General features: G+C 44.2%; 2 protein-coding genes across 3 annotated transcripts; both read right to left on the bottom strand.

Moving 5' to 3' along the window:
* Positions 1 to 43,850: 43,850 nt before the first annotated feature.
* Positions 43,851 to 96,251, bottom strand: SLC19A2 (solute carrier family 19 member 2). 2 transcript variants are annotated; one of them, XM_069761678.1, is made up of 6 exons: positions 95,959 to 96,251; positions 91,549 to 92,139; positions 67,839 to 68,070; positions 67,480 to 67,672; positions 66,487 to 66,628; positions 43,851 to 45,754 (listed from the first exon to the last, which is right to left on the bottom strand). In XM_069761678.1, exons 1-6 carry the CDS (start codon positions 96,130 to 96,132, stop codon positions 45,632 to 45,634), a joined length of 1,455 nt encoding a protein of 484 aa, XP_069617779.1. In that variant the 5' UTR covers positions 96,133 to 96,251; the 3' UTR covers positions 43,851 to 45,631. The 2 variants fall into 2 exon arrangements, with proteins under 2 accessions (XP_069617779.1, XP_069617780.1); XM_069761679.1 differs by lacking the exon at positions 66,487 to 66,628 and having other exon boundaries at positions 45,592 to 45,754; positions 95,959 to 96,231.
* A 43,035-nt stretch (positions 96,252 to 139,286) lies between these two features.
* Positions 139,287 to 268,212, bottom strand: F5 (coagulation factor V). Its single transcript, XM_069761677.1, has 26 exons — positions 267,887 to 268,212; positions 258,571 to 258,653; positions 248,209 to 248,331; positions 239,005 to 239,217; positions 236,709 to 236,867; positions 231,280 to 231,501; positions 228,958 to 229,123; positions 219,444 to 219,582; positions 218,361 to 218,457; positions 218,072 to 218,283; positions 207,914 to 208,058; positions 196,794 to 197,003; positions 180,938 to 182,072; positions 177,998 to 178,759; positions 177,351 to 177,525; positions 176,965 to 177,201; positions 165,120 to 165,339; positions 164,675 to 164,854; positions 162,633 to 162,749; positions 156,221 to 156,292; positions 155,207 to 155,301; positions 150,558 to 150,713; positions 147,909 to 148,053; positions 147,571 to 147,722; positions 146,225 to 146,407; positions 139,287 to 139,777 (listed from the first exon to the last, which is right to left on the bottom strand). The coding sequence occupies exons 1-26, from the start codon at positions 268,027 to 268,029 to the stop codon at positions 139,634 to 139,636; spliced, it is 5,685 nt and encodes a 1,894-aa protein (XP_069617778.1). The 5' UTR covers positions 268,030 to 268,212; the 3' UTR covers positions 139,287 to 139,633.
* Positions 268,213 to 288,358: the final 20,146 nt, after the last annotated feature.

Raw genomic sequence — 288,358 nt, 5'->3', positions numbered from 1 at the left:
CAGAGATATGTCACATAAAATACTTAATAAGTAAAATTTCCCACATGCCTACTTTACATCAGCACAATTTTGGAACCAAAAATTTTTTTTGTTAGGGAGTTATAAGGGTTAAAAGTTGACCAGCAATTTCTCATTTTTACAACACCATTTTTTTTAGGGACCACATCTCATTTGAAGTCATTTTGAGGGGTCTATATGATAGAAAATACCCAAGTGTGACACCATTCTAAAAACTGCACCCCTCAAGGTGGTCAAAACCACATTCAAGAAGTTTATTAACCCTTCAGGTGTTTCACAGGAATTTTTGGAATGTTTAAATAAAAATGAACATTTAACTTTTTTTTCACAAAAAATTTACTTCAGCTCCAATTTGTTTTATTTTACCAAGGGTAACAGGAGAAAATGGACCCCAAACTTTGTTGTACAATTTGTCCTGAGTACGCCGATACCTGACATGTGGCGGTAAACCACTGTTTGGGCACATGACAGAGCTCGGAAACGAAGGAGAGCCATTTGACTTTTCAATGCAAAATTGACTGGAATTGAGATGGGACGCCATGCTGCGTTTGGAGAGCCACTGATGTGCCTAAACATTGAAACCCCCCACAAGTGACACCATTTTGGAAAGTAGACCCCCTAAGGAACTTATCTAGATGTGTGGTGAGCACTTTGACCTACCCAGGGCTTCACAGAAGTTTATAATGCAGAGCCGTAAAAATAAAACAAAAATTTTTTCCCACAAAAATTATTTTTTAGCCCCCAGTTTTGTATTTTCCCAAAAGTTGTTGTTCAATTTGTCCTGAGTGCACTGATACCCCATATGTGGGGGGGGAACCACCGTTTGGGCACATGGGAGGGATCGGAAGGGAAGGAGCGCCATTTGGAATGCAGACTTAGATGGAATGGTCTGCAGGCGTCACATTGCGTTTGCAGAGCCCCTAATGTACCTAAACAGTAGAAACCCCCCACAAGTGACACCATTTTGGAAAGTAGACCCCCTAAGGAACTTATCTAGATATGATGTGAGAGCTTTGAACCCCCCAAGTGTTTCACTACAGTTTATAACACAGAGCCGCGCAAATAAAGAATATTTTTTTCCACAAAAATTATTTTTTAGCCCCCAGTTTTGTATTTTTCCAAGGGTAATAGGAGAAATTGAACCCCAAATATTGTTGTCCAATTTGTCCTGAGTACGCTGATACCCGATATGTGGGGGGGAACCACCGTTTGAGTGCATGGCAGAGCTCGGAAGGGAAGGAGCATCATTTGGAATGCAGACTTAGATGGATTGGTCTGCAGGCGTCACATTGCGTTTGCAGAGCACCATATGTACCTAAACAGTAGAAACCCCCCACAAGTGACCCCATATTGGAAACTAGACCCCCCAAGGAACTTATCTAGATGTGTTGTGAGAACTTTGAACGCCCAAGTGTTTCACTACAGTTTATATCGCAGAGCTGTGAAAATAAAAAATCCTTTTTTTTTCCCACAAAAATTATTTTTTAGCCCCCAGTTTTGTATTTTCCCAAGGGTAACAGGAGAAATTGGACCCCGAAAGTTGTTGTCCAATTTGTCCTGAGTACGCTGATACCCCATATGTTGGGGTAAACCCCTGTTTGGGCACACGGGAGAGCTCGGAAGGGAAGGAGCACTGTTTTACTTTTTCAACGCAGAATTGGCTGGAATTGAGATCGGACGCCATGTTGCGTTTGGAGAGCCCCTGATGTGCCTAAACAGTGGAAACCCCCCAATTATAACTGAAACCCTAATCCAAACACACCCTTAACCCTAATCCCAACGGTAACCCTAACCACACCTCTAACCCAGACACACCCCTAACCCTAATCCCAACCCTATTCCCAACCGTAAATGTAATCCAAACCCTAACCCTAACTTTAGCCCCAACCCTAACTGTAGCCTTAACCCTAGCCCCAACCGTAGCCCTAACCCTAACTCTAGCCCCAACCCTAACCCTAACCCTAGCCCTAACCCTAGCCTTAACCCTAATGGGAGAATGGAAATAAATACATTTTTTACATTTTTTAATTTTTCCCTAACTAAGGGGGTGATGAAGGGGGGTTTGATTTACTTTTATAGCGTGTTTTTTAGCGGATTTTTATGATTGGCAGCCGTCACACACACTAAAAGACGCTTTTTATTGCAAAAAATATTTTTTGCGTTACTACATTTTGAGAGCTATAATTTTTCCATATTTTGGTCCACAGAGTCATGTGAGGTCTTGTTTTTTGCGGGACGAGTTGGTAACATTTTCGGGCACGTGACATTTTTTGATCGCTTTTTATTCCGATTTTTGTGAGGCAGAATGACCAAAAACCAGCTATTCATGAATTTCTTTTGGGGGAGGCGTTTATACCGTTCCGCGTTTGGTAAAATGGATAAAGCAGTTTTATTCTTCGGGTCAGTATGATTACAGCGATTCCTCATTTATATTTTTTTTATGTTTTGGCGCTTTTATACGATAAAAACTATTTTATAGAAAAAAATAGAATTATTCTTACCGTTAATTCGGTTTCTAGGAGCCTTCCACGACAGCCACCAGGAGGTTGTCTCCATTCCCTAATGGGGGACAGGAAGCACAAGAGGTTAAAAACCCCTCCCACCTCACATTAACCAGTGACTTACAACTGAACCCATAGCACCGGTTACCTTTAGGTTCTCAGAAAAAATATCCAAGAACATCGGGAGGGAATTAATGCTGTCGCGGAAGGCTCCTAGAAACCGAATTAACGGTAAGAATAATTCTATTTTCTCTAGTAGCCTGCCACGACAGCCACCAGGAGGAATGCCAACCAATTCTGTATTTAGGGAGGGACCACAGCTTGAAGAACCTTTCGGCCAAAAGCAAGATCCCGATTGGACCAGAAGTCCAATCTATAATGCTTAGTAAATGTGTGTAGAGAAGACCATGTTGCTGCCCTGCAAATCTGCTCTGTTGAAGCGCCAGCCCTTTCAGCCCAAGAGACGGAAGTAGATCTGGTGGAATGAGCTTTTAGGCCCGCAGGAATAGCAATATTCTGAGTTAGGTATGCTTCAGAAATGGCCTTTTTTATCCAGTTGGCAATGGTACTCTTCGCTACCTTTTTGCCTTTGTTTCTGCTAGAAAGATGAACGAAGAGATTCTTGTCAATTCTAAACGATTTAGTATGTTCTAAGTAGTATAACACTATACGTCGTACGTCCAAAGTATGAAATCTGTGTTCTTCCGGATTTGAAGGATTGTGACAAAACGATGGGAGGACTATATCCTGTGATCGATGAAATTCTGACACTACCTTCGGTAGGAAACAAGGATCTGGACGGAAAACGATGGAGTCATCCCTTATGGTAAGATAAGGCTCTCTCACTGAAAGGGCTTGTATTTCCCCCACTCGTCTTGCAGTAGAAATTGCAACCAAGAAGGCCGTCTTGCAGGACAGAAGTTGCGAGGAACAAGATGATAATGGCTCAAATGGAGGAGCCGTAAGACCCTTTAGAACTATGTTTAAGTCCCATGATGGCACGAAAATTTGTTTTCTTGGGCAGTGTCTTGATGTTGCGACCATAAACCTCTTTATCCAACGATGACCTGCAAGGTCTTGATCGAAGACGGAGCTCAAGGCTGACACTTGAACCTTCAAGGTACTTGGCTTCAGCCCCAACTCTAATCCTTTTTGTAAAAAATCTAATATTTGTGAAATATTAGGATGAAAAGGGTCAGGTTTATGAGGATGACACCACGAGGAGAATCTATTCCAGATTTTGCCATATATGGCATTGGTAATAGGTTTTCTAGATTTCTGTAGAGTAGAGATTACTGACTCTGAAAGGCCCCTAGCTCTTAGTACCTGGGCTTCAATAGCCAGGCTGCCAGTTTGAACTTTTGTGGCTCCGGATGATAAAAGGGGCCCTGGCAGAGAAAATCTTCTGATGCTTGAAGAAAGACTGGACCGTCCACCTTCAGTTCTTCGATGAGGTGGTACCAGCTCCTCTTCGGCCATGCTGGAGCTACTAAGATAGTCTGGACCTGATCGTCCCGGATCTTCCGGAGGGTCTTCGCAAGTAACGGTATTGGAGGGAACCCGTATGCTAGATGGAACCTCCAAGTATGAGCGAAGGCATCTACTCCCTGAGACCTGTCCTTGGGGTTTAGGGAGAAGTAGTTCTCGACCTGTGCATTCTGGCTGGATGCTAGAAGGTCTATATCGGTAAGACCCCACCTGTCTGTCAACATTCTGAAAACGTCCGCCTTCAGGCTCCACTCTCCTGGATGCAAGTCGTGACGACTTAGGCGATCTGCATGAATGTTCACTGACCCCCTGAGGTGTATCGCTGAAAGTGAGAGGAGATGTTTCTCTGCCCAGCAAAATATTCTGTTTGATATTGCTCTTAAATGGTTGAACTTCGGACTTCCCTGGTGTTTTATATGTGCAACAGTCGTCATATTGTCCGAGTAAATTCTGACATGTTGACCTATAATGAGACTGCTGGCTGCCAGAAGGGCCCTCTCCACTGCCAACAATTCTCTGGAGTTGGAGGAACTGGAGCTTTCTCTCTGATTCCAGTGACCCTGGAATGGGATTTGCGAGACCACTGCTCCCCAACCTTTTTGACTGGCGTCTGTTGTCACCGTAATCAGCGGATCTTGCACCCAGTCTACTCCTTTCAGCAGGTTTGATTGGATCGCCCACCGGGTTAACGAGGCTTTTACCTTCCCTGGAGTGTAAACTCTTCTGTTTAGGGAATTTGGATTCCCATTCCAGTTCCCTAAGATGTGTGCCTGCAGAACTCTGGAGTGGCTCTGAGCCCACTGGACTGATTGTATACAGGCCGTCATCGACCCCAGAAGAGACATCGCAGCCCGTAAGGTCGGAGAACGTTGTTTTCTGAAGTGTGAGACCTTGGAAATTAGATTTATCCGATGTTCCTCTGGTAGGAAGGATTTTTGACCTTCTGAATCCAAGAGGACTCCGAGGAATTTCCTCACCTTTGATGGTGATAGCTGAGACTTTTTTAGATTTGGAATCCAACCCAAAAACTGTAAGATGTTCAGAGTTTTGGAAATTCTCTGATTGAGAACTTCGGCGGAAGGACCAATTATTAACAGGTCGTCCAAGTACGGGACTATAGCGATGTCTTGGCTCCTGATATGGGCTACTGCTTCCAGCATGACTCTGGAAAACACCCTTGGGGCTGAGGAGATCCCGAAGGGGAGAACATTGTATTGGAAATCTAAGATTTTTTGGTTGAATTGTACCGCAAATCTCAGGTATTTCCTGTGGCGAGGATGTATTGGAATATGGAAATAGGCATCCTTGAGGTCTATTGTTGCCATATATGAATGAGGAGCTATTAGAGGGATGGCTGTTTTTACTGACTCCATCTTGAACTTGCGGTAGGTTATGTATTTGTTGAGAGCTTTCAGATTTATTATAATCCGAGATTGCCCAGAAGGCTTTTTTATCATGAAGATACGGGAATAGTGTCCTTCCCCCAGCTCGTTCACCGGGACCATGGAAATAGCTCTTGAGTCTAGCAAGTCCTGTATTCCGGCCATCATCACCTTTTGAGTCTCCCGAGATGACAGGGAGGTGACTCTTAAGATCCTGGGAGGAGGCGCATCGAACTCTATCAGCAGACCCTGTTGGATAACACTCACCACCCAGGGGCTGTTGGAGATATTCTGCCAACTGTGAACGAAGTTCGTAAGCCTCCCCCCCACCGGATCGGAGTCATTGCTTTTCTTGTGTTTGTTGGGGAATAAGGATGTTTTTAGGCTTCCCCTTAGCATAACTCCACCTCCCTGTTTTTCCTTTCCCTCTACCCTGGGAGGGCTGGGGCTGGGAGGGTCGAAAAAAACGCTTCCTGGGAGGCCTCTGTTCAGGAAGGGCTTTCTTTCTGTCTGTGGCTTTCTCTAAGATATCATCTAAGGAGGGCCCAAACACGTAGTCACCCTTAAAGGGAATAGAACATAGTTTTATTTTTGACGTAACGTCTCCGCTCCACATTTTTAACCAGAGAGCTCTTCTGGCTGAATTTGTCTGGACCAAGGATCTGGCGGCCACCCGGATAGATTCCAGTGAGGCATCTGCAAGGAAACCTGTTGCTCTGTGCAAGATAGGCAAGGAGTCCAGTACCTCCTCTCTTGGGGTACCCTGAGAGATGTGGCTTTCTAACTCTTCTATCCAACGGAAGAGAGAGCGGGCCACGCAGGTGGATGCTATATTGAATCTGAGGGCCGAGGTAGACGTTTCCCAGGACTTTTTGAGAAGGCTCTCAATCTTCCTATCCAAGGGGTCTTTTAATTGGGAAGAATCCTCGAACGGTAGAGCCGTCTTTTTAGCCACTCTAGCCACTTGGACATCAATTTTTGGGATGTTCCACTTTATTGAGTCCTCATCAAGAGGAAACCGATGCTTAAAATCTGGAGGCATTGTTAGCCGTTTCTCGGGCAATTCCCATTCATTATTAATCATATCTATTATGCTTTTATGGACGGGGAACCCGGGTTGTTTTTCAGTATGTACACCGAACAGTTCGTCTTGTATAGACTGAGGAACTGATTCCTCTTTTAGCCCCATGGTGTTCCTCACTGCAGATACCAATTCCTCAATATATTCAGAGGAAAAAAGGTATTTCCTAATTTCCGCAGATTTATGGGGTAACGCATCTTCCCATTTGACAGAGGAAGACGTATAAGACCCCTCAGACTCTGACTCAGAGTACTCCTGGATTTTTCTCTTTTTGGGGAGTGATGGACCAGGCGAGGATGGTGGTGGCGGTGGAGGTGGGGCGAGTGTGGCCAAAGAGGTTTGAACCTCCTGCCTAACCAAGGAGCGAATTTCATCAATCAATGAAGGGTGTTCCGCTCTGACGATTTTATCCGTACAAGGTTGGCACAACTTTTTCTCCCAATCTGGTGCCATTTTCGCATTACAGGTAGCACATTTGCGTTTGGTAATGTTTTTAGGGCCAGGCTTGACTCCCTGCAATGAGAGAGGAAGCCGTGTAAGAAAAGGTATATTAAAATGTACCTTTAAATGGGGCCCCCTCTGCCGTACTTACTAGGGCTTGAGGAGCGCTGGGCTCTGCAGCTGCAGGGCAAGACGCATCCATGCTTACAGCAGCTTACCTGAGACGTCTTCGCAGGTTATATAGAAAATAAGCCTGCACCAGCGCGTGGCAATTAGCCGCCCCTCCCCCTCCGCAGTCCCAGGCAGGCGTGCGAGGATGCAGTGTGCCTCGCACGCCGTTCGGTAATCCATTGCTCTGGACTTGTGTCGCTCCTGTACAGGAGCGCCGACCCGGAAGTGGAGCACCACCTGACTTCCGGGTCGTCGAACAGCGTGTGCTGGAGGGGGAGACGCCGGAGAGCTCAGGAAGGCCTCCGGTGGGCACACCGACCAGCTTTGTCCCCGCAAGAGGACGCAGGAGGACCGGGAACGCGGTCCCAGAATCCGGAGGAGACGGGAGGCACAGCACAGGAGGAAGCCGCGGGGGGCCCAACCATAAGTGCCCGGCAAGAAAGTAAATTCAGGTACACTGCTAGAGCCGCCGCAGCAGCGCACCAGGAACCTCTCCATGCCCCATGGGGGACAGGAAAGACACTGGTTAATGGGAGGTGGGAGGGGTTTTTAACCTCTTGTGCTTCCTGTCCCCCATTAGGGAATGGAGACAACCTTCTGGTGGCTGTCGTGGAAGGCTACTAGAGAAATAATTATTTTTGCATCGCTTTATTCTGAGGACTATAACTTTTTTATTTTTTTGCTGATGATGCTGTATGGCGGCTCGTTTTTTTGCGGGACAGTATGACGCTTTCAGCGGTACCATGGTTATTTATATCTGTCTTTTTGATCGCGCATTATTCCACTTTTTGTTCGGTAGTATGATAATAAAACGTTGTTTTTTGCCTCGTTTTTTTTTTTTTCTTACGGTGTTTACTGAAGGGGTTAACTAGTGATATAGTTTTATAGGTGGGGTCGTTACGGACGCGGCGATACTAAATATGTGTACTTTTATTGTTTTTTTTTTATTTAGATAAAGAAATGAATTTATGGGAATAATATTTTTTTTTTAAATTATTTAGGATTTTTTTTCTTCTTTTTTTACACGTGTGGAAATTTTTATTTTTATTTTTTTACTTTGTCCCGGGGGGGAAATCACAGATCGGTGATCTGACAGTGTTCACAGCACTCTGTCAGATCACCGATCTGACTTGCAGCACTGCAGGCTTCACAGTGCCTGCTCTGAGCAGGCCCTGTGAAGCCACTTCCCTCCCTGCAGGACCCGGATGCCGCGGCCATCTTGGATCTGGGCCTGGAGCAGGGAGGGAGGTGAGCAGACCCTCGCAGCAACGCGATCACATCGCGTTGCTGCAGGGGTCTCAGGGAAGCCCGCAGGGAGCCCCCTCCCTGCGGGGTGCTTCCCTGTACCGCCGCCACACCGCGATCATGTTTGATCGCGGTGTGCCGGGGGTTAATGTGCCGGGGGCGGTCCGAGACCGCTCCTGGCACATAGTGCCGGATGTCAGCTGCGATAGGCAGCTGACACCCGGCCGCGATCGGCCGCGCTCCCCCCGTGAGCGCGGCCGATCGTGCTGGACGTACTATTCCGTCCTTGGAAAGTAGGGCCCACCCCACATGGACGGAATAGTACGTCCATTGGCAGAAAGGGGTTAAAGACTTCCATTTAATGTGGAATACTGGAGGAGAGAAAAAAGAGCAAATAGGGTCTTATCCGGTGGAGATAGTAAGGTATGCAATCGGATTGCACTCACCTGAGTTATCTTTACTTTAGACCAGTGTTCCACAACTCCACCAACAGGTCATGTTTTCAGTATTTCCTTAGAATTGCCCAGGTGATAATTGCATCATTTGCACAGGCATTAATTCCATCACCTATGCAATATTAAAGACATCCTGGAAACATGACCTGTTGGGGGCTCTTGAAGTCCGGAGTTGGGGAACACTGCTTTAGAGTATGGAAAGTCATCAGAGTTGACAGCTGCTGCAGATCCACTGGTCAAGGAACTGATGACCAAAGAACATAGTATCAAACTGGAGAAATTCGTGGACATCAGCTGCACTGCTGTGCAAATCACAATCCACATGGTTGTAGGAAAGAATTGATGGTTTATTCACTCAACGTGTTTCAAAGTCATTATGACTTCTTCAGGAGTTGTATAGGTACACAATATCACTAACAGTTTAAATGGATACAGCATTCAAAAACTGGTGCAAACAGATCACATGTCAAACTGTGTCAAAGTTCAAAAAGCCAGCTTATGGTACAGCACATGACAGTTACAGCTTAGAGGAAAAAGATTTGATTTAAAATAAAAACAATGTTATCTACTATATAATTGTCTAAGGGTCACTTCCTTCTTTCTGTCTGTCCTTCTGTCTGTCACGGATATTCATTGGTCGCGGCCTCTGTCTGTCATGGAATCCAAGTCACTGATTGGTCTCGCCAGCTGCCTGTCATGGCTGCCGTGACCAATCAGCGACAGCCACAGTCCGATTAGTCCCTCCCCTGCAGTCAGCGCCCGCTCCATACTCCCCGCAGTCACCGCTCACACAGGGTTAATGCCAGCGGTAACGGACCGCGTTATGCCACGGGTAACTCACTCCGTTACTGCCGCTATTAACCCTGTGTGACCAAGTTTTTACTATTAATGCTGCCTATGCGCGAGAAGGACCTGCCATGACATCACGGTCATGTGACCGAACTACAAGGGGCCCTCGGAAGATGAGTATATGTTTATTTTTTAACCTGTGACATACGTGGCTGGCCAATATACTGCGTGGCTGGGCAATATACTACGTGGCTCTGTACTGTATACTATGTCGCTGTGCAATATACTACGTGGCTCTGTGCTGTATACTACGTCGCTGTGCAATATACTACGTGGCTCTGTGCTGTATACTACGTCACTGGGCAATATACTACGTCACTGGGCAATATACTACGTGACTGGGCAATATACTACGTCACTGGGCAATATACTACGTCGCTGGGCAATATACTACGTCACTGGGCAATATACTACGTGACTGGGCAATATTCTACGTCACTGGGCAATATACTACGTCACTGGGCAATATACTACGTCACTGGGCAATATACTACGTGACTGGGCAATATTCTACGTCACTGGGCAATATACTACGTCACTGGGCAATATACTACGTGACTGGGCAATATTCTACGTCACTGGGCAATATACTACGTCACTGGGCAATATACTATGTGACTGGGCAATATACTACGTGGCTGGGCAATATACTACATGACTGGGCAATATTCTACGTCACTGGGCAATATACTACGTCACTGGGCAATATACTACGTGACATGGCAATATACTACGTGGCTGGGCAATATACTACGTGACTGGGCAATATACTACGTGGCTGTGCAATATACTACGTGGGCTGTGCAATATGCTACGTGGCGGGCAATATACTACGTGACTGGGCAATATACTACGTGGCTGGGCAATATACTATGTGGACATGCATTTTCTAGAATACCCGATGCGTTAGAATCGGGCCACCATCTATTTTTATTATAATCATGTACTCTTATTGATAGGTGCATAAAAACAGAAGAAGCCAAAAATAATGAAGAAAAGGACCAACAAATGGGAACAAACTAAAATAGGGAGAAAAGAAAAACTCACAGACGCACTTAACGTATGAGCCAAAGTTCCAGATGAAAAGGACTGGTCCAGAGAGAAATGTGAAGATAAAAGGTGTATAGAAGGTTGAGAATACCATCCTATAAAAATATATATTATTTTATTTGTTTATTAAAAAATAGAAGTCTAAAAAATACCATAACTATATCAATAAACTTATTTTGATGAACTGTATTTATTTTACGTGTGATTATTTCATAAAATTATATAAATTATATTTTATGAAATAAGCACACGTAAAATAAATAAATATATGGCATTAATGTTTCATTGATACACGATGCACATTTTTTGTTTAAGATAATGTTGTAATTTAATTATTTATGATGCAATTGTTCAGATTAATTTGTAACACTTACACTAATTTATTACTTTTTAACCTTAACTTCTCCTAAAGTTGGTTAAGAAATGCATGAAAGAGAGAATATAACTTTTTTTCTGTGAGTATGTATCAATTAGTGATGATGAACGAACGTATTCGCCACTACTCGGTACTCGCACGAGTATCACTATGCTCGGTGTACTCGGCGAGCACAGAGCATTTCCGGGATTATTCAGCGGGAGCTCGGGTCTCCTCCTTTTAATTTTTGGCGCTTCTTAGAGTGCTAATCAATATGCAGGAAATTGTCTGCCATGCACTGTAATACCGCAGCCATCTTTGTTGTGGTATTACAGTGATTGGCTGGCCGCACAGCGTCATCAGGTCTATAAGAGACCTGGCGCCGCCCTGCTCGCCGCATTCTGCTCCGGACTCAGCTAGTGTAGGGAGAGTTGCTGCTGAGATAGGGTCAGATTCATTCTTTTATTAGTTAGTGTTGGTCTACTAGTGTTCAGTCCACAAATCTTGATAAACCAACAATCCTTTTTAGGTCTAATTCGGGGGTACATAGATTGCAGCGCTAGGTAAGCAGGGGAGTCTATGTGTATATATCCACATCAGCGCAAGACAAAAGGCTCCATTACTGTCTGCTGCTGCATATTTTATATATACGTAGCTGCAGGCAGGTGTGGATTAAGGGTAGCCAGGGCCCCGGGCTGTTCAGACACTGTGGGCCCCCCGGTCATGTGATGGGGTCATGTGACGGGGTCATGTGACGGGGTCATCATATACCTGAACCAGATTATTCCAGAAAAATAGTTGCTGTGTGAAGCTATAACCTGTCAAACATCCATTGATCTAGTCAATTTACCCTTCAGTTCAGTATATAGTATACAGTGTATAGTGTCAGTGTATAGATAACACTGACTCACCAGTGACGTCTCTAGGTGAAATCCTTCATCTTTCATCCAGCACAGACCGCCATCACTTCATTCAGCCAGGACTCGTCTCTGCAGGAAATAACACAGTTATCTCGAGCTCCGCTTGCAGAACACATTACTTAATTTTTCCCAACTTCTACATTACACCACATGAAGAAAAAGAGGCAACATAGTGTCACTCTACACAGTAACAGGACCGCCCCCCATTTAAAACAGTGTCCTCAAAAAATAAAATAAATACATCACTGCAGTAATATCCCTTAATTAGCCCCTATGGTAATAATAATATCCCCCATCCTGGCCCTGTGTATCTCATTCCTGGCTCCAGCCATATGTTCTCCCATCCTGCCCTCATGAGTATCCATCCTGCCCCATATGATCTCCCCATCCTGCCCCATCTGTCTCCATCATATCCATCCTGCCCCATGATCCTGCACGATCTGTCTCCAATCCTACCCCATGTCTTTCATTCTGCCCCGTGTATCCAATCATGCCCTGTATCTACATTCTGCCCAAGTCTCCAGCATCTCTGCCCCCAGTGTCCAGCATCTCCGCCCCCAGTGTCCAGCATCTCCGCCCCCAGTGTCCAGCATCTCCGCCCCCAGTATCCAGCATCTCTGCCCCCAGTGTCCAGCATCTCTGCCCCAATGTGTCCAGCATCCTGCCCCCAGTGTGTCCAGCATATTGCCCCCAGTGTGTCCAGCATATTGCCCCAGTGTGTCCAGCATATTGTCTGAGTATCTCCAGCATATTGCCCCAGTGTGTCCAGCAATCTGCCCCAGTGTCTCCAGCATATTGCACCTAGTTTGTCCAGCATTCTGCCCCAGTGTGTTCAGCATTCTGCCCCAGTGGCCAGCATATTGCCCCCAGTGTCTCCAGCATCCTGCCCCCAGTGTGTCCAGCATTCTGCCCCAGTGTCTCCAGCATCCTGCCCCCAGTGTCTCCAGCATATTGCCCCCAGTGTGTCCAGCATATTGCCCTCAGTGTCTCCAGCATTCTGCCCCAGTGTCTCCAGCATATTGCCCCCCAGTGTCTCCAGCATCTTGCCCCGTGTGTCCAGCATATTGCTCCCAGTGTCTCCAGCATTCTGCCCCAGTGTGTCCAGCATCCTGCCCCCAGTGTGTCCAGCATATTGCCTCCAGTGTGTCCAGCATCCTGCCCCCAGTGTGTCCAGCAATGTGCCCCAGTGTGTCCAGCATACTGCCCCCAGTGTGTCCAGCATTTTGCCCCAGTGTGTCCAGCATCCTGTCCCCAGTGTCTCCAGCATATTGCCCCCAGTGTCTCCAGCATATTGCCCCTAGTGTGTCCAGCATCCTGCCCCCAGTGTCTCCAGCATCCTGCCCCCAGTGTCTCCAGCATCCTGCCCCCAGTGTCTCCAGCATCCTGCCCCCAGTGTCTCCAGCATTCTGCCCCAGTGTGTCCAGCATCCTGCCCCCAGTGTCTCCAGCATATTGCCCCAGTGTGTCCAGCATCCTGCCCCAGTGTGTCCCGCATTCTGCCCCAGTATGTCCAGCATCCTGCCCCCAGTCTCCAGCATATTGCCCCCAGTTTGTCCAGCAATCTGCCCCCGTGTGTCCAGTATCCTGCCCCCCGTGTCTCGAGCCCCGGGATCGCAGCTCTAAAAAAAAAAATGAACAAAAAAAAAAAAAACTTACTTACCTAGCCACGTTCTTGCGGCGGCTGGCGGGCGAAGCTTCCTCCCTCCACTCAGGTGAAGCGCGCACTCGCCGGCGGCTGACAATGACGTAATGCCCTGATGGCGGCCGAGGTCAATCTGAGCGGTAGCCCAGGGCCCCCCACACCACTGGGCCCTGGGCTACCGCCCAGATTGACCTCAATATAATCCGCCACTGGCTGCAGGTATCCATGGCTAGGATTTTTTTCTTTGCACCTTATACCTGCTAATTTTATCACAAAGCAATCCATAGCCCCTTTTTTTCTACATTTATTTGCTTGGTCACACTGCAGACTACAGCCAGATCATTTCAATACAAGAGCGTAAAAATCTAACAATTTAAATTTTGAGTGCGCAGAAAATTCTGGCCATTTTTTTGATACTATAGTATTTTTTGGAGTGTCTTACAACCTTTTTGGACACCATTTTGCTGACCAAAAAATCTGTAGCTGGCCCAAAAATATTTAGCTACAGTTTTTATATTTATCACTGTGACTTGTATGCCACACGCATCGCATATCATTGCGCAAAATATTTTACAATTTTAGTACTCCAATTTTTTTTAGTGTCATAGCCTACTTATTGACACAATTTTGGTGGGCCAAAAAAAAATCAAGGCCACATTTTGATCAGTCTGTTATCTCTGTCCGACGCCTGGTCTATCTGTGGTCTCCAAATTCTTGCTTTTCAGGCATACATTCCTTTTTTTTGTCTGTCTGCTACCCTTGTTCTATACAGTATTTGTGGTTTAATTTTTTTTTTTAAAATACAGGCCACATATTGAAACAGTCTGTTATCTCCGTCAGACGCCTGGTCTATCTGTGTTGTCCATATCCTTGCTTTTCAGGCAAACATTGCAGTTTTTTTGTCTGCTACCCTTGGTCTATACAGTATTTTTTGGTTAATTTTTTTTTTTTTAAATACAGGCCAAATATTGAAGTCTGTTATCTCAGTCAGATGCCTGGTCTATCTTTGGTCTCCAAATCCTTGTTTTTCAGGTATACAATCCACTTTTTGGTCTGCTACCCTTGGTCTTTACAATATTTTGTGGTTATATTTAAAAAAAAATACAGGCCACATAGTGAAACAGTCTGTTATCTCAGACGCCTGGTCTATCTGGGGTGTCCAAATCCTTGCTTTTCAGGCATACATTGCAGGCTTTTGTCTGCTACCCTTGGCCTATACAATATTTTGTGGTTAAAAAAAATGTAAAAAAAATCCAGGTCACATATTGAAACAGTCTGTTATCTCAGTCAGATGTCTGGTCTATCTGTGGTGTCCAAATCCTTAGGCTACGTGCACACATTCCATTTTTTTTCACGTTTTTTAACAATAAAAATCCGATAAAACCACGAAAAAAACGCATCCATTAAGCATCCTATTAACCCCTTTCTGACATTAGACGTACTATCCCGTCGAGGTGGGGTGGGCCCCTATGATCACCGACGGGATAGTACGTCATACGCGATCGGCCGCGCTCACGGGGGAAGCGCGGCCGATCGTGGCCGGGTGTCAGCTGCCTATCGCAGCTGACATCCGGTACTATGTGCCAGGAGCAGTCACGGACCGCTCCCGGCACATTAACCCCCAGCAAACCGCGATCAAACATGATCGCGGTGTGCTGGCGGTACAGGGAAGCATCGCGCAGGGAGGGGGCTCCCTGCGGGCTTCCCTGAGCCCCCCGCAGCAGGCCCGGATCCAAGATGGCCGTGGCATCCGGGTCCTGCAGGGAGGGAGGTGGCTTCAAAGAGCCTGCTCAGAGCAGGCACTGTGAAGCCTGCAGTGCTCTGAGACAGATCGGTGATCTGACAGAGTGCTGTGCAAACTAGTAAAAGTAAAAAAACAAATTTCTAAATAATGAAAAAAAAAAAAATATTATTCCCATAAATACATTTCTTTATCTAAATAAAAAAAAACAACAAAAAAAAAACAATGAAAGTACACATATTTAGTATCGCCGCGTCTGTAACGGCCCGACCTATAAAACTGGCCCACTAGTTAACCCCTTCAGTAAACACCGTAAGAAAAAAAAACGAGGCAAAAAACAACGCTTTATTATCATACCGCCGAACAAAAAGTGGAATAACACGCGATCAAAAAGACAGATATAAATAACCATGGTACTGCTGAAAACGTCATCTTGTTCCGCAAAAAACGAGCTGCCATACAGCATCATCAGCAAAAAAATAAAAAAGTTATAGTCCTGAGAATAAAGCGATGCAAAAATAATTATTTTTTCTATAAAAGTTTTTATCGTATAAAAGCGCCAAAACATAAAAAAATGATATAAATGAGGTGTTGCTGTAATCGTACTGACCCGAAGAATAAAACTGCTTTATCAATTTTACCAAACGCAGAACGGTATAAACGCCTCCCCCAAAAGAAATTTATGAATAGCTGGTTTTTGGTCATTCTGCCTCACAAAAATCGGAATAAAAAGCGATCAAAAATGTCACGTGCCCGAAAATGTTACCAATAAAAACGTCTACTCGTCCCGCAAAAAACAAGACCTCACATGACTCTGTGGACCAAAATATGGAAAAATTATAGCTCTCAAAATGTGGTAACGCAAAAAATATTTTTTGCAATAAAAAGCGTCTTTCAGTGTGTGACTGCTACCAATCATAAAAATCCACTAAAAAACGCTATAAATAGTAAATCAAACCCCCCTTCATCACCCCCTTAGTTAGGGAAAAATTAAAAAAATGTATTTATTTCCATTTTCCCATTAGGGCTAGGGTTAGGGCTAGGGTTAGGGCTAGGGTTAGGGCTAGGGTTGGGGCTAGGGTTAAGGCTACAGTTAGGGTTGGGGCTAAAGTTAGGGTTAGGGTTGGGGCTAAAGTTACGGTTAGGGTTTGGATTACATTTACAGTTGGGAATAGGGTTGGGATTAGGGTTAGGGGTGTGTCAGGGTTAGAGGTGTGGTTAGGGTTACTGTTGGGATTAGGGTTAGGGGTGTGTTTGGATTAGGGTTTCAGTTATAATTGGGGGGTTTCCACTGTTTAGGCACATCAGGGGCTCTCCAAACGCGACATGGCGTCCGATCTCAATTCCAGCCAATTCTGCGTTGAAAAAGTAAAACAGTGCTCCTTCCCTTCCGAGCTCTCCCGTGTGCCCAAACAGGGGTTTACCCCAACATATGGGGTATCAGCGTACTCAGGACAAATAGGACAACAACTTTTGGGGTCCAATTTCTCCTGTTACCCTTGGGAAGATACAAAACTGGGGGCTAAAAACTAATTTTTGTGGGAAAAAAAAGATTTTTTATTTTCACGGCTCTGCGTTATAAACTGTAGTGAAACACTTGGGGGTTCAAAGTTCTCACAACACATCTAGATAAGTTCCTTGGATGGTCTAGTTTCCAAAATGGTGTCACTTGTGGGGGGTTTCTACTGTTTAGGTACATTAGGGGCTCTGCAAACGCAATGTGACACCTGCAGACCATTCCATCTAAGGGTATGTGTCCACGTTCAGGATTGCATCAGGATTTGGTCAGGATTTTTCATCAGTATTTGTAAGCCAAAACCAGGAGTGGAACAATTAGCGGAAAAGTATAATAGAAACATATGCACAACTTCTGTATTTATCATCCACTCCTGGTTTTGGCTTACAAAAACTGATGGAAAATCCTGACCAAATCCTGATGCAATCCTGAACGTGGACACATACCCTAAGTCTGCATTCCAAATGGAGCTCCTTCCCTTCCGAGCCCTCCCATGCGCCCAAACAGTGGTTCCCCCCACATATGGTGTATCATCGCACTCAGGACAAATTGGACACCAAATTTTGGGGTCCAATTTCTCATGTTACCCTCGGGAAAATACAAAACTGGGGGCTAAAAATTATTTTTGTGGGAAAAAATTTTTGTTTTATTTTTACGGCTCTCCATTATAAACTTCTGTGAAGCCCTTGGTGGGTCAAAGCGCTCACCACACATCTAGATAAGTTCCTTAGGGGGTCTAGTTTCCAAAATGGTGTCACTTGTGGGGGGTTTCTACTGTTTAGGTACATTAGGGGCTCTGCAAACGCAATGTGACACCTGCAGACCATTCCATCTAAGTCTGCATTCCAAATGGCGCTCCTTCCCTTCCGAGCCCTCCCATGCGCCCAAACAGTGGTTCCCCCCACATATGGTGTATCATCGCACTCAGGACAAATTGGACAACAGATTTTTGGGTCCAATTTCTCCTGTTACCCTCGGGAAAATACAAAACTGGGGGCGAAAAATAATTTTTGTGAAAAAATATGATTTTTTATTTTTACGGTTCTGCATTATAAACTTCTGTGAAGTACTTGGTGGGTCAAAGTGCTCACCACACCTCTAGATAAGTTCCGTAGGGCGTCTACTTTCCAAAATGGTGTCACTTGGGGGGGTTTCAATGTTTAGGCACATCATGGGCTCTCCAAATGCAACATGGTGTCCCATCTCGATTCCAGTCAATTTTGCATTGAAAAGTCAAATGGCGCTCCTTCGCTTCCGAGCTCTGTCATGCGCCCAAACAGTGGTTTACCCCCACATATGGGGTATCGGTGTACTCAGGACAAATTGTAAAACAACTTTTGGGGTCCATTTTCTCCTGTTACCCTTGGTAAAATAAAACAAATTGGAGCCATTTGCTTTCATCTCTATGCACTTTATTGCTGATGACACCGATGCGCCTTCCTGGGACACCATAGTGACAGGATTTACATTAAAAAGATTGCCCTAAAGATTGAACCTAATGAAACTTATAATAAAAAATGACGAAATTAAGCTGAAGGAAGTTCAAGAAAATGTGGAGAAGATAAAAAATACCCTAGAAGAATATAAATCACTACCACAGTATGAGTCATCCTTGGACAGAGTGAGAAGCAATGTCTGCACATTGGAAGATAATATAATGAACCGTAAAAGACGAAAATTTGAGAGAGATCTCAACGATTACTCCACAGACAGTGTATACGACTGGAGCAAGTGGGAAAGGAATTATAAATCTCCTAAATCCATCTTAAAAATAGCCATGCTCGTTACAAATCTACTACCAGACCTCAGGTGAATTTTTCGTCTACAGAACTTGATTCATCTGATACAAATGCTAGCACCTCGGATACATCTATACCAAATTACACACTGGAAAATAGAAGAAAAATTGGAAAGACGTCAAAAAACATAAGAGACGAGCTGGGAGAAAAAACAATAAATCCACCGGGAGTAATGACTCACAACAAAAAGAAACACAAACAATAAAAAAAAGCAATGTGGTTAATTTATCTTCTCAAACTTTGACACAGGATCAACTAGACGTATTGGCCTTGGGACTTAATTTTGTGCCAGATGCTGATTTTAATTTGTTTATGACCATTCTGGATATCAACAAATTTGTGAGAAATCTGACTTAAAAAAAAACATTTTTTTTCAGACGAAACAATAACTACTAATCAAGATCATGATATGGAAATAAATGAATTTGAAAATTTACCTTTCAAAGAACAGGTCACGTTGAACTGTTTAATGAAACTATCCAAAGAAAATCAAGCGGAAACAACGGAAGGGTCCATAAATATATCAAAAAATTTTAAGACCAAAAACCCATACTTCTACCCCATACAGACTAGAGTGGAGTGTATGGATAAATTCCAAGAACTTGTTGAGAAGGACCTAAAGGACTTGGAATATAGTCTGAATAATAAAAAAATGCGAAAAAATCTATCACATCGGCATTGGAAAGCACTCAATGAATTAAAATCTTTAAAGAACATTATTATTAAGAGAAGTGATAAGGGTGGACTAATAGTCATTTTAAATTAAAGTGATTACAAGGACAAAATGCATGAACTTCTGATAGTGCTACCTATGAGAAATTGAAAAAGAATCCAACTAAAGAATATAATGAGAAAATTATGAATTTGATTGAAGAGGGTGCATTTATAGCAGCCATTAATAAAAAACAAGCTGAGTATTTATATGTAGAAGCCCCAAAAATGCACATTATGTACAGTCTCCCTAAGGTGCATAAAAGCACAGGCTTACCAGCCATGCGACCGATAGTATCAGGCATAGGCTGTATGTCAGAACACCTATGTGAATGGGTAGACTCGTTATTACAACCCATGGTAAGAAAAATGCCAGGATATATTAAATATGCAAATTGCCTCTTCTGAGAAAAAGAGGACTTAAACTCTATAGCGCCACCTATTGGAAGTAGCGATCCTACAAGTCACAATCAACTCTTTAACGAGTCGTGCAATATGACTTAGGATAAAAGCCAAATCAGTATCTCAATACGCAGACACGGTGTTTCGGGCTGTTGGCCCTCGTCAGTGTGAAGCCTCCAGAGAGAGACTCCAGAGAGATTTTAAGATTATTCAAAAATCGGAAATGGGAAGAAAACCATACTTGGCTAAGTTGTGACGTAGTCTTATTATACACAAGCATACCCCATGATATAGCCATGATAGCGCTAGATTTCCATTTAAAAGACTATGGTCAATATTCTCAAGATCTAATAGATTTTTATTAAAAGTAACATTCTTACTAATGAAACACAATATCTTCTCATTTGATGGTGAAGTGTATGCTCAGAAGTCCGGAGTCCCAATGGGGGCGAAGTACTCGCCGTCTCTAGCTAATTTGACAATGGCATATTGGGAACAAGAATTTATTTATTCTGTTGAGAATCCATATGTTGACCACATCTCCTGGTATGGCTGATACATAGATGATACCCTCATTATTTGGGGGGGGGGGGGGGGTGATGTGTCTGCCATACCGTGATTTGTGGAATACATTAATTCCAATAAATTTGGTATAAAATTTACATATGTTCAGGACCAAAAATCTATCTCTTTCCTAGACCTAGAATTGAGTGGTACTGCTGGTGAAGAAATTACTAGTCGAACTCATATAAAACCAATTAGTGGCAACACAATTTTACACGCTGACAGTAGTCACCCAGCCCACACTATAAAAGCCATAACAGTAGGGGAGTTCACTAGGTTGAAACGTAATTGTAGCAAAGAAGAGGACAAATTGAAAGAATTCCATGAATTGAAAAATAAATTTAAAGCTAGGAATTATCCGAATTGGACAGTAAATAGGGCTATGAATATAGTGGGGAAAAAAACAAAGAGAGGACTTATTAGTCCCTATGAAAACTAGCACTTGCGTAAATAATAAAAATAAAAACAAAAAATATGCAAATAATTTACATTTATGTTTACAATTTTCCCCTCAATTTAATTTGATTAAAAAAATCATTAATAAAAGATTACCCATTTTTTATGAAGATGATACATTGTTACACTTGCTACACGATGGAATAAATGTAGTTGCAAGGAGGGCTCAAAAGATTGGTGACATAATTGCCCCGAATTCACTTCAGCCCAAAACTGGATCTAAGTCTAATACCTGGTTAGATTGTAAAGGATTTTATAGATGCGGTACCGCAGCGTGCAGTACATGTGCCCATGCGCAGCTGGGGAGTAAATTTTGGAACTCTGATAAAACTAAGAGTTATAATACAAATAGCTTTATCAATTGTCATACAAAAAATGTAGTTTACAAAATAGACCGTACTGTGTGTCAAATATCTTATGTGGGCTGCACATCGCGTAAACTGAAAACACGCATAATGGAGCACCTTAGAGATGTCAATATGTGCAATACTATTAATAGAAATGTATCAATGGCTGCAAGACATTTCTGTACGATACATAATGGGGACATTTCATCTTTTAAAGTGCATGGCATTGAAAAAATCTACCTGCCTAATCGAGGAGGAGATATTAAGAGACGCCTATTCACAAGAGAGGTGTTTTGGATTTATAATTTAAACATTCGCTTTCCTAAAGGCTTAAACAAACGAAACGAAATATTGTATCATTATTGCTAATTGTTTAGTGTTATCTTTTTAATTTGTATGTTAAATGTATATATGCTTGCAGGACCTTCCATATGAAATCATGTGATGGTAAGAGGGCGGATCTTTCATTATATATGTAGCTCTCATTTGTATTGTGGCACAGGCATGAGTAAGACCGATTCAGGTCGAAACGCGTTGCCATAACTATCACAAACACCTGTCTGGTCCACCGACTGTAAGGATTGTGTTTTAACCATTTTGGATCAATAAAGACTTCATTCTTTTATTGGAGCTGGAGTATCTATCTTCTATTGGATTTGCTGCTGCTGGACGTCCAGGTCAGGACGAACTCCCGTGCTCTGTACCTGCAGGTCTGGTTGGTGAGCTGGCTATGGCTTTGTAAGCCGCTTTTTATTTATGTGCTTAATAAGATTGCCCACCTGCTTTCCTTTTCTGCCATTTGTATACACACTTCTGGAAACCAAGTAACCCCATGAATAAGACCCTGGTGGATCGAAACGTTGGGTTTGGTCTAATCTGAATTTATTGTGCTTCTGTCTACTTCATGGCAACTCTTTTTGTAATAAACTTGTTGAACACTTTTTTCATCATATCGAGTCTGAGTGTGCGGTAATTTTTTGGTCCCCTGACGGATAGGACAAACCCGTATGACTGGTGGCCTGAGACTTTTTATAGGGACCCTAGAGACGCCCCGGCCCCCACAAGTTGCCACCGTGCCTCCTGGGTATATGGTCGGGCAGCCAACGTGGAATCAACTGTCCTGCCAGTCTCTGAAGTAAAGCATAGAGATCCTTACTCCCTCGGTGTTCTGGCTACTGGTTACTGCGCTTCAGAAGGAGGCAGCCTGCTTCTAGCTGGTCTCCCCCTGATGTTCCTCTCCTTTTGCTATGACTTCTTTTCTCACTCACTGCAACATAATTCCTTTCAATGGCTCTTTCTTTGGATGCTGTTGCACGTGGGGCAGGCGCAGCTCCGCGAACCCTCGTTCTCCCACAGACCTCCGTCTGCTCTCCTCTCCTCGTTCTGACTAACTTTCTTTCCCGACTACCAGTTTTACCTAATTGTGAGGAGTGCCCTAATAGATAGAAGCATGGCTCCCCCTGGCGGCCTGGAGTGTGAATTGTGTTTTGTGGTTGTGATACCTGGACAGATCTCCTTCATTGCCTTCAGACGTAACATCACTCCCCCTGGTGGAAGAACAACATTACTGCAACGACCAGGACTCTGGGGCGCTGTATAGGCATTACAAGTCAAGGAGACCCGCTCCTTTAAATTTTACAAATTGTGTTTGATAGCACTTCTTGATCCTGTGATAAGGATCGTTATGTTATACTAGATGTTGGCCCGATTCTAACGCATCGGGTATTCTAGAATATGCATGTCCCCGTAGTATATGGACAATGATGATTCCAGAATTCGTGGCAGACTGTGCCTGTCGCTGATTGGTCGAGGCAACCTTTATGACATCATCGTCGCCATGGCAACCATTATGACATCTACGTCAATACTGTGCCCGTCGCTGATTGGTCGAGGCGAATTCGCGGCAGACTGTGCCCGTCGCTGATTGGTCGAGGCAACCTTTATGACATCATCGTCGCCATGCTGTGCCCGTTGCTGATTGGTCGAGGCCTGGCGGCCTCGACCAATCAGAGACGCGGGATTTCCAGGACAGACAGACAGAAAAACCCTTAGACAATTATATATATAGATTAGTATGACGTAGTGTGGCCCATTCCCGTTTGTGGTTTAGGGTCGGGGTTAGTATGATTACCAGTGCGTTTTACCTGCGGATTTTGCAAAAATGGTGTGGAAAAATCTGCACACGAATCCGCAACATGTGCACATAGCCTTACTGGTGGGCCCTTGGCATCACAGCTTGTCACATGTAAATAGAACAGTATCTAAATAGGGTTAATTTTGAAAAAAACTCCTCAACAACATATATTGAAATAGTAGAAATGCATCAAGCTCCAGATGTCTTACTAAGCGATGTATAAATGAACTTTTAAAAAATGATGCAAAACTTTCAATACATCTTGTCCTCAAAAAGGTTGTGAAAATTACTGTGTTGCAGCTGAACATTACAAAACAAAAGCATTCTGCAAATAGGAGCTTAGTTGCACCTCCCATGTTGGCTTGGTTCCAACCATCTGTATCATAACTTCTCCATTTCAGGTCATGTTGGTTAAACACAAGTTACAAATTTTACAAAAAACGGTTGATAAAAGAGTGATGGGAGCAATGTAAGGAAGTAAATTATTGTGTCAATTCACTGCAAATGTACAAAAATAAGAACTAAGTGTTCTCCACAAGGAAAAATGTTAATGTTCACGCGTTACGTTTTTGGTGCGTTTCTCCTGGCTAAACCTGCTCTCTTGGCAGTAAAGAAGCTGCTTACAAAAAGCAGGTTTAGGGCTCATTCCCACTGGCGACGAAATCAGACGAATGTACTTGATACTTGACTATTGCACTTAAACACATGGGCTAATGACCGGATCATGCAGCTTCGTATGAAAATCCCTATTTATTATAATTGCCAGACCTGAAATAACAATCACTTTTCACCTATTGTGTTCCCCCATTTCCTTGTTGATTGTAAGCTTGCGAGCAGGGACCTCACTCCTAATGTCACTGTTTAAATGGTCTTAACTCGTACCGAATTTATTGTTTGTACATGTCCCCGCTTAATTGTAAAGTGCTGCGGAATATGTTGGCGCTATATAAATAAAAAAAATATTATTCTTAATTATTAATGTAATAAGGTTTAAAATCAGATTGCATTCTGACCAATGCTATTCTATCATTGTGTTTTTCTGCGATTTTTCTTCCAGCTTGGATCAGATCATGATTGCACTAGAAAAAGTTGCAGCATGCTGCGATTTTAATTGGAAATCGGATCGCATTCACCAATAGAAATCAATGGGTGTGAAAAAAAAAAATCACACCCATTGACCCTGCAAGTGCTGTCTGATTTTTACGCACTGATGTCCTTTGAAACCCTGGCAATTCATCTGCTGCATACAGTAAAATCACGGACATCTACAGTTGTGCTCAAAAGTTTACATACTCCAGCAGAATTTTTGCTTTCTTAGCCTTTTTTTCAGAGAATATGAATGAGAACACTAAAACGTTTTGTCCATTCATGGTTAGTAGTTGGGTGAAGCCATTTATTGTCAAACTACTGTTTTCTTTTTTTAAACCATAATGACAACCCAAAACATCCAAATGACACTGATCTAAAGTTCACATACCATCATGATAGTGGCCTTATAACATGCACAGAATTTAACACAAATGGGTTTGACTGGTTACTAAATGTAACATTCTCACCTGTGACCTGTTTGCTTGTAATCAGTGTGTGTGCATAAAAGCTGAGTGAGTTTCTGGGATCCAGACAGACTCTTGCATCTTTCATCCAGCCCCTGACATTTCTGGATTGTGAGTCATGGGGAAAGCAAAAGAATTGTCAGTGGCTGCAAGATTGGACACGTGCAGAAAGTCACGCACCAGCTGCAGAGGACCTCACATCCCGCAGATAGCAGCCAGCCAGGGACCACACATGCGGATGGTCATGCAGCGGAGCAATGACTCTACAACACATGTACGGCTACGCAGTAGAGCAGGGAACTGAGTAGCATCCATACAGGTAACAGACAACAGTATCCCAACTGGTTAGGGGGAAAGGAGAGAAGGGTAAAAGCACAGACATGCAGAGTAACGCTGGGGAAACAAGGCACAAGCACACCGGCGTTACACTCTGGCCTTAGCTGCATTTTTGCTGTGTTTTATGTTCTCTTGTGCATGTTAATAAAGTTGCCCCCCAAAAAAATCATTACGCAAATTCATTAGGTTTTTGCACCAAAACCTATTACCTGCCTTTTTGCACTTACTCATTGCTTTCTATGAGTGAAAACATGTTGAAAAGATGTTGAAAGAAGTGATATGCTGCAGTTTGGAAAAACGCAGCAGCGTTCCTTATCAGTCAGAAAAAAAAAATCAATGTGTGCATGAGATTTCTGAAATCAGCTTTTGCTGGTACTGTAAAACGCAGCTTTTATTTTCAATTAAAAAAAAAGCTGCAAAAACGCATCGGATATCAACAATGGGACATGTGCACAATACCTGTGTCCAGGAAGGTGTCAGATGTGACATCACCTGCCCCACTTACCTAGCAATGCAGAAGTGAACAGAGCATGACTAACCTTTGAAGATCAGAAAATAACGACATGAGGGAGAATATGGTCATGTCAGAGAAACACGGGTGCGAGACATATCAGTTAGGGAAGGGTTACACGCTCTTTGCACGTTTCCAGACTCCCTCACCTAACAGCCTCCTAGAACTTTCCAAAAGGTTTCTTGAGTATGATGCTCGGACCATCCACCATTTAGGTAGGGCTTTTCTGTTCAATTACACGAGCATAAATGGGACTTGGCCATGTGTAAAAATCATCTCTCAGAACAATGTGTGGAAGAGTTGAAAATTATCCACTAATTTTATCTAGGACGGAATTTTCTGGAAAGCTTGCAAGCAGATAGTAAAACTACACCTTGATTGTAGATCTGATCTACAACTGTATAGCGTGAGTTCAAGCAGGGGTGAAGATATGTAGATATAATGTATCCTATATAGAGTACAGTGACATGTAAATATTTTCTGTGAGAAGATAAGAAATGCAAACATTGGAGTTCAAGAACACGGCAGTCATTTCTGACTTCACCCTGATAGTTGGTTTGTACTTCACTACTAGTAGTTTACCAGTAATGTTGTCTGACTTTTAAATTCTGGCATAAAAGCATTGAAAAGTTGAAAAATTTAGGCGCAACTCAAAGTTGTGCCCAATTTTTTCTACTTTTGGTGTTCTACGCCAGTTTCTCACAGCTCCAAAAAATATATTTTGCTTGGGTATGACGGCACATGACAACGATCACTTGTCAAACTACTGATGAGCAGCAGTGTTCGCTATGCCACGAGCCTTACAGTAAGATTTGTGGTGACTCGCCCAAAGCTGCATGCCGCTCGTCCAACGTCCCTGATATGAACGCTAAGGTATCCTTGCACAATACCAGGCTTGGCCGGAGAAAAGTCAGTTTCCCCAAACATCAAACGGGAAAATCTAACCATCTCTTCATGAATCAGGAGCATCTGTCTTCGGTACATCTTTGCATCCAGAGATTGGGTGGCCAACACTGGTCTTGACGTATCATGCTTTAATTTATCATCTTTATTGTGGAGATATTAGCTTCTAAAGTTTGTTATAATTTATGATAAAGTATGTCTGTTGTTTGTTTAGCTACATCAACACATTTTCTTTTGGTTTTACATTCAAGTGGACAGTTTATGTGTTATCGATATTGTATGTTTTTTCCCATCTTGTTATAAAACATGAAGAAGTTACCGTATTTTTCAGATTATAAGACACACTGTTTCCCCAAAATTTTTTGGGGAAAATGGGGTGCATCTTATAATGATATACCTTACTGGCCACAGGCTGGAAAGAGGGGGTGTTAGGATATGCGGTGCGCCGCTGTTTGGTCCTGCGGATGTTAGGTGCTGCCGGTGTTCGGTGCTGCGGGAGCTCTGCTGACATCTTGTGAAAGCCCAGAGCTCGCACAGTCACATGGTTTCCTATGTGGGGGACAGGACTCCGGGAAAATGGCTACCGGCTAGGCAGAGGTGTATCTAGGTTTTCTGGCACCCGGGGCAAGAATTCAGTTTGGCGCCCCTTCCCCCCCAGGAAATATGCGATTTGCACACTTAGTCACGTACCGACGAGCTCCTCTCCCTAATGCTCTCAATGTTCAGTGAAAAACTGAGAGAAGCGGGAAGAGAAGCTCGTTCTCACAGGACCATAAGTCTGAAAGTCACATATGAGTGAAGTGTCCATGTGACGACTACTGGAACCTGCAGAGCTGAATCCTGACATCGCAGCTTCTGAATTCTCACACCGCATGCACTGCACTTTTAGGATTCTCCCTTGCCGGTGGACAGTCATGTCAGCACAAGTATGTGATTTGTATACTTCTGGTCACATTCCAACAAGACGTTGCCGACCTCACTCAATTAAATTTCATTGAGTGAGGCCACACGTCAAAGTCAGCACGTGACCACATGTAAATTGCCAGCACGAGAGAATCCTGACACCGTGCAGTGAGCACTGTGAGAATTCAGAAGTATGCAGTCACAAAGAATGACTGCAGACTCATTACAAACCTGGACAACCCATATATTGATCCTAACATAAATAAAAACATGAGAATTAGTATCACAAATAACATTTACATCCAGGTACCTTATAGATGATGTCATCTCTGGAGTCGTTCTCCTTCTTTACTTCATCTTGTCCAAACCCCATGATGTCCCTCTTATAGTACATGCTCTTTACCCTGACCTCTCCTTTCCATACTGGCCCCCTCTTCACACTGTGTCCCCCCTATAGGGCTCAGTATTTATACTGTACTCTCTCATCACAGTCCCCCTCCTTGGTATACTGTCCCCTCCTGGCTGTGCCCTTACACTGTCCCCCCATGCTACGCCCCCACTACTCAGTTTCTATTCCCTGCCCACTCACTTCCCCCCGATTCAGTCTCCTCACACTATTCCCCTCCCTACTCATACTGTCTCCTCACATCCCCCTGTTCACCATACTGTCTCCTCATATATTTACCCCCACTTTCTATAATACCTGCTCACCTGACTCTCCATACTGTATCTGCACACATCCCATCACCTCACTCCCCGTACTCTGTCCACATACATTTTTCACATCGCTATGCATGTGTCCGCATACATTCCCCTTCGCTCCCCATACTGTCTGCACCCATCCCCCATACTGTTTCCTCATATTTGCCCTCCATTCCCCAGTACTGTCCTCGTACATACCCATTCCCCTGTACTGTTTTCTCATACATGCCCATCATTCCTCTGCACTCTTTCCTCATACATGCCCCCATTCCCCTGTACCGTTTCCTGTTACATGGCCCCATTCCTCCATACTGTTTCCTCATACATACCCACATTCCCCCGTACTGTTTCCTCATACAAGCCCCCCATCTCCCCCTTTGCTCTTCATTTTGTGTCCTCAAATCTGCCCATTAAATATCCAATCCCCACTACAAATCTCCCCCCACACATTAAACACCCCCATCCCCACTCAAATTCTCGCCCCACACACATTGAACCTTCCACCCCCCCCCGCACTTAATCTTCGGTGTCTTCAGCTACTCTGGAGCACTTACCTCCCATCTGCGTCTGCAGCACGGGCGAGTGACGTCGGCAGCTTGATCACATGATCTGATCACGCTGCTGGCATCGCTCTGACCCAGCAGTCAGTTTGAATTGTACTCGCATCTGCCCTGTCCGGGGAGCGGCAGAATGCAGCTTCTGGGGGGAGACACTGCGGACCACCGTATTAGGCAGCCCGACTGTGCCCGGGGTACATTCCCCGGTTGCCTCCCCTAAATACACCTCTGTGGCCGGGGGGCGGCACATGTATAGATGGAGATCTCGGCACCAAGATCAGATGAGAGGCAATTGAGGCCTGCAGGTCTTGGATGTTGTTGCGAGGTCTTTTGTGATCTCTTGGATGAGTTGTCACTACGCCCTTGGAGTAATTTTGGTCGGCCGGCAACTCTTGGGAAGGTTCACCACTGTTCCATGTTTTCACCATTTGTGAATAATCGCTCACTGTGGTTCACTGGAGTCCCAAAGCTTGAGAAATGGTTTTATAACTTTTACCAGACATACATTTCAATTACTTTGTTTCTCGTTTGTTCCAGAATTTCTTTGGATTGCAGTGATTTGTTTATTATCCTTTTCGATTGACCAACAGCACTGTAGATGTTCAGTAATTAACCCCTTAACCCCCACAGCTTTTTTCGGTTTTGCGGTTTCATTTTTTTGCTCCCCTTCTTCTAAGAGCCATAACTTTTTTTTTACTTTCTGTCAATATGGCCAAGTGAGGGCTTGTTTTTTTTGCGGGATGAGTTGTGCGTTTGAACGACACCATTGGTTTACCACATCATGTACTGCAAAACGGGGAAAAAAAATCCAAGCGTGGTGAAATTGCAAAAAAGTGTACTTGTTTTTTTTTCTAGGTTCATTAAATGCTAAAACTGACCTGCCATTATGATTCTCCAGGTCATTATGAGTTCATAGACACCAAACAGGTCTAGGTTCTTTTTTATCTAAGTGGTGAAATTTTTTTTCAAAACTTTGTTTAAAAAAAAGAATTGCGCCATTTTCCGATACCTGTAGCATCTCCATTTTTTGTGATCTCGGGTTGGGTGAGGGCTTATTTTTTGCGGGCCAAGTCGACGTTTTTAATGATACTATTTTGGTGCAGATACAATCTTTTGATCGCCTGCTATTGCATTTTAATGCAATTGTTGTGGTGACTAAAATAACATAATTCTTTCATTGTGACTTTTTTTTCTCGCTATGCTGTTTAGCGATCAGGTTAATTATTTTCTTTTATTGATTGGGTGATTTTGAATGCGGCGATACCAAACATATGTATGTTTGATGTTATTTTTATTGTTTTATTTTGAATGGGACGAAAGGGGGGTGATTTGAACTTATATATTTTTTTATTTTAATATTTTTAAAAACATTTTTCTTTTTGGCATGCTTCAATAGTCTAGGAGACTAGAAGCTGCCACAACCCAATCGGCTCTACTACATAGAGGCAATGTTCAGATATAGCCTCTATATAGCAGAATTGCTCACTTGAATGACCACTGGGTGGTCACAACAAGCCGGCACTGACAACCTCAGGTTGTCATGCCAACACACCTGTGACACTTGATCACTGGGGTCACTGGTGTGCGGATTTCTGACATGATTGCCGAAAGCGCAATTTAAATGCCGCTGTCAGAGTTTGACAGCGGAATTTAACTGGTTAATAGCCGTGGGTGGATCGTCATAGTTTGTAAGCTTGCGAGCAGGGCCCTCACTAATGTCTATTGTCTGTACAAATTCCCTCTATAATGTAAAGCGATGCGGAATATGTTGGCCCTATGTAAATAAAATTATTATTATTACATTAGATTAATCTTTAGGCAATGTGCATTTTCTGAGATGATTTTCATTATCTGTTTATGTTCATCTTTATAGGCTGAAGAAAAATCCCAAAGTGGAGAATTGGCCTTTTTTAAAGCTTTGGCCCAAAATGTCCTGTTTATACTAGAGGGTCGGGCCACTCAGTGGAACACCTGGTAAGGATCCGTCTTCTTCTATCATGTGATAGCAGTTTTATTCCGCTCTCCTCCGTGTGATATTCCCTATTACCCCCGCAGTACAATGATATATGTGTATGGAAGATATTTTATTCCCTATAATAGTGTCAGTGGAGGGGTCCGGCTTGTATCACGTCCTCTACATCTGCTGCCGTGTCAGCGGTGACATAACATAGAAGGGAGAAGTTCCTGCATCTGCAGCTCTTATTTTCCTGCAGTTTCTATGCATAAATGTCTTTCTCATTCTTTTTAGACATTGATCAGGTCACATGGAGAAAGCCGTGTGTGAGCGACTTCTACACCAGTCAGACTGATCAGCACTGGATCTTTTGGGTGAGCTTTATTTTGGCATCATGCACTTTTTCCAGGGTTTCTTTTCTTCCTTCTTTCTTTCAATGGTCTATTCATTGAGAGATTATTGTATAACAAGCATATTCTGAGAAGGTAACTGTAACATTAGGCATAAGTTCAAATATTATATCCGGTATAATGAACAGCTAGTATCTGGCCATCAGAAACTTACAGTAACACAGAGGAATTACAGAAACTTCCAGTTTTGATGAAAAACTAAGTGAACTTCAGAGGAGACAGAGAGCACAGAACAGTTGAGGAGGATAGGAGTGGGAGGGGAAAAAGTACAGGAAAGGAAGGAATAAGAGGTGGGAGGGGGGCTTAGAAGCACCTTGGGATGAATAATTAATTATGGTGTAGCTATAGAGTAAAAGGTAGATTGTCCATGTTATCTACTGGTGTAGGTCCATTGTGTTTTATCAAGACCAAACTTGGCACAGCCATCTACCAGGAAATTTTAGAGCACTTCATGATTCCCTCTGCCAACAAGCATTATGGAGATAGAAATGTAATTCTCCAGCAGGACTTGGCACCTGTCCACACTGCCAAAAGTACCAATACCTGGTTTAAAAACTTGTCTGACCTTAACCCCGTAGAGAATCTATGGGGTATTGTGAAGCGGAAGATGAGACACCAGACCCAACAATGCAGATAAGCTGAAGGCTGCTATCAAAGCAACCTGGGCTTCCATAACACCTCAGCAGTGCCACAGAGTGATCGCCTCCCTGTTATGCCACATGGATGTAGTAACTGATGCAAGAGGAGCTCTGACCAAGTATTGAGTGTATTTACTGAACATACATTTCCGTAGGCCAACATTTTGGATGTTTAAATCATTTTTTCAAGCTAGTGTTATAAAGTATTCTAATTTACTGAGAATGACTTTTGGGTTTTCATTGGCTGTAAGCCATAATCATCAACATTAACAGAAATAAACACTTGAAATAGATCACTCTGTTTGTAATGACTAATATACGAGTTTCACTTTTTGCATTGAAGAACTGAAATTAACTTTTTAATGAGATTCTAATTTTGTGAGATGCACCTGCATTGCGATCGTTTGGCTGTGTACTTGTACTTGATTTTATGCACGTTTGCACTGGGAGTGAATGAAACACCCAAACTCAGTAAATAGGAAGGGTGTCCAGATATTTAAGGCTATATAATGTATAAAACAGTACATGAACAGATCAATGAAAGCGCAATCTATACTTTCATAGACCAGCAATTAAGGAGCAAATTTTGGGCAAATATTACAAAGCTACAGGATTTCTAGTTGTTTGCCCAAACTGGAAAGCTTAGAATCGCCTTGAATGGGTTGTCCAGGAGTATAATATGGATCCAGTAGAAAAAAAAAAACTCCTTGGAATAGGTCATCAATATCAGATTGGTTGTGGGGGTTTGACACCCGGCGTCCCTACCAAACAACTGTTTTTATGGAAAAATACCATAAAGGATTTTTCATAAACACATTCCTTAAGATATGTGCAAACGACGTCTTGTTAAAAGTAAATTCCACTTGGAATCTGACTGAAAAAGCATTGCAAAAAATGAAAATAGCAATATAAAAATAACATTTTGTGCACATTCAGTCCTTTGTGACTTCTCTTATCTGCTTCAAAGTTTGGAAAGTGTGATGAGGTTAAAAGAAGTTGAATGTCTATTCGTTGGCGTCTCTGTTTGGAAAATGCTGTTTATAGCTGGAAGAGTAGAGAAAAGACGCCGGAGACTTAGCCACTGTCTAAAGCTATGTGCACACGTTGCGGATTAGGCTTAGGAATTTCTGGTGCGGATTCTGCCTCTCCTGGCAGAAAACGCACCTGCAGATTTGTCACGTTTTTTGTGCGGTTCCGCAGCGTTTTTTGTGTTTTGCTGCGGTTTTCTTGTAGATTTGCTGCGTTTTTACCCCTGCGGTTTTCTATAATGGAATGGGTACAAAAACGCTGCAGATTCGCAAAAAAGAAGTGACATGCTACTTCTTTTAAACCGCAGCGTTTCTGCAGTTGATTTTCCGCAAAGTGTGCACAGCATTTATTTTCTCATTGATTTACATTGCACTGTAAATCAATTGCGGATCTGCAGCGTTTCTGCACCTCAAAAAACGCTGCGGATCCGCAGAGAATCCGGAACGTGTGCACATACCCTCAAGCTTCTATCACACAATCATGTACATGTATTCAAATACAAATGGCATCCACATCCATTACATTACTGACCCATTCATAGATGTGAGTTTAGTCCAGAAATCAGACAACCCAGACATAGCTTTTCTTTTATTCTGACGATAATAGGGCTTTAGGGCTCTTTTGCAGGTGCATGAGGCCTAATTATTTACCGTACATTGTTATACTTACCATCATTCCAGGGGTAAAACTGTTTCACGTATGGAAAAAATAAAAAAATTACAAAGCTTCTCCAACGCATTGCAATGTTAGCATCTGTGTGCTGTCTATGCTTATCTGTTCACAGACCTGAATGGTTGATTTTGATGTGACTTGGATCAAAATTAAGATTTCTGTGATTTTTTGTTTTGCAGACAGACGATCCTCAAAACAAACAAAAAAACAAACGTGAATAGCGCCACATAATATAATGAGTACACATTATATCAGTAAAAATCAGATATAAAAAGTACGTAAAAAATGGACGTCTGAATGAGGCCAAAATAATGCACACGCAGCCCTTTTACCATAAAAAACATAAATCAGATGCTATATGTATGTAGCAGTCATGGGTCTCATTTAATTCCAAGTAGCAGTTCAGTGAAAAAAAAATTAATTTATTTTATTTGATTGTAAATCTCTAACAAATAAATATGATAAAAAACAATGCTGTATATACAATTACACAATTTATAAAAGTATTCAATAAAATAAATACAAATAGGAACATTTCTACATGGCAAACAAAGGTTTTGATTGGATGACATTGTAGACAAGCTTAGATTTGTCATGAGTGCCACACTTGTAGAGCAGTCTATGGCTAGGCAATTGTTGATTGCTGCATCCCGTACAGACTCATTCAGCCAGAGAGTGGGTTATTGAGTTTTTTGGAAGACACTAGTGCAAAGATCGGTGACCAGAAAATTGTCCACATGGAAAATTGCCAATTGCAGCATCACAAAGTTTCAGATCCATGATACTTGAGGTGCAAGGTGAAGAATGCCCACAGAAAATTGCCCACAGCTGAATTATAGATTAAATGTTCTGTAGGACAGGGGGATAGTATATGCATGTATACATGAGATGCTCTGCAGGGCAGAAGAATAATATATAATTATAGGTGAGATGCTCTGCAGGGCAGAAGAATATAGAATTATAGGTGAGGATGCTCTGCAGGACAGAGAATAGCAAAGATATAGGTTAAATGCTCTGCAGGACATGGGGATATTATGCAGGTATACATGAGATGCACTGCAGGGCAGAATAATATAGAATTATAGGTGAGAAGCTCTGCAGGACAGAATAGCAAAGATCTATAGGTTAAATGCTCTGCAGGACAGGAGGATAGTATACGTGAGATGCTCTGCAGAACAGAGACTAGTATAGAATTATAGGTGAGATGCTCTGCAGGGCAGAAGAATATAGAATTATAGGTGAGGATGCTCTGCAGGACAGAGAATAGCAAAGATATAGGTTAAATGCTCTGCAGGACATGGGGATATTATGCAGGTATACATGAGATGCACTGCAGGGCAGAATAATATAGAATTATAGGCGAGAAGCTCTGCAGGACAGAATAGCAAAGATCTATAGGTTAAATGCTCTGCAGGACAGGAGGATAGTATACGTGAGATGCTCTGCAGAACAGAGACTAGTACAGAATTATAGGTGAGATGTTCTGCAGCACAGAAGAATGTCAGTGAAAATTGCCCACATAAAAAACTACCGACAAGTTTAAGAACAGTTTATTAAGGAGTTCTTATAACAATAACTTAAGTTTATTAAACAATCATTGCAAATAATTAGCTGCCGGGTGATTGTCCTTGACTTCCATGGGCACCATTGAAATACAATACAGCACAACATAGGCAGCAAAGAAAATGTAGAATGGATTTCAACAAAGGTCTCTGGGCCCAGTTTACTTCTCCAGGTTCTATTCACTCATCCCTAGTCCCAGAGTACGGATTCTGTTCTTAGGAGGCGTCATTCCACTGTGCTAATAATAATTCCACTCTCATTGTGGTGTGTCTGGGCCAAGACCCTTATTCCACTCTCAGTGTGGTGAGTCTGGGCCTAGAGACCCTTATTCCACTCTCAGTGTGGTGTGTCTGGGCCTAGAGACCCTTATTCCACTCTCAGTGTGGTGGGTCTGGGCCTAGAGACCCTTATTCCACTCTCATTGTGGTGTTTCTGGGTCTAGAGACCCTTATTCCACTCTCATTGTGGTGTTTCTGGGTCTAGAGACCCTTATTCCACTCTCATTGTGGTGTGTCTGGGCCGAGACCCTTATTCCACTCTCAGTGTGGTGGGTCTGGGTCTAGAGACCCTTATTCCACTCTCATTGTGGTGTTTCTGGGTCTAGAGACCCTTATTCCACTCTCATTGTGGTGTTTCTGGGTCTAGAGACCCTTATTCCACTCTCATTGTGGTGTGTCTGGGCCGAGACCCTTATTCCACTCTCAGTGTGGTGGGTCTGGGCCTAGAGACCCTTATTCCACTCTCATTGTGGTGTTTCTGGGTCTAGAGACCCTTATTCCACTCTCATTGTGGTGTTTCTGGGTCTAGAGACCCTTATTCCACTCTCATTGTGGTGTGTCTGGGCCGAGACCCTTATTCCACTCTCAGTGTGGTGGGTCTGGGTCTAGAGACCCTTATTCCACTCTCATTGTGGTGTGTCTGGGCAGAGACCCTTATTCCACTCTCAGTGTGGTGGGTCTGGGCCTAGAGACCCTTATTCCACTCTCATTGTGGTGTTTCTGGGTCTAGAAACCCTTATTCCACTCTCATTGTGGTGTTTCTGGGTCTAGAGACCCTTATTCCACTCTCATTGTGGTGTGTCTGGGCCGAGACCCTTATTCCACTCTCAGTGTGGTGGGTCTGGGCCTAGAGACCCTTATTCCACTCTCATTGTGGTGTTTCTGGGTCTAGAGACCCTTATTCCACTCTCATTGTGGTGTTTCTGGGTCTAGAGACCCTTATTCCACTCTCATTGTGGTGTGTCTGGGCCGAGACCCTTATTCCACTCTCAGTGTGGTGGGTCTGGGTCTAGAGACCCTTATTCCACTCTCATTGTGGTGTGTCTGGGCAGAGACCCTTATTCCACTCTCAGTGTGGTGGGTCTGGGCCTAGAGACCCTTATTCCACTCTCATTGTGGTGTTTCTGGGTCTAGAAACCCTTATTCCACTCTCATTGTGGTGTTTCTGGGTCTAGAGACCCTTATTACACTCTCATTGTGGTGTGTCTGGGCCGAGACCCTTATTCCACTCTCAGTGTGGTGGGTCTGGGCCTAGAGCCCCTTATTCCACTCTCATTGTGGTGTTTCTGGGTCTAGAGACCCTTATTCCACTCTCATTGTGGTGTGTCTGGGCTGAGACCCTTATTCCACTCTCATTGTGGTGTTTCTGGGTCTAGAGACCCTTATTCCACTCTCATTGTGGTGTGTGTGGGCCTAGAGACCCTTATTCCACTCTCATTGTGGTGTGTCTGGGCCTAGAGACCCTTATTCAAATCCACTCTGCATTTCCTTCCATCCTATGCCTGCCTGCACCTGCAGTATATGTGTATGATACATAACTAGGTAGGGTCTGTTCTCTCTTACTCTTGGTAGCCATAAGTGGACAGGGAAGGAAGTGTAGGCCCCAGATTCACTGCCACTGAAGTGAATGGGAGAGCGGAGGTGCTATGGCACTACCGCTCCTCTGACAGATTCTCACCTTTCTGCGGTGCCTTCTGGGCTTCCAGGACCATCTAAGCCAGCAGCACCCTGCTTTTGGCGAGCACCCACTGAGATGATAATGTATTAGATGTGACCTGCAGTCCCATGTAACTCCACAGATAATACAGTGATTCTTTTGTGAGCACTGATAGCAGTGATGGCTCATCTGGATCACACTGCTGCTGGTTCTGCATGTGCTGCTGTTTTGGGATGATGAGAGGAGTAAGGCAGAATCAGTGAGAGATGAGAGCAGACTAGATCCATCTATTGCTGATAATGACAGACTGCTACAAACCACAGATCTTCAGCATGTTTGCAGTTTTGCACTAGGTCAGCTGTAAATTACAAGTTGATCACATATCATGTGAAATCCTCACCTTTCACCTCAAATATCATAGATCTGAAACTTTATGATGCTGCAATTGGCAAATTTTCCATGTAGGCAATTTTCCGTGTGGGCAATTTTCCTGTGGGCAATTTTCAGGGAACCCAAAGACCTGGTGTAGTAAGTCTCACTTTTTACCAGGGAGTGTTTATGTATGAAGCTCATCTTTTCAGGAGGCAGAAAGTTTACTTGTTGACAAGATATATACCGATAGGTTGCATGGGGTAACGTCCAACTCAATAAAATACCTAAAAACATAACTAGGGATATCTGACTATGGGTGAATTGGAGCGCCAGATGAGTCAGCTACACAGCAAAGATTCCATCCAACCGGTGGAGAACAAAAGTGGGCTAAAATGATATGCACCTTCAAACTCAATCTTATGATAGTTAGCCAGACCGATTTCAATCTGCAAATATATTTCATGCGGTGGCTGGTTTACATTTTGTGCTGTCATTTTTCCAGCCCATCTTCCAAGAGCCATATTTTAAGTTTAACCACCATGGTTTTTTACAGCATCATTGTGCAGAAAATAGTAACTTGATTGCCCAGGTCTGTATAAGCAAGGTGACAACACATTTATATAGTGGCTTGCAGAAGTATTCAACCCCCATTAGCTATTTACCAATTTTGTTACATTAAAACCTGTGTTTAAATATTTTTCTAATCCGATTTGTGTGTGATGCATCAGCACAAAATAGTCTAAGTTGGTAAAGCGAAAAAAAGTATAGGCATAAATTAAAAATTTATGGGATCAAATAACTAAAAACTGACATGCGCATATGTATTCACCCCTTTTTGCTATAAAGCCCCTAAAACTTTCTGGTACAAGCAATTACCTTCATAAATCACATGCGTAGTGAAAGGAGGTTCATCTGTATGCAATCTAAGTGTCACATGGTCTGTCAGTATATATACACCATTTCTGAAAAGCCACAGAGGCTGCAACACCATTAAGAAAAAGGCAACACTAACCAAACGACACCATGAAGACCGAGGAGATCTCAAAACAAGCCAGGGACAGTTTTTGGGAAGTACAAGTCAGGGTTGGGTTCTAAAAAAAAAAATATCCCAATCTCTGATGATTCCCCAAAGCACCAAATTCATTATTATCAAATGGAAAGAGCATGGTGCCACAACAAATCTGCCAAGAGAGGACCGCCTACCAAAACTCTAAGCCGGGGCGAAGGCATTAATCATAGAGACAGCACAAAGACCAAAAGGTAACCATGAATGATCTGCAGAGTTCCCAAGCAAGAGACTGCAGTATCTGTCCATACGACCACAATAAGCCGTACACTCCATAGAGGTGGTCGGAAAAAAAAGCCTTTACTTAAATGAGCCTTACAATTTTTGTGTTTTAAGTTTGCCAAAAGCCATGTTGGAGATTCCCCAAATGTAAAAAAATTTGGACCACACCAAGCTAAACGCTATGTCTGGTGCCAAACCAACACAACTCATCACCCCACGAACACCATCCCCACAGTGATACATGGTGACGGCAGGCAGCATCATGCTGTGGGGATGTTTTTCAGCAGCGGGGACAGGTAAAATGGTCCGAATCGAGGGGAAGACGGGTGGTGCGAAATGTAGAGACATTCTTAACCAAAACCGGTTTCAGTCTGTTAGTAATTTGAGACTTGGATAGAGGTTCACCTTCCAACAAGACAATGACCCCAAGCATACTTCTAAAGCAACACTGGTTGAGTGTTTGAAGGTGAAATGTCTAAATGTTTTGGAGTCAAAGCCCAGATATTAATCTAATTGAGAATCTGTGGTCAGATTTGAAGATAGATGGTTTCCTCTGGTGAACAGCAAACTTGAAGGAGCTGGAGCAATTTTTTTGTCTTGAGGAATGCGCAAAAATCCCACTGGAAAGATGTGGAAGCTCATACTTATTTAAAGCAGCTTACAGGTGTAATTACCGCAAAAGGAGGCACTACAAAAGTACTGACTTTAGGGAATGAACAGTCATGCACACTTATGATTGAATTATTTTGTCCCATTTGTTGTTTGCTCTACAATATAAAGAAAACCAAATGTTCACAGTTGTAGGCATGTCCTTTACATGAATTGATGCAAATACTCAAAAAAAACCAGTTAAAATCTAGGTTGCAAAACATGATAAATGACAAGAGAGTGAATAATTTTGCAAGTCACTGTAGATCTCTATACACACACACATATATACACACACACACACACACAGCTCAAAAAAATAAAGGGAACACTAATGTCCCACATCCTAGGTATCACTAAATGAATAAAGATTTGCAACTGGAATATTTTATTACATAGTAATGTGTTGAGAACAATAAAACCTAAAAATGAGCAGCGGAAATCACAACTAATAGCCCACGGAGGTCTGGAGTTGGAATGATGCTCAAAATCAAAGTGGAAATAAAGTTACAGGCTGACCCAACTTTAGTGGAAATGCCTCAAGACAAGGCAATGATGCTCAGTAGCGTGTGTAAGCTCCACGTGCATGTATGACCTCTATATGACACCTGGGCATACTCCTGCTGAGACGGCGGATGGTCTCCTGAGGGATCTCCTCCCAGACCTGGACTAAAGCATCCGCCAACTCATGGAAAGTCAGTGGTGCAACGTGACGTTGGTGGATGGTACGAGACAGGATGTCCCAGATATATTCAATCAGATTCAGGTCTGGGGAACGGGCGGGCCAGTCCATAGCTTCAATACCTTCATTTTGCAGGGACTGCTGCCACACTCCAGCCACATGAGGTCTGGCATTGTCCTGCATTAGGCTACTTTCACACTAGCGTCGGTACGGGGCCGTCGCCATGCGTCGCCCGACGCAAACAAAAATTAACAATGGGGGCAGCGGATGCAGTTTTACAACGCATCCGCTGCCCCATTGTAAGGTCCACGGAGGAGGGGGCAGAGTTCCGGCCGCACATGTGCGGTCGGAAATGGCAGACACGACGCACAAAAAAAAGTTACATGCAACTTTTTTTGTGCCGGTGGTCCGCCAGAACACGACGCATCCGTCGCACGACTGATGCGACGTGTGGCCAATACGTCGCAATGCATCGGATAATGGAAAAAAAAAAAAGCATCCTGCGGGCAACTTTGTAGGATGTGTTTTTTCTCCAAAACGACGCATTGCGACGTACGTCACACAACGCAAGTGTGAAAGTAGCCTTAGAAGGAACACAAGGCCAACCACACCAGCATATGGTCTCACAAGGGGTCTGAGGATCTCATCTTGGTACCTAATGGCAGTCAGGCTACCTCTGGCAAGCACATGGAGGGCTGTGCGGCCCTCCAAAGAAATGCCACCCCACACCATTACTGACCCACTGCCAAACCGGTCATGCTGAAAGATGTTTCAGGCAGCAGATCGCTCTCCGCGGCGTCTCCAGACTCTGTCACGTCTGTCATATGTGCTCAGTGTGAACCTGCTATGGGAGGTGGAGCCGCATATTCATGACTAATCGGCAGCCCCACGTGACCGCTCATACAGTAGAAGGTGCGGCCAGGACAGGAAGCAGCACCAGCCAGCGAGGGAGCCGGGTGAGTATTTTAAGAACAGCGGGCGGGCGCACAGGGGGTGGGGACATGGATATTTATTTTTAACACGAGAAACAAAAAAAAAAAAAAAAGGAATATTCATATCTTCTCTACAGCAAACGCTGCTGCAGGGAAGATATGAATGGGGCTCCAGCACCAGTGGGAGGGGAGGGGGGGGGGGGACAGCGCTTACTGTAGCGCTGTTTCCTGCACGGCACACGGACTGCACACGGACAACGTCCGTGTGCGGTACGTGTTTTACACGGACCCATTGACTTTAATGGGTCCGTGTAATCCGTGCGCTCCCACGAACACTGACATGTCTCCGTGTTTGGCACACGGAGACATGGTCCGCAAAAAAATCAATGACATCTGCACAGATGCATTGATTTCAATGTGTCTACGTGTGTCAGTGGCCCTGGTACGTGAGGAAATTGTCACCTCACGTACTGGAGCCACTGATATGTGAAACCGGACTTATTGAGTGTCTTGATAATTGCCAATAATTTGTCAAACCGTGTTGCTTCCTAAGTCCACAGTTTGATTTACCTTAGAATTATATTCTGTTGTTTAAGTGATCCCTTTATTTTTTTGAATATAAATAAAATAAAAAAAATACCTTAACCCCTTACCGGCATCGGACGTACTATACCGTCCGATGCCGGCTCCCCTGCTTTGATGCAGGGCTCCGCGGTGAGCCCGCATCAAAGCCGGGACATGTCAGCTGTTTTGAACAGTTGACATGTGCCCGTAATAGGCGCGGGCAGAATCGCGATCTGCCCGCACCTATTAACTAGTTAAATGCCGCTGTCAAACGCAGACAGCGGCATTTAACTACCGCTTCCGGCCGGGCGGCCGGAAATGACGTCATCGCCGACCCCCGTCAAATGATCGGGGGTCGGCGATGCTTGTGAATGGTAACCATAGAGGTCCTTGAGACCTCTATGGTTACTGATTGCCCGTCGCTGTGAGCGCCACCCTGTGGTCGGCGCTCACAGCACACGTGCAATTCTGCTACATAGCAGCGATCAGCAGATCGCTGCTATGTAGCAGAGCCGATCGTGCTATGCTTGCTTCTAGCCTCTCATGGAGGCTATTGAAGCATGGCAAAAGTTTAAAAAAAAGTTTAAAAAAAATGTGAAAAAAATAAACATAAAAGTTTAAATCACCCCCCTTTCGCCCCAATCAAAATAAATCAATAAAAAAAATATCAAATCTACGCATATTTGGTGTCGCCGCGCTCAGAATCGCCCGATCTATCAATTAAAAAAATGTATTAACCTGATCGCTAAACAGCGTAGCGGGAAAAAAATTCGAAACGCCAGAATTACGTTTTTTTGGTCGCCGCGACATTGCATTAAAATGCAATAACGGGCGATCAAAAGAACGTATCTGCACCGAAATGCTATCATTAAAAACGTCATCTCGGCACGCAAAAAATAAGCCCTCAACCGACCCCAGATGATGAAAAATGGAGACGCTACGAGTATCGGAAAATGGCGCAACTTTTTTTTTTTTTTTTTTTTTTAGCAAAGTTTGGAATTTTTTTTCACCACTTAGATAAAAAATAACCTAGTCATGTTTGGTGTCTATGAACTCGTAATGACCTGGAGAATCATAATGGCAGGTCATTTTTAGCATTTAGTGAACCTAGCAAAAAAGCCAAACAAAAAACCAATGTGGGATTGCACTTTTTTTGCAATTTCACCGCACTTGGAATTTTTTTCCCGTTTTCTAGTACACGACATGCTAAAACCAATGATGTCGTTCAAAAGTACAACTCGTCCCGCAAAAAATAAGCCCTCACATGGCCAAATTGACGGAAAAATAAAAAACGTTATGGCTCTGGGAAGGAGGGGAGCGAAAAACGAACACGGAAAAACGAAAAATCCCCTGGTCATGAAGGGGTTAAAGTGCACGCATCCCCAGCCAGCAATCTCAGAAGGCTCCTTGCAATAGTAGCAAAAAAAAAAGTGGGAAACAGCACAGCAGACTTCAAGGAAAAAAAAAAAGTGATGTTTATTGCCCAAATGGCGTGGAGACGTTTCGGATACAATCCTTTCTCAAGCTTAAGAAAGGAATGTATCCGAAACGTCGCCACGCCATTTGGACAATAAACATCACTTTTTTTTTTTCTGGAAGTCTGCTGTGCTGTTTCCCCCTTTTGTATAACAGAGAGAGAATTGGAACTTTATACATAGAATTTTGAAATTGGTTTCCGTTGCCATTTTTTAAAGACTTTTTAAGCCACATACCCTGTTTTTTGTGTCTAACTGTAGATTTTAATTTGATAATTTTTGGGTACATATGACTGATTTTACGTTTTTTGGGGAGGAGTGAAGGTGATTTGAGAAAAAAAAAAATTTTTAGACCATTTTTTTCTTACAGTAAATGCTATAAAATCAGTCAAATAACCTTAAAGGCCTACAAGACGAATGCTTTAACAAGAAAACATGTGTGTCTTGAAGTCTGGAGGCACCTTCCTGTGACTGAGAAGAACGCTGACACTACGTCCTTCCCGATCACAGAGACAGCTGCGGTCTCCTCTTGTCTGACATTTATCGGTACACAATAGGAAAGGAAGCTACCGGGACCTGAATGGAGAATGCACGAGATGAGCAGTTGGAGGACTTTCCACCCGATTAACTCAAGTACCTCTCCGGTCAGCTTATTTTGCGTGTTGGAAGCAGGGGCCGGATGTATAGCTTATGGCATCCTGTCTAGCTTACATACCTCCCCCTCACAAAATCTAACGTAAGAGGTAGAGATGGTCATATTTGGCCATTTACAGTATTAGTGCAAGGAAGTGTTGGGACAAGCACCAGCTGCTTTTACATGGGGTTTACACCTGACAGAGCATATAAACATCATAACACCCCTTTAAGGCAATGTGAAAAGTCAGCAATATAATACTTCATTGATGAACAATGTCATATGCAATCAAGTATAAAAAAAAAATATATACTAGGAATATAAAGTCTATCTATAAAAAAGGAACCATTTATTGGTAATCAGTCTGGCCCCAAAATTATTAGCCATTGAGTAAATCTACCTAAATGAGCAAAATCGGTGACTTCATATGTCTCAGCCAACCCCAAAAGATAAAGACCCAACTCCACCCAATAGTGTCAGACCTATAGTGCGCTTTGAGATAAGGTCACCCTTACAGTAGCGTCCTAGTATGCAGGAATGAGATGCACTCGCACCTGGTAAACTAAGAGCAGTCATGAAATACACACATGGTCAAAATTGTTGGCACCCCTCGTTTAATAACAGAAAAACCCACAATGGTCACATAAATTACTTGAATCTGAAAAAAGTAATAATAAATACAAGATCTATGAAAATCAACAAATGAAAGTCAGACATTGCTTTTCAACCATGCTTCCACAGAATTACCGAATTAAACAAAACTCATGAAATAGGCCTGGACAAATGATGGTACCCCTTAAAATAATGTAACAAAAGGAACATGTTAAATCAAGGCGTGTCCACTAGTGGGCCCGTATATAGTGCTACAGATACTCACTGTGCTGTTTGGTGACATGGTGTGTATCACACTCAACATGGACCAGAGGAAGCGAAGGAAAGAGTTGTCTCAGGAGATTAGAAAGAAAACTATAGACAAACATAATAAGAGGTACAAGTAATAAGACCATCTCCAGGCAGCTTGATGTTCCTGTGACTACAGTTGCACATATTATTCAGAAATTTAAGATCCATGGGACTGTAGCCAACCTCCCCGGATGTGGCCCATGAGGAAAATTGATGACAAATCAAAGAGACAGATAATACGAATGGTAACAAAAGAGTTCAGAAACACTTCTAAACAGATTAAAGGTGAACTTCAAGCTCAAGGAACATCAGTGTCAGATCGCACCATCCGTCCTTGTATGAGCCAAAGTGGACTTCATTGGAGACGACCAAGGAGGACACCATTGTTGAAAAAAAAAAATAAATCAATCAATCATACAAAAGCCAGACTGGAATTTGCCATACTACATGAGAGAAGTGTCCTGCCCAGTGTCAGAAAGCTAGGTCTCAGTCGTAGGTCATGGGTCTTGCAACAGGATAACGACCCAAAACACCAGCTAAAGACACCCAAGAATGACTAGGAGGAAAACATAGGACTATTTGGTAGTGGCCTTCTGTGAGACCTGACCTAAATCCTAATGAGCATCTTTGGGAAGAGCTGAAACATGCCGTCTGGAAAAGGCTACCTTCAAACACGAGACAACTGGAGCAGTTTGCTCTTGAGGAGTGGGCCAAAATACCTGTTGAGAGGTACAGAAGTCTCATTGACAGTTACAGGAATTATTTGATTGCAGTGATTGCCTCAAAAGGTTGTGCAACAAAATATTAAGTTAAGGGTACCATCATTTCTGTCCAGACCAATTTCATGAGTTTTATTTTTTTAAATTCTGTGGAAGCATGGTTGAACAGCAATGTCTGACTTTCATTTGTTGATTTTCATAGATTTTTTATTTATTACTTTTTTCAGATTCAAGTTATTTCTGTGACCATTGTGGGTTTTTCTGTAATTAAACGAGGGGTAGCAAAAATTGACCAAGTGTGTATAACCTATACTGTCATGTATTTTCAGACATGAACGTGTCCAACCATTTACATTACAGTTCATAAATACATAAGGGCACGTATTCGCATAAGGCGCTGTATACCACGGACAGAGCTGGTTTTCCCCAGCAATATACTGTACTTCATGGTCAGCCAAATAGAGGTGCTTAGATGCATCTTTCAGGTCCCTGAAGAATCCAGTGTATCCTGCTTTGGTTGTCGACAGTTTTTCACAATGTGGTAGATAGCGCTCACAAAGAATATTATTGCAATGATTGCAAAATACCCAGCGTAAATTTTAAACTGTAAAAAAAAAAAGAAAAGAAGGATATTACTTGTTAAATTGCCTTTTTCTTAGCTTTAATGTGAAAGCAATGCTACCTATAACAGCAGTCTGGCTGTGTAGTGTGGATGTGATCCAGACTGCTGTTATATGGGTCGACCCAGACTACACAGCCAGACTGCTTTTAACCCCTTTAAGACAAAACCTGTTATCACCTTCCTGACCAGGACACTTCTGATCAGCATCACTTTATAAGGTAATAACTCTGGAACGCTTCAACGAATCCCAGTGATTCTGAGATTATACTTTATGAGAACGTTAAAATTTCTTCGATATGACTTGCGTTTATTTGCGAAAAAAAAAAACAATTTTTGAAAATTTCCACCAGAATCATGTACCACAAAATAAACAACATTTCCCACATGTCTACTTTACATCAGCACAATGTTTGAAACATTTTTTTTGTTAGGAAGCTATAAGGGTTAAAAATTGACCAGAAATTTCTCATTTTTACGACAAAATTTGAAAAAACATTTTTAGGGACCACCTCACAGTTGAAGCGACTGAGGGGCCTATGACAAAATACCCAAAAATGACACCATTCGAAAAACTGCACCCCTCAAGGTACTCAAAACCACATTCAAGAGGTTTATTAACCCTTCGGGTGCTTCACAGTAATTTTTGGAATGTGGAAGGAAAAAAATAAACATTTACTTTTTTTTCACAAAAATTTTCCTTTAGACCTATTTTTTTACTTTTGCAAGGGCAACAGGAGAAAATGGACCATACATTTTGTTGCCCAATTCTCCTGAGTACGCCGATATTCATATGTGGGGGAAATGTACTGTTTGGGTGCACGGCAGGGCTTGGAAAGAGCGCCATTTGACTTTTTTAACGCAAAATTTGATGAAATAATTAGCAGACGCCATGTTGTGTTTGAAGAGCCCCTAATGTGCCTAAACAGTGGAAACCCTCCACAAATGACACTATTTTGGAAACTAGACCTTATTCAGATATGTACTGAGCACCTTGAACCACAGGTGCTTCACAGAAATTTATAACATTAAGCCGTGAAAATAAAAAAATATCACATTTTTCCTACAAAAATATAATATAATATAATATAATATAATATAATATAATATATATATATATATATATATATATATATATATATATATATATATATATATATATATATATATATTTTTTTTTTTTGCTACAAATTTTGTATGTTCACAAGGGCAAAAGGAGAAAATGAACCCCAAAAGTTTGTTGTGCAATTTCCCCTGAGTTCACCAATACCCCATATGTGGTCGAAAACTACTTTTGAGGCACCGTGCAAAGCTCAGAAAGGAAGTAGCGCCATATTACAGTGCAGATTTTGCTGCACTTGTTTGAGGGTGCCATGTTACATTGACAGTGCCCCTGAGGTCCCCGATTTTACCAATTAAACCTCAATTCATCTAGGGGTGAAGTGATTATATTGACACCACAGGTGTGTCACAAACTTTTATACCATTGGGAAGTGAAGAAAAAATAATTTACATTTTTACCACCAAGATTGTGTGTTAGCCCCAAGTTTGACATTTTCACACTGAGAAACGGGTAAAAAGGACATCAGAATTTCTGTCTCAATTTCTGCTGAACGTAAAAAAAAATAATTGTTTTGTCATTTCTTGTCCAACCTCTTACATACTCCATTGAAGAATAATGCTTACACACACAGATAGATATATCTATAGATATATCCATCGATAATGGATATATCTATAGATCGATAAATACCAAGCCTGATGTTTAGTAATTTAATAAAATGGTGCATAAAGAGTTAAATAAAGACAAAATCTGCGTTAGGCCGGGGACACACGAGTCTCTCGCATCTATACCCGGCACTGCCACCGGTATTTTATTATAGCCCTGTGCTCTCTATCGCAGGACAGAAGAAGCCCTCACTGCTCCTCTGTACTCCAGGCAGGCACATCCTCTGCTTCTCACATGCTGCCCTGTGTGCTTCTCCTGCTGTGTCTCCACCTCCCCCTCACACACAGTCCCTGTGATCTCTGGTAAGCTGCACTCACAGCCTGCAGAGAGGGAGGGGACACCTGGAGAGAGAGAGCAGGGCAGCTGACAGGACAGGGATTAAGGTGGGGGAAGGGGGATGGCAAGAATATTATTCACAAAAAATGCTGCTGAGTCCACTGTGTTCTGCTCCTCTGTAAACAAGTTGTGCCTCTGATGCAGTAACTGCTGGTGATAGCAGGTCACAGGGCAGTCACACACAAAATGGTGCTGCCCTGTGATGCTGCTCTTCATTCTGCCCCAGGGATATTAGACCACCCAAAAGGGGAGGGAAATGGTGATGTCAGCAGTTACTGCCCCAATTTTCCAGCAAAGAGTAAAGCTTCTAAATCTTACTATAGCTGCTTGAGGTCTAAAACGGAAAATGCTCCCCCTAGTGGTAAATATGTATATTTGTAGAAAAATCTATAATATTTTTCATATAGAAATGTTTGCAAACAGTGCAAACATTGCATTAATACATTTTTTTTTTACTATTTTAAGCTTAATTTCACAAAAAAACAAAATACAAGAAAACTGGTGGCACCTTCCCTTTAATACCCATAGATCTTCCCAGACTATGAATATAAGCCCACAGTTGTATATTTAGCCTTTACTGGCAATTAAAATAGAGGGAACCCCCCTCCCCCAAAAAAAGAAAAATCCCCAAGGGTGGTTTGCACGTTAATGACCGGGCCAATTTTTACAATTCTGACCACTGTCCCTTTATGAGGTTATAACTCTGGAACGCTTCAATAGATCCTGATGATTCTGACATTGTTTTCTCGTGACATATTGTACTTCATGATAGTGGTAAAATTTCTTCGATAAGACTTGCGTTGATTTGTGAAAAAAACGGAAATTTGGCGAAAATTTTGCAAGTTTCCACCTTTGAATTTTTATGCCCTTAAATCACACAAAATACTTAATACGTAACATTTCCCACATGTCTACTTTACATCAGCACAATTTTGGAGCTACATTTTTTTTTGTTATGGAGTTATAAGGGTTAAAAGTTGACCAGCAATTTCTCATTTTTACAACACCATTTTTTTTTTTTTTTTCAGGGACTACATCACATTTGAAGTAACTTTGAGGGGTCTATATGATAGAAAACACACAAGTGTGAAACCATTCTAAAATTGCACCCCTCAAAACCACATTCAAGAAGTTTATTAACCCTTCAGGTGTTTCACAGGAATTTTTGGAATGTTTAACAAAAAATGAACATTAACTTTTTTTCACAAAAAATTTACTTCAGCTCCAATTTGTTTTATTTTACCAAGGGTAACAGGACAAATTGTACAACAACTTTTGGTGTCCTATTTCTCCCGAGTACGCCGATACCCCATATGTTGGGCACATGACAGAGCTCGGAACGGAAAGAGCAGTTTGGCTTTTCAATGCAAAATTGACAGGAATTGAGATGGGATGCCATGTCGCGTTTTGAGAGCCACTGATGTGCCTAAACATTGAAACCCCACACAAGTGACACCATTTTGGAAAGAAGACCCCCTAAGGAACTTATCTAGATGTGTGGTGAGAACTTTGAACCCCCAAGTGTTTCACTACAGTTGATAAACGCAGAGCCGTGAAAATAAAATAAAAAAACATTTCCCACAAAAATTATTTTTTAGCCCCCAGTTTTGTATTTTGCCAGGGGTAACAGGAGAAATTGGACCCCAAAAGTTGTCCAATTTGTCCTGAGTGCGATGATACACCATATGTGGGGGGAACCACCGTTGGGGCGCATGGCAGAGCTCGGAAGGAGCGCCGTTTGGAATGCAGACTTAGATGGAATGGTCTACAAGCGTCACGTTGCATTTGCAGAGCCCCTGATGTAACTAAACAGTAGAAACCCCCCACAAGTGACCCCATATTGGAAACTAGACCCCCCAAGGAACTTATCTAGATGTGTTGTGAGAACTTTGAGCCCCCAAGTGTTTCACTACAATTTAGAACGCAGAGCCGTGAAAATAAAAAAATCCTTTTTTTCCCACAAAATATGATTTTAGCCCCAAATTTTTTATATTCCCAAGGGTAACAAGAGAAATTGGACCCCAAAAGTTGTCCAATTTGTCCCGAGTACGCCGATACACCATATGTTGGGGTAAACCCCTGTTTGGGCACACGGGAGAGCTCGGAAGGGAAGGAGCAATGTTTTACTTTTTCAACGGAGAATTGTCTGGAATTGAGATCGGACGCCATGTCGCATTTGGAGAGCCCTTATGTGCCTAAACAGTGGAAACTCCTCAATTCTAACTCCAACTTTAACACACCCCTAACCCCAACCCTAACCACACCCCTAACCCTAATCCCAACCATAACCCTAACACACCCCCTAACCCTAATCCCAACCGTAAATGTAATCCAAACCCTAAGGCCGGAGTCACACAGCGTAGGGAAATACGGTCCGTATTTTACATGCGTAATACGCAGAAATTATCCCAAAACAGTGATCCGTATGTCATCCGTAGGCAGGGTGTGGCAGCGTATTTTGCGCATGTCATCCTCCGTATGTAATCCGTATGGCATCCGTACAGCGAGATTTTCTCACCGGCTTAACGCATCAGGTATTCTAGAATATGTATGTATATAGCAGCCATATAGTATATAACAGGCGAAGTAGTATATAGGAGTACTACGTGTGTTGTATATACCATGTGGCTGCTATATACATACATATTCTAGAATACCTGATGCGATAATATAGGCCACGAAGTAAATAATACAGCCCACGTAGTATATAACAGCCCACACAGTATATAGCAGCCACGCAGTATATAACAGCCCACGTAGTATGTAACACTGGCCACGTAATATATAGCACAGTCCACATAGTATCTAACAGTGGCCACGTAGTATATAGCAGGCAGTATAGAACACAGCCACGTAGTATATAACACTGGCCAGGTAGTATATAGCAGCCACGCGGTATCTAACAGCCCACGTAGTATTTAGCAGTATGGGTATTATATCCCTGTTAAAAAAAAAAAATAATTAAAATAAAAAATAGTTATATACTCACCCACCGGGATCCAGCGAACCTCTGGCGATGCGCGCGTGGCTGCCGCCATCTTTCATTCCCAGGATGCATTGCGAAATTACCCAGATCACTTCGCGGTTTCGCGAGACCGCTAAGTCTTCTGGGTAATTTCGCAATGCATCTCTGGGAACAAAAGCTGGCAGCAGGCGCGAGCGCATCGTCGGACTACGGAAGGTGAGAATAGCAGGTTTTTTTTTTTATTATTATTATTTTTAACATTAGATCTTTTTACTATTGATGCAGCATCAATAGTAAAAACTTGGTCACACAGGGTTAATAGCGGCAGTAACGGAGTGAGTTACCCGCAGCATAACACGGTCCGTTACCGCTGGCATTAACCCTGTGTGAGCGATGACTGGAGGGGAGTATGGAGCAGGCGCCGGGCAATGACTGCAGGGGAGTAGAGAGGGACTAATCGGACTGTGGCCGTCGCTGATTGGTCGCAGCAGCCATGACAGGCAGCTGGCGAGACCAATCAGCGACTTGGATTTCCATCACAGACAGAGGCCGCAACCAATGAATATCCGCGACAGACAGAAGGACAGACTGAAGTGACCCTTAGACCATGGGTGTCAAACTGCATTCCTCGAGGGCCGCAAACCAAGCGTGTTTAAGATTTCCTTAGCTTTGCACAAGGTGCTGCAATCATTATGTGTGTAGGTGATTACATTATCACCTGTGCAGTACAAGGAAATCCTGAAAACATGACCCGTTTGCAGCCCTCGAGGAATGCAGTTTGACACCCCTGCTTAGACAAATAGTGGGAGTGGGAAGAGAGAGGCTAAGTGCCAGAATAGGCGCATCTTACAGATCTGCCCCCAGCCACCCCAGAAAAGGCACATGTTTTTAGCTAGGGGGGGGCCAATAACCATGGACCCTCTCCAGGCTATTAATATCTGCCCTCAGTCACTGGCTTTCCCACTCTGGCGGAGAAAATTACGCGGGACCCCACACCAATTTTTTCCGTGATTTAACCCTTTATTTGAACAGCTCCCACATTTTGCACACACACTTGGAACATTATTAGTGAGGAATATGTACAAAAATAAGGGATATGAAACGGTTTACTGTATGTACACCATGTGTCATCCTGTCGGGTTTGAGAAGGAGATAGCAAAAGCCAGCAATTGAATTACCGGCTTTTAAGCTATCTATGTATGTGTGTATATATATATATATATATATATATATATATATGGGTGTGTGTTGGTGTGTGTTGGTGTGTGTTGGTGTGTGTTGGTGTGTGTTGGTGTGTGTTGGTGTGTGTTGGTGTGTGTTGGTGTGCGTGTGCGTTGGTGTGCGTGTATATATATATATATATATATGTGTGTGTGTATATATGTGTGTGTATATCTGTCTCTGTATATATATGTGTGTGTGTGTGTGTGTGTGTGTGTGTGTGTGTGTGTGTGTGTGTGTGTGTGTGTGTGTGTGTGTGTGTGTATGTATATATATATATATATATATATATATATATATACACACACACATATACATATATATATATACATATACATATATACATATATCTGTGTTATATATATATACACATAACCCTAACTGTAGCCCCAAACCCAACTTTAGCCCCAACCCTAACGGGAAAATGTAAATTCATTCTTTAAAATTTTATTATTTTTCCCTAACTAAGGCGGTGATAATGGGGGATTTGTTTTACCATTTATAGCGTGTTTTTTTTATGATTGGCAGCCGTCACACACTAAAAGACGCTTTTTATTGCATAAAATAGTTTTTGCGTCTCCACATGTTGAGAGCTATAATTTTTCCATATTTTGGCCCACAGAGTCATGTGAGGTCTTTTTTGCGGTACCATGGTTATTTTTATCTGTCTTTTTGATCGTGTGTTATTCCACTTTTTGTTCGGCGGTATGATAAAGCGTTTTTTGCCCCTTTTTTACGGTGTTCGCTGAAGAGGTTAACTAGTGGGACAGTTATAGGTCGGGTCGTAACGGACACAGCGATACTAAATATGTGTACTTTTATTTTTGTTTTGTGACTTAGATATAGAAATGGATTTCTTGGCGAAAGAGAGACAGAGAAAGATATAGATAGAGATATACATACATAGATAGAGATATACATACATAGATAGAGATATACATACATAGATAGAGATATACATACATAGATAGAGATATACATACATAGATAGAGATATACGGCAAACGGTGAGCGGCAAAAGAACGGCTTTTTTCCAGCAGAGCCGCGGAGTAAGACAAGGCTGCAGCCTAAGCCCAACGCTCTTCAACATCTACATCAACGAGCTGGCTACCGCCCTGGAATCCTCCTCAGCACCAGGTCTCACCCTCCACGACGCCCAGGTGAAATTCCTGCTGTATGCAGATGACCTGCTGCTGCTGTCACCAACCGAGAAAGGCCTCCAGGACAACCTGAAAATCCTAGAGAAATTCAGCTCCACCTGGGCCCTACCGGTCAACCTAAAGAAAACCAACACCATGGTGTTCCAGAGGAGAAAGAGAAGATCAGACCAACACCCATCATTTATCCTCAACAACTGCGACCTCACAGGAACGGACAAATATACCTACCTGGGCCTAGAGATTCACCGGTCAGGGAACTTCAAACAAGCCATAGAGACCCTGAAAGACAAGGCCTGCAAAACCTTCTATGCCATCCGAAGGACACTCTACCATCTGAAGCCACCAGTGAGGGTCTGGCTAAAAATCTTCGACTCCATCATCGCCCCAATCCTCCTGTATGGCAGCGAAGTCTGGGGTCCTCACACCTACCCAGACTGGTCAAAGTGGGACTCCAGTCCAACAGAAATATTCCACCTGGAATTCTGCAAGCACCTTCTCCAGGTCCATCGGAGCACCTCCAACAGTGCTTGTCGGGCCGAGCTGGGCAGATTCCCTCTACACCTAACAGTTCTAAAGAGGGCGCTGTCATTCCGGGCTCACCTGCATAGGAGCAATCCAAGCTCCCACCACCATAAAGCCCTGATACATGAAGGTGAAACAGAAAAACCAGAACCCCCAGAACAGCCCAGCCAAACCCAACCGGAGCAGAACACCAATCACAACAACCTGACAAAAGCCGGAATTAGGAAGATGGCAGATGAAGGCCCGGAGAGGTATGTCAGTGACTGGAAGAATGATATCATCAGCTCACAGAAACTGACCATGTACCGGAGCCTACAGAGAGACTACAGACTGGCCCCATATCTGGAGAAACTCCCGGACCCCAGAGACCGCCAGATCCTGAGCCGATATAGACTCAGTGCCCACAGTCTGGCCATCGAATGTGGCCGACACAGGCAGAGCTACAAGCCCAGGGAGGAAAGACTGTGCCAACACTGTGATCAGGAGGCCATAGAGGACGAAACCCACTTCCTGCTACACTGCTCCAAATACTCAGCAGTGAGGGACACTCACTTCAGGAGACTCTCACATCTCTTCCCAGACTTCATCACCATGAAGGAGGAAGAGAAAACCTATATCTTGCTGGGAGAAGAAGAGAGAGCGGTGGAGATAGCAGCGCGGTATGTGAGCGAATGTCATAGACTACGAGAAAGAGAACTATGATGCCATGGACTATAGCCCCCAACCTGGACCTGCCCCATCCACCTCCCCTATGCCATGGACTATAGCCCCCACCCTGGATCTGCCCCATCCATCTCCCCTATGCCATGGACTATAGCCCCCACCCTGGATCTGCCCCATCCACCTCCCCCCACAGCTCCTACCCAACATCCCCTCAGTCCCTATCCCTATTGCCTCTATACACTTGCTTTGGCAAAACTGATGTGTATTTGGTCCTGCCAATAAAGCTTCTTTGAATCTTGAATCGATACATAGATAGAGAGATACATAAATAGAGAGATACATAGATAGAGATATATATATTAGAGAGATATAGAGATAGAGATAGAGATATAGAGATAGAGATATAGAGATAGAGATAGAGAGATAGAGATAGAGATATAGAGATAGAGATATAGAGATAGAGATATAGAGATAGAGATATAGAGATAGAGATATAGAGATAGAGATATAGAGATAGAGATATAGAGATAGAGATATAGAGATAGAGATATAGAGATAGAGATATAGAGATAGAGATATAGAGATAGAGATATAGAGATAGAGATATAGAGATAGAGATATAGAGATAGAGATATAGAGATAGAGATATAGAGATAGAGATATAGAGATAGAGATATAGAGATAGAGATATAGAGATAGAGATATAGAGATATAGAGATATAGAGATATAGAGATAGAGAGATATAGAGATATAGAGATAGAGATATAGAGATAGAGATATAGAGATAGAGATATAGAGATATAGAGATATAGAGATATAGAGATAGAGAGATATAGAGATATAGAGATATAGAGATAGAGATATAGAGATAGAGATATAGAGATAGAGATATAGAGATATAGAGATATAGAGATAGAGATAGAGATATAGAGATATAGAGATAGAGATATAGAGATAGAGATATAGAGATAGAGATATAGAGATAGAGATATAGAGATAGAGATATAGAGATAGAGATATAGAGATAGAGATATAGAGATAGAGATATAGAGATAGAGATATAGAGATAGAGATATAGAGATAGAGATATAGAGATAGAGATATAGAGATAGAGATATAGAGATAGAGATATAGAGATAGAGATATAGAGATAGAGATATAGAGATAGAGATATATAGATAGAGATATATAGATAGAGATATATAGATAGAGATATATAGATAGAGATATATAGATAGAGATATATAGATAGAGATATATAGATATATCTCTATCTATATATCTCTATCTATATATCTCTATCTATATATCTCTATCTATATATCTCTATCTATATATCTCTCTATCTATATCTCTCTATCTATATCTCTATCTCTATATCTCTATCTCTATATCTCTATCTCTATATCTCTATCTCTATATCTCTATCTATCTCTCTCTAATATATATATCTCTATCTCTCTCTCTAATATATATATATCTCTCTCTCATATATATATATATATATATATATATATATATATATATATATATATATATATATATATATATATATATATATATATATATTAGAGAGAGAGATATATATATTAGAGAGAGATAGAGAGATATATATCTATATATATATATCTATATATATCTATATCTATATAGTGGGACATCACTATGTAGTGTGTCAGATCGCTGCAAAGCACTGTGTCAGATCAGCGGTCTGACAGGCAGTGCAGGATGTTCTCTGGCGCCTGCTCTTAGCAGGTGCTCACATGCCACCTCCCTGCAGGACCCAAGAGGAGCCCCGCAGCCATTTTGGATCCGGGGCCTGCAGGGAGGAGATGCTCAGAACAACGCGATCACATCACATTGTTCCGAGGGTCTCAGGGAAGCACGAAGGGAGCCCCTTCCCTGCGCGATGCTTCCCAATGCCGCTGGAACTCTACGATCAGGTTTAATTGCAGTGTTCCAGGGGTTAATGTGCTGGGCGCGGTCAGTCATCACTCCTGGCACATAGTGCCGGATGTCAGCTGTAATAATCAACTGACACCCGGCGGGAGTGCGGCCAATCGCCTATGACGTACTATCCCGTCCCTGGGAATTAAGTCCCAGGTCACCTCGACGGGATAGTTCGTGATATGGGATTAGGGGGTTAACCCCTTAACCCCCAGAGCTTTTTTTTTCCGGTTTTTGCATTTAAGTTTTTCGCTTCCCTCCTTCCCAGAGCCATAACTTTTTTTTATTTTTCCATCAATATGGCCATGTGAGGGCTTATTTTTTTGCGGAACGAGTTGTACTTTTGAACAACACCATTGGTTTTAGCACGTTGTGTACTAGAAAACGTGATAAAAATTTGAAGTGCGTTGAAATTGCAAAAAGTGCAATCCCACACTTGTTCTTTGTTTGGCATTTTTCCTAGGTTCACTAAATGCTAAAACTGACCTGCCATTATGATTCTGCAGGTCATTACGAGTCCATAGATAAAAAAAAATAACCTAGACATGTTTGGTGTCTAAGTGGTGAAAAAATTTTTTTAAACTTGCTTAAAAAAATAAAGCGCAATTTTCCATTACCCGTAGTGTCTCCATTTTTCGAGACCTGGGATTGCGTGAGGTATTTTTTGCGTGCCGAGCTGACGTTTTTAATGATACTATTTTGGTGCAGATACGCTCTTTTGATCGCATGTTATTGCATTTTAATGCAATGTCGCGGCTACCAAAAAAAAAACAACTTAATTCTGGCGTTCTTGCACCGCTGTTTAGCAATCAGGTTAATCCTTTTTTTTTTTTTTATTGATCAGAGTGGACGATTCTGACCATGGCGATACCAAATATGTGTAGGTTTGATTTTTTTTTTTTTTTGTTTGATTTTTTTTAATGGTGCGAAGGGGGGGGGGGGGGGGTGATTTAAACTTATATTTGTTTTTATTTTTTATCATCATCAAAGCGGGGGTTCTGCCATCGGACGTACTATTCCATCTGATGGCAGAAAGGGGTTAATAGCCAGAAAAGGCTATGGAGACAGCTGTGGGCTGATATTAATAGCCTAGAAAGGGGCCATGGATATTGCACCTCCCTGGCTACAAACACCAGGTCTCAGTTGCCCGAGAAATGGCGCATCTCTAAGATGCGCCAGTTCTGGCACTTGGCCTCTCTTCCCAATGACCTGTAGCGGTGGCATATGGGGTAATAGTTGAGAGGGTTGATGTCACCTTTGTATTGTAAGGTGACATCAAGTCCGCTTAGTAATGGAGAGGCGTCAATAAGATACCTATCCATTACTAATCCTATAGTTGGTAAAGGATTAAAGAAACACAGCCAGAATAAAGTATTTTAATGAAATAAAACACTGCACAGTTTTCCCTCTTTATTATGCACGGGAGATAGTCGTTGGACTCTCGTTATTAAATGGATTACGTTGGAACAGGGAGTATACTGTTGGTTTATTTTATTTACTTTTTTTTTTTTTACACTTGAACACAGTATCCAGATGATGGGATTACTACTGTCGCATCATCGGCTAGCTGTCCCTGTAGCAGACATAGCCGGATGGGACTAATAGTCCCATCGGACAATGCCTGCCTACATACAGACCAGCACGCGCACACATCCCCCCCCCCCACAAACACAGACACACCTTCTCCGCTCAGAGTCTTCACCCACACACTCTTCCTCCTCTCGACCTGCAGTGGTTCTACTCCGCAGCAAAACTGCAGATCTTTTTAAACCTACGGTTTTGCTTGACTCACTGGTAGTCAATGGGTGCAGAAACGCTGCAGATCCGCAAAAAGAATTGACATTCTGCAGAAAATAAAACGCTGCAAATCCGCGCGTATTTTTCCGCAGCATGTGAACACCAATTCTCAATTTCCCATTGACTAACAAAATTCTTCCACTCAATCCACAAAAAAAGTAAATCCCCACTCAGGTCTGTCATCTGTTAACAGAAATATAGGGGCCTTCACGTTACTGGTAGCACAAAGGGCTCTGGAAAAGCAAAAGGGCTCCTCACCCGCCAAAAGAAATTCAGCAAATTCTCCGCTCCCAAATCCAAATGCCCCCTCCATTCTGAACCCCAGTGTGCCTAAAGCACATTTAGCCCCCACATGTTAGGCATTTCTGTTGTGATCAGAGCCCTCCTAATTTACAGGTGCGTGTCTCCGGAAGCATGAGCTAGGCATAATGTACTGGTGACTGCAACGTACTGGTCACTACAACGTACTGATCACTACAACAGCAGTTTGTAATTTTCACTCCGCAACAGCCACTGCTGCCTGTTTCTGGAAAACACCCATGGAGTCAAAATCATCACTACATCTGTAGATAAATTCCAAAGGGGTTATAATTTCCAAAATGGGGTCACTTGAGGGGGATTCTGCTTTTCGAGCACTTAGGGGCTCCTAATATGGAATCAACAAACTAGTTAAGGAAAATCTGCGCTTCAGGAGACAAACAGCGCTCTGTCCCTCCAGAGGTACTCCGTATGTCAAAGTAGTACAGTACAGCCACATATGGGGCATTTATACATTCAGCAGAAATTGTGGGACAAATTCTGGTGACATTTTTACCCATTTCCCAGTGCGAAAATGTTAAACTTGCGGCTAACATAATCTTGGTGGTAAAAATGTAAATTATTTTTTCTTCACTTCCCAATGATACATTATTATTTATTTATATAGCACCATTAATAATAATAATAATAATAATAATAATAATCTTTATTTTTTATATAGCGCTAACATATATTTTATATAGCGCTAACATATATTTTATATTGCGCTTTACAGTTTTGCACACATTATCATCACTGTCCCCAATGGGGCTCTCAATCTAAATTCCCTATCAGTATGTCTTTGCAAACACGGAGAGAACATACAAACTCTTTGCAGATGTTGTCTTGGGTGGGATTAGAACCCAGGACCCCAGCGCTGCAAGGCTGCAGTGCTAACCACTACACCACCGTGCTGCCCCCATTGCTTCCATGGTGCTGTACATGAGAAGGGGTTACATACAAGTTACAGATATCACTTACAATAAATAAACTAACAATGACAAACTAATACAGAGGGGCGAGGATCCTGCCCTTGCGGGCTTATATTCTACAGGACGGTGGGGAAGGAGACAGGTTGGAGGTTTGCAGCAGCTCCGGTGTTGGTGAGGTGGTAGCTCCGGTAGTGATGAGGAGGCAGCGGGGTCAGTGCAGGCTGTAAGCTTTCCTGAAGAGGTGGGTTTTCAGGTTCCGTCTGAATGATCCAAATGTGGTTGATAGTAGGATGTGTTGGGGCAAAGAATTCCAGAGGATGGGGGATATTCGGGAGAAGTCTTGGAGGCGATTAGGTGAGGAGCGAATAAGTGTAGAGGAGAGAAAGAGGTCTTGGGAAGCCCAGAGATTACGTGAGGGAAGATATCAGGAGATTAGTTCAGAGACGTATGGAGGAGACAGGTTATAGATGGCCTTGTAGGCCAGTATTAATAATTTGAACTGGATACGCTGAGGGAATGGGAGCCAGTGAAGAGATTTGCAGAGGGGCGAAGTGGAGGAGTAGCGAGGAGAGAGATTAATTAGTCAGACAGCACAGTTAAAGGGAACCTGTCACCCCCAAAATCGAAGGTGAGCTAAGTCCACCAGCATTCAGGGGCTTATCTACAGCATTCTGGAATGCTTATACTCACCCAGGGGCGTGCCCCTGCGCACTGCAGTACTTTGCTCTGCCCTCAACAGGGCAGACAAAGTACGCCTGCACCGGAGCCGCAGAGTGAATACAAGAAGAGGATGTCATCCTAAGAAGATGGGAGGCCCTGGATCGGACCGTGACGCCCATCGTACCGGGACCGCCCCTTGGTGAGTATAATCTAACCTCTTTTTCTCATCTTTCAGGATACATTGGGGGCTTATCTACAGCATTACAGAATGCTGTAGATAAGCCCTGATGCTGGTGGGCTTAGCTCACCTTCGATTTTGGGGGTGACAGGTTCCCTTTAAGGATGGACTGAAGAGGTGCAAGGGTGTTAGCAGGGAGACCACAAAAAAGGATGTTGCAGTAGTCGAGGCTGGAGATGAAGAGGGCATGCACAAGCATTTTAGCAAACTGAGGGTTGAGGAAAGGACGGATTCTGGAGATATTTTTGAGCTGGAGGCGACAGGAGGTGGAAAGAGCTTGGATGTGCAGTTTGAAGGACAGGGCAGAGTCTAGGGTTACTCCGAGGCAGCGGACTTCCGGTATGGGGGAAAGCATGATGTCTTTAATTGTGATAGATGGGTCAGGTAAGGAAGATCTATGATCTAGAGCAGGGGTCCCCAACTCCAGTCCTCAAGGCCCACCAACATGTCATGTTTTCAGGATTTCCTTAGTCTTGCCCAGGTAATAATTGCATCACCTGTGCAATGCAAAGGAAATCCTGAAAACATGACCTGTTGGTGGGCCTTGAGGACTGGAGTTGGGGACCCCTGGGCTAGAGGAAAGATGATGAGTTCAGATTTGTCCACATTTAGTTTGAGGAAGCGAGAGGAGAAGGAGGATATGGCTGATACACACTCCGGGATTCTGGACAGCAGAGAGGTGACGTCTGGGCCAGAGAGGTAGATCCGAGTGTCATCAGCATAAAGGTGGCACTGGAATCCATGGGACTTTATGAGTTGTCCCAGGCCAAGTGTATAGATTGAGAAGAGTAAGAGTCCTAGAACAGAGCCTTGGGGGACTCCAACAGAGAGGGTGGGATGAGGAGGTAGTGAGGGAGTGGGAGACGCTGATTGTGCAGTTGGAAAGGTATGAGGAGATCCAGGATAGGGCAAGGTCTTTGATGCCAAAGGAGGAGAGGATCTGTAGTAGGAGGCAGTGGTCAAGTGTGTTGAAAGCAGAGGACAGGTCTAGGAGGAGGAGTATAGAGTATTGTCCGTTAGCTTTGGCTGTAAGTAGGTCGTTCGTAATTTTGGTCAGGGCTGTCTCAGTTGAGTGATGGGGGCGGAAACCAGATTGTAGGTCAAAGAGCAAGTTAGGTGGAGAGGTGGGAGGAAAGTTCAGTGTGGACATGCTGCTCTAGGAGTTTAGAAGCGAATGGGAGCAGCGATATTGGGAAATAGCTGGTCATAGCAGTTGGATCGAGGGCTGGCTTTTTAAGGATAGGCGTGATCGTGTCATGTTTGAAAGCAGAAGGGAAGGTACCAAAAGTTAGTGATAAGTTGAAGAGGTGGGTTAGGGATGGGATAAGAGTGGTGGTGAGGTTGGGGAGGAGGTGGGATAGGGTCGAGTGTACAGGTGGTGAGGTGCGATTAGATGAATTAATTGAAAGGTTTAATTGGTAAAATGAGGTCACTTATGGAGAGGGGGGTTCTGCTTTTATGGCACCTCAGGGGCACTGTCAATGTAACATGGCACCCTCAAACAAGTGTAGCAAAATCTGCACTGTAATATGAAGCTACTTCCCTTCTGAGCTATGCACGGTGCCTCAAAAGTAGTTTTCGACCACATAAGGTATTGGTGAACTCAATTGCACAAAAAACTGGGGTCCATTTTCTCCTTTTGACCTTGTGAAAATACTAAACTTGTAGCTAAGAAAGATTTTTGTGGGAAATTTTTTTTTTTTTTTTTTTTTAAATTTTCACGGCTTAACTTTATAAACTTCTGTGAAGCACCTGTGGTTCAAGGTGCTCAGTACACATCTAGATAAGGTCCCAAAGGGGTCTAGTTTCCAAAATGGTGTCAATTGTGGGCAGTTTCCACTGTTTAGGCACATCAGGGGCTCTTCAAACGCGACATGTGGTCCGCTAATTATTCCATTAAATTTTACATTCAAAAAGTCAAATGGCGCTCTTTCCAAGCCCTGCCGTGCGCCCAAACAGTAGATTCCCCCATATATGGGGTATCGGTGTACTCAGGAGAAATGGCACAACAAAATGTATGGTCCATTTTCTCCTGTTACCCTTGTGAAAGTGAAAAAAAAAACAGGTCTAAAGGAAAATTTGTGTGAAATATAAGAATTTTATTTACCGTATATACTCGAGTATAAGCTGAGATTTTCAGCCCAAATTTTTGGGCTGAAAGTACCCCTCTGGGCTTATACTCTAGTCACGGTCTGTGGCAAGGTCGGCGGGTGAGGGGGAGAGAACGATTGTCGCATACTCACCTAGTCCCGACGCTCCCCCTGCCTGTCACACTGTCTTCGGGTGCCGCAGCTCTTCCCCTGTACAGCGGTCACGTGGGACCGCTCATTAAACTTCTGAATATGGACTCCATTCCCATAGGGGTGGAGCCGCATATTCAGTCCTCTAATGAGCGGTGCCAGTGACCGCTGACAGGAAGAGCTGCGGCACCCGAAGACAGTAACAGGCAGGGGGAGTGTCAGGAGCGCCGGGACTAGGTGAGTATTTTATATTCACCTGTCCATGTTCCACCCGCCGGGCGCCGCTCCGTCTTCACGTCTTCTTGCAGTGACTGTTCAGGTCAGAGGGCGCGATGACGTTCTAGTGTGCGCGGCGCCCTCTGCCTGAACAGTCAGTGCGGAGAGACGCCGAGACAGGACGCTGAGGAGCTGCAAGCAAGAGGCGAGTATGTGTTTTATTTTTTTTTATTGCAGCAGCAGCGTTATATATGGCACAGATTTATGTGGAGCATCTATGGGGCCATAATGAACGGTGCAGAGCATTCTATATGGCAGCTTTATGTGGAGCATCTATGGGGCAATAATGAACGGTGCAGAGCATATATGGCACCGCTTTATAAGGAGCATCTATGGGGCCATAATAAACGGTGCAGAGCATTGTATATGGGGCATCTATGGGGCCAGAATGAACGGTGCAGAGCTTTCTATATAGCACAGCTTTATATGGAGCATCTATGGGGCCATAATGAACGGTGCAGAGCATTATCTATGGGGCACAGCTTTATATGGAGCATCTATGGGGCCATAATGAACAGTGCAGAGCATTCTATATGGCACAGCTATATATGGATCATCTATGGGGCAATAATCAATGGTATGGAGCATTATATATGGCACAGCTTTATATGGAACATCCTTTGGGGCAATAATTAACGGTATGGAGCATCTATTTTTATTTTTGAAATTCACCTGTAGCTGCTGCATTTTCCACCCTAGGCTTATACTCGAGTCAATAAGTTTTCCCAGTTTTTTGTGGCAAAATTAGGGTGGTCGGCTTATACTCGGGTCGGCTTATACTCGAGTATATACGGTATATAGCGCCAACATATTCCGCAGCGCTTTACAAATTATAGAGGGGACTTGTACGGACAATAGACATTACAGCATAACAAATCACAGTTCAAAATAGATACCAAGAGGAGTGAGGGCCCTGCTCGCAAGCTTACAAACTATGAGGAAAAGGGGAGACACGAGATGTGGATGGTAACAATAGCTTTAGTTAGTCGGACCAGCCATAGTGTAAGGCTCAGGTGTTCATGTAAAGCTGCATGAACCAGTTAACTGCCTAAGTATGTAGCAGTATAGACACAGAGGGCTATTAACTGCATAAAGTGTATGAGAACATGATGCGAGGAAGCCAATTATGTTTTTTTTTGTTTGTTTTTTTTTTTTAATGGGCCACACAGGGATAGTTAGGTTAATGCGTTGAGGCGGTAGGCCAATCTGAACAAATGAATTTTTAGGGCACGCTTAAAACTGTGGGGATTGGGGATTAAATCGTATTAACCTAGGTAGTGCATTCCAAAGAATCGGCGCAGAACGTTTAAAGTCTTGGAGATGGGACTGGGAGGTTCTGATTATTGAGGATGCTAACCTGAAGTCATTAGCGGAGCGGAGGGCACGGGTAGGGTGGTAGACTGAGACCAGAGAGGAGATGTAGGGTGGTGCTGAACCAAGGAGTGTTTTGTGGATGAGGGTAGTAGTTTTGTACTGGATTCTGGAGTGGATGGGTAACCAGTGTAATGACTGGCACAAGGTAGAGGCATCGGTGTAACGGTTGGTGAGGAATATGATCCTGGCTGCAGCATTCAGCACAGATTGGAGCAGGGAGAGTTTGGTAAGAGGGAGGCCGATTAGTAGAGAGTTACAATAGTCCAGACGAGAATGAATAAGTGAAACAGTAAGAGTTTTTGCAGAGTCCAAAGTAAGAAAAGGGCAAATTCTAGAAATGTTTTTGAGATGCAGATAAGAAGAGCGAGCCAGTGATCGGATGTGGGGGGTGAATGAAAGCTCGGAACCAAGTATGACCCAAAGGCAGCGGGCATGTTGCTTTGGAGTAATGGTGGAACCACACACAGATGGCAATGTCAGGCAAAGGTAGGTTAATAGAGGGAGAAAACACGAGGAGCTCAGTTTTTGACAGGTTCGGTTTCAGATAGAGGGAGGACATGATGTTAGAGACAGCAGTAAGACAATCACTGGTGTTTACTAAAAAGGTTGGCGTGATAACAGGAGAAGAAGTGTATAATTGGGTGTCGTCAGCATAGAGATGGTACTGGAAACCAAATCTACTGATTGTTTGTCCAATAGGGGCAGTATACAACGAGAAGAGAAGGGGGCCTAGGACTGATCCTTGAGGAACCCCAACAGTAAGGGGAAGGTGAGAGAAGGAGGAACCAGCAAAAGATACAGTGAAGGAGCGGTCAGAGAGATAGGAGGAGAACCAGGAGAGAACGGTGTCCACATGTGAAAGAAAAGTAAATGTTTATTTTTTCCTTCCACATTCCAAAAATTCCTTTGAAGCACCTGAAGGGTGATTTTGAGTACCTTGAGGGGTGCAGTTTTTCGAATGTTGTCATTTGAGTATTTTGTCATATCTTGCATCACTTTATTCTGAGCGCTATAATTTATTTTGCTTCTGCTGATGGAGCTATATGTCGGCTTGTTTTTTGCGGGACAAGATGCCATTTTCAGCGGTACCATTTTTATTTATACCTGTCTTTTTGCTCTCGTTTTATTGCACTTTTTGTTCGATATGATAAAGCATTGTTTTGCCTTGTTTTTTTTATTTTGTTTACGGAGTTAGCTGAAGGGGTTAACTAGTGGGACAGTTTTTTACGGATACGGCGATACCAAATGTGTAGTTTTATGGTTTTGTTTTTTTTTTATTTACATAAATGTATTTATTGGTAACTGCTCAGGTTTTCCAGATCACGCTCGGGTGACCTCCGAGTATTTGTAACTGCTCAGAGATTTAGTTTTCATGGCGGCAGCTGAATGATTTACAGCTACTACCCAGCCTGAGTACATGTGGGGGTTGCCTGGTTGCTAGGGAATCCTCACATGTAATCAAGCTGGCTAATAGCTGTAAACCATTCAGCAGCCAGAATGAAAACTTAATCTCCGAGCAGTCAAATACTCGGAGGTCACACGTGCGTGCTCGGGAAAACCCGAGCAACGAGTACACTCGCTCATCTCTAGTAAAAAAAATGTTCTCTTTACTTGGGGATTTAAAAAAAAAAAAAAAAAAAATGTTGTTGTTCTGATGGTCTTCATGGAGACCCCCGGCACCAAGATGTCTGCGGGGTCCTGCAGGGAGGTGGCTTGTGAGTGCCTGAGAGCAGGCTCCGGCATGCCTCCTTCCCTACCTGTCAGATCCTGATCTGACACTCTGCTGTTCAAAGAGTTCAAACAAGCCACCTACCTGCAGGACCCTGCGGCCATCTTGATGCCGGGGGTCTCCATGGAGACCATCAGAACAACGAGATTGCATCGTTCTGAGCGAAGAGTGCAGGGAGAACCTCCCTGCGCGATGCTTCTCTATGCCGCTGTCACTACTGACAGTGGCATCAGAGGGGTTAAATGCTAGCACCAATCGTGGGCATTGCTGCAGGGTGTCAGCTGTCACATACAGCTGACACCTGCATGCGATGGCCGTGGCGCCGTACTAGTACTGCTCTGGGCACAAATTCACCACCCGCAGAGCAGTACTAGTACGGCACATGTCACGAAGGGGCTAACAGGGATCGAGCCAGACTACACAGCCAGACTGCTGTTATAGGGGAAGTCTAGACTACAGACTAGACAGCAAACTCCCAGTACAAGTTTGTTAGTTTTTATCCCCATTGCACTAGTAATCTGGTTAAGAAAGTCCTAGATTATAGAGAAAGCTCATGTGCAGTCAGTGTCTAACAATTCAGATTCTGAAGAGAAACTTCGCTTGCATTATAACAGAGAAACGAGGACCAACCTGTGTAAATAGATCTAGGCCGAGTCCGCTGGAATCCACAACTATCACAGTCATCACAGTTTGTAATACTAAAGCGGTAAAAGTGTTAACTCCAAAAACAAGGGCATAGCACTCCATGCTTAGATTAGCAGCAATCTGAAATCTTCAGAAAGACATAAGGTTAGTCTTTACAGTAAGGTCATAGATAGGATTGTGAAGAGAACAAGGAGAAGGATTTGATCATTTCTAAAGGGACCTATTCACATTAGACAACGTGCGGCTGTAAACCAACGGTCGTTTAACAGCAGTGTACTCACACAGACCACACTTCAGTGCACTGTGCGATCAGGGTCCTCATTGTTAAGGGAGCATAGACTCATTGTTCTCGGCAGCATAGGTTCGGCTTACAACAGAGCAACGTGCTGCCGAGAATGATGACCTTTTGTGCAACACAATGATTTCACCAGATGAACAGATGTTTTGCTCGTTTGTCAGGTGATCGTCAACCTGTGTACACGGCAAGATTATCACGAGTGAGCGCTACTAGGAACGCTATTCATGATAATCTTTTATGATAAATAGATCTTAAACTAAAGCTGGCCAATCATATGATGGCAGACAGTGAGCAATTACTGTAGTGTGCTGCAACAGACAGGATTGATCCCATCAAGATAATCCTGTACCAAAAGGTTTTGTTTGGAAAGGTTTTCTCTGGTGCATCAGGTTATTCAATCTCTTTTTGGCGCCAAAACACTGTTCCTATGCAAATTAGCAGCGCTTCAGGGTCTGAAAAGGTCATATTGTTCAGGACCCTACAAGTCTATATATAAGGGCTGAATTTATTAATGATCCCAAGGCTCGATCTCCTAGACAGAGCGACCCCACAAGTGTAAGGACCCTGCCAGACACCACCCTGGACCTCTGTTCCCTGCCATCCAATAAGTAGGATATAAGAGAAAACTTGTCAGATGACAGATCTGTATAGACTAGGATGTCAGAGAAGGGATCACTTACGTTGCGATTGTGATGAGGATCATATAAATACTTCTGAAGAGGACATACATGGCGTAGCAAACCCAGATGTTTCTGATGATGTCCATGATATATACAATAACCGCAATAATCATAGCAAAGACAGCCAGCAGCAGCTCGCCCCAAGTGGACCATGAAATTTTAATATAGCCAACAATGAAGACGGCAACCGCACCTATAAAATACAGATTAAGAAAAAGGATTTGATTGCCAATGAAGAAAACCAAGTCCTGTAGATACAATAGACACATTGCTGAGTCACCACAACGCAGCTCCTTCCACTTTTCCTCTGTAAATATGTGCAGTCATGAACTCAAAGTGGTTGACCTTAAATCAATTACCTAGGAGTGTGGACACTGCTTCAACGCTGCCATTGTAAATCTCTGAATGGGAAGATGGAGCGACCATTTCCCATAATCCCTGAGAATAATTCACCACTTGGAAGTACCCACAAGTAGACAAAGCCCACCACACCGACCAGCAGAGGAGGGTCCGGGACGAGTAGCAGAGTAAGAAGTCATTCCACAATGTTCTGAGTACGGTCTGTAAAGTAACGCTCTTCTTCTCGGTGAACTATGAAATGAGAACAATGTCAGAAATCAGGAAGAGACACAAACAAGGCGACGCATGCACTGACGCTCGCTCGGCTGTAACTGCTGAAAAAGTTAATAAACACATGCAGCTGCATATCCATTCATTCCCTGTCTGGATGTGATGGCGGCTCACCAGAGGGTAGGATACCACGGATGTGGATAGAGGTGTGAGTCCAATCTATCAGCTATAGAGTGCATCCTGAGAATATGCCGTCACTGTCTGGAGAGTGTTGGTGGAGAATACCTCTTTAAGGAGCTCATGTTAGTAAGAGAATTGAATAAAAGTGTAATTGTAAAATTTAAATATTGAAGACCGTGCATAGTGTTGCTGATGAGTGGGGGTCCAAGTCCTGGGACCCCCAGCAAAGGGTCAAAACACGCATGAGCTGTGTGAATAGAGCTATGTACGAGTTCAATAGCAAGTCTATGGGTTCACGCACAGCTCAGAGAGTGAATGTACGGACCCATAAACTTACTATTCAGCCCGTACACCGCTGTGTGCGCAGCTCATGCAGGAGCTATGTACTTCAGAGTTGTGTTTTGACAGATCGATGGGGTCCTAAGACCTGGACCCCTTCCAAGCTGCAACACTAGTCCGCACCTACAATAAAAAAAAAACACACACACACCTTTTTAGAAAAAGTCACCGTTATACTTAAAGATGGAAAAGAACCTTGGAGCTAAAAGTCATATCCAATGACTTGTCATCAACAGGATGTATTGAAGTAATGATACTAGATTTAGGGTTTGCAGATATAAGGTCAAGGATATCTTCACTTTTGCAAAATGTAATTATCTCTTTCTTTATAATAGCAAAAATTGGTTTGAAAAAGTGTTTATGTTCTACCGTGTGAAGCACTGTTTCCATGGTTACAGACTACAAACAAAACCTGTATGTAGTCAGGACCTGCAGTTATGCACGACATCATTTACCTACTTGTCATGCCACCTTTCCTCTTTCAGTGCTTCACGGTGGGGCCAATCATTTCTACAACCCCCAAAAATTATGGAATCACCGGCCTTGGAGGATGTTCATTCAGTTGTTTTTAATTTTGTGGGGAAAAAAAAAAAGCAGATCACAGACATGGCACAAAACTAAAGTAACTTCAAATAGCAACTTTCTGGCTTTAAAGGGAAGGTGCCACCAGTTTTCTTGTAGTTTGTTTTTTTGTGAAATTAAGCTTAAAATTGTAAATAAAATGTATTAATGCAATATTTGCACTGTTTGCAAACATTTCTATATGAAAAATATTATACATTTTCTTCCAAATATATATATTTACCAGTAGGGGGAGCATTTTCCATTTTAGACCTCAAGCAGTAATCGTAAAACTTACCAGCTTTACCGTAGCAAAATTGGGGCAGTAACTGCGGACATCACCATTTCCCTCCTCTTTTTGGTGGTCTAGTATCCCTGGGCCAGAATAAAGAGTAGCATCACAGGGCAGCGCCATTTTGTGTGTGACTGCCCTGTAACCTACTATCACCAGCAGTTACTGCATCAGAGGCACAGCTTGTTTACAGAGGAGCAGAAGATGGTGGACTCAGCAGCATGGTGGACTGCAGGAAGAGTGAAGACATGCGTGGTGTGTGTGTGTATGGAGCAGCATTATCTGAGCAGAGCTGTCTGTGACTCAGTAAGATAAGGAGATCCAGGTCTGCAGTGAATAGCCAGGCATTGTGGAGGGAGGGGAGAGATACATTGGTATGGCTGAGAGAGACTGATGGGAGAGAGGAAGAGACATGTAGTATGATGAGTGAGACATATGGAGCATGATGGGGAGATACACATGGAATAGCAGGGAAGAGACACTTGGATTATTTTGATGCGTTTCCGCAGCGTTTTTGGATGCGCGGAATTGCATCAAATCCGCAGTGTAGTGCACAACCAATGTTAGTCAATGGGAAATTGAGAATTGTTGTGCACATGCTGTGGAAAAATACATGCGCATTTTCAGGGTTTTATTTTCCACAGCATGTCAATTCTTTTTGCGGATCTGCAGCGTTTCTGCACCCATTGACTACCATGGAGTCAGGCAAATCCACAGCAAAACTGCAGGTTTAAAAATCTGTGGTTTTGCTGCGGAGTTGCATGCTATAAATGCTGGGAATAAAGGAGGGAAAGGGAGCAGGCAGGCATATATAGTAACAAAATTAATAGTTTTATTAGTATCCAAAAGTAGTGTACAAAAACAGTAACCATACATCAAAATAACACATGATAAAACCAGAGCAGGACAAAAACAGAGAGGCCCAGGGAGTCCATAGTTGCAAATTGCCCATGCAGCATAGAGTATAAAGTATAAAGTGCAAGTGCCTATATATGTAATAAAGTGGTAAGACCACCACTCCCAGTGTTGTACAATGAAATGGACATAACGAAAAACAGGAGGGTTTGTGAACTTACCACGGACAATGCAAGAAAGGACCCTAGGCCAGGTGAAGTTAAATCCCGACGCGCGTTTCGCGTGTCTACTGCATCGCTTTCTCAAGGGGAATGTGAGTTGAACAGGAAACAGGACCTCAAAACTCCACAAATATTACCCATATGACACCTCTACAGGGTAGTGGGAAGAGAGAGGCTAAGTGCTGGAATTGGAGCATCTTAGAGATGCGCCATTTCAGGGGTGGCTTTGAGCTGGTGTCTGTAGCTGGGGAAGGGCAATATCCATGTCCCCTTCTTATGCTATTAATATCAGCCTGCAGCGGTCTGCATAGCCTTTTCTGATTATTAATTATAGGGGAACCCCACGTCTTTTTTTTTATGGGGGGGGGGGGGTCCCCTATTTTAATAGCCAGTAAAAGCTAAATATTCTGCTGCGGGCTGATATTCAAAGCCTGGGAAGATCCATGGGCATTAACCCGTTCCTAGGCTATAAACATCATATAGTTCTCACATAATACCGGCATATAGATCACACAACGGCGCCATATAGTTCTCATATAATACCATCATATAGATCACACATACCGCCGTAGTGGTCTCGTATTATACCGCCATATAGATCACACATAATACAGGTCTATAGATCACACACACACACACACCACACCATGTAGATCACACATAAAACCACCATATAATTCTCACATAATAATGCCATACTGATCAAACATAATACCACCATTCAGATCGCACATAATACAGTCATATAGATCACACATAATGCCATAATACAGATCTCACATAATACTTGTCCGTATCAAGTGTGGTCTATATGACAGTACTATGTAAAAAATATATATGCCGGCATCATGTGTGATCTATATGGCAATATTAAGTAATAAATATATATGGCGGTATAATGTGTGGCCTTTATGGGAGTATTATGTGATAAATAGATATGGCGGCATTATGCGTGATCCATATGGTAGTGTGCTGATCTATGGGGGGGGGTCACAGAGATATACAGTGGAGGGAGCACAGAGTATTTCAGGAGAGCTAGTCTATAGGGGGAGTGTGCGCACGCTGACACGCTCACAACTGTATACTTAGCCTTTACTGGCTATTAAAATGGGGGACCCCAAACAAAATTACGTGGGGTCCCCCTATAATAACCAGCAAAGGCTATGCAAACAGCTGCGGGATAATAGCCTAGGAAGGGGCCATGGATATTGCGCCCCCCCCCCCCATAGTTGTATTGTAAAAGACATAGCCAGAATAAAGTCCCTTTCTTAATCTTAATAAAACCATATGTACCAAACGCATAATCCCCGAATCCCTCGTCTCCTGCAACAAAAATAAAATAAACCACAAATATTCCTCACCTGCCCGCCGAGAAGATAATCCATAATGTCCCACGACGATCCTGATTACTTTGAGAGCAGTCACATCAGTAATATGACTACTCTCAAAGACAGCCGACGATACACTGACAGGAGGTGGATCACTGTGCCGCCGTGAGTATAATGTTTTTTTTATTTTTATATGAATGTGTATGTAATGTAACTTTTTTTTTTTTTTTTTTTTAAACTGAGCACAGGTATCGGCAGATGATACTACTCTCCCATCAGACATGGCCCAATGGGAGCAGTAGTCTCATTGCTCCGTTCCTGCTTTTTTTACCGCAGGTCATAGCTACGGAATCGCGCTGACATCTGTCAGCATGACTCCCGAAGCTCCTGTTATCGCACGCACTGAGCTGTGTGTGCAATGGGGAAAGAAATGCAGGGGGAGAGGAGTGCATAGGAGGGAGAGCGACCTATGGGGAGTGAGACATGCAGGGGGAGAGGATTCCATAGGAGTGAGAGCGACCCATGGGGAGAGACATGCAGGGGGGGGAGAGGAGTGAGAGCGACCAATGGGGAGAGACATGCAGGGGGAGAGGAGTGCATAGGAGGGAGAGCGATCCATGGGGAGAGAGACATTTCATGGGGAGAGGAGTGCATAGGAGGGAGAGCGATCCATGGGGAGAGAGACATTTCAGGGGGAGAGGAGTGCATAGGAGCGAGAGCGAACAGGCACAGGGGGATGGAGAGCACACATGGGGAGAGAGACCGCACCCATGGGGAGAGAGTCACCTCCAGGGTCACGAAGGGAGATATATGGGGGAAGGAACAGGGTGACTGCAGCACAGAGTATTTCAGGACAGCAGTGTGCTGAACTATGGGAGATCACAGAAGAGATATATGGGGGAAGGATATATGATCCCTGCTGTGTGCATGCTACTTCTCTCCCATTTTGTGAATAATATTCTTGTCATCTCCCCTTCCCCCACCTTAATCCCTGTCCTGTCAGCTGTCCTCTCTCTCTCCAGGTGTCGCCTCCCTCTCTCTGCAGGCTGAGTGCAGCTACTGGAGATCACTGGGACTGTGTGTGAGTGGGGAGGCGGAGACAGAGCAGGAGAAGGACACAGGGCAGCGTGTGAGCTGGAGCAGAGGATGTCTGCTCAGGAGGAACAGTGCAGTGCCTGGAGTACGGCGGTAAATCACCTGCACTCCCCACTCTTCGGCTCCAGTGAGCGCTTCTGTCCTGTGATGGAGTAAGTGGAGCTCAGCAGATAGCACTGGGCTATAATAAAATGGCGGCCAGTCACACCTACAGCAGTGAATTGTGCAGCCCACAGAGGCGTGCCCAGTTCACTGCTAATGCGGCTGCAATGTTAGAGATAGGAGATAATAGACCGCCGCTGACCCCATCTCTATTATCTCCTATGTCCATGGGGTGCCGTATTATGACACTGATAGCGTCGTGCTACTGCTGATAACACAAGATGTCAGCCCCCAGTGCCTTCTTTAAACTCATAACACACGAAATATCTTTCACATGCATTTAAAACTTGGTTATAACAGCATGTTATGCTACATTACAGTGATTTATTAATGATCTACAAATGCGGTACCTTCCCTTTAAGAAACACAAAAAAAAAAATCAAGAACAAAAAAAATGTGGTAGTCAGTAATGGTTACTTTTTTTTAACCAAGCATAGGGGAAAAATTATGGAGCCACTCAATTCTGAGGGAAAAAATTATGCAATCACCCTGTAAATTTTCATACCCAAAAATAACACCTGAATCAAATTAGATCTGCTCGTTAGTCTGCATCTAAAACGGAGTGATCACACCTTGGAGAGCTGTTGAACCAAGTGGACTGACATGAATCATGGCTCCAACACTAGAGATGTCAATTGAAACAAAGGAGAGGATTATCAAACTCTTAAGAGCGTAAATCAACACGCAATGTTGCAAAAGATGTTGGTTGTTCACAGTCATCTGTGTCTAAAATCTGGACCAAATACAAACAACATGGGAAGGTTGTTAAAGGCAAACATACCGGTAGACCAAAGGAAGACATCAAAGCGTCAAGACCAGAAACTTAAAGCAATACATCTCCAAAACAGGAAATGCACAACAAAACAAATGAGGAAAGAATGGGTGGAAACTGGAGTCAACGTCTGTGACCGAACTGTAAGAAACTGCCTAAAGGAAATGGGATTTACATACAGAAAAGCTAAACGAAAGCCATCATTAGCACCTAAACAGAAAAAAAAACAAGGTTACAATGGGCTAAGGAAAAGTAATTGTGGACTGTGGATGACTGGATGAAAGTCATTCAGTGAATCACAAATCTGCATTGGGCAAGGTGATGATGCTGGAACTTTTGTTTGGTGCCGTTCCAATGAGATTTATAAAGATGACTGGCTGAAGAGAACATGCAATTTCCACAGTCATTGATATGGGGCTGCATGTCAGGTAAAGGTACTGGGGAGATGGCCGTCATTACATCTACTATATAATTGTCTAAGGGTCACATCTGTCTTTCTGTCTGTCACAGAAATCCCAAGTCGCTGATCGGCCGTTTTGCCGTGACCAATCAGCAACGGGCACAGTCCGGCGGTAAAATGGCGGCTCCTTACTCCCAGCAGTCAGTGCCCGCTCCATAATCCCCTCCAGTCAGCGCTCACCAAAAGGTTAATGGCAGCGTTAGCGGACCGCGTTATAGCGCACTCCGTTAACGCTGCTATTAACCCTGTGTGACCAACTGCATAGGCAGCATCAATAGTAAAAAGATCTAATGTTAAAAAGAAAAAAAAAAAAAAAAAAAGTTTTATACTCCCCCCTCCGTTGGCCCCCCGAATCCAGCAGAGGCTTTTCCCGCACCTCGCGACACTCCGGTGACTGGTCCATGCATTGCAGTCTCGCAAGATGTTGACGTAACGGTCTCGCGAGACCGCAGTGCACTCTTGGGACCGGAGCATCGGTAAACGCCTCGGCTGGATCCGGGGGGCGAGTATATAACCTTTTCATTTTATTTATTTATTTATTTATTTTTTTTTAACAGGGATATGGTGCCCACATTGCTATATACTACGTGGGCTGTGTTGGATACTGCATGGGCTGTGGTATATACTACATCTCTGTGCTATACATTATGTGGGCTGTGCTATATACTACGTGACTGGGCAATATACTACGTGGCAATTTGAACCACGCTTCGCTAATTGGTCGCGGCCAGCCGTATCCTGTGTGTAAATTGCATTATTCTGAAAACTTCATTAATAAACTACATACAGATTCTAGAATACCCGATGCGTTAGAATAGGGCCACCATCTAGTCTTCAATAAATGCACAAGTTTATGTTGATATTTTGGACATTTTTCTTATCCCATCAATTGAAAGGTTGTTTGGGGATGATGAAATCATTTTTCAAGATGATAATGCATCCTGCCATAGAGCAAAAACATTCCTTGAAAAAAGACACATAAGGTCAATGTCATGGCCTGCAAATAGTCCGGATCTCAATCCAATTGAAAATCTTTGGTGGAATTTGAAGAAAATGGTCCATGACAAGGCTCCAACCAGCAAAGCTGGTCTGGCAACAGCAATCAGAGAAAGTTGGAGCCAGATTGATGAAGAGTACTGTTTTGACACTCATTACGTCCATGCCTCAGAGACTGCAAGTAGTGATGAGTGAATATACTCGTTACTCGAGATTTCCCGAGCATGCTCGGGTGTCCTCAGTATTTTTTAGTGCTCGGGGATTTAGTTTTCAATACCTCAGCTGAATGATTTACATCTGTTAGCCAGCATAAGTACATGTGGGGGTTGCCTGGTTGCTAGGTAATCCCCACATGTAATTAAGCTGGCTAACAGATGTAAATCATTCAGCTGCGGCGATAAAAACTAAATCTCCGAGCACTAAAAAAAAAAATACTCGGAGGACCCCCGAGCGTGCTCGGGAAATCTCGAGCAACAAGTACCGTATATACTCGAGTATAAGCCGAGATTTTCAGCCCAAAATTTTGGGCTGAAAGTGCCCCTCTCAGCTTATACTCGAGTCAAGGTGGGTGGCAGGGTCGGCGGGTGAGGGGGAGAGGGCGCTGAGGTATACTTACCTAGTCCCAGCGATCCTCGCGCTGTCCCTGCCGTCCCACGGTCTTCTGTGCTGCAGCTTCTTCCCCTCTTCAGCGGTCACGTGGGACCGCTCATTACAGAAATGAATAAGCGGCTCCACCTCCCATAGGGGTGGAGCCGCCTATTCATTCCTCTAATCAGCGCTGCCGGTGACCGCTGATAGAGAAAGAAGCTGCGGCACCGAAGACCAGGCAGAGGGACAGCGCGAGGATCGCCAGGACTAGGTAAGTATAGCATATTCACCTGTCCTCGTTCCAGCCGCCGGGCGTCGCTCCATCTTCCCGGCCGGCGCCTCCATCTTCCCGGCGTCTGCGCTCTGACTGTTCAGGCAGAGGGCGCGATGACGCACATAGTGTGCGCGGCGCCCTCTGCCTGATCAGTCAGTGCAGAGACGCCGGGAAGATGGAGGCGCCGGAACGAGACGCCGGGAGCTGCAATCAAGGGAGGTGAGTATGTGTTTTTTTTTTTTATTGCAGCAGCAGCAGCGGCGGCAGAGATTTATGTGGAGCATCTATGGGGCACAGTGAACGGTGCAGAGCACCGTATATGGCACATCTATGGGGCACAGTGAACGGTGCAGAGCACCGTATATGGCACATCTATGGGGCACAGTGAACGGTGCAGAGCACCGTATATGGCACATCTATGGGGCACAGTGAACGGTGCAGAGCACCGTATATGGCACATCTATGGGGCACAGTGAACGGTGCAGAGCACCGTATATGGCACATCTATGGGGCACAGTGCACGGTGCAGAGCACCGTATATGGCACATCTATGGGGCACAGTGAACGGTGCAGAGCACCGTATATGGCACATCTATGGGGCACAGTGAACGGTGCAGAGCACCGTATATGGCACATCTATGGGGCACAGTGAACGGTGCAGAGCACCGTATATGGGCACATCTATGGGGCACAGTGAACGGTGCAGAGCACCGTATATGGCACATCTATGGGGCACAATGAACGGTGCAGAGCACTGTATGGCACAGCTATGGGGAAATATGAACGGTGCAGAGCACTGTATGGCACAGCTATGGGGAAATAATGATCTATTTTTATTTTTGAAATTCACCGGTAAATGCTGCATTTCCACCCTAGGCTTATACTCGAGTCAATAAGTTTTCCCAGTTTTTTGTGGCAAAATTAGGGGGGTCGGCTTATACTCGGGTCGGCTTATACTCGAGTATATACGGTATATTCGCTCATCACGAACTGCAAGCTGTTATAAAAGCCAGAGGTGGTGCAACAAAATACTAGCATGTTTTGGAGTGTTTTTTTGTTTGTTTTTCATGATTCCATAATTTTTTCCTCAGAATTGAGCGATTCCATAATTTTTTCCCTATGCTTAGTTAAAAAAAAGTAACCATTACTGACTACCACATTTTTTGTTATTGATTTCTTTTAGTGTTTCTTAAAGCCAGAAAGTTGCCATTTGAAATGACTTTAGCTTTGTGCCATGTCTGTGCTCTGCTTTTTTTTTCTACAAAATTAAAACAACTGAATTAACATCCTCCAAGGCCGGTGATTCCATAACTTTTGCCAGGGGTTGTATACACCTTCCCACCTGCTTGGTTTCCATCTATCTCCTCACTTATCTGGCTCTAGGAAGCCAGACCTGTCAATCAAAGAAGGGGGGGGGGGTGGGGGGGAGGGTGAAGGTGGATATTGAGGAAAAACAAGCAGGTGATGAAGCACTGTGTGGCAGGACTTTGTCAGCAGAGAATGACTGATCAGACGCAGTACTGGCGTCAGCAGCTGGAGGTACAACTGTCAGACCAAGTATTGTCTCATGCACACAGGCTGCCTTTACACCGTTCACAGCATACATTGTTCATGGGCATCTGAACTCAAATGTAAATTGGAAACCGAAAAATTCCTGGCGACAAATCGGATTAGACACATTCCATAAATGATTAAAACAAACCTGTCACCAGGTTTGGCTGATACAAGTTACGGCCACCCGTTTTCAGGGCTTATATACAGCATCCTATAATGCTGTAGATAAGTCGCCGATCCGACCCGCAAGAAAAGAAAGAATGGTAATTAGACCTACCGGTGATTGTATTTCCAGGAATCCATCCTGACAGCACCATTGGAGGACGTCCTTCTTACCCTTAGTGGGACAGGAACAACAAGCTGTTAAAAGGAACCAGTGATTTTCCAAGTACCACATCTGGATGGATGAAAAAAAAAGTTTATTAATTCACACCAATGTTACATCACATTAATCTATCTACAAACTTGCAGTGGGAGGGAACTAGTAGTGCGGTCAGGATGGATTTCTGGAAATTAGCGTTTTACAGTTCACCACCTGACAGCACCATTGGAGGAATTGCAAAGAATGGTAACCTAGGGTGGGACTACTGCATGTAATACGTTTCTACCAAAAGCTAACTGCTCTGATGAGACATCTAGTTTGTAGTGTTTGGCAAAGGTAGAAAGACTAGTCCAAGTTGCCACCCTACAGATCTGTTCTGCAGAAGCTCCCCCCTTCTCTGCCCAAGATGTGGCAACAGCTCGGGTTGAGTGGGCTCTAAGGATATCTGGGGGATCCTTCCCCTGGACTGGATACGCTTGATTTACAGAAGATTTAATCCACCCTGCAATGGTTGATTTTGCTGCCTGAACCTTTATTTGGTCCCCTGTACTGTATGAATAGGTTAGTGTCTGGTCTCCAACATTCCATCGCCCCCAGGTATTTTAAAACCGTCTCTCTTACGTCAAGGTTATGATAGACCCCTTCCTTCGAGTTTCTATGGTGTTGGCAGAACGAGGGAAGAATTACTTCTTGGTTTAGGTTTGTGCATGAAACTACCTTGGGGAGAAAGGCTGGGTTAAGTCTTAAGACTATTCTGTCGTCAAAGATCTGAAGGTATGGATCCTGTATGGATAGATCCTGCATTTCCCCTAACCTCTTAGCTGACGTGATGGCCACTAGAAAGGCTGTATTGAAGGAGAGATTGGCTATGTTCATGTCCTCTGACAAAAGGTATGGTGCTCTACATAGAGCATTAAGGACCAAATTTAGGTCCCAAGGAGGAGATGATTTCCTCACAAGAGGTCTTATTCTTTGAGTGGCTCTAGAGAATCTTGCTATCCAAGGATGGGAGGCTAATGGTGAATCAAAAAAGACACTAAGGGCCGCAATTTGTACTTTTAAAGTACTAGGCCGGAGGCCTTTTTTAAAACCAAGTTGTAGAAAGTCGAGGATTCTAGGAATGTCCGGATTTGAAGTATCCACAGGGACTTCTAAAAAAAGAACAATACCGCTTCCAGATCTTGTTATAGATTGCCAAGGTTACCGGCTTTCTGCTTGCCTGGAGTGTAGTGATCACATCTTCTGAAAGGCCTCTGGATCTTAGAGTCAGCCATTCAGGATCCAGGCAGATAGCTGTAGTGAGTCTGGATTGCTGTGGATTACCAGACCTTGGAATGGAAGGTCCTGCCTCTTCGGTAGGAGTATCGTTTTTTCTGTCGACATTCTGGATAGTAGCAAGAACCAGCTCCTTTTCGGCCAAAAGGGAACCACCAGGATTACTGTTGCTCTTTCGTCTTGTATCTTCCGGAGTGTATTCGGGATCAGTGGAAGAGGTGGAAATGCGTACAGAAGACTTTCTCCCCTATGTTGAGATAAGGCATCGACTCCTACTGTCCCATCTAGGGGATTGAGAGAAAAAAAATGCTCTGGTCTTTGCATTTGACCTGGTGGCAAAAAGATCCACTTGAGGCGTTCCCCACTGCTGGCACAGACTGCTGAACACTTCTGGATTCAATTCCCACTCTCTAGGATCTACTGGTGTTCTGCTTTAAAAATCTGCCACTTGATTTTTGGCACCCTCCAGGTGAACTGCCGAGATTGACTGATTTTTCTGAAAATCTGGTCCGCTAGGTGCTGTAGAGATGGATGTCTCGGACATCCTTGGTGCCTTAAAAACGCCACCTCTGTCACATTGTCGGACAGACTTCTGACAGTCTCTGACTTGGCCTGGTATAGAACTTTCCAGATTGCATACAGTTACCTGTAATTTGATGATTTGGCTGACATCTCTGGATTCCACTTCCCCTGGTAGTATATCCTTCCTATATGTCCGCCCCATCCGAACTGACTGGCGTCCGTGGTAACGGTGACACAGGGATAGAGGATCCATGGAACTCCCACTTTCAGGCTCTCCGGTATGGTCCACCAGGTTAGAGATTTCTTCCCTGAAGGAGAAAGAATTATCTTTTCCAGAGAATCTTGCCTCCTGTTCCAAGATTTCAGGATCTCCTTCTGTAAGCCCCGAGAGTGAAATTGGCTCCACTTCACACAGGGAATACAGGCAGACATGAAGCCTAGCACCCTCATTGCTTCCCTTATGGAGGAAGTGCTTTTCCTGAACTGATGTACGCTCTCTATTAATGACTTGTCTTTCTTCCGGCAAAAAAGATGTTCTGGAGTTGGAGTCTAGTACGACCCGCAAAAATTTTGTTCTGGAATTTGGGATTAGGCATGATTTCTCTCAATTCACAATCCACCCCAGATCCTGTAGAATGGAGAGTGTGAATCTGCAGTCGATCGAGGAGTATCTCTGATCTCACCATTATCAGAAAGTCGTCCAAGTATGGTACTATGGCAATATTTTGGTTTCTTAACCCTGCTGTTCTGTTGGTCAAAAATGACCGACTTTGAACTTCAATATTCTTTAAAATATTCAAGATGCGGCTCTGAAACCCGTGGCCGACCGACCCATCCTCATTTAAGTCAACCAACCACAAGTTTCAGAACCGCATCTTGAACACCCCAAAAAATACCAAAGTTCAAAATAGGTCTCCCCAGACCGAACAGAACAGCAGGGTTAAGTAGGCTACTACCTCTGATATCAGTTTGGTAAATACCCTGGGAGCCGAAGTTAGGCCGAAGGGTAGGCAATTGAATTGAAAATGATATATCACTCCCTTGTTCACCAGGGCGAGTCTTAGGAATTTCTGATAGGAAGCGTGTATTGGGACATGGTAGTATGCACTTTTTAGATCCAAGGTGCACATCACCATGTCTTTATTAGAGGTATTGTGAACCTTATAGATTCCATCCGGAATCTCCTGTACCTGATCCACCTGTTCAGAGGTTTTAGATTTATAATCATTCGGGAGTCGCCCGATAGTTTTTTTTTTTTTTATTGAAAATGGGTGAGAATAATGGCCTCTGCCCCTTTCTGAGATGGGTACTGTGACGATTGCTTCTACTTCCAACAACTCCTGGATGTCTGACCACAAAGGGGAGTCTAAGAGGGGATAGGCTCTGGTTACTATGAACCTTTCTGGAACTCTAGTTTGTAACCTTAAGCAATCACCTGCAGAATCCATGGGCTTTTGGATATTTTCTGCCAACCCCCTAGAAATCTTTGTAACAGACCTCCCACTTTGATGTCATTTATTCGGCTTTCCTGAACCTGGGAAGATGGAGTCTCTAGCTTTTCCACCCTTGGGATAAGACCATCTCCCAGACTTCCCTTTCCCCCTATAATCTGTCTTCTTACTAGGACGGGATCTACAAAAGGGCTGGTACTTTGTGTTTTCCTCAGGGAACCCTTTCTTTTTGTCTGAGGCTTTTTCTAATATGTCGTCTAGAATAGGCCCAAACACTTTACTCCCTGAGAATGGGATTCTACAAAGCTTATTCTTCGATTGAATTATCCCCTGACCAAGTTTTTAGCCAGATCGCTCTTCTGGCAGCATTGGACAAACATTCGCTTCTGGCGGCAAATCGTACAGATTCCGCTGAAGCGTCTGCCATAAAACCTGTTGCGAGTTTTAGTAATGGAAGGGATTTAAGAACAACATCTCTGGGAGGTTTTAGCCCTGAGATGTTTCTCTAAATCGTCCCTCCATAGGTGCATGGACCGGGCTACCGAGGTTGCCGCTATATTGGCCCAGATTATTGCCGCCGAGGATTCCCAAGTTCTCCTAAGCAGTCCATCCGCTTTGCGATCCATTGCATCTTTTAACGCGGAGGAGTCCTCAAACGGAATCGAAGTCTTCTTTGCCACTTTTGCTAATGGCACATCTACGAGTATTTTGGGAATTTCATCCCAAACCTTTATATCCTCTGGATTATAAGGTAAACGGAGTCTAAAGTTTCTAGGCACCACCAGTCTTTTCTGCGCTTCCTGCCATTCCTAATATCATGGAACGGATAGGATTGTTAACTGGAAAAACTTTTGTGACTTGGGCATGCAAACCGCCAAACATTTCATCTTGAATCGAGGTTTCCTCTGGAGTGTCCTGTAACTGCATGGTGTTACGCACTGCATGTAGGAGCTCATCCGTATCTGCCGCCGAGAAAAGGAATTTCTTTCCTCTTCCTAATGGCTCTTCTCTTTCCTCTTGATCCAACTGCTCCGTATTTTCTTCGTCAGAAGGACTGGACTCTCTCGGTCTTATCCGCGTTAACAATGAAGTCTGTTCTTCGCCGACGATTTTAGATGTGCATGATTTGCAGAGCGGCTTCCGCCAGTTCTCAGGAAATCTAGCCGCACAAATGGGACATTTATTCTTCCCAGATTTTTTCTATTTAGGTGCAGGGGTGGGAGGCTCTCCCTAAAATATACAGAGATTCCATTTTTTACCTTCATGCAAATAGGGAGATACATAAGAAGCATTGTGGTATGGCTTTGACTAGCCTACTCACGTGCCCCTGTGTTTGCTCTGGGCCCTCAGGTCTGCCTGTCTCCTCCATATGAAGGCACACTAGCCGGGTGCTCCTTATCAGGATGGCCGGCGGCAATAGATCCCCATATCACATTTATATATGTATCTTTACCTGGTTGATCCTGCCTTCCTCACCGCGCCATGCAGCCTGACCGTGCTGATAGGCTTCTCCTGAGGCCGGCGCTGCCGCTGGCATCCTGTTGTCCAGCGCTCATCACGGCCGGAAGTGATGCGGCCGCTGGACCCGGATGGAAGCGGCAGCCGTGCTGAGAGCAATCTGCCGCGGATGGAAGCGGCCACATGCTGGAATTGGCCGCCGTGTTGGAGGCGGCCGCTGCGCACACCCCCCAGTAGACAGGCGCCTGGACCGAAGAGCCTCTGGTTAGGAGGAAGCGGACCCGACCCCCAGGAGCACCGCTACACTGGGGAGGCTGAGGGACCCCCCATGGCAGGTAGCAGAAGCTTGCGGTGGGGAAGGGAAAGGCTGGGCCCCCCGATCTCCACCATCTGCCAGCACCGTCTGAGGATACGCTTGTCGTTCCTATCCATAGTGGGACAAGAAAAACACTGGTGGGTGGAGTGGGGAGGGTCCTTTTAAGCGCTTGTTGTTCCTATCCCACTAAGGGTAAGAAGGACGTCCTCCAATGGTGCTGTCAGGTGGGCAACTGGAAAGAAGTTATATTATTCTCACCTGCAGGGCGGTCCGGTCCGATGGTTGTTGCAGGTCTTGGTCCGGCGTCTCCCCATCTTCTTGCGATACCACCCTACTGATTGCTTCATGGCTCCCTGGCATCGTGCTCCTACGCAGGCGTACTGATCTGCCCGGTTGAGGGCAGAGCAGATTCCTGCAGTGAGCAGGTGCTGGGCCGCTCTGACCTTTCCAAGTGCCTGCGCATTGCCGTACTTTGCTCTGCCCTCAACAGGGAAGATAAGTACGCCTGCGCAGGAGCGCTATGCCAGGGAGCCATGAAGCAAGCCGGAGGACGCCATCGCAAGAACATGGGTGGTGCCGGAACAGGACCAGCGACACCCATCGAACCGGACCGCCTTTCAAGGGAGTAAAAGTTATTTTTCTTCTCTTGCAGGTCAGATCAGTGGCTTATATACAGTATTATAGAATGCTGTAGACAAGCCCTGAAAGGCGGTGGCCGTAACTTGTATCGGCCAAACCTGGTGACAGGTTCCATCAAGTTCACAGCATTTACATTACTGTGGATTATCAAAGTATTGTGATTTGGCCAATGGGGCCTGGATGGTTGTGTGGTTATATCTATTATCTTAACATTCTTAACATATCACTTGAAAAGCAAATTTTTTTTTCCCCTAAAACGTAAAAATAATGGATCAAAAAGATAAACAGAAGAAAAGCAAAGCAACACAATATCACTCTAGTCATAAAGGAATCCGCTTTTTCGTTTTTCCACTTCCCATTTCTCGATGGTACAGTGGCAATAAAGTTATAAAAGTCTTAGTTACTCACCGGTTAACGGTGTTTTTCTGAGTCCATGACAGCACCACAGAGAGGGGATCCGCCCTTCAGGAACAGGAAACCTACAGATACATAAGGGCGGCACCTCTCCCACGCATCAGTTGGTTTACAGAGCACAAGAAGACCACCAAGGTTAACAGCACAATTTATATACAATGATACTACTGCTAACTATTCACGAGTGGACTATATAAAAAAAGGGAAGAGGTGTACACCCAGAACTTAAGAAGACGGGAGGGTATGTACGGGTGCTGTCATGGACTCCGAAAAACACCGTTAACCGGTGAGTAACTAAGACTTTATCGGTCGTCCATGACAGCACCATAGAGAGAATTACAGAGAGTAAACTGTTTAGGGAGGGACTACAGCTTGCAACCAAAAGAGAGGTCCGAGGAAAGGAAGCACCCAGGTTTAATCTAGCAGCCTTACATATTTGGTCGATTGACACCTCTAACCTCTCCGCCCACGAGGTAGCCATAGCTCTAGTGGAATGCGCTCTTAGACCTTCAGGCGCCGGCTTGCCCTTTGAGATGTATGCCAGCGAAATAGCCTCCCTGATCCACCTAGCTAGCGTAGATTTTGATGCTCTATGACCTTTCGTACTACCCTGATAGATAACGCCCTATTCGTATCCTATCTTCCAAGGATCAGTCACTGCTAGATACATCTTCTTACGTCTAAAGTGTGTAGTTTCCTTTCTTTATCATTAGTAGGATTAGAGAGGAAAGATGGAAGAACAATCTCCTGTGTTCTATGGAATCTGAACACTACTTTAGGAAGATATGCTGGATCAGGGGAAAGTACCACTCTATCATCCCTAAGTTGCATGTAAGGGGGAAGCCTGGATAACGCCTGGATGTCACCTACACTATGAGCTGACGTTAGGGCCACCAGGAAGGCTACTTTAAGAGAGAGGTTTTTAATAGAGGCTGAAGAAATTGGCTCAAATGGGGCTTCAGTCATGGCCGAGAGGACCAAGTTTAAGTCCCACGGTATGACCCTATTCTTCACCATTGGCCTAGACCGTTTTGTTGCCTTGATGAACCTACTGATCCAGTAATTTTCAGAAATGTTGCAGCCAAAGAGGGCCCCTAAAGCTGACACCTGTACTTTAAGAGTATTTGGGGATAACCCCATATCCAACCCCTTTTGCAAGAACTCCAAAATCCAGTCTATTGGAGTAGACTGATCAGCTACTACCCCGAAGTTTTGAAGAAATCTTTTCCAGATCCCGACAAACTTTTGTGGTGATTATTTTTCTGCTCTTCAGCAGAGAGTTAATCAGGCCTTCTATCTCTTAAAAGCGACCACTCAAAATCCACGCAGTCAGATGAAGGCCAACCACCCGAGGATGGTAGACTGGGCCCTGGGATAGATTTGGGATGTCTGGCAAGACTCACGAGTCGGATATTGATATGGTCCTGAGGCATGAAAACCATGTCCTTCTGGGTCAGAAGGGAGCAATTACTATAACTGTGGCTTTGTCCTTCCCGATTTTACCCACCAGAGGAAGTAGGGACAGGGGAGGAAAGGCGGAAGCTAGCCTGAAGTTCCAGTCTGTGAGGAGGGAGTCTACTGACAGAGGATTTTCTTTGGGGTTCAGAGAGCAGAATTGTCTCACTTTTCTGTTTTCCTTTGTGGCGAAAAGATCTACCTCCGGCTGACCCCACCTTTCCTCAATGTTGAAGATGGAGTTGTTTAGGGACCAGTCTCCCTGCCTCAAGGTGTTGCGGCTTAAGTAATCTGCTGTAGTATTTTCTGCTCCTCTTATATGAAGAGCCGTCAATGAGAGAAAGTGTTGCTCTGCTAGCTGGAACAGACGATCTGCCACGTTCATTGGGGATTTGGAATGGGTTCCGCCTTGATTGATATATGCCACGGTGATGTGATTGTCGGAGAATATCCACACGTGGCGGCCCTGTAGATAGACAAGAAGTCTTTTATCTGCCTGCTCCACCGCCGTTAACTCCTTCAGGTTAGAGGACATTTCCGTCTGAAGCTGATCCCAAAGTCCCTGGATTATAATTTCACCCATGTGAGCCCCCCAACCAGAAGGGCTAGCGTCTGAGGTGATTATACGAGTTACGTTATATTCCCAGGGGACCCCATGGATAAGTTATTTCGGTCTAGCCACCATTCGAGGGATACAATAGTGTTTTGGGACAAGGTCAGCTGACTATCTAGGTGACCCCCCCAATTTTTGGTTATATTAATACCTCGCCCTGAAGTATCCTTGTATGATACTGGGCCCATCGGACCACTGGAATGCAGGACGAGAGAGAGAGCCTAACAGACATCGCTTTTCTAAGGGACATGGTGGGGTTTTTGGAGGCATTTAGTACTTGAAGGTGTAGGCGATTATTTTTTGTGTGAGGTAAACGACATTCCGGATCCTGGAAATCCAAGGTCAGGCAACCAAAAAAAAAAAAAAAAAAAAAAAAAAAAAAAAAAAAAAAAAAAAAAAAAAAAATCGCTGCACTTTCATGGACTGTAACCGGGACTTTTTGACATTTAGTAACCATCCCAGTCGCTCCAGGGCAGACATTACTTTTTGTAATTGTTCTAAACAGTGATCCGCTGTTTTACCCACGATAAGGAGATAGTCAAGGTAGGGGATTACCAGAATGTCATGTAGGTGGGCCATGACTTTAGTAAATACCCGGGGGGCGACCGATATACCAAAAGGGAGGGCCCTATACTGGAAATGTCTGACCACCCAATCTAACCGGACTGCTACCCTCAGGAATCGTTGGTGTCCTGCATAAATGGGGATGTGGTAATAGGCGTCCTTTAAATCCAACACCACCATAAAGCAGTTTTTAAACAGCAATTTTATTGCGGTATTAACAGTCTCCATTTTAAACGGTTGTATGGTCAGAAAATTGTTAAAGGGACTGTCACCTGAATTTGGAGGGAACAATCTTCAGCCATAGGGGCGGGGTTTTCGGGTGTTTGATTCACCCTTTCCTTACCCGCTGGCTGCATGCTGGCTGCAATATTGGATTGAAGTTCATTCTCTGTCCTCCGTAGTACATGCCTGCACAAGCGTGTACTATGGAGGACAGAGAATGAACTTCAATCCAATATTACAGCCAGCGGGTAAGGAAAGGGTGAATCAAACACCCGAAAACCCCACCCCTATGGCTGAAGATTGTTCCCTCCAAATTCAGGTGACAGAGTCCCTTTAAGAGCCCTAAGGTTGATAATAGTTTTGAAGGAGCCGTCTGGTTTACGTATTGGGAACAGAGGAGAGTAGAATCCTCTACCCCATTCTCCTTCCGGAACCTCTGATAGGACCTTCTTACTGAGCAGGTCGTGAATTTCCATTTCCAGGGCCACCTGTTCTGCTGGAGAGGACCTGAGAGGGGTAATTCTGAAGAAATTATGAGGGATAGAGGAGAACTCTAGCCGTAGACCCGTAGCTATTATTCCCAAAATCCAATTGCTACTGGAAATTTTGGACCAGGCTGGGTAGAAGGCAGATAGTCTACCTCCCATCGGGCGACTAGTCATTGGGGTGGCTTTTTGATCTCACGGGATGGTTCCTGACGTCCCCCACCTCCAAACATGAATCCAGTACCTTTTTTCTTGTCCCATCTGCCTTGGTCCCTGGCCGGCCGTCGGCGAAAGAACCCTTTCCCCTGTGAAAGGGCACCTATAAGAAGTGGTCGGTATACTGGGAAATTTCTTTTTCTCGTCTCCGGCCTTCTCCAGCAGTTCGTCAACAACCAGACTGAACAGGTATTCTCCTTCGCAAGGAATAGCGCAAAGATGGGATCTGGCCTGAAGGTCGCCAGGCCAACACTTCAGCCATAGGGCCCTGCGAGCTGCATTCGATAACCCTGCAGCCCTAAGCTGCCATCCTTGCAGAATCTGTGGACGCGTCCGCGAGAAAAGCAGCGGCATTCTGGATTGTCGGCAGGGATCTTCTAGCTTAGACTCTTGGTCTTGCGCCGAAAGTTCTGGTTTTTCGTCAGCCACCCCATGGTGGATCTGACTGATTTAAATCAGCCTGTCCATCTGGTCTAGCGGGAAGCAAAATCGAATAGAATCCTCTTCTGAATAGGATGTGGAGGCTTCTGAACTACATTCTTTCCTAGGGGCAGTAGACGAATCTGAAATGATGATTTCTCTAAGGTCTAAAGTAAAATCGGGAGACTCTTCCGCCACCTATGGGAGCGGAAAGAACCCCATGTAATTTAACTAAACATAGGAAAAGACTATCAGGGCACGTTCACGAAAGTCTCTTACCCAGGCAGCAGAGGTAGGTCCCGGATTACTGGGGGAGCGAACCGGATCCTTTACTCTAGATGAAGTCCTGCGACTGGGCTGATCCCTGCGTCCGCGGGTCTTCGGCTGGGGGTTTGCATGGGACTTCAAGGCTCTGTCCTGCTCCTGCAGACCAACGGGAGCTTCTGGCTCATCCATTGCTGCAGATGGGCTCACAAGCAACCCTGCAGCCTTCTGTGCGGCTATATATAGCCCTTCCCCCGTATCCGGATTGTCAGCAGGGGGGTGTGGTCAGGGGTTCCGCCCCCTCCCCGTGCAGATCACCGCCAGTCCCCCACAGCCTCTGACCGCCCCCCCCCCCCTCACGCTGCCATCGCTGCACGTGGCCCGCAGCTGCGTCTGCAGCAGAAGCCGGCCAGCGTCCGACTTCCGGCCCCGCCCCTCCCCCCTGCTGCATCACTTCCGGCGCACAGGGACGCAGAGGCACGGCACCGCCGGCCGACCTCGCCAAGTGCCCCGGACAGGACGACCGACGGGACGCAGGGGCTGCAGAGGCGCCAGAAAGACTGACGGACCCGAGGTGGGGATGGGGGGGGGGAGGGAATACTCACCTGTCGCTGGCACCCAGAGACAGACATCCTCCGGACCACGCTCCACCTGCTCTGCTCACTGCCGTGGAGCCCTACTCGGACCCACCGTGGCGCTTACAGAGACCCGCACTGACCGAGGTGGGAGACCCCCTCGCTACCTGAGTTGGACAGCCGGCCTGGGTATCTTACATGAAATACAGATATCTGTAGGGCATCCCGTCCTCCAGGAACAGGAAACCAACTGATGCGTGGGAAAGGTGCCGCCCTTATGTATCTGTAGATTTCCTGTTCCTGAAGGGCGGATCCCCTCTCTGTGGTGCTGTCATGGACGACCGATAAAATTATGTATATCTCTGGGGAACTTTTTTTAATAAAATGCATTTCAAAGATTACTTAAATAATCAGACATTATTAAAATCAGAGCAGTCATGTGTGGAAATCCTTTTAACTACTTCTGGACTGCTCATATCTGACAACCGTTAGAATGTGGACCTCCCTGTATTAACAAGTAACTGCATAGTAGAGCAGCTGCACAATATTGAGTAGCTGGAGGAGTAGGGAGACTGCAGTCAGACACGGCCAGACTCCGCATAGAGAAGTCAGAGATTGTTAACGTCTCATTTATTGCAGTATATGGGAAGTGCTGTTAGCTATGATCCCTGGGTATAGGAAGAGAGCAGGAGATGCCGAGTCCAAGGAGACCCACTCAGCCCTGCTATTGAGCCAGGAGGCTGAACTTCCACTGTAACTTGGGCTAATAAGCAGCACTTACAGGGAAAATCAAATATATAAAAAAGGGATTAGAATGTTGAGCTCTTTTATGGGGAGCACAATGTGTGAAATAAATTAAAATAAGGAATACAGAGATAAACAGTAAGAAAAAAAAAAAATTTAAAAAAGCCCTTGCCAATCCAAGTCGCTGATACTAGCAATACCCTTGTCAAAAATAAAAATGTATCCGATTTATAAAATTGTTAAAGGGAACCTGTCATCCCCAAAATCGAAGATGAGCTAAGCCCACCAGCATCAGGGGCTTATTTACAGCATTCTGTAATGCTGTAGATAAGCCCCCGATGCATCCTGAAAGATGAGAAAAAGAGGTTAGATTATACTCACCCAGGGGCGGTCCCGTCCAATCTGGCACCTCCTATCTTCATCAGATGACATCCTCTTGTCTTCACGCTGTGGCTCCAACACAGGATTACTTTGTCTGCCCTGTTGAGGGCAGAGCAAAGTACTGCAGTGCGCAGGGCCTCTCTGACCTTTCCCGACGCCTGCGCACTGCAGTACTTTGCTCTGCCATCAACAGGGCAGACAAAGTACGCCTGCGCCGGAGCGTGAAGACCAGAATAGGACGTCATCCTATGAAGATGGGAGGCCCCGGACTGGACCGCAACGCCCATTGTATTGGAACCGCCCCTGGGTGAGTATAATCTAACCTCTTTTTCTCAGCTTTCAGGTTACATCGGGGGCTTATCTACAGCATTCTGATGCCGGTGGGCTTAGCTCACCTTCGATTTTGGGGGTGACTGGTTCTTTTTAAGGAAAGGGGAAGAGATTTTCAAATATATTTAGAAGTCCTTTGAGGTTACCATATACACTCGTGTATAAGCCAAGTTTTTAAGTACTTTTTTTTTGTGCTGAAAACGCCCCCCTCGGCTTATACACAAGTCAATTGCCCCAGAAAGCTGGCGGGTGACAGAGGCAGGAGCCAGCTGCTGTGGCTAAAAGCCTGTGTTGCTGCTAAACAGAAATTAATATTCATTTCTCTTAAACCACACACACAGTGACACCCACAGTCGCCGGCTTCAAGAAGACATCCTACTCACCCTCCTGTGCACCCTCGTAGCATCTCGTTGGTCCCGGCAGCTCTTTAAGGTAATGAATATGCACGCTTCTCCACTCCCATAGGCATGGAGGGAATATTCATTACCTTAATGAGTGGGGACACGTGATCGCTCGGCACAGGAAGAGCTCCCGGCGCCGGGACCAATGAGATGCTGCGAGGGCGCCGGGACCAACGAGATGCGGTGAGGGCGTGTGGAAGGTGAGTAGGATAGTTTTGTTTTTTAATAGGAACCATTCATACAAGCAAGGATAGGGGATAAGGAGCAATGCATACCAGAACAGCGATGGGGGAGCCATGCATACCAAGACTGGGATGAGGGGACCATGCATACCCGGCTTATACTGGAGTCAGTAAGCTTACCCAGTTGTCCGTGGCAAAATTAGGTGTCTCAGTTTATACGGTATGTAAAGAAAGAAAAGAAAGTGAAAAAAAGACATACAAAAAAAAATAGAATAAAAGTGCCTGGTCAGGAATGTGGAAAAATGGCCACGTCATGAACTGGATAATCACTTCTTACTCTTCAAAGCTTTTTGCTAGACTGCTAAGTACCTGGTGGCCATTTACTTTAGTGCATACTTTTTATTCATCGAAAGCATACTTCCTATTCATCAATAGCACTCTGAATTTTGTTATGGGGCCCTAGGACTTCTGTGTACGCACCTGCATCAGAAGTGTTACATTGGACTAGTGGGATGCGGCGCTTGTCTATCATATTACAATTCCATCAATTTACAAATCATAATTGGCAATTACCTGGCACATATTGTGTGCATCAGTGTTGAGGGGTACATGAGCTTCAATCTCCTCTACAGCACACTCCATGTCACCATTTTGTCGGTCTCCTTTCTTTTCATAGTTGACTTTCTTGCTTTCTTTGCCATCAATTAGGTTTTGGTGGAAAAATAGACTTTTCCTTGGCATTGGTAAAAACCATGCAGTAGAAAATGCAATGGATACACTGATTAAGGAGATGACATTTAGACTGAATAGCGACCAGTGGGCCACCGACACCAGAACTTGCCCAGTAACAGAACCTACTGTGAAGCCAGTTAATGTGGCAGTACGGCAGTAGCTAGTCACCTCCTGGTACACCCTAGGCTCTACCATGCTGTAAATATACGAATAGTAGGCAATCTCTGTTGCTGTGGAAATACCATAGAAGAATTCAAGGAACTGGATAGCCAGAGTCCCCTGAGCATAGAGGAGCATGAACCAGGTAATGATCAGACTGAGCCCCTGGAGGACAATCACAGGCTTGTATCGGAGATAGTCCGTGGCGATGAAGACGGGGAAGAGCAGGAGCAGGTAAGAATATGTCCAAACCGGATAAATTTCATTAAACACCTAGAAATTTAAAAAAAAAAAAAAACCTCACATAAAAATCTAAATTGTCAACTTCTGAAATAATTTAGTGTAAATTGTAAGATTAGTAGTCCTTGGCCCTAAGGCGGTACAAGATGGCAGAAGGGTGCACTATTCCTTATAATACTCGCCTCTGTTGGTGAAATTTTTTTTTTTAAAAAGGGGCTCCATACCATCTTATTGAATACTATGAACCATGTCTTCAAAACAAGTGTCTACCGCAACTAATGGGTATTATACAGAGCCGGCCATGAGATTGCATGGTAGACCCAGGAGTCAGCCACAATCCCCTTAGTATTCATTTTCTTGAGGGGCCACATGAGAGACAATGACTTATGGAGGGCCGAACCAATATTATTATCAACATAATTCTATTAATATGAATTATATTACGGTAATTTGAATTATATCACTTAATATTTAGCAGAACCAAGAATGCCAACATCCCCATATATACCATTTGAACCCGAATACAGCCCCTTTAATATGATGTATAAGGCCCACACAGCCTCCCCAGGGCCAGCATCAGAGGCCCACACAGCCTCCCCATGGCCAGCATCTGAGGCCCACACAGCCTCCCCATGGCCAGCATCTGAGGCCCACACAGCCTCCCCATGGCCAGCATCTGAGGCCCACACAGCCTCCCCATGGCCAGCATCTGAGGCCCACACAGCCTCCCCATGGCCAGCATCTGAGGCCCACACAGCCTCCCCAGGGCCAGCATCTGAGGCCCACACAGCCTCCCCATGGCCAGCATCTGAGGCCCACACAGCCTCCCCATGGCCAGCATCTGAGGCCCACACAGCCTCCCCATGGCCAGCATCTGAGGCCCACACAGCCTCCCCATGGCCAGCATCTGAGGCCCACACAGCCTCCCCATGGCCAGCATCTGAGGCCCACACAGCCTCCCCATGGCCAGCATCTGAGGCCCACACAGCCTCCCCATGTCCATGTTAAGATCCCCATAGCCTCCCCATGTCAAGATCCACATGCCCTCCCTAAGACTCCCATAGCCTCCCCATGTCCATAAGATCACCATAGCCTCCCCATGTCCATAAGATCACCATAGCCTCCCCATGTCCATAAGATCACCATAGCCTCCCCATGTCCATCCAAATATCCCATACACAAATTAAAAAAAAACAAAACACATACTCACCTTTCTCCCGTTACAACAGCGCTCTGCTTCTGTCTCCGATGCGCTGGCTCTCTGCAGTACACAGTTGGTGACATGACGTCATCGTGTCAGATGCTTCACAAGCAGATTGGTGGAGGAAGTGGCCGAGGCCCCTCCTCCACCAATGCAGTCAGCGTGGATGGAGTGACTGTAGAGACAGCGCGCAGGGGTGCGGGCGGGCGGGGACAACAAGCTTGACAATAAATGGCTTCACCCAACCACTAACCATGAGTGGAGAAAAAGTTTTGGTGTTATCATTCATATTCTCTGAAAAAAGGGCAAAAAAGCAAAAATTCTGCTGGGGTATGTAAACTTTTGAGCACAACTGTATATTAGATGTACGTTGGGCTATGTAGGGTTGTCGAAATTCTCCCGATACGAGTGTTCAGAAATCACCCACATCTTCTGCCAGGTACAGTATGTACAAAGGGGGAGTGGAGATTACTGATCTCATTGCCTAGACCAGTGCTCCAGGATTAGAAGGGCTAGGCTGCCATACCTGACCTGACATCGGATATTGGGGGGGGAGGAGTGCGCCTGGGTGGGGCAAATGAGCAAGGCTATTTAATTTATAGACCCCATTGTATGGCATTAGCTGCCAGCTTGATGATTTCATCCCTACATGCCCAATAAAACCAGGGGAAGGGGAGGAAGCTTGTGTAACCCCTTCCACTGACTACAGGTGACATCCTCTACACCAGGGATGTCAAACTGCATTCCTCGAGGGCCGCAAACCATGCGTGTTTTCAAGATTTCCTTAGCATTGCACAAGGTGCTGGAATCATTCTCTGCAGGTGATTAAATTATCACCTGTGCAATGCAAGGAAATTCTGAAAACATGACCTGTTTGCAGCCCTCGAGGAATGCAGTTTGACACCCCTGCTCTACACACGGCCCCTGCTTGTGACATTCAGGAGAGTTTCCTATAGCAGTTTCCTGCACACAAGTCACAGAGGTAAAGACCCAGCGACGTTCTGCACAATGAGGCATTTCTGTTACATGGAGTCACCACATCACTGACTCAACAATCCCCAATGATGAAAGTCATGGTCCTGTCACAAGGGGAATACCAGAAACTTCTGGTTTTCACCATGGTAGCACACCTATTACCACACTGACACACACACACCCACCCACGCAGCGCATGACCCTGCCACGCACGCACACGCAGCGCGTGACCCTGCCACGCACGCACACGCAGCGCGTGACCCTGCCACGCACGCACACGCAGCGCGTGACCCTGCCACGCACGCACGCACACGCAGCGCGTGACCCTGCCACGCACCCACGCACACGCAGCGTGTGACCCTGCCACGCACGCAGTGCGTGACCCTGCCACGCACGCACGCAGTGCGTGACCCTGCCGCGCGCGCACGCACGCAGTGCGTGACCCTGCCGCGCGCGCGCGCACGCAGTGCGTGACCCTGCCGCGCGCGCGCGCACGCAGTGCGTGACCCTGCCGCGCGCGCGCGCACGCAGTGCGTGACCCTGCCGCGCGCGCGCGCACGCAGTGCGTGACCCTGCCGCGCGCGCGCGCACGCAGTGCGTGACCCTGCCGCGCGCGCGCGCACGCAGTGCGTGACCCTGCCGCGCGCGCGCGCACGCAGTGCGTGACCCTGCCGCGCGCGCGCGCACGCAGTGCGTGACCCTGCCGCGCGCGCGCGCACGCAGTGCGTGACCCTGCCGCGCGCGCGCGCGCGCGCACGCAGTGCGTGACCCTGCCGCGCGCGCGCGCACGCAGTGCGTGACCCTGCCGCGCGCGCGCGCACGCAGTGCGTGACCCTGCCACGCACGCGCGCACGCAGTGCGTGACCCTGCCACGCACGCGCGCACGCAGTGCGTGACCCTGCCACGCACGCGCGCACGCAGTGCGTGACCCTGCCACGCACGCGCGCACGCAGTGCGTGACCCTGCCACGCACGCGCGCACGCAGTGCGTGACCCTGCCACGCACGCGCGCACGCAGTGCGTGACCCTGCCACGCACGCGCGCACGCAGTGCGTGACCCTGCCACGCACGCGCACACACGCAGTGTATGACCCTGCCACGCACGCACGCGCACACACGCAGTGTATGACCCTGCCACGCACGCGCACACACGCAGTGTATGACCCTGCCACGCACGCAGTGTATGACCCTGCCACGCACGCGCACACACGCAGTGTATGACCCTGCCACGCACGCGCACACACGCAGTGTATGACCCTGCCACGCACGCAGTGTATGACCCTGCCGCGCACGCGCGCAGTGTATGACCCTGCCACGCACGCACACGCAGTGTATGACCCTGCCACGCACGCACACGCAGTGTATGACCCTGCCACGCACGCACACGCAGTGTATGACCCTGCCACGCACGCACACGCAGTGTATGACCCTGCCACGCACGCGCACACACGCAGTGTATGACCCTGCCACGCACGCGCACACACGCAGTGTATGACCCTGCCACGCACGCACGCACACGCAGTGTATGACCCTGCCACGCACGCACACACGCAGTGTATGACCCTGCCACGCACAGTGCCCCTCTCCGCCCCGCCACCTCACGCAGGGGGAGCCCCTCTCTGCCCACGTCTCCGGGGTCTATAATATCACTACACGGGGGGATGAGCCGGCACCCACCTGCCTCTCTGTGAGGTTCTTGTCCGGCCCCAGCAGATACGGGGTAAGAAAGGGCTCCGAGGGTCTGAGGTTGGAGAAGAAGCCGTTAGTGCACAGGATACAAGTCGGCAGCATCCAGCCTCCACCAGGCAGCAGCCGAGCCTTCCTGCTGGGCACTGCCTCCCTCAGCTCCATGCCGGGCAGACAGAGCTCAGCACAGAGGCGCGGGGAACTCCGGAGCAGCGGGCACAAATGTAACTACAACCGGCACAAGGTCACTGCCAACCGGCCTCATGTTTGCCTGTCAATGGTGTGACGCTGAGGGGAGTGCTACCAGGGCGGGCAGCTATTGGCTGCGGGAAAATCACGTGCCCCCTGTGTCGCTCTCAGTACTACTGTTCTGCACATGTGGTGATAGCTCAGGTGATCAGCACGTGCACATATACTCAGTAGCGGAGCTGCGGGGGAGCACAGGCGCCACCTAGAGATAAGCTACTGAACTAGCAGGGAGAGAGGAATCATTATATGGCTGTGTGCACACGGTGCGGATTTGATTGCAGATCCACAGCGTTTTTTTGCCGCACGGAATTGCATCAAATCCGCAGTGTAGTGCACAACCAATGTAAGGGTATGTTCACACGTTCAGGATTTCCATCCTTTTTTTTTCAGGACAGTTTTTTTAAAAAACTGCAGCTCTTGGCAGAAAACGCAGGTCCTTTTTTTGTCCTTTTTTGATGCGTTTTTGATGCGTTTTTTGATGCGTTTTTTGATGCGTTTTTTTACTGTGTGTTTCCTAGGAAGCTTTTTAGGGCTAAAATGGCTGAAAATACCCTAACCCTACCCCTACCCCTAACCCTAACCCTACCCCTAACCCTAACCCTACCCCTAACCCTAACCCTAACCCTACCCCTAACCCTAACCCTACCCCTAACCCTACCCCTAACCCTACCCCTAACCCTAACCCTAACCCTACCCCTAACCCTAACCCTATTCTAACCTTAGTGAAAAAAAAAAAAAAAAAAAATCTTAATTTTTTTATTGTCCCTACCAATGGGGGTGACAAAGTGGGGGGGGTGTCATTTACTATTTTTTTATTTTGATCACTGAGATAGGTTATATCTCAGTGATCAAAATGCACTTTGGAGCGAATCTGCCGGCCGGCAGATTCGGCGGGCGCACTGCGCATGCGCCCGCCATTTTGCAAGATGGCGGCGCCCAGGGAGAAGACGGCCGGACGGACACCGGGAGGCCGGGTAAGTATAAGGGGGGGAAATTAGGGCACGGGGGGGGCATCGGAGCACTGGGGGGGGGCATCGGAGCACGGGGGGGGGGCATCGGAGCACGGGGGGGCGGGATCGGAGCACGGGGGGGCAGCCACACTCCGCCCACGCACTTCCGCCCGCTCCCCCGCACTTCCTGCTGCAGCGGTTCTGCACATCAAATCGCAGTAAAACCCGCAGATATATTTTTGATCTGCGGGTTTTACTGCGATTTTGACCTCACAATGGAGGTCTATGGGTGCAGAACCGCTGCAGTTCAGGAAAAAGAAGTGACATGCTCCTTCTTTTTTCCGGGAGCTATTCAGCGCGGCTTTTTTTTTACAATTTCCGGACCATGTGCACAGTGTGTCCTGTTTTCCATAGGGTACAGTGTACTGTACCCTGCATGGAAAACAGCTGCGGAACCGCAGCGGCAAAACCGCCGCGGTTCCGCGGTAAAAAACGCACTGTGTGAACATGGCCTTAGTCTATGGGAGCCGCAGACTTGTGCACATGCTGCGGAAAATGCCGCACCGAAACGCAGCTTTTATTTCCCGCAGCATGTCACTTCTTTTGTGCGGAACTGCAGCTTTTCTGCACCAATAGACTTGCATTGAGTCGTGCACATCCGCAGCAAAACCGCAGATGTAAAAAAGATCTGCAGTTTTGCTGCGGATGTCGGTATGAGAAACGCTGCAGTTTGGGAGGAGGGAAGAGTGTTGGTGGTGACTGTGTTCATGTATGTGTGTGCAGGCGGGGTCTGCGGGCTGTTCAGGTGTGTGCAGGACTGTTCACAGTGGCGTATCCAGTGGGGGGCAGCCGGGGCATGTGCCCCGGGCGCAGCCAACAGGGGGGCGCCAGCGGGCCGCCTGATGATGCGGCGGTCCAAGGAGGCTCCTCGTCGGTGGCATTCTGCCGCCCCCACACTGAGATAGTCCCGTTCTCTGAGCCGGCTGTCAAATTGACAGCCGGCTCAGAGAAAGTTCTGCGCGTCGAATCGCGATCACGAGTGGGACTGCACTTGTCCCGCAGTAGAGCCCCTCCACCACAGAGAGCCGCACACCACAACTATGGCTGCCGCTGCTCTGTGCGCACAGGACCTGTGATGAGGTCACAGGAGGGGAGGAGTCAGGAGTCACATGATCAAGGGCCTCCGTGTAGTGCAGGACTCAGGGGTCAGGAGTGGTTTGTGTGGATGTAGCAGAGCCGTGTGTGTACGAGGTGTACGGAGCGGAAGCCGTGTGTGCAAGGTGTATGGATCGGAGCCGTGTGTGTACGAGGTGTATGGAGCGGAACTAGGTGTGTGCAAGGTGTATGGATCGGAGCCGTGTGTGTACAAGGTGTACAGAGCGGAACTGGGTGTGTGCAAGGTGTATGGATCGGAGCCGTGTGTGTACAAGGTGTACAGAGCGGAACTGGGTGTGTGCAAGGTGTATGGAGCTGAGCCGTGTGTGTACGAGGTGTACAGAGTGGAACTAGGTGTGTGCAAGGTGTATGGAGCGGAGCCGTGTGTGTATGAGGTGTACGGAGCAGAACTAGGTGTGTGCAAGGTGTATGGAGCGGAGCCATGTGTGTATGAGGTGTACGGAGCAGAACTAGGTGTGTGCAAGGTGTATGGAGCTGAGCCGTGTATGTACGAGGTGTACAGAGTGGAACTAGGTGTGTGCAAGGTGTATGGAGCGGAGCCATGTGTGTATGAGGTGTACGGAGCAGAACTAGGTGTGTGCAAGGTGTATGGAGCGGAGCCATGTGTGTATGAGGTGTACGGAGCAGAACTGGGTGTGTGCAAGGTGTATGGAGCGGAGCTTTGTGTGTACGAGGTGTACGGAGCGGAACTGGGTGTGTGCAAGGTGTATGGAGCAGAGCCGTGTGTGTATGAGGTGTACGGAGCAGAGCTGGGTGTGTATGAGGTGTACGGAGTGGAGCCGTGTGTGCAAGGTGTATGGAGCGGAGTCGTGTGTCTATGAGGTGTATGGAGCGGAGCTGGGTGTGTGCAAGGTGCATGGAGCGGAGCCGTGTGTGTACGAGGTGTACGGAGCGGAGCCGTGTGTGCAAGGTGTATGGAGTGGAGTCGTGTGTGTCTATGAGGTGTATGGAGCAGAACTAGGTGTGTGCAAGGTGTATGGAGCGGAGCCGTGTGTGTACAAGGTGTACGGAGCAGAACTGGGTGTGTGCAAGGTGTATGGAGCGGAGCCGTGTGTGTATGAGGTGTACGGAGCGGAACTGGGTGTGTGCAAGGTGTATGGAGCGGAGTCGTGTGTGCAAGGTGCATGGAGCGGAGTCGTGTGTGTCTATGAGGTGTATGAAGCGGAGCCGTGTGTGTACAAGGTGTACGGAGCAGAGCCGCGTGTATACGAGGTGTACAGAGCAGAGCCACGTGTGTACGAGGTGTACGGAGCAGAGCCGCGTGTGTACAAGGTGTATGGAGTGGAGCCACGTGTGTATACGAGGTGTACGGTGCGGAGCCATGTGTGCAAGGTGTACGGAGCTCAGCTGCGTGTGTAGGAGTAAGTAGGTTTGGCCATGAATTCTCCATGAATGTGGAGAGACAAAAATGGTTTTGTGTGTGTGTGAACGGGGAGGAGAGGCGAAGGGCAATGATGGGGCTGACGGGGAGAGGGCAATAATTGGGATGGAGGGGGAGAAGGAAATGATGGATGTGGTGGAATGGGCAATGATGGGGGTGGGGGGAGGAAATGATGGAGGTGGTAGAATGGGCAATGATGGAGGTGAAATGGGCAATGATGGGGTGAGGAGGTAGGAAATGATGGAGGTGGTGGAATGGGCAAGTATGGTGATGGCGGCGGAAAGGACAATGATGATGGTGGTGGAAAGGGCAATGATGGGATGGTGGGGGAAGAGAAAATGATGGATATGGTGGAAAAGGCAAAGAAGGAAATGATTGAGGTGGTGGAATGGGAAATTATGGGGTGGCGGGGGAGAAAGCAATGATGGTGGTGGAGAAGGCAAAGATGGAGGTGGTGAAGAGAGCAATGATGGGGTGGGGTAGAGGAAAATAATGGGCATATATGAGGAAACAGTACAGGAGAATGGGGGGGCATATCTGAGGAAACAGTATGGGGGATTGGTGCAGACAGTATGAGGAGCGAAACGGGGGAATGTATGTGGACACAGTATGAGAAGCGATGTGAAAAATGTATGTGTACAGAGTACGGGGAGTGAGGGTGATGGGATGTGTGCAGACACAATGGGGAGTCAGGTGAGCAGGCATTATAGAAAGTGAGGGGATAAATATATGAGGAGACAGTATGGTGAACAGGAGGGATGTGAGAGAGAGGAGACAGTATGAGGAGGGAGGGGAATAGTGTGAGGAGACCGTATGGGGGAGAAAAGTGATTGGGCACAGAATAGAAACTGAGTAGTGGGGGCGTAGCATGGGGGGACAGTGTAAGGGCACAGCCAGGAGGGGATAGTACACCAAGGAGGGGGAGTGTGATGAGAGAGTACAGTATAAATACTGGGCCCTATAAGGGGGACACAGTGTGAGAGGACAGTGTGAAGAGGGGGCCGGTATGGAAAGGAGAGGTTAGTGTAAAGAGTATGTACTATAAGAGGGACAGTGTGGGGGTCATATTTTGTGCAGACAATATAGTGAGGGGCAATTTTTTATTCAGGAGCATTATAATGACATTTGTATCTTTAAGGGCATCATGTGGAGATTTTCTGCAAAAGAGCGGAGAAGATGGAAGTCTGCAGAGGCGGCTGCGGATGAGAAAACTCATCATGGGGTCTGGACAAGATGAAGAAAAGGAGAACGACTCCAGAGACGACGTCATCTATAAGGTACCTGGATGTAAATGTTATTTGTGATACTAACTAACTCTCATGTTTTTATTTATGTTAGGATATTTAATCGGATGTCCAGGTTTGTGATGACCATTCAAAAAAGGTCAGGGGGATCTTAATCCAAGTATAGCAGAGTTCTCAGAAAAAAATCACAGTATATAAGTAGACTAATCCGAGGATTCAAAAAGTAGTGAAGAACAAAGTTGATTTATTAAAGTCACAACCAGTCATACAAGATGCCAACGTTTCGGGCCCAAAAGCCTTTATCAAGGCATTTATCTACAAAATAATAAACCAAAATAAATACAGATCTTTACAAATATATCAAAATAAAGACAGGTTGTGTGTATAACAGAAAAGGAATCTTTAGCCAAATGGACATATTAAATCACATAAGTCCTTTACAACAGTGGGATAAGAACATGTCCTAAATAAAAAAGAAAAAGACAAAATACAAACAACGCGTAGAGCATACAACATATGTGGACATTTCAGATAAAGTCACCCTACTATAATATCGTAAATAAATGCTATGTAGATGGCTCAAAAAATATAATATACTATAAATTAATGGTCCCAGGAGGAAAAATGAAAGCGGAAAAGCCAAGAAAAGGTCCAACACCACCAATCATCACGATAGTGTCCTACATATATGGGGTCACATCTATCTGTGGAAGTGAAAGATATAGATTACCTGTATGGTGGTAGAAGACAAAACTAGAAGGGATGCAAAAAAACAAAGAAAAACAATAAATATCACACCAGGAATACTGCAGGGGAGATAGGGACCCAAGGACCGCATATACATACCTAGTGAGGAGAGGCACAAGGGATATAGGCGCTGCCGCTGAAGGGATAAGGTGAAAGGGAAAGAGGAAGATGCTCTATTTAAGTGAAAGCTGACCTTATGGCCCGGAAATAGACGAGCCGCGCGGCAACACTAACATGATGAGAGCCGCATGCGTAATTGCATATAGTCGACGGAAGTGGGGCAGAGGCAGGTCCAGGAGACCGGAAGAAGATGGCGCCGTTGTGAGAAGAGTGCGGCCGCAGGCGCAGTAGAAACGTGCCGACAGAAGTGGGGCAAGGAGTAGGAGAAAGTGTGTGCGCAGGCGCCGATCGTACAAAAAGGGGAGGGAAGCAAGCGCACCAGATAACGGCGCTGCTGCTGAAAAAGAAAATGGTATGCGCTTGCGCAAACGAGAGACAGCTCTGCAAGAACGCTAATAAGAGAAAGGATACGCTAACAGGAGCGCTAAAGCCGGTTTGTGATGAGTCTGCAGTCATTCTTTGTGACTGCAGACTTCTGACTTCTCACAGTGCGCACTGCACACTGTCAGGATTCTCTCGTGCTGGCGATTTACATACATGCGGTCACGTGCTGACTAGACATGTGTGGCCTCAGTCAATGAAAATGAACTGAGCGAGGCCGTGCACGTCTAGTCGGAATGTGGTCAGAAGTATACAAATCGCATGCTTGTGCTGACATGACTGTCCACCGGCAAGGGAGAATCCTAAAAGTGTGCAGTGCATTAGTTGTGAGAATTCAGAAGCTGTGATGTCAGGATTCAGCTCTGCAGGTTCCAGTAGTTGTCACATGGACACTTCACTCATATGCGACTTTCATACTTGTGGTCCTGTGACAACGAGTTTCTCTTCTGCTTCTCTCAGTTTTTCAGTGAATATTGAGAGCATTAGGGAGAGCGGCTCGTGGGTACATGACTAAGTGTGCAAATCACATATGTCTGGGGGGGGGGCACCAAAATGTATTCTTGCCCCAGGTGCCAGAAACCCTAGATACGCCTCTGACTGTTCAGGTGTGTGCGGGGCTGTTCGGGTGTGTGCAGGACTGTTCAGGTGTGTGCGGGACTGTTCAGGTGTGTGCAGGACTGTCTGGGTGTGAGCGGGGGTCTTTGGGGGTGTGTGCAGGCATCATCCGATGGGACTACAAGTCCCATCGGGCTATGCCTGCTACAGTGACAGTGAGTGACACATTAGCCAATGATGGGACAGTAGTAGTCCCATCATCCAGCTAATGTGTTGAATGTTAAAAAAAACATATACACATGTACAGTACATACAACATGCACCATGCAACATACACCATGCAACATACAACGCACAACATATAACATGCACCATGCAACATACAACATGCACCATGCAACACACAACATGCAACACGCACCATGCAACATACAACATGCACCATGCAACGTACAACATGCACCATGCAACACGCACAATGCAACATACAACGTGCAACCAGGGTCGGACTGGCCCACCGGGATACCGGTGAAATGCCCGGTGGGCCCCGACCCAGAGAGGAGGAGGAGGAAGGAAAAAAAAAAAAAAGAGACGCGGGCCCTTTAAATCTTCGGGCGGCGCCGACAGCCGCCACGACCAGGCTTCCCCCCCCCCCCCCGGTACCAGTGCTGGCATTGGGCCTCCCTTCTAATACTCACCTCGCCTGGTTCCTGTGGCAGCTGCAGCGTCTTCAGCGCCCTCTGACTCTGCGACATCTCAGGGCAGAGGGTGCGATGACGTCATCACTGCGCACTCAGCCTCTCTGTCTTGAGCGTTGCAGAGCCGGAGAGACACTGAGTGCACCGGACCTGCGCTGGGAATGGGAGAGGTGAGGATTTTACTTTTTTTTTCTTTATGTCTGACTCAGACAGACTGGTGGTAATATGCTGGACACACTGGGGTAATATGCTGGATACTGGGGCAGATTGCTGGACACACTGGGGCAGATTGCTGGACACACTGTCTGCGGGCAATGCTGGACACACTGGGGCAATGCTGGAGACCCTGGGGCAGATTGCTGGACACACTGGGGCAATGCTGGATACTGGGGCAGATTGCTGGACACACTGGGGGTAATATGCTGGACACACTGGGGCAGATTGCTGGACAACCTGTTGGTAATATGCTGGACACACTGGGGGTACTGTGCTGGACACACTGGGGCAGATTGCTGGACACACTGGGGCAATACTGGACAATTGGACATACTGGAGCAGATTGCTGGACACACTGGGGGCAGTGCTGGACACACCGGGGTAATATGCTGGACACACTGGGGCAGATTGCTGGACACACTGGGGAAGATTGCTGGACACACTGTCTGGGGGCAATGCTGGACACACTGGGGCAATGCTGGAGACACTGTGGCAGATTGCTGGACACACTGGGGCAATGCTGAACAATTGGACATACTGGGGCAGATTGCTGGACACACTGGGGGTAATATGCTGGACACACTGGGGCAGATTGCTGGACAACCTGGGGGTAATATGCTGGACACACTGGGGGTACTGTGCTGGACACACTGGGGCAGATTGCTGGACACACTGGGGCAATACTGGACAATTGGACATACTGGAGCAGATTGCTGGACACACTGGGTACAGTGCTGGACACCGGGGTAATATGCTGGACACACTGGGGCAGATTGCTAGACACACTGGGGAAGATTGCTGGACACACTGTCTGGGGGCAATGCTGGACACACTGGGGCAATGCTGGAGACACTGGGGCAGATTGCTGGACACACTGGGGAAATGCTGGACAATTGGACATACTGGGGTAGATTGCTGGAAACACTGGGGGCAGTGCTGGACATACTGGGGCAGATTGCTGGACACACTGTCTGGGGGCAATGCTGGACACACTGGGGCAATGCTGGAGACACTGGGGCAGATTGCTGGACACACTGGGGCAATGCTGGACACTGGGGCAGATTGATGGACACACTGTGGGCAATGCAGGACAATTGGACATACTGGGGCAGATTGCTGGACACACTGGAGGCAGTGCTGGACAACCTGGGGGTAATATGCTGCACACACTGGGGGTAATATGCTGGACACACTGGGGCAGATTGCTGGACACACTGTCTGGGGGCAATGCTGGACACTCTGGGGCAATATGCTGGACATACTGGGGCAGATTGTTCAACACACTGTCTGGGGGCAAATCTGGACACACTGGGGCAATATGCTGGACATACTGGGGCAGATTGCTGGACACACTGTCTGGGGGAAATGCTGGACACACTGGGGCAATATGCTTGACATACTGGGGAAGATTGCTGGACAACCTGGGGGTAATATGCTGGACACACTGGGGGTAATATGCTGGACACACTGGGGCAGATTGCTGGACAACCTGGGGGTAATATGCTGGACACACTGGGGCAATGCTGGACACACTGGGGCAGATTGCTGGACACTGGGGCAGATTGCTGGACACACTGGGGCAATGCTGGACAATTGGACATACTGGGGCAGATTGCTGGGCACACTGGGGGCAGTGCTGGACATACTGGGACAGATTGCTGGACACACCGGGGGTAATATGCTGGACACACTGGGGCAGATTGCTGGACAACCTGGGGGTAATATGCTGGACACACTGGGGGTAATATGCTGGACACACTTGGGCAGATTGCTGGACACACTGGGGCAGATTGCTGGACACACTGTCTGGGGGCAATGCTGGACACACTGGGGCAATGCTGGAGACACGGGCAGATTGCTGGACACACTGGGGCAATGCTGGACACTGGGGCAGATTGCTGGACACACTGTGGGCAATGCTGGACAATTGGACATACTGGGGCAGATTGCTGGACATACTGGGGCAGATTGCTGGACACACTGGGGGTAATATGCTGGACACACTGGGGGTACTGTGCTGGACACACTGGGGCAGATTGCTGGACACACTGGGGCAATACTGGACAATTGGACATACTGGAGCAGATTGCTGGACACACTGGGGGCAGTGCTGGACACACCGGGGTAATATGCTGGACACACTGGGGCAGATTGCTGGACACACTGGGGAAGATTGCTGGACACACTGTCTGGGGGCAATGCTGGACACACTGGGGCAATGCTGGAGACACTGTGGCAGATTGCTGGACACACTGGGGCAATGCTGAACAATTGGACATACTGGGGCAGATTGCTGGACACACTGGGGGTAATATGCTGGACACACTGGGGCAGATTGCTGGACAACCTGGGGGTAATATGCTGGACACACTGGGGGTACTGTGCTGGACACACTGGGGCAGATTGCTGGACACACTGGGGCAATACTGGACACACCGGGGTAATATGCTGGACACACTGGGGCAGATTGCTGGACACACTGGGGAAGATTGCTGGACACACTGTCTGGGGGCAATGCTGGACACACTGGGGCAATGCTGGAGACACTGTGGCAGATTGCTGGACACACTGGGGCAATGCTGAACAATTGGACATACTGGGGCAGATTGCTGGACACACTGGGGGTAATATGCTGGACACACTGGGGCAGATTGCTGGACAACCTGGGGGTAATATGCTGGACACACTGGGGGTAATATGCTGGACACACTTGGGCAGATTGCTGGACACACTGGGGCAGATTGCTGGACACACTGTCTGGGGGCAATGCTGGACACACTGGGGCAATGCTGGAGACACTGGGGCAGATTGCTGGACACACTGGGGCAATGCTGGACACTGGGGCAGATTGCTGGACACACTGTGGGCAATGCTGGACAATTGGACATACTGGGGCAGATTGCTGGACATACTGGGGCAGATTGCTGGACACACTGGGGGTAATATGCTGGACACACTGGGGGTACTGTGCTGGACACACTGGGGCAGATTGCTGGACACACTGGGGCAATACTGGACAATTGGACATACTGGAGCAGATTGCTGGACACACTGGGTACAGTGCTGGACACCGGGGTAATATGCTGGACACACTGGGGCAGATTGCTAGACACACTGGGGAAGATTGCTGGACACACTGTCTGGGGGCAATGCTGGACACACTGGGGCAATGCTGGAGACACTGGGGCAGATTGCTGGACACACTGGGGCAATGCTGGACAATTGAACATACTGGGGCAGATTGCTGGAAACACTGGGGGCAGTGCTGGACATACTGGGGCAGATTGCTGGACACACTGTCTGGGGGCAATGCTGGACACACTGGGGCAATGCTGGAGACACTGGGGCAGATTGCTGGACACACTGGGGCAATGCTGGACACTGGGGCAGATTGATGGACACACTGTGGGCAATGCAGGACAATTGGACATACTGGGGCAGATTGCTGGACACACTGGAGGCAGTGCTGGACAACCTGGGGGTAATATGCTGCACACACTGGGGGTAATATGCTGGACACAATGGGGCAGATTGCTGGACACACTGTCTGGGGGCAATGCTGGACACTCTGGGGCAATATGCTGGACATACTGGGGCAGATTGTTCAACACACTGTCTGGGGACAAATCTGGACACACTGGGGCAATATGCTGGACATACTGGGGCAGATTGCTGGACACACTGTCTGGGGGAAATGCTGGACACACTGGGGCAATATGCTTGACATACTGGGGAAGATTGCTGGACAACCTGGGGGTAATATGCTGGACACACTGGGGGTAATATGCTGGACACACTGGGGCAGATTGCTGGACAACCTGGGGGTAATATGCTGGACACACTGGGGCAGATTGCTGGACACACTGGGGGCAATGCTGGACACACTGGGGCAGATTGCTGGACACTGGGGCAGATTGCTGGACACACTGGGGCAATGCTGGACAATTGGACATACTGGGGCAGATTGCTGGGCACACTGGGGGCAGTGCTGGACATACTGGGACAGATTGCTGGACACACCGGGGGTAATATGCTGGACACACTGGGGCAGATTGCTGGACAAACTGGGGGTAATATGCTGGACACACTGGGGGTAATATGCTGGACACACTTGGGCAGATTGCTGGACACACTGGGGCAGATTGCTGGACACACTGTCTGGGGGCAATGCTGGACACACTGGGGCAATGCTGGAGACACTGGGGCAGATTGCTGGACACACTGGGGCAATGCTGGACACTGGGGCAGATTGCTGGACACACTGTGGGCAATGCTGGACAATTGGACATACTGGGGCAGATTGCTGGACATACTGGGGCAGATTGCTGGACACACTGGGGGTAATATGCTGGACACACTGGGGGTACTGTGCTGGACACACTGGGGCAGATTGCTGGACACACTGTCTGGGGGCAATGCTGGACATACTGGGGCAGATTGTTGAACACACTGTCTGGGGGAAATGCTGGACACACTGGGGCAATATGCTTGACATACTGGGGAAGATTGCTGGACACACTGTCTGGGGGCAATGCTGGACATACTGGGGCAGATTGCTGGACACACTGGGGGTAATATGCTGGACACACTGGGGCAGATTGCTGGACACACTGGGGCAGATTGCTGGACACACTGTCCGGGGGCAATAATGGACACACTGGGGCAATATGCTTGACATACTGGGGCAGATTGCTGGACACACTGTCTGGGGGCAATGCTGGACACACTGGGGCAATATGCTGAACATACTGGGGCAGGTTGTTGGACACACTGGGGGTAATATGCTGGACACACTGGGGCAGATTGCTGGACACACTGGGGGCAGGACTGGAGGCATGGGCAGAATGTAGATACGGGGCATGATTGGAGACACGGGGCAGAATGAAAGACATGGGGCAGGATTGGATCATGGGGCAGGATGGATACAATGGAGACAGATGGGGCAGGATGGGGAGATCATATGGGGTAGAATGGATACTCATGAGGGCAGGATGGGAGAACATATGGCTGGAGCCAGGAATGAGACACACGCAGCCAGGGTGGGGAATATTATTACCATAGGGGCTAATTAAGGGATATTATTACTGCAGTGATGTATTTATTTTATTTTTTGAGTATACTGTTTTAAATGGGGGGGGGGGGCGGTCCTGTTGCTGTGCAGAGTGACACTATATTGCCTTTTTTTCTTCATGTGGTGTAATGTTGAAGTTGTGAAAAATTAAGTAATGTGTTCTGCAAGCGGAGCTTGAGATAACTGTTATTTCCTGCAGAAACGAGTCCTGGCTGGATGAAGTGATGGTGATCTGTGCTGGATGAAAGATGAAGGACTTCACCTAGAGACATCACTGGTGAGTCAGTGTTACCTATAGGCCGGGGTCACACTAGACCGTAATACGGACGAGTGCAATGCGATAAAAAATCGCATAGCACTCGTCCCAATGTTAATCAATGGGGCAGCTCCCATCATCCGATATTTTCTCGGCCGTATTCAGGATCCGAGTGAAATCGCAGCATGCTGCGATTGTCAGCGTTTCTCGGCCGAGAATCGCCAATGAAAGTCTATGGAAGCCCCAAAAATACGGATCACACACGGACCAGCAGTGTGACTTGCGAGGAATACGCAGCGGTGTTAGAGAGAAAAGCCGGTAATTCAGTGCGGTGTACAGTAAAATCACACTGACAGCTTAGAATAGTATAGGTCGAATAAATGTGTACACATAGAATAGGTATATATATATATATGTCAGTGAGACACATATATATATATATATATATATATATATATATATATATATATATATAAATATTTTTTCCAGCGCTAGACAGCTTTAAAGCCGGTAATTCAATTACCGGCTTTTGCTTTCTCCTTCCTAAAACCCGACATATGAGACCTGGTTTACATACAGTAAACCATCTCATATCCCCATTTTTTTTGCATAATCCACACTACTAATGTCAGTAGTGTGTCTATGCAAAATTTGGCCGTTCTAGCTAGTAAATTAAGGGGTTAAATGTCGGAAAAAATTGGCGTGGGCTCCCGCACAATTTTCTCCGCCAGAGTAGTAAAGCCAGTGACTGAGGGCAGATATTAATAGCCTGGAGAGGGTCCATGGTTATTGGCCCCCCCCCTGGCTAAAAACACCTGCCCCCAGCCACCCCAGAAAAGGCACATCTGGAAGATGCGCCTATTCTGGCACTTGGCCACTCTCTTCCCATTCCCGTGTAGCGGTGGGATATGGGGTAATGAAGGGTTAATGCCACCTTGCTATTGTAAGGTGACATTAAGCCAAATTAATAATGGAGAGGCGTCAATTATGACACCTATCCATTATTAATCCAATACTAGTAAAGGGTTAAAAAAATACACAAGCACATTATTAAAAATTAATTTAATGAAATAAACACAAAGGTTGTTGTATTAATTTATTCTACTCTCAATCCACTCACTGAAGACCCTCGATCTGTAAATCAAAAAAACATAATAAACCAACAATATACATACCTTCCGCAGATCTGTAAAGTCCAACGATGTAAATCCATCTGAAGGGGTTAAAATATTTTGCAGCCACGAGCTTTGCTAATGCAAGGTTGCTCATGTCTGCAAAACCCCGGAGAATGTAGGTAAAGTAGGTCAATGACCTATATTTACCTTCATTTGCGGTGAGGCGCCCTCTGCTGGCTGTTCCTAGATCGTGGGAACTTTCCTAGAAAGCTCCCTGGCTCGAGTTCATATGAGGACAACCAGCAGAGGGCGCCCCCTTATGATCTCGAGCCAGGGAGCTTTCTAGGAAAGTTCCCACGATCTAGGAACAGCCAGCAGAGGGCGCCTCACCGCAAATGCAGGTAAATATAGGTCATTGACCTACTTTACCTACATTCTCCCGGGTTTTGCAGACATGAGCAACCTTGCATTAGCAAAGCTCGTGGCTGCAAAATATTTTAACCCCTTCAGATGGATTTACATCGTTGGACTTTACAGATCTGCGGAAGGTATGTATATTGTTGGTTTATTATGTTTTTTTTTGTTACAGAACGAGGGTCTTCAGTGATTGGATTGATAGTAGAATAAATTAATACAACAACCTTTGTGTTTATTTCATTAAATTTTTAATAATGTGTTTGTGTATTTTTGTAACCCTTTACTAGTATTGGATTAATAATGGATAGGTGTCATAATTGACGCCTCTCCATTATTAATTTGGCTTAATGTCACCTTACAATAGCAAGGTGGCATTAACCCTTCATTACCCCATATCCCACCGCTACACGGGAATGGGAAGAGAGTGGCCAAGTGCCAGAATAGGCGCATCTTCCAGATGTGCCTTTTCTGGGGTGGCTGGGGGCAGGTGTTTTTAGCCAGGGGGGGCCAATAACCATGGACCCTCTCCAGGCTATTAATATCTGCCCTCAGTCACTGGCTTTACTACTCTGGCGGAGAAAATTGTGCGGGAGCCCACGCCAATTTTTTCCGCCATTTAACCCCTTAATTTACTAGCTAGAACGGCCAAATTTTGCATAGACACACTACTGACATTAGTAGTGTGGATTATGCAAAAAAAATGGGGATATGAGATGGTTTACTGTATGTAAACCAGGTCTCATATCATGTCGGGTTTTAGGAAGGAGAAAGCAGAAGCCGGTAATTGAATTACCGGCTTTCTGCTATATCGCGCTGGATGAAATATTAATATATATACATATATGTGTCTACTGACATATATATATATACATATATATGACAGTATATATGTTTTTTTTGTCACATGGATCCCTTGTATAGCCGTATGTCGGTTTTGCAAGCCTGCGATAAAAACACGCAGTACGGATGCCATACGGATGTCACACGGATCATTTGATGCGAGAAAATCGCATCCTCGCACTGCACACGGATCAATGTTTTGGTAACATTTGTGCGATTCTCGTCCATCAAAAATGGTCGGTTTTTTTATACGTTGTGTGTGTCCCCGGCCATACACTGACACTATACACTGTATACTATATACAGAGGTCCTGTGTTATGTAGGCAATCCAGTGACACAGTGTGCCAGCAATCAGAGCACATACAGTGATCTGACAATAACCCAAAAAACAATAGAACGAGCTCTGAGACGTGGAATCTCTGTAGACCGCAATACCTGAACCTATCCTAAACACAACTAAAGGCAGCTGTGGATTGCGCCTGACACTACCTATGCAACTCGGCACAGCCTGAAGAGCTGACTAGCCTGAAGATAGAAAAACAAGCCTGACTTGCCTCAGAGAAATACCCCAAAGGAAAAGGCAGCCCCCCACATATAATGACTGTTAGCAAGATGAAAAGACAAACGTAGGGATGAAATAGATTCAGCAAAGTGAGGCCCGATATTCTAGATAGAGCGAGGATAGCAAAGAGAACTTTGCAGTCTACAAAAAACCCTAAAGCAAAAAACCACGCAAAGGGGCAAAAAGACCCACCGTGCCGAACTAACGGCACGGCGGTACACCCTTTGCGTCTCAGAGCTTCCAGCAAAACGAATTAACAAGCTGGACAGAAAAAGTAGCAACAAAAGCAAAGAAGCACTTATCTAAGCAGAGCAGCAGGCCACAGGAAAGATCCAGAAGCTCAGATCCAACGCTGGAACATTGACAAGGAGCAAGGAAGACAGAATCAGGTGGAGTTAAATAACAAAGCAGCCAACGAGCTCACCAGAACACCTGAGGGAGGAAGCTCAGAAGCTGCAGTACCACTTGTGACCACAGGAGTGAATTCAGCCACAGAATTCACAACAGTCCTGTGTACAATGTCACCAGTGATCACTGTATTACCTATACATTATATACAGAGCTCCTGTGTATAATACCACCAGTTATCTCTGTATTACCTCTACATAGACACTGCATACTAAGTATGCGATAGTAAGTGATAGTATTGTGCTTTTTTTTTTTAAATTACTGATCAGTATTGTAGTATTCAGTCACTATGTGGTGGTAATATGTGGTCTGGAAATGGTGTTGTGGTATTTGTCCCTTGTATGTGCTATTTGGTCACCAAGTGGTGGTAATATGTGATCTTGACATGGTGCGGTGGTATTTGTCCCTTGTATATAGTATTATTCGGTCACTATGTGGTCTGGTCATGGTGTGGTGGTATTTCTTCCTGTATGTGGTATTATTGGTCTTGGTATAGTGGATTGTGTTGTGTGTATGGCGGCGGTCATTTGTTCTCTCTGATATTAATTAGGAGAAGATTATTTCCATTGGAGTTTTAATTTAGTTTTAATGCTTTGTACACAGCGGCGGAGATGCCCTTAGGCCATGTTCACACGTTCCTGATTTCCCTGCTGTTTTTTTTGCACTAAAAACCGCAGCTCTTGGCAGAAAACGCAGGTCCTTTTTTTGGTGCTTTTTTGGTGCGTTTTTTTATGCGTTTTGTGATGCGTTTTTTAGTGCGTTTTTTATGCAGTTTTCTATGCAGAGTCTGTGTGTTTTCTAGGAAGTTTTTTAGGGTTAAAATGGCTGAAAATACCCTAACCCTACCCCTAACCCTAACCCTAACCCTATTCTAACCTTAGTGGAAAAAAAAAAAAATTCTTTATTTTTTTTTTGGCCCTACCTATGGGGGTGACAAAGGGGGGGGTCATTTACTATTTTTTTTATTTTGATCACTGAGATAGGTTATATCTCAGTGATCAAAATGCACTTTGGAACGAATCTGCCGGCCGGCAGATTCCGCGGGCTCACTGCGCATGCGCCCGCCATTTTGCAAGATGGCGGCGCCCAGGGAGAAGACGGACGGACGGACACCGGGAGGCCGGGTAAGTATAAGGGGGGGAGATGAGGGCACGGGGGGGGGGGGGCGTCGGAGCACGGGGTGGCATCGGAGCATGGGGGGGTGGGATTGGGGCACGGGGGGGGCAGCCACACTGCAGCGGTTCTGCACCACAAACCGCAGAAATCCCGCAGATATTTTTTTCATCTGCGGGTTTTACTGCGGGTTTGACCTCACAATGGAGGTCTGTGGGTGCAGAACCGCTGCAGTTCCGCAAAAAAAAGTGACATGGTACTTCTTTTTTACCGCGGCTATTCAGCGCGGCTTTTTTCGCGATTTTCCGCAATGTGGGCACAGCAGTTCCTGTTTTCCATAGGGTACATTGTAATGTACCCTGCATGGAAAACAGCTGCGGACCCGCAGCGGGAAAATCGCGGCGGTTCCGCATTAAAAAAAGGATGGTGTGAACATGGCCTTACAGGGTGTTTCCTGTGGAAAAAAGTAATCACCTCTCCACAGGATAAGTGATAACATATTGATTGGTGGGGGTCTGACTGCTTGGACCCATTCAGCAAAATGTGGAACTTTTTAACCCCATTAGACTGGAGTGGCATGTCCGACTAGATCACTGATCCATTCATTCCATCAGTGGCTGCACTTGTTTTTTCTGGAAGTCCCTAAGAGAATGTATGGAGCTGCGGTCAGAAATCCCACCTGCAGCTGCATTTTAAAATAGTGATAAGTGTCCTGTCAGGGATGAAACTTCCCCATTCTTCCGATCGGTGCAGTTTCTAATGGTCGGATCAAAGTGATCACCTATCCTGTGGAGCCCATGGATCAGTGATAACTTGTTTTAACCAAGAACACCATTAATGTAAACTACCATAATTATACCTCCCAGTTATTGGGGCACACGGTAGATGTGCAGCAGCCGCCGGTGTTTTAGGCTATGTTCACACCTTGCGGCGTCCCTCTGCGGGTTTTCCCGCAGCGGATTTGATAAATCTGCAGGGCAAAACAACTGCGGTTCTCCCTGCAGATTTATCGCGGTTTGTTCCGCGTTTTCCGCTGCGGGTTTCCGCCTATACTATTGATGCTGCATATGCAGCAATATGCAGCATCAATAGTAATGTTAAAAATAATAAAAATTGGTTATACTCACCCTCTGACGTCCCGATCCCTCGGCGCTGCACCCGGCGTTCCGGTTCCAGAGATGCTGTGCGAGAAGGACCCTTCGTGACGTCACGGTCATGTGACCGCGACGTCACCGCAGGTCCTGGTCGCACAGCAACTCTGACCGGACAGCCGCGTGCAGCGCCCAGGAGCTCCGGACATCAGAGGGTGAGTATAACCAGATTTTTTATTTTTTAACCCCAAATATGGTTCCCAGGGCCTGGAGGAGAGTCTCCTCTCCTCCACCCCGGGTACCACCCGCACATTATCCGCTTACTTCCCGCAACGTGGGCACAGCCCCATGCGGGAAGTAAGCGGTTCAATGTATTCCTATGGGTGCAGAATCGCAGCGATTCTGCACAAAGAAGTGACATGCTGCGGGTTGTAAACCGCTGCGTTCCCGCGCGGTTTTTCCCGCAGCATGTGCACAGCGGTTTGCGGTTTCCATAGGGTTTACATGTTACTGTAAACGCTATGGAAACTGCTGCGGACCCGCAGCATCAAAATCGCCGCGGTTCCGCGGTAAAAACCGCTAAGTGTGAATATAGCCTTACAGCCGATGCTCCACTATAATGACAGATATTTGCATATAGCTGTAGGGAGGGCCCCTAGAGTCCATTCCTCTGGTGGGCCCCAGACACCCCAGTCCGACCCTGCATGCAACATACAACCTGCACCATGCAACATGCAACATACAACATACAACATGCAACATGCAACATACAACATACAACATGCACCATGCAACATACAACATACAACATACAACATACAACATGCACCATGCAACATACAACATACAACATACAACATACAACATACAACCTGCACCATGCAACATACAACATGCAACATGCAACATACAACATACAACATACAACATGCACCATGCAACATACAACATACAACATGCAACATGCAACATACAACATGCACCATGCAACATACAACATGCACCATGCAACATACAACATACAACATGCAACATGCAACATGCAACATGCACCATGCAACATGCAACATGCACCATGCAACATACAACATGCAACATGCACCATGCAACATACAACATGCACCATGCAACATACAACATACAACATGCACCATGCAACATGCAACATACAACATGCACCATGCAACATACAACATACAACATGCACCATGCAACATGCACCATGCAACATGCAACATACAACATGCACCATGCAACATACAACATGCAACATGCAACATGCAACATGCAACATACAACATGCACCATGCAACATACAACATACAACATGCACCATGCAACATACAACATACAACATGCAACATGCAACATGCACCATGCAACATGCAACATGCAACATGCACCATGCAACATACAACATGCAACATGCACCATGCAACATACAACATGCACCATGCAACATACAACATACAACATGCACCATGCAACATGCAACATGCAACATGCACCATGCAACATACAACATGCAACATGCAACATGCAACATGCAACATGCAACATACAACATGCACCATGCAACATGCACCATGCAACATACAACATGCACCATGCAACATACAACATACAACATGCACCATGCAACATACAACATGCACCATGCAACATGCAACATACAACATGCACCATGCAACATACAACATACAACATGCACCATGCAACATGCACCATGCAACATGCAACATGCAACATACAACATGCACCATGCAACATACAACATGCAACATGCACCATGCAACATACAACATACAACATGCACCATGCAACATGCACCATACACCATGCAACATACACCATGCAACATACACCATGCAACATACAACATGCAACATACAACATGCACCATAACACATACAACATGCACCATAACACATACAACATGCAACATACAACATGCACCATGCAACATACAACATTCACCATACAACATACACCATGCAACATACAACATGCACCATGAAACATACAACATGCAACATGCAACATACAACATGCACCATGCAACATACAACATACAACATGCACCATGCAACATACAACATGCAACATACAACATGCACCATACAACATGCACCATACATACAACATACAACATGCACCATGCACCATGCAACATACAACATACAACATGCACCATGCAACATGCACCATGCAACATACAACATGCACCATGCAACATACAACATACAACATGCAACATGCAACATGCAACATACAACATACAACATGCAACATACAACATACAACATACAACATGCACCATGCAACATACAACATACAACATGCACCATGCAACATACAACATGCAACATGCAACATGCAACATGCACCATGCAACATACAACATGCAACATGCAACATGCAACATACAACATGCAACATGCACCATGCAACATACAACATGCACCATGCAACATACAACATACAACATGCACCATGCAACATACAACATACAACATGCAACATGCAACATGCAACATACAACATGCACCATGCAACATACAACATACAACATGCACCATGCAACATGCAACATGCAACATACAACATGCACCATGCAACATACAACATACAACATGCACCATGCAACATACAACATACAACATGCACCATGCAACATGCACCATACACCATGCAACATACACCATGCAACATACACCATGCAACATACAACATGCAACATACAACATGCACCATAACACATACAACATGCACCATAACACATACAACATGCAACATGCAACATACAACATACAACATGCACCATGCAACATACAACATGCAACATACAACATGCACCATACAACATGCACCATACAACATGCACCATGCACCATGCAACATACAACATGCACCATGCAACATACAACATGCACCATGCAACATACAACATACAACATGCACCATGCAACATACAACATGCACCATGCAACATGCAACATGCACCATGCAACATACAACATACAACATGCACCATGCAACATACAACATGCACCATGCAACATGCAACATACAACATGCACCATGCAACATACAACATACAACATGCACCATGCAACATACAACATACAACATGCACCATGCAACATGCACCATACACCATGCAACATACACCATGCAACATACACCATGCAACATACAACATGCAACATACAACATGCACCATAACACATACAACATGCACCATAACACATACAACATGCAACATACAACATGCACCATGCAACATACAACATTCACCATACAACATACACCATGCAACATACAACATGCACCATGAAACATACAACATGCAACATACAACATACAACATGCACCATGCAACATACAACATGCAACATACAACATGCACCATACAACATGCACCATACAACATGCACCATGCACCATGCAACATACAACATGCACCATGCAACATACAACATGCACCATGCAACATACAACATGCACCATGCAACATACAACATGCACCATGCAACATACAACATGCACCATGCAACATACAACATGCACGATGCAACATACAACATGCACCATACAACATGCACCATGCAACATACAACATGCAACATACAACATGCACCATGCAACATACAAAATGCACCATGCAACATACAACATGCACCATGCAACGTACAACATGCACCATGCAACATACAACATGCACCATGCAACGTACAACATGCACCATGCAACGTACAACATGCACCATGCAACGTACAACATGCAACATACAACATGCATTATACAACATACAACATGCACCATGCAACATACAACATGCACCATGCAACATACAACATGCACCATGCAACATACAACATGCACCATGCAACATGCAACATACAACATGCACCATGCAACATACAACATGCACCATGCAACATACAACATGCACCATGCAACATGCACCATGCAACATGCAACATACAACATGCACCATGCAACTTACAACATGCACCATGCAACATACAACATGCACTATGCAACATACAACATGCACCATGCAACATACAACATACAACATGCAACATGCACCATGCAACATACAACATGCACCATGCAACATACAACTTGCACCATACAACATACAACATGCACCATGCAACATACAACATGCACCATGCAACATGCAACATGCACCATGCAACATGCAACATACAACATGCACCATGCAACTTACAACATGCACCATGCAACATACAACATGCACCATGCAACATACAACATGCACCATGCAACATACAACATACAACATGCAACATGCAACATACAACATGCACCATGCAACATACAACATGCACCATGCAACATGCAACATACAACATGCACCATGCAACATACAACATGCACCATGCAACATGCACCATGCAACATACAACATGCACCATGCAACATACAACATACAACATGCACCATGCAACATACAACATACAACATGCACCATGCAACATGCAACATACAACATGCACCATGCAACATGCAACATACAACATGCAACATACAACATGCACCATGCAACATACAACATGCACCATGCAACATGCACCATGCAACATGCACCATGCAACATACAACATGCACCATGCAACATACAACATGCACCATGCAACATACAACATGCACCATGCAACATACAACATGCACCATGCAACATACAACATGCACCATACAACATACAACATGCACCATGCAACATACAACATGCAACATGCAACATACAACATGCACCATGCAACATACAACATGCACCATGCAATATGCACCATGCAACATACAACATGCACCATGCAACATACAACATGCACCATGCAACATACAACATGCACCATGCAACATACAACATGCACCATGCAACATGCAACATACAACATGCACCATGCAACATACAACATGCACCATGCAGCATACAACATGCAACATGCACCATGCAACATACAACATACAACATACAACATGCAACATACAACATACAACATGCACCATGCAACATACAACATGCAACATGCACCATGCAACATACAACATACAACATGCAACATACAACATACAACATGCACCATGCAACATGCACCATGCAACATGCACCATGCAACATACAACATGCACCATGCAACATACAACATGCACCATGCAACATACAACATGCAACATACAACATACAACATGCACCATGCAACATGCAACATACAACATGCACCATGCAACATACAACATGCAACATACAACATGCAACATGCACCATAGTAACATAGTAACATAGTAAGGCCGAAAAAAGACATTTGTCCATCCAGTGCAACATACAACATGCAACATGCACCATGCAACACACAACATGCACCATGCAACATACAACATGCAACATACAACATGCACCATGCAACATACAACATGCACCATGCAACATACAACATACAACATGCACCATAGTAACATAGTAAGGCCGAAAAAAGACATTTGTCCATCCAGTGCAACATACAACATGCACCATGCAACATGCACCATGCAACATACACCATGCAACATACAACATGCACCATGCAACATACAACATGCACCATGCAACATACAACATGCACCATGCAACATACAACATGCACCATACAACATGCACCATGCACCATACAACATGCACCATGCAACATACAACATGCACCATGCAATATGCACCATGCAACATACAACATGCACCATGCACCATACAACATGCACCATGCAACATACAACATGCACCATGCAATATGCACCATGCAACATACAACATGCACCATGCAATATGCACCATGCAACATACAACATGCACCATGCAACATACAACATGCACCATGCAACATACAACATGCACCATACAACATGCACCATGCACCATACAACATGCACCATGCAACATACAACATGCAACATACAACATGCACCATGCAGCATACAACATGCAACATACAACATGCACCATGCAGCATACAACATACAACATGCACCATGCAACATACAACATGCAACATGCACCATGCAACATACAACATACAACATACAACATGCACCATGCAACATGCAACATACAACATGCACCATGCAACATACAACATGCAACATACAACATACAACATGCACCATAGTAACATAGTAACATAGTAAGGCCGAAAAAAGACATTTGTCCATCCAGTGCAACATACAACATGCAACATGCACCATGCAACACACAACATGCACCATGCAACATACAACATGCACCATGCAACATACAACATGCACCATGCAACATACAACATGCACCATGCAACATACAACATGCACCATGCAACATACAACATGCACCATACAACATGCACCATGCAACATACAATATGCACCATACAACATGCACCATGCAACATACAACATACAACATACAACATGCACCATGCACCATACAACATGCACCATGCAACATACAACATGCACCATGCAATATGCACCATGCAACATACAACATGCACCATGCAATATGCACCATGCAACATACAACATGCACCATGCAACATACAACATGCACCATGCAACATACAACATGCACCATACAACATGCACCATGCAACATACAACATACAACATGCAACATACAACATGCACCATGCAGCATACAACATGCAACATACAACATGCACCATGCAGCATACAACATACAACATGCACCATGCAACATACAACATGCAACATGCACCATGCAACATACAACATACAACATGCAACATACAACATGCACCATGCAACATGCAACATACAACATGCACCATGCAACATACAACATGCAACATACAACATACAACATGCACCATAGTAACATAGTAAGGCCGAAAAAAGACATTTGTCCATCCAGTGCAACATACAACATGCAACATGCACCATGCAACACACAACATGCACCATGCAACATACAACATGCACCATGCAACATACAACATGCACCATGCAACATACAACATGCACCATGCAACATACAACATGCACCATGCAACATACAACATGCAACATACAACATGCACCATGCAGCATACAACATGCAACATACAACATGCACCATGCAGCATACAACATACAACATGCACCATACAACATGCACCATGCAACATACAACATGCACCATACAACATGCACCATGCAACATACAACATGCACCATACAACATGCACCATGCAACATACAATATGCACCATACAACATGCACCATGCAACATACAACATGCAACATACAACATGCACCATGCAACATACAACATGCACCATACAACATGCACCATGCAACATACAATATGCACCATACAACATGCACCATGCAACATACAACATACAACATGCACCATGCAACATACAACATGCACCATGCAACATACAACATACAACATGCACCATGCAACATGCACCATGCAACATGCACCATGCAACATACAACATGCACCATGCAACATGCACCATGCAACATGCACCATGCAACATGCACCATGCAACATGCACCATGCAACATACAACATGCACCATGCAACATGCACCATGCAACATACAACATGCACCATGCAACATACAACATACAACATGCACCATGCAACATGCACCATGCAACATACAACATGCACCATGCAACAAACACCATGCAACATACAACATGCAACATGCACCATGCAACATACAACATGCACCATGCAACATACAACATGTGCAGTGCCCCAGAGACCTGGTCGTTGCAGTAATGTCACTCTGCCGCTAAGGGGAGTGATGTTATGTCTGATTGCACTAAAGGAGTTCACCTGACCGGGTATCTCAAGCACACATTACACTTCACACTCTGGCCACTAGGGGGAGCAAAAGGCACTATGTATTAGGCCACTCCTCACACTGGTAAAACTAGAGGTCGGATAGGAAGTTAGGACAGAACGCAGCCTGGGAGAGTCCAGGGAGGACCTGTCAGGTGTGGGTTCCTGACAGGGGCCTAGCAGAACAAATAGAAAGCAACAGAACCACGCCTGCACTACCTTGCGGTGGTATCCTAAGAAAGGACAAGAAGAGAAGGATATTGTGGAAAGTGAGAAACGAGATCAAGCACAAAGGAGAGCCAGGAGGAGTCGTGCCCCGAGAACGCCAACTTCCTACTGAGGCGCGTAGCCGGTGACCGGAACACCGAGGAAGTAACTGACTCTATGCCTTACTTCAAATACCGCAGGACAGTTAATTATAGGTTGGCTGTCTACCATACATCCCCTAAGCAGACATAGGGGGCAAGCGTGGAGAGGGGCGTCTCTAGGGTCCCAGAATAGCTCCGAGCCTTCCCGTCAAACGGGTGTGTCCTATCCAGACAAACTTGGGGGACAGAGAGAGAGAGAAAGAACGAGAACAGAAGTTGTGAGGACTATACCGAATGCTCAGCAGGGAAGAACTACAACACACAGGCGCTAGTGGTAGGCACTGATTTCCACTTGCAAAGGGAACTCTGAATGTGCCTTCGGACCGGCCGGTCTCAGAGAGCCCAGTTGACAGTGCTCTGTATTGAGGATCCCGAAGCCTTCAGTAAAAGGTAAAGAGACTGCAACCCTGTGTCCTCGTTATTAACTGCGCCTCACACCATCGCCACCTACACTACTGGGAAGCCCTCGGGATATACTTCACCTGTGGGAAGGTATACCATCTAGCTGCCATCACATCACCCCAGTGGACCCCAAGCAGCATCGGTCGACCTGACCGAATACCACAGGTGGCGTCACGAAAGCAGTGGACCCCAAGCAGCATCGGTCAACCTGACCGAATACCACAGGTGGCGTCACGAAACCTTAGCAGACTTTCTTCACCTCTTTTATTGGACGCCCCTTAGCAGGGTCACGGACCAGGTCCAGCCACCGTGACAACCCTAGAGCCTGACAGAGAGGACCGGTACCAAGTAACCCGTGGCCCTGCGTCTGGGGGCGCTCCAACTTGGCGTCACGAATAGGATCGTACTTAAGCCTGAAGAATTGGGTCATGTGTGCCTTGGAACTGTGCTGGAATTGTGCTTGAACTGTGATTTATTGCAAAGACTGTGTATTGTTACTTGCCGCAAAGATTCCCACCAAAACCGCCGCCATTATAGCGCCACGAGGAGCGCAGGAGAAGAAGAAGGGCGTGGAAGTTGTGGGCGTGGATGAATTGAGAAGCGCGAGAAACTATGGCTGCCCAGTCTCAATATTTCTGTGTCTTGAGGACGTGTCCGTCAGCAGCCGAGTTCCACCTCCTACTCCTGTATGGCGGGCGGAGACCGAAGAAACAAAACCATGACTCAGACGGAGTGGAACTGGAGAGCCGGGAAGGCCTACAGAAAAAGATGGCCCAGTCTAGATCTTCATCACCGGTGGATTATAACGATATGCCGCCGCTGGAACCGATCGAGCCCTGGGAGCTGTCCGCGGAGCCTCCGCTGCCTGCACCAGATCTGATGGCAGCCCCCAAGGAGCGGCGTGGAGCCGACAGAGCCCCCACCTGTGAGAGAGCTTGGTGTCCCGGCCGACCGGGGATAAATGTTCCGCCGACTTTTGACCCGACCGTCAACGCGGCTGGCAGAGCTCCGGAGTCCGCATCATTCGACCCGGAAACGCGTGAGTGGAATATGGGCCCCTTCCCCTGGGGGGATTATCGGAAGCATCTGATAGCCGAATATGCCAGAGACGTGGAACGGGAGGCCCGCGGTGAGCTGCTGGATGGGTCCCTACCGAAATGGGGAGTGGTAATTGTTTACCAGCCCCAGGGAGGAAAAGGCTTTGTCCAAGAAATTGGATCGACGATAAGGGTCCACATCACCTGGGAGGTGGTGGAGTCTGGCCTGCGGGGCGACAGCAAGGGTCCCGTCCTGATGCCGGGGGATGCGGTAAGCTACTGCCGATACCAGAAGGGCCACGGCTGGTGGGCTCGAGACATTCAGCGCTGTACCTCCGTCCTGGTCCCTGACAAGTCCTTGGAGGAGGAACTTGCTGAAGCAGCGGCAGCCGCTGCTGCTGTCCCTCAGATCATCCACTGGACTCCCATGATGCCGGAAATAGACTTTGATTTTAGCCTTCCCAGACCCCCGAAGCCTGCCTGGTCAGGCCCTGGCAGAAACCACCGGAGCAGAAATAAACCTCGAAAACCTGACAAGTGTATATAGTTAACTAACTGTTTCCTGCTCTTTTGCTACTTGAACCCATCTAGGGTTAATCCTTAAAGGGGTCCCTTCGTTTACCCGGGATCCCTATTGTTTTATTTTGCACAAGTTCATCACTGTTTAAAAGACTGCCGAATCATGGACGGTGAATGATTCACAAACTGTGTTGTATATAGTTCGCACCCTCTTAAGGGCGCTCTCTACTGGTTTTACAAGGAAAGAAGATTTTGCGAAGACACGATTCCCGATGACGACATGGAAGTTTCTTGAGTCTTGCAGTTCCTTCGTGACTTGATAATTGTTTGAACTACCTCAGAGAAGACTGATTTCCCCTCTTAAAGGGAATGTTATTTGTTGCCTTTTTGATAATGATGCCTTTAGTAGTAAGTTAGTGATAATGTTTGCATAGTAGATGCCATGTAGCTAGAAGAGCTAGAAAGTGAACCCGTAGGGCTTAGTGAGTATGAGAACTATAGAGAGATGGTTGCTGTGGACCTAGAAGAAGAAGAAAGGCAGTAGGCCCGGACAAATAGCCAGGCGGTCCTGCATCTGTGTGAAGTTAAAGGAAGTAAAGAAAACTTTAGATTTGTACTGTAATGTTTTGTAGTAAGCCTTTAGTGGGTTCAGCTTATACGCCCTTAAAGGAGAAGTTAAATTATTGTTCAAGGATTTGCACTTAGTAGAATACCCGGCTGGGTAATAGGAATTATTTATAGTCTGTAGAATAGAATGTTATAAAATATTTAAACATGTTTCCGTTTGTAACGTTCAAGTGACCTCACCTCCCATAAAGGGAAGCATTGTAATGTTTACATTGTTTAAAGCATTTAAAAAATTTTGCATGTCCTTTTCTAATAACTATTGTTGTTCTTCTTTTCCCAGTCCGGGAGTACTGGATTTAACCGGGGGGGAGTGTAGCGCCCCAGAGACCTGGTCGTTGCAGTAATGTCACTCTGCCGCTAAGGGGAGTGATGTTATGTCTGATTGCACTAAAGGAGTTCACCTGACCAGGTATCACAAGCACACATTACACTTCACACTCTGGCCACTAGGGGGAGCAAAAGGCACTATATATTAGGCCACTCCTCACACTGGAAAAACTAGGAGTCGGATAGGAAGTTAGGACAGAACGCAGCCTGGGAGAGTCGAGGGAGGACCTGTCAGGGGTGGGTTCCTGACAGGGGCCTAGCAGAACGAATAGAAAGCAACAGAACCGCGCCTGCACTACCTTGCGCGCGGTATCCTAAGAAAGGACAAGAAGAGAAGGATATTGTGGAAAGTGAGAAACGAGATCAAGCACAAAGGAGAGCCAGTAGGAGTTGTGCCCCGAGAACGGCAACTTCCTACTGAGGCGCGTAGCCGGTGACCGGAACACCGAGGAAGTAACTGACTCTATGCCTTACTTCAAATACCGCAGGACAGTTAATTATAGGTTGGCTGTCTACCATACATCACATCAGCAGACATAGGGGGCAAGCGTGGAGAGGGGCGTCTCTAGGGTCCCAGAACAGCTCCGAGCCTTCCCGTCAAACAGGTGCGTCCTAGCCAGACAAACTTGGGGGACAGAGAGAGAGAAAGAACGAGAACAGAAGTTGTGAGGACTATCCCAAATGCTCAGCAGGGAAGAAATACAACACACAGGCTCTAGTGGTAGGCACTGATTTCCACCTGCAAAGGGAACTCTGGATGTGCCTTCGGACCGGCCGGTCTCAGAGAGCCCAGTTGACAGTGCTCTGGATTGAGGATCCCGAAATCTTCAGTAAAAGGTAAAGAGACTGCAACCCTGTGTCCTTGTTATAAACTGCACCTCACACCATCGCCACCTACACTACTGGGAAGCCCTGGGGATATACTTCACCTGTGGGAAGGTATACCATCTAGCTGCCATCACATCACCCCAGTGGACCCCAAGCAGCGTCGGTCGACCTGACCGAATACCACAGGTGGCGTCACGAAACCTTAGCCAACTTTCATCACCTCTTTTATTGGACGCCCCTTAGCAGGGTCACGGACCGGGTCCAGCCACCCATAACAAAGAAGAAGACAGCGCCACACCGGTCAGTGAAAAAAGACTTACAGATTTAATCTGCCATCTGCGGCGACGTTTCGGTACAATGACCTTTATCAAGCTTGATAAAGGTCATTGTACCGAAACGTCGCCGCAGATGGCAGATTAAATCTGTAAGTCTTTTTTCACTGACCGGTGTGGCGCTGTCTTCTTCTTTGTTATGGATTGGACTTTGTAGCTGGGCTGACCCCCTGGCAGTGACGTGCGCCACTAAGCCTATTAAGGCCGTATGGGTGTAAGGTGCGGTTTAATGCAATTTTTTTTTACTTTTACGGGTCCAGCCACCGTGACAACCCTAGAGCCTGACAGAGAGGACCGGTACCGAGTAACCCGTGGCCCTGCGTCTGGGGGCGCTCCACATGCATCATGCAACATACACCATGCAACATACAACATGCAACATACACCGTGCAACATGCAACATACAACATGCAACACACCATGCAACATACAACATGCACCATGCAACATACAATATACAACATGCAACATACAACTTGCAACATACACCATGCAACATACAACATACAACATGCAACATACAACATGCACCATGCAACATACAACATGCAGCACACACCATGCAACATACAACATGCACCATACACCATGTAAAATGCAACATACACCATGCAACATACAACATGCACCATGCAACATACAGCATACACCATGCAACATGCAAAATACAACATACACCATGCAACATACACCATGCAACATGCAAAATACACCGTGCAACATGCACCATACAACATGCACCATGCAACATACACCATGCTCCATGCAACATACAACATGCACCATACAACATGCACCATGCAACATACAATATACAACATGCACCATGCAACATACACCATGCAACATACAACATGCAGCACACACCGTGCAACATGCAACATACACCGTGCAACATACACCATACAACATACACTGTGCAACATACACCATGCAACATACAACTTGCACCATGCAACATACAACATGCACCATACAACATGCACCATGCAACATACAACATACACCAAGCAACATACACCATACAACATACACCGTGCAACATACACCATGCAACATACACCATGCAACATACAACATGCAAAATACAACATACACCGTGCAACATGCAACATACATGGTGCAACATGTACCATACAACATACACCATGCAACATACAACGTACACCATGCAACATGCACCATACAACATACACCATGCAACATACAAAATGCAGCACACACCATGCAACATGCAACATACACCATGCAACATACAACTTGCACCATGCAATATACATCGTGCAACATGCACCATGCAACATACAACATGCAACATACAACACACACCGTGCAACATGCGACATACAACATACACCGTGCAACATGCACCATGCTACATACAACATACACCGTGCAACATGCACCATGCTACATACAACATACACCGTGCAACATGCACCATGCTACATACAACATACACCGTGCAACATGCACCATGCAACATACAACATACACCGTGCAACATGCACCATGCTACATACACCGTGCAACATGCACCATGCTACATACAACATACACTGTGCAACATGCACCATACAACATACACTATGCACCATACAACATACACTATGCACCATGCAACATACAACACACACCATGCAACATACATTACACAACATGCATCATGCAAAATACAACATACACCATGCAACATACAACGTGCAACATGCACCATTCAACATGCACCATACAACATACACTATGCAACATACAACATACACCATGCACCATACAACATACACCATGCAACATACATCATGCACCATGCAACATACACCGTGAAACATACACCGTGCAACATACACCGTGCAACATACACCGTGCAACATACACCGTGCAACATGCACCGTGCAGCATGCACCATGCAACATGCACCATGCAGCATACAACATGCACCATGCAACACACACCATGCAACTTACAACATACACCGTGCAACATGCACCATGCAGCATACATTATGCAGCATGCAACATGCAACTTACAACATACACCATGCACCATGCAATATGCACAATGCAATATGCACCATGCAACATACACCATGCACCATACAACATGCACCATACACCAAGCAACATGCACCATGCAACATACAACATACACCGTGCAACATGCACCATGCTACATACAACATACACCGTGCAACATGCACCATGCAACATACAACATACACCGTGCAACATGCACCATGCAACATACAATATACACTGTGCAACATGCACCATACAACATACACTATGCAACATGCACCATGCAACATACAACACACACCATGCAACATACATTACACAACATGCATCATGCAAAATACAACGTACACCATGCAACATACAACGTGCAACATGCACCATTCAACATGCACCATACAACATGCACCATACAACATACACCATACAACATACACCATACCACATACACCATGCAACATACATCATGCACCATGCAACATACACCATGCAACATACACCATGCAACATACCCCATGCAACATACACCGTGCAACATGCACCGTGCAGCATGCAACATGCACCATGCAGCATACAACATGCACCATGCAACACACACCATGCAACTTACAACATACACCGTGCAACATGCAGCATACATTATGCAGCATGCAACATGCAACTTACAACATACACCATGCAACATGCACCATGCAATATGCACCATGCAACATACACCATGCAATATGCACCATGCAACATACACCATGCACCATACAACATGCACCATACACCAAGCAACATACAACATGCACCATGTAACATACACCATGCCACATACAGTACATACATACAGTACATACATAGACATAGAGTACATACTCACCATCACCTTGTCACCTTGATCCCCGAAGCCAGTGTCACCTGTAAAAAATATTAAAATAATAAACAAACACTATACTCCCTGTGTGCGCAGATATCCAATTAATACGATTGTCCTACAACAATCTCCCATGGAGAGCAGCCACATCAGCAGATGCGACTGCTCTCCAGGGGCTCCAGGAATACAATGATGGAAGGTATCCTTCTGTAATGTATTCCTCCGCCACTGTAAAAAATAGTCCTAAGTCTCACTTGTGGCACTGCTGTATGGGAAAATTCCCACGCAGCATTGCCATAAAGTGAGACCCTGAACTAAGGTAACCTCAGTGATGCACTGCTGGAGCCATTGTCTCCTGTCAGTGTGTCACTGAAGGTCCTATAGAGCAGTGACATCACCCGATGTCACTGTTCTATAGGGGAGATCGTCGTGGGACACTCGTTATTAATTGGACTGCGTCGGACAGGGAGTATACGGTTTATTATTTTTAATTTTTTCGGGTGATTGTGTATGGTAAGTATGGTTAAATTAAGAATATTAAAATACTTTTTTCTGGTTGTATCTTTATTTTTTTTAACTCTTTCACTACTCTAGGATTAATAATGGAGAGGCGTCTTATTGACGCCTCTCCATTATTAACTGGCCATAATGTCCCCTTACATTAGCAAGGTGACATTAACTCCTTATTACCCCATATCCCACCAATACAGGGGAGTGGGAAGAGAGGGGTTAAGTGCCGGAATTGGCGCATTTTACAGATGTGTTATTTCTGGGGTGTCTGGGGGCTGGTATTTGTAGCCGGGGGGCCAATATCCATGGCCCCTCTCTAGGCTATGAATATCAGCCCACAGCTGTCTGCGTAGCCTTTCTGGCTATAAAATATAAGGGGACCCCAAGTCATTTTTTATTTGGGGTCCCCCAATTTTAATAGCCAGTAAAGGCTACGCAGACAGCTGCGGGCTGATATTCATAGCCTGGGAGGGGCCATGGGTATTACCCCCTTCCCAGGCTACAAATATTGGCCCCCGGCCGTTGGTGTTCCCCCTCTGGCACAGAAAATTGCGCGGGAGCCCACGCCATTCTTTTTTACCGTTTTTTTAATTAAACATTCATTAATAAACATTGCCTTGCTATTATATATCTATGGATAGTCTTTCTATAGATATATCTATAGATACATAGATATATCTATCCATATATCTATAGGCCCAAAGCGCCGCCCCCTTCTGTACGCGCGGTGATTCCGAATGTGTTCATTGCACACATCCAGAATCTCCGCACCCCATACATAGGACCCTGTGATTTACCTTGCGTCGACGGAGCGTCACCGCAAGGTAAACAGACATGCGTTCTAAAAAGACGCGCCGCATGTCCGTAAACGCAGGGCCGCTGGATGCGTGTTTAGATGCATGGTGGAGATGGGATTTCATAAAATCCCCTCCACTGTGCGGTAACATCTGGACGCTGCGGGTTAAACGCTCCTGTTGTACGCAGCATCCAATCCGCAGCTAATCCGGATGTAATCCTGAACGTGGACACATACCCTACGCTATCCATACATCTATCCATAGATATTTCTATCCATCTCATTCCTTCTATCTATCTATCTATGTGTGTAATGGAGTGTGGGTTGGGCAAATGTTAAAGAGGAGGTTGGACAATAATGACTTTGTTTTTTGTTCAATAATACATCATTATTTAGCTTTCAAAAACGCATTAAAAACGCACAAAAAACGCATAAAAACTGCATCAAAAATGCACCAAAACTCGCAAAAAACGCATCAAAATGCATAAAAAACGCAGCTGCGTTTTCTGTCAGGAGATGGCAGTAAATTCTGCACCCAAATCTGCAACGTGTGCACACAGCCTAAGGGGGTGCATTATTCTATATAGAGTCTCCCTATGGGGGTGCATTATACTATAGTCTCCCTATGGGGGCTGCACTACAGTATGTAGTCTCCCTGTGGGGGCTGCATTATACTATAGAGTCTGCTTATGGGGGGTGCATTATACAATATAGAATCTGCCTATGGAGGGTGCATCATACTATATAGAGTCTCCCTATGGGGGAGTGCATTATACTATATAGAGTCTCCCTATGGGGGGTGCATTATACTATATAGAGTCTCCCTATGGGGGGTGCATTATACAATATAGAGTCTGCTAATGGAGAGTGCATTATACTACATAGAGTCTGCCAATTGGGGTGCATTATACTATACAGTCTGCCTGTGGGGAGTGCATTATACAATATAGAGTCTGCCTATGGGGGTGCATTATAATATATAGTCTGCCTATGGAGAGTGCATTATACAATAGAGTCTGCCTATGGGGGTGCATTATACTATATAGAGTCCCCCTATGGGGGGTGCATTATACTATATAGAGTCTCCATATGGGGGTGCATTATGCTATAGTTTGCCTATGGAGAGCTTATTATACTATAGAGTCTGCCTATGGGGGGTGCATTTTACTATATATAGTCTGCCTATGGGGAGTGCATTATACTATAGAGGCCTATGGGGAGTGCATTATACTATAGTCTGCCTATGGAGAGTGCATTTTACTATATAGAGTCTGCCTATGGGGAGTGCATTATACTATATAGAGTCTCCATATGGGGGGTGCATTATACTATATAGAGTCTCCATATGGGGGTGCATTATGCTATAGTTTGCCTATGGAGAGCTTATTATACTATAGAGTCTGCCTATGGGGGGTGCATTTTACTATATATAGTCTGCCTATGGGGAGTGCATTATACTATAGAGGCCTATGGGGAGTGCATTATACTATAGTCTGCCTATGGAGAGTGCATTTTACTATATAGAGTCTGCCTATGGGGAGTGCATTATACTATATAGAGTCTGCCTATGGGGGTGCATTATACTATAGCGTTTGCCTATGGGGGTGCATTATACTATTGAGTCTGCCTATGGGGGGTGCATTATACTATACAGTCTCCCTATGGAGAGTGCATTATACAATATAGATTCTTCCTGTGGGGTGCATTATACTATATGGAGTCTGCCTATGGGGAAAGCATTATACTATATAGAGACTGCTTATGGGGGATGCATTATACAATAGTCTGCCTATGGGGGGGTGCATTATACTATATTGAGTCTGCCTATGGGGGCTGTGTTATACTATATAGATTCTGCCTATGGGGGGTGTATACTATATGGAGTCTGCCTATGGGGGTACATTATACAATATGGAGTCTGCCTATGGGAAACGCATTATACCATAGACTCCCTATGGGGGGTGCATTATGCTATATAGAGTCTGCATATGGGGAGGGCATTATACTATATAGAGTCTGCCTATGTGGAGTGCATTATACTATATAGAGTCTGCTTATGGAAATTGCATTATACTGAATAGGCCTAAGAGGAGTGCATTATACTATATGGAGGCCCATGAGGAGTACTTTATACCATATGGAGGCCTATGGGGGAGTGCATTATACTATATTGCGGACTATCTGGTGCATTATACTGTATTGAGGCTATCTAGGGGGCCATCATACAGTGTGGAGATTACAGTGAGGGGCCATCATACAGTGTTGGAGCCATCAGTTTGGGCACTGCTAAGGGGTCAGTACACTGTGTAGGTGAGATGTACAGAAGGGAGACTTGTGACATTATTAAATGTAAAGTGGGCACTTATTGTTATAGGGGAACTCAGGTTACTGGACTGTCAAAGGGGCACACACTTTCTAGGTTTCTAGGTGGCAAATGTGGTCACTGTTTTCTAGGGCACTTGCACACGGCATGACTATATTCTAGATGGTTGCTTTAGAATTTAGAGGGCATATAGTACCACACAGCAGGTGCAGTAAAAGGGACACATACGGCAGCAGCAGCTCAGTATTTGGGTTTCAGCAGGATGAGGAGTTTGTGTAGATTAGGAATAGCCCCATTGGGAACAGTGCTGAAAATATGAGACGTGAAATGTGTCTCTGTTGTAAACTCTGCAGCCGAGTTGTGGTTGGAAGAAGTTGTCATGTCGGTCTGGGTCAGATGGAAAAGACGGGAAAAGTGACCGATTCCATCAGAAAGAACGTCACTTGTAGTTGACCATCTGTAACTGCTGTGATCACTTATATGTTCTGTAGGTGTGGTATCTACTACTGACCATATGGCGGTAATATCCATGTTCGTCTTTGAGATTATTTTCAGCAACATTGCGGTCATCTGCTGAGGGTCTCCACTATTAGGGTGCGTCACCCAGTTGTAATCATGGTTACCTGGTTAGGGGCCCACTTAGAAGTTTTGCCCCCCACAAACCAAAACCCTAGCTACGCCTTTGATATGGTATATATGCGTCTGCGGGGCACACATAGCATCTGTGCAACCTGGGAGCTGGGGGAAGGGGGGCATTTCCACCTCTTAAGTTGGTGACATTTTTAAATATGATGAGCTATTTGCACCAATGATATGTCCGCCCCGCTACATACACTTAGGTCCAGAAATATTTGGACATTGACTGAATCGTCATGATTTGGGCTTTGCATAGTTACGTAACTAGAGTCTGATTGGCCCTGGTACAAGGTTCGGACTGGGCCCCCCATCCTGATTATATATACAGTATATGCCCTTCATCCTGATATATGTCCCTTATCTGGTATATATCCCCCCTCCTGCCAGTGTTCTTTAATGTTTAGAAAACATAAACCATTATACTCACCAGGGGCATACATAGAAGACTTGGGGCTCCATAGCAGAAGTATAATGCACTCCCCTTTGTCCTCCATATAGTATAATGCACCCATCGTAGGCCTTCATACAGTATAATGTGCCCCCCATAGTTCTCCATATAGTATAAAGCATGGCCCCTAGTCCATCCTATGTATATTGTACAATGCATCCCTCATAGTCCTTAAAGTATAATGCACCCCCATATTCCTCCACATAATATAATGCACCCCTCATAGTCCTCCATACAGTATAATGCTCCAGCCATAGTCCTCTGTATAGTAAAATGCACATCCAATAGTCATCCATGTTGTATAATGCACAGCCCATAGCCATCCATGTAGTATAATGTACAGCCCATAGCCATCCATGTAGTATAATGCACAGCCCATAGCCATCCATGTAGTATAATGTGCAGCCCATAGCCATCCATGCAGTACAATGCGCAGCCCATAGTCATACATGTAGTACAATGCGCAGCCCATAGTCATACATGTAGGGGTAGCACGGTGGCGCAGTGGATAGCACAGCAGCCTTGCAGCGCTGGAGTCCTGGGTTCAAACCCCACTAAGGACAACATCTGCAAAGAGTTTGTATGTTCTCTCCGTGTTTGCGTGGGTTTCCTCCGGGTTCTCCGGTTTCCTCCCACATTCCAAAGACATACTGATAGGGGAATGTAGATTGTGAGCCCCAACGGGGACAGCGATGATAATGTGTGCAACCTGTAATGCGCTGCGGAATATGTTAGCGCTATATAAAAATAAAGATTACTATTATTAGTATTGCCACGGGCATCATGTGCTCACTGATTTATATAGCAAAAAAAGTATTCACCTTCCCTCTGCTTCACAGCCACGCAGCCTCTTCTGAAGCCGGCAGCTGTCTTCAGCATGCAAGTGACAGGAGCCCATGACGTCACTGCCATGGGCAGGAGTGTTACTAAGGCTGGCAGCCATCAGATGCCAGAGAATTACATTTTCCCATGCCGCTATTATTTTGGTAATGTTCTTATACATGTAATGATGGTGTACATGATCAGTACACCAGTACCATGCCCCCTGAAGAAGCAAGGGCGAAACATACGTTGGGGTGAGGAGGGTCTCCGTGGCAGTTTTGGTGTCCACACTGGCACTATTGTTGTGCAGCACCTTGACAGGTAATATAACAGTGATTTCACGCACCCCATTAGAAACTATGCATTATTACCACTGTGGGTGATAGTTTCTTTGGGTACATACATGCTATTTTCACTTTTATCTTTTACCTCCCACAAGATTTAAATTGGTGGTTATGCTTTGAGTATTGGGAGTGCATTAATTTATATTGCAACGACACGTGCCATTGTGTGATTTTTCAGCTCTAGGTTGTTTTTTTTTTATATAGTATATTCATACTTGAAAACATACTACCCGTTATCGAATGGATTAATATCCTCTATATCATTGGGCAATATTTCAATGTTACAGCAGAGCTGCATATTTACTATCTTTGATAAGGTTACCCATCATACCATCAGGAGACCCTCCTATTGGATACTTTTGTATGATCATGTTTTTTGTCGCACGTTTTTTTAAAAAAATGTTCAAATAAATATTGATGGTTTTAATATTATGGTTTGCTTCTTTTGACTACTCTATTAGTAAGTCTTTTCTGTGGTTATGATCAGTACATGCAGCATTTACTATACAGTGGGGAAAATAAGAATTTGATACACTCCCAAGTTTTTCCACCTACAAAGAATGGAACGGTCTGTAATTTTCATCGTAGGTACACTACAACTGTGAGAGACAGAATATAAAAAAAAAAATTACACTGTATGATTTTTAATAATAATGGAAACACCTGGAAACATCAACAAAAGTTAGTTTAATATGGTGTCCACTTTTTGCGGTGATTACAGCCTCAATTCTCCGAGGTATGGATTCATACAAGGTGTGAATTGTTTCCAAAGGAATTTTAGCCCATTCTGCAGTTAACACCCTCCAGTCTAACTTGAATCTCTAAAATCGACCATAAATGCTCAATAATGTTGAGGTCTGGAGATTGTGTGGGCCAGATCAGATGCTCAACTTCATTAGAATGTTCCTCTTGCCATGCTTTAACGATTCTAGCTGTATGAATTGGTGCATTATCATCCTGAAAGATGGCGTTCCCCTTCGCCATGTTTTACGGTTGGGAGAAGGCAGTCTGGATGGAATGCTTCTTTCGGCTGTCTCCAAACGTACACTTGGCCGGAGGTCGGAAATAGGGTAAACGATGATTTGTCTGAGAATATCACGTTTCCACTGCTCGATGGACCAATTCTGGAGGTTTCTACACCACTCTAAATGCTTGGAAACATTTGTCATTGAGAGCAGCGGTTTTCTAATTGCAGCTCTTCCGTGGAATCCAGATTTGTGCAGCTCCCGACGAACAATTTTCGTGGAAACTGGGTTCTGTAGGTGTTCATTGAGCTCAGCAGTGATTTTCGGAGCCGTGGTCTTGCGATCCTCTCTCACAATTCGCTTTAGAGTCCGACGGTCTCTCTCAGTTAACTTTGACTTTCGGCCGGACCTGTGCTTTACTGCGGACGTTTTTCCTTCTCTTTCAAACGCAGTCATTACTTTGGAGACAGTACCTCTTGACACGCCAAGCATTCGGGCACTTTTTGTTACACTAGCGCCTGCCATACGAGCACCAACAATTTGGCCTCTTTGAAAATCCGAAAGGTCTGCCATTGGTTTCAGGTTCTCATCAATGTTCATACAATTATGCAAAACAAACAGTTAATTTACATACACATATCACATAACACAAATAATCAACTACAAAACATTACCATATGTCACGGTTTGCATGTTTATAACATGTTTGAAGATTATGATGCCAAAACGTTAGGTGTTTCCATTATTTTGTCCAACACCTGTAAGTATTTGATCACCTACCAAACCAGCAGAATTGTGGCTCTCACAGACCTGTTAGTTTTTCTTTAAGAAGCCCTCCTACTCTGCACTCATTACCTTTATTAATTGCACCTGTTTGAACTCGTTATAAAATACACCTGTCCACACACTTAATCAATCACACTCCAACCTCCCCACCATGGCCAAGACCAAAGATCTGTCTAAGGACACCAGGGAAAAAATTGTGGTCCTACACAATGCTGGCATGGGCTACAAGACAATAGGCAATGAATCAAAAAAGCAAAAAAAACTGCCTAGATCAGTGGCAAAGCTTCAAATCAATATATACATTAAAAAAAACGGACATAGAAGCAATTAACCATAAAATAACACATTTTTATTAGGACATACATAAACACAATATTAATCAAACAAGTAAAAAGTGGGGATAGAGATATGCAAAAGAAGGACCACCAAGAGAGGCAATAAATTATGATATCGTTAAATATGCGAAAAATATGTTTTTATGTATGTCCTAATAAAAATTTGTTATTTTATGGTTAATTGCTTCTATGTCCGTTTTTTGATGTATAAGGCTACGTTCACATTAGCGTTGCGCGCCGGTGCGTCGGCGACGCAACGGCGACGCAACGCTCGACGCACAAAAAACGCACGCAAAAATGCTGCGTTTTGCGACGCGTGCGTCGTTTTTTGACGAAAATCGGACGCACGAAAAATGCAACTTGTTGCATTTTCTTGCGTCCGACGCTAGCGTCGGAAACGACGCACGTGTCGAAAAACGCAACCAAAAAAACGCACGCGTCCCCTATGTTAAACATAGGGGCGCGTCGCCGCTGCGTCGCCGACGCAACAGCGACGCACATTAGCGGAACGCTAATGTGAACGTAGCCTAAGACAATAGTGAGAAGGCAACAACAGATGGCACAATTATTAGGAAATGGAAGAAACACAAGATGACTGTTGACTCTTCCTCGGTCTGGGGCTCTATGAAAGATCTTGCCTTGTGGGGTAAGGATAATTCTGAGAAAGGTCAGGAATGAACCCAGAAATACACGGGAGGACTTGGTCAATGACCTGAAGAGAGCTGGGACCACAGTCTCAAACATTACCGTTAGTAACACACTACGCCATCATGGATTAAAATCCTGCAGGTCACGCAAGGTCCCCCTGCTCACGTCAACACATGTCCAGGCCCATTTGAGGTTCGCCAATGACCATCTGGATGATCCAGAGGAGGCATAGGAGAAGGTCATGTGGTCAGATGAGATCAAAATAGAACTTTTTGATATTAACTCCACTCACTGTGTTAGGAGGAAGAACAGATCAGTTATCATGTGTGCGGAAAGATGCGGCCTCAGCGCGGGAGCCTGCATCAAAGGCAGGGACACCACCTTGGACGTACCTATACGTCCAAGGTGGTGAAGGAGTTAACATTATTATATTAGTGGTTGGGTTTCAGCCTACCTTACATCTGCCATGTCTCTGAGCACGGAACACCTTGTACTTCTGGGCCTCCAGGGAGGTTGCAGTTCTGGAATATGACAGCACTGGAGGATAACGTGTTCCTTGTCGCGTCATGTTTGACTCTTCTCACATCTTTTCTTTGGCAGTTAATCTGAGTCTTTTTTTTCAACATTTTTTGTGACCTTGTTGATGGTTCTGGCGTCATGGCCCAATGGATTTGCGATTTCAAAAACACTTTTTTTTTAATTTGACTTTTCAGAGTTAGTTACATTTCTTTTTTTGGCCCATTTTGTCTAAGGAAAACAAGCTGCCTAATACTTCTACACCCCTTGATTAAGAGTGTTGTATCCTTAGGTCTCAGCCCCCTTCATTACACCCATCATTCAATAAGCATTCAAGCTCATACAGCCAGGAGTTGGACAATCTGCATAAAATGATGATTTGGTCAAATACGGTACTCACCAATAATTATGTTTACAGAGTATACAAAAATGAACTCACAGTCATATGTATTACTATTTTTTTTATTGTAGAATATGGTTTGGTTTTAGTAAAAATGGTAACAGACAGTCACTGAAATCCATTCTTGTACAGGAATATTAGATGGCTTCTAGATGTAGAAAAATTGGCACAAATTAATAGTTATAAGGAAGCACAGATGTAATAATAATAAAAACGGTCCTGAACAACAGTTATAAATAATACACTAAAAAGAAAATTGGATGAATGTTCAAAACCAACAATTCACTATAAAGTATAACGATTGTCTAGCTGAGTTTCTGGAGTACAGAAAACTTCAAGCCTTGTAACCAATTGATGGTACCATAAAAACCAGTCCGAACAGTGCAATGATTTATGTATCACAGCCATAGACTTCCAGCCTCATTACAATGCTTTGATTCCAAATTTTGGGAATTATCCTCAGATATCGAGAGTATATGGGTGGATGGAATTCATTCTTGGCATATCCTTGGCTGTTGCGGTTACCTTGGAATATCTGAAATAGCATTAGTAGAATGCATTTTAGTTTTCGATCCTTTAATATACCAACAAATGGCCAACCACCATCATATGACACTTATAAATAAAAATCCATAAGTTAATGGTTTTTTGCCACCTAATCTGAGAGCAGCATAATGTAGAGATGGGGACCTTGATTCCAGCCATGTGTCACTTGCTGGGCTAACTTGTTGTAGTTTAGATAAAGCTACTGCTTTATCACTCGAGAACTAGTAAATCTGTTACCATGTTCTCCTCGCCCCCACCATTGATTCGCAGCTTTCTGCCTATGCATAGGGTACACAGAAATCTGGCAATTAGGGATGTGGGTGGGGTTATACAGAGCTCAGCATTCAGAGACCTCGGAGATCTGCAGCAGGTAAAATTCTGATTTTATCAAAACTTTAGCAAGCAGCCCAGTAAGTGATACATCACTGGAATCAAGGTCTCTGTCCCTACATCAAACAGCTCATAGATGGGTTAGTAAAACCCTGGTGCCAGATTCCCTTTAATCAAATGAGACAACTACAGCATAGAGAAATTCAGGATAAACAAGTGCTTCTCACAAAATTAGAATATCATAAAAAGTTAATTTATTGCAGTTCATTACAAACAGAGTGTTCTATTTCAAGTGTTTATTTCTGTTAATGTTGATGATTATGGCTTACAGCCAATGAAAACCCAAAAGTCATAATCTCAGTAAATTAAAATAATTAACAAAAACACATACAAAGGCTTCCTAAGCATTTAAAAAGGTCCATTAGACTGTTTCAGTAGGCTCCACAATCATGGGGAAGACTGCTGACTTGACACATGTCCAGAAGGCAGTCATTGACACGCTCCACAAGGAGGGTAAGTCACAAAAAGGTCATTGTTAAAGAAGCTGGCTGTTCACATAGTGCTGTATCCAAGCATATTAATGGAAAGTTGAGTGGAAGGAAAAAGTGTGATAGAAAAAGGTGCACAAGTAACCGGGATAATCGCAGCCTTGAGAGGATTGTTAAGAAAAGGCCATTAAAAATATAGGGGAGATTCACAAGGAGTGGACTGCTGCTGGAGTCATTGCTTCAAGAGCCACCACACACAGACAGATCCAGGACATGGGCTACAAGTGTCGCAATCCTTGTGTCAAGACACTCATGACCAATAGACAACGCCAGAAGCATCTTACCTGGGCCAAAGAGAAAAAGAACTAGACTGTTGCTCAGTGGTCCAAGGTATTGTTTTCAAATTAAAGTAAATTTTGCATTTCATTTGGAAATCAAGGCCCTAGAGTCTGGAGGAAGAGTGGAGAGGCCACAATCCAAGCTGCTTGAGGTCTAGTGTGAAGTTTCCACAATCAGCGATGGTTTGGGGAGCCATGTCATCTGCTGGTGTAGGTCCATTGTGTTTTATCAAGACCAAGGTCAGCGCAGCCCTCTACCAGGAAATTTTAGAGCACTTCATGCTTCCCTCTGCCGACAAGCTTTCTGGAGATGGAAATTTCATTCTCTAGCAGGACTTGGCACCTTTCCACACTGCCAAAAGTACCAATACCTGGTTTATAAACAACAGTATCATTGTGCTTAATTAGCCAGCAAACTCACCTGACCTTAATCCCATATAGAATCTATGGGGTATTGTCAAGAGAAAGATGAGCGACACCAGACCCAACAATGCAAACGAGCTGAAGGCTGCTATCAAAGCAACCTGGGCTTCCATAACACCTCAGCAGTGCCACAGGCTGATTGCCTCCATGCCACGCTGCATTGATGCAGTAATTGAATCAAAAGGAGCCCCGACCAAGTATTGAGTGCATTTACTGAACATACATTTCAGTAGGCCAACATTTCGGAGTTTATAATCATTTTTCAAGCTGGTGTTATAAAGTATTCTAATTTACTGAGATAATGACTTTTGGGTTTTCATTAGATGTAAGCCATAATCATCAACATTAACAGAAATAAATAATTGCAATAGATTACTCTGTTTCTAATGACTCTATATAATATAGGAGTTTCACTTTTTGTATTGAAGAACTGAAATAAATTAACTTTTTTATAATGTTCTAATTTTGTTAGAAGCACCTGTATATACATAGGAGTAGAACGGAGACATGAATAAAGGGAGTCTGTCACCATCCAAATACAAATTAAATTAAGTACACAGCCATATAAAGGACTTAGCCCCTATAAAAAGTATACCATTAGTGTAATAAAGTGGTTGTCCACCCCTGGTGAAATCTTCGCAAATTGCTTTAGCCTGCCGAATTCTAACAGTGTAATATACACATGACGACAATTGCCTTAAGTGTGCGATTTGCATAGTTGTGTTTTCGTGCCAACTAGACTCTAATGCCGGAGTCACACTACAGCGAGATACGGCCGAGTCTCATTGGTTAAAAGCAAGCTCTGTGTTATGATCAGGTGGCCTTGGAGCAGCATGAAATGACCTTCGCTGGAGCAGTGGTAACTATACTGACCGCAAACCCTGATCCTATCACCGCAACTAGAAGTAGCCGTGGGGTGTGCCTAACCAGACCTAGACACCGCCTAAGGACTAAATATCCCTAAAGATAGAAATAGGAAAACTCTCTTGCCTCAGAGTAGACCCCCAAAGGATAGGTAGCCCCCCACAAATAATGACTGTGAGTAGGAGAGGAAAAGACACACGCAGACAGAAAACAGGGATAAGCAAAGGAGGCCACTTCTACCTAGATAGGAAAGGATAGTACAGGATACTATGCGGTCAGCATAAAACACTACAAAATATCCACAGCAGAAAAATACAAAAACTCCACCACCTAACTAAAGATGTGGAGAGTATATCTGCAACTCCAGCGAATCCAACTAGACTGAGAAAAACATCAGGCACAGTCTAGCAGGAACAAAATAGAAACAATCAGATCGGCACAGAAAATAAACACACAGCAGTGTGTCAAAAAGCAAACACTTATCTTTGCTGAAATGGCAGCAAGCAGGAGGGCCAGGCAGAGGACCAACACTTCCAAAGGAACATTGACAACTGGCAAGGACTAATGAGTCCTGCAAAGCTAAATACCCCAGTCCGAATTGCAATTAGCAGAAACACCTGTCCAAGACTGCTGCTCAGGAATAACTGCATTACCATCAACAACCACCGGAGGGAGCCCAAGAGCAGAATTCCCAACAGCTCTGGCACCGGCACTCCGGAGCGGAGCGTGCAGTTGCAGCTCCATGTATTGCTGTGCGGCCGCACGCTCCGCTTTGGAGTGCCGGTGCCAGAGCTTGCATTTAACCAGCGAGACTCGGCCGTATCTCGCTGTGTGTGATCCCGGTCTAAGGCTGTCAGAGTAATGCAAGTGTAATGCATTTTTCATTTGCGTACAACCGGATTTTTAAAACTTAGCATCCAATTTACATCTTAATGCAGTGCTATTTTATCCGATTTTCACATGAGCTTTTACATAGAGAAAGTATCTGTCATTTGGACATAGTTTTCAAAGGAAATATTCTTCAAAACACACACACAATATATATATATATATATATATAAATATATATATATATATATATATAGTATATATACTGCTCAAAAAATAAAGGGAACACTAAAATCACACATCCTAAATATCACTGAATGAAATATTCCAGTTGTAAATCTTTATTCATTACATAGTGGAATGTGTTGAGAACAATAAAACCTAAAGGTCTGGAGTTGGAATGATGCTCAAAATCAAAATGGAAAATGAAGTTACAGGCTGATCCAACTTCAGTGGAAATGCCTCCAGACAAGTAAATGATGCTCAGTAGTGTGTGTAGCCTCCACGTGCCTGTATGACCTCCCCACAATGCCTGAGCATGCTCCGGATGAGGCGGCGGATGGTCTCCTGAGGGATCTCCTCCCAAACCTGGACTAAATCATCCACCAACTCCTGGACAGTCTGTGGTGCAATGTGACGTTGGTGGATGATGCGAGAAATGATGTCCCAGATGTGTTCAATCGGATTCAGGTCTAGGGAACGGGCGGGTCCATAGCTTCAGTGCCTTCATCTTGCAGGAACTGCTGACACACTCCAGCCACAAGAGGTCTGGCATTGTCCTGCATTAGGAGGAACTCAGGGCCAACCACACCAGCATATGGTCTCACAAGGGGTCTGAGGATCTGGTCTCGGTACCTAATGGCAGTCAGGCTACCTCTGGTGAGCACATGGAAGGCTCTGTGACCCTCAAAAGAAATGCCACCCCACACCATTACTCACCCACTGCCAAACTGGTCATGCTGAAGGATGTTGCAGGCAGATCGCTCTCCACAGCATCTCCAGACTCTGTCACGTCTGTCACATGTGCTCAGTGTGAACCTGCTTTCATCTGTGAAGAGCACAAGGTGCCAGTGGCGAATTTGCCAATCCTGGTGTTCTGTGGCAAATGCCAAGCGTCCTGCACGGTGTTCCTCATGGAGTCAGTTTCTAACCGTTTGTGCAGACATATGCACATTTGTGACTTGTTGGAGGCCATTTTTCAGGGCTCTGGCAGTGCTCCTCCTGTTCAACCTTGCACAAAGGCTGAGCTAGCGATCCTGTTGCTGGGTTGTTGCCCTCCTACGGCCCCCTCCACGTCTGCTGGTGTACTGGCCTGTCTCCTGGTAGTGCCTCCAGCCTCTGGACATTACGCTGACAGACACAGCAAACCTACTTGCCACAGCTCGCATTGATGTGCCATCCTGGATGAGCTGCACTACCTGAGCCACTTGTGTGGGTTGTAGAGTCCGTCTCATGCTACCACAAGTGTGAAAGCACAACCAACATTCAAAAGTGACCAAAATATCAGCCAGAAAGCATTGGTACTTAGATATGGTCTGTGGTCCCCACCTGCCTGGACCACTCTTTTATTGAGTGTGTCTTGATAATTGCCAATAATTTCCATCTGTTGTCTATTCCATTTGCACAACAGCATGTGAAATTGATTGTCAAACAGTGTTGCTAACTAAGTGGACAGTTTGATTTCACAGAAGTTTGATTTACTTGGAGTTATATTCTGTTGTTTAAGTGTTCCCTTAATTTTTTTGAGCATTGTATATACTGTATATACAGGGTGGGCCATTTATATCGATACACGTAAATAAAATGGGAATGGTTGGTGATATCAACTTCCTGTTTGTGGCACGTTCGTATATGGTAGTGGGGAAACTTTTCAAGATGGGTGGTGGCCATGGTGGCCATTTTGAAGTCAGCCATTTTGAATCCAACTTTATTTTTTTCAATGAGAAGAGGGTCATGTGACACATGCCAAACTTATTGTAAATTTCACAAGTAAAACAATTGTGTGCTTGGTTTTAACGTAACTTTATTCTTTCATGAGTTATTTACAAGTTTATGACCACTTATAAAATGTGTTCAAAGTGGTGCCCATTGTGTTGGATTATCAATGCAACCCTCTTCTCCCACTCTTGACACACTGCTAGCAATACCGCAGAAGAAATGCTAACACAGGCTTCCAGTATCTGTTGTTTCAGATAAATAATTGGCCTTTATTGGCTATTAAAATGGGGGACCCAAAAAAAATGACATAGGGTCCTCCTAAAATTAATAACCAGCAAAGGCTAGGCAGACAGCTGCGGGCTGATTTTAATAGCCTAGGAAGGGGCCATGGATATTGGTTCACCCCAGGCTAAAAACATCAGCTCTCAGCTGCCCCAGAAAAGGTGCATCCATAAGATGTGTCAATTCTGGCACTTAGTCTAGTTCTTCTCAGTTGACCTATTCCAACTTGTCAAATCACACTGGGATTTATGTGTGAGCCGGAAATCAGTATTACAAAATAAATCAATTGAGCCTCATTCTGACACAACATAGCCTCACACTGTAAAAGTGAATTCCATCTGACACATAAAACCCCAGTGTGAGCCGGCAAGTTGGAACCTCATTCACGAGAGTGAGAAGAGAACTTTAGCAGTGCTGGAAACTGGAGAAGACGGTAATCAGTGAGTAACATTTACACAGGTTTTCCCATAAAAAATTTGAATGAGAGTGCTTCTTTGAATTTGTGCCCTTCTTTTAGAACATTTTGTATGTTTACAGTGGCAGATACAAAAAATGTTGAGTACCACAAAAAAATGCAGTAGCAGTTTGTTTGATGGTGGAATGTTGTAGGCCTGTATTTTCCCCATTAACTTCAGTATAGAAAAAAAATAATACTAAGAGAACTGTTGTATTTCAATAGAACAGTTCTCGAAATACTTCTTCAAACTTTTTCTTCGAAGACATTTTGTCATGCTCACAAACACTTTCAACTTCAAGAAGACCCACCAACTCTCCAGGAATGTCTGTTTTAGTAAATACATGCATGTCCCATGAACCATCAATTCTGAAAATGTAGGAAATAACTGGATATTACCATTCTCCTAGTGAAAAGTATTGACAATGTCAGAGTGTGTAGGGACACAACATATTGTATTGACCAGAGGAAAGGTAGATATAGTTAGTTACCTTGTCCATTGATGTGGAAGTGTCCATATAAGATTTCCAGTCCTTTCCATTGTCGCTGTATTGAACAATGTAGGACTTCACATACAGCTCACTTGTAAAAGAGCTGGCCCCTTGTGTCATCACTCCAGTAATTTTCTTGGTCACAAGGAAATCTATTTGTAGCCACTGTTGATTATTGTTTGACTACAGGAAAAATAAATAGGTGTAAAACAGAATACAAGCTTTCACCCCAGAAACCTGGGCAGTTTGAAGAAGTTCCTCTGAAATGACAAAGCTTGGGAGGGGGCGACATTGGACATGACTATGCCTGCCCATTAAATTCAGGAAAAGTGCCGACATTTCTAATTCCTGAAATGTTACTCCAATCATTGACTGGAGTAACATTTCTGGTGAAGAGCACAGGCACACTGATAAGATCCACCAGATACATTAAGTGTGGCGTGCACCTATTAACGAATTTGGCATGTCTTATTCCTGCATGCCACTCATGAACACCAGTCTTAAAGGGAACCTGTCACCTGAATTTGGCGGGACTGGTTTTGGGTCATATGGGCGGAGTTTTCGGGTGTTTGATTCACCCTTTCCTTACCCGCTGGCTGCATGCTGGCCGAAATATTGGATTGAAGTTCATTCTCTGTCCTCCGTAGTACACGCCTGCGCAAGGCAAGATTGCGTGTACTACGGAGGACAGAGAATGAATTTCAAAGCAATATTGCGGCCAGCATGCAGCCAGCGGGTAAGGAAAGGGTGAATCAAACATCCGAAAACTCCGCTCATATGACCCAAAACCGGTCCCGCCAAATTCAGGTGACAGGTTCCCTTTAATAAATTTGCCCTTTATTTTTTAACATAGTCTTCAATGATGAATGGAGTGAACTGATAAAGAGCGCTCTACAGAGCACTAGATTTTAAATCATAGCTGGACATTTCAAGAACTTTTCTGGTACTTTTAAGTTGAAGACCTATTCTTAGGATAGGTCAACTGGCACAACTGGCATCTCCACCGGTCAGTAGTTATCAGCCTTCACGGTGGCAGATATGGAAGGTGTACAGAGTGCAACACTGCAATTCCGAACAATGGTTTAGTGGCAAATCAACTCCTATTCTTCACAATAATTATGAAAACCTCTAGACCACATGACAAACAGGCAATTCCTGCATTTGTTGTGGCTGTCGAACACCCGTGAGACATGCAGCCGCGGGGACACAAACATATTTTTCGAGCACGCCGAAGACACTCTGTTAGCACTTGAGCATGCTCTGATAACACCTTATCCGAGTGCGTTCGCTCATCACTACTACTAAATAAACCTCTATAACATCAGACACATTATGCATGCCCATACCTTTGCTTGCCAAGCGTTAACACTACCAGCCTTGTTAAGACGTGCCAACGACGCTAGCCATGAAGATGAGAAATATGAAGTCTTGTGTGAGGAGGCGGTTATCTGTGCATCTTTGATATTATAGTTCTCCATACCAAGTGGTGCAGAACAACCTACAAAATAGATTGTTATATTATATTGGGTAACCTTACTATGGTAAAAGGCATCAACAACATAGATAAAATTATGGTATAAGTAATTCAGTAACACCAAACAATAATCGAGAGTATTTTAAGAAAAATGATAGTTAACAAAATCATTTAAAAAATTGAGATTGACAAATTTACATTGACTATTACCTTGTATTTCACATCCAAGTAGCTCCATACGAAGAACAGGCTGATTTTGGAACCTTGTAGGAAATACCCTGATGTACCGGGCAGGAATTGGGGGGTCAAACAGATTTTCTTTTATACTATGCGAGTCAGAATTACCTACAAAAAGCTGTAAGAATAATAAAGATGAATAAATATAATAATATTACCATTGATCTTGCCAGTGGTATTTCAGAGTGCGCAGTTCAGCAGTATAGTATCATGCCAGTTTCATGCACGCCCTCTGATTGACTGGGCTGTGGGCATCGCTTCACCGCACGTCACTGCCGAGTATCCAATGCATTCCCTCTGACTGGGCTGTGGGCATCGCTTCACCGCACGTCACAGCTGAGTATCCAACACATGCCCTCTGACTGGGCTGTGGGCATCATTTCACCGCACATCACAGCCGAGTATCCAGCGCATGCCCTCTGATTGATAATGTATGCAACCTGTAAAGCACTGCGTAATATGTTAGCGCTATATAAAAATAAAGATTATTATTATTGACTGGGCTGTGGGCATCGTTTCACTGCACGTCACAGCTGCGTATCCAGCGCATACCCTCTGATTGATAATGTAAGCAACCTGTAAAGCGCTGCGTAATATGTTAGCGCTATATAAAAATAAAGATTATTATTATTATTGACTGGGCTGTGGGCATCGTTTCACTGCACGTCACAGCTGAGTATCCAGTGCATGCCCTCTGATTGACTGGGCTGTAGGCATCGCTTCACCGCACGTCACAGCCGAGTATCCAGCGCATGCCCTCTGATTGACTGGGCTTTGAGCATCGCTTCACTGCACGTCACAGCTGAATATCCAGCGCATGCCCTCTGATTGACTGGGCTTTGAGCATCGCTTCACTGCACGTCACAGCTGAGTATCCAGCGCATGCCCTCTGATTGACTGGGCTGTGGGCATCGCTTCACTGCACGTCACAGCCGAGTATCCAGCGCATGCCCTCTGATTGACTGGGCTGTGGGCATCGTTTCACATCTTGTCACAGCTGAGTATCCAGCGCATGCCCTCTAATTGACTGGGCTGTGGGCATCGTTTCACCGCACGTCACAGCTGAGTATCCAGCGCATGCCCTCTAATTGACTGGGCTGTGGGCATCGTTTCACCGCACGTCACAGCCGATTATCCAGCGCATGCCGTCTGACTGACTGAGCTGTGGGCATCGTTTCACCGCACGTCACAGCCGAGTCTCCAGCGCATGCAATCTGATTGACTGGGCTGTGGGCATCGTTTCACAGCACATCACAGCCAAGTATCCAGAGCATGCCCTCTGATTGACTGGGCTGTGGGCATCGCTTCCCCGCACGTCACAGCCGAGTATCCAGCGTGCGCTGGAAGCATAGGGGAGAGGGAAAGCGTGCCCTGAATACCGGACTGTGTCGTGCAGTGACAGCCCAGTCAATCAAGGGTGTGCATGCGACTAGGCCACGTCTTTGTGAATCCAGGAAATCTGAAATGTTGACGTGACATCAGTGGATGTCAGCTGGGGGTCACGAGATACGGACTGAGCGAGCAGCGATAGCGCCGCTGAAAGACACATATGGCAGCAGAAAGTATTTACAAAAATACTTTGTTATAAGGTGTAAACTGATGGGGGAATTATACAATGTAGTGGCCCATCTCTTTAAGAAAGTGACCTCCAGTCCACACAGAAGACACTGAGGGAGCCGGCTGCTCGGAACTGCAGTCACATGGTGGAGAAGAGGACTGGAGCAGCGCTGGAAACTGCAGAAGACAGCAATTGGGTAAGTATTGTAATGTATGCACTGTAAATACATTATTGATTGGGCCATAAAAAAATTCTGGAGTGCTTTTCTATAGCACTACTACATCAAAAATGAAAATTACATGTTGGAGGAGCATTCTGAAGATAGCCCTCAACCAATCGGATTCAACTCGTGCTTTCAGTCTATTGACAGAGAGTCCTCAATTCCAAATATTATTCTATCTACTGACTAACATGGTACAAAGATATTTATCTTTCCTGTATTGACAGATAGATATTGATAGAGCTGTTTTCACAATGCTTCTTCCAGATGTCCTTTCCAGTTGAATGCTGGCACAGAATACAGTCTCCTGTAACATTCATGCATAACAGCACCGAAACTAAAGTAGTTGCAGAAAGTTGGGTCTTTAAAAAACTTTCTTTACTAGTGAGTACTGTATATTGATTGTATGAGAGGGTGTATACAGAGTGAGGACACGTGTGCACTGAGCCATAGGAGTGTAGCTCACATGCGGCAGCTTTTTACAAGCTGCAGAGGAGGAGCAGCCAAATGGCAAGTGGCATAACAACACAGAAAAGCAGCAATAGCGGGAAAAGCAATCTTCCAGTTGTCGCCTTTAATATGGATATTATGGGCAATATGGATAATACAACAATTACTAATTGTTGCCTTTAGAAACACTAGAAAAGTTCGGTGATAAAACTTGTGGCGCTGCAACTGTGACTATATTTAGCTTTTTTCCCCCCAGAAGTAGAAATAACAACAAAGTGGAAAGATAAAAAAATTTTTTTTAACAAAAGTGAATTTCAGGAGAACATCATGTAACAAACTGATATGCTAAAATAGTGATATAAAGAAAAGATAATAAAGAGTCCATGTCTTTTACCTTATGTGTAGCCGTGCTGTTTCCTTTGAAAACGTTCCACTTTCTATTGTCCTTACTATATGCGACAAAGAACTCCTTGATGTAAAATTGGGTGAAATATTTACTTGCTCCTTGTGTTTGTATTCCGGAGAGTAAGAAGATTTTTTGTAAATCAACCTGGAATATACAAAGGGCATACAATTATTTCTACATCTTATTATACAGTGGCTTGCGAAAGTATTCACCACCTTGGACTTTTCCCTATTTTGTTACATTACATCCTGTGTTTAAATATATTTGTAATCTGATTTGTGTGTGACGAATCAGCACTAAATACTCTAAGAAAGTGAAGTGAGAAAAATAGAGGTATAATTTAAATTAATTGGATCACATAATATAAAAATTGGCATTTGCATATGTATTCACCTCTTTTGCTATGAAGCCCCTAAAAATTTCTGGTGCAAGTAATTCCCTTCATAAGTCACATGATTAGTGAAAGGAAGTCCACCTGTGTGCACTCTGGTTTGTCAGTATATACCCAACTTTTCACCTCAAATTGGCGGGATATGCAAATACCTTTTTTCCGGTCCAATGGGCAGCGTTTCGTCTTCATTTCTCCACCCCATCTGTCCCTGTTGTCCGCAATATGTTCTTGAATTAGAGTACTTGTCCTCCATAGTTCGCGTGTGCCCAATGCAATCTTCACTTGCGCAAAGCCGAAAAGCATTACTGCGCATGTGCCCGCTGAACTATGTCCCGGAAGTATTTTGCTGTGTTCTGGGACATAGTGCGCGGGCGCATGCACAGTAATGCTTTTCGGCTTTGCCCACAGTTGGGCAAAGCATACTGCGCGAGCGCGAGCGAAGATTGCATTGGGCACGCGCGAACTATGGAGGACAAGTACTCTAATGCACAAACATATTGCGGACAACAGGGACGGACGGGGTGGAGAAATGAAGACGAAACGCTGCCCATCGGACCAGAAAAAAGGCATTTACATATCCCACCAATTTGAGGTGTCAGGTTCCCTTTAATAAAAAGGCAAAACTAACAAAATACGATGAAGACCAAGGAGATCTCGAAACAAGTCAGGGACAGAGTTGCTGAGAAGTACAAGTCAGGTTTGGGCTATAAAAATATCCCAAGCTCTGATGATTCATTAAATCCATTATCGTCAAATGGGAAGAACATGGTGGGCATGTGCAAACAGTAAAAAAAAGTGAAATCCTAGGTTCTGAGGTAGCAAAACACGAAAAATGCAAATGGGGTGAATACTTTTGCAAGTCTCTGTATGTGCACAGAATATATATTTCACGTGGGTATGCTCCATAACCTGCCTGAAAAAGTGCTAAATAAATTATAAAAAAAATAATGAACATATGAATTTCTAGGTCAAATCCACTTTCTCTGCATATGTCAAGTCTACTGAGCGTCTTTTAACTGCTTCAGTTTTCCAAAGACGTAAAACAGTTAAAATCAGTGAGCTCAATAGCTTACACAGTGCAAGTAACAAACAAAGACGCAGCAAAAAACACCAATGAAACGACCAAAAAAACGGCTAAAAGACACTTCAGGACACAGGACGCCACGTGGTCTGGAGCGTCTACCTCCTGAAATATGTTCTCAAAGTCATTGTGTGCACGTACCCTTACAAATAGGAAGAAAATTACATTATGATCCCATGCGCATTGGTATCTACTGTATACATATCTTTTTAGACCAGCTTTACTGATCACATAGAAATCTGTCAGTTTAACGAAAAGGTTACGGTTTTATGGAAATAAAGTTTAATGGGTTATTGTTTGCCATTAGGGCTCATGCACATGACCGAGTTTTCAGTCCCAGTGCTAGCTGTTAAATAAAAACGTATCGCACTCAGTCCCATATTATTCAATGGGGCAGTGCATATGAATGATTTTCTTCACTGACCGAATCTGTGTATGAAAAAAATTGCAGCATGCATGAAATTCCTTCCATGAATTGGATGAGACTCGTCCATTCAAAACTATGGGTGCGCAAAAAATCGGATGTCACAGTAATAGCAAACCGTCTACATGCACTTACACGCTGCACGCACACAACTTATACTCCAGTATCTTTATATTAATGTAGTTCCCCATGGCTGTGGGTGTACTAGCCGGGTTCAGTCCTTCTCATCCCTTATCCACATGCATGTCACTTGACGAACGGTAAGATTTTAATATTTGAGGTTAGGACCATCCCGATTAGGGGTCACCGTGAAGTGGTGGGATGGCTTTTACATTTTTTATAATCAAAATGATGTTAAATAAGTACCCTCTATTATTTACATGCACTATTGCTGTTTATATTTTTTGCTGCAGGGTATTTGCTTATTATGTCTCCATCCTTGGCGTTGTCTGTTTACTGGCCAGTGTGAACATGCACTTACAAGCTGCATGCATTACCAACTTATATCCTAGTTACCGTAATTTCTTTAGTTTTTTTTTTTTCATCCAATTTTTACGTGCACAATGCAATTCTGTAAATTCTGCAACTTTTTTGGATGGCACTCAATGTTTTTTATACAGTCATGTGAACTTAGCCAGATAGACATTTCTGACATATCCTGAGGATGAGCGGGTGTATTTTTTCCCCCCCGATACCTGTCATTATCGTCAGGATTCCTGGCTGGATATGGTGGATTTGTGAGAGTGACACCTCATTATACAAAACAGGTGTCAGAGGAGACTTAGTAGGTGAAGATAGGTGTAGGTCATTCCAATGGGTACGGCATATAATGCTGACATTGTGATAAATACCTATTAAAGTTATACCCTCTGATCACTGGATAAAGGAAAAGTTCTGCACTCTAAGACACCTTGTTTCAATTCATCACTAACTCACAGTTACATGTTTGCTGTCAGTGAATTCAGAGGCTGCAGACCAGCACAGATCTAGTTCTTCTCTAAGTTGAGTAGTGGACTGTAGGGAATGTGGGTTAAAGGGGTCTCTCAGCTACAGCACTCTGGTGTCCTAACATCAGATGCAGTCTCCTTTTATTGGTTACAGTGGTGATGTAACGTGACATGTACAACACAAATCACCACTGTAACCCAGTGACTGGCTGCTGTGTGCTATAGTTGTGATGTTACCCCTGTAGCCAGTGATCAGAGACCAGAGCAGTGGAGGAGAGCTGGCCATGTACCCCAGGACGGTGAGTAACATCTGATTTTATCATTTTCACCCAGAACAAGCTATTAGTGGCTGGAAAGTTACGAAAGCAAAACCCCTTTAAAGAGGATCCATCACCTGGACAAAAATTGAGTTAAATACCTTATAAAAATCCCTGATCTTTCCTTATTCTGCAGATCTTTTCCATTTTGCACTGCGGCTCTCCATTGCAGAGTTGCTTTTGGAGCACAATATGTGAAATCTCTCCTTGCAGTACAACTGGGTGTTCCAATAGAGTCTTCTCTGTGGGGTGTGAACTTTCACCTCTCCCATACAGATCCAGCCAATCGCAGCTCGGCAGCACCTTAAACTGCTAGATCAGCTGGTGAATAGTGATTGGCAGCATCTGGGAGGGAGGGGTGACAGCACACACTCCTAGAGAAGGCTCTGAATAAGAGAGATTTCACATACAACACTCCAAAAGCAAAAACTATGAGTATTTCTGCAATGGGGGTAAAGCATTGCAAAATGAAAAAGAACAGAGAAATCAGGGTCACTTAGGGATTTTACAAGGCATTTAACTTAATTTTGTTTTAGCAAGTCACGGGTTTATTTAAATACTTCAGCACAAATCTGTTTTTTTGCTACTGCACATCAGTCTGGAGTCCAGTCTGGTTAGCTCACAGAGCATTGGCAAGGTGTAATTGTATCCTCAGTTGAGAACAGTATGAACTGTTTTCGTTTAAAGGGAATCTGTCTTCTGGATTTCCCTATCAGCCTCCTGACAACTTTATACTTATCCCATTACTATCACTAAGTTTTTCAGAAGTTAGCGTAAAAATGTAGTTTAATCCTGGCACGGGTCATACGAAAATTATTCAGACGGATCCTCATCAAGGAACAGCATAGCCCAGTGCACAATTATCACTCTCAGAACAAATCAGATGGCTGTATAACGAGAATCGCAAGGCAATGAATTACTCTTGTCTTTCTCATATTTGAGGTTTTGATATTATAGGACTGATTTACTAATACGGTAATTGAATTTCCAACCCATCTTGTGCAGGGAGGAGTAAAACTGAAAATTCTCCTTCTCCTCCCATCTTTTTGAGGGAAGAGTTGGACAACCATATAACTCGTACGAGGATCGCAACGCAATGCTTGGACTGGCTGTCGGCTCTCCTGATCCAAGCATGACCACATGTCTTTCTATGTAGCTGTCACGCTTGGGTCGGGAGAGCCGCCAGCCAGTCCAAGCATTGCGTTGTGATCCTCGTACGAGTTTTATGGCTGTCTAACTCATCCCTCAAAATGATGGGAGGAGAAGGAGAATTTTCAGTTTTACTCCTCCCTGCACAAGATGGGTTGGAAATCCAATGACCATATTAGTAAATCAGTCCTATGATATCAAAACCTGAGATTTGAGAAAGACAAAAGTAAATCAACTATTCAGACTCAGAATTTATAATGAATATATTAATTTATTTTCAGCAAGAAGAGATGTTATAGGTGGAGAGAGAATGATCAAATAGAAGTACCTGAATCCATGGCAGTGAGGATCTATTCAGATGGGCATTCCATGCGTTGTATGAGCCTACATTGTTCAGCCGGGCTAACTTGGGCTCCCAAGGATCTATACGAAATAAAAAGAAAATATATCCATTCATTTGATGTAATTCATTTAAAATAAATTCATTTTTTTGCAATCACACTGAGGTCTATATACGTATTCTTAGAAATGGAAACAATAAACTTGTGGCAATATTGTTACGCATTATATTTATTGGGATGTTAACATGTCTATTTTTTTAAGGATCAATTTATTTTTTAAGGATTGAGTTTCTGCAAATATATATATATATATATATATATATATATATATATATATATATATATATATAAGACGAGAATTGTCCATTTTTATCCTATTCACAGATCAAACTCACCAATGAAAGTCTATGATGTCATCCTACTGCTGTCCGTTTGTCTCTGACTATGTCATAGAAGAAGCTCGGTAACCTCCATTAGTTTTTTTTATGAAACACTAATGTTAAAAACTGTCACACTGACCAATCACTGATGAAAACCGGATCCAAAGCACTATTGTAAATTGGTCAATTCTGACGGCCATATTGAAAATCAAGACTGCAAGTTGCTGATGTGACCGGCTCCGTGCGCGGCTCCTTGTGCTCGTCCACATTGTGGATGGGTGCTGGAGGAGCCTTTAAATTATATGCATTATTCTGGTCTGTAAAATGAGGCAAAGTAGTGCACGCTGCAAAACTGAGTGGAAAATCGACCATGTACGCAGGCACACTGGCTATAATAGGTCAGCGTCCTACAATGTGTGCACATGGAAATCACATGGGCCGATTACATGCTCATCTGAATGAGCGGTAATTTCTATTGTGATCACTTGTTTCCTAAATATACACGGACATGTGAGCAATCTCATAGTCTATAATGTGTACATGTGATACCTGTGAAAACTATGGAAAAAACAACTACATGAAACACACATATCTGAATGTGCCCTTACTAATTTTACTTACCTATATAATGTGATGCTGTAATCTGCTCATCTGATATTATTCTGCTTGCCATGCCAACTGGAAAATTACACCCTAACAAAAAAAAAATTAAATCTTATGTAAAATATAACATAAAGTACATTTCTATTGAGTAGATGATAGTCCAATATTAGGACGTGTTTATACTGTAAAAGTTATTAGATATTATCAATGCCAGACAGCTGCTACCAAGGTAAGAAGATCACAAGATGCATGAATAGGGAGCTCAGATGTTATTAGTTAGATATGGCATATTATACAAGAGAGAAATGTTCTATTCATATACAGTGGTAAAAATTTGGGCACTCCTGGTCAAAAGTTAATGTGAACAGTTAAGCAAGTTGAAAATTAAATGATCTCTAAAAGGCTTAAAGTGACACATTCCCTTTTGTATTTTAAGCAAAAAAAATATACACTGCTCAAAAAAATAAAGGGAACACTAAAATCTCACATCCTAGATGTCACTGAATGAAATATTCCAGTTGTAAATCTTTATTCATTACATAGTGGAATGTGTTGAGAATAATGAAACCTAAAAATGATCAACGTAAATCACAACTAATGTCCCACGGAGGTCTGGAGTTGGAATGATGCTCAAAATCAAAGTGGAAAATGAAGTTACAGGCTGATCCAACTTCAGTTGAAATGCCTCAAGACAAGGAAATGATGCTAAGTAGTGTTTGTGGCCTCCACGTGCCTGTATGACCTCCCTACAATGCCTGGGCATGCTCCTGATGAGGCGGCGGACGGTCTCCTGAGGCATCTCCTCCCAGACCTGGACTAAAGCATCCGCCAACTCCTGGACAGTCTGTGGTGCAACTTGACATTGGTGGATGGTGCAAGACATGATGTCCCAGAGGTGTTCAAGTGGATTCAGGTCTGGGGAACGGGTGGGCCAGTCCATAGCTTCAATGCCTTCATCTTGCAGGAACTGCTGACACACTCCAGCCACATGAGGTCTGGCATTGTCCTGCATTAGGAGGAACCGAGGGCCAACCGCACCAGCATATGGTCTCACAAGGGGTCTGAGGATCTCATCTCGGTACCTAATGGCAGTGACGCTACCTCTGGCGAGCACATGGAGGGCTGTGTGGCCCTCCAAAGAAATGCCACCCCACACTATTACTGACCCGCTGCTAAACTGGTCATGCTGAAGGATGTTGCAGGCAGCAGAACGCTCTCCACGGCGTCTCCAGACTCTGTCACATCTGTTGTATGTGCTCAGTGTCAACCTGCTTTCATCTGTGAAGAGCACAGGGCGCCAGTGGAGAATTTGCCAATCCCAGTGTTCTGTGGCAAATGCCAAGCATCCTGCACGGTGTTGGGCTGTGAGCACAACCCCCATCTGTAAACATCAGGCACTCAGACCATCCTCATGGAGTCTGTTTCTAACCGTTTGTGCAGACACATGCACATTTGTGGCCTGCTGGAGGTCACTTTGCAGGGCTCTTGCAGTGCTCCTCCTGTTCCTCCTTGCACAAAGGCTGAGGTAGTGGTCCTGCTGTTGGGTTGTTGCCCTCCTACGGCCCCCTCCACATCTCCTGGTGAACTGGCCTGTCTCCTGGTAGCACCTCCAGCCTCTGGACACTACGCTGACAGACACGACAAACCTTCTTGCCACAGCTCGCATTGATGTGCCATCCTGGATGAGTTGCACTGCCTGAGCCACTTGTGTGGGTTGTAGAGTCTGTCTCATGCTACCACGATTGTGAAAGCACAACCAACATTCAAAAGTGACCAAAATATCAGCCAGAAAGCATTGGTACTGAGATATGGTCTGTGGTCCCCACCTGCAGAACCACTCCTTTATTGAGTGTGTCTTGATAATTGCCAATAATTTCCATCTGTTGTCTATTCCATTTGCACAACAGCATGTGAAATTGATTGTCAAACAGTGTTGCTTCCTAAGTGGACAGTTTATTTTCACAGAAGTTTGATTTACTTGTAGTTATACTCTGTTGTTTAAGTGTTCCCTTTATTTTTTGAGCAGTGTATATTCTTTTCCATTTTAAAAATTACAAAAAGGAAAATGGGCCAATGCAAACGTTTGGGAACCCTGCATGGTTAGTACCTAAAGTTTACAAATGATAGTCTTAATATAGGGGTATCAAATAATTAACATAAGTTCCACTAAATATACTTTTTATTATAATAATTAAAATTACACATTTTAAACCAACAACAGAAACTGACAAAACAAAACACATAGTAATGATTTAATACAATATAGACACACCTTCCTACAATATATATAGGAAGATGTCCCACAATAAGTGGTCCAGTCTAATAAGTTTAGGGATAAATGTTTACGGGGAGGATACATGGGCAAACTGTTTCTGAAATTGTCACCTACCTATGCCTCGGGGGTTGGCAACGAAAGTGGCGCCCCCGCTCCTTGCCGACTTATCCTGTTGAACCCTAATCTATCTAGGTAAGTAGATTCTTAAAATCTATCTATATCCCTAAGCTGATTAGGATGGACCACTTATTGTGGAACGTCCTCCTCTGTATATATTGTAGGAAGGTGTGTCTATATTGTATTAAATCATTACAATGATTTTTGTTTTGTTAATTTATGTTGTTGATTTAAAATAAGTAATTTTGTCTACTATATAAAGCTGAGGGTATGTGTGTGTGTGTGTGTGTGTGTGTATGTGTGTGTATCAGCCACGCCCACTCCATAACCAATCACTAAGCATCTTTCATTTCACCAGAGCTGTTTAAACGATGAAAGCTGAGCTGTGACACATCTAGCTCCGTGTCTAGAATGGAGTTGCTTCTATGAGGCATGACGTCAATGGAAAGGGAGGAGCCTCATGGATAGAGATGTGAGGGGCAAAATAAAAGATGTCAGGGGGAAATTAGAGAAGTGAGGTGCTGCTGCAGTATGAGGCTGTGTATAGAGAAGAGTGAAGCGCTGCAAATGAAGGCTGTGCATAAGGCCACATTCACACGGTCAGTATTTGGTCAGTATTTTACCTCAGTATTTATAAGCCAAAATCACGAGTGGGAGTAAAATACAGAAATGGTGGCATGTTTCGAATAAACTTTTTTTACTCCAAGTTTTAGCTTACAAATACTGAGGTAAAAATACTGACCAAAGAACATGTGAACAAGGTCTAATACAGGAGGAGATGACACACAGGTATATATACAATATACAGCGGAGATGACATACAGGTACATACTATATACAGGGGAGATGACATACAGGTATATACTATATACAGGAGGAGATGACATACATGTATATACTATATACAGGAGGAGCTGACATACATGTACATACTGTATACAGGGGAGATGACATATAGGCATATACTATATACAGGAGCAGATGACATACAGGTATATACTATATACAGGAGGAGAGGACATACAGTTATATACTATATACAGGAGGAGATGACATACAGGTACATACTATATACAGGGGAGATGACATACAGGCATATACTATATACAGGAGCAGATGACATACAGGTATATACTATATACAGGTGTAGATGACATACAGGTACATACTATATACAGGGGAGATGACATACATGTATATACTATATACAGGAGGAGATGACATACAGGTACATACTATATACAGGGGAGATGACATACAGGCATATACTATATACAGGAGCAGATGACATACAGGTATATACTATATACAGGAGGAGAGGACATACAGGTATATACTATATACAGGAGGAGATGCCTACAGGTGTATACTATATGCAAGAGGATATGACATACAGGTATATACTATACACAGGAGGAGATGACATACAGGAATATACTATATACAGGAGGAGATGATACACAGTCATATACTATATACAGGAGCAGATGACATACAGGTATATACTATATACAGGAGGAGAGGACATACAGGTATATATTATATACAGGAGGAGATGACATACAGGTACATACTATATACAGGAGGAGATGACATACAGGTACATACTATATACAGGGGAGATGACATACAGGTATATACTATATACAGGACGAGATGGCATACAGGTATATACAATATACAGGAGCAGATGACACACAGGTACATACTATATACAGGAAGAGATGACACACAGGTATACACTATATACAGGAGGAGATGACATACAGGTATATACTATATACAGGAGGAGATGACATACAGGTATATAATTTATACAGGAGATGACATACAGGTATATACTATATACAGGGGAGATGACTTACAGGTATATACTATATACAGGAGATGACATACAGGTATATACTATATACAGGAGGAGATGACACACAGGTATACACTATATACAGGAGGAGATGACATACAGGTATATACTATATACAGGAGGAGATGACATACAGGTATATACTATAAACAGGGGGGATGACATACAGGTATATACTATAAACAGGAGATGACATACAGGTATATACTATAACAGGAGGAGATGACATACAGGTATATACTATATACAGGGGAGATGACACACAGGTATACACTATATACAGGAGGAGATGACATACAAGTATATACTATATACAGGGGAGATGACATACAAGTATATACTGAGGGGAAAATGACAGGTGTGAGGTCAAAATGACAAGTGTTAGGGGGTAAAATGAGAGGAGTGAGGGGAAAATGAGAGATATGAGTGGGGAAATGAGAGATGTGAGGGGAGAAATGAGAAAAGTGAGGTGCTATAACTAATCACAGTTACTATGCCCGGGCAACGCCGGGCTCTTCAGTTTATAATAAAAAAGTGTTTTTAGAGGAACTTATATTAATGTACCAGTAGCATCCCCTTTTGCAAGTATCACAGCTTGTAAACACTTTTTGTAGCCAGCCAGGAGTCTTTCAATTCTTGTTTGGGAGATTTTCATCCATTCTTCCTTGGAAAATTCTTCTGTGAGATTCCTGGGTCATCTTGCATGCACTGCTATTTTGAGATCTAGCCACATATTTTCAATCATGTTGTGATCAGGGGACTGTGAGGTCCAATGTAAAACCTTCAGCTTGCGCCTTTTGAGGTAGTCTATTGTGAATTTTGATGTGTGATCATTATCCATTTGTAGAAGCCATTCTCTTTTCAGATTTTTTTTACAGATGGTGTTATGTTTGCATCAATAATTTGTTGAAATTTCATTGAATCCATTTTTCCCTCAACCCGTGAAATGTTCCCCGAGCCATTGGCTGCAACACAACACCAAAACATGATTAATCCACCCCCATGCTTAAAGGGCAACTTGAAAATGCTTTGCTATCTTTTTATAGCCTTCTCTTACTTTGTGGATCTTCACCATTTTCATTTTCAGAGTGCTAGGCAGCTGCTAAGAGCATCCCATGGCTTTTGTTTTTTGGCACAAGGTTAGAGGAGGCTGGGTTTTTATAAAGCTGGGAAATTTGTATCACCTGGCCTTTTCTAATGATGATAGTGAACAAGCCATAACCCTAATAAGATAATTGAGGTCTGAAACCCTGGTCAAAGTTATCTGAGCACACAAATCTCCAAGGGTGACTAAACTTTCCTTTTTGTAATTTTTAAAATGTAAAACTGTATTCTCTATTGTTTTCCCTTTATTGTCATACCACAAAAGTGATTATAGGCTGCACAGTTTTTCTCTAGCTGGAATAATATCTGGTTTATTAACATAATAGCCTAAAAGACCCATAAACATTTGACTAAAGTCAGCTGGACCAAGATACATCGGCTAGATCAACCAACTGTGTAATGTGTGTGGGGCCTCCAAACTTGGCCCCAACAGATGATGTCTGGGAAGAGGAGAATCTGGCACATGTCATTTCTGAGGGTCAATCCTTTTGTTCTCAGAGAGATAGCCACTGCCAGTGGAGTTTGGAGAAGGACAGAGGAGTCTGGCAGAGGTTCTCTCCTAGACAATACAGGAGAGCCCGGCTGAGCTCAGTGTTCCTATATATGGGGGACTTTTGAGAGATAGCTGTCAGCCAAACGATCCTTCAGGTGAAAGCTATCTATTGTGTATGGGGGCTTTATTTTGGATTTATTTTAATGTTCTAAAATTTCAGAGGACAAATGAAAAATAAATGAAGGTAACTGTATAATTTTGGCTTAGACGGCCACCACAGATGGTGAGTTCCAGGTATCAACTTTGTTCGTTTTGGTCAGATGCTCAACACTAAATGAAGCCATGATCGTTTTGTCACAGAAGATAGGCACAAATGTGCACACTAGAATAGAAAATTGTCAACTCACAATTGACTGACAGAGTGACAGGCAGCTACTTCCCTGCATCTTTGTAAAGTGAACCTTTTATTACTGACACCTATGGCGTGTAGACGACAATCATGTATTTTTCATGCTCTAATTTCCATAAAAGTGTATTAGTAAACCACACGGCAAGTGTTAGGATTTTTTCAATTTACCTTCTTCTGCAACATTGAATAATGTTTGCATTCCTGCTTGCTGATATTCTGCAACTTCTGTATTGAGCAGCCAGATACCGGCCCTTGCTGGCTTCATTTCAACTGTGGCAAATGTACCTAAGAAAACACAAAATAGTACTTGTAAGGTTAAGTTCCCACGATGAGCATTTGGAGAGCTTTTGACGCTGCGTATTTTTGCTATGCAAACAACGCAACATCTTACAGTCCCAGCAAAGTGGATGGGATTTATAGAAATCTCCAGCCTCCTGTGCTTTGCCGTTTAAGGCTACTTTCACACTAGCGTCGGCAGTTTTTCAACGCATCCGCTGCCCCATTGTGAGTTGCGAGGAGGAGGGGGCGGAGCTTCGGCTGCGCATGTGCGCTCGAAAATGGCTGACACGACGCACAAAAAAAGTTACATGGAACTTTTTTTGTGCTGACGGTCCGCCAAAACACGACGCATCCGTCGCGTGACGGATGCGACGTGTGGCAATCCGTCGCAATGCATCGCTAATGGAAGTCTATGGAGAAAAAACGCATCCTGCGGGCAACTTTGCAGGATGCGTTTTTTCTGCAAAACGACGCATTACGACGTGCGTCGTACGACGCTAGTGTGAAAGTAGCCTTACACACGAGAAACTGACCTGCGATGTGTGTTTCAGATCCACAGCATGTCAATCCCTCTTGCAGTAAATATACGTCTTATTTGCAAATTTTCACCATAGACGTGAAAGAATTTAGGAAAATCCTGAGGTAAAAAGCGCTTATGTGTTTTTAGTGCATGGAAATGCAGTAAAAACGCATGTAATCCACACATGACTGTATCCATAAGGTTTTATCAAATCCAAACACCAGGACATATAAAAAACAAAGCATCTTTATTAAAAACATAACTTGAAGACAGAAAATGCAGCTAAAAAAACACAATAAAAATGCACGTAAAAAACCCCAAGCAAAAACGCAATGAAAAAGTAACCTAATTTAGCTTATGGGTGCAGGAATGCTGCAGAAAGATCTATAACATCAGAAACACACCAAATACTCATCGTGGGCACACAGCCTAACAGGGAAGACATCACAACTAGTAATATGAATAAGAATTACAGAAATGTCCGAGCTTGGCTTTTAACGGCGGAAGAAAAGAAAAGCCAAGCAAGATCTAGTGGGGGCTCGGTGACTTTTAATCTAGTAATAAGTAATGTATGATGATGTAAATGACACAAAACCACAGATCTCATTGATTGGCTGCAGCGGTCATGTGCAGTCATGACATCACTGTTGCTGCCGTATCAATAAAGACTGAGCTGCAGCAGGGATGCAGCTCTGGAGCAGTGGGAGGTATGTAATGCTGATTCTATTAGAAAAAAGATGCCTCTACAACAAAAAGGAAATTAAATCCGTAAGACCCCTTGAATGGCTGTGCTTAAAGGGCGACTCTGATATTTTCAGCTCATTTGCATATGAGAAAAATGTGAATTCCTCCAGAATCAGTCATCAGATGGCTGATATCAAGGTATCATTTGAATCATCTTTGTATGTAGACGGCTTAGGAGGGGTTGATCCTACTGTCAGATGCCATTTAAAGTGGGTCTGATACCTGCTGCCCATTCTGTGGACCACATGTATCAGGCACTGGCTTTATGATCGCAACAATGTATGTTTTAATCGGAAACGCTGTGGTGTTTCAAAGAAAAGCATACTTTTAATATGTCCACCTGAATAAACACCAGGTTCCTTGGTGTTGACTGGTGGTTTTTCAGGTGGACTTATCCATAACTCTCTGACCTATGATACTATACCATAGGTCCACCAAGACCTAGTATTTAGAGTTCTTTTTGCTTTTTGTATGTCTTCTTGGTGTTTTTTTAATATATTTAATGAAATACTAGTTTTATAGGAATTATACAACCCTGGGTGCAAAATAAGACAAGCATAATAAAAAATGAGGATAGAATATGCACAACAAGGTATTGGTTAATTAAAGACAAGTGATAGACGTACAGTAACATAACTCTACAGAGGTGGAATGCCATTCTACTTACCAGGCATTAGGGGGTAAGCTGGATGCCGAAATTCTGAATTTATTCTTTCTGTCATGGTTTGACCATGGAAGTTAATTACATGGATATCTTTTGATCCTCCCATGTTTAACATGTGCCATCTCACCAGTTCACTCTGATGCATATTGAAACCTTGAAGGTTATATGTAATTCCATTTATGGCTGGAAATGAACAGGGAGAAATAGCTGTCATGATTGTTATTTGTTTTAGTAATATCAGAGTGAAGCACTTGTCATATAGGAAAATCTTTTCATGTGTATGAATCAACATATATTTGTATCAAAATATCTACAGTGGAAGCCTCTGGAATAAGCTATGCAGATGTCGTACAGTGCGCCAGGACCACAGCTTTATGACACGTTGGTCCGAGTACAATTTTTGGTATATTCACTATATTGCCTATTTTCTATGTCTGATCCTTCTTACCATGAAAGGTATGACAGTTCACCCCATCTGATGATTTTTTAGCTTCATCTGTGCACATTTTCTTTGAGTTCTTATCAAAGTACCAGCTTTTTTCTTCTTCAAAAGTCATGAACAGCAGCGTAAATTCCCGAGCATCCAGTGGACGGCTGGTGTCTTTATCAAGAGTCCCAGTTTTGCAGATGAGCAGGGGCCCAATAAGGCCAGAATGAATATCCTTCTCCTAGTAAAGAGATATAAAACAGATAAATATACTATACTGGCCATTTATCGTCAGCTGACTAGTTACCTATAATTTTACAAAAATAGTGGTCCATAAATAATATTGTTCTAGATGGATAACATGGGGACATGCTTGATACCTCTTTGCATCTGAAAATTGCTTACTTTGGTGGATTGAGATGAACGGCATTATTCCTTTTCTTGAAAGGGTTGGAGGTAATTTTGTTTTATATAGAACTCCAAATTCATTTTTAAATGCTATAAACACCTTCATATGGATTTCTCTATTGGCTCTTAAGCAACTTTCTAAATTGCTCCTGTGAAACTGTGAAAAAAAACAACAACTATCTACTATATAATTGTCTAGGGGTAACTTCCGTTTTTCTGTCTGTCTGTCTGTCCTTCTGTCTGTCTTTCTGTCACGGATATTCATTGGTCACAGCCTCTGTCGGTCATGGAAATCCAAGTCGCTGATTGGTCGTGGCTGTTTTGCCGCGACCAATCAGCGACAGGCACAGTCCGGAAGAAAATGGCCACTCCTTCCTCCCCGCAGTCAGTGCCCGGCGTCCACATACTCCCCTCCGGTCAGCGCTCACACAGGGTTAATGGCAGCGTTGACCGTAGTGTAACGCACTCGGTTAACGCTGCTATTAACCCTGTGAGACCAACTTTTTACTATTCATGCTGCCTATGCAGCATGAATAGTAAAAAGATCTAATGTTAAAAATAATAAAAAAAATAAAAAATAGTTATATACTCACCCTCCGTTGGCCCCCGGATCGAAGCGGTTACCGACGCTCCTCGCGACGCCCGGTGACCGCTCCATGCATTGCGGTCTTTCGAGATGATGATGTGCGGTCTCGCGAGACCGCTACGTCATCATCTCGCGAGATCGCAATGCACTCTTCAGACCGGAGCGCACGAGGAGCGTCGGTAACCGCTTTGATCCGGGGGCCAATGGAGGGTGAGTATATCACAATTTTTTACTTTAATTCTTTTTTTTAACAGGGATATGGTGCCCACATTGCTATAGACTGCGTGGGCTGTGCAATATACTACGTGGGCTGCGCAATATACAATGTGGGCTTTGCAATATACTACGTGGGCTGCGCAATATACTACGTGAGCTGTTGTAACAACCCTGTCGGCATCACTGCATAGCCTTCCATTCCCCACCTGCATATTACATCTACTCACTCACTCTGTGCCATGCTGTGAGATCTGTCTGCTGCCGGCTTCATGCCATGTGCTCCATGGCCGCTTACTCTGTGTACACTTCCTGGCTGTGTGCATAGGGGGGCGGCGCCAGCAACTCCGGATTCTTATTGAGACTGTGTGCACCTCCCTAAGGTGCTCCTGGCCAATAGCCTTGAGGCCTCTGATACTTAAGGCATCCTCACCCATTGGAGGATTCCTGAGCAAACTATTTCCCTCAGTTAGCACTTGCTACTGAGCTGCCAGGTCGTGTCTGTTTCCTTTCTCAGAGGGTTGCAATTAGCAGGCCTTAATCTGTGTTCTGTTTGTGTGTCCATTCCTGTCTGAACTCTGGTCTATGTCCGTTCCTGCTCCTTCTTTGTCATTAGTCATTTCCCACTCTGCTGTGTGTACCTCCACCTTATCTTTCTGCTCTGTTTGCCACTGCCTGTGGCTCTGCTTCTCTCTGCTCAGTTCTGTTGTGAATTCTGTGGCAGAGCTCCCTCCTGTGGTCACAAGTGGTACTTCGGCTGATTCTCTCTGTGAGCTTCTGTTGGTGGAGGGAAGTGGTACTGCGGCTTCTGAGTTTCCTCCCTCAGGTGATCTGGTGAGGTCGTTAGGTGCTTCTCTACTTAACTCCACCTAATGCTTTGATCCTGGCTTCCTGTCAATGTTCCAGTGTTGGACTTGCTTTTCCCTGGATCATTCCTGTGGCCTGCTGCTCTGCATAGCTAAGTTCTTCTTTGCTATTTGTTTGCTATTTTTTCTGTCCAGCTTGTCTAATTTGTTCCTGGAAGCTCTGGGACGCAAAGGGTATACCTCCGTGCCGTTAGTTCGGTACGGAGGGTCTTTTTGCCCCCTTTGCGTGGTTTTCTTTAGGGTTTTGTGTAGACCGCAAAGTTGCCTTTTCTATCCTCGCTCTGTTAAGAAAGTCGGGCCTCACTTTGCTGAATCTATTTCATCTCTACGTTTGTCTTTTCGTCTTAACTCACAGTCATTATATGTGGGGGGCTGCCTTTTCCTTTGGGGTATTTCTCTGAGGCAAGGTAGGCTTATTTTCTATCTTCAGGCTAGTTAGTTTCTCAGGCTGTGCCGAGTTGCATAGGCAGAGTTAGGCGCAATCCAAGGCTGCCTCTAGTGTTGTTTGGAGAGGATTAGGGATTGCGGTCTGCAGAGTTCCCACGTCTCAGAGCTCGTTCTATGACTTTGGGTTATTGTCAGATCACTGTATGTGCTCTGACCGCTATGTCCATTGTGGTACTGAATTGCCTTTCATAACAGTACAGGAAGCCCAAAGTACTAATGATTCTCAATAGAGGGAAAAAAGAAGTTCTGAGACCATTTTTTTTTTCTTTGCACTGTGTTTTGCCTTTTTTTTCCCCTAGACATTTGGGTGGTTCAGGACACAGGTGTAGTGATGGACATTAAAGGTCTGTCTTCATTTGTGGATCAGCTCTCGGCAAGAGTACAAAAGATTCAAGACACTATTGATCAGAAATCTATGTTAGAACCAAGAATTCCTATTCCTGATTTGTTTTTTGGAGATAGAACTAAGTTTCTGAGTTTCAAAAATAATTGTAAATTATTTCTGGCCTTGAAACCTCGCTCCTCTGGTGATCCAGTTCAACAGGTTTTGATTGTTATTTCTTTTTTGCGCGGCGACCCTCAGGACTGGGCATTTTCTCTTGCGCCAGGAGATCCTGCATTGAGTAATATCGATGCGTTTTTCCTGGAGCTCGGATTGCTGTACGATGAACCTAATTCAGTGGATCAGGCAGAGAAAAATTTGCTGGCTCTCTGTCAGGGTCAGGATGAGATAGAGATATATTGTCAGAAATTTAGAAAGTGGTCCGTGCTCACTCAATGGAATGAATCTGCGCTGGCAGCTATGTTCAGAAAGGGTCTCTCTGAAGCCCTTAAGGATGTCATGGTGGGATTTCCTATGCCTGCTGGTTTGAATGAGTCTATGTCTTTGGCCATTCAGATCGGTCGACGCTTGCGTGAGCGTAAATCTGTGCACCATTTGGCGGTATTACCTGAGCTTAAACCTGAGCCTATGCAGTGCGATAGGACTTTGACCAGAGTTGAACGGCAAGAACACAGACGTCTGAATGGGCTGTGTTTCTACTGTGGTGATTCCACTCATGCTATCTCTGATTGTCCTAAGCGCACTAAGCGGTTCGCTAGGTCTGCCACCATTGGTACGGTACAGTCAAAATTTCTTCTGTCCGTTACCTTGATCTGTTCTTTGTCATCGTTTTCTGTCATGGCATTTGTGGATTCAGGCGCTGCCCTGAATTTGATGGACTTGGAGTATGCTAAGCGTTGTGGGTTTCTCTTAGAGCCCTTGCAGTGTCCTATTCCATTGAGAGGAATTGATGCCACGCCTTTGGCCAAGAATAAGCCTCAATACTGGACCCAGCTGACCATGTGCATGGCTCCTGCACATCAGGAGATTATTCGCTTTCTGGTGTTGCATAATCTGCATGATGTGGTCGTGTTGGGGTTGCCATGGCTACAAGTCCATAATCCAGTATTAGATTGGAAATCCATGTCGGTGTCCAGCTGGGGTTGTCAGGGGGTACATTGTGATGTTCCATTTCTGTCAATTTCGTCATCCACCCCTTCTGAGGTTCCAGAGTTCTTGTCTGATTACCGGGATGTATTTGATGAGCCCAAGTCCGATGCCCTACCTCCGCATAGGGATTGTGATTGTGCTATCGATTTGATTCCTGGTAGTAAATTCCCAAAAGGTCGACTGTTTAATTTATCAGTGCCTGAGCACGCCGCTATGCGCAGTTATGTGAAGGAATCCCTGGAGAAGGGGCATATTCGCCCGTCATCGTCACCATTAGGAGCAGGGTTCTTTTTTGTAGCCAAGAAGGATGGTTCGCTGAGACCTTGTATAGATTATCGCCTTCTAAATAAGATCACGGTTAAATTTCAGTACCCCTTTCCATTGTTATCTGATTTGTTTGCTCGGATTAAGGGGGCTAGTTGGTTCACCAAGATAGATCTTCATGGTGCGTATAATCTTGTGCGAATCAGGCGAGGAGATGAATGGAAAACTGCATTTAATACGCCCGAGGGTCATTTTGAGTATCTAGTGATGCCATTCGGACTTGCCAATGCTCCATCAGTGTTTCAGTCCTTTATGCATGACATCTTCCGAGAGTACCTGGATAAATTCCTGATTGTGTACTTGGATGACATTTTGATCTTCTCGGATGATTGGGAGTCTCATGTGAAGCAGGTCAGAACAGTTTTTCAGGTCCTGCGTGCTAATTCTTTGTTTGTGAAGGGATCAAAGTGTCTCTTTGGTGTGCAGAAGGTTTCATTTTTGGGGTTCATCTTTTCCCCTTCTACTATCGAGATGGATCCTGTTAAGGTCCAAGCCATCCATGATTGGACTCAGCCGACATCTCTGAAAAGTCTGCAAAAGTTCCTGGGCTTTGCTAATTTTTATCGTCGCTTCATCTGCAATTTTTCTAGTATTGCCAAACCATTGACCGATTTGACCAAGAAGGGTGCTGATTTGGTCAATTGGTCTTCTGCTGCTGTGGAAGCTTTTCAAGAGTTGAAGCGTCGTTTTTCTTCTGCCCCTGTGTTGTGTCAACCAGATGTTTCTCTTCCGTTCCAGGTCGAGGTTGATGCTTCTGAGATTGGAGCAGGGGCTGTTTTGTCGCAGAGAGGTTCTGATTGCTCAGTGATGAAATCATGCGCTTTTTTTCCAGGAAGTTTTCGCCTGCTGAGCGAAATTATGATGTGGGCAACCGAGAGTTGCTGGCCATGAAGTGGGCATTCGAGGAGTGGCGTCATTGGCTTGAAGGAGCTAAGCATCGCGTGGTGGTATTGACTGATCATAAGAACTTGACTTATCTTGAGTCTGCTAAGCGGTTGAATCCTAGACAAGCTCGTTGGTCGCTGTTTTTTGCCCGTTTTGACTTTGTGATTTTGTACCTTCCGGGCTCTAAAAATGTGAAGGCGGATGCTCTGTCTAGGAGTTTTGTGCCCGACTCTCCGGGTTTGTCTGAGCCGGCGGGTATCCTCAAGGAAGGAGTAATTGTGTCTGCCATCTCCCCTGATTTGCGGCGGGTGCTGCAAAAATTTCAGGCTAATAAACCTGATCGTTGTCCAGCGGAGAGACTGTTTGTCCCTGATAGGTGGACCAATAAAGTTATCTCTGAGGTTCATTGTTCGGTGTTGGCTGGTCATCCTGGAATCTTTGGTACCAGAGAGTTAGTGGCTAGATCCTTTTGGTGGCCGTCTCTGTCGGGGGATGTGCGTGCTTTTGTGCAGTCCTGTGGGATTTGTGCTCGGGCTAAGCCCTGCTGTTCTCGTGCCAGTGGGTTGCTTTTGCCCTTGCCGGTCCCGAAGAGGCCTTGGACACATATCTCTATGGATTTTATTTCTGATCTTCCCGTTTCTCAAAAGATGTCAGTCATTTGGGTGGTCTGTGATCGCTTTTCTAAGATGGTCCATCTGGTACCCTTGTCTAAATTGCCTTCCTCCTCTGATTTGGTGCCATTGTTCTTCCAGCATGTGGTTCGTTTACATGGCATTCCAGATAATATCGTTTCTGACAGAGGTTCCCAGTTTGTTTCAAGGTTTTGGCGAGCCTTTTATGGTAGGATGGGCATTGACTTGTCTTTTTCCTCGGCTTTCCATCCTCAGACTAATGGCCAGACCGAACGAACCAATCAGACCTTGGAAACATATCTGAGATGCTTTGTTTCTGCCGATCAGGATGACTGGGTGTCCTTTTTGCCTTTGGCTGAGTTCGCCCTTAATAATCGGGCCAGCTCGGCTACCTTGGTTTCGCCATTTTTCTGCAATTCTGGGTTCCATCCTCGTTTCTCTTCAGGACAGGTTGAGTCTTCGGACTGTCCTGGTGTGGATACTGTGGTGGACAGGTTGCAGCAGATTTGGACTCATGTAGTGGACAATTTGACCTTGTCCCAGGAGAAGGCTCAACGTTGCGCTAATCGCAGACGCCGTGTGGGTCCCCGACTTCGTGTTGGGGATCTGGTTTGGTTATCTTCTCGTCATATTCCTATGAAGGTTTCCTCTCCTAAGTTTAAACCTTGTTTCATTGGTCCGTATAGGATTTCTGAGGTTCTTAATCCTCTGTCTTTTCGTCTGACCCTTCCAGATTCTTTTTCCATACATAACGTATTCCATAGGTCATTGTTGCGGAGATACGTGGCACCTATGGTTCCATCTGTTGATCCTCCTGCCCCAGTTTTGGTGGAGGGGGAATTGGAGTATATTGTGGAGAAGATTTTGGATTCTCGTGTTTCTAGACGGAAACTCCAGTATCTGGTTAAATGGAAGGGTTATGCTCAGGAAGATAATTCCTGCGTTTTTGCCTCTGATGTCCATGCTCCCGATCTTGTTTGTGCCTTTCATGTGGCTCATCCTGGTCGGCCTGGGGGCTCTGGTGAGGGTTCGGTGACCCCTCCTCAAGGGGGGGGTACTGTTTTGAATTCTGTGGCAGAGCTCCCTCCTGTGGTCGCAAGTGGTACTTCGGCTGATTCTCTCTGTGAGCTTCTGTTGGTGGAGGGAAGTGGTACTGCGGCTTCTGAGTTTCCTCCCTCAGGTGATCTGGTGAGGTCGTTAGGTGCTTCTCTACTTAACTCCACCTAATGCTTTGATCCTGGCTTCCTGTCAATGTTCCAGTGTTGGACTTGCTTTTCCCTGGATCATTCCTGTGGCCTGCTGCTCTGCATAGCTAAGTTCTTCTTTGCTATTTGTTTGCTATTTTTTCTGTCCAGCTTGTCTAATTTGTTGCTGGAAGCTCTGGGACGCAAAGGGTGTACCTCCGTGCCGTTAGTTCGGTACGGAGGGTCTTTTTGCCCCCTTTGCGTGGTTTTCTTTAGGGTTTTGTGTAGACCGCAAAGTTGCCTTTTCTATCCTCGCTCTGTTAAGAAAGTCGGGCCTCACTTTGCTGAATCTATTTCATCTCTACGTTTGTCTTTTCATCTTAACTCACAGTCATTATATGTGGGGGGCTGCCTTTTCCTTTGGGGTATTTCTCTGAGGCAAGGTAGGCTTATTTTCTGTCTTCAGGCTAGTTAGTTTCTCAGGCTGTGCCGAGTTGCATAGGCAGAGTTAGGCGCAATCCACGGCTGCCTCTAGTGTTGTTTGGAGAGGATTAGGGATTGCGGTCTGCAGAGTTCCCACGTCTCAGAGCTCGTTCTATGATTTTGGGTTATTGTCAGATCACTGTATGTGCTCTGACCGCTATGTCCATTGTGGTACTGAATTGCCTTTCATAACACAGTTCTATCACAACCTGTGGTTCTGTGCTCTCAGCTCTGCTCTCTGTGACTTTGCTCCTCACTCTGACCTTGCTCTACATTCTGTGACTTTGCTCTCAGTTCTGCTCTCTGTAACTTTGCTTTGCACTCTGACCTTGCTCTGCACTCTGTGGCTTCGCTCTGCGGCTCCGCTCTTTGCGGTTCTACCTGGCTCTGCTCCTTGCGGTTCTACTACTCTTGCTCTTAGCTCCGCCCCCTGCGTTCCTGCACTTGGCTCCGCCTCCTGCATTTCTGCATGTGGCTCCGCCTCCTGCGTTTCTGCACGTGGCTCCGCCTACAGCTCTTTGCTCTGCCTTCTCCTTCTCTGCTCTTTGCTTTGCCTTCTCCTTCTTGGCTCTTAGCTCTGCCTACTCCTTCTCTGCTCTTAGCTCTGCCTTCTCCTTCTCTGCTCTTGGCTCTGCCTTCTCCTTCTCCAAAGAAACTGCCACGTCTGACCAAGTCCGTCCAAAACCCGCCTGTTCCTCTACCTGTCCCAGCAGCTACCCAAGCAAAACCCCAGAAGGCTGATAAAAGTGGTCTGGGAAAGCCGCAGCCCAAATCCAGCCGCAAGAAGGGAACGCGGTATCACTGCGGTTGCAAGGAACATCCAGACGGTCTTTGCCCTGAAGATCTAAAACTCCAAAACCCTGGGCCGGCAGGAGAGGCTGCCCTAGGTGAGAGTACTTCCTCTCCATCAAAATCAAAGACTGTGTCTCTGTTTTCCGGGAGCTTTGGCGTGGTAAAGTCGCCTGCCAGATGGAGTCGGGGTATGATCTCCGTTCTACAGCTCCAGAACCCGGTGTGGGCGTTGTCTGATAATGGCTGAGCCCTGCTAAAGAGCAGTCTAGTCCTGCAAGGACAACTACAGCTCCAAGTTGGAGCCTTATACACGAAGAAGTTTGTCTTCCGTATGCTGTCTGTTATGCCCATGGGTCATTCTGAGCCTAGAACTGTACCACCCGCTCTGGTCAAGAGTTCCTGCAAAATGCTTCGTTTGAATTTACCCAGTCATGAGAGGTGTCTGGTCCCCATGCGTCAAAGACAGTCAATTATGTTGTCTTCTTCTGCTGGTGTGCTCGTCATCGAGTCAAGGTGTGCTGAAGTCACCAAAGATGGAGAAGCGGTGACTATCTCTCCACACGTCTCTAATGACTATACCTGTAACCTGTTCATGGAAGCATCCCCGCCTTTTGGACATTTTCTTCTGGATAACAGGCAGAAGTTGGTTCCTATGTGGGTACCTTCATCGTCCATATGGCCGGTTGGTGAAGATTCCGAAACAGAATTTTTTTCCTCTCAGATTTTTCCTGATCCGGTGGAGTTGTTGTTCTCCACCCTCAGCTCCAATGATTTTTCCTGTGCTCAGTGCTCTAGAACATCTCTGCTACCTGAAGGTTTGTCTCTGAATAACGGGCAGAAGATGTATCCTGTGAGTGTTCCTTCAGCTTCCATGTGGCCGGCTGGTGAAGATATCAAGTCGGTAGCATCCAAGTTCTTGCTTCTTGTCTGCCCGGAGGAAATGGTCCAGTCCATTGTGGAAGCTAACCCCATTGGGTACAAAGAGACTATGCTTTCTGTGATTCCTGGTGAAGGTAACCCTGTTGGGCACAAAGAGACTTCGCTTTCTGAGATTCCTGGGGAAGCTAACCTTGTTGAGCACAAAGAGACTGTGCTTTCTGAGATTCCTGGTGAAGCCTGTATACCAGTTTCTACCTGAGTATCAACCCTGTCTGCCTGAGTGCCAGCCGTGCCTGCCTGTCTGCCTGAGTTCCAGCTGTGCCCGTCTGTCTGCCTGTATCTCCATCAAGCCAGTCTGCCCGTCAGGGCCTCTGCCGTATCCATCCATCAGCCAGTGTCACAGTCGTGCCTGCCTGTCTGTGTCTTGTCGCCGGTGGGATCAGTATCCACAGTCAGACTCCACCCTGGAGTGGCACCTGGTAGCTTCCTATTGCACAAGTCTGACCTCACCATCAGAGGCTCCAGCGAACACCTAGGAAGCTACTTAGTTATGCCCCTTCCAGGGAAGTTTGGTCTGTGGTCCAGTGGGGCCATGTTCCCAGATGCCCGCGCCAACCAGTCTCGGCACGAGCGTTACAGCTGTGCTATACACTACATATACATATTCTAGTATACCCGATGCGTTAGAATCGGGCTACCATCTAGTTTTTTACATAATTTTGTTGCTGCAGAATCTGTTACCTACAAGATCTGGCACAAATCTTGCTCTGATGCCTCTCTCTGCTTTTTCACTCCTTTCTTCTAGATTTACCTTTTTTTCCTTTCTTTTTTGATAGAATAAAATAATGTTTTTTTTTTACGATAGCTGGGCATACACCTACTTTTCATTTGCAACTTTTCTCTTTCGTAACTTACGTTTTGTTATTAACACATAGAGCATAGTCAATATTAAGAGGTTGCTCTTAAAGGCTTGTTCACATGTTCTGATATCGTAAAAATTAAAATGTAGTAAAAACAAGCAATTTTACAATTTACTTAATAAAGTCCTTAACAATTAGGGTATGTGCACATGTATAGAGCTCCTCTGCAGATTTTTCTGCAGCGGATTTGATAAATCCGCAGGGGAAAAACACTGCGGTTTTTACTGCGGATTTATCGCGTTTTCTATTGCGGATTTTCATCTGCAGTTTTATTTTGGAGCAGATGTAAAAACGCTGCGGATTCCGCACAAAGAATTGACATGCTGGGGAAAATTAAATGCTGCGTTTCCACGCCTATTTTTTCCGCAGCATGGGTACAGCGTTTTTTGTTTCCCATAGGTTTACATTGTACTGTAAACTCATGGGAAACTGCTGCGGATCCGCAGCAAATTCCGCATCATGTGCACATACCCTTAGGATTTAAATAGTTTCCGTTCTCAAAAATTGAATAATATTGTTATGCCTCGATGCCTAGGTTACAAACCAACAGTGCTATCTGTCAGCAGTACAGCTTGTAATCATCACGGCCTGAAGCTGGCCGGGATCACTGAATCACACTGTTAGGCCGGCGTCACACTGGCGTTTAAAACGGCCGAGTGCAATGCGATAAAAAATCGCATTGCACTCGGACCAATATTAAGTTATGGGGCCGCTCCCAGCAGCCGACTTTTTGTCGGCCGTTTTCCTCGGTCCGAGACAATCGCAGCATGCTGCGATTGTCTCGGACCGAGAAAAACTCGCGGCTCACTCGCACCCATATAAGCCTATGGGTGCGAGTGAGACAGCGCACATCACTCGGATAACATCCGAGTGATGTGCGCTATAAGCGGACCCCAGCAATGGAGGAGATGGAGAAATTCATTTCTCCGCCTCCTCCGCAGCTGTGCTCCGATCCTTCCTGTGTGAGAGAATCGGAGCACAGACGCATGACACTTGGCTCCTGCTCTGCTGCAAGCAGGAGCCGAGGGTCATTAGCATATCGCATCCGATGCTCTCGCATCGAATGTGATACGCTAGTGTGACGCCGGCCTTAGGCTACGTTCACATTTGCGTTCTGCCGGGCTGCGTCGGGCGCAGCCGCGGCGACGCATGCGTCATGCGCCCCTATATTTAACATGGGGGCGCATGGACATGCGTTGCATTGCATTTTGTGATGCCAAAAAAGGACGCATGCGTCACAAAACAATGCGTTTTGCATGCGTTTTGGTTTGCGTTGTGCGTTGCGTCGCCGACGCAGCACCACACAACGCAAATGTGAACGTAGCCTTAGCTCCTAATCCTGGACAGATTCAATGCCACAGTGCTCTTCTGAGGCTGCATAGGAAAAGCTGTCTCATACCACCACATCGTAGAGAGCACACTTCAACGCAGAGGGACAATAATGCAGCTGATCTGAACTGTCAATCAAGCACCAGCTCACTGCCCCTGGCAAGCTGGAAGCCAGAAGTCTAGGGAGCCATGATATTGTGGTTTTCAGTTTTTCTTTTTTAATAAATTTGCAAAAATTTCTACATTTCTTTTTTTTCAGTCAAGATGGGGTGCAGAGTGTACATTAATGAGGAAAAAAATGAACTTTTTAGAATTTACCAAATGGCTGCAATGAAGCAAAGAGTGAAAAATTTAAAGGGGTCTGAATATTTTCTGTACCAACTGTACATATATTAGTTGATAATCATGTACAGGCACATTCCTTACCGGGTTAAGTACCGAGTGATAGGCCCATGTCTTGCATGCCGAACCGTCTGGCTCAGGTCCTGATTGCTTTGTAGCATACCACACATAGACATAGGATTCCTGAGGATGCACAGCTTCATCTTTCTTTAGCCACTCCAGAGTTTCATCATCATACCTGTAGCCCTCTGATGACTTTTCATAAGATACCCCATGCGCATGAAGGGAGTACGGCCGTGATGCTAGATTTTTAAAAGTCACCTACGGACACAACACAAAATATATCACAATAATTCTAATGTTATATTGAAGGTAACAGTCAGATAATAGACAATCAATTTATTAACATCATGGGACTAATCTACTAACATTCTAACATTTTTTACGTGAATGTGGAATTGAATTCTTACCTGGATAACGTCCTCAACTTCAGCTCTAATCACAGGTCCAAGTATGCCAAGATGTTCTTCATATTCACCCTCTACATCTTGTTTTGTAAAAGTGCTGTCGAGATATTGTCGAAATACAACTTTTGTGTATATGTTCTGTCCTGTTTCACTAAAAGGTTTCTCATTTACCTGATTTCTGTAGGAAAACAAACATATTTGTTCAATTCTTTGATCTTTGACCTATTAGTTCAAGAATGGGCAGTTGTATTATTATTTTGTTCCCACTGCTCCCCTAAGTAATCTCTTTTTGTTTTGTTTTTTTAAATCCGTCATGTGGTTCCATAGATGTGGTCATTTGTAATTATGGGTCATTTTTATGGTTTCTACATGGGGGCTGCAAATTGTGCCCATGGTTTGGTGAATTGCCTGATAAGTTCCCTTTGACTACAGAAGCATTGCTACAAGACATTGTGATCACTGTGTTTAGCGTATTTAGTTGTGCGCTTTTAAATGGAGGGAAACAATGGTCATTGGTCACCATAAAGTGGAAATTCACATGTCCACAGCAGAGATGTAATATCAGATACGGTAATTAGCAATATAGTGATAGGCACAGTACGGAAAACTATTGTAACTGAGAAAGAACAATATAAAGATGTGTATCGTACCTTCTTGAGCCTCCTGTGTAGTCCCACTGCACTTCCTCAGCTGCAATATAGTAATTCCTTTTCGTTCCTTTTGAGGTTCGCATGAAATTTTCCACTATTCTATCTGGATTCGTGTAGCGGTTTACATCATCCTCCGTCTCTATTTTATATGGCTCTTCATATATAAGATATGGCAGTTTGGTTTTCCCTTCATCACTGAAGAGGCTAACGTCATGATCATACTCTGCATAATCACCTTCAAATTTTCTGGATACTCCAATTACGATTTCAGATTTGCGTTCATGAGGATTGTATCCTCTGGGTTGCAAACTTTTGGGATTATGCCCTCTTGGACTAAACCCTCCAGGACTAAACGTCCTATTCCCTACATCATTGTGCACAGAATTATTTTGTGCCATGTATTCATCATATGAGGTCTCGTTTATCTTAAAGCCATGTACGTTGGTTTGGCCATTGTTCCCAGCAGTTCTTTTTCCTTTCATCTTCTTTTTTCTTTTTAGATACATCACAGTGGTCTCATTTGTATTTTCATGAATCTGAAATGTATTCATCCTTTTGTAATCTACTTTTTTTTTTACATTGTTATTATTGCTGGTTTTTACTGTCACGTTACTTGTAGTTGGGAGAGATGTATTTTTCAGTTCTTTGATACTATCGTCTACAGTTTCATTAGGCATTAGATTTTCATTCTCTTTTGCCTCTGTTTCATCACTTTGTTCCTGGCGAAATACATTTTTTATTATATCTCCAAATATATGAGCACTGAGGAAGAAAAACATAAGTATCATTAGTCAACATTCAAGACCAAGTAGGTGGAGGTAATCAGACTCTTTGCCAAATCTTTCCACTTCTTCAAAAAGGAAAAGACCTTTACCTAAAGACAACAGTTTTTGGGGCCTTGCCCCTCATTAGTGTAAAGAAAGGTACTGTTTATAGGACTTTTATGGTGGTCTACTTTCTCCTTGTGTCACAAGACTTCCCTATGTAAGGAGACTTATAGGTCTATATATGTTCCATGGGAAAAAAGAATGCAAATTAGCTTTCTTCAAAAGTGAAAGAAAGCTGGTTCTCTATTGCCATCCTTATGTCACATCCAACCCTTTAAAACCCTAACGATCTTGGACATACACTTTAGTCAGATGTTGCTACAGGGTATATGGTGCAGTCTCAGGAGCAGAGCCCACTTCATTTGAGGCACGTCCCATCTGTGTTATATAGCCAGCATCGGGCTGTAACAACAGCGGTTGGAAGGAGCCCCAGGTATAGTTTTTTCTGTTTAAAAAAAAATATATTTGAAAGATCCAGCCCGGGACCATAGCCAGAGATGAGACTAGTCTAGCTCTTCCCTGGCAGCCTTTTGCCAGTGCCAATAGAAATGATCGACAGGTCTCTACATGACCCTCTTTCTATGATCACAGTGAAAATACTGGGGGGTGAAATTAGAATATAACTTGGACATAGAAGCTCAATGGGAATAATAATTCAGTTCTGTGACCTGATACTTCTGGTTTTGTACCATACATACCACATACCATAGATACCATACATACATAGATACCACACGTTACCATATATGTATAGGCACCTCAAAATGTTATGAAAGCTCTGTATCTCTAGGTTTTAATGAGGACCTGTTACTGGGTCAAAAATGGCCAAATTTTTTTCATATTTTATTTGCGCTGCTCTCCTAAATATTTAGTTTTTTTATTCCTTTTGTTAAAACTATAAAAGGTAGAGCTAAATATAAAAGCCCCATAAATCTCTGAAATTATATGGCAGATTTGAAAAATTAAAACGCAAAAAAAAAAATCAAACATATTATTTACGGGAGCAACAGAAATAAAATAATAGTAAAAACTGGCCACTTTTGACCCAGTGATGGTCCTCTTTTAGTTTTAATTTTCTCTGTTATAGAATCAAAACAAACATTTTATATTAAATTATGTATAGATAACAGTGGTGTGGGAAAAGGTTGTCCAGGACTTATCAATTAATAAATTATCAATAGGGTAGGCCATCAATATGAGATCAGTGGGGGTCTTACACTTACATCTTATTCTCCACCGGTCAGTTCTAAACAGCCTCGGCAGCGGCTGGAGCCAAGGGATTTAGGGAGGAACACAGTAGCCAGTTCCGTACATTTCTTGGTTCCAGCTGCTGGAGGATCAGTGAGAGTGTTGGGCCTCACAGATCTGATATTGACCAATTGTTAAGTTCTGGAAAAGCCTTTAACTCAAAGTTTACCCACAGGCTGCATTGTAAATACACCTAAGACCCAATGGTCTCTTTATTGTAATTTTCTTTGTGCAGGTTATATTCTAAATGAATACAACAGAAAATTCCAGCGAATCTTTCCTACTTGGCAATTAAAAACCATTTTATTCTTTCATCTTTAAAATAATCCATATAACAGAAGTTCTTATTATACACAGGGGGGTCAAAAAAAAGGGCACAGTGCTGCTTTATGCGTGCAGACTACACGTTTTGACATTCTTAAGTCTTCTTCTAGGTCTCCCTAGAGACCTAAGACCTAGAAGAAAACTTAAGATGGACGAAACGCGTAGTCTGCACGCATAAAGCAGCAGTGTGCCCTTTTTTTATCCCCCTGTGTATATTAAGGACTTCTGCCATATGGATTATTTTAAAGATGAAAGAATAAAATGGTTTTTAATTGCTAAGTAGGAAAGATTCGCTGGAATTTTCTGTTGCATACTGTGGCTATTACATCATGGTTGTGCCTCTAACATTTCAATTCCGTGAGGTTCCTGGCAGTGAGCAAATCTCCAAAGGACGAAAGACTGGGTGAGCTGCCTACAACTGTTGTTATTTGGATATTCTAAATGTGATGCAAGCTCCTAACACTAAACTGATTTCTAGGTTCATACAAGGTCATATTCTTCTATAGTAATATATATCATGTTAAGAAAACCCCTCACGTACCCAAACATTTCTGCAAGTTCTGCATCATAAAAATCATCTATGCTGTTTTTAGATTGACTTGTTGTGGTCACTTGAGTTTGGATACGAGCACTCTCATCATCATGTGTAGTTTGAAGGGCTGTGATGTTCGGAAGATTGCTGGGCAGAAGGGAGGGTGATGCTGAAGTTGGTACCTGGTTCCCTACATCACCATGATCATCTGCTTTACTGTCCAGAATTGATGTTACCTGAGTTTTGTCATTATTTTGTTCCAAGTGCAATACCTTACTTGTGACATTAACAAATTTTGGTAACTCTGTGATATTTTCAGGTCTCTCCAATGAAAAAACATCATCATTAGATATCGGGGTATCACCAGATGGAAGACCCTGAGTGTCAGTAAAAAAATTGTGTACTTCTTCATTATTTTCAATAACATTTTCAGTACTGGAGTTTCCATTATCATTTTCTGCATGTCTTTTGGTCGGATTTATGGACTTTGCTATGTTTGATCCATTACTGAATGTATAATCCTGTGCTACTTTTCTATCTTCTTCTATAGATGATTCTTCGAAGTATAACGTGGAATTACCATCATCGTAACTTGCTAGACTACTGGCTGATTCACTTTCTAAACCTGTCCTATTTCTTGAAATCCAATCATGCAACTGTTCTGTTTGATTCAACTTATCCCACCGATCAAGAATGACATCCTGTAACTCATTTGTTCCATTAAAGCCTTCAGGTTCATCTTTTGAGATATTCCAACTTGTATCGTTCTTTACAAACTCCTCTTCATCCAACTGCGTTGAATAATCTTCATTTCCATTTGTTTGGTTAACAGAAATTTTTACCTTTTCATCATTACTTTCAAACATATGTTCTATGGCTAAAGCAGTAAGGTTTACACCTTCATCTGTTGCTTCATTATTTTTTCTAAGTGACCGAATGTGAAACATAGTAGCCAGCTGCTCATTATAGTCCATGTCTTCATCAGTGAGTCTTAGTTCTTCAGACTCTTCCCCTGAATCAGCTCTAGTAGTTGGATAGTCAAAAGAAAATTCTGAGAATTCATAATCTTCTTCACTTGCACATTTTGCATTCTTAAACCTTAGAGTTGTGACTTTGGCGTTGTAATTTCCGAATATCCAAACACCTGTAGAAAAGTAAATAATGTATGTAACTTGGTGAAAGATTGATTTTGATCTAACTCAATGGTGGAATACTCCATTCTATTAAATCGGTTATCCAACATAAAATATTATTCAAAATTCAACAAGACATGTCAAAAGAAGAGTATTTGTAATATACATGTTTAAAAATTTATGAGCCAACTTTGCATGCACATTACATTTTAATCTGGGGTAGAGATTCCATACTGTGTCTCCAGTGGTAGCAATGTTGGACACACCATTTTAGTAGTTCATGCCGTGGAGTGATCTGATAGTGAGGGGGTCAACACAATGTGATAATAAGAGAAGAAATGGAACAAGGGCTGTAGATAACAAGTCAGAACAAAAGTGAAAGAAGAGATAGATACAGATAAAATTAGATTAATATATGGAAAGCTAGGCATTAGTTATTTATTATTGTGGATGTTGGTGCTGTAAACAGGTACGTGGATGCAACAGCACAGAGTATGAGGACACTGGTAACTTAACCAACAAATATTTTTTTGACTAACTCAAGTACCGGTATAAATGGTGCCTATGACACAATATAGAGAGTAAAGGTAACGGTCGAAGGACCATAACTTATTGGGCAATAGAATACAGCAATTTGGCTATATAGAATATCAACACACTTCTAATCACACACTATTGTTCTATTATTACAAATAAAATATTATCACCAGTGATGTCTTGGTCCTAATACCTTAACCTGAGGTGTGTCATCGTTACTATCAGGCCCGTTACCGCCGTCTCTCTGCCACTCTCTAGGCAATACAAGCTATAATACAAGCCCTAACCGAGGCCTATGATGCCACACATTAGACAAATCCAGTCACTTTGGACACCTGTTACGCTGGTCACCTTCGTCCCCTGAAACATTTCTACACTGGAAATTATAGCTAACACAAATGTTCCACTTCACTGGCCTGATCGTCTCTTGATTCTTGCTCTGCTCCCTCAGATAAGATCTCTTTGCTCTGGTCTCATCTTCGATTATGGCTACCCAGCTTTGATCATTCACCCTCGATTCTGGTTACTCGACTTTTCACTCGGATCTGGTCACTCGACTCTTCACTCAGGTCTGGTCACTCGATTCCTCACTCGGGTCTGGTCACTCGAAATGGCGGCCATAATATGATACCACGTGTCCATCCTGCTACAGGTTCAGGCACCGATTCTTTCCATTCACTGCCATCCTGGGCCTTTTATAATTATTAACGGCACTACAGTTGGGGTCTCCTCAAATCTCTTCCCATTAGGAATCAGGCACTTTGTTATGCAGTTCCTGCTGATGCAATCCTTTCCACTTTTCTTGTCCTACAAGTTTTAGCCAGTAGATGGTGGCGCTGACTTACGGACATCCTTTTATGCATTAACTGAGAAAATCTTCCCTTCATCCATTCCATCTCCATACAGTGCAGTGTGTGAAGAACTACTTGCTCTGCAGGTTTGGAGTGGAAGAAGCATATCAAGGCTATGGAAACAGGATGAGATTAGCAAGAGATGACTGCAATACATTACTGAGATAGTCTGCTGCATTTTGGTCATGTCAGACAAGCTGCTGCCATGACATGAAGTGAAATGTAATTTTTCCTTGTGGGATAACACCTGTAAGTGAAGAAGATGGGTTTGGCAATTATTTTTTCCTAGGGGCCACATGACATACTGTGACTGCTGTAGAGGGTCGAAACAACCAGCCAAACTTAATTCTGCTCACTATTATTATAATTTTTATATTTATATGTATCCCTTAATATTGAGCTAACTTATGTCTATTGACTCTCTGCTGCTTTAAAAAAATGTTATGATAGGTCAATTTGTAACTTGTATTCATATCAGTAGCAACAAATCAAATCATACTGCTCCTGGTTTTCAGCCTTTGTACTTTGATCAACAGCTTCCAACACAATAAGATGTCCCAACAAGGCCCCCCACACAATATAATGTCAACATGAAACCCCACACACAGTAAAATGTCCGCACAAAGCCAATCTTGCAGAATAATGTCCCCATAAAAGCCCTCAAGCAGTATCACATCCCCACATAGCCTCATTACACAGTAGAATGTTCTTACACAACTTTCCACTGAGAATAAGTTCCCATACAGTCCCCTAACACATTATGATGTCCTCACACAGCTCTCTGCTCAGAGTGATGTCCCTCACACTGCTGCACATAATTATACATCTTATTACTTCTACCCAAGTGCATGACCTTACATTTATCCCCATTAAAGCTCATTTGCCATTTATCAGCCCAAGCTTCTAGTTTACATAAATCATCCTGTAATATAAAATTGTCCTCCTCTGTATTGATTACCCTGAAGAGTTTAGTGTCATCTGCAAATATTGAAATTCTACTCTGAATGCCCTCTACAAGGTCATTAATAAATATGTTAAAAAGAAGAGGGCCCAATACTGACCCCTGTGGTACCCCACTGCTAACCGCTACCCAGTCCGAGTGTGCTCCATTAATAACCACCCTTTGTTTCCTATCCCTGAGCCAGCTCTCAACCCACTTGCACATATTTTCCCCTATCCCCATTATTCTCATTTTATGTATCAATCTTTTGTGTGGCACCGTATCAAAAGCTTTTGAAAAGTCCATATACACTACATCCACTGGGTTCCCTTGGTCCAATCCAGAACTTTCCTCTTCATAGAAACTGATCAAATTAGTCTGACATGACCGTTCCCTAGTAAACCCGTGCTGATACTGGGTCATGAGGTTACTCTGCTCAGAGTGATGTCCCTCACACTGCTGCAATGCACAATGATATCCCCCAAACAGCCCCATGCAGAATAATGTTCTCCCACAGCCTCATGCAGAATGATGTCTCTTTACAGCCCCCTTGGAAAATAATGTCCCCAGCACAACCCACTTTCACAATGTTGTCCCCACACAGCCCTCATGAAAAATGATTGTTCCACATAACCTCCTTACATATTATTATGTCCCCACACAGACACATTATATTCCCACACATCCCTATGGATAATGATGTCCCCACACAGCCCCCATGAAGAATTATATCCCTACACAGCCCCAATGGAGAGTGATGAACCCACACAGCCTTCATGGAGTATAATGTCCCCACAGTGCACCCATGGAATATAATATCCTCACATAGCCCCCTTACATAATGGTGTCCCTACACAGCCCCCGTTGAGAATGATGTCCCCACACAGCCCTCATATATTATTATGTCCCTATACAGACCCCTTACACATTATATTCCCACACATCCCTATGGATAATGATGTCCCCACACAGCCCCGATGAAGAATGATATCCCTACATAGCCCCAATGGTGAGCGATGAATCCATACAGCCCTCATGGAGTATAATGTCCCCACAGAGCACCCATGGAGTATAATATCCTCACATAGCCCCCTTACACAATGCTGTCCCTACACAGCCCCTATTGAGAATGATGTCCCCACACAGCCCACATGCAGAATGATGACCCCACACAGCCCCATTGAAAATGTTGCCCCTACACAGTTCTCTTGGAATCCCCCACACAGTCCCTTTATACAATGATGTCCCTACACAGCCCCCCTTGAGAATGATGTCCCTACACAGCCTACATGGAGAATGATGTCCTCACACATCAACTTACACATTATTATGTCCACCACACAGCTTCTTTAGAAAATAATATCCCCTATACAGCCGCCTTACACAATAATATCCTCACACAGCACTGTGTAGAATGATGTCCCCACACAGTCTCCTCCCTTATTATTATATATTTAAAAAAAATGCTTGCCTCATCCCGTTCTTCCATAACGCAGGCCTGAGGCACAGTTGATGAGAAGTATTGATGCCATTGCGCCTGCTGTACACTTACTCACACAGGCCCAATGATGAAAAAGGGAGCTGACGGCTCCCTGTTCCATCATCTTATTTATGGTGTCTCATCTGGAGGATGCAGATACCAGTTAATTCAAGAAATTGGCAGTTTGGGCAGGGACTTCACACCTGCTGCGAGACTGCCACTGCATTAAGGCCTTTGGCTGTCCTGGTCCGTGGGCTGCACTAGAACAGCCAGAGGATCGTATGTGGCGTGTGGGACGCATTTTGCCCACATCTGGTGTAGAGCATTTATACAATGAATTGCTACTTTTGACCTTCAGGATATCCCAAATTGTTTCTTTTTCTCATAGTTGAGTATTGTTCTGGGATCTGTTTCTGAGGAAATAAAAAAAAAACTGCCATTGTATTTTGTAGATTTTAACCCCTTCACGATGTGTGCCATACATGTATGGCACAAGTCGGAAGCAGGTGTATGGAGCGAGCTCACAGGGTGAACCTGCTTATACCCGGCAGGTCATGGATGTGTATTACAGCCAGGACCAGCCTCTAACAATCATGGATGGAAAGGACTCCACCCACACCTGTTAAATACCGCTGCCAAACTCTGACAGCAACATTTAACATGCGCCAGCATGCGTACTTGTAATTCCATGCTCCCATGATATAATTGTTGAAGACCGCAATGCTTGTCATTATGGAGGCCCCTTTGAAACCCTTCAAAAGAGACTGTGATTTCTGGTATATACTGTACAGCGATGCCGATTCTTTCTGTGCGGTAAAACCTGTTAAAAATCATGGGGGGCGCAGAAGTGTATCTAGGTTTTCTAGCACCAGGGGCAAAAAAATCAGTTTGGCGCTCCACCCTTCCAGTACACATGCAATTTGTACACTTAGTCATGTACCGACAAGCTGCTCTTCCTAATGCTCTCAATGTTCAGTGAAAAACTGAGAGAAGCAGGAAGAGAAGCTCGTTGTCACAGGACCACAAGTATGAGAGTCGCATATGAGTGAAATGTCCATGTGATGACTACTGGAACCTGCAGAGCTGAATCCTGACATCGCAGCTTCTGAATTCTCACGACGAATGCACTGCACACTTTTAGGATTCTCCCTTGACGATGGACAGTCATGTCAGTACAAGCATATTACATAGTTACATAGTTACATAGTTATTAAGGTTGAAGGAAGACTATAAGTCCATCTAGTTCAACCCATTGCCTAACCTAACATGCCCTAACATGTTGATCCAGAGGAAGGCAAAAAAACCCATGTGGCAAAGAGTAAGCTCCACATTGGGGAAAAAAATTCCTTCCCGACTCCACATACGGCAATCAGACTAGTTCCCTGGATCAACGCCCTATGAAGGAATCTAGTATATATACCCTGTAACATTATACTTTTCCAGAAAGGTATCCAGTCCCCTCTTAAATTTAAGTAATGAATCACTCATTACAACATCATACGGCAGAGAGTTCCATAGTCTCACTGCTCTTACAGTAAAGAATCCGCATCTGTTATTATGCTTACACCTTTTTTCCTCCAAACGCAGAGGATGCCCCCTTGTCCCTGTCTCCGGTCTGTGATTAAAAAGATCATCAGAAAGGTCTTTGTACTGTCCCCTCATATATTTATACATTAAAATAAGATCACCCCTTAGTCTTCGTTTTTCCAAACTAAATAGCCCCAAGTGTAATAACCTATCTTGGTATTGCAGACCCCCCAGTCCTCTAATAAGCTTAGTCGCTCTTCTCTGCACCCGCTGTAGTTCAGCTATGTCTTTCTTATACACCGGAGACCAGAACTGTGCACAGTATTCTAAGTGTGGTCGAACTAGTGACTTGTATAGAGGTAAAATTATGTTCTCCTCATGTGCATCTATGCCTCTTTTAATGCATCCCATTATTTTATTTGCCTTTGTAGCAGCTGCCTGACACTGGCCACTGAATATGAGTTTGTCATCCACCCATACACCCAGGTCTTTTTCATTGACAGTTTTGCCCAGAGTTTTAGAATTAAGCACATAATTATACATCTTATTACTTCTACCCAAGTGCATGACCTTACATTTATCCCCATTAAAGCTCATTTGCCATTTATCAGCCCAAGCTTCTAGTTTACATAAATCATCCTGTAATATAAAATTGTCCTCCTCTGTATTGATTACCCTGCAGAGTTTAGTGTCATCTGCAAATATTGAAATTCTACTCTGAATGCCCCCTACAAGGTCATTAATAAATATGTTAAAAAGAAGAGGGCCCAATACTGACCCCTGTGGTACCCCACTGCTAACCGCTACCCAGTCCGAGTGTGCTCCATTAATAACCACCCTTTGTTTCCTATCCCTGAGCCAGCTCTCAACCCACTTGAACATATTTTCCCCTATCCCCATTATTCTCATTTTATGTATCAATCTTTTGTGTGGCACCGTATCAAAAGTCCATATACACTACATCCACTGGGTTCCCTTGGTCCAATCTGGAACTTACCTCTTCATAGAAACTGATCAAATTAGTCTTACATGACCGTTCCCTAGTAAACCCGTGCTGATACTGGGTCATGAGGTTATTCCTCTGCAGATACTCCAGTATAGCATCCCTTAGAATGCCCTCCAGGATTTTACCCACAGTAGAGGTTAAGCTTACTGGCCTATAATTTCCGAGTTCAGTTTTTGTCCCCTTTTTGAATATTGGCACCACATTTGCTATACGCCAGTCCTGTTTTACAGACCCTGTTATTATGGAGTCTTTAAAGATTAAAAATAATGGTCTATCAATGACTGTACTTAATTCCTGCAGTACTCGGGGGTGTATCCCATCCGGGCCCGGAGATTTGTCAATTTTAGTGATTTTTAGACGCCAACATACTTCCTGCTGGGTTAAGCAGGTGACATTTAATGGTGAATTTTTATCACTAGTCATTTTGTCTGCCATGGGATTTTCTTGTGTAAATACTGATGAAAAAAAGTCATTTAGCATATTGGCTTTTTCCTCATCCTCATCCACCATTTCACCCAGACTATTTTTAAGGGGGCCAACACTATCATTTTTTAGTTTCTTACTATTTATGTAGTTAAAGAATATTTTAAGATTATTTTTACTCTCTCTGGCAATGAGTCTCTCTGTCTCAGTCTTTGCTGCCTTGATTTGCTTTTTACAGAATTTATTTAATTTTTTGTATTTATTTAATGCCTCCTCACTACCTACTTCCTTTAATTCTCTAAATGCTTTCTTTTTGTCACTTATTGCGCCCCTTAGATCTATTTAGCCATATTGGTTTCCTCCTATTTCTAGTATGTTTATTCCCATACGGTATATACTGTGCACAGGTCCTATCCAGGATCCTAATAAATGTCTCCCATTTTCTTAGTGTATTTTTATGTCTCAGGATATCGTCCCAGTTAATTGCACCAAGATCCTCTCTCATCCGTTGGAAATTTGCCCTCCTGAAGTTTAGTGTCCTTGTAACCCCTCTATTACACATCTTTTTAAAGGATACAAGAAAACTTATTATTTTGTGATCGCTATTTCCCAAGTGACCCCCAACCCTTATATTTGCTATGCGGTCTGGCCTGTTGATTAATATTAGGTCGTCTAGCAGTGCCCCCCTTCTTGTTGGGTCCTGAACCAGTTGTAAAAGGTAATTGTCTCCCATAGTTGTCAAAAACCAATTACCTTTGCTGGAACTGCAGGTTTCTGTTCCCCAAATCTATTTCAGGGTAGTTGAAGTCCCCCATAATAATGACTTCTCCTTGAGTCGCAGCTTCATCTATTTGCTTTACGAGGATATTCTCCATTGCTTCCATTATTTTTGGAGATTTATAACAAACCCCTATCAGTAATTTATTATTTTTCCCCCTCCCCTTATCTCCACCCACAGGGATTCTACATTTTCATTAAATTCACCTATATTATCACGCCGGATGGGTTTTAAGGATGATTTTACATACAGACACACCCCTCCCCCTCGCTTATCTGTACGGTCATTTCTGTACAGGCTATAGCCCTGCAAGATAACAGCCCAGTCATGGTTCTCATCCAGCCACGTTTCAGATATCCCCACCATGTCATAATTATGCTCCAACAACATTAGTTCTAATTCGTCCATTTTGTTGGCGAGGCTTCTGGCATTAGCATACATGCACTTGATGTTCCTCTCTGTACCTCTATTCTTTCTTAAATTATTAACTGTTCTAACCCCACCCCCCATGCCACCGCCACCCCCAACTTCCTTATTTGTGCCCAGGTCTCTATCTGCACTATCTTCCCCTCCTATAAAATGAATACCCTCCCCCCCAATTCCTAGTTTAAACACTCCTCCAACCTTCTAGCCATATTCTCCCCCCCCAGCACAGCTGTACCCTCCCCATTGAGTTGCAGCCCGTCCCTAGCGTAGAGTCTGTAGCCAACTGAGAAGTCGGCCCAGTTCTGCAGGAATCCAAACCCCTCCTTCCTACACCAATTCTTGAGCCACTTATTAACCTCCCTAATCTCCCATTGCCTCTCTGGCGTGGCACGTGGTACAGGCAGTATTTCGGAAAATACCAGGTTGGAGGTCCTTGCTTTCAGCTCGCAGCCTAATTCCCTGAAATCATCTTTAAGGACCTTCCACCTATCTCTAACTTTGTCATTTGTGCCAATGTGCACCATGACCGCCTGGTCCTCACCAGCCCCTCCCAGTAATCTGTCAACCCGATCAGCGATGTGTCGGACTCGAGCGCCAGGTAGGCAGCACACCGTTCGAAGATCCCTGTCTTTGTGACAGATTGCCCTATCTGTTCCCCTAATAATTGAGTCGCCCACTACCAGCACCTGTCTGGCCTGCCCTGCTCTCCTATTTCCCTCCTTACTGGAGCAGTCACTCCTCCGGCTTTCAGAGGACATGCCTGGCTGCAGCAGTGCTACCCCTGTACTGTCACCCCCCTCATCTGCCAACTTAGCAAACTTATTGGGGTGTTCCAGATCAGGACTAGCCTCCCTGGCACTCTTCCCTCTACCCCGCTTCCTAACTGTCACCCAGCTTGCTACTTCATCGTCCTGCAGCTCCATCCCACCATCCCCCCCTCATCTATCCCATTGAGCGTCTGCTCCGTGAGTAGAAGACTCCTCTCCATATTGTCTATGGATCTCAGTGTTGCCAGCTGCACATTTAGATTCAGAATCTGGGTTGCCAAATGCACAACGTGCTCACATCTCGCACAGCAGTATGCACCCTCGATCGGCTGCTCAAGGATTGCATACATGTGGCAAGATGTGCACTGGATGGCATTAACAAGAGTGGAGCACATTTCCTAATGGGGATTGCACCAGACAGAAAAGTTAAATAAAAAATAAATACAAAGTATTAATAAAAAACAGACAGCAATTCAGTAATTCCTCCCTTGGAAACTCCCTGAATCCAAAGTCACTGAATCACAAGTCACACTTACCGCCGTCCACACTTACGCTCAGCTCACACTCAGCTCGCTCACACTCGCTATGCTGAAGATTTATAGATTTTTTTTTCTCTAGTTCCCCTCAACAGCAATCCACCTTGCTGTTCAAATGCACTTCCAAAAAGGGTGTGATTTGTATACTTCTGGCCGCATTCCGACTTGACGTGCCCGGCCTTACTCAGTTCATTTTCATTGAGTGAGGCCACACCTGTCTAGTCAGCATGTGAGCGCATGTATGTAAATCACCAACACTAGAGAATACTGACAGCGTGCAGTGAGCCCTGTGAGAATTCAGAAATAAGCAGTCACATAGAATGACTGCAGACTCATCACAAACCTGGACAACCCCTCTAATGCTCCTAAAATAAATAAAAACATGAGAATTAGTATCACAAATAACATTTACATCCAGGTACCTTATACAGTAGATGAATAGCGTCTCTGAAGTCGTTCTGCTTCTTTTCTTCATCTTGTCCCGACCCCATGATGAGTTTTCTCATTCACAGCCATCTCTGCAGACTTCCATCTTCTCCACTCTTTTGCAGAAAATCTTCACGATGCCCTTAACCCCTTTCTGACATATGACGTACTATCCCGTCGAGGTAGGGTGGGCCCGCATGACCACCGATGGGATAGTACGTCATACGCGATCGGCCGCGCTCACGGGGGGAGCGCGGCCGATCGCGGCAGGGTGTCAGCTGCCTATCACAGCTGACATCCGGCACTATGTGCCAGGAGTGGTCACGGACCGCCCCCGGCACATTAACCCCCGGCACACCGTGATCAAACATGATCGCGGTGTGCCGGCGGTATAGGGAAGCATCGCGCAGGGAAGGGGCTCCCTGCGTGCTTCCCTGAGACCCCCGGAGCAACGCGATGTGATCGCGTTGCTCCGAGGGTCTCCTACCTCCTTCCTCGCTGCAGGCCCAGATCCAAAATGGCCGCGGCATCCGGGTCCTGCAGGGAGGGAGGTAGCTTACCAAGCGCCTGCTCAGAGCAGGCGCTTGGTAAGCCTGCAGCGCTGTAAGTCAGATCGCTGATCTGACAGAGTGCTGTGCAAACTGTCAGATCAGCGATCTGTGATGTCCCCCCCCCCGGGACAAAGTAGAAAAGTAAAATAAAAAGTTTCCACAAAAAAAAATCCTAAATAAAGAAAAAAAAATATTATTCCCATAAATACATTTCTTTATCTAAATAAAAAAAAAAATAAAAGTACACATATTTAGTAACGCCGCGTCCGTAACGACCCAACCTATAAAACTGCCCCACTAGTTAACCCCTTCAGTAAACACCGTAAGAAAAAATAAACGAGGCAAAAACAACGCTTTATTATCAGACCGCCAAAAAAAAAGTGGAATAACACGCGATCAAAAAGACAGATATAAATAACCATGGTACTGCTGAAAACAGCATCATCAGCAAAAAAAATAAAAAAGTTATAGTCCTGAGAATAAAGCGATGCCAAAATAATTATTTTTTCTATAAAATAGTTTTTATCGTATAAAAGCTGCAAAACATAAAAAAATGATATAAATGAGATATCGCTGTAATCGTACTGACCCGAAGAATAAAACTGCTTTATCAATTTTACCAAACGCGGAACGGTATAAACGCCTCCCCCAAAAGAAATTCATGAATAGCTGTTTTTTTATCATTCTGCCTCACAAAAATCGGAATAAAAAGCGATCAAAAAATGTCACATGCCCGAAAATGTTACCAATAAAAACGTCAACTCGTCCCGCAAAAAACAAGACCTCACATGACTCTGTGGATTCAAATATGTAAAAATTATAGCTCTCAAAGTGTGGTAACGCAAAAAATATTTTTTGCCATAAAAAGCGTCTTTCAGTGTGTGACGGCTGCCAGTCATAAAAATCCGCTAAATAACCCGCTATAAAAGTAAATCAAACCCCCCTTCATCACCCCCTTAGTTAGGGAAAAATTAAAAAAATGTATTTATTTCCATTTTCCCGTTAGAGTTAGGGTTAAGGTTAGAGCTAGAGTTAGGGTTAGGGCTAGGGTTGTTAGGGCTAGGGTTAGGGTTAGGGCTAGGGTTAGGGCTAGGGTTAGGGCTAGGGTTAGGGCTAGGGTTAAGGCTACAGATAGAGTTGGGGCTAAAGTTAGGGTTAGGGTTTGGATTACATTTACGGTTGGGAATAGGGTTGGGATTAGGGTTAGGGGTGTGTCTGGGTTAGAGGTGTGGTTAGGGTTACCATTGGGATTAGGGTTAGGGGTATGTTTGGATTAAGGTTTCAGTTATAATTGAGGGGTTTCCACTGTTTAGGCACATCAGGGGCTCTCCAAACGCGACATGGCGTCCGATCTCAATTCCAGCCAATTCTGCGTTGAAAAGGTAAAACAGTGCGCCTTCCCTTCCGAGCTCTCCCGTGTGCCCAAACAAGGGTTTACCCCAACATATTTTCACCAAATTTCTGTTTTTTTCACAAATAAACGCAGGTAATATCAAATAAATTTTACCACTATCATGAGGTACAATATGTCTCGAGAAAACAATGTCAGAATTACCAGGATCCGTTGAAGCGTTCCAGAGTTATAACCTCATAAAGGGACAGTGGTCAGAATTGTAAAAATTAGCCTGGTCATTAACGTGCAAACCACCCTTGGGGGTAAAGGGGTTAAAGATAGAAGTGTCATTATAATGCTCCTGAATAAAAAATTGCCCCTCACTATATTGTCTTCACAAAATATGACCCCCCAACTTTCCCTTTTATGGTACATGCTCTTTACACTGACCTCTCCTTTGCATACTGGCCCCTCTACACACTGTCCTCTCACTCTGTGTCCTCCCTATAGGGCCCAGTCTCTATACTGTACTCCATCATCACACTCCCCCTCCTTGGTATACTGTCCCCTCCTGGCTGTACCCTTACACTGTCTCTCTATGCTATGCCCCCACTACTCAGTTTCTATTCTGTGTCCACTCACTTTTCTTCCCCATACTGTCTCCTCACTCTATTTCCCTGCTTCCTTATAGTGTCTCCTCTCACATCCCCCTGATCACCATACTGTCTCCTCATATATTTACCCCCTCATTTTCTGTACTGCCTGCTCACACATACCCCTCACACATACCCCCACTGTGTCTGCACACATCCTATGACCCTCACTCCCCGTACTTTGTCCACATACATTTTTCACATCGCTTCTCATACTGTGTCCACATACATTCCCTCGTTCACTCCCCATACTGTCTGCCCTCATCCTCACTCACCGTACGGTGTCTTGCACCCATCCCCATACTGTTTCCTTATACATGCCCCCCATTCCCCCATACTTTTTCCTTGTACATGCCCTCATTCTCCAGTACTGTTTCCTCATATATGCCCCCATACTGTTTCATCATACATGCCCCCCATTCCCCCATACTGTTTCCTCATACATGCCCCTTTTTCCCCATACTGTTTCCTCATACATGACCCCCATTCTTCTGTACTGTTTCCTCACACATGCCCCCATTCCCCATACTGTTTCCTCATACATGCCCCCATTCTCCTGTACTGTTTCTTCATACATGCCCCCCATTCCCCTGTAGTTTCCTCATACATGCCCTTCATTTCCCCCTTTGCTCCTTATTTTGTGTTCTGAAATCTCCCCTCACACATTAAATCCCTCATCCCCACTCCAAATCTACCCACACACATTAAACACCCCATCCCTCTCCAAATCTCCCCACCCACATTAAATCCACCATCTCCCCCTCAAATCTCCACCCACACATTAAATCTACCCCCCCCCCCATGCACTTAATTTTCGGTGTCTTCAGCTCCACTGGAACACTTACCACCCATCTGCGTCTATGCAGCACCGGCGAGTGAGGTCAGCAGCGTGATCACATGACATGATCACACTGCTGGCGTCACTCTGACCCGGCGGTCATAGCTTCAATTGTATTCACGTCTGTAAGATGCAAGTACATTGATCACTGGGAGCCGGAACGTTGCAGCTTCTCTGTGCTGGCTGTCAGTTTGACAGCTGGCACAGAGAACGGCCGACTCCCAGTCCAGGGAGCGTCAGAATGCAGCCAACATGTGAAACACTGCGGACAACCGCATTAGGTTGCCCGACTGCGACCACCTGCCGCTGCGCCTGGGGCACATGCCCCGGCTGCCCCCCCCCCTAGATACGCCTCTGGCTGGGCACCTAAGGACTCCGGGCCCATCGCAGCTGTGACTCCTGAGACCTCGGTAGTTATACCCCTGTCTGTATACTATGTTTTGCTTCTTTTCTTTCCCTTGAGCAGTATAATCAGACTATGTTCCTGCATGGTCAGACACAGCTATTACCATTATGTCAGCACGGAAACATTTTTGTAACACAGCCAACTGTGGAACTTATTTTTACTCCAAGATGTATTGATTAAAATGTTCTTTGTTCATGGAAAAACTCCTTTAAATATTGCAACTGTTGCATTATAATACAGCCAATCTGTTATGTGGCTGAGGAACCATTGGACTTAGACATTAGGTCTGGGTACATCACCAACCTCTGCTTCTCCTAAACCTTTAAACCTTCTCCACTGTTTGGGGACTTATTCAGGCACAATACATAATGGAACACCAAACCAACCACCAGACCCAAGGATGCGCCAGGACCCCCTGACGAAGGAATTTAGTTCCGAAACGCGCGTCGGGTGTGTGTGCGTACCCAGGACGGTGTGGTGCCCCAAGGTAACGATTATATATATTGTCCCTGGATTATTCACTATATGCACTTAGCACTTTGTTTTGGAGTAGCACTGTGTAGTGTCTGAGGGAAGCTCCTATGTATGTGAGTGGACCCGTTCCCTAGTTTACCTCTTTTGCACTTAAGCACTTTTTTGCAACATTGCACACTATTATGGGAGCTTCACTTGTTATTATATAGTTGTTTTTCCACTTGGCATTTATATTATTATTTATATTTTTCTATATAAAAATTTCAGGGAACTATTTACCCCGATTCTGGGGCTTGATTACCTTGCACAGATATATAAGTGATCATTACACTGTGCTCAAGGGTTTTCCTTTTAATTATTTAATATACACGTCCTGTTTTGCACACTATTTGTTAATCTATTGATCTTATTTTTCTGTATAGCTGCTGTTAATTAAAAAAGATATTATTTTATATGATCCAGTCTGGTCTTCCTGGTGCATCCTAGGGTCTGGTGGTTGGTTTGGTTTCTGGTTGTGAGTGGTTGCCACTTTTTCATCTTTTGCTTTAACACTAAGGGTACTCATTATCACTGATTTCTATAATGAATTGTTTATAATTAATTAATTTATAGTTTCTACCTTGTTTTTGGGTGTTTTTGCATTTTCTTAATATAATGGGAACACCAAGAGTACAGCTCTCAATAATTATTTTGTTTGTCTCAGTCAAGGTTACATTTTGGGTTAGTATTTGTCCTTCTGTGCCCACAAAGATGTATTAATTGATATTAAAGCACAATTACCTTGATTATTCATTTCTATAGAAATGCTTTCACCAGTCATAGGAAAGAGCGTCACCATATCTCCATTTCCCAGTTTGTATCGGAAAATATGGCCACTAAGCTGTAGTGTAATGGCTTCATCTTGTACCCCTACACTTGATACATGCCATTGCACAACGTGACTATGACAAAATCCCAGAAGTGAATTTTCATAGCTGTTTCCATTTATGCCTGTAACAACAAAAGACACTGGATCAATAAAATTATGTCTATCAAGAAATTAAGTCTAACAGCAATTAATGATTAGCAAGGAGTAATGGCTATAGAAAAACACAGCTAATTGTATAAAGAACTCCTAACAACATTTTTATTTCATAAGATGTCCTAATTACCGTTGTAATTATGCATAAGTGTGTAAATATTCTTATCGCTCACCATCCTTCTGGCGTCGTTTCTGTGCTCTTCTTGCCCACATAACCTGAAACTTACTAAGCGGCTGACGCAGGGGTTTATATGTGAGTTGGGTGTCGCTTTCTTTGTGTGAGTCTATGGAATCTTGTTCTGAAGCACCGTATGGTTACATTGAAGGAAGTAACTACTCCCCACCCAATGGTAAGGCTGGGTTCACACTGCGTTTTAGCAGTCCATAAGACGGACTACGTTACACCGCGGCATAAACGCGGTGTAACGTAGTCCGTTGAGGCCACCACTGACTGCAATGTCAGATGCATCGCTAGTGCACGCCCACAATGGGCATGCGCTAGCCATGTGCCGTCATTGAGTGACGGACCAGGTCCGTCACTGCGGGCTGCAGCGTTTCCGGGTCCGTCACTGCTAGCGCAGATAGAGCTAGCAGATGCTCTATCTGCGCTAGCGTGATGTAAACGTTGGCACTTGCGCCAACATAAGCCCGTTAGCGAATGTGCTGAACGGGCTGCTGCTAACGCAGTGTGAACCCGGCCTAATTATGGGAGCCTGCAAAGAAGAGGATCGCTCCCATGGAACCAGAACGGCATGGAAAACAGGAGGTGGTAAGTGTAGGAATACACTTACAAATCACCACAAAAGTATGTAGGACATTTTATGAAATAAAAATGTTGTTGGGACTTCTTCTTCAAGTTGGACCTATTGAGAGGAATGTTAGCCTGTGAGGGTGACAAGGGGCATCCTCTACATCTAGAGGAAAGAAGGTTTAATCACAATCACAGATGCAGGGTTTTTTTCTGTAAGAGCAGTGAAACTATTGAACTCTCTGCCATATAATGTTGTAATTGTTGATTCACTACAAAAGTTTAAGAAGGGTCTGGATGACTTTCTTGAAAAATGTAATATTCCAGTTTATGGGTACTAGATTTTGTGATGGGGCGTTGATTCAGGGAACTGAAGTATGATTGTCGTATGTGAAGTCGAGAAGGAATTTTTCCTCTAATATGAAGCTATTAGTGTTTGCCCCATACAGTTTTTGCATTCCTTTGGATCAACATGTTAGGCTATAGGTGGAACTCTATGGAATTAAGTCTGCAGTCAACCTTAAAACGATTAAATATGAAGTAACCATGTACATTTACCCTAGTAATCAGATGGGGCAGTCCCATTTTCTAATGCTCAAGAAAAGAGTTGTATTTCTGTACCTTTGTAGATTAATAGTATATTTTTTTCGGATATGAAAAATCATTGTACAATGTTGTAGATATCAATTTTATGCTTAAAAGGTTTAGACATGACTATTTTTTCATTATGAGCCTAAAAACTACCTGCCTATTAGTTTTTACACCCATAGTAAATAAATAGTCATGGCTAAACCCTATAACTATAAGCAAAGAGAACATTTTGAGCCACTGGGGAAACTTTTGAAATGTAATAAATTAGTCCACTAAAAGAGGGCTTTCATGGTCAAGATCCGATCTAGACTCTCCGATTAGCAGGGTCATTGGCGCTTTCTGGTTTTCACCATTCTACTCTGATACTCAGATTTGTACCCAAGCTGTTGAGGCTTGGGTCTGCAGAGTAGCTGCCGACCGGTAGTGCGGGTTGAGGGATTTCAGTGGCTCTGTCATCATAGTTCACTATACCAGCTGCATACATTAATAAATAGATCTTTTAGACCTGCTAAAGATGCTGTATTTAATTTAAAAAACAATGTAAACTCATTCTCTACCCACCTAGTCTGATTGAGAGCTCCTCAATACTCCCTGCTGTTGCTGAGATCTCACACTATTCAGTACAGGCTGCAGCTGTCGTTCTGCACTTGAATACACTTGGACTCATGAGCTATTTCATTCCATAGCTGAACTGATCTCAATATCAGGACTATACAGCCGGTCAGGCATAAGTTTTTTCAAAGTAAGCACATCAGGTCTAAGAGATCTATTTATTAATGTATACAGTTTGCATTGTAAAATCTGGTGTAAGATTCTCTCTAAATATAATGATCCCATTAGGAACCAGATGGAGTGACAAGGACAACATTGGAAGAAAATGGAGGCTAGAAGAAGAAGTGTCAATCAGAGCATCAATTAGACATAATAAGCAGAGATAAGTTAGGCAGTCTAAAGTCAAACCAGTAGGATATATAGGGGTTAATCAGGAAGTAAGCTGGATCAGATCACAGGATATCAGTCCAAAAAGTGCACAAAGGCCCCTGTCCATAGTCAAAATAATGTGTAGAAGACTAAAAAGGAAAAAAACACCAGCTCAACAGTGAAGGAGGAATGCCAGATAGGGCACGCTGCGCAGATAACTCCAGGCTGGTTCCTGGGTTGAATAAGCAGGAGAAAGGGGTGTTCATCCAGAAGCCACTATATCAAAACAAAAAAGTCTAAAATGTCACATTTATTACAATAAACTTAAAAAATTAGCAAAAATTTAAATCATGACAGTAAGAATCCAGAATGTCATGATCATGACTAACAGCATTTTTGCTTGAAACGCATAGACCAGACGTCTGGATGTCTACTATCATGATTTTAACTTTTCACAGTTTTTAATGTGTATCCTTATAAATGTGACATTTTTAGATTCTTTTGTTTTGATATAGCGTCTCCTGAATGAACACCTTTTTCTCTTGTACCTGTCCATACTGCTGATATTAACCCTACCTTAAAACAAAATACCAGAGATTGTCTGTCCGCTGTCTATAACATCACATCCTCACAAAAGTGACAAAAAGCTTGGACACGCCTTCTCATTTAAAGATTTTTCTGTATTTTCATGACTATGAAAATTGTACATTCACACTGAAGGCATCAAAACTATGAATTAACACGTGTGGAATTATATACTTAACAAAAAAGTGTGAAACAACTGAAATTATATCTTATATTTTAGGTTCTTTAAAGTAGCCAACTTTTGCTTTGTTGACTGCTTTGCACACTCTTGGCATTCTCTTGATGAGCTTCAAGAGGTAGTCACCGGGAATGATTTTCAATTCACAGGTGTGCCCTGTCAGGTTTAATAAGTGGGATTTCTTGCCTTATAAATGGGGTTGGGACCATCAGTTGTGTTGTCCAGAAGTCTGGTGGATACACAGCCGATAGATCTACTGAATAGACTGTTAGAATTTGTATTATGGCAAGAAAAAAGCAGCTAAGTAAAGAAAAACGAGTGGCCATCATTACTTTAAGAAATGAAGGTCATTCAGTTTGAAAAATTGGGCAAACTTTGAAGGTATCCCCAAGTGCAGTGGCAAAAATCATCAAGCGCTACAAAGAAACTGGCTCACATGTGGACTGCCCCAGGAAAGGAAGACCAAGAGTCACCTCTGCTTCTGAGGAGAAGTTTATCCGAGTCCCCAGCCTCAGAAATTGCAGGTTAACAGCAGGTCAGATTAGAGACCAGGTCAATGCCACACAGAGTTCTAGCAGCAGACACTACCTTAACAACTGTTAAGAGGAGACTTTGTGCAGCAGGCCTTCATGGTAAACCGTTGCTAAGGACAGGCAACAAGCAGAAAAGACGTGTTTGGGCTAATGAACACAAGGAATGGACATTAGACCAGTGGAAATCTGTGCTTTGGTCTGATGAGGCCAAATTTGAGATGTTTGGTTCCAACCACCGTGTCTTTGTGCGACGCAGAAAAGGTGAACGGATGGACTCTACATGCCTGGATCCCACCGTGAAGCATGGAGGAGGAGGTGTGATGGTGTGGGGGTGCTTTGCTGGTGACACTGTTGGGGATTTATTCAAAATTGAAGGCATACTGAACCAGCAAGGCTACCACAGCATCTTGCAGCGGCATGCTATTCCATCTGGTTTGCGTTTAGTTGGACCATCATTTATTTTTCAACAGGACAATGATCCCAAACACACCTCCAGGCTATGTAAGGGCTATTTGACCAAGAAGGAAAGTGATGGGGTGCTTCGCCAGATGACCTGGCCTTCACAGTCACCAGACCTGAACCCATTTGCGATGGTTTGGGGTGAGCTGGACTGCAGAGTGAAGGCAAAAGGGCCAACAAGTGCTAAGCATCTCTGGGAACTCCTTCAAGATTGTTGGAAGATCATTCTCGATGACTACCTCTTGAAGCTCATCAAGAGAATGCCAAGAGTGTGCAAAGCAGTCATCAAAGCAAAAGGTGGCTACTTTGAAGAACCTAGAATATATGACATAATTTCAGTTGTTTCACACTTTTTTGTTAAGTATATAATTCCACACGTGTTAATTCATAGTTTTGATGCCTTCAGATTGAATGTACAATTTTCATAGTCATGAAAATACAGAAAAATATTTAAATGAGAAGGTGTGTCCAAACTTTTGGTCTGTACTATATAATTTGTTATGTTGTATAATGCGTTGTATCATAATGCTGCTATGCTGTATAATATACTGTATATACAGTTCTGGCAAAAATGAAGAGGCCACTGCAAAATTTTCAGTTTGTCTGATTTTTTTAATGTAAATTTTTGAGTAAGATGTAAATTGTTCTTTTATTCCATAAACTACTGACAACATGTCTCTGAAGTTCCAAGCAGTAAATTTTGTATTTATTTTCTGAAAATGAGAAATGGTCAAAATAACAAAATAAATGCATTGCTTGCAGACCTCAATTAATGCAAAAAAAAAAAACAAGTTCATAATCATTTAGAAACAACAATACTAATGTTTTAATTCCGGAAGAGTTCAGAAATCAATATTTTGTGGAATAACAATGAATTTTAATCACAGCTTTCATGTGTCTTGGCATGCTTTCCACCAGTCTTTCACATTTCTTTTGGGTGACCTTATGGCACTCCTGGTACAAAAATTTAAGCAGTTCTTCTTTGTTTGATGGCTTGTGACTATCTACTTTCCTCTTGATTACATTCCAGGGATTTTCAATGGGGTTCAGGTCTGGAGATTGGGTTGGCCATGACAGGGATTTGATGTGGTGGTCCCTCATCCACACCTTGATTGACCTAGCTTTGTGTCATGCTTGACCTAGCTATATGTTCCGGTACTGTATAGATAGGGAAAGTGTAGTATTTGGATTAGCCCACTAGAGGGGGACATTGTAGGATAGTAATCAGAATAAGATAGGAACTAGTTAAGTTAGGAGGGGCCAACTGTATAAGGTAGAGAAGGCTTCCTGGATTGGGCCAGTAGGGCCTGGTAGCCCGGACAGGGCAGCTGTGCCACGCAACGTACAAGTAAAGGAGCCCAGCTCGTCCAGGGTCTAGGAGCAACGGTCATTTGAGAGACTAAGGAATACAGGGCAACTTCAACATGGTTGCAGTAAACTACGTGGGTAGACGCCTAAGTGCCCGGGGCAAAACGGACAGGGAACTCCTGAAGGTAATTAGGCTGGCCAGACAGAATGCTGTGGTGCCAGAGACGTCAGTACGACCCTGCGATAATCCTGGGGGTGTACGGGACAGCACAGAGAAAGGAAAGGTTATGGATGTGTGAAGGATCCTGTGTTGTACCTGTGATTACTCTGGACGAGCTGAGACAAGAGCTGAGTAAAGGTTTTAGCTTAACCCCTTAATCCCATATGACGTACTATCCCGTCCAGGTGACCTGGGACTTAATTCCCAGTGACGGGATAGTACGTCATATGCGATCGGCCGCGCTCACGGGGGGAGCGCGGCCGATCGCGGCCGGGTGTCAGCTGCCTATCGCAGCTGACATCCGGCACTATGTGCCAGGAGCGGTCACGGACCGCTCCCGGCACATTAACCCCCGGCACACCGCGATCAAAGATGATCCCGGTGTGCCAGCGGTGCAGGGAAGCATCGCGCAGGGAGCGGGCTCCCTGCGGGCTTCCCTGAGACGATCGGTACACGGTGATGTACTCACTGTGTACCGAGCGTCTTCTCCCTGCAGTCCCCGGATCCAAAATGGCCGCCGGGCTGCATCCGGGTCCTGCAGGGAGCACTTCCGGGTCAGGATCAGGCTGCAGCTGCAGCTCTAATCCTGCCCGGCTGTATGTCAGATCACCGATCGGATAGAGTGCTGTGCACACTGTCAGATCGGTGATCTGTGATGTCCCCCCTGGGACAAAGTGAAAAAGTAAAAAAAAAAATTTCCACACGTGTAAAAAAAAAAAAAAAAAAAAAAATTCCTAAATAAAGAAGAAAAAAAAATATTATTCCCATAAATACATTTCTTTATCTAAAAAAAACCAAAAAAAACATAAAAGTGCACATATTTAGTATCGCCGCGTCCGTAACGACCCGACCTATAAAACTGGCCCACTAGTTAACCCCTTCAGTGAACACCGTAAGAAAAAAAAAAAAAACGAGCCAAAAAACAACGCTTTATTATCATAACGCTGAACAAAAAGTGGAATAACACGCGATCAAAAAGACGGATATAAATAACCATGGTACCTCTAAAAACGTCATCTTGTCCCGCAAAAAACGAGCCACTATGTAGCATCATAACCAAAATAATAAAAAAGTTATAGTCCTCAGAATAAAGCGATGCCAAAATAATTATTTTTTCTATAAAATAGCTTTTATCGTATAAAAGCGCCAAAACATTAAAAAATTGATATAAATGAGGTATCGCTGTAATCGTACTGACCCGAAGAATAAAACTGCTTCATCAATTTTACCAAACGCGGAACGGTATAAACGCCTCCCCCAAAAGAAATTCATGAATAGCTGGTTTTTGGTCATTCTGCCTCACAAAAAAAAAAGAATAAAAAGCGATCAAAAACTGTCACGTGTCCGAAAATGTTACCAATAAAAACGTCAACTCGTCCCGCAAAAAACAAGACCTCACATGACTCTGTGGACCAAAATATGGAAAAATTATAGGTCTCAAAATGTGGAGACGCAAAAACTTTTTTGCTATAAAAAGCGTCTTTTAGTGTGTGACGGCTGCCAATCATAAAAATCCGATATAAAAAACGCTATAAAAGTAAATCAAACCCCCCTTCATCACCCCCTTAGTTAGGCTAGGTTCACATTGCGTTAATGGGTTAACGCTAACGGACAGCGTTGCACGGCGAAAATGTCACAATTAACGCCGTGCAACGGGTCCGTTAGCACACCCATTGACAGCAATGTGATTTTCGGGTGTAGCGCATCGCTAGAGCGTGCCATTTTTGGCTTGCACTAGGAAGGTGCCGTTCTTTTGTGGCGCGCCTCGGACGCTGCTTGCAGCGTCCGCGGCGCGCCCGAGGTCCGATCCCCGATCTTCCAGAGCGGGGACGTTAACGCGACCACTAAACACGACACCTAAAAAGACATTGCGTTAGCGCAATCCGCTAGCGCTAAACGGATTTACTTAATGCAATGTGAACCTAGCCTTAGGGAAAAATAATAAAATTAAAAAAAATGTATTTATTTCCATTTTCCCATTAGGGTTAGGGCTAGGGTTAGGGCTAGGGCTAGGGTTAGGGCTAGGGTTAGGGCTAGGGTTAGGGCTAGGGTTAGGGCTAGGGCTAGGGTTTGGATTACATTTACGGTTGGGATTAGGGTTGGGATTAGAATTAGGGGTGTGTCAGGGTTAGGTGTGTGGTTAGGGTTACAGTTGGGATTAGGGTTAGGGGTGCGTTTGGATTAGGGTTTAATTTATAATTTGGGGGGTTTCCACTGTTTAGGCACATCAGGGGCTCTCCAAACGCGACATGGCGTCTGATCTCAATTCCAGCCAATTCTGCATTGAAGAAGTAAAACAGTGCTCCTTCACTTCCGAGCTCTCATCGTACTCGAGACAAATTTGGCAATAACTTTTTGGGTCCAAGTTCTCTTGTTATCCTTGGGAAAATAAAAATTTGGGGGGCTAAAAATCATTTTTGTGGGGAAAAAAAAGGATTTTTTATTTTCACGGCTCTGCGTTGTAAACTGTAGTGAAACACGTGGGGGTTCAAAGTTTTCACAACACATCTAGATAAGTTCCGTGGGAGGTCAAGTTTCTAATATGGGGTCACTTGTGGGGGGTTTGTACTGTTTGGGTACATCAGGGGCTCTGCAAATGCAACGTGACGCCTGCAGACCAATCCATCTAAGTCTGCATTCCAAATGGCGCTCCTTCCCTTCCGAGCTCTGCCATGCGCCCAAACAGTGGTTCCCCCCCACATATTGGGTATCAGCCTACTCAGGACAAATTGGACAACAACTTTTGGGGTCCAATTTATTCTGTTACCCTTGTGAAAATACAAAACTGGTGGCTAAAAAATAATTTTTGCGAGAAAAAAATAAATTATTTTAATGGCTCTGCGTTATAAACTGTAGTGAAACACTTGGAGGTTCAAAGCTCTCAAAACACATCTAGATAAGTTCCTTAGGGGGTCTAGTTTCCAAAATGGTGTCACTTGTGGGGGGTTTTAATGTTTAGGCACATCAGGGGCTCTCCAAACCAACATGGCGTCCCATCTTAATTCCAGTCAATTTTGCATTGAAAAGTCAAATGGTGCTCCTTCCCTTCCGAGCTCTGCTATGCGCCCAAAAAGTGGTTTACCCCCACATATGGGGTATCGTCGCACTCAGGACAAATTGCACAACAACTTTTGTGGTCTAATTTCTTCTCTTACCCTTGGGAAAATTAAAAATTGGGGGCGAAAAGATCATTTTTGTGAAAAAATAAGATTTTTTATTTTTACGGCTCTGCATTATAAACTTCTGTGAAGCACTTGTTGGGTCAAAGTGCTCACCACACATCTAGATAAGTTCCTTAAGGGGTCTACTTTTCAAAATGGTGTCACTTGTGAGGGGTTCCAATGTTTAGGCACATCAGGGGCTCTCCAAACGCAACATGGCGTCCCATCTCAATTCCAGTCAATTTTGCATTGAAAAGTCAAATGGCGCTCCTTTCCTTCCGAGCTCTGTCATGCGCCCAAACAGTGGTTTACCCCCACATATGGGGTATCGTCGCACTCAGGACAAATTGCACAACAACTTTTGTGGTCTAATTTCTTCTCTTACCCTTTGGAAAATAAAAAATTGGTGGCGAAAAGATCATTTTTGTGAAAAAATATGATTTTTTATTTTTACGGCTCTGCATTATAAACTTCTGTGAAGCACTTGTTGGGTCAAAGTGCTCACCACACCTCTAGATAAGTTCCTTAAGGGGTCTACTTTCCAAAATGGTGTCACTTGTGGGGATTTCAATGTTTAGGCACATCAGGGGCTCTCCAAACGCAACATGGCATCCCATCTCAATTCCAGTCAATTTTGCATTGAAAAGTAAAATGGCGCTCCTTCCCTTCCGAGCTCTGCCATACGCCTAAACAATGGTTTACACCCATATATGGGGTATCAGCGTACTCAGGACAAATTGGACAACAATTTTTGACGTCCAATTTCTTCTCTTACTCTTGGGAAAATAAAAAATTGGTGGTGAAAAGATCATTTTTGTGAAAAAATATGATTTTTTATTTTTACGGCTCTGCATTATAAACTTCTGTGAAGCAATTGGTGGGTCAAAGTGGTCATCACACATCTAGATAAGTTTTTTAGGGTGTCTACTTTCCAAAATGGTGTCACTTGTGGGGGGTTTCAATGTTTAGGCACATGAGGGGCTCTCCAAACGCAACATGGCGTCCCATCTCAATTCCTGTCAATTTTGCATTGAAAAGTCAAATGGCGCTCCTTTCCTTCCGAGCTCTGCCATGCGCCCAAACAGTGGTTTACCCCCACATATGGGGTATCAGAGTACTCAGTACAGATTGTACAACAACGTTTGGCATCCATTTTATCCTGTTACCCTTGGTAAAATAAAACAAATTGGAGCGGAAATAAATTTTGTGTGAAAAAAAGTTTATTCATTTTTATTTAAACATTCCAAAAATTCCTGTGAAACCCCTGAAGGGTTAATAAACTTCTTGAATGTGGTTTTGAGCACCTTGAGGGGTGCAGTTTTTAGAATGGTGTCACACTTGGGTATTTTCTATCATATAGACCCCTCAAAATGACTTCAAATGAGATGTGGTCCCTAAAAAAAAATGGTGCTGTAAAAATGAGAAATTGCTGGTCAACTTTTAACCCTTATAACTCCCTAACAAAAAAAAATTTTGGTTCCAAAATTGTGCTGATGTAAAGTAGACATGTGGGAAATGTTACTTATTAAGTATTTTGCGTGACATATCTCTGTGATTTAAGGGCATAAAAATTTAAAGTTGGAAAATTGCAAAATTTTCTAAATTTTTGCCAAATTTCCGTTTTTTTCACAAATAAACGCAAGTTATATCGAATAAATGTTACCACTAAAATGAAGTACAATATGTCACGAGAAAACAATGTCAGAATCGCCAAGATCCGTTGAAGCGTTCCAGAGTTATAACCTCATAAAGGGACAGTGGTCAGAATTGTAAAAATTGGCCCGGTCAGTAATGTGCAAACCACCCTCGGGGCTTAAGGGGTTAAAACTGGATTTGGACTGTCTGTCTTTGCATGATACCTGGGAAAAGACACCCCCAACAGACTGAAGAGGGCACGAATGTGCAAGTAAGTGAGCCATCCAACACACAACAGAAGGGACAAAGTATTTATGTGACGGTGACCCCTCTGGCCTCTGTTACATTCACACAAATGGCACACGGATAGTACACACGTACACACGGATGGGCAACAGAAAACCACACGGATAGTGTGAAGGGGGCCTTAGAGAATATTTCCTGTCAGTTTTGATCATTAGTGATCAGAGATACTGACAACTGTTTCACTTTTTAATTTGATTGCATGTGTTACAGGCAAGAAAAGGAGAGATGTCTTACTTTGAATGACGTAGGAGTTGTACAGGCTCTTCGAGTCTTTGCTGAGCACTTTGTTGCAGGCTTTTGGTTTGTTTTGCTCGTAGTACCAACTTTTATTCTCATCAAATACAGTAAACATTGCAACTTGTTCTTCATCGGCTTTTTCCTAGGAAAAGAGCAAATCATTTCTATGAATTCTGAAGTCTGGGCTGGTCCCAGAGTTTGCTCTGAAAATTGTCATTTTTATTTTGTTATATTTATAGTGATCTGATACAGGAAAAACTATGGCCTGTGAAATGGCTATGTGAAATGGATGTACTTTTAGAGTTTTTACTTTTATGGTAAGTAAATGGTTTTCTTTTGAACCTGAATATGTGTACTTTCTTTTATTACATCCCTATGAAGTTCACTGATCACTTTTTGAGCACTGAAATTGAAAAAATTAGATAATATAGGCATTTTTCTAGCCTGCGCCTGACAGGCGCATCGCACCTGAACTCGTTAGTGAATGCATAGTTCTTGACGGAGGGTTAATATCAGGATAAATCACAAACATATTAATTATATGCACAGTAAATATGCAATTATTTCAATATATATGTATAATATTCATTATGCAATCTAGGGGGCAGGTCAGTGAGGGATCAGTGACCTATCAGAAGCCATACTGGTGAATACCTAACCATAGCACCACATGAAGACCCCCCACAGGCCGCCCCGGAGCACAAGCATATCATTAACTCAAAACTGAAAATAAAATTTAAACAACCACAAGATGGATTTCATCAACCAAGGTATAATTTTAGTCAGTATAACGACGCCGACCTGACACTGTGTGTCGGTTCCTCTGCACAATCCTGCTGTCAGGTTCCCTTTAAGTTACTTTCTCTTTTTGTCTTGTGGTGATAGTTTCTGTATTTGGCACCAAATTCATCAAAATGGTGCACACAATCCATGAATTTGGTGCAAAGTCAAAAATGGGCTTTTTTTCTGCTTAAACTTGCTTTTCCAACTTTTTGGTGCCAAAAAATCACCAAAAAATGCATCAAAATTTGGATGTACTCCAAAATACATCAGGGGGAACTAGAGTGAAGTTGTGCCAAATTTTTAAAGTTTTTAAAAAGTAAAAGTTGATGAATCAGGTGAAAACATCTAGAATTGCTAAAACTCCGTCAACATAGCAGAAAACAGAAAAAAACAGGCAAGCACATATAAGATAGACTTAAATAGAACAATGAACGGTACACACGAAACTAGTAGGGTTGATAGAATAGCTTCGGATAAGTGCTTATCCGAATAGCTGTAGCGCTTTCCGAATAGCTGCATCGGTAACCTGGATACCTGGAGCGCTCCCGATTATCACCTGTGTGGCACCGCAGCTGCATGTGTCGCAGCTGTGTGACAATCACATCACATGCATGGAGAGCCTGTGTGATGCTGTGAAGCTATTCAATCAACCCTAGAAACTAGGCAAGAAACAGGTGCAAAAGCAATGATGAATTGGAGACTAACTCTTCTGCACCATTACAGGAGCTGTGTAGTGATGAGCGCAAAGGCTCGTTACACAAGTTTGCCCAGGGAGCAAACCGATGCACCGAGTATCGCGGGTGCTCATGTAGCATGTTTGTGTCCCTACATCCGCATGTTTCACGGCTGTTAGACAGCCATAAAACATGTGGGGATTTCCTGACAAACACCGTCAATCCCTGCATATTATATATATGTGGCCACGTGGACTTGAACATGTCACTCGAACACGCGCGATATTTGGTGCTTACCCGAGCACCCTAAAGAGTACTTATGCCCATCACTAGAGTTGAGCTATGACAGGCTGAACCACTGCAAGATCAGCAATTCAATGTATTGGAACTTACAATTTTACTATTAATGACTTTGTAGAATTATAATATTTGCCGATTATACTAAACTCAGCAGGGTAATCAGTAAAGAAGTATTTATGTAAGCTGGAGGCTTGGACTGAGAAATCGTAATTGAAGTTTAATACAGATAAATGTAAGTTTTTGCACTGGGCCAGAAAAAATGAAATATTTAATAATATTCCCTCTCTGAACCCTGCTTATACAGGTACTATACAGATGATCAGGTTTTTAAATACATCAGAGAGGGATTATATACATTAGTTAGGACTGCTCTATATGGGTATACCATGACGATTGGTAGAGCAGCTTAGTATACATTTTTTTGCAAAAAAAGTATCAACTAAATACCCTGTTTTTTCCATCTTTTGATTAGCACTTGCTTATTACTGTGATTTTTTTTTACAACAGAGTATTTTTGACTTCACTGTGCTCTTTTGTGTCTTCAAGTTTCTTGGTGGCGTGTGAACAGGTTCCTACAGACTTGTTCAATGTGCAAGTAGCCCATGTGTTTCTGGTTCTAGAATTGTTCTCTTGTTTCTACAAGACTAGGGAGTCCACCACTCCTTATGGGTCATTTGCATCAAAGCTGTTCCATCCAGCATGTCCACATGGATATTCCCTCTCTGAACCCTGCTTATACAGGTACTATACAGATGATCAGGTTTTTAAATACCGTATATACTCGAGTATAAGCCGAGATTTTCAGCCCAAATTTTTGGGCTGAAAGTGCCCCTCTCGGCTTATACTCGAGTCACGGTAGCGGTGGGGTCGGCGGGTGTGGGCGCTGAGGCATACTTACCTAGTCCCAGCGATCCTCGTGCTGTCCCTGCCGTCCCACGGTCTTCTGTGCTGCAGCTTCTTCCCCTCTTCAGCGGTCACGTGGGACCGCTCATTAGAGAAATGAATAGGCGGCTCCACCTCCCATAGGGGTGGAGCCGCCTATTCATTTCTCTCATCAGCGGTAACGGTGACCGCTGATAGAGAAAGAAGCTGCGGCACCGAAGACAGCTGTGACAGGCGGGGAGCGCGAGGATCGCTGGGACTAGGTAAGTATGTCATATTCACCTGTCCGCGTTCCAGCTGCCTGATCAATCAGTGCAGAGACGCCGGGATGAGACGCCAGGACCGGACGCTGGGAGCTGCAAGCAAGAGAGGGGAGTATGGCTTTTTTTTTTTATTGCAGCCAGGGGTGGATTATCAGAGGGTCAATATGGGCGGTAGCCCAGGGCCCAGTGGTCTGGGGGGGCCCTGGGCTACCGCACAGATTGACCCTCTGATGATCATCTGTGAATGCCGCTGCCGGCGGCGGCCGCCGCCGGCATTTATGTGCCCCTGCCGTAACCGGTGGGCAGAGAGAGGGGGCCCGCATCGGGCCCCTTCTCATCTGCTCACCGGGCCCCTTCCGGTGCTGCGGCAGTTTCATATTGATGTGCGGGCACGCACCCGCACGTCAATAGTTAACAACAGCCGCCAGCCAATTGGAGGCTGGCGGCTGATGTCGGCCGCAGGTGCACACGTCGCCGGCGTCTGACGTCATTGTCAGTTGCCGGCGAGTGTGCTCTGTTGGAGGGAGCTCGTCGCTGGAGCGAGGACAGGTGAGGAGACTTTGTTTTGTTTTTTTTTTATAACGGTGGACACACACTGAGCCTAGGGCAATGCTGGAGGACACTGGGGCAGATTGCTGGAGGACACTGGGGCAGATTGCTGGAGGACACTGGGGCAGATTGCTGGAGGACACTGGGGCAGATTGCTGGAGGACACTGGGGCAGATTGCTGGAGGACACTGGGGCAGATTGCTGGAGGACACTGGGGCAATGCTGGAGGACACTGGGGCAATGCTGGAGGACACTGGGGCAATGCTGGAGGACACTGGGGCAGATTGCTGGAGGACACTGGGGCAATGCTGGAGGACACGGGCAATGCTGGAGGACACTGGGGCAGATTGCTGGAGGACACTGGGGCAGATTGCTGGAGGACACTGGGGCAATGCTGGAGGACACTGGGGCAGATTGCTGGAGGACACTGGGGCAGATTGCTGGAGGACACTGGGGCAATGCTGGAGGACACGGGCAGATTGCTGGAGGACACTGGGGCAGATTGCTGGAGGACACTGGGGCAGATTGCTGGAGGACACTGGGGCAATGCTGGAGGACACTGGGGCAGATTGCTGGAGGACACTGGGGCAGATTGCTGAAGGACACTGGGGCAATGCTGGAGGACACTGGGGCAATGCTGGAGGACACTGGGGCAGATTGCTGGAGGACACTGGGGCAATGCTGGAGGACACTGGGGCAGATTGCTGGAGGACACTGGGGCAATGCTGGAGGATACTGGGGCAGATTGCTGGAGGACACTGGGGCAATGCTGGAGGACACGGGCAATGCTGGAGGACACTGGGGCAGATTGCTGGAGGACACTGGGGCAGATTGCTGAAGGACACTGGGGCAATGCTGGAGGACACTGGGGCAGATTGCTGGAGGACACTGGGGAGATTGCTGGAGGACACTGGGGCAATGCTGGAGGACACTGGGGCAGATTGCTGGAGGACAATGGGGCAATGCTGGAGGACACTGGGGCAATGCTGGAGGACACTGGGGCAGATTGCTGGAGGACACTGGGGCAATGCTGGAGGACACGGGCAATGCTGGAGGACACTGGGGCAGATTGCTGGAGGACACTGGGGCAGATTGCTGGAAGACACTGGGGCAGATTGCTGAAGGACACTGGGGCAATGCTGGAGGACACGGGCAATGCTGGAGGACACTGGGGCAGATTGCTGGAGGACACTGGGGCAGATTGCTGGAGGACACTGGGGCAATGCTGGAGGACACTGGGGCAGATTGCTGGAGGACACTGGGGCAGATTGCTGGAGGACACTGGGGCAATGCTGGAGGACACGGGCAGATTGCTGGAGGACACTGGGGCAGATTGCTGGAGGACACTGGGGCAGATTGCTGGAGGACACTGGGGCAATGCTGGAGGACACTGGGGCAGATTGCTGGAGGACACTGGGGCAGATTGCTGGAGGACACTGGGGCAATGCTGGAGGACACTGGGGCAATGCTGGAGGACACTGGGGCAGATTGCTGGAGGACACTGGGGCAATGCTGGAGGACACTGGGGCAGATTGCTGGAGGACACTGGGGCAATGCTGGAGGATACTGGGGCAGATTGCTGGAGGACACTGGGGCAATGCTGGAGGACACGGGCAATGCTGGAGGACACTGGGGCAGATTGCTGGAGGACACTGGGGCAGATTGCTGAAGGACACTGGGGCAATGCTGGAGGACACTGGGGCAGATTGCTGGAGGACACTGGGGAGATTGCTGGAGGACACTGGGGCAATGCTGGAGGACACTGGGGCAGATTGCTGGAGGACAATGGGGCAATGCTGGAGGACACTGGGGCAATGCTGGAGGACACTGGGGCAGATTGCTGGAGGACACTGGGGCAATGCTGGAGGACACGGGCAATGCTGGAGGACACTGGGGCAGATTGCTGGAGGACACTGGGGCAGATTGCTGGAAGACACTGGGGCAGATTGCTGAAGGACACTGGGGCAATGCTGGAGGACACTGGGGCAGATTGCTGGAGGACACTGGGGAGATTGCTGGAGGACACTGGGGCAATGCTGGAGGACACTGGGGCAGATTGCTGGAGGACAATGGGGCAATGCTGGAGGACACTGGGGCAATGCTGGAGGACACTGGGGCAGATTGCTGGAGGACACTGGGGCAATGCTGGAGGACACGGGCAATGCTGGAGGACACTGGGGCAGATTGCTGGAGGACACTGGGGCAGATTGCTGGAGGACACTGGGGCAGATTGCTGGAGGACACTGGGGCAGATTGCTGGAGGACACTGGGGCAATGCTGGAGGACACTGGGGCAGATTGCTGGAGGACACTGGGGCAATGCTGGAGGACACTGGGGCAGATTGCTGGAGGACACGGGTAATGCTGGAGGACACTGGGGCAGATTGCTGGAGGACACTGGGGCAGATTGCTGGAGGACACTGGGGCAATGCTGGAGGACACTGGGGCAGATTGCTGGAGGACACTGGGGCAGATTGCTGGAGGACACTGGGGCAATGCTGGAGGACACTGGGGCAGATTGCTGGAGGACACTGGGGCAATGCTGGAAGACACTGGGGCAGATTGCTGGAGGACACGGGCAATGCTGGAGGACACTGGGGCAGATTGCTGGAGGACACTGGGGCAGATGGCTGGAGGACACTGAGGCAGATGGCTGGAGGACACTGGGGCAGATGGCTGGAGGACACTGGGGCAGATGGCTGGAGGACACTGGGGCAGATGGCTGGAGGACACTGGGGCAGATGGCTGGAGGACACTGGGGCAATGCTGGAGGACACTGGGGCAGATTGCTGGAGGACACTGGGGCAGATTGCTGGAGGACACTGGGGCAGATTGCTGGAGGACACTGGGGCAATGCTGGAGGACACTGGGGCAGATTGCTGGAGGACACTGAGGCAGATTGCTGGAGACACTGGGGCAATGCTGGAGGACACTGGGGCAGATTGCTGGATGACACTGGGGCAGATTGCTGGAGAACACTGGGGCAATGCTGGAGACACTGGGGGAAATGCTGGACATACTGGGGGAAATGCTGGACATACTGGGGCAGATTGCTGGACACACTGGTGGTAATATTCTGGACACACTGTCTGGGGCAATGCTGGACGCACTGGGGCAGATTGCTGGACACACTGTCTGGGGGCAATATGCTGGACACACTGGGGGTAATATGCTGGACACACTGGGGCAGATTGCTGGACACACTGGGGCAGATTGCTGGACACACTGTCTGGGGCAATGCTGGACACACTGGGGGCAATATGCTGGAGACACTGGGGCAGATTGCTGGACACTGGGGCAATATGCTGGACATACTGGGGCAGATTGCTGGACACAATGGGGGCAGGACTGGAGGCATGGGCAGAATGTAGACACGGGGCATGATTGGAGACACGGGGCAGAATTAAAGACATGGGGCAGGATTGGATCATGGGGCAGGATGGATACGATGGAGACATATGGGGCAGGATGTGGAGATCATATGGGGTAGAATGGATACTCATGAGGGCAGGATGCGAGAACATATGGCTGGAGCCAGGAATGAGACACACGGGGCCAGGATGTGGAATATTATTACCATAGGGGCTAATTAAGGGATATTATTACTGCAGTGATGTATTTATTTTATTTTTTGAGTATACTGTTTTAAATGGGGGTCGGTCCTGTTACTGTGCAGAGTGACACTATATCGCCTTTTTTTCTTCATGTGGTGTAATGTAGAAGTTGTGAAAAATTAAGTAATGTGTTCTGCAAGCGGAGCTCGAGATAACTGTGTTATTTCCTGCAGAAACGAGTCCTGGCTGGAAGAAATGATGGCGGTCTGTGCTGGCTGAAAGATGAAGGACTTCACCTAGAGACGTCACTGGTGAGTCAGTGTTACCTATACACTGACACTATACACTGTATACTATATAGAGCTCCTGTGTATAATACCACCAGTGATCTCTGTATTACCTCTACACAGACACTGCATACTAAGTACAGATCTCCTGTGAATACTGGCACTTATGGTGATATTATTGTGTTGTTGTTTTTTACTGATCAGTATTGTAGTATTCAGTCACTATGTGGTGGTAATATGTGGTCTGGAAATGGTGTTGTGGTATTTGTCCCTTGTATGTGATATTTGGTCACCAAGTGGTGGTAATATGTGGTCTTGACATGGTGCGGTGGTATTTGTTCCTTGTATGTGATATTATTCGATCACTGTGGTTGTAATTTGTGGTCTGGTCATGGCGCGGTGGTATTTGTTCCTTGCATGTGATATTATTGGTCAAAATATACCTAAATTGTATTGCAGATTCTAACAAATATTTAATAGGTTACAGTAGAGTAGGGCCCGTCCATTTTTCTGGAATAATCTGGTTCGGGTATATCATGACCCCGTCACATGACCCCCGTCACATGACCGGGGGGGGGGGCCCGCAGTGTCTGAACAGCCCAGGGCCCTGGCTACCCTTAATCCACCCCTGATTGCAGCAGCAGCGGCCATGGCACAGATTTATGTGGAGCATCTATGGGGATATATGAACGCTGCAGAGCACTATATGGGGCACAGCTATGGGGAGATATGAACGCTGCAGAGCACTATATGGGGCACAGCTATGGGGAGATATGAACGCTGCAGAGCACTGTATGGGGCACAGCTATGGGGAGATATGAACGCTGCAGAGCACTATATGGGGCACAGCTATGGGGAGATATGAACGCTGCAGAGCACTGTATGGGGCACAGCTATGGGGAGATATGAACGCTGCAGAGCACTGCTATGGAGAGATATGAACGCTGCAGAGCACTGTATGGGGCACAGCTATGGGGAGATATGAACGCTGCAGAGCACTGTATGGGGCACAGCTATGGGGAGATATGAACGCTGCAGAGCACTATATGGCACAGCCAAGGGGGAATATGAACAGTGCAGAGCACTATATGGGGCACAGCTATGGGGAGATATGAACGGCGCAGAGCACTATATGGCACAGCTATGGGGAAATAATGATCTATTTTTATTTTTGAAATTCACCGGTAGCTGCTGCATTTCCACCCTAGGCTTATACTCGAGTCAATAGGTTTTCCCAGTTTTTTGTGGCAAAATTAGGGTGGTCGGCTTATACTCGGGTTGGCTTATACTCGAGTATATACGGTACATCAGATAGGGATTATATACATTAGTTAGGACTGCTCTATATGGGTATACCTTGACGATTGGTGGAGCAGCTTAGTATACATTTTTTGGCAAAAAAAGTATCAACTAACTACCCTCTTTTTTCCATCTTTTGACTAGCACTTGCTTATTACTGTGATTTTTTTTTACAACAGAGTATTTTTGACCTCACTGTGCTCTTTTGTGTCTTCAAGTTTCTTGGTGGTGTTTGAACAGGTTCCTACAGACTTGTTCAATGTGCAAGTAGCCCATGTGTTTCTGGTTCTATAATGTACTAAATGGAAAAACACTGGGTAAAAATATCACTGAAAATGAAACTACGGTGTAAACTCAACTTTAGTGACCAGTGTCAGGCACCTGCTAACAAGGCAAATAAAATAATGAGATAGACTAAAGGCCCCGTCACACTTAGCGATGCTAAAGCGATCCCGACAACGATACGACCTGTCAGGGATCGTTGCTGCGTCGCTATGTGGTCGCTGGTGAGATGTCAAACAGTGAGATCTCCCCAACGACGCAGCAGCGATGCGGCGACCTGTAGCGACCTGTACAACGATGTCACACGGCAGCTATTTCATGACGATTCAGACCTCAATGAGGGACGTCCTGTCAACGAGGTCGTTGGTGAGGTGTCAAACACAGCGATGTGTGCTACCCAGCGGGACCTCAACGATCAAAAAAAGGTCCAGGCCATTCCGACACGACCAGCGATCTCACAGCAGGGGCCTGGTCGCTGCTACGTGTCACACATAGCGAGATCGCTACTGAGGTCGCTGTTGCGTCACAAAACTTGTGACTCAGCAGCGATCTCGCTAGCGATCTCGCTTTGTGTGACGGGGGCTTTAAGCAGTACAGAGATCTTTCTATTGATATTTTTACACCTAGACCTGTGACATTGACAATGGGGGGCATCTTCTATGTCTAGAGGAAAGAAGGTTTAAGCAAAATCTCAAATGCAGATTTCTTACTGTGACAGCAGTGAGACTATGGAAGTCTCTGCCACATGATGCTGTAATGGTTCATTCACTACAGAACTACAAGGAGGCCTGGATGACTCTTGTATAATATAATATCATAGGTTATGGGTACTAGATTCCAGGAAAGAGACCTGTCAATCAACTAGAGCAGTGCAGGGCACAACCATCCGAGGCAGCGCTGGACTAGTCCAGTCTTCGATTAGATCTTCAAACTATATCTACTCTTTGGGTATGGTTTGCCAGATCTTCAAACGCTCCAAACGCTGCAGTGGTTTGGGAGGCATGAATCATATGACAGGTTCCTTTTAATCTTTATTTTTTTTGGTTTGAATATCACCAATTCTTTCTCAGTGTGATTTGTACCATTTTTACTTTCATGTTTATGAGAATTCGCAGCCATAAGACTTTTCTAGTTGTCATGCTACTATATATGACCCAGTGACTTCCCTAACATGAGGGTGATACTTGAAGGATTTTCCATTGTAAAGTATTACCGGTACTTTATAAAGTGTTGGACATAAGAACCTAAGCTATTGCATTAAGTTTGCTCCAAGACAAGTTTACCTGTAGTCCTCTAGTATTTAATGCCATCGACTTGCAAATAAGAAGAGTACCAAGAAGTCCAGAGGCCAAATCCTTCACAATGTTAACAGTACTATGATAAATTCTCGTTAAACACAGCGGGTCATTTTTTGTAGGTTCATCAGTTTCCAGTATAGTCCAGAAATAAGAAGCGGTTTCCCCGGGCATCACTGTGCTATTCTCTGTCTCATGACCTAGTACAAAAGCATGCAAATTACTGCAAATTTATTAACTGTTTCTTCATTGACTCCTATGTGTAGGACACTCTTACCTTTTGGTTCTGGAACATAACCATTAAAGAATCGTTGTAATGACACACCATGTGGGTATATGTTGTGGGGTTGGCTCGCCATGTTTTTAAAGACAACCTGGAAATACACATAACAACATATTACAAAAATCCCTTATGAACATCACTCCTAAGAAGGTCCCCATACACATTAGTCTGAGTCGGCCAATCCTGCCAATATTGGTGGGATAGTCCATCAGTAAGTTATATGGAAGCTGTCAAATTCTCCCTGGAACAACGATGCAGAGAGGAGGGTCAGCACGTTGGAAGTCCAACTGTCAATTCTTTGGTGCTCCCAGGAGATAAGTCGCTACAAGAGAAGTCTAATGTGTATGGGGACCTCACCATACCAGCTGTAACCACTAGTGATGAGCGAATATACTCGTTACTCGAGATTTCCCGAGCACGCTCTGGTGTCCTCCGAGTATTTTTTAGTGCTCGGAGATTTAGTTTTTATTGTCTCAGCTGAATGATTTACATTGGTTAGCCAGCATAGGTACATGTGGGGGTTGCCTGGCTGCTAGGGAATCCCCACATGTATTTAAGCTGTGGCAAGAAAAACGAAATCTCCGAGCACTAAAAAATACTCGGAGGACACCCAAGCGTGCTTGTGAAATCTCGAGTAATGAGTATATTCGCTCATCACTAGTAACCACCAATCATCAGAGCACATAAAAAATAGACAAAGGATCTGTAAAAGCAGATTTTTAGCACAGCCACACTCATGTGCATTCACTAGTATTAAGCTTCAATACTAGACTCTTGTGAACATGGAGGTCAGGCCTCCTCTGATCACATATTAGGCATATATGAAATATGGCACTTATTCTTTGTACAGGACTGCTTTTTCTAACAGATTCAGACTTTCTACTGTAACTGTGTCCGTCCGGTCTAGGTATGGGTTAGCACTTGTCATCTGAGTAGAGGAAAAGTAAACTACCGTATTAATTCTATTGGTGCCATCAACTTCATGAAATAACCAAGATTCCTGAAGGAAAAAACATGTTCTCAAACTCTTCAGACATTCAGTTTATCAACATAAATTACAAAGATGCCAATACATACCACAATCGTGTCCCTGACCTGAGCCCGGATCACCGGTCCGATTAGTCCAAGTTCTCTGGGGTTTTTAACCTCCTCTTTGAAAGTGCTATCAGTGTATTGCTTATAGACTACTTTCTTAAATGGATGATGGCAGTAGGTTCTAACAGTGGAGACAAAAGAGACATTCATCATTTGAAGGTAGCACAACGCATGAAATATTACACATATTCTTAAGGCTTAAAGTTTATATTGTAACTAGAGATGGGCAGACCCATAGATGTTCGGGTCCGGTGGGTTTGACTGAACAGTTAAAAAAGTTTGGGCTTGGGTACCAGAACAGTACACGGACTCAAACCCGGACTCCATTCACTTGAATGGGGGCCCAAACATCCAGTGTTTGCCATGCTGTCATCTGCATGACAGCGCGGCAAAAACTACTTCGAAATCATTACCGTCGGTCAGACAGCCATGGTTCTCTGGGTTCTGCAGTTTCCTCCCACACTCCGAAAACATGCTGATAGGGAATCTAGATTGTGAGCCCCAATGGGTACGATGCTGTCAGTAAAGTGCTGCAGAATTAATAACACTTTATCAGTGAGTAAAATAAATAAATAAATGAGACACAGAAGCGCACTTTGGAGGTCAAACACAGGTGTTGGGTGAGAAGACTGGGCTCATAATGCCAGGTCTAGTTCAACCCAAGGGTGTTAGGGCTTTCATACAAAACTCACCCATGCATGCCTTTATTGGTTTTGCTTTATGTACTGTGGCACAGTTATGCTGTAACAGAAAATAAACTGTTCCCACAAAATTGAAGTCAAACTATTGTTCAAAATGTCTTGGTATGATGAAGCAGTGAGCTCTCCATTCATTGGAATTTAAGGGCTTAGGCCAACCAGTACAGTCGCCAAACCCAGAGACATCCATCAGACTGCCAGATAGAGAACCATGATTTGTCAGTCCACAGAATATGTTTTGACTGCTCCAAAGTCCAGTATCGGCGTATTTTACTTAACTCCATCAGAAGTTTGCTATTGTGCTTGGTGATGTAAAGCTACTTGCAGCTACTTAACCATACCATGAAACTTCTGTTTTTGTGCTGAAGTTAAAGGGGTTGTCCACTACTAGGATAACCCTTTCTCTACTGGCTGCTCACTTGCTCTTCATTGCGTATAAATCTGAAGGTAGGGAGAGGGACACCGGGGCTGATTGGGCCCAGGGCTCATGTTCATAACCTCACGCGAGCCCTGGGAACGTGAGTGCTGACACCGCTGGAATAGCGCCGACATGGAAGGTGAGTAAAAGTGTTTTTATTTTAAAAGCAAACATTCAGATGGAGAAGGGGTTGTCCTAGTTTTAGACAAACACTTTAATGTCAAACGAGGTTTGGACTTTGTATCTATTGAGTCACAGAGCGCTATGCACATCAGCACTCGGCAACATTGCTCTATCACATACATGGTGTCCACTTTGTAGCCAAATTGCATTGATTCCTTCACTTTTCAACATTGTCACTCACAGCTGATCATGAAATATTTAGGAAGGGAAGATATTTCATGAACTGACTTGTTGCAATGATGGCATCCTATTACAGAACCACACTCCAATTCTCCGAGCTCTTTAATACAAGCATTACTTTCACAAATGTTTGTAAAATCTTACATGGTAACTACAGGCTGGATATTGTACAGATTCAACATACAATGACACAGACCATCCATATCTGAATCATGTGTTACGCCGTCCATATCTGAATCATGTGTTACACCGTCCATATCTGAATCATGTGTTATTAGCAGACATTTTACTGGTGAAACATTAATGATGAACTGAACCTATTGATTTCCATCCCTGGCAATTTCCCACGGTCCTGAAGTCACAGCAGTTCATGCTGGCTGTGAGAACAGTTTCAGTGAATAGAGGTGATGTCACTGATGCTGCGCTCCCTCACAGCCTGACCCGCACTGAATTCTTGAGCATCGGAAAATCAGCTGGCATTTTCCCACGCTCAAGAGTTCATCTGAGTTCAGACTGTGAGGGAGCGCAGCATCAGTGACATCAGCGCTTGTCTCTGAAGCAAGCGCCGGCAGTTTCTCATTCATTCCCCAGTAGTTTGCAGCTGGTTGTAAACTGTATATCCCCCCAGATATGGATTACAGCGTGGGACTGAACGCCGGACCGGTATGAGTATATTGTTGGCTTATTATTTTTTATTTATTACAGGAGATCGAGGGCGTTGCATGGATTAGCAGAACAACAAAGATGGGAAACTGTGTTGTGTTTGATTTCATTAAAAGTCTTTATTCTGACTGTGCGTTTATTTAACCTCTCACCAAGTTTAGGATTAGTAATGGATAGGTGTCCTATTGACACTTCTCCATTACTAAGCCGGCTTGATGTCACCTTACAATACAAAGGTGGCATCAACCCCCAACTATTACCCCATAAGGGCAGTGGGAAGAGAGAGGATAAGTGCTGGAATTGGCACATCTTACACATGCGCCATTTCTGGGGCAGCTGGGGGCAGATGTTTGTAGCCGGGGGGGGGGGGGGCAATAACCATGGCCCCTTCCTAGGCTATGAATATCTGTCCCCAGTCGCTGGATTTCCCTGTCTGGCTTGGAAAATTGCACTGTAGCCCACACCATTTTTTTTCCACGTAAAGATTCTTTTATTAAATACGCACATGTCCCATAATTTGCACACACACTACACTGTGTGCAGAATTATTAGGCAAGTTGTATTTTAGAGGATTATTTTTATTATTGATCAACAACTATGTTCTCAATCAACCCAAAAGACTCGTAAATATCAAAGCTTAATATTATTGGAAGTTGGAGTGGGTATTTTTAGATTTGGCTATCTTAGGAAAATATCTGTTTGTGCAGGTAACTATTACTGTGCAGTATTATTAGGCAACTTAATAAAAACCAAATATATTCCCATCTCACTTGTTTATTTTCACCAGATAAACCAATATAACTGCACAAAATTTAGAAATAAACATTTCTAACATGCAAAAACAAAACCCCCCAAAATTAGTGACCAATATAGCCACCTCTCTTTATGATGACACTCAACAGCCTTCCATCCATAGATTCTGTCAGTTGCTTGATCTGTTTACGATCAACGTTGCGTGCAGCAGCCACCACAGCCTCCCAGACACTGTTCCGAAAGGTGTACTGTTTTCCTTCCCTGTAGATCTCACATTTTATGAGGGACCACAGGTTCTCTATGGGGTTCAGATCAGGTGAACAAGGGGGCCATGTCATTATTTTTTCTTTTTTGAGACCTTTACTGGCCAGCCACGCTGTGGAGTAGTTGGAGGCATGTGATGGAGCATTGTCCTGCATGAAAATCATGTTTTTATTGAACGATACTGACTTCTTCCTGTACCACTGCTTGAAGAAGTCTTCCAGAAACTGGCAGTAGGTCTGGGAGTTGAGCTTCACTCCATCCTCAACCCGAAAAGGTCTCACAAGTTCATCTTTGATGATACCAGCCCATACCAGTACCCCACCTCCACCTTGCTGCCGTCGGAGTTGGAGTGGAGCTCTCTGCCCTCTACTGATCCAGCCTTTGGCCCATCAAGAGTCACTCTCATTTCATCAGTCCATAAAACCTTTGAAAAGTCAGTCTTAAGATATTTCTTGGCCCAGTCTTGACATTTTATCTTATGTTTCTTGTTCAAAGGTGGTCGTTTTTCAGCCTTCCTTACCTTGGCCATGTCCTTGAGTATCGCACACCTTGTGCTTTTTGTTACTCCAGTAACATTGCAGCTCTGAAATATGGCACAACTGGTGGCAAATGGCATCTTGGCAGCTTCACGCTTGATTTTCCTCAATTCATGGGCAGTTATTTTGTGCCTTTTTTGCCCAACACGCTTCTTGCGACCCTGTTGGCTATTTGCCATGAAACGCTTGATTGTTCGGTGATCACGCTTCAAAAGTTTGGCAATTTCAAGTCTGCTGCATCCCTCTGCAAGACATCTCACAATTTTGCACTTTTCAGAGCCTGTCAAAACTCTCTTCTGACCCATTTTGCCAAAGGAAAGGAAGTTGCGTAATAATTAAGCACACCTTATATATGGTTTTGATGTCATTAGACAACACCCCTCCTCATTACAGAGATGCACATCACCTGATTTACTTAATTGGTAGTTGGATCTCCACAGCTTGGAGTAGGACAACATGTATAAAAAGTATTATGTGATCCAAAAAACAACTTGCCTAATAATTCTGCACGCAGTGTATACTAATTATATTGGTCACTGACATCTATAAATCTAACTAGTCTGCAATGGTTTACTGTATGTAATCCATGCAGGGCCAGACTGGCCATCGGGCAGTTCTGGCAAATGCCAGAAGGGCCGGTGCCAGTAGTGGGCCGCTGCTCGCCGACTCACCCTTCCCTCCCCCAGCGCCGCAGCCACATTCAACTATACAGGAGTCTATGACGCCAGTACAGTTGACTGCAATGATGGAGGAGAGAGCGTCACCTGACACTCCCTCTCCCATCATTCCCCGCTCTGCCTTTGACACTGCGGGTGCGCGCGCACTCACTGTGTCCCAGGCAGTGCAGCGGCAGCCGCCGAGACAGGAGCAGGGAGCAACGCGGGCACGAGGAAAGGTGAGGAGCTTGTGTGGTTTTTTTTTTACTGGACTGTGGGGCCATTCTAGGGGGAGGAGAGATGTGGGCTCTGCTGTATACTACTATGTGGGATCTGCTGTATACTACTATGTGGGCAGTGCTGTATACTACTGTGTGGGCTCTTCTGTATACTACTATGTGGGCAGTGCTGTATACTACTGTGTGGGCTGTGCTATATACTACTGTGTGGGCTCTGTTGTATACTACTATGTGGGCTGTGCTATATACTACTTTGTGGGCTGTGCTATACATTACTGTGTGGGCAGTGCTGTATACTACTATGTGGGCTGTGCTGTAAACTACTGTGTGGGCTCTGCTGTATACTACTGTGCAGGCTGTGCTGTATACTACTATGTGGGCTGTGCTGTATACTACTATGTGGGCTGTGCTGTATACTACTGTGTGGGCTGTGCTATATAATATTTTGTGGGCTGTGCTATATACTACTATGTGGGCTGTGCTATATACTACTCTGTGGGCTCTGCTGTATACTACTATGTGGGCAGTGCTGTATACTACTGTGTGGGCTCTGTTGTATACTACTATGTGGGCTGTGCTGTATACTACTATGTGGGCTGTGCTATATACTGCTGTGTGGGCTGTGCTATACACTACTGTGTGGGCAGTGCTGTATACTACTATGTGAGCTGTGCTGTATACTACTGTCTGGGCTCTGCTGTATACTATTGTGTGGGCTGTGCTGTATACTACTGTGTGGGCTGTGCTATATACTACAATGTGGGCTGTGCTATATACTACTGTGTGGGCTGTGCTGTATACTACTATGTGGGCAGTGCTGTATACTACTCTGTGGGCTGTGCTGTGTACTGCTAAGTGGGCTGTGCTGTATACTGATAAGTGGGCTGTGCTGTATACTGCTACGTGGGCTGTTCTGTATACTGCTACGTGGGCTGTGTTATCTGCTATGGGAGTTGTGCTATATACTATGGGGGGTATATTATATTCTATGTGGGAGGCTGTGTTATATACTATGTGGCTGTGATATACTATTGTGGGGGTATATTCTATTCTATGGGGAGGCTGTGTTATATACTTTGGGGGCTGCATTATATTCTATGGGGGCTACATTATATATTATGGGGAGGTGGGCTGTATTATATTCTATGGGGTGGTGGGCTGCATTATACTCTGGGGTGGCTGCATTATACTCTGAGGTGGCTGAATTATATTCTGTAGGGTGGTGGCTGAATTATACTATATGTGGGCTGCATTATACTGTATCGAGGACTATGGGGAATACGTTATACTATATGAAGAACTATGGGGTGCATTATACTATGGGAAGTGAATTGTACTACATGGATGACTATGGCGGTGCATTATACTATATGGAGCACTATGAGGAGTGTATTATGCTATATGGAGGACTATGAGGAGTGTATTATGCTATATGGAGGACTGAGCAGTGCATTTTAATATATGGAGGACTATAGGGAATGTATTATACTATGTGGAGGACTGTGGTGCACATTATAATATATGGAGGACTATGGGGTGTATTTTACTAAACAAGTAAAATGTAAGCACAACGCCCAAACCCATAATCCCACTAGGGGAGTGGGTAACACCTCATGTATCAATTATATCATATCAGGAGCACAGATATTAATCTGTGATCCAAGAAGTGCCACTATATACATTCATTTTAAAATTCAAATACCTTTATTAGACAATAAATAAAACTAAACATATATGGACATAGACAAGGTGCCTCAAAAAACAACCCAATTGCGGTCAACCGGGAATACATATACTGGAGTCAGGTAAATCCATTATACATACATTGCACAGTAATCTAGTTGGAAGCCCTGATGGCCGGAACCACACCGTTTTCTCCTGTCACTAGAGGTTACAAACATAGCATCTGTGATACACTAGAACACTGCCTGGCGGCTAGCGTATAATGAGCGGTGCACCCCGACCCCCATACATATTACCTGCTCCGTGCTGTCTCCTAACGTGCTCTGCTCAGTGGCGTGCTGTGACCGCATAAACCCCGACGCGCGTTTCGCGTGATGCTTCTTCCTGGGGCATGAAAATTGTACATTCACACTGAAGGCATCAAAACTATGAATTAACACATGTGGAATTATATACTTAACAAAAAAGTGTGAAACAACTGAAATTATGTCTTACATTCTAGGTTCTTCAAAGTAGCCACCTTTTGCTTTGATGACTGCTTTGCACACTCTTGGCATTCTCTTGATGAGCTTCAAGAGTTAGTCACTGGGAATGGTTTCAACTTCACAGGTGTGCCCTGTCAGGTTTAATAAGTGGGATTTCTTGCCTTATAAATGGGGTTGGGACCATCAGTTGTGGTGTCCAGAAGTCTGGTGGATACACAGCTGATAGATCTACTGAATAGACTGTTAGAATTTGTATTATGGCAAGAAAAAAGCAGCTAAGTAAAGAAAAACGAGTGGCCATCATTACTTTAAGAAATGAAGGTCATTCAGTTTGAAAAATTGGGCAAACTTTGAAAGTATCCCCAAGTGCAGTGGCAAAAATCATCAAGCGCTACAAAGAAACTGGCTCACATGAGGACTGCTCCAGGAAAGGAAGACCAAGAGTCACCTCTGCTTCTGAGGAGAAGTTTATCCGAGTCACCAGCCTCAGAAATCGCAGGTTAACAGCAGCTCAGATTAGAGACCAGGTCAATGCCACACAGAGTTCTAACAGCAGACACATCTCTACAACAACCGTTAAGAGGAGACTTTGTGCAGCAGGCCTTCATGGTAAAATAGGTGCTAGGAAACCACTGCTAAGGACAGGCAACAAGCAGAAGAGACGTGTTTGGGCTAAAGAACACAAGGAATGGACATTAGACCAGTGGAAATCTGTGCTTTGTTCTGATGAGTCCAAATTTGAGATCTCTGGTTCCAACCACTGTGTCTTTGTGCGACACAGAAAAGGTTAACGGATGGACTTTACATGCCTGGTTCTCACCGTGAAGCATGGAGGAGGAGGTGTGATGGTGAGGGGGTGCTTTGCTGGTGACACTGTTAGGAATTTATTCAAAATTGAAGGCATACTGAACCAGCATGGCTACCACAGCATCTTGCAGCGGCATGCTATTCCATCCGTTTTGCGTTTAATTGGACAATCATTTACTTTTCAACAGGACAATGACCCCAAACACACCTCCAGGCTGTGTAAGGGCTATTTGACCAAGAAGGAGAGTGATGGGGTGCTACGCCAGATGACCTGGCCTCCACAGTCACCAGACCTGGACCCAATCGAGATGGTTTGTGGTGAGCTGGACCGCAGAGTGAAGGCGAAAGGGCCAACAAGTGCCAAGCATCTCTGGGAACTCCTTCAAGATTGTTGGAAAACCATTCCCAGTGACTAACTCTTGAAGCTCATCAAGAGAATGCCAAGAGTGTGCAAAGCAATCATCAAAGCAAAAGGTGGCTACTTCGAAGAACCTAGAATATAAGACATAATTTCAGTTGTTTCACACTTTTTTGTTAAGTATGTAATTCCACATGTGTTAATTCATAGTTTTGATGCCTTCAGTGTGAATGTACAATTTTCATGGTCATGAAAATACAGAAAAATCTTTAAATGAGAAGGTGTGTCCAAACTTACTTTTGGTCTGTACTGTATATATTGTATATGTGTGTCACTGATAGATATATACACATAGAATACATATATATATATATATATATATATATATATATATATATACTGTATATATATATATATATATATATATTCTATTGGAACTTGTCAGTGTGTTTTTACAGCACCTGCATATGAAATGCCAGTTTTTCAAAGAACACCAGTGCGTAAAAATCGCACAGCACTCGCATGGTGCGAGTGCTGTGTGATTTTTTTCGTGCACCCATTGACTTCTATTGCGGGATGTGATCTGTTTTCTGATTACAATCGCAGCATGCTGCGATTTGTTTCCAGCCTGGTTGTGATCCAATCCGAGCTAGTAAAAAAAAACCCGCAGATGAGCACACAATCATAGATTAACATTGGTCTGAATTCAATCCGATTTTTTATCTGATTGAATTTGTCAGATTTCATCGCAAGTGGGCATGAGCCCTATATGTTATGATATCATAAGCATTCAATACATAGCAAGCAGCATATTATTCTAACCATGTATATTAGAAAGCAAGCAGCATATTATTCTCCATTAAGGGACATCCGAACTTGCTGAACATTTGCGTTGTGGAAAAGCAAAGAATTTACACAGCAGATTTCACAAAGTAAAAACTACAGCAAAAGCCACAACAAAATGCAGATATAATAAATAGTAAAGTGTCATCTGATCTAGACAAAACTCATTTTCAAGTTATAATATGTCAGGCATGTTCTAGCAAAGGGTATCCATAAGCCACATTAAATGGTAGAATATTTATTTCTCATTAATAAGGTGTATCATAGCAATACTTAAATGGAATCTGTCAGCAGGTTTTTGCTATTTAATCTGAGAGTAGCAAAATGTGTAGGCATATTACAGGGATGTGTCACTTGTTCAGCACTTTGTTGTAGTTACAATACAATCTGTGTTTTATCTGCAGGAAATTACCACTTCCAGACTAGGTGTTGCGTGCCAGGCAGTCCAGCTAATCTGTTTAACTCCGCCCCCCACCACTGATTGGCAGCTGAGTGTAAACAGGCAGCTGCTAATAATCAGTGGTGTGGGCGAGGTTATACAGTGGTCAGCATTCAGAGAACTGCTACATCTGCAACAGATACAACTGTGATTGTATCCAAATGGCAGCAAACTGGAATCAGGATCTCTCTGCCTCTACATCAGGCTGCTCTCAGATTCCATAGCAAAAACCTACTGACAGATTCCCTTTAACTAATTGTAAAAGTACATAAATAACAATTAGACACTTACTTCTCAGAGTTCTCTGAAGTCCCAGATGCATAATCCCAGTCTACTTCAACTGCAGCTACATAATAATCCCACTTTTTAATATATCTAGTTTGAAAAACAGACTTCCTCAGTGTATGGTGTACGCGGTCAAAACATGAATTTACCTCCAAATGACCATGCATGCCGGCTGGTAAAAAAATAAATGAAAAGGAACCCGTAAATCCATCTGTCTTTAATATGCATCATCATATATTATGTGGACTATAAGAAACTACACAATGCACAATTTAAAAAAAAGAAAGAAAAAAGATTTAATAAAGTTTTCCAGTAAGAATGAATCACCTGTCACCCGGCATAGGTAATTGATTGAACACTGCTGGGCATCTGGGCGCAGAGATCCACACCAGGAGATAGCCAAGTGCACTACTCAGCTAACCCTTTAGAGAATGAATCGAGTGGGCACTCCTTGTGCTCTATAGAAGGGAAGAGTTTAATATATGCTGTCCATATATTTACTCTCCTTCCCAGGTGATAGGCATTTTCAGCCCCTGACAGGAAAGTCACAGCAACGTGCATATTACGTTCAGTTCCCCCAGCCTACCCTGCACTTATATTAACCCTTATTAACCCTGATTTTCAGTGGTGGAGTCAGGCTTGAGCTGCAGGTAGCCGCCAGGTATTACTCCTAGGCAGTCCACGGTTCTGAGTCTGCGGACCCCAGCGTCAGATTCGCCAAAATGGATAAGAACTCGGAGTCACTGATGGACAGGATATGGACTCTTCAGACTACTCAGGTTCTGGGTGCTCTGACAGAATGGATACTGACAAGGAGTCCAGACATAGATTCGGATACTGGAACATGTTCCAACCGTACAGACTCAGGAACGCAAACCAGGACTGACACAGGTGCAGGTTCGAGTACTGATGGAATGGTTACAGGGACCTGGCACCGCCGCGGCTTCTCAGGATTCAGGTACTGTCAGTGCGGATTCTCGGGGTTCAGGTACCGCCAGTGTGGCCTCAGGCTACAGTGATCTGAAGATGCGATTTCAGGTTCAGGGACCGCCAGGTGCGGTTTCAGGCTGAGGCCCTGACCACACAAGGACTAGGGCTTCAGGTTCAGGCCCTGGCCACACAAGGACTAGGGCTTCAGGTTGAGGCCCTGGCCACACAAGGACTAGGGCTTCAGGTTGAGGCCCTGGCCACACAAGGACTAGGGCTTCAGGTTGAGGCCCTGGCCACACAAGGACTAGGGCTTCAGGTTGAGGCCCTGGCCACACAAGGACTAGGGCTTCAGGTTGAGGCCCTGGCCACACAAGGACTAGGGCTTCAGGTTGAGGCCCTGGCCACACAAGGACTAGGGCTTCAGGTTGAGGCCCTGGCCACACAAGGACTAGGGCTTCCGGTTGAGGCCCTGGCCACACAAGGACTAGGGCTTCAGGTTGAGGCCCTGGCCACACAAGGACTAGGGCTTCAGGTTGAGGCCCTGGCCACACAAGGACTAGGGCTTCAGGTTCGGCCCTGGCCACACAATTACCAGAGGTTCAGATTAAGGCTCCCTGCAAGGGATACTAGAACAAGGGACCTGGCAACATACAGTTACATACACACACACAACTCAGGGTATTATAGGGGTTGCTCAGACACCTTCTTATTGGGTAGGGTTCATTTTATACAAGATGCCTCTCAACTGGAGGCATTTTCAAACTATGCATGCTGTCCCTTTAAGAGCAGGGGAGCATGCGCATACGAGGCACACTGCCGGGAAGTTTATGTGGCGTGCACAGACAGCAGGAAGCAGGGAGAAGTGATCGAGAGGCTGCAGAGGCGAGAATGTCAGCATCCCTGCATGGAGGGAGAAGAGAAACCACGCAGGGATGCCGGCATTAGCATTACATAGGTGCTGGTTCCAGCAATCTGAAAATATTTGGGAAGCAGGCGCTGTGAATTGTCATTTTTGGGTTCACAAAACTCCATTATTTTGACATGTGAGGGTCCCAGAGATGGGGCTCACACATATTAGACATTTATGAATATCCTGTGAGTGTACTTCTGAGGTTGGATTGGTGTCTTCAGAATATAAGATGCACATAAGTTTTTATCCCATCTTGGATCTCAAAATTGGGATATTAAGTAACTCAAAAAGAGCAAAAATTGTAAAGCTGTAGGAAGGTATTACATAGATAGGTAGGTTCAATGATCAAGCTCCTGGCAGTTTATAATAATGGTCTCATGCATATCCATCAAATTTCCTTTGAGATTTCTTGTGTCATTTCCCTATGGTAATACATTTATACACTTCACAACAAGAATGATATGTGACTATATTGCAGAAATCTTTACCTTCGAGATGTTTTTCAACAAGTGAAGATATATTCCATCTGCCAGTTTGGGTTACAGTCATGTTTGCAGTTGTGGATGCCATGCTGACAAGGCTTATCATAGAGACTTTATGAAGTTTTTCCTCCAAGGAGTGCTCAAAGATGTGAATGGAGAAAAATTCAGGTTTGGAACTCAAACCCAGTATATGCCAACTAATGTTGTCATCGACACAGGCTGTGAATGCTGGAGCACAAATACCATTATCCAATATTTACATAGTACCAACAAAACAAATATAATCGACTCCTTTATGTATTCCTGTATCTTCTTAAATAGGACCGGGCTACTCTGCTAAATTGTAGAGCTTGTTTCTTTTTTAAATACTATTTCCTAAGAAATAACCATTCTGGAGCATCTTTCATATTCTAGAAAATTCTGAATAAAGTGACAACTGGGTGTTACCTGTTAGGGGCGTGTCCCTGCACACTGTCCAACCAAAGCTGACAATGTGAAACTGTGTAGGGGAACGTGACCGTAAAAATATCAATGATAACACCCTGGGCTATATTTATTCACTTATTTGTAGGAAAAACATCAGAGGAACAGAACATCACAGTCATAAGGAAAGATGATCCAGAATTGAATCTTTTAATGTGACTTCAAGCATTTGCTATAATAGAAATGTCAGGAGGGCTGACAGATCCTCTTATAAAATGTGCTTATACGAGATATGTTTGGGGTGCACTTTCAAATATTAAATTAGAAAAAAAAAATTATATATACAGTACAGACCAAACGTTTGGACACACATTCTCATTTAAAGATTTTTCTGTATTTTCATGACTATGAAAATTGTACATTCACACTGAAGGCATCAAAACTATGAATTAACACATGTGGAATTATATACTTAAAGGGAAGCTGTCACAACCAAAATCGATGGTGAGCTAAGCCCACCGGCATCAGGGGCTTATCTACAGCATTCTGGAATGCTGTAGATAAGCCCCCAATGTATCCTGAAAGATGAGAAAAAGAGGTTAGATTATACTCACCTGGGCGGGTGGTCTGATCGGATGGGCGTCGCGGTCCGGTCCGGGGCCTCCCAACTTCATAGGATGATGTCCTCTTCTTCTCTTCATGCTGCGGCTCCAGCGCAGGAGTACTTTGTCTGCCCTGTTGGGGGCAGAGCAAAGTACTGCAGTGCGCAGGCGCCGGGAAAGGTCAGAGAGGCCCAGCGCCTGCGCACTGCAGTACTTTGCTCTGCCCTCAACAGGGCAGAAAAGTACACCTGCAGCAGAGCCACAGTGTGAAGACAAGAAGAGGACGTCATCGTAAGAAGATGGGAGGCCCCGAACTGCGACGCCCATCGGACCGGACCGCAGCGGGACCGCCCCTGGGTGAGTATAATCTAACCTCTTTTACTCATGTTTTAGGATACATCGGGGGCTTATCTACAGCATTCCAGAATGCTGTAGATAAGCCCGTGATGCTGGTGCAGGTTCCCTTTAACAAAAAAGTATGAAACAACTGAAATTATGTCTTATATTCTAGGTTCTTCAAAGTAGCCACCTTTTGCTTTGATGACTGCTTTGCACACTCTTGGCATTCTCTTGATGAGCTTCAAGAGGTAGTCACCGGGATTGGTCTTCCAACAATCTTGAAGGAGTTCCCAGAGATGCTTAGCACTTGTTGGCCCTTTTGCCTTCACTCTGCGGTCCAGCTCACCCCAAACCATCGCAATTGGGTTCAGGTCTGGTGACTGTGGAGGCCAGGTCATCTGGCGTAGCACCCCATCACTCTCCTTCTTGGTCATATAGCCCTTACACAGCCTGGAGGTGTGTTTGGGATCATTGTCCTGTTGAAAAATAAATGATGGTCCAACTAAACGCAAACCGGATGGAATAGCATGCTGTGGTAGCCATGCTGGTTCAGTATGCCTTCAATTTTGAATAAATCCCCAACAGTGTCACCAGCAAAGCACCCCCACACCATCACACCTCCTCCTCCATGCCTCACAATGGGAACCAGGCATGTAAAGTCCATCCGTTCACCTTTTCTGCGTCGCACAAAGACACGGTAGTCGGAACCAAAGATCTCAAATTTGGACTCATGAGGCCAAAGCACAGATTTCCACTGGTCTAATGTCCATTCCTTGTGTTCTTTAGCCCAAACGAGTCTCTTCTGCTTGTTGCCTGGCCTTTGCAGTGGTTTCCTAGCAGCTATTTTACCATGAAGGCCTGCTGCACAAAGTCTACTCTTCACAGTTGTTGTAGAGTTGTGTCTGCTGCTAGAACTTTTGTGGCATTGACCTGGTCTCTAATCTGAGCTGCTGTTAACCTGCAATTTGTAAGGCTGGTGACTCGGATAAACTTATCCTCAGAAGCAGAGGTGACTCTTGGTCTTGCTTTCCTGGGGCGGTCCTCATGTGAGCCAGTTTCTTTGTAGCGCTTGATGGTTTTTGCCACTGCACTTGGGGACACTTTCAAAGTTTGCCCAATTTTTCGGACTGACTGACCTTCATTTTTTAAAGTAATGATGGCCACTCGTTTTTCTTTACTTAGCTGCTTTTTTCTTGCCATAATACAAATTCTAACAGTCTATTCAGTAGGACTATATATAATTCCACATGTGTTAATTCATAGTTTTGATGCCTTCAGTTTGAATGTACAATTTTCACAGTCATGAAAATACAGAAAAATCTTTAAATGAGAAGGTGTGTCCAAACTTTTGGTCTGTACTATATATATATATATATATATATATATATATATATATATATATATATATATATATAGACACTGAACAAAAATATAAGCACAACACTTGTTTTTGCTCCCATTTTTATGAGCTGAACTCAAAATCTAGGACTTTTTCTGTGTACAGGGTGGGCCATGTATATGGATACACCTAAATAAAATGGGAATGGTTGGTGATATCAACTTCCTGTTTGTGGCACATTAGTATATGGGAGGGGGAAAACTTTTTAAAATGAGTGGTGACCATGGCGGCCATTTTGAAGTTGGCCATTTTGGATCCAACTTTATTTTTTCCAATGGGAAGAAGGTCATGTGACACATCAAACTTACTGAGAATTTTACAAGAAAAACAATGGTGTGCTTGGTTTTAATGTAACTTTATTCTTTCATGAGTTATTTACAAGTTTCTCTTTGTTTACAGCCATTGACATGCCGCAGAGGTTAACACTAGTGATGAGCGAGTATACTCGTTGCTCAGGCTTTCCCAAGCACGTTCGGGTGTCCTCCGAGTATTTTTTAGTGCTCGGAGATTTAGTTTTCATCGCCGCAGCTGAATGATTTACAGCTACTAGGCAGCATAAGTACATGTGGGGGTTGCCTGGTTGCTAGAAAATCCCCACATGTAATCAAGCTGGCTAACAGATGTAAATCATTCAGCAGCGGCGATGAATACTAAATCTTCGAGCGCTAAAAAATACTCTGAGGACACCCGAGCGTGCTCGGGAAATCTCAAGTAACGAGTATATTCACTCATCATTACTTAACACGTGAGGAGCGGATATAAATTGTGTTGATGTCTGGTGAACGCAGTACCCGGGTCATTGAAGCAGATTTCAATGCAAGAGACCCTACGCAAGAAAACTATCACCATTCCCATGTTATTTAGGTGTATCCATATAAATGGCCCATCCAAAAAAGTTGAACATAATGTTCTGCGTAAACTGAGGGTCCTGCTCCAATTTTTGTTTTGCCCTTTCTGCAAGTTCAGCGCGCCGATATGGGTCATCCTCGTTTTAGATGCTGCAGCAGCTGGACTTTGTAAGGGTGCCATTTGTAAGTAGCTAATATCCGCCAAAGGGATTTTCGACTGATGCTAGATCAGCGCGCTGAATTTGCAGAATGGGCAAAAAAAAAATTGGAACAGGACCCTCAGTTTACACAGAACATTATGGGTAGGCCATTTATAACCTCTGTGACATGTCAATGGCTGTAAACAAAGAGACACTTGTAAATTACTCATGAAAGAATAAAGTTATGTTAAAACCAAGCACACCATTGTTTTTCTTGTGAAATTCTCAATAAGTTTGATGTGTCACATGATTCTCTTCCCATTGGAAAAAATATAGTTGGATCCAAAATGGCCAACTTCAAAATGGCCGCCATGGTTACCACCCATTTTGAAAAGTTTTCCCCCTCCCAGATACTAATGTGCCACAAACAGGAAGTTGATATCACCAACCATTTCCATTTTATTTAGGTGTATCCATATACATGGCCCACCCTGTACATAAAAGGCCTTATTCTTTCGAATATTGTTCACAAATTTGCTAAACCTGTGTTAGTGAGCACTTCTCCTTTTGTGATATAGTATATCCATATCACAAGCGTGGCATATCAAGATGCTAATTAGACCGCATGATTATCGCAGGTGTGCCGTTGGCTGGCCACAATTAAAGGCCACTCTAAAATGTGCAGTTTTAAAGTATTGAAGGGTGGTCAGAAAACCAGTCAGTATCTGGTGTGACCACCATTTACCTCACACCTTCTTTGCATAGAGTTGATCAGGTTGTTGATTGTGGCCTGTGGAATGTTGGTCCACTTCTCTTTAATGGTGGCACGAAGTTGCTGTATATTGACAGGAACTTCAACAAGCTGTTGTGTATGCCGATGCAGAGCATCCCAAACATGCTCAATGGGTGACATGTCTGGTGAGTTTGCAGACCATGCAAGAGCTTTGCACAGCCATTGAAGAGGAGTGGACCCACATTCCAATACCCGATGAAGGAGTCAACCTGAGTGGGAAATGCTTTGTATGGATGGATAAAGATCCAGAGAACATAAACCCTTGTCTTCACTTTGTGGCAACGCCGAGAATCACTGCTCTTTTTTCCTGTTTGATTACATTGAGTTGTAACTTCTAGATCTCCCAGCAAACAATGGTGCTATCCAGCAGGTCACAACCTTCAGAAGACCAACTGAAGTAGCTGAAGATGGCAGCTGATTAAGATATTATTAGGGGCAGGGAACTTACATTAAATACACAATTCCAGATTAAGATATAAAAAAAGTCAGAGTGGTACTTTAATATCTTCTGACAAATGTAAAATAGAAGTGTCCTCCAGTACTTGTGTAAAAAATCAAAACAGATTTTCACACACAAGAATAGAAGACTGGATGAGAGCTAATTTGCATACTATTTTCCAGGGAGCATTGATGGCAGCAAGACTATCTACACCTCGTTCCCTTGCCGGTGGTCTTTCCTTCCGCCAGTCGGCATCGAGGAAGAGGATACCAGCAGGGGTGCCAGCCAGTGAGGAGGAGCTGCAGGGGAACAGTATGTGAATAAGGAAATATTTATCATCCTTAACGCCCACTTGGGCCATAATAAACTTAAAAGAAAGGGGTGGAAAACCCCCTGAAGTACTAACTTTTCTTTAAGACTCAATGTACCGAGAAAGTAGTAAGTATTCATACCTGGTACAGCTCCATTCACATATCCATTTACAGTATACATCAAAGGTCTTTCCTTCATTGATGGAAAGGTTTGCCAACTTTTACTTTCATCGAACACCCCAAACATCAGGACATAATCTTTGTTAAAGTTTTTTTGTGTTCCATCATGATTTAGGCTTCCTAATATTTAATGGGGAAACAATTGTTAAATCTTACAGGTGTTCAACAGTCACGTATTATTACAAGCTAGTACTGTTGTATGTAGAGTGATGCATAGACCTGGGCCCAAAGATATACAGCGGGTGAAATTTTTCTTAGTAAATATATTTGTAAAGGTGCTATTGACTTGAAATTCTTTCCAAATGTCGGTAACAACCCATCCAATCCACACAGGCAAAAAAAAATATCAGATCATAGATGTCCATAAATTAAGTTATGTGTAAAAATGAGAAATGACACAGGGAAGAAGTATTGATCATGCTTACTGAATTGTATTTAATACTTCGTACAAAAACCTTTGTTGGTGATGACAGCTTCAAGACGCCTTTTTTATGGAGAAACTAGTCGCATGCCTTCCTCAGGTGTGGTTTTTGCCCATGCTTTTTACACAAACACTCTTAAAATCCTGAAGGTTCCATGGGCTCCTTCTATGAATGCTGAGCTTTAGTTACTTCCATAAATTTTCTCTTGGATTTAGGTCAGGTGACTGGCTGGGCCATTCTAGCAGCTTTATTTTCTTTCTCTGAAACCAATTGACAGTTTCCTTGCTCGAATGTTCACCCTCCTTTCATCTTCATCATCTTGGTAGATAGCAACAGATCTTTATCAAATGTACCTTGGTACATTTATCCATTCTTTCCTCCTTCAATTATTCAAAGTTTGCCAGTGCCATATGCTGAAAAACAGCATCATATCGTGATGTTCCCACTTCCAAACTTCATTTGGTATGGTGTTCTTGGGTTGATATGCAGTGCCTTTTAGCCTCCAAACATGGTGTGTATTATAGCATCCAAATAATTCAATTTTGGTCTCACATGACCAGACTATATTCTTCCAGTATTTCACAGGTTGTCTAAATGTTGTTAAGCAAACATTAATCTCACTTGAACATGCTTTTTGTTAAGCAATGGAGTCTTGCATGGTGAGCATGCATATACTCGTAGGTCATCGGGGTTGAGTGCATAACTTATAGTTTTCCTTGAAACAATTGTACCTGCTGATTCCAGGTGTATCTGGAACTCTCCACAGGTGGCCCTTGGCTCTTGGACAACTCTTCTGATAATTCTTTTTACTCCTTTATCTGAAATCTTGTTGGGAGCACCTGGTCCTGGCCGGTTTGTGGTGAAATGATAAATTATGTTCTTTCCACTTCTGGATTATGGCCCCAACAGTGCTCACTGGAACCTTCAGTGGTTTAGAAATTATTCTGTAATCAATGAGGTCAGTATGTTTTACAACAATAAGGTTGCAACGGTCTTGAGACAGCTCACTGGTTTTACCCATCATGAGATATTTCTTGTGTGACACCTTGGTAATGAGACATTTTTTATAGGCCATCAGATGAACCAGCTGATATTCTTATTCACTTAGTGGCAGATTTGCTTTGTAATTACTGATATATTTCAGCTGGTGTCATGCCTTTGCAATCTATGGTTTGATCTATTTGTCTGTGTAGATTGGATGGGTTATTGGTGACATCTAGAGAGAATTTCATGTTGTTAGCACCTTTAGAAATATATTTACTTAGAAATTTGATGACATGTTCAAACTTATTTCACCCACTGTGCTATATTTTTACAGAGCAGATTTTGAATTTAGATTATGACTATATATCTGCAATTGATCTGCTTCCACCCTTTTCATATGGATATTATGGATGGGAGTTCCCTCATCATTTCCTATCAACCACAGTGAAAAGCCACTGCTTTGATGGACTTAATGTGACCACTGACCATGAGTGGTGCAAGTAACCCTTAACAACTTTACAACTGGGGGGTTAGAAAAAATTGTGACATGTTCAATCTAGGAATGGATTTGTAATCATCTCAGTTATCTATGTCCATTAAAGCCTTGTTTTACTTAGGGAAAGACTTTCCCCATTAATAGACTACCTGCATTATCAGTTTTATCTGCAGTGCCCGTCATCCCAGCTAGTGCATTGGCCACCACTTTGTGTCTGTCCTTGTCCTAAATGAGGTCATTCAGTGAGGAGGAATGGAAGGCTTTGTGGGGGTCTTAATGGACAGGTTAAAAACATGTTTTATGGAATAGCCCCTTTATATATTTAAAACTAATGATTGGATATATTATTCTTTACCTTTTTTACAAATCAGCAATGGACCAATCAAACCAGAATTCACATCTTGTACTGGGTTTGCCATTGAATAATAACTGCTGGTTAAACAGTCAGGATCAGCTTCTTTCGGCCCCACATCCTCTGTAATATCCCATTTATAGGTGTACATTTCATTCGGTTGAACCAGATCATCCATTTTTTCCAAGCTAGGTGTCTTGTCAGCATATAATGCGCCTAAACAAAATAAAATATATTATGACCCTCTGATGTAATGATTAAAAAGCAGGATTTATATTTTGCAAAATGTAGCAATTACTGGATCCTAACACACACGGAGGAGATATCTTTTCTATAAACTTTGGGTTATGTTATGGGATTCCGCACCTTAAGGTACCGTCACACTAGACGATATCGCTAGCGATCCGTGACGTTGCAGCGTCCTCGCTAGCGATATCGTCCAGTGTGACAGGCAGCAGCGATCAGGCCCCTGCTGTGCTGTCGCTGGTCGGGGAAGAAAGTCCAGAACTTTATTTCGTCGCTGGACTCCCCGCAGACATCTGTTATGGCTGGCAATCAGGCAACACAGCGTGCAGTAATCAGCGCACATACAGAGATCTGGCAATAACCAAAAACAATAGGACAAGCTCTGAGACGTGGAATCTCTGTAGACTGCAGTACCTGATCTATCCTCACACAACTATAAGCAGCAGTGGATTGCGCCTAACAACTACCTATGCAACTCGGCACTGCCTGAGGAGCTGACTAGCCTGAAGATAGAAATACAAGCCTGACTTACCTCAGAGAAATACCCCAAAGGAATAGGCAGCCCCCCACATATAATGACTGTTAGCAAGATGAAAAGACAAACGTAGGAATGAAATAGATTCAGCAAAGTGAGGCCCGATATTCTAGACAGAGCGAGGATAGCAAAGAGAACTATGCAGTCTACAAAAAACCCTAAAACGAAAACCACGCAAAGGGGCAAAAAGACCCACCGTGCCGAACTAACAGCACGGCGGTGCACCCCTTTGCTTCTCAGAGCTTCCAGCAAAAGTTAATAGCAAGCTGGACAGAAAAAACAGAAAACAAACTAGAAGCACTTATCTAGCAGAGCAGCAGGCCCAAGGAAAGATGCAGTAGCTCAGATCCAACACTGGAACATTGACAAGGAGCAAGGAAGACAGACTCAGGTGGAGCTAAATAGCAAGGCAGCCAACGAGCTCACCAAAACACCTGAGGGAGGAAGCCCAGAGACTGCAATACCACTTGTGACCACAGAAGTGAACTCAGCCACAGAATTCACAACAGTACCCCCCCCTTGAGGAGGGGTCACCGAACCCTCACCAGAACCCCCAGGCCGACCAGGATGAGCCACATGAAAGGCACGAACAAGATCTGGGGCATGGACATCAGAGGCAAAAACCCAGGAATTATCTTCCTGAGCATAACCCTTCCATTTGACCAGATACTGGAGTTTCCGTCTAGAGACACGAGAATCCAAAATCTTCTCCACAATATACTCCAATTCCCCCTCCACCAAAACAGGGGCAGGAGGCTCCACAGATGGAACCATAGGTGCCACGTATCTCCTCAACAACGACCTATGGAATACATTATGTATGGAAAAGGAGTCTGGGAGGGTCAGACGAAAAGACACCGGATTGAGAATCTCAGAAATCCTATACGGACCAATAAAACGAGGTTTAAATTTAGGAGAGGAAACCTTCATAGGAATATGACGAGAAGATAACCAAACCAGATCCCCAACACGAAGTCGGGGTCCCACACGGCGTCTGCGATTAGCGAAAAGCTGAGCCTTCTCCTGGGACAAGGTCAAATTGTCCACTACCTGAGTCCAGATCTGCTGCAACCTGTCCACCACAGAATCCCACCATTACATCCTTAAGAGCTTCAGAGAGACCCTTTCTGAACAAAGCTGCCAGCGCAGATTCATTCCACTGAGTGAGTACTGACCACTTTCTAAATTTCTGACAATATACTTCTACATCATCCTGACCCTGGCATAAAGCCAGCAGATTTTTCTCAGCCTGATCCACTGAATTAGGCTCATCGTAAAGCAATCCCAGCGCCTGGAAAAATGCATCAACATTACTCAATGCAGAATCTCCTGGTGCAAGAGAAAACGCCCAGTCCTGTGGGTCGCCGCGCAAAAAAGAAATAATAATCAAAACCTGTTGAATAGGATTACCAGAAGAATGAGGTTTCAAGGCCAAAAATAGCTTACAATTATTTCTGAAGCTCAGGAATTTAGTTCTGTCACCAAAAAACAAATCAGGAATCGGAATTCTTGGTTCTAGCATCGATTTCTGATCAATAGTATCTTGAATCTTTTGTACATTTACAACGAGATTATCCATTGAGGAGCACAGAGCCTGAATATCCATGTCCACAGCTGTGTCCTGAAGCACTCTAATGTCTAGGGGAAAAAAAAGACTGAAGACAGAGCTAAGAAAAAAAAATGATGTCAGGATTTCTTTTTTCCCTCTATTGGGAATCATTGGTGTGGCTCCTTGTACTGTTATGGCTGGCAATCAGGCAACACAGCGTGCAGTAATCAGCGCACATACAGAGATCTGGCAATAACCAAAAACAATAGGACAAGCTCTGAGACGTGGAATCTCTGTAGACTGCAGTACCTGATCTATCCTCACACAACTATAAGCAGCAGTGGATTGCGCCTAACAACTACCTATGCAACTCGGCACTGCCTGAGGAGCTGACTAGCCTGAAGATAGAAATACAAGCCTGACTTACCTCAGAGAAATACCCCAAAGGAATAGGCAGCCCCCCACATATAATGACTGTTAGCAAGATGAAAAGACAAACGTAGGAATGAAATAGATTCAGCAAAGTGAGGCCCGATATTCTAGACAGAGCGAGGATAGCAAAGAGAACTATGCAGTCTACAAAAAACCCTAAAACGAAAACCACGCAAAGGGGCAAAAAGACCCACCGTGCCGAACTAACAGCACGGCGGTGCACCCCTTTGCTTCTCAGAGCTTCCAGCAAAAGTTAATAGCAAGCTGGACAGAAAAAACAGAAAACAAACTAGAAGCACTTATCTAGCAGAGCAGCAGGCCCAAGGAAAGATGCAGTAGCTCAGATCCAACACTGGAACATTGACAAGGAGCAAGGAAGACAGACTCAGGTGGAGCTAAATAGCAAGGCAGCCAACGAGCTCACCAAAACACCTGAGGGAGGAAGCCCAGAGACTGCAATACCACTTGTGACCACAGAAGTGAACTCAGCCACAGAATTCACAACAGACATCGCTGAATCGGCGTGTGTGACACCGATTCAGCGATGTCTTTGCTGGTAACCAGGGTAAACATCGGGTAACTAAGCGCAGGGCCGCGCTTAGTAACCCGATGTTTACCCTGGTTACCATCGTTAAAGTAAAAAAAACAACCGCTACATACTTACCTACCGGTGTCTGTCCTCGGCGCTCTGCTTCTCTGCTCTGGCTGTGAGCACAGCGGCCGGAAAGCAGAGAGGTGACGTCACCGCTCTGCTTTCCGGCTGTCCGGCGCTCACAGCCAGACCAGAGAAGCAGAGCGCTGAGGACAGACAGCGGTAGGTAAGTATGAAGCGTTTGTTTTTTTTACTTTAACGATGGTAACCAGGGTAAACATCGGGTTACTAAGCGCGGCCCTGCGCTTAGTAACCCGATGTTTACCCTGGTTACCGGGGACCTCGGGATCGTTGGTCGCTGGAGAGCTGTCTGTGTGACAGCTCTCCAGCGACCAAACAGCGACGCTGCAGCGATCCGGATCGTTGTCGGTATCGCTGCAGCGTCGCTTAGTGTGACGGTACCTTAAATCCTGAGATGGTTTGTTGATATTCCTAAGGCCTTCCACCTCTAGATTAGTCGCGTCGGTTCACCATAGAAATGGCCCTGAACAGCATAGGCTATTTAGAGTTTGTCATTTGACTGCAAGTGTGTGATTTGCCTACCTGCAGTCACGGGGAAACTGCTCATCTTCTTCTCTCAATCTTCTACTGTTATAAGTGGATAAGGATCTAGTCAGCACATAACTGCAAGTAGGCAAATCATATACTTTTGAATATGTAGCGACCGTTCAAATCAGCAAGCAGAGCTGACTCCTAACAGTATGTATATTACACATTGTTAGAACTTGCTCACACAACTGTATACAGTAATTTTATCAAAACTGCAGCAAGCAGGCCAGTAAGTGACAAATCACTGTAATCAGGATCTCTGCCTCTACATCTTGCTGCTCTCACATAGGATAGCAAAACCCTGGTGGCAGTTTACCTTTAACCCCTTTTTGACATTTCTTGTAATAATAAGACGTAACAATCCATCCCTGTGCCCTGGGCCTATTTGACCAGGGACGCATTATTACGTCATCGCGATCTCTGATTCTGACAGCTGACACCCAGCACTAAGTGCCAGGAATGGTCACACACCGCTCCCAGCACTTTAACCCCTAAATGCTGCGACTGAACGTGATCGCAGCATTCCGGAAGCCGGCAGAGGGATGACAGCCCCTCTGTCCTTGGATCGGAGACCTCGCGGCATGACGCGGGATCCCGATCGTTGCCATGGAGATCTGATGTCATCATGACGACATTCGGGTCACCAAAGCTAGGAAAGTTGCTCTGATCAGTGCAGAACTGACAGTTTGTACTGCACAGGGATGCTGCTGCATCTCCATGCTGTACAAGCAATCAGCCTGCAAAAAAATGATAGTTCTACAGTGAGACAAAGTTAATAAATAAATAAATAATAATTCTAAAAATATATATCAGAAATAAAATAATAAAAAAAATCAACAGATATTGTACTCAAATATTTGCATAAAATATATATAAACAATAAAAATACACATATTTGGTACTGCCGCGTCTGCAACGACTCGACCTATAAAACTGTCCCACTAGTTAACCCCTTTAGTGAACACCATAATAAAAATAAATAAAAAACACAGCAAAAAACAGTGCTTTATCATCAACACAGGTGGACTCCAATGAAGGAGAAGAACGATCTCAAGGAGGATCACACGGAAATGGACAGCATGTGACTTAAATATGAGTGTCTGAGCAAAGGGTCTGAATACTTATGGCCATGTGATATTTCAGTTTTTATTTTTTAATAAATTTGCAATAATTACTACATTTCTGTTTTTTTCAGTCAAAATGGGGTGCAGAGTGTACATTAATGTGAAAAAAATTAACTTTTTTGAATTTACCAAATGGTTACAATGAAACAAAGAGTGAAAAATTTAAAGGGGTATGAAGACTTTTCATACCCACTGTATTTTATTTGACATATCTCTGTGATTTAAGGGCATGAAAATTCAGTGAGAAAATTTTGAAATTTTGAAATTCTTCGCCAAATTTGCATTTTTTTCACATATAAGCGCAAGTCATACCAAAGAAATTTTACCACTATCATAAAGTACAATATGTCAGGAATAAACATCTTCATTTCAGCCCCTATCTCCTGCTGTCTTCAGCATAGCAAAAACTGCTGACACATTGACTTTAAATTGTGCACACATTACTAAATAGATGTCTTTGACCTGATGTGTACATACTTTGAAATTCCATGACAGAATTGTTGTATGATACTAAAACTTAATTAGAGTTGGACTAAAACATGTTAATTTTGATACTTGGTTGGTGATTATTCTGTCATTTTTATATGGATTATCAAAGTAAGTTAGGGTAAGTACATAACTCTGATTACGGCTAAGATTTATTTATTATTAATGTAAGCAGTTTTTGAATTATGGTGACACAGAGAGCTTACACTGATACTACTAGATGGCTCTTGTTAGCAGGGATTAAAACATTATCCAGCCACAATCCCAAAAAAGTCCGGACGCTGTGTAAAATGTAAGGAAAACAAGAATTTCATCTTATTTGGAAATATCTTATAGACATATGTTATTCACAACAGAACATAGAACACAGCTCAGAAGATGAAAGTTAGATATTCTTAGATTTCATGTCAAACAATTAACTCATTTAGAAATTAATGGCAGTAACACGACTTAATAAAGTTGGGACAGGGTTAACAAATAGCTGGGAAAGGAAGTGATACTAATGAACAACAGCAGGAGGGTCAATTTTCAACTAAGTCACATGACTATAAAAAGATCATGTTAGAGAGGCAGAGTCTCTCAGAAGCAAAGATGGTCAGCTGAGCATTATATACAGAAAGAGAGAGACAGAGAGAGAGGTTTTAGAACATGTGCTCCCATACAAACAATGTCTATTTCATGAAAAGCCTTGCATATGTCAGCAAGAAAATGCTAAACCACATACTTTATCAATCACAACATCATAGCTTTGCAGAAAAAGAGATCGGGTGATGACCTGGCTGCCTGCAGTCCAGACCTTTCACCAATAAAAAATAGTTTTTTGCATTATGAAATTAAAAATCTGGCAAAGACAACCCAGGACTGTAGGGACAAAAGATTCCTCTCCCAAACCTCCAGTAGTTGGTCTCCTCACTTCTCAACTTTTACAGACTGCTGTAAAAAGAAAAAGGAATGCAACAATGGTAGATATGACATAGGCCTAATCTGTTGTAGAAATTAATTTCTTAATGAGTTATTTATTTTCAGATGAAATGGAAAAATGTCTAATTTTTTACTTCTGTTCTATGTTCGATTGTGGATAACATATGGTTATAAGAGATTTCTATATTATTGCATTCTTATTTTGTTTGTTTTTTTCTTTAGATTTTACATAAAGCCACAACTTTTTTCGAGTTGTGGTTGTATAAAGCACAGCCACCAGGAAGGAAGTCTGAGCATTGTTGCAGCACTATGGTGGGCAGAGCTCTCCGTAACTGTGTAGAGAGAAAAGAAAAGGGACTGAGTGATTCTCAACAGAGGGCCTGCGAGGGCCTAAGAAGAGTCTGTTACAAATGGTGCAGTGGTTGAAGCAGCTCCAGTGTGAGGTCTAGGATATAAGATAAGAGGCAGTGGTGCATCAAAATAACAACTGTAAAGATAGCATCCTGCTGTAGTAAAGACAGATATATTACCTTTTTTTTGCTTTTTGGTGGTAATTCATTGTATATAAACTATATGTGGTGTTCTGTATGTGTATGTGTGTACTGTGCTGTGTTTTTCCCTTGCATTGTCTGAGCACCTTTGCTACCAAATTTGTAGTGAGCTGACAGGCCATGGTATTGGTACCCCCTGTCTAGTAGATGCTGTTGTTAGTGCTTGCCAAGGAAGAGCCCATAGGGGATGTAAGTAATTGCATTTTTGCATTAAAGCTCTATACCGCCATGTTAGAGAACACCAAGGAGTCAAGGGAGAGTCATTAGAAGACAGTGTTTTGGCATCAAAAAGAGGAAAGTGCAGTTAGGCCACGTATGGTGCCTGGAGAACCTGTCATGTAACTTTTGGCTTGGGCTTGACCATTGTCCATTGTAAGAGAATTGAAGAGCTGGAGGCCAGAAGGAAAATGGGGTGCTCCTAAAATTCTGTGTGGACTGGAAATTTTGGTACCATGCAAAAAGGCCCAACATTTTGAAGTAGCAGACAGTGAAATAACACGAAAACTACAGCCACAATAGTTGAGTGACCTGACAATAGCTTCAGCCATCGGCAAAGTCAGATCTGGGAGGTCTGCAGGGGTTGAAACTTTAGCCTGGTGGAAAGTTAGCCTCCATGTACTGAATGGGCTGTGTAGGATCATCAACCCTGGAAAAGTTGCACTTGAGTCAGACAGGATTGTAGAACTTTAGCCTTTAAGAAAAATTTCAACCATCAATAAAAGGGCTTAACGATTACCCAATGGGGTGTTAGTGACTTGTTATTACAATCTTAGTGGACTGGTGGAAATTAAGATGAGTTGTTAACCATCGGCGTCTTGGAGATAATGTTGAATATTTAGAGAGTGTTTTTCCTACTGACTTAAAAAGAAGTTCCAGGGTAAAATTGTAGGTTGCAAATATTACTTGTATCCTCTTACTTGTATCCTCTCATGGCAGTATTGTGCTGCAAACATTTTCGTATTTAACAAATATATGTCTAAATGGAATACTTTATCAAAGAAACTGAATCTGACAATCCTGCTACAATATGGGTAAGGGCTCCTTTTCACTTGTGAGAAATACGTCCGTGTCTCGCATGTTAAAACCAAGCTCTGGCGCTGGCACTTGGGAGCGGAGCGGGCAGCTCCATGTGTTGCTATGCAGCCGCACGCTCCGCTCTGGAGTGTCGGCACCAGAGCTGGGTTTTAACATGCGAGACGCGCTCATATTTCTCGCAAGTGAAAAGGAGCCCTTAGTGAACGCAATGTTTTTTTCTGGAGGGGTCTGCTCTGAAACCTGCCTGAAAAAGTGCTCAGAAATGCTAAAAAGAATGAACATGTTCCTGTCTATGCTAAAATTACATACTACTCATATGTTCAGGTTTTTTAGAGTATTTTAACCTTTTCAGGTTTCCAAAGCTGCCAAACGATTAAAAGAAATGACATGTCCATTTGTCAGGTGTTTACAGAGATGAATACGCAATGTACTTTACAATACAAGTCAATGGGAAAGCTCAAAAGATGCATGGTAGATGTTCTGGTTATCTTTTTGACCATTTTGTTGGTATTTTTACTTAAAACACCCTTAGTATTTTCTTTATTGTTAAATGGAGCTATAAAAAAAATGACAAAAACAGCAGTAAAAAAAAAACACACAAAATGCTGAAAAGCTAATACAAATACTGCCAGCAGTCAAAAACATTAAAAAAGAGTTTAAAGATGAAAAAATGGAAAAAAGATGCTTCAGGAAAAAAATTGTCTGTGTTTTCTGAAACACCTCTCTCTTGAAAAACTGGACTGGTTTGCGCACCTGAAAAACTCTATTTAGTGATCAGTGTGAACATTATGTAATGCAAGAAGTAAATGATAGGTTCTGGTGTACAGAAGTTACCTATAAACCTTGTTTAATAAAGAGGGGGTCAGCATTCGAGCACCTCTGTGGATGCTATACATTTTGTGTCCTGTTTGTATCATCCCTATTCATGTATTCTGCAGTGATGCTAGTTAGGGTGTTCTGGCAGGGAAAGTGATCCAGGCGCCTGATCTGTGAGTGATAAAATACTGTATATAAAAAAGGACAGACATTATATTATTTGGACTCATGTAACAAGTAAAAATAATTTTATTTCGCCTGTATATTTATTCAATTATGAATGGTTGAGTGGAATTTAATTTTTTTTTTACCTTCCGACAACTTTCCATATGAAATTCCTTGTGGATGAATGGTAAGAGGCTTACTAGCCATATTCTTAAAATGGACTTTTAAAGTATCTCCAAGTTCTGCACGTAACGTCGGTCCAAGGATACCTAAAGAAGAACAAATGAAGCCATTCTGAAACTGAATATGAATAAAACCTTATAATTGTAATTTTAAAATATAATAACCCACAGCTGACTAATTTCATATATATTATCTAGATGCAGCCATGTTTTAAATAGCAAAGTGCAGAATTTTCATAGACGATTATGAAGAAACAAAAAAGATATGTTGAATTACAAGCAGAGATTTCACATACTGCACTCCAAAAGCAATAAATGTGAATAACTCTGCAAAGGAGAGATGTGGCGCAAAATAGATAAGAGCAGCAGATGCAATAATGAAAGAGAAGATGCTACTATCACTCAGTGCACTTGGTCGACCTGAGGACCTTGGGGAATTCTGAAGGAGCAAGTTGAGCATCAAGAGACAATTTTCTTTGTAATCTACTCTGAGGGCGTGTGTTTTCACCCTTCCATCCCAATGTCAGCAATCACAACTAGGTAGCATTGAACACTGCTATAACTGTGATTAGCAGCTACCGGGAAGGTGGAAAGTACACACTTCCTAGAGAAAATGCAGAAGAAACACTAGTTGGTTTGCAAGAAGAAATTTCACATTTTCTGCTCCAAAAAAATGAAACTTGAACATCTCAGCAATTAAATGAAGCAGCGCAAAATAGAAAAGAGTGTCAGAATTATGGGAGCTCAGGGATGTTTACAATGTATCAAAATTATTATGAACAAGTAACAAGTCCTCTTTAAATGTGCAATATATGATGACCACTGTTTACTTGCTGGACATCTTTCATATAAAAAATACCGGCAATTACAGGCCACATGAGTAATATGCAGGCATTACCAAAGGGGTCAATGATTGTCTGCAGTGGTCACATGAAGCAGTCAATGTATGGTGCATGATTATTGCAGTAAGTCAGCAGAAACTGGCGAGGACCACTGGAGCAATGGCATTGTGTGTGTAATGGCAATAAAGTGATAAGAATACTTGTCATGTAGATATTTTATAAATAACAACAAAATCATATAAGAAAAAGTGACCTGATATCATTAGAGACTCAACAACTAGCAATGAGAATGCTCTGATAACAAGGTTAGGCAGGTATAATGCATCTGACATTCACAGTCCAAGAGCAGACCAGCAGCTTTAGAGGCATAGAAAAGGCTGTTTGATAATTTCAGCAGACCCAAAGTCTGTTAAGACATCGTTGTCTGAACTTGGACTGCAAATTTCAGACATATAAAACCACCCTAACCAGTGAATCAGTCAGCAAACAACAGGCGGCCGGTCACATATGCAATTCTGCTGATTGAGGTTAGGTTCTCCTAAGAGCAGGTGCAGACCACAGAGAAAATTGGTCAGATTCTGAGAATCACAATCTGACCAGAGGCTCATCAAAGTCAGAGTGTGACTTGATTTTCTCAGAGGTGGAAAGAAAAAAATGTTTCTCTATCTTCCCACTTCAATCTGAAAATTGAATGGCCCTCGGATGTCATCCAAGTGCGATCCAATGCCTTCCATAGACCCATAGACATGAATGGCTAAATGTCATCTAATTACACTGGTATACAGTGATTATGGTTTCAATGATGTGTGAACGGTTTTATATTAAGTTTATGGTGCGGATTAAGAATATGACTTCAGTTTTGCCAGATTGGCTCTAGTTTCTGAAATATATACTGTAATAGTTAATTAATGACAGTATAATTCTGGCTTCAAAAAGTCTCTTTTATAGAATTGTAAGCCTACAACTTGAAATACAAAAAAAATGACATGGGATATTTCATTACAAAGAGTCAAAATATGGACCAAACCACCAAACGCTATTGTATTTGTTATCCTACACAAGTCGCTTATGGGGAATGCATTACCTCGATGAATTATCTAAAAAACTAGAACTAATTCAGCAAAAGTAATGGGATTTTTTTAATTCAGCAGCCTCAAATTATCCTAAATCCATTAGAAAAATATTGGCACCTGAAACCAATTTTTTTTTTTTGTAGACCTGTGTTATCGGAGACAAATTATGAATGCTGTGATTTTTCCCTCAGACCACTTGGTCCAAGGAAAAAATGGATATGTGCACAGCTCCATAGAATAACATTGGTTTGAGTGCAATCCGATGTTTTGACAGATCGCAGTCTGATCGAAACCATGGTCATCTGCATAAGCCGTTATACAAAAGAGAGATATGCTGATATGTACAGTACATTATGGAACTGACATCTATGTGATTACGGTGCAGAAAGTGTTTTTCCAGTTTTAGAAAAGTGGCTCCCGAATAATCGAATACTAGTAACAAAACAAATCCAGATACGGTAATACTCACCTTCCCCGGAGTCCAGCTCCATGCTCCCATCTCTGTTTTGGTTGCAGTGGCGAGATCACATTGAAAGAGCGCATCACCACTGTAGACAATCAGTGAGCTCACAGACTCCACCAATGTAGAAGTCAAAAGCCAGTGATTGGCTGCAGCAATGAAATGCGCTGCAAAGTGATATCACCGCTGCAGCCAGATCTCACAGACGGGAGAAGCTGTGGGGAGGGTGAGTGTTATCTGGTTATTGTTGTTTTTTTTAACCAGAATCTTCTTATTTGAGGTTCACTTAGCTAAAAGGGTGTTAAGGGTCTGTAGACATCTGCGTCATGCATGTGTACGAGGCAGGGCCGGGGCAGTAGTCATGGCCGTACATTCTGACATCTCTGCACCTTGGCCTCCCGATGCATGGAGACACTGTCCATTTCTTTCCATACCTGTGTCCTCATTATCTGCACCATCAGGGTCACCTCTGCTTCATCACAGGCTGCCATCATTTGGAGTAACCAGGATAGAGACACAGTCCGGTTTAACTTTCAAACGACTTTACTTTTCCTCAGCACATTTATAGTCCTTACAGCATCATTAGTGGAATCATTGTTACACATGTCTTTCTCTTTCCCTCTGTTCTCCATCTCACACTGCATGTATCCAGGATGGACCGCATCACACGTTTCCCCTAGGTCCTCCCAATCCAGCTCCACAACGGTTAGTCCCTCCATTAACTGTTTTGCACCAGCCAAGTTACTGTTTACGTAGCTAACTGGTGTTTAGTGAGTGATCTACTCTCCGATACTGCACTTTGTGAGGACTCAGCCTGCTCCAGCCCTGGGTTCACTATGCCTGGGGATCCATTCTGCGACCGCATTGCCCTGATGCTGAGGGAATCCACTCAGGCTATGAGTTGTCACATGCAAGAGCTGACTATGTCTCCCGACCAGTCTCTGCTTCTTCCTTGTCTTTTCCACTGTGGTCCTTGCCTCCACGGTTCTGGCTCAATGCTGCGGACGCTGGGCTCCTTGTTCTAGAATGTTACAGGGTAGGTGCAGATATCACAGGGCAATTAAGCCCGTCTGGACTGGCTGGGTGCTCCGGCCCCTACTGAACTAAATCAGGAAGTTCCCCCTCTCTATCCTGCTACCAACCCCTCCTACATTAACTAGTAATTAATAACATGATGCCCCATCTAGTGGCCAAACTCCATCACTACGCTTTCCCTATTCAGACACAAAGAAGGGAAAAAGAACATTAGCAATATGTATGACATGGTAATACACAAAGTAGTGTAGCAGTACCAATAAAACACAAATCTGATGACTGGTAATACACATATTAGTGTAGCAGTACCATAATAAATTTGTTAACACATGTAACATTATCAATTATTAAAGGGGTGGATCTCTCATCCCTTACACATGCAGGGATGGAATTCATGATAGACATTGGTGGAGGCAGAATAAATACACTTTTCCTTAACATTAGCCTCATGGGATCACAAGGACAATAGTATTATACACATATCTGCACGGTAATACCATTGACCTGAATAGAATATTCCAGCTGCCCAAACATCTAGTCATAAGCCCTTGTTTCAACATCACGACTCCCCCACAATTACAGGATGCCGCACAGCGTCTAGAATCTCAGGCCTTTGCTGGGGGTAAATACAGCAGCAGGGGGTGCGGAGCAGGAATGATCCCGGGATTTGAGCAGCAGGAAATGCAATTTTAAGAAGATTATGTGCTGGCTTCAAATAGCAGAAAACAACCTTCATCAAAGTAACATTAAAGTCCCCATGTAAAAAGAGTAATTGCTTCCCCCATAGTTCATAGAGCACATAATGAACAGCTCACCAGAGAAATATATGCTGATAATACTGTACTGGGCCGCCACAACAGCTCTGACCATTCTAGGCAGGGTCTCTATGGTATCTGCCACCAGGACAACATTAGTAGCAGATCCTGCAAGCTCTAGAAGTTGCAAGGTGGGTAACCCCTTCTCAGATGGTGTATCTCCCCTTAGAAAATAAAACAGACTATACTCACATTCGATGCTGATGTAGTACCAGCGAATCTCCCGGGCTCACATGATGCTGTTTTGCCACATGAGCCCAGAAGCCAATAAGCGGACGGTTCGCTCTCACTTCCAATGAATATAACTAATATTTGGAGGAAGTCAGAGAGAAGAAGCAGCGCTCTCATCTTCTGTGGTTCAGTCTCATCGAAAAGAAGTGAGACTGAATCGGCCGTATATTGGTTCATGTAGCAGAACAACGTCACATGAGCCCCGGCAGATCAGGTGCATGGCATTGGAGATGAGTATGGGCTGTTTTTATTTTATAAGGGAGAATATAGCAATTGAAAAAGAGCAGCCCAAGTAGTGGACAACCCCTTAAACGATTCAGACCTGTTTTTCAGAACAACCCACTGATTGTTAATTGGGTCGGTGGACCGTTCCTAAACTTTTTTTGGTGTGACAAAGTGCAATTCTGCTGGAAACCTGTTGCCATTAGGGGTGTCCTTATCAGCAATAATATTTAGGTACGTGGTACCTGTAAAAGTAACATCCACGTAAATGCCAGATCCCAAGGTTTCCCAGCAGGACATTGGCCAGTGGACTACACAGCCTCCAGCGGCATGCCTTCCTCCTATTTATTGGTAGGAACATGGGTGTAACTACAGTGGGTGCAGCAGTTGCAGTCATACATCAGATCTGAAAAAGGCTAATACTATTATATATCCATGTTAGATGGGAGCATCATGTTGGAGATTTTGCATTGGGGTCCATGATCTTTACAATGTTTTGCTGTGTAATCTGAGAGCACCATGATGTAGGGAAAGACAGTGCTTTGCTATTTTAATATAATCAGTGTTTTATCTGGAGGAATGTATCACTACTAGTGATGAGCGAATATACTCGTTACTCGAGATTTCCTGAGCACGCTCGGGGGTCCTCAGAGTATTTTTTAGTGCTCGGAGATTTAGTTTTTATTGCCGCAGCTGAATGATTCACATCTGTTAGCCAGAATAAGTACATGTGGGGGTTGCCTGGTTGCTAGGGAACCCGCACATGTAATCAAGCTGGCTAACAGATGTAAATCATTCAGCTGCGGCAATAAAAACTAAATCTCCGAGCACTAAAAAATACTCGGAGGACCCCCGAGCGTGCTCGAGAAATCTTGAGTAACGAGCATATTCGCTCATCACTAATCACTACAGGATAACTGGTATCATGCCTCCTGGTCCAGCATGGCCAGTAAGTTCCTCTGTTTCTGAGTAATTTGCATTTGAATTGATATAAGGGTGAAGACCTATGGTAGATCTGAAGCCTCTGTCACTCCATCGCTGTGACTTCAGGCATAGGAGATAGGAGCCATCAGTCAGCAGGAGCTGGAGAGACAAAGGCTTCAAATCTACAATAGTCCATCAGGCATATCAATTCAAAGGCTGATTTTTCAGTAATGCGGGAATGGACTTGCCATGTAAAGATATTGCTGGACTTGTCGTTGAAAGAGCTACAAGTACATATAAATAGTTTGGGGGTGAAATCCTGCTGACAGACTCCTTTAACACTAGTCAAACTTTTAGATTTCCAGTTTTCCTTATGTGTTTGACATTCTGTTATCTTTCTCCTTAATCCATAGCTTTACATTTGCCAAAAACTTGATGATTAATCTCCATAATCTTATAAAACCAGTACCAGGTTCTGCATCCCACACGTAAAAGAATGAATAAAAAATAAATAACGTTATCTAAACAGAAAATTTGCTGTGGTTTAAGAAAACTATTTGTGGCTGTTACATTAATTAAAAACTATAAAATCATGTCTCGTACATATCCCCATGGTCCAAGCCGAGAAGAAGAAACTTTGCTCGTTGGTCCTAAGAGTTTCAAACCTAAAAACTCCTCTGTCCCCCGCCCTCCTATCATGCTGTTACTGCCACTTCCTTGTTAATTCTATTAGGAAAGCTGACAACTAATATGACTTATGTTACAGGTCTTATAAGGTTGTCATACATACATAGTTCACATTGCAGTCCAGGGATGGCCAGCCTGACATTTTCTGGGGGCTTCATATGCCAGATATCACATTTAGCCACAGAGGGGTCAAAGGCGCACATATATATGCCAAAATATACACTGCTCAAAAAAATAAAGGGAGCACTTAAACAACAGAATATAACTCCAAGTAAATCAAACTTCTGTGAAATCAATCTGTCCACTTAGGAAGCAACACTGTTTGACAATCAATTTCACATGCTGTTGTGCAAATGGAACAGACAACAGATGGAAATTATTGGCAATTATCAAGACACACAATAAAGGAGTGGTCCTGCAGGTGGGGACCACAGACCACATCTCAGTGCCAATGCTTTCTGGCTGATGCTTTGGTCACTTTTGAATGTTGGTTGTGCTTTCACACTCGTGGTAGCATGAGACGGACTCTACAACCCACACAAGTGGCTCAGGTAGTGCAGCTCATTATCAATGCGAGGTGTGGCAAGAAGGTTTGCTGTGTCTGTCAGCGTAGTGTTCAGAGGCTGGAGGCGCTACCAGGAGACAGGCCAGAACACCAGGAGACATGGAGGGGGCCGTAGGAAAGCAACAACCCAGCAGCAGGACCACTACCTCAGCTTTTGTGCAAAGAGGAACAGGAGGAGAACTGCCAGAGCCCTGCAAAATTATCCCCAGCATGCCACAAATGTGCATGTGTCTGCAGAAACAGTTAGAAACCGACTCCATGAGGATGGTCTCAGTGCCTGACGTCCACAGATGGGGGTTGTGCTCACAGCCTAACACCGTGCAGGACACTTGGCATTTGCCACAGAACACCACTAGGATTAGCAAATTCGCCACTGGCGCCCTGTGCTCTTCACAGATGAAAGCAGGTTCACACTGAGCACATGTGACAGACGTGACAGAGTCTGGAGACGCTGTGAAGAGCGATCTGCTGCCTGCAACATCCTTCAGCATGACCAGTTTGGCAGTGGGTCAGTAATGATGTGGGGTGGCATTTCTTTGGAAGGCCGTACAGCCCTCCATGTGCTCACCAGAGGTAGCCTGACTGCCATTAGGTACTGAGACCAGATCCTCAGACCCCTTGTAAGACCATATGCTGGTGCGGTTGGCCCTGGGTTCCTCCTAATGCAGGACAATGCCAGACCTCATTTGGCTGGAGTGTGACAGCGGTTCCTACAAGATGAAGGTATTGAAGCTATGGACTGGCCCGCCCGTTCCCCAGACCTGAATCCGATTGAACACATCTGGGACATCATGTCTCGCACCATCCACCAACGTCACGTTGCACCACAGACTGTCCAGGAGCTGGCGGATGCTTTAGTCCTGGTCTGGGAGGAGATCCCTCAGGAGACCAACTGCCGCCTAATCAGGAGCATATAACAAAGCATAAGTGGAAAAAATAAAACGTAACTTTTATTATTAAAGCCACACAAAAACAAACCCAAACACCCAAGTGAATAAACACTGGGGCATAGTCTCAACCAAATGGTATGGTAACCATAGAAACTGATTATCCCCTAACAGGATTAAATGATTTCGACTCTAGAATATTAGTGAAATCAAATACATCTAGGATATAACCTGTAAAGAAGCTGAAGTCAAGAAACCATATATGGTTACCATACCATTTGGTTGAGACTATGCCCCAGTTTTTATTCACTTGGGTGTTTGGTTTTGTTTTTGTGTGGCTTTAATAATAAAAGTTACGTTTTATTTTTTCCACTTATGCTTTGTTATATATAATTTATAGTGGTATTGTCTATGTGACTTATAGTCAGTATATAGATTTTGCTTTCTTCTAATCAGGAGCATACCCAGGCATTGTAGGAGATCATGCACGTGGAGGCCACGCACACTACTGAGCATCATTTCCTTGTCTTGAGGCATTTCCACTGAAGTTAGATCAGCCTGTAACTTCATTTTCCACTTTGATTTTGAACATCATTCCAACTCCAGACCTCCGTGGGATATTAGTTGTGATTTACGTTGATCATTTTTAGGTTTTATTGTTCTCAACACATTCCACTATGTAATAAATAAAGATTTACAACTGGAATATTTCATTCAGTGATATCTGGAGTAAAAAAAAGGGATATAAAGGTGGATTAGCTCCGCACTGCTTGAAAGATAGAAGTCCAAATGGATATTCAGATGAAAAAGTGGCTTTATTCAACGCGTTTCAGAGTACTATGACTCCTTCATGAGGAAACCACAAAAGTATAAAGTTCAATATACTTTTGTGGTTTCCTGATGAAGGAGTCATAGTACTCCGAAATGCGTTGAAGCCACTTTTCATCTGAATATCCATTTCGACTTCTATCTTTCAAGCAGTGCGGAGCTAATCCACCTTTTTATCCTCTGTTTTTTTTTTACTCTGACTGGTCACGAGGAGACCTGTGGATCTGCAGCAGCTAAAATTTCAATGAGCCTGTATTTGTGCTCTATCTGGTGAGTAAAATCTGATTACAGGTATCTCTTAATACCCAGACAAGACCATATTGCCCTTTTACTTTCCATCCAGCTTTTTATTGATTTAGTGATATCTAGGATATGGGATTTTAGTGTTCCCTTTATTTTTTTGAGAGTGTAGTTTTCTTCATAGGACTGACAGCGAACAAAAGAGGAGAACATTAAGCCCAAAATAGGTGTAAATTGTGATTTTCTTTGTAGTTTCTCTTTTCTGGATTTTTTGATATAGCAGTATTTAAGGTTTGCTTTTACTCTAAATATTTTATAAAACTAAAAACAGTTTCAACGAAGAAAAAAATAAAAACTTTCATATGATCTGTTCTTAAGTTTGAAAAATATACAGAATGCAGGCATACAAAATAATCTACATATAAACACATGGAACTTAAGGCGATGTCCAGTCACACTGACTGCAGACTTCTGAATCCCCAATTAGGCTATGTGCACACATTGCGGTTTTTGCTGCGGATCCGCAGCGTTTTTTGACGCTGCGGATCCGCAGCAGTTTTCCATGCGGTGTACAGTACAATGTTAACCTATGGAAAACAAAAACTGCTGTGCACATGCTGCGGAAAAAAACGCGCGGAAACGCTGCGGTTTATTTTCCGCAGCATGTCAATTCTTTGTGCGGAATCCGCAGCGGTTTGGCACCTGCTCCATATTAAAAATCCGCAGGTGTCTAAAACCGCAGTGGAAACCGCACAAAAAACCACGATAAATCCGCAGTACTTTTTGCACTGCGGATTTAGTCAAATCCGCTGCAGAAAATTCCGCAATGGAATCCGCAACGTGTGCACATGGCCTTAGGAGCATCACACGCTGTCAGGATTCTCCTGTGTTGGCAGAGACAGAGAGCGGTCATATGAAAACAAGTTGGCAATCTACGTACTTACGGCCATATTCCTACTAAACGTGAGTGGCCTGACTCAATACAAGTGAATTAAATGAGGCAGAGCAGCTGTAGTCAGCACATAATAGCATATTTGTGGTCACGTGACCACCCGCTCTACCTACCAGCACCGGAGAATCCTAACAGTGTGCGGTGTGCAAGCCGTGAGAATTCAAAAGTGTGAAGTTCCATAGAGTGAATTGAGACTTTCATCCCAAACCTGAACAACCTCTTTAAGTAGGAGACTCAAGAAATATTTCAAAGCTGACCATCAACATTTAATTGTTCTTGGTGGACCATGCTAACTCTTATGGTTCTGTGGAGAAGCTTATAGAGATTGATGGATAGTGCCGGAAGGATCATATAGATTCTATTCTCTCTTCTCTGATTCTGCCGCTTTTCTCCAGATCAGTTGCACCAGAGCTGATGTTTGGCATCTGCCTTGATCTCTTGTCTTATTGCAATAACAGGACTATCCAGCCTGTCTTCACACTATACCATCACTTGATCGAGTGTCTACGGCAATCTGAATGGACCTTCTATATCAGAAAATAAATTATTTTATTGTGCAGCTTACCTGACAACTTGGATACAGCTTTTGCTTTCTGAAAACCTTCTTCATATTCCCTGAAAACTATTTTCTTAAAGACATATTCAGAGCTGTATAACAAAAAAGAAAATATTACATTATAGTTCTACATCAGAACTGCATTTATATGTGGCTAATATACTTGTTATATAATCTGGATCCTGACTAACACACATTGTCAGAGATAGTTTTTGCTGCATGGCTGGAGGTTGTTGCTGGTGATTATTAGAGTAGGCGTTTTGTGGATTTATCTGTCACTGTTGCTTGGATTTTGAGTGTGTGATAATTCCCTATATTCTACTTTGGTTTAACCCCATCGTCCACTCCCTGGTGCATTCCACTGTTATATATGTGAGTATATTTGGAATTTTCCATTACCCCTGTCCATATTACCTTGTTAAGCCTCGTTAGCATATTACGGTACACTACTACTCCCCTCTTCCCTGGGTGGGGGAAGGGTACAGACTGAGGGTGGATTCAGGAGCTAAGGCAAGGTTTGTGGCCCCGGCATCTTCACCATTAGAAATAACCCAGGGAACAGGGTGAGCTAGGGCAGTCCCTAGTGGTAGGAACAGGGAAAGAGCCCCTAGTCCTAGGACATCTGACAATAGAGTCGTGACACTTGGTATAGTCAGGGATCAAGGCAATACACTTAAAGGGATTTTCCAGAACTAAAATATATGTATTTTTAGGCATTGATGCTTTTAAAATAATAAACTCAGGTATGCTCATCCGGATCCAGTGCAGGTGGTCAGGTCAGCAGAAGAATGTGGCATCAGAGAAGCATTCCATGACACGCTCTTCTATTCGCCCGAGCGCTGCAGTCAATCACAGGCTACAAAAGTTCTGTGACTTTTGAATGGAGCAGACATCACTTCTGCTATGGATTCATGGAAAGGTGAGTAAGCATACGTTCATTGTCCTAAAACCATCAATGCCTAAAATACATTTTCTGAGTATCAGACAACCACTCGAAGCCACGGCATTAAATGTTTCTCCTTGCTAATGCTCAAGAATCAACCAATGGTCTCTCCATGCATATACATAAAGTGCATTTGACTGACCACAAACTAATTTTTTAATATACTATCTTAGTCCGTGAGATCATTGCTAGGGAACCTAACAGAATCATAGAATAAAAGGCTGTTAATTTTAATAGAGTAAAGTAATGATGAGTCGTTACATGCCTGAACGCAACTGCTGATGAGACGTGGCATCTATCCCAAACACCTGGGATTCTGCTGGATATTTCTGCTGATCCAGTACATGACTTTTCCCGAGCACAAGCACTATATTTATTATTATGCATTGCTTATATAGTGCTATCTTATTCTGCAGCACTTTACAGACATTATCATTGTTGTACCCATTGAGGCTCACAATCTAAGTTCCCTATCAGTATGTCTTTGGAGTGTGGGAGGAAACCAGAGTACATCAACTCCACACAAACACACTGAGAACATATAAACTCCATATATAACTCACTATATAGATATAGTTCGTTTTGCGGCGTCATAGATGCACTGCACGTGACCAGAAGCCATCTTCTGAACTTCCGGTCATGCACACTGCACCTTTGAAGCCGGAGAACCATATACCCAGCTTCTCAGGTGGACTGGTCAAGATCGGAAATTCAGAAGATGGCCTCTGGTCACGTGCAGTGCATCTCTGATGCCGGGAAATGTACACCCAGCTGCAGAGATGCCATGACGGTGACGAAACAGGGGCGTGATAACCTGAAGAAAGGATTGAATAGTCTGGGGCAACTAATGCCCCATCGACTAATCAAAGCTCTCATTAGCATAGCAAAAGAGGACATTATAAATGATGTTTTATACCTCATTTGTACAGAATAACGTTATACACGGCTGGTTAGGCAGGGAATTTACTCAAAAATAGGTGAATGCTCCAGGGTTGGAGGGCCTGGGGGACTTACAGGTTCCATTTAAAAGTGAGAGATGAGAAAAATAAACCAGTCTGTGGTTAGCACTGATACTCTCCCGTGCTGGTGTCCTGGGTCCAAATCACACGAGGGACAAAATCTGCCAAGAGTTTGTATGTTCTCCCCATGTGTGCGTAGGTTTCCTCCCACACTCCTAAGACGTACTGACAGGGAATTTTGAGACAGGGGGAACAGCGATGGAAATGTCGGTAAAGCGAAGCGGAATATGATGTCACTATATAAGCAAGCACAATAAATAAATAACCAAATACATGACAGCACAAAGTATGCTGTGCACCATAATTTATAACTTTTCTACATCAAGAAAGGTGGAATAAAGACTGACAAGTTCACACATTTTACAGAATTGTTTATAAATCTTTACAATGATCATAATAGCAGCGAATGTAAATAGTCACAAAATGTTAGCATGTAAGCCCAGCATAAAACTCTTCATGTTTGCTGGCTTTGTTTGTCGTGATCTGTCTACCTGATCATATCTTACACAGGATGAAAGGTCGCACAACGAAAAACAAGAAAATGAAAGAAAAAGAAAAGAAATAGTCAGTCTATCTATCTATCTACCTACCTACCTACAGTGGCTTGCAAAAGTATTCACCCCTTTGGATTTTTACCTATTTTTCTACATTACAACCTGTGTTTGAATATGTTTGTAATCCAATTTGTGCATGATGCATCTGCACTAAATAGTCAAAGATTGGTGCAGTATAGTGAGAAAAATATAAGCATAAATTAAATTTATGGGATCAAAACAACTAAAAACTGATATGTGCACCCCTTTAGCCATGAAGCTCCTAAAAATTTCTAATGCAAGCAATTCCCTTCATAACTCACATGCTTAGTGAAAGGAAGTCCGCCTGTGTGCAATCTAAAGGTACCGTCACACTAAACGATATCGCTAGCGATCCGTGACGTTGCAGCGTCCTGGCTAGTGATATCGTTCAGTTTGACACACAGCAGCGATCAGAATCCTGCTGTGATGTCGTTGGTCGCTGCAGAAAGTCCAGAACTTTATTTCGTCGCTGGACTTCCTGCAGACATCGCTGAATCGGCGTGTGTGACGCCGATTCAGCGATGTCTTCGCTGGTAACCAGGGTAAACATCGGGTTACTAAGCGCAGGGCCGCTGTCTGTCCCTCGGCGCTCTGCTTCTCTGCCCTGTGTAAGCACAGCGGCCGGAAAGCAGAGCGCCGCTGTGCTTTCCGGCTGCTGTGCTTACACAGGGCAGAGAAGCAGAGCGCCGAGGGACAGACAGCGGAAGGTAAGTATGTAGTGTTTGTTTTTTTTTAACTTTTACGCTGGTAACCAGGGTAAACATCGGGTTACTAAGCGCGGCCCTGCGCTTAGTAACCCGATGTTTACCCTGGTTACCGGCATAGTTGGTCGCTGGAGAGCTGTCTGTGTGACAGCTCTCCAGCGACCAAACAACAGCGACACTGCAGCGATCCGAATCGTTGTCGGTATCGCTGCAGCGTCGCTTAGTGTGACGGTACCTTTACTAAGACAGGATCCTAAGTGTCACATGGTCTGTCAGTATATACACACCTTTTCTGAAAGGCCACAGAGGCGGCAACACCATTAAAGGGAACCGGTCACCAGAAATAATGCTGTTAACTTGTAGATATGCGGTTAATCTGCAGGTTAACGGCGTTATGATGCTGTCCGGCGCCTGCATGCAGCCGAATGCAGTAGGAGAGAATTATCTTTATTCTCCCCTCCCCACCAGCATTCGGTATTCAGTCATTAGGGCAGGAGCTGTGCCGGCTCAGTCACTGCTCTGCGCTCTGAGTATATAGAGCGGCCGCTGTATCCATGTCCCCGTCCCTGACTGACACTGGCTCTACATTACAGCGGCAGCTCTGTATACTCAGAGCGGTGACTGAGCCGGCACCGCTCCCGCCCCTATGACTGAATACCAAATCCAGGCGGGAAGAATAAAGATCATTCATTCCCCGCTGCATTCGGCTGCATGCAGGCGCCGAACAGCATCATAATGCTGTTAACCTGCAGATTAACCGCTGTGACAAAGTCACTGGTGGAGTGATGGAGGGGAGATATGTGTCACTGCACATGATGGCGTCAGTGATGGGAAACCAAAGTAGTTTCCTCCAGCACAATACGTGTTGTGGGGGTAAAATTAAAATTGCATTATAGGCTGGTTTTTATCTGGAAATTAATAGTGCGGGTGGGAGAATGTCCACCGTGGCTCCACCTACAGAGCCGAGTACTGCTGTGTGCCAACAGGACCTTTGGTGATGTCACAATCATGTGATCAGTCACATGGTCTGGGTTTTAAATGGCTGGCTTACAAAACTTTGCTTTCCAGGACTTTGCTTTCCCTCCTGACAGCACCCTGGAGGACGTCCTCCTCCCCTTGCTGGGACAGCAAACACACGAGAGTTCAAAAGGTCATGTCCCACCCCCAATCCTCAGTGTTTTTCCTGTCCTTGCAAGGGACGCACGAGAGAAGCTGCGCAGCTTACTGGAGCTCAGGGGGATCGTGCAGCTTGCCAATACCCTTCCCCCTGTCAAGAGGCTCAGGGCAGAAACCCTCCAGAGGGGGGGCCCCTTTGCTCCAAAGACCAGGAGTGGGACGAAGCTCCTGGTGGCAGCCGCTCCTCCCGGGGGGAGGCTCTCGGCTGCGGATGTGGTTCTATGTGGCAGCGTCATCCAGAGCGGTGTTGCGCCCTGCACGGCATCTTCCAGAAGTTCCCAGGGAACCGCGTCACTTCCGGTATCGCAGCATCCGTTACCTTCACTTCCGGTGACGTTGTAAGAGCGGGGGAAGTGTGTGCGCTCCAGCGTGGAACGCGTAGCAGCTGAAGCGCTTCTGTCCAGCGTTGTGAGCTGCGGGGACCTGCTACCTCGGGAATCCTCATGGAAGGAAACATGCCAGCCGAGGAAGGGGTAAGTGCGCATAGCGCAGACTTCCCTATCTGCACGCACAAGCAGGCTTACCCCATTACTTACTCCCTATCTTATGTCATTTAAGGATAAGGGAAACCCCGCTGCCCCCCCCTGGTCAAGCTAAGAAATCCGGCAAGGCCTCTGCAAAATCCAGCAGATGCATCATGCCCTATATGTAACATGAAGCTTCCGGACACTCATGGCAAAACCTTGTGTGCAGATTGCACATCTAAGGTTATGAGGGACGAACAGTCTGCACTTTTGTCAGAAATTAGATCCCTAATATGAGAAGAAGTTCAGGCTTCCTTGTCCAGTATGGCGGAGAAGTCCAGCCCCATTCCCAGCCGCAAGAGAGCCAGACGGGAGCGAGACCTAAGAGAGCCGGAGTTTAGTTCTGAGGACAAGTCTGACTCAGAAGACTTTGTCTCAGAAGAAGAGGGGGAGCTTCCTTCAGGGAGCCAGGACCACCAAAGGAAATACCTCTTCCAGGCGGAGGAGACGAATGATCTTGTGCAGGCTGTGCGAAGCACAATGCAGATAGAAGAGACATCTAAGCCACAATCCAGGCAGGACCTGATGTTTGGGGGACTTATGTCACGTCGGCAGACAGTCTTCCCAGTTAGTGAGCATATTAAAGCCATGATACTGGAGGAGTGGAAAGAGGCAGAACGTCGGCTGGTATTGTCTAAAGACTTCAAGGCTGAACAAGCCTGATCGAGCCGGAACAAGTCAAACTATGGGAAGAGATACCCAAAATAGATGTTCCGGTGGCAAAGGTTGCCAAAAAAGACAGCCATACCATTCGAGGACTCATCAAATTTGTGCGATCCCATGGACCGAAAAGCCGACATACTGCTAAAGAAGGCCTGGGAATCGTCTGCGGCCCTAATTAAGACTAACATAGCAGCTACCTCGGTAGCCCGATCTATGTACCTATGGATGGGTCAATTGGAAGAGCATCTGTCCAATAAAACCCCAAGGTCCAATATTCCAAATTCTCTTCCTATCATGAGATCAGCCATGGCCTTTCTGTCCGATATGACAGCTGAATCATCAGATTTTCGGCTAGAAGTGGTTCATTATCCAACGCGGCTAGAAGGGCGGTCTGGCTAAGATCCTGGTCAGGCGATAATGCTTCTAAAGCCAAACTATATTCAATTCCCTTCTCAGGAGCAAGGGTATTTGGTCCTTCCTTAGATACTATCCTAGAGTCCGCCTCTGATAAAAAGAAGGGGTTTCCGAAGGACAAGCCTAAGAGGTCTCAGTCCATTAGGAGAGGGTTTCCCTTCAGGAGACAGTCCGATTTCAGAGGGGGTAGATCCAATAGAGGATTTAATAGGGGTTCCCGTAGCCAGGGCAATAAGAACAGAAGTTTCTTCTTCAGCCCCTCCTCTAAATCTAAGACACAATGACGCCACTTTTATCAGGGGAAGGCTTCGCCACTTTGCGGAGAATTGGGCCCAAATCACTCAAAATCAGTGGGTCCTTCGGACTGTGTCAGAAGGCTACAGTATCGAGCTTTACTCCCCTCCCCCAGACAGCTTTACGGCCGGCTGGCACTGACACAGTGCAGGGAAGCTGACGCCGGGGGATGTGACAGACACCGGAATGTAAGTATGTAGTGTTTGTTTTTTTTAACTTTTACAATGGTAACCAAGGTAAACATCGGGTTACTAAGCGCGGCCCTGCGCTTAGTAACCCGATATTTACCCTGGTTACCCGGGGACTTCGGCATCGTTGGTCGCTGGAGAGCTGTCTGTGTGACAGCTTTCCAGCGACCACACAACGACCTAAACAGCAACGCTGCAGCGATCAGCATCGTTGTCTATATCGCTGCAGTGTCGCTAAATGTGACGGTACCTTTACCCAGAATTCTAGATTTCCTGCAGGCTGGGTTTGACAAAGGTCTTAAACCAAGCACCTTGAAAGTGCAGATCTCGGCACTTAGCTCTTTTTTTTACTATCCCCTAGCAGCTCACCCATGGATAGTTAGATTTATCAGAGCCACCCAGAGGTTGCGCCCCACCATTAGACAATTGTCACCTTCCTGGGACCTTAATTTGGTCCTCAGATTCCTTTGTAAAGATGATTACGCCTCGGCTGATAATATGCCCATTTCAATCCTCACACGTAAAACAGAATTCTTACTAGCAATTACCATGGCTAAGAGGGTGGGGGAAATTCAAGCCCTGTGCACTAGGGACCCGGACCCGTAGGATAGTTTAATCCTTAAACTGGATCCCTCATTTATCCCAAAGGTGGGATTGGTTAAAAATAGAAATCAGGAAATTGTGTTACCGTCCTTTTGTAATAACCCGGCTAATGCAAAAGAAAATGCTCTTCATTCACTTGATGTCAGACAGGCAGTCTTAGACCCAAATTTGTTCATTTTGTTTGGAGGAAAGAATAAAGGAAAGAAGGCCTCTAAGGCCTCCATTGCTCGTTGGATCACGTCCGTGATCTCCGAGGCCTATCAGTCAGAGGGGGTCCCACCTCCAAAGGGTCTCCATGCACATTCTACACGAGGGATAGCTACTTCTTGGGCTGAGAGGGCAGGCGCCTCTCTAGAGCAAATTTGTAAGTCTGCAACATGGGCTACTGCCAACACCTTTTGTAAACATTATAAACTTGATGTTTTGTCTGGTCAACATACTGCATTTGGGAGAAAGGTTCTCCAAGTGGTAATCCCACCCTGAAGAAATGCTTTGGTACTCTCCAGGGTGCTGTCAGGATGGATGTCCTGGAAAATAGGTATTAAACCTACCGGTAATTATGTTTCCAGGAGTCCATCCTGACAGCACTGGTTGTTCCCTCCCTGGTGATATATATGATGTAATATGATCCTGGCATATGATGTAATATGTTCCTGGCATATGATGTAATATGTTCCTGGCATATGATGTAATATGTTCAATTTATCATTAAAATAATTTTTTTCTGTATTTCCATAAGGCGGTTCTTGTTACAACACTGAGGATTGGGGGTGGGACATGACCTTTTGAACTCTCGTGTGTTTCCTGTCCCAGCAAGAGGAGGAGGACGTCCTCCAGTGTGCTATCAGGATGGACTCCTGGAAACATAATTACCGGTAGGTTTAATACTTATTTTTTTACACCTTGACTTATGCTGCCTACAATAAACCAAAGGAAGTTGTTAAAGCCGCAGTGTACCCATGTCTATCTACAGTACATAGCAAAAGTTTGGACACAACTTCTCATTTAAAGAATTTTCTGTATTTTCATGCCTATGAAAATTGTAAATTCACACTGAAGGCATCAAAACTATGAATTAACACGTGGAATTATATACTTAACAAAAAAGTGTGAAACAACTGAAAATATGTCTTGTATTCTAGGTTCTTCAAGGCAGCCACCTTTTGCTTTGACTGCTTTGCACACTCTTGGCATTCTCTTGATGAGCTCCAAGAGGTAGCAATTTCTAAAAACATCCACATAATTAAAAATGCAAATTATAGCTGCACTAACATAAAAAAAATAAGTAAAAAAAAACACCACACGCATACATACATATACATGGCTGCACTAGTATAAATAAAGGTAAAACCAACCTAAAAACAATTTAAATAATTAAAACAATGTACACAAAAACATTTATGTACACAAACAATTATAACAACGTACATATGCGTACACATATTATGTGACTTTCTCAATTGTGAGGTTTAACCCCTCAGGGGCCAGCATGCGGACTTTGAAAATCCAAAAACTCTCCCTTCTTTTTAAATTATTGCATCGATCAGGCAAATCCTCTGGAATCTGGTCAGTGACAATAAGTTTTAATGAATTCAAATTCTTTTGGTGCACTAGAGAAAAGTGTTTGTAAAGACTATGTAACATGAACCCATTCCGGATATTATGGCGGTGCTTATTGAGCCTAGCATGCATCGTCTGTATCGTCCGACCGATGTATTGCAAACCACAGCCACACTCAATTAAATAAATAACGTAACAAGATTGGCAATTTACGAGGCAGTTAATTTTAAAGCTGGTGCCTGTGGTACGGGATTTAAATTCACGCACCCCTTTTTGAAAAAAGCCATAATGTTTGTTCTTGAGAATAATGTCTTTTCTTTTACATCAGCAATCTGATAAAATACATTTACAGTATATATATATATATATTTTTTTTTTATATATATATATATATATATATATACATATATATATATATAGTCCCTGTACTATATCATAACAAGTGCTTTAATAAGCAGGGCTTTTATGAGAAAAAAATAGCTAAAAACAACATAGCAGTTTTTTAAGTCAAATCCAGAAGTGGATTCAGCAAGAAGGAATAACAGAAATCTCTCCTTTAGTTTTCACATTGCTTTTAACAGATCTATCACATATACACGGTTGCAGCCAGCACTACAACAGTGCCCTGCATTCTGCCCACAGATCAGTCTGGAGGTGATTACCTGTCATTCTGCCCATTGCTGTAGTCCCAGTCGGTGATGACAGCAGCCACATAATAGTTTCTGTCCAGGGCGGTCACACAGGGGGTGATCTGTGCCAGTGACCCCAGCAGCAGTAACCAGACCTGGGCTCCTGGGTGATGCATGTGTGGCTCTATGGTGCCTCTTAGTCCATCCAGGCTCCTGCCCTTCTCTCAGTCCCCAGTCCTTTCTGTCAATAGAGTCCTGAGTACACGGATCAATAACAGAGACCTCTTGCCCCAGCCACTGACATCAAGACCAGGAGATGATCAGCCCTGCTCCTCACCCACCAGGACTGTAACCCACGTACAGGAAGCTGCAGGGCACCTCTTATATATCCTGAATCATTCATACAGTTCCTGCTGACACAGGGTGGGATGGAGAAAGTTTACAACAATCCCACCCTGACTCATCATTCACTACACTGTATGTACAGGGCTTTGACGTAGCTGAATGAATTTTAGGATATGGACCCTGACCTTTGTTACTATAGTAGGTCTATACCAGGGGTGTCAAACTGCATTCCTCGAGGGCTGCAAACAGGTCATGTTTTCAGGATTTCCTTGTACTGCACAGGTGATAATTTAATCACCAACTCATTATTGGTGTAGGTGATTAAATTACCACCTGTGCAGTACAAGGAAATGCACTAAAATAGGCATCAATGTCGGTGAGCCCCCCTTACACCTCTGGTCCCCAGTGTAGCTGCATCGGGTGCACCAGAGATATGTCCATCCTTGGTCCTGCGTGAATGTGGCTTTCCCCATTGTTAGCTTTAATGCCATAAACTACAATGTAGAGACTTAGGCCGGGATCACACATGCGAGAAACACGTCCGTGTCTCGCATGTGAAATCCAAGCTTTGGTGCCAGCACTCCAGAGCGGAGCGTGCGGCTCCATGTATTGCTATGCGGCCACACGCTTCGCTCCACAGTGCCGGCGCCAGAGCTTGGATTTCACATGCGAGACACGGACGTGTTTTTCTCGCATGTGTGATCCCGGCCTTACAAGCATAGTGGGCGACCTGAAAAACTCATATATCTTCTGGAGTAACAACGAACGATCTAGAGACCCCATTCTCCTAAAATTTATAGAAGTTATGGAGATGACTGTGTGTGACCCCTCTTTTCTTTGTTACAGAAACTACAAGCAAACAGCCACACAGGCAAGCATAGAATGGGTTAAATGTGGCGCCTGGGCCGCAGGTTGTGCAGCCATACCTTAAACCTGTACTCGAATTAGAAAGGTGTCATCAGTTTTGTCTGGATTTCTCCTAGATGTTGAATGTCAGCAATAACATGCATTAGCTAAAAAATAGATCCGCACACTTTAGTATTAAATTAATGTACAGGTGCACAAATATGCTATGTGGCCAATGTACAAACATATCCATACACGATGCGTCGGCACACTGCGACTAGTGAATACATGAACCCAATATTGCTGTAAATGTTAAAAACGTAAGGTAAAATTAACATTTTTTCATCAAGATATGAAAACACCAGCACCCTCCTGGTCTTAGCAACCTGATCCACCCAGCCTGGCTCCCATCTCTTCCCCAGTTCACCTAAGGTCTGTTCGGGCACACAGAGGCGATTCAGGAGAGTTGGGTACACCATGTTATGGTTGGGAGGATTTTTCATTTCGTAACCCCTTCACGACCAGAGGAATATCTGCTTTTGCGTTTTTGTTTTTTTGCTCCAATTCTTCCCAGAGCCATAACTTGTTTATTTTTCTGTAAATATGGCCATGTGTGGGCTTGTTTTTTTGTGGGACAAGTTGTACTTTTGAAAGACACCATTGGTTTTCACATATCTTGTACTAGAAAAGGGGAAAAAAATTCCAAGTGCAGTGAAATTGCAAAAAAAGAGCAATTCCACAGTTGCTGTGTTTTTTTTTTTTTTTACGATGTTCACTAAATGCGTAAACTGACCTGCCATTATGGTTCTCTAGGTCACAAACATGTCTAGTTTCTTTGTTATTTACGTGGTGAAAAAAAATCCAAAGTTTGGTAAAAAAAAAAAAAAAAAAAAAAATGGCACCATTTTCCGAGACCTGTAGTGTCTCCATTTTTTGTGATCTGCGTCTGGGTGAGGTATTGTTTTTTATGTGTCCCGAGATGATGTTTTTATTGATGCCATTTTGGTTTAGATATGATCTTTTGATTGCCCGTTATTGCATTTTATTGCAATGTCGTGGTGACCAGAAAAAGGTAATTCTGACGTTTTGAATTTTTTTCTCGTTACGCCGTTTACCGATTTGTATATTTGAATTTTTTGATTGTGTTATTTTGAATGGGGCGAAAGGGGGGTGATTTGAACTTTTATTTTTTTTTTAATTTTTAAAATATTTTTTAAAACATTTTTTTTTTACTTTTTTGCATGCTTCAATAGTCTCCATGGGAGACTAGAAGCTGCAGTTGGCTGATCGCCTCTACTACATACAGGATATGGTCAGATCGCCTGTGTGTGGCAGAAATGCTCACTGGCTATGAGCACCGACCACGGGGTGATGACACACATACCTGCAATATACGGGAATGCTATATGAGGCAATGTTTGGGAAATGTGTTGGTTACCTTGTGAAGTGACTAACTGTTATGTCTCTACCAAAATACTTTCAACTTGGAAACTGCATCCACAGTTAAATAACCTGTTGAAATCTAACTATGGACGTACTGTATGTATGTAAAATCTAATAGAGAAAGAGACCTCAGTGTGGGTATCAAACACTTATCTCATGGGTTCTATGAATTAAACAGTCAGGTGAAAATTGTTTTAGATCTCACCCAGTTCAGACGTTGTACTCCGTGTAGCCTCGTGGGAGACTTGTAATAGGTAGACAGGCTATCTAACCATGTTGTGCCCCATGCAATGGCTCCTGCCTTTACATGGGCAGTACCTTAGTCTCATATTGATAATATCAAACCCAAAAGAAAATTGTTTGGGCCACACAGATCCCTGACCTGAATCCAACTGAAAATCTGTGGGTGTCCTGTAGAGGGCGCTCTACACAGGAGATCTGACAGATCTGGATTGCTGCAAGGAAGAATGGGCAAAAATAGCCACTTCTAGATGTTTCATACGGATAGGCTCCTACCAAAAAACTGCGTGCTGTCATAAATTCAAAGGGTACTTCAAGTATTCATTAGAGGGTGTGCATATATATGCACCTACAATACTTTATTGCTCTGTATTTCTTTTTTTTCACCCAAAAAGATTTATTTTAAATTGTTTATTTTTCAATTGAATTGTGCAGATGATGGGTGACATTAAAGGCGGAAAATGTTCTGAAATAATTCTTCGTGTGGGATTTTTGACAAAAATCTGGAATTTTAAAGGGAGTGACTTTTTATATCCACAGCGTTATACTGAGATCTATAAAACTTTTATTGTTGGGTATTTGCTGTGCATTTACAAGGAGGCCTTTATGGGTACACTACCCAAATATTTTGTGCAAAAATGTTATGTACTGTACAAGTATAGGTCACCTGTGCATGAACGTGAGCCACGGTCACACTAGGAAGATGAATTCCCTTAGGTAAGACGGTGTGCTGCAGAAGATGAGATTCCCCAGCACTGTGCTGTATTTGTATCCGGAGACTGCCACCTTCTGCCCAAACAGAACCCAGCGGAACCAACTGGAAAGGGAAGAGTTTCGGGAAGGACGAGTCTAGATGGAGCACAGGGTCAGATGACCTGAATGATGCAGGTCCCTGGCATAAGAGGTCAAAGTAGCAAGGCGGGAAAGATTTTGGCGCCAACCAATAGAGCAGCAGGATACGCGCTAAGGGGGACATAGAAACGGAGACACCGTAACGTACCAGGAGGCCTGAACCAGTGGTTTGTTGTATGGACCAAACCACGCCAGTCAAGACCCGCAGTCCTGACCTTGTTCGTCAAAGCCAATGGACAGTCGGCGCAGGTCAAGGACTGAAGACCCGGTGAGGACCCCAATGTGGAAGTGGACATCCGCAGGGGAGAACCACAGGCACAAGTGAGCCAGACCGTTATTTCCATCATTGATATATCGTACAGGTTCAGTCTGGGGTGATACAGCAGACAGGATAGTGACCAGCCAGTCTGAGGACAGCCAAGAGAGTATGTCAAAAAAGACGTTATAAGGGTGCTCACTGTCAAGAGGAAGGTGCTCTGGAGAAAATAAGTCCAATATAGTATAAATAGACTCCGGCACACTAAAGTTGCTTTTAAAGATGGATATTATTTTATTTAAAAAAAATATAAATGATGGTAGGATTCCACTCAAAAAATTCTGCAATTTATACGATAGACATATGTGAAATTTTCCCAACGTTTCGGTACATTTAGCCTTTCTCAAGGGACATCTGTCTTTTTGCAAATGAGATGAACCGCAGGTCGGAATCCCACTTTTGTATGAGTCACTGGTGTATACCACACTAAGGTCCGTTGAAAAGCTCCGAGTAAGGACGTGTGACAGCTGGAGGAAGAGCAGGACCTGCTTTCTGCCTATGCACAGTGTACACAGAAATCAGTGGTGTGGGAGGAGCTCGACAATCACAACCTCGTAACAGGACCCCTAATGCACCCTACTTCAATTGTTCAGGTAACAATCTCTGATGATCACTTCCACTAGAATTGTTATCTTTTTCACCAAAAAATGCAAGCAAAAGTAAAAACATATATATATATAATATATATATATATAGGTATGTGCTGGAAAAATAGCAGACAGGAATGGCAAAAGGTGGAAATGTCCTTTAAAAACAAATGACCACTTGTGAAATGTCCCAATGTTATAGTCTAGTACCTAAAGCACTGCGGGTACATCCCTGGTGTGTTCACTTCATGTAGCCAAAGAGTTCATGAAAGGCACTTGGAAAGTTTTCCTACCTCCGTTGCTGGCTGGAAGTCTATGGCGTTATTCCTGTTCCAGAGGCATTCAGGCATAGAGAAGTGATGTGAACAGGTGGCTGCCCCGGCCGGCGGCAAGTCACCACCAACTGACCTCCGAGTGGAGACGGGATCTTGCAGAGCCGACGCCGCGTGTAATAGCAGCGGTGAGTACAAACAGTGCGCAGGACCTAAGTGATGTGATCCGTCACGTGACCGTAACCCCCGGGGAGTGAGTACGAAGTGCAGCTAGGACCAAACAACCGACGCGTTTCGGAGACGCCTGTCTCCTTCCTCAGGGTTGATCCCTGCCTCGTACTCATCGTCCTTATATAGATGCTTATACAGTAATCTCCAGGAGGAAAATCCATTTTGTCTCTGTACGTGACATTGCCTTAATAAAATCACCACCTCTCCAATGGCGGTGTACCACCGCTATGCCAGTTATTTACATCTCTCGTACTATCCCGCCATGGTATTCTATAAAATGTTGAGACACTATCAGACCCAATAGAAAGCATCCAGAGATTGAAAAAATCTCTAACAGCATCCGGATTAGAATTAAAAGTAAAGAACAGGAAATCATAGAAAGAAAAAAGAAAAAATTCGGGAGGGATGCAGTTCCTGTATGCACATTTAGGGATATTCCACTGAATGAATCAGCTTTTGAGATTATTGACCAGATAGAGGGAAGTACTCTTGAAACTAGTTCCATTTCAGAAAGTTTCTCCATAGATCCCACCACCCCTTCTCCATCTGGGACAGTTGCTCCCAATGTGGACTATGGTCCCACTAGTCCCTTAAATTTTCCCATAGTTATTCAGGGGGATACACATCAACCCCTGACCACTTCCCCTTCTACTTCCACAGCAATTCACAATCGCTTTCAAACTTTGGTGGACACCTCTCAATCACTAGCAGACTGCACACAGAATTCCCAGGTGAATGTGGGAAAAACATCTAAAAGGGGTGGACCTCTGAATGGTACAGGCCAATCCAATCAGAATGGTAAGAAAATTACCAAAAACAGCATAAAAAACAGTACTAAAAATAATACCAAACACCCTTTTTTCTGTGTAGCCGGAAAAAAACAAGGAAAAGGAGTTGTAGAGGCGGGAAACTCACCAAAAAGAAAAGGGCATTAGATAATTCTAATAGAAATATGCCTACTATCTTTAATTTAAGTAAAACACATTTGGGGCAGGATGAATTGTCTCTATTACAGAAAGGCCTTAAATATGCTCCAGTCAGTGGATTTAACAAATTCGAGGCATATATTGGTAACAAGCTGTTCATGCGAAAATTGGCAATCCAGAGATACTATATAAAGAACCCTCCCGTCAATAATGTAGAATCTGTTCAAGAAAGTATATACATTCATACGAATCTTAGAAATAGATCTAAATTCCATCCAGTAAATGAATATTCTGAACAGATGGATACATTTCAGACTGTGGTAATAGATGAAATTAGAAAAATAAGTGACAAAAAGTGCAATAAATTCAAATTTAACCCCTTTCTGCCATTAGACGTACTATTCCGTCCATGTGGGGTAGGCCTTACTTCCCAAGGACAGAATAGTACGTCATAGGCGATCGGCCGCGCTCACGGGGGGAGCGCGGCCGATCGCGGACGGGTGTCAGCTGCTTATCGCAGCTGACATCCGGCACTATGTGCCAGGAGCGGTCACGGACCGCCCCCGGCACATTAACCCCCGGCACACCGCGATCAAACATGATCGTGATGTGCCGGCGGTACAGGGAAGCATCGCGCAGGGAGGGGGCTCCCTGCGGGCTTCCCTGAGCCCCCCGCAGCAACGCGATGTGATCGCGTTGCTCCGGGGGTCTCCTACCTTCCTCCCTGCAGCAAATCCCGGATCCAAGATGGCCGCGGATCCGGGTCCTGCAGGGAGGGAGGTGTCTTACGCTGCAGCGCTCTGAGACAGATCAGTGATCTGACAGAGTACTGTGCAAACTGTCAGATCACCGATCTGTATTGTCCCCCCCTGGGACAAAGTAAAAAAGTAAAAAAAAAAAATTTACAAGTATGTAAAAAAAAAAAAAAAAAATCCTAAATAATGAAAAAAAAAAAAATTATTGTTCCCATAAATACATTTCTTTATCTAAAAAAAAACAACAATAAAAGTGCACATATTTAGTATCGCCGCGTCCGTAACGACCCGACCTATAAAACTGTCCCACTAGTTAACCCCTTCAGTAAACACCGTAAGAAAAAAAAAAAAAAATGAGGCAAAAAACAACGCTTTATTATCATACCGCCAAACAAAAAGTGGAATAACACGGGATTAAAAAGACAGATATAAATAACCATGGTACCGCTGAAAGCGTCATCTTGTCCCGCAAAAAACGAGCCGCAATACAGCAACATCAGCAAAAAAATAAAAAAGTTATAGTCCTCAGAATAAAGCGATGCAAAAATAATTATTTTTTCTATAAAATAGTTTTTATCATATAAAAGCGCCAAAACATTAAAAAAATGATATAAATGAGGTGTCGCTGTAATCGTACTGACCCAAAGAATAAAACTGCTTTATCAATTTTACCAAACGCGGAACGGTATAAACGCCTCCCCCAAAAGAAATTCATGAATAGCTGGTTTTTGGTAATTCTGCCTCACAAAAATCGGAATAAAAAGCGATCAAAAAATGTCACGTGCCCGAAAATGTTACCAATAAAAACATCAACTCGTCCCGCAAAAAACAAGACCTCACATGACTCTGTGGACCAAAATATGGAAAAATTATAGCTCTCAAAATGTGGTAACGCAAAAAATATTTTTTGAAATAAAAAGCGTCTTTCAGTGTGTGACGGCTGCCAATCATAAAAATCCGCTAAAAAACTCGCTATAAAAGTAAATCAAACCCCCCTTCATCACCCCCTTAATTAGGGAAAAATAAAAAAAATTAAAAAAATGTATTTATTTCCATTTTCCCATTAGGGTTAGGGCTAGGGTTAAGGTTAGGGCTAGGGTTAGGGCTAGGGTTGGGGCTAGGGTTATGGTTAGGGTTAGGGCTAGGGTTAGGGTTAGGGTTAGGGCTAGGGTTATGGTTAGGGTTAAGGCTACAGTTAGGGTTAAGGCTACAGTTAGGGTTGGGGCTAAAGTTAGGGTTTGGATTACATTTGCGGTTAGGAATAGGGTTGGGATTAGGGTTAGGGGTGTGTCTGGGTTAGAGGTGTGGTTAGGGTTACCGTTGGAATTGGGGTTAGGGGTGTGTTTGGATTAGGGTTTCAGTTATAATTGGGGGGTTTCCACTGTTTAGACACATCAGGGGCTCTCCAAACGCGACATGGCGTCCGATCTCAATTCCAGCCAATTCTGCGTTGAAAAAGTAAAACAGTGTTCCTTCCCTTCCGAGCTCTCCCGTGTGCCCAAACAGGAGTTTACCCCAACATATGGGGTATCAGCATACTCAGGACAAATTGGACAACAACTTTTGGGGTCCAATTTCTCCTGTTACCCTTGGGAAAATACAAAACTGGGGGCTAAAAAATAATTTTTGTGGGAAAATTTTTATTTTTTATTTTCACAGCTCTGCGTTATAAACTGTAGTGAAACACTTGGGGGCTCAAAGTTCTCACAACACATCTAGATAAGTTCGTGGGGGGGTCTAGTTTCCAATATGGGGTCACTTGTGGGGGGTTTCTACTGTTTAGGCACATCAGTGGCTCTTCAAACGCAAAGGTCAAACGGCGCTCCTTCCCTTCCGAGCTCTCCCATGTGCCCAAACAGTGGTTTACCCCCACATATGGGGTATCAGAGTACTCAGGACAAATTGTGCAACAACTTTTTGGTTCCAATTTCTTCTCTTACCATTGGGAAAATAAAAAATTGGGGGCGAAAAGATAATTTTTGTGAAAAAAAAATGATTTTTTATTTTTACGGTTCTGCATTATAAACTTCTGTGAAGCACTTGGTGGGTCAAAGTGCTCACCACACCTCTAGATAAGTTCCTTAGGGGGTCTACTTTCCAAAATGGTGTCACTTGTGGGTTTCAATGTTTAGGCACATCAGTGGCTCTCCAAACGCAACATGGCGTCCCATCTCAATTCCAGTCAATTTTGCATTGAAAAGTCAAATGGCACTCCTTCGCTTCCAAGCTCTGTCATGCGCCCAAACAGTGGTTTACCTCCACATATGGGGTATCGGCGTACTCAGGACAAATTGTACAACAAGGTTTGGGGTCCATTTTCTCCTGTAACCCTTGGTAAAATAAAACAAATTGGAGCTGAAGTAAATTTTTTGTGAAAAAAAGTTAAATGTTAATTTTTATTTAAACATTCCAAAAATTCCTGTGAAACACCTGAAGGGTTAATAAACTTCTTGAATGTGGTTTTGAGAACCTTGAGGGGTGCAGTTTTTAGAATGGTGTCACACTTGGGTATTTTCTATCATATAGACCCCTCAAAATGACTTCAAATGAGATGTGGTCCCTAAAATAAAATGGTGTTGTAAAAATGAGAAATTGCTGGTCAACTTTTAACCCTTATAATTCCCTAACAAAAAAAAATTTTGGTTCCAAAATTGTGCTGATGTAAAGTAGACATGTGGAAAATGTTACTTATTAAGTATTTTGTGTGATATATCTCTGTGATTTAATTGCATAAAAATTCAAAGTTGGAAAATTGCAAAATTTTCAAAATTTTCGCCATATTTCCGTTTTTTTCACAAATAAACACAGGTAATATCAAAGAAATTTTACCACTACCATGAAGTACAATATGTCACGAGAAAACAATGTCAGAATCACTGGGATCCGTTGAAGCGTTCCAGAGTTATAACCTCATAAAGGGACAGTGGTCAGAATTGTAAAAATTGGCCCGGTCCATAACGTGAGGCAGAATGAGGCAGAATGACCGAAAACCAGCTATTCATGAACTTCTTTTGGGGGAGGCGTTTATACCGTTCTGCGTTTGGTAAAATGGATAAAGCAGTTTTATTCTTCGGGTCAGTACGATTACAGCGAAACCTCATTTATATAATTTTTTTTAAGTTTTGGCGCTTTTATACGATAAAAACTATTTTACAGAAAAAATAATTATTTTTGCATCGGTTTATTCTGAGGACTATAACTCTTATTTTTTCGCTGATGATGCTGTGCGGTGGCTCATTTTTTGCGGGACAAGATGACATTTTCAGCGGTACCATGGTTATTTATATCTGTCTTTTTGATCGCGTGTTATTCCACTTTTTGTTTGGCGGTATGATAATAAAGCGTTGTTTTTTGCCTTTTTTTTGCCTCTTTTTTTTTTTTTACGGTGTTCACTGAAGGGGTTAACTAGTGATATAGTTTTATAGGTGGGGTCGTTACGGACGCAGCGATACTAAATGTGTGTACTTATATTGTTTTTTTTTTTTTATTTAGATAAAGAAATTTATTTATGGGAATAATATATATATTTTTTTTCATTATTTAGGATTTTTTTTTTTTTTTTTGCACATTTGGAATTTATTTTTTACTTTTTACTTTGTCCCAGGGGGGGGACATCACAGATCGGTGATCTGACAGTTTGCACAGCACTCTGTCAGATCACCGATCTGACTTACAGTGCTGCAGGCTTACCAAGCGCCTGCTCTGAGCAGGCACTTGGTAAGCCAACCCCCTCCCTGCAGGACCCGAATGCCGTGGCCATCTTGGATCCGGGCCTGGAGCAGGAAGGGAGACCCTCGCAGCAACGCGATCACATCGCGTTGCTGCGGGGGGCTCAGGGGAGCCCCCTCCCTGCGCGATGCTTCCCTGTACCGCCGGCACACCGCGATCATGTTTGATCGCGGTGTGCCAGGGGTTAATGTGCCGGGGCGGTCCGTGTCCGCTCCTGGCACATTGTGCCGGATGTCAGCTGCGATAGGCAGCTGACACCCGGCCGCGATCGGCCGCGCTCCCCCCTTGAGCGCGGCCGATCGCTATGACGTACTATCCAGTCAAGGGTCAGATAGGCCCAGGGCACCTCAACGGGATAGTACATCTAAGGTCAGAGAGGGGTTAATATTCCAGGTAGTCAGTTCACTAGGATTCATCGTAATTGCTCCAGGCCCCAGGATTTTGAGATAGAATCACAAACACTCACAAAAAATTCCTGGAAAAAGGGTATAACGCAATGATGTTAGAAAAATCAAAAGAAATGGCCGTAAGTAGACATAGACAGGAACTCATCAATCCAGTCCCAAAATCTAAAGCAATTCTCGAATCCATTCCCATTATCACAAAGTACAACACAAACTCACATTTTTTCCGTAAAATAGTCAGCAGACATTGGCACATCTTAAAGAATGACAAAATATTGGGAGATAACATCAGCAACCAGCCACGCTTTGTATATAAAAAAGGTCAAAACTTAGGAAATATGATAGCCCCTACGGTCCAGAAAAAATCTTCCCTGGTACAGTCTTCTCTCACACACACTAAACTGAGAGGTTTTTTTCCATGCGGCAAATGTAATGTATGCAAGCAAATAACACAGAAATGCATGTTTATTAAAAAAGGAGATAGGACAATCCAAATTAGGGACTGTATCACATGCTCCACAACAGGGGTGATTTACATTATAGAATGCCCATGTGGTAAATTCTATGTGGGAATAACGAAACGACCCTTAAAAATAAGGATGAGCGAGCACATCCGTAATATTATAAATAAATTTATGGGTCACCAACTTTCTCAACATTTTATAGAATACCATGGCGGGATAGTACGAGAGATGAAAATAACTGGCATAGTGGTGGTACACCGCCATTGGAGAGGTGGCGATTTTATTAAGGCAATGTCACGTGCAGAGACAAAATGGATTTTCCTCCTGGATACTATCGCACCAAGAGGACTGAATATGGGCATTGAACTTTTTGGCTTTCAATAAGTCAGCTTACTGTATAAGCAGCTATATAAGGACGATGAGCACGAGGCAGAGATCAATTTATAAATAAATAATAATAATAATCAACCCTGAGGAAGGAGACAGGCGTCTCCGAAACGCGTCGGTTGTTTGGTCCTAGCTGAACTTCGTACTCACTCCCCGGGGGGTTACGGTCACGTGATGGATCACGTCACTTAGGTCCTGCGCACCGTTTGTACTCACCGCCGCTATTACACGCGGCGTCGGCTCTGCAGGATCCCGTCTCCACTCAGAGGTCAGTTGGTGGTGACTTGCCGCCGGCCGGGGCAGCCACCTGTTCACATCACTTCTCTATGCCTGAATGCCTCTGGAACAGGAATAACGCTATAGACTTCCAGCCAGCAACGGAGGTAGGAAAACTTTCTAAGTGCCTTTCATGAACTCTTTGGCTACATACATGAAGTGAACACACTGGGGATATACCCGCGGTGCTTTAGGTACTAGACTATAACATCTGGACATTTCACAAGTGGTCATTTGTTTTTAAAGGACATTTCCAACTTTTGCCATTCCTCTCTGCTACTTTTCCAGCGCATACCTATATATACCATTGTATGTATATATATATATATATATATATATATATATATATATATATATATATATAATTTTTTTTTTTTTTCGTAGACTTACTTTTTTACAAACTTGCTGTGGAGGTTTGTTGGTACTGCTGCAGGAATTTATAATAGCGGTGACATTTTGCGCCACCATTCTAAAGACTTTATATAAAAAGTAAAAACATGGTGTACTTTAAGGCCACATTCACACGTTGCTTTTTATTCTGCGGGTTCTCCCGCAGCGGATTTGATAAATCTGCAGGGCAAACCCGCTGCGGTTATCCCTGCAGATTTATCGCGGTTTGTCCTGCGGGTTCCGCTGCGGGATTTACCCCTACTATTGATGCTGCATATGCAGCAATATGCAGCATCAATAGTAATGTTAAAAATAATAAAATCATGATGATATACTCACCCTCTGACCTCCCGATCTCCTCGGCGCTGCATGCGGCCGTCCGGTTCCAAAGATGCTGTGCGACCAGGACCTTCGGTGACGTCACGGTCATGTGACCGCGACGTCACTGAAGGTCCTAGTCGCATAGCAAACCTGAGACCGGACGGCCGCGTGCAGCGCTGAGACTTCCGAGGGTGAGTATAACATGATTTTTTATTTTTATTCTTTTTTTTTAATACAAATATGGTTCCCGGGGCCTGGAGGAGAGTCTCCTCTCCTCCACCCCGGGTATAACCCGCACATTATCCGCATTACTTCCCGCATGGTGGGCATAGCCCCATGCGGGAAGTAAGCGGATCAATGCACTTCTATGGGTGCAGAATCGCTGCGATTCTGCACAAAGAAGTGACATGGTCCTTCTTTTTTTCCGCAGCAATTCTGCGCGTTTTTTTTCGGGTTTTTCCGCATCATGTGCACTGCGGTTTCTGTTTTCCATAGGGTAACATTGTACTGTACCCTGCATGGAAAACAGCTGCGGACCCGCAGCGGCAAAATCGACGCAGTTCCGCAGTAAAAACCGCATAGTGTGAACATGGCCTAAGAGTGAGGCTGAACAGGGAGTGCAATTTCAACGTTAGTTATAGAATCACTCATTATTTGCAGACTATTTACACAATACCAGGGACAAATAGTGATACTCGTCCCTGACATCCTATATTTGAAACGTCGGCCACAAGGATAGGCATGGAAACTAATATTGCTTAATTATCATGGGTGCTGTTTGCTTTCAGTTAAGGTGTCCAGCATTTGATGCATAGCCTAACGGAAACTAAACAGCCATTATAAATAAAGTGATATGTAGGAAGGTTTTTGTGTCTGTCATGCAACAAATACAGCAGGCAACAAAACTGATGATGGTTCTGGTGCCATATTCCTGTTGTAAATATGTATTCCTGATCAGATAGTGATTCTGGCGACAAAGTAATTTAGTGATGGTTGTTCTAGTGCTATATTCTATATACAGTTAGGTCCATATATATTTGGACAGAGACAACATTTTTCTTATTTTGGTTATAGACATTACCACAATGAATTTTAAACAAAACAATCCAGATGCAATTGAAGTTCAGACCTTCAGCTTTCATTTGAGGGTATCCACATTAAATTTGGATGAAGGGTTTAGGAGTTTCAGCTCCTTAATATGTGCCACCCCGCTTTTAACCCCTTTACCCCCAAGGGTGGTTTGCACGTTAATGACCAGGCCAATTTTTACAATTCTGACCACTGTCCCTTTATGAGGTTATAACTCCGAAACGCTTCAACGGATCCTGGTGATTCTGACATTGTTTTCTCGTGACATATTGTACTTCATGATAGTGGTAAAATTTCTTTGATAGTACCTGCGTTTATTTGTGAAAAAAACGGAAATTTGGCGAAAATTTTGAAAATTTTGCAATTTTCAAACTTTGAATTTTTATGCAATTAAATCACAGAGATATGTCACACAAAATACTTAATAAGTAACATTTCCCACATGTCTCCTTTACATCAGCATAATTTTGGAACCAATTTTTTTTTTTGTTAGGGAGTTATAAGGGTTAAAAGTTGACCAGCAATTTCTCATTTTTACAACACCATTTTTTTTTAGGGACCACGTCTCATTTGAAGTCATTTTGAGGGGTCTATATGATAGAAAATGCCCAAGTGTGACACCATTCTAAAAACTGCACCCCTCAAGGTGCTCAAAACCACATTCAAGAAGTTTATTAACCCTTCAGGTGTTTAATAGGAATTTTTGGAATGTTTAAATAAAAATGAACATTTAACTTTTTTACACAAAAAATTTACTTCAGCTCCAATTTGTTTTATTTTACCAAGGGTAACAGGAGAAATTGGACCCAAAAAGTTGTTGTCCAATTTGTCCTGAGTACGCTGATACCCCATATGTGGCAGTAAACCACTGTTTGGGCGCATGGGAGAGCTCGGAAGGGAAGGAGCGCTATTTGACTTTTCAATGCAAAATTGACAGGAATTGAGATGGGACGCCATGTTGCGTTTGGAGAGCCACTGATGTGCCTAAACATTGAAACCCCCCACAAGTGACACCATTTTGGAAAGTAGACCCCCTAAGGAACTTATCTGGATGTGTGGTGAGCACTTTGACCCACCAAGGGCTTCACAGAAGTTTATAATGCAGAGCCATAAAAATAAAACAAAATTTTTTTCCCACAAAAATTATTTTTTAGCCCCCAGTTTTGTATTTTCCCTAGGGTAACAGGAGAAATTGGACCCCAAAAGTTGTTGTCCAATTTGTCCTGAGTACGCTGATACCCCATATGTGGGGGGGAACCACCGTTTGGGCGCATGGGAGGGTTCGGAAGGGAAGGAGCGCCATTTGGAATGCAGACTTAGATGGAATGGTCTGCAGGCGTCACATTGCGTTTGCAGAGCCCCTAATGTACCTAAACAGTAGAAACCCCCCACAAGTGACACCATTTTGGAAAGTAGACCCCCTAAGGAACTCATCTTGATGTGTTGTGAGAGCTTTGAACCCCCAAGTATTTCACTACAGTTTATAACGCAGAGCCATGCAAATAAAAAATATTTTTTTTTCCACAAAAATTATATTTTAGCCCCCAGTTTTGTATTTTTCCAAGGTTAGCAGGAGAAATTGGACCCTAAATGTTGTTGTCCAATTTGTCCTGAGTACGCTGATACCCGATATGTGGGGGGGAACCACCGTTTGGGCGCATGGGAGGGCTCGGAAGGGAAGGAGCATCATTTGGAATGCAGACTTAGATGGATTGGTCTGCAGGCGTCACATTGCGTTTGCAGAGCCCCTAATGTACCTAAACAGTAGAAACCCCCCACAAGTGACTCCATATTGGAAACTAGACCCCTCAATGAACTTATCTAGATGTGTTGTGAGAACTTTGAACCCCCAAGTGTTTCACTACAGTTTATAATGCAGAGCCGTGAAAATAAAAAATCTTTTTGTTTTCTCACAAAAATTATTTTTTAGCCCCCAGTTTTGTATTTTCCCAAGGGTAACAGGAGAAATTGGTCCACAAAAGTTGTTGTCCAATTTGTCCTGAGTACGCTGATACCCCATATGTTGGGGTAAACCCCTGTTTGGGCACACAGGAGAGCTCGGAAGGGAAGGAGCACTGTTTTACTTTTTCAACGCAGAATTGGCTGGAATTGAGATCGGACGCCATGTCGTGTTTGGAGAGCCCCTGATGTGCCGAAACAGTGGAAACCCCCCAATTATAACTGAAACCCTAATCTAAACACACCCCTAACCCTAATTCCAACGATAACCCTAACCACACCTCTAACCCTGACACACCCCTAACCCTAATCCCAACCCTATTCCCAACTGTAAATGTAATCTAAACCCTAACCCTAACTTTAGCCCCAACCCTAACTGTAGCCCCAACCCTAACCCTAGCCCTAACCCTAACCCTAGCCCTAACCCTAGCCCTAACCCTAGCCCTATCCCTAACCCTAGCCCTAACCCTAGCCCTAACCCTAGCCCTAACCCTAACCCTAGCCCTAGCCCTAACCCTAGCCCTAACCCTAGCCCTAGCCCTAACCCTAGCCCTAATGGGAAAATGGAAATAAATACATTTTTTTTTATTTTTCCCTAACTAAGGGGGTGATGAAGGGGGGTTTGATTTACTTTTATAGCGAGTTTTTTAGCGGATTTTTATGATTGGCAGCCGTCACACACTGAAAGACCCTTTTTATTGCAAAAAATATTTTTTGCAATACCACATTTTGAGAGCTATAATTTTTCCATATTTTGGTCCACAGAGTCATGTGAGGTCTTGTTTTTTGCGGGACAAGTTGACGTTTTTATTGAAAACATTTTTGGGCACGTGACATTTTTTTATCGCTTTTTATTCCGATTTTTGTGAGGAAGAATGACCAAAAGCCAGCTATTCATGAATTTCTATTGGGGGCGGCGTTTATACCGTTCCGCGTTTGGTAAAATTGATAAATCAGTTTTATTCTTCGGGTCAGTACGATTACAGCGATACCTCATTTATATCATTTTTTTATGGTTTGGTGCTTTTATACGATAAAAACTATTTTACAGAAAAAATAATTATTTTTGCATCACTTTATTCTCAGGACTATAACTTTTTTATTTTTTTGCTGATGATGCTGTATGGCGGCTCTTTTTTTGCGGGACAATATGACGCTTTCAGCGGTACCATGGTTATTTATATCTGTCCTTTTGATCGCGTGTTATTCCACTTTTTGTTCGGCGGTATGATAATAAAGCGTTGTTTTTTGCCTCGTTTTTTTTTTTTTTTCTTACGGTGTTTACTGAAGGGGTTAACTAGTGGGACAGTTTTATAGGTCGGGTCGTTACGGACGCGGCGATACTAAATATGTGTACTTTTATTGTTTTTTTTTTTTTTATTTAGATGAAGAAATGTATTTATGGGAATAATATTTTTTTTTTTTTTCATTATTTTGGAATATTTTTTTTTATTTTTTTTACACATTTGGAAAAATTTTTTTTTACTTTTTTACTTTGTCCCAGGGGGGGACATCACAGATCAGTGATCTGACAGTTTGCACAGCACTCTGTCAGATCACTGATCTGACATGCAGCGCTGCAGACTTCACAGTGCCTGCTCTAAGCAGGCTCTGTGAAGCCACCTCCCTCCCTGCAGGACCCGGATCCGCGGCCATCTTGGATCCGGGGCTCGAGCAGGGAGGGAGGTGAGGAGACCCTCGCAGCAACGCGATCACATCGCGTTGCTGCGGGGGGCTCAGGGAAGCCCGCAGGGAGCCCCCTCCCTGCGCGGTGCTTCCCTGCACCGCCGGCACATCGCGATCATCTTTGATCGCGGTGTGCCAGGGGTTAGTGTGCCGGGGGCGGTCCGTGACCGCTCCTGGCACATAGTGCCGATGTCAGCTGCGATAAGCAGCTGACACCCGGCCGCGATCGGCCGCGCTCCCCCCGTGAGCGCGGCCGATCGGCTATGACGTACTATCCCGTCCAGGGTCAGATAAGCCCAGGGCACCTCGACGGGATAGTATGTCTAAGGTCACAGAGGGGTTAAAGGGACCAAAAGTAATTGGACAGATTAAATAATTTTAAATAAAATGGTCATTTTTAGAGTTGAGCGACCTTGACCTTTTTAGAGTCGAGCCGGGTTTCGCGAAACCCGACTATCTCAAAAGTCGGGTCGAGTGAAATCGGCCGATTATGACGTAAAGTCGGAATCGACCGAAACACGAAACCCAATGCAAGTCAATGGGGCAGCATAGTCGGCAGTGAGTGGGGGCCAGGAAAACACCTAGAGTGCCCATTTTAATGTCAAAACCATCCATTCTTCTTAATGAAGCTTGTCAAGCGTAATTTACCTTATAATAATTGGAAGGCATTTGAAATTGGGGGTCATTTGGCTAAAGTTGTGGTGGGTAGGGCTGGTTCAAGTAATTAGTGGGCCCAGGAAATCTGGACCACGTCACGGCAGTGGAGCAGGGAGAGGTAAGTATTTCAACTTTGCAAGTGCTGTGATCCTGAGCAAGCAGGGGGGGCCCACTCGTTGGCATTGGCACTGGCACAGGGCCCCTCAAAGTACAGCGGTGTGTTTGCACGGCGGGGGCGCCTCCCACCAGCAGCAACACTTTTGCGTACTATGAGAGGCCCTGTGCCAGTGACGTCGCCAACTAGTATTCCTCCCCCCACCTGATGAAGGAACCTGCACTTTCATCTGCACCTTCCTCTTTGTCCCCGTGTAAGGTGGTATGGTATGCGGGAAGAGCAACCTGACTTTCAGCAGGGTCACAATGTTGTTGTGTAGCGTGCACGGGGAATGTTGCGTTATGGGTCAATGTACCAGCAGACTCATCTATCACTGGCTGGGCAATGGGCAGGATGAGGAGGAAACACAGATATAGGCCCAAAGAATAAAGTGGGCTAAATGCAGTTCAAAATTGGTAACACAGGAATAACCAGGGGGCATTGCAGTGGAGGACAACTGGAATGAGAGGCTGACACAGAGAGTAGGCCCAAATCAGTAAGTAGTCGAAATGCAGTTCAAAATTGGCAACAGTAGTAAACAGGCGGCACAGCTTTGTTCAGTGGAGGAGAACAGCAAGGAGTGGCAGACACCGATAGTAGGCCCCAACCCAACTAGTAGGCCAAATGCAGTCTAACATTAACAACTACTTAACGAGCGCCTGAAAACGGAATTTCAGGACAGGAAACCAGGAGAACAGCAAGGAGCGGCAGACACCGATAGTAGGCCCCAAACGAACTAGTACGCCAAATGCAGTTGTTCCGTTTAACCACAATTTAATGAGAGCCTGAAGATAGAAGTTCAGGAAAGGCAACCTGGAGAACACCTTGGAGTGGAACACACCATCTCTCTACACCCCATACCCAATTTGTAGGTCTAATGCAGCGTAGTTTCCAACAACTACTAAACGAGAGCATGATGATCGAAGCATTGGCGAGGAAACCTGGGGAACACCTTGGAGTGGAACACACCATCTCTCTACACCCCATACCCAATTTGTAGGCCTAATGCAGCGTAGTTTCCAACAACTACTAAACGAGAGCATGATGATCGAAGCATTGGCGAGGAAACCTGGGGAACACCTTGGAGTGGAACACACCATCTCTCTACAGTGGAACACACCATCTCTCTACATCCCATACCCAATTTGTAGGCCTAATGCAGCGTAGTTTCCAACAACTACTAAACGAGAGCCGGAAGATCGAAGCTCAGGAAAGGCAACCTGGAGAACACCTTGGAGTGGAACACACCATCTCTCTACACCCCATACCCAATTTGTAGGCCCAATGCAGCGGAGTTTCCAACAACTACTAAACGAGAGCATGATGATCGAAGCATTGGCGAGGAAACCTGGGGAACACCTTGGAGTGGAACACACCATCTCTCTACACCCCATACCCAATTTGTAGGCCTAATGCAGCGTAGTTTCCAACAACTACTAAACGAGAGCCGGAAGATCGAAGCTCAGGAAAGGCAACCTGGAGAACACCTTGGAGTGGAACACACCATCTCTCTACACCCCATACCCAATTTGTAGGCCTAATGCAGCGTAGTTTCCAACAACTACTAAACGAGAGCCGGAAGATCGAAGCTCAGGAAAGGCAACCTGGAGAACACCTTGGAGTGGAACACACCATCTCTCTACACCCCATACCCAATTTGTAGGCCCAATGCAGCGTAGTTTCCAACAACTACTAAACGAGAGCATGATGATCGAAGCATTGGCGAGGAAACCTGGGGAACACCTTGGAGTGGTACACACCATCTCTCTACAGTGGAACACACCATCTCTCTACATCCCATACCCAATTTGTAGGCCTAATGCAGCGTAGTTTCCAACAACTACTAAACGAGAGCCGGAAGATCGAAGCTCAGGAAAGGCAACCTGGAGAACACCTTGGAGTGGAACACACCATCTCTCTACACCCCATACCCAATTTGTAGGCCTAATGCAGCGTAGTTTCCAACAACTACTAAACGAGAGCCGGAAGATCGAAGCTCAGGAAAGGCAACCTGGAGAACACCTTGGAGTGGAACACACCATCTCTCTACACCCCATACCCAATTTGTAGGCCTAATGCAGCGTAGTTTCCAACAACTACTAAACGAGAGCCGGAAGATCGAAGCTCAGGAAAGGCAACCTGGAGAACACCTTGGAGTGGAACACACCATCTCTCT

The sequence above is a fragment of the Ranitomeya imitator genome, chromosome 3 (assembly GCF_032444005.1).
Source record: "Ranitomeya imitator isolate aRanImi1 chromosome 3, aRanImi1.pri, whole genome shotgun sequence".
In the NCBI taxonomy this organism is placed as follows: Eukaryota; Metazoa; Chordata; class Amphibia; order Anura; family Dendrobatidae; genus Ranitomeya; species Ranitomeya imitator.
Note: the sequence above shows the minus strand (reverse complement) of the source record. Positions and strands in the feature narration are given on the sequence as shown.

Bases quoted from the DNA above. Each gene is read 5' to 3' on its own strand.
- SLC19A2 (XM_069761678.1), bottom strand. From the start codon at position 96,132: ATGGAGCTGAGGGAGGCAGTGCCCAGCAGGAAGGCTCGGCTGCTGCCT. The intron at 92,140-95,958 runs GTGGGTGCCGGC...TTAAATTTCTAG, and splicing joins AGAACCTCACAGAGAGGCAG to GTGTTTAATGAAATTTATCC. The intron at 67,673-67,838 runs GTAATTGATTTA...TGTATTTTATAG, and splicing joins AGCAGTGTCCACACTCCTAG to GTGCGGTTGCCGTCTTCATT.
- F5 (XM_069761677.1), bottom strand. From the start codon at position 268,029: ATGCATCACCCAGGAGCCCAGGTCTGGTTACTGCTGCTGGGGTCACTG. The intron at 231,502-236,708 runs GTATGAATACTT...TTTGTGCTCCAG, and splicing joins TGTGAATGGAGCTGTACCAG to CATTCACAGCCTGTGTCGAT. The intron at 147,723-147,908 runs GTAATAGTCAAT...TCTATTTTGTAG, and splicing joins ACTTGGATGTGAAATACAAG to GTTGTTCTGCACCACTTGGT.